Source organism: Cyrtonyx montezumae, unplaced genomic scaffold, assembly GCF_038088225.1.
Source record: "Cyrtonyx montezumae isolate F1298 unplaced genomic scaffold, pur_monq_1.0 scaffold_1, whole genome shotgun sequence".
Lineage (NCBI taxonomy): Eukaryota > Metazoa > Chordata > Aves > Galliformes > Odontophoridae > Cyrtonyx > Cyrtonyx montezumae.
In genome coordinates, this window is record NW_027071825.1 from 2,302,853 (window position 1) to 2,560,993 (window position 258,141).

Genomic DNA, 258,141 nt, shown 5'->3' on the forward strand with positions numbered 1-258,141 from the left:
AATTCTGCATGCTCCTCGGTGAAGGAATTCTCTGCAAGTTCCTGGAGCTCAATGTGGTTTAGCTGGCAAGAACCACAATTACAGACTGTTAATTTCCCAAGGTTCTGAAATTATTAAATTCATGCATCAAACTGAGCAACGTAGTACAGACAGTAATTTTTTAAATGAACATAACCATTTGGAATACCCAACTTACTACATAAAAATAACTTTAGAAGCACAGTGGTGGATTTCAGTTGTATACGTCAGCTATTTCACTGCCCAAACAACACAGGATTCATGAGGTGAGTATGTGACCAGTTCTCATGAGGGTGCACGTTAATGAATAAACATAATTAGCTTACTTCCTCAGGTAATGTTCCTGAGACAAATAATAGCAACACCTGAAGAGCACAGAACACACAGTTATTTTTGTTAAAGGCATTTCCCTTTTACAGCCTCTTCATAGGAATAAACTAAATATGAGCCTGTCAGTTATGCCTATCATTTTGGTTACATATGTGGAGTTGCAGAACATGGTTCCCTATGAAAGTGAATGTTGGAAAAGGAGAAAGAGATGGAAAGTAATGATGCTTAGAAGACCAAGGAGAGAACAATAATAAAATAGACAATAAGAGGGGAAAATAAAACAGTTGTCAGGAGATAGAGCAACCTGTTACTGAGGGACAGTGGTTTGAGGCTCTGATCTCCATAGCTACGTGCAATGGCCATGGCCTCCAGCCTGGCAGCACAGCAGATTCCCAACTGAAAAGGTACCCTCCTGTGGTCAGAATCATGCCTAGCATTCTCTGTGCTCCCAAACATCGTAAGAGATAGAGAATTCTGAAGTGAGAAATGTGATGGTTCATGTACCTTGTCCTCCAGCTCCATTATTTGGTCGTGCTGTTTGTCGAGCTGCACATGCTGGTCCTCCACGATTTTGTGGAGTTGCCTGATGTGATTGTCCTGCTGCTCCACAAAGGCCTGAGGGCAGGAAAGGAGGAAGGCTGCAGTTAGAGAGAGGCAGCATAAGATTGTCACAGTGGCACCGCCAACCTGACACGTCACAGACTTGGTTGTAAGAGGCACAATCCATTTCATGTTGCATTTTCCATAGGATTGTCTGCTTTTGCTCTACAGGTGCAAATTTCTTTGCCACTGAAATTAACACCCGAGTTTTTTTCAATCCTTGTTTGAAGAAAACTGCTGGCAGCTTCCTAGACTTTGATTGTTGTGAGTTACTTTCCTTCCATGTCCGTGCGCAGAACATTGACGTCCTGTGAAGTTGGTACTTGATTCAAACTAAATATATGGCAGTAACCAAAAGAGAAGTGATGCCCGGTGTTCAGGTATTAGCTTGGGATTTGAAGATCTGGATTCTGCTTTTGGAAGATCTGGATTCAGCTTTGAATGTCTACTATTTTCTCACACAAGTTGTTTGACCATTTTATGCTTTTGCAGAACCCATTTCATGCTCCTTTTTCCATTGGAAATTTTGTACCCACCCATGTATTTGCATGCATTGGCATTAAAACTGTTAACACATACAAAATTCTTTGGTCCAGGTGTCACACAGGAACTATAAATATCCCTCTTTAAAGGTTAAAACTTCCTAATTTTATGCTGAGCAGACAGATCCTAGTGCATTGACTCATAATGAGCCAATGACATACAAAGCTTTGGACTTCATAAGCAAATCACTTTCCCAGTTATTTTTTTCCCCTCATTACTATTAGAGAATTTCTTAAAAATGATTTGCAAAATGTACTGAAGCGATACGTTATCATTTCACCATTTTCTCTGATTCTTATAAGATTACTGTGGTGATCTATTTCTATTTCTCAAAATACACAGTGGTACTACAGTGAAATTGCAGGGAAGACATCAGTTTCTAATGTATAACGACCAATAATGGCATTACGATTTACTTTGGGTTTACGTGTAAAGGATTTTCACGAATCTACTTACTTTGAGTGAAGAAATTTCATTTGTCTCCTGCACTGTAGGCTGGATGATTGCCAACTTAGTGACCTTGTCTTCCAGTCCCCATACTTTTTCTTGCAGCTGGATTTTGTTTTGTATGAGGTCTTCAATCTTCAGATTCATTTCCTGTGAGAGATTCTTTATCTCTTCATTGTTGATTTGCAGTCTGGCAGTAGTTTGTCTGAGTTGTTCTTCTTCTTCTTTGATCTCACTGGTTTGCAGTGAGAGCTCATAAAAAGACCTATCAAAAATGTAAAGTTTTTGAAGGATATCATTCATCTGCCCCTTTGTCTTGTGGACGAAGTCTTTAAGACCGTGCCCAAGCTGGAGGAGTCCATTGGCTAAGATTCGGACATCATCTAACATGGCAAATCTTGATTTTGTCTCAGGAGATGCAGCAGAATCAAGGAAAGAGAAGTCCTTCTCAGCTGTAGCTGCAAGAGCAAGTGGGGCAATGAACAGAAAGAGTAGAGTGATTTTCATGTTTTCTATTCCTGATGTGCTTTGGTTGTTCAGCAGAGACTTTTCTGAATAGTTTTTGCTGTGTGAATGTTCCCTTGAAGAATTTAATCTATATATACTCCTCTTCACTTCAGAAGAGGCAGACTGAGAAGTTGATCATTAAGCTGAACAAATTTGAACAATTGTAAACCCACTCGAATCTAGGTTGATACCTGGGAAGGTAAACCTGAGAGGCGGGCACGTTGCTGATAAAACTGGCTCAGAACTTTTCCATGTGTCAGCCATTCTGTTAGAAAATGTTATTAACAATGTAGGATGTGTTTCTGACACAATACTTGTTAATAGATTAATTGTGAGTCATAACCTTGATAGAGCCTGAATTGCTTCTTGTGTGGTATGATTCTTCTCATTCCCTTAGGAGTGTAAAAGGATTTACCTGCTTAGGAGTGCTGGACGCTGCACTTCAGGTTATGCAGCTTTTTGATAAGCTGAGGAGGGGCAAAATACTCTCCTATGATTTACACAATCTGATTCTCATCTTGTACCATTTTCTGATGTAACTCATCGTGCTGCAGTGGATTTGCTTGTCAGCTAGTTCAGATTAAGTGAGAAAGTGGGAATTAGGTCCAGAGATTGCCTGGATATGATTCTACTATCTTAAGGTTTGTGCAGTAATTTACACCATATAAAGCTTATATTTTAAGAGCTGCTTTCCAGAGGTGGGTGAGATAAATAATGTCCTGCTTTCATTTCTCACCTTAAAATTCCCCTTGCTTTTTAAGATTCTCAGTAAATAAGGCAATTCTACAGGTGCTTTGAAATAAATGTCTGGCTCTGCACTGGGTCTCTGCATGGAAGTGTGTTTGTTTTTTAAGGAGTATTGTAGGATGAATGAAAGGCATTTTTCTTTCTTATGAGAGATTTCCTCACAGTGATCCAAGACATCAGTCCATGCATAATATAGTCTTTACTTTGAAGAGCTTTAAGGTCCTTGCTCAACTAGGCATGAACTTTGTGTCTGATGAAAGGTTGATAACATGCAGTTAGCCTGCTCCCTCCTCCCCACTTATTAAATAACATGAAAGTGTCTCTTATTAATTGGTGAATCGTTTGCATCAGCATGGTTTGAATCAGACTTACTGGAGTATCTGCACAACGTAGAGAAAAACAGCAGTCTTGACACTGGAGAGGATGGGGATTTATTTAAAGGGAATTTGTAGGCGCAGATTGAAAGCAGTTGTGGGAATTGTCCCTAAATATAATCAATATTCACAAAAATGGGAAGTGCCACTGCATTTTCAAAACCCAAAGGTGCCGTTCTGTCTTGTGAAAAACAGTTGATGATTTCCAGTCCTAGGAAGCGTCCTGCTGCAGCAGACCATCTTGAAGGACTTAGCTCTGGCTGTGCTGTGCAAAGAGTTGGGGAGCAGGAGGGCAAGGACAGCCCTGAGCTCTGCTGTGCTGCCAAGAATCCGGACAGTATTTGCTTTGTTTGAATTGCAGTGTATTAGTAACAGGCACTTATGGCTCTTCAGGGATTTCAGCTGTACAGTCTTTTGCCTTTCAGGATAGGCTGACTAACTGGGGAGAGGTGTGACATAGGTGCAGGACGATACGTAGATACCCCATGGCTCTCCTAGTTCTATTCAGTTCAGTAGAGCTTACGTAAGTCAGGTTGGAAACGTGCACTGGAAAGGTATAGAAAGAGAGGTTCTTGCCAATTAAATGCTTGTTGGTGACCTGTGTAGAGCAAGAGCTCAGCCCAGCTGGGTGAAATCATGCTGCATTTGCTGCTGCATCTGCTCACAGTTGGCACATGTAAGGCATGGTGGAGGGCAGGTACTTAATTGTCATTGGTGTCTGGAAGGCTGAGAGCAACAGGAGTTTGGTTATGGGCCATCATTAAAGAAATGTATCAAATTAATATTTACCCAGCCCTAATGAAAATCTGTTGGAGAAATTGTCAGAACAATTAGGTTCATTCATTTGGAGTTGATAAGCCTGTAAGGTTTGCATTGAGTCTTCATTTCTGCAGCATTTTCTCATCAGCATCAGTGAAAAACGTATGAAGAGAGATTCAAAAAAATCAATCTAGCAAAAAACCTACGCTTGTGCAGGATCTGAATTGTTCTTATATTGTGCTGGTGTGGGAAGCTCTTGGGCATCTTAACAGTTTAAACTCTGAAAGGTTTGATACCTTTAGCTTTGAATGAGAGACTCAGATGTGCCTGGTAACCCTCCTTAGGGAATTCCCAAGCTTAAAAAGTAAGATAAAACCTGTGCTTTCGATGTGTTGATGTTTTCTGTAGGGAAAATCATCAGATTATCTAAACTTCCTCTACGCAAGTGGCAGCGTCTTTATCTGGATCTGGCGCTGCTGTGTAATAGGGAGCAAAGTCCAGTCCCTGCATCTGGTGCAGGGATTTGGGGCTGCAAAACTTGAGGAACTGGTTGTAAATGTTTTTAAAAAATAAATACTTTTTGCAGTCCACTTCAGAATACTTGGGATGGCTTTGGTTTCACAGGATTTCAAAGGAAATTTTTTTCTGACTTAGCTTTTTCTTACTGTCATGTGAAGGTTTTCTCCGTTCTGACTTATGTCGCACCTCTCATTCCTAAAATCTTTATTCTTGGCTTAGTAACTGAACCGTTGGGCATCAGGAATGTTACAGGTTCCTTGTGTGTCCTGTCATGCAGTAGCTGAGCAGAAAATGGGAACTTGCTTGTGCCTGTTCACTGCTCAGGCATGATACTGCCCCGTAGAAAGGTTTGCTTTGCAAATAGGAAAGGCAGTCAGAATGCTCTGATGTCAAATGTTACAACATCACGAGTGTCTGCCAAGCACATGGCAGCTGTAGACCTTTCCCTGTTAATGCCACTGCCAAAGAAATGAAGCAGTGATAAGTGCACTTGGAAATGCCACCCTCCAGTTCTTAGATATCATGACAGTCACCGAGTCCATAAGCAAAGCAGGAGATAGGAAGACAGGGAGAAGAAAACCCTCTGGCATGATGAAACTGTAAGATTCAGGAGCTCTAGAAACCATAAGGGTGAATCTTATCTCTTTTGGCCTAGTCAAGAAAAGATATATTTAATAGACATGGTCCTAAGGATCTTTCATGCACCTGGGTGACCCTCTTTAAGCTGGCTTTGCATGATTTTGATAGAAGGAATAAAACAAAGAAAAGGGTCTCTGGGATTTACCAGAAAAGGGAATTTTAATAATGTTTAGACATCTTTTTTAGGACTTAAGATCAGCTCTTAATGTTTTAATACATTCAAGAAGAATTTTGGAAAATGACTGCAGTGACATGATATAAATATTTTGGAGTGTGCCTGGTGCCGTTATTTCCAAAGCCTGGCCTTTTGTGCATCAGCCATTCATTTTGCAGAGGTAAAAGTATTTTGAGATCTGTTTGAGAAAATTATATAAGCTTTGCATATATTTTGCATTATAATAAAAGCTCCGGGCACAAATCCTTGAGTTTAAAGCTTCTGGACAAAATTTTTACTGATAGAAATCTTCAAATAATATTATCAGGAAGTAGTTGTTACTTGAAAGTGTGAGGATTAATGCTTCTTGTATTTTTTCAATGTTTGTTGGTGCTGCTGTGTTATTTCCATGTTAGATCCCTTCCCATCAAGGAGGATGGTGGTTACACCTCCAGTGTCCTACAGAGTCTTCTGAGCATGGACGTTTGTGCATACAAATAGTAGGGTGAGGATTTACAATGTAATGACTCAAAGGAAAGGGGGCAGCACAGGTGAAACTGAGAAGTCAAGCTGAAGCTCTGACTGGGATGTAATGTCAGGTCTCATGTCTACTAATAGCTCTCAACCGCCCTCTTTCTAGAGTGACATCGAGTTGCTGAAATGTCTTCTTTGCTCCCAGGCCAAGCAGAAGAGGTAATAAGAGAAGTGCAGGCTTGTTTCAGGCTCAGCTCTGCTATTCGTAAATCAGTCTCAAGCATAAGAACTGCCTTTAATATAGGGTTCCTGTAGCCAGGCTTAGCAAAATCATTAAATCCTTCTCTTAGAGCACTAATAATACTTAATAAAAGTTTTATGAGCAATGTACATTTTAGAGTAAATTTTCATATCCATTTTCATTTGAAAAAGAACATCAAGGAGCAAATATATTCATGCCAGAACGAAGTAATTTAGTAGAGTCACAAAAATGGCAAAGGCCCTCTCTGAAATAGTAAGAGAGCATTGATTAGGCAAAGCGACAATGGGGGTGGGATTCAAAAAATTAATTCAGCATGAAGGACTTGAAAAGGAAGAAATTTCCTGTGTGCCAGCTAAGCGTATTTCTCTGCCTGGAAGGGTGAAAAGGAGCCTGGCTCCATAATGCAGCCCCACAGAGCCTTCTGGAGCTGTGCATCCAAACTGCTCCGTACAGATGCTGACCTCAGGAAGGTACCTTCTGAGGCTGTGGTGCTCAGGGTGGATTGGAGACACCATCCTACCTGAGTCATTGCAGAGTGCATGTCTGCTGAAGGTACAGATGCCCATTTAATCCAGTCCATTGTCAGAGGAGAGGTGTTACCTGAAGTCATCTTGATTAAAGGAGACTTAAAGTAAAAAGGGACAGATCAAAGCAAGTAAACTATTTAACAGAAGCCAGCCACCCTACCGAGATGTCTTCTTTCCACTTGAACTTGCTAAATAACAATGTTTAGATATATTTTTCAGACATCTTTATAAACAGGAACTATTTAAAAGCATCACAACAGCTTAAAGTAGTGACTTTTGATTCCTACAAGGAGAGGTTATCAAATCACTTGTGTGAGTGTGCACTTCCAGTCAAGGGAAGACCACCTGACAATGGAAGATGTCAAACCCTTCACTTTGTCTCTCTGGGTGTTTCCTTTGGGGTTTGAAGTAATAGTATTAATCACAGTGTGAACCCTGTCATTCTCATACAGAAATGCTTTTGTGTCTTGCAGGAATCTTCTTTATGTCTATCCACAGAGCCTAAACTTTGCCAACCGCCAAGGATCTGCCAGGAATATCACTGTGAAAGTGCAGTTCATGTATGGAGAGGACCCAAGCAATGCTATGCCGGTGAGGGGAGTGCTTGGTGCTCAGTGTGAATGCTTCATGGCAACAAGGCAGGATACATGTTGCAGCCATAAAATCCCTATGTAAAAGAAAACTGACTGATACATGCTTCAAAATACGTTCCAGGAAGCATTGGGTTTTAGGGTTTTAGAAGGTAGAGTGTGTTTGTATGGAGTATGCAAAGTAACAATATAGCACTTGGTATTTTGACCTGAGATGTTTGGAGTGGACTCCAAATTCACAGTGCTCTGACTTCTGTTGGCTCTGTCTGGGATGGTTACATGTATCATCGGTTCCTTAGCTGTATCTGTGTGCATGTGTGAACAAGACTATTAAAACTGTAACTTCAGTGACTGGGTAGAATGTTGCTCAGGAGGGAAGGACTGTGTCTCAAGTTGGTGTAGCTATGCACAGATGCACTGCATAGAGCTGGGAATGGGCTTATGGGACAGATTCTTGGCACATTTCTGTAGGGTATTTCTGATAATTTCTTCACTTTTTTTGCAGGTCATCTTTGGCAAATCTAGTTGTCCTGAATTTTCCAAAGAAGCATACACAGCTGTAGTATATCACAACAGGTAAAATATAGGAGAGTTTGTAAATGGAGATGGATCCCTGAGTATAGTATGATTCTGCCCGAAAGAATGTTTACCATTGCAAAAGTGGAGTAGCTCACCAGTGATTCTGTCTCCTTGATATTTTTTTATTGGAGACTGTCTGCATAGCACTTGTATCACCTACCACCACAGGTGTTGTTCTGGTTAGCGTGATACAATGACTGGGAGCTCAAGTCTTTGCTCTGCTACATGTCAAGATCATCGTGTCAGGCTGTGATCCTGAGCATTTAGCCCAACTCAGCAGATGCTCTAAGTATAAGCTTCAAATTAGACATGAAAGTGTATGTTATAAACACTGCTTAGAATATATTTTGTTACTGCGTTGAGTAATTTGGTATTTAGAGCTTTCTGGGATGTGGTTACAGTTTAGAAATACTTGGTCTGGAAAATAATGTCAGAGCAGCTCAGGTAAGGAGTGCTGAATCTGACCTTAAGGTACTGCCTGTCTTTGTGGTTGTACTGGGAGAGAATCTTGTCCTTCAGGTTGGTTATTGTGTCACCAGGCAAGAATCATTGCCTCATGGGAGAGATGCAATTCAGAATGCCTGTGTGAAGAGAGGACTGCACTGCAGCCCACCAGGATTCTGCTTGCATTTTTTTATGGACTGGAAATACGCAATGGATGTTTTTCCAGTCCTTGATGATTAGAAAGTGATGCTTTAAATTCCTTAGAATATTCTTTATAACTCCTTCCCTCCAGATACTTTAACTCAAAAGATCTGGAACATGAGATAGTAAACCACACTGCTTGTATCGATGACTCAGCAGAGGGTCTGGTTTCTGCACAGGTCACCTGATTTTCATGAGGAAATCAAGATTAAGCTTCCAGCCACTTTAACCGACCATCACCATCTGCTTTTTACTTTCTACCATGTCAGCTGCCAACAAAAACAAAATACTCCCTTGGAGACTCCAGTTGGATATACTGTGAGTATCTTTCAATCTACTTTTCAACACAGGATCACATTCATTTGGATTCATAATGCATTTATTTGCAGTATTTTTAGCCATCACTGTCAACGTATACCACTGTAGAGTTTGAGACAGTCAAGCTTGTAGATTTCAGTAAAGCCTTAAGAAGTTTGCCTTTTTATTTTTTCTTGTTGTTCAATTACTTCAAGTGGATACCGATGCTTCAAAATGGACGGTTGAAGACTGGTCAGTTCTGTCTCCCTGTTTCGTTGGAAAAACCACCACAGGCATATTCAGTGCTTTCCCCAGAGGTGAGTAGTTTCTCACACTGAAAATCAGCAGGAGAATACTTCTTAAAAAAAATGTGAGAGAATATATACACATCTATCTGCCTATGTGCATGCATGTATAGTTCCTAAATGCTAAGTTTAGACGTGTGTGTGTTTGTGCATGGGCATGTGTGTATGATCTGACAATAAAATGAAATGGCACTTGTTATGTACTGTAGCTTTACTTTCTGTCACGTCTCCATTCATCCTTCTGCTCACCTGCAGGTTCCACTTCCCGGGATGAAGTGGGTGGATAATCACAAAGGAGTTTTCAATGTAGAAGTTGTTGCTGTATCATCCCTCCATACTCAGGTAAATGATAAGATCTGTCATTTTAATAATAATAAAAAAAACCCTCTTGATAATCTTTTGACAGTTGAGACACTGTCAAAGTTGATACTGTGAAGAGTACAGTAATTACTCGTAGTGAAATTACAATCTCATTTTCAGTTCTGAGCCAGCAGACCTGTTATTCCACGTTCTGCTGTGAGTATATTTGAGAAGTTCTGCTTAAAAACATGAATGGTTTGGCCTTTATTCACAGGGGTTGAATGGCCAACAATGTTTTCAGACCTTTGACTGTTGTTTTAAATACAACAGATCTAACATGCTGTCAAAGCACATGATGTTTTCTTGTTTTTCCTTTTCCTGTCTGTCTCTTGTTTCTCCATGTATTTTTTTGTCTTTCATCCACAATGAGAGATGGCAATCATCTTGATTCATCATTTCAACTTCTAGTTCCGTTAGTTATTGATTCCTCAAATGTCTTTCTGATTTTTTTTGTGTGTGTATTTTGTTTGTGCTGTCACTACTACTGTGACTTCAGTGCATTTCTGTTTTTCCAAAGAATACAGTCTGTGGGTCCTCTAGTTTTGCCCTATCATTTTCTGAACTGACTGAATTCAGTTGGGTTAGACATAGGGGCAGAGCTGTCACAAGTGTTGAGTTTCTGCTAATTTTGTGAAATTAAACATTCAGATAAAAGAAGGGAAAGAGAGAATCCATCCATGAGACAGAAGTTCACAGAAAGCAGTGTTCGTTCATAAGCTTCTTGCTGATTATTGTTCTGTGCTTATGTGTAGGACCCTTATCTTGACAAGTTCTTTGCACTTGTCCATGCTCTGGACGAGCACATGTTCCCTGTGCGAATAGGAGACATGAGAATTATGGAAAACAACTTGGAAAATGAACTGAAGAGCAGCATTTCAGCTTTAAATTCCTCTCAACTGGAGCCGGTAGTGCGATTTCTTCATCTCCTGCTTGACAAACTGATTCTTCTGGTAGTAAGACCTCCTGTCATTGCAGGCCAAATAGGTATTCTATTTAAGTTTTCTAGAGAATTACATAGCTGAGAATGTGACACTTCCAACGTTATCATATTTATGTAGAAATAAATAAGTCAGTTTTTATGCTTTATTTTAGTGCCACTAGTGTACCATGTATCTTCAAAATAAAACATTCTGGCATCCAGACCAGTAATGATATGCACAGGAGCAATATTTAATGCAAAGGTTTTTAAAAAAGGGCAGTAATTTGGTGTCCAAGTTGAGCCTGACTTTCAAAGTTGCCCAGTGCTTTGTTAGTGCTGGAGCCTGTTAAGGTGTCTCCACACTGACATTCAGAAACTTAAGACTTTCAGCCTCGCTAGTCACCTTGGAAGACCTTGAAGTAGGTAAGTTAAGAAGACATAGATGCTGTAGGTTCCTGTGGCTGTTCTGAATCTGATATTGTCAGCATGAATAATCCCTTCTTTGGCTCCCCGTTATGGGCTTTGTCTAAATGGCATAACTGAGCGTTTAATTAAACTTACCAAGAAGGAAACCTGCAATTCAAACACTGCTGAGGAAGTTGCTGGTGTGTTTTCTGAACACACCAGTATACAGAGAGATTCTAATTCAAGAGAGAAATGAGGATGTATTGGTATAGTGGACTTTGCAAACCAACTTACGTTAGATATACAGTTTCCAGCTTTATCCCTGATTTGTTTAAAATATCTAGCTAATGGATTTTTATGCTCAGTTTTGAGAACAGAATGGAATTGCTCTTCTTCACTTTGCATTCTGACTGAGACTTAAATGGAGCCAAGAGTTAACTGAGAAGTATATGACAAATATCCAAAGGGCATTATTCCTTGGGTAAACCTGTTACCATTGCAGACTGGGAGACAAAGTTGGCCTGATTTCTGAAATCAGGCCTAAATTCATCAAGTGTTATTAGTGGAAAAGTACCACTGCAATCCCTGCCTTCTTGTCAAGTTGCTTATTAGACCTACTTCAAATACCAGCTTCAGCTTTTCTTGAGGAATGCTTGCCGTACTCTAACAAGCTTCACCATTTATCCTTTAAAAGGTGGATGAAATGTGTATTCAGAATTTGTTTGTGGGAATTGCTGAAATCTAAAACAACTTTTTTCTTTTAACTTTAGTTAACCTGGGCCAAGCATCTTTTGAAGCAATGGCTTCGATCATAAACAGACTCCACAAGAACTTGGATGGAAACCAGGACCAGCATGGCAGAAACAGCCTTCTTGCTTCCTATATTTATTACGTTTTCCGTCTACCAAATACCTATCCCAACTCACCATCACCAGGTAACTCTTTTTTCACTTCATTTCAAGTCATAGTTTGTTAAAAGCAAGCAGAAGGCATTTTCTGGCAGGTGCTCTGAGCTCCAGTTGCATGACTAGTTCCCTGCCAAGTCCTGTTATTAACTGTCTCTACGATGTGACGTTGCCATTTAGATGATGAGTTTAGTTACAGTTAGCCATGTCAGAGATTTAACTATTCAATGGTCTTAAAGTGCCACTGCTGAAAGAGCCTGAGGTGAAATTATGACAAAACACTGTTCTGTTTAGTTCAGGTGTTTTTTTTTGTGACAAATGGGTGGATGGGGTGCCCTGTGGCCTATCCTGCTTCCCAGACTCCTTCGTTGGTACTTCAGGACTTTTATTCAGTTCCAGAAGACGTTGATGCACTGGCAGAGGAGTCTACAGGTGTATCTGAGCACAGGAGGGAACCAGAGTAGTCCCACCTCTGTTGAGAACAAGGGAAGCATCTACAGGAATGGAGATATGGTGTGAATGAGAGACACAGAAAGCTAGGCTTTGGGAGGCTCATTGTTCACAGCACTTGTTTCTTGCATGGAGCGGAAGGCTGCTGAGGGAGACTGGAAAAGTTGTGTGCTTAAAACTGTGCTTCAGTATTCAGTGCTTTACTATTTCCAATCTGACATCTGGCTAAAGGCACACCTCGTGCTGGCTGCCTAGAGCCTCAGGGAGCTTCGTGCTTCCCACAGGTCAGAGAATAAAACAGCATGTTGATCCCATCTCCCTGCTGCTTACCTTGGAGCACCAGGCAGGGGCAGCGTGGGAGATTTCCTTATGGACCAGAGTTACTGGTTATACAAAGGTCTTGTTGGAGCAGTGTGGTATAAGGCAGGGCAGGATGGAGACTTTGACTGGAGGTGCAACAAGGATGTTCTCTGTATCCCACCATAGGTCCTGGTGGCTTGGGGGGATCAGTGCATTATGCCACCATGGCTCGATCCGCTGTCCGACCAGCAAGCCTTAACCTGAACCGCTCGCGGAGCCTCAGCAACAGCAACCCAGATATATCTGGGACCCCCACCTCACCTGATGATGAAGTTCGCTCGATCATTGGCAGTAAGGTACAAATGCACAGCTGAGGGTCTCGGGGACTGAGGCAGCTTTTATTTAATATCTGAAGTAATAATGGGGACGTTCTCATGTTTTATTTCCTATCAAAAGGTGTCCTCACTAGTGGCCCCTTCTCAGGCTTATTTTGGTGGTTACTGGTAACTCACTTGATATGCCTGAAAACTGCAGCTTCTGTCTCTGATTTATTAGAGACCATCCTGCCAGTGTTAGTTCTACAGGTATGGTGGCTGGGACAAGAGTCCTTCTGGACTTGCCTCCCCAAGACTAATAAGACAAGGACAGCTTTACTACCTCACTTCTCACATGGCCAGCAGCTGTACCCTCTGACTAGCTGTTATGTCTCCCCAGACCTTGCATCCCCTACTTTGCCACCCTTTGACCCCAGTCTTACCTCCCAAACCAAAACTCTCTCTTTTCCTCTGTGTTCAGCACTAACAGCTGCTCAAATGCTCTCTGTACTACTTTAGTCCAAAGCAAGTACCTTGCACACAGCAGACATATTCCACGGCCAGAAAGATTGCACTTGGTTAGCAACTGAGCTGCAATCCAGCTGCAGTATGAATTTATGATGTACTCACTCAGCACCCACAGTGACTCCCACCTTCAGTACTTGCTAAAAGTGTCTTTCCAGTGAGCGGGGGCAGATTAGTGCAAAGCATCTGGTGTAGTCCAGCTTTTAGGTCTCTGGGTATATGTATGCATGTTTATGGCATTTTTGGGACTAGATTTGTACTTCTTAACCTCAGTTTTGTTGTCTCTTTTGGGAGTGTGGTTGTCAGGGCTTCTTGTGTAACCACTCTAGAGAAAAAAGCTCCTCAATAGATAACTTATGCTACACAAGATATGAATCACCTACGTGTCCCACTTTGGTGACTTCTGAGAGTGTAGAGCTGCTACTTATGCTTTGTACCTATAATAGATGGCATGAGCTAGGGCAAACCTTCTGTGCTGGTGGATCTGTTACCTGAGAGGAGTGCCTTAGTTCATTTAGGTTTCTTTTGTAATGTCTAAACTGTAACAACTTCCACCAAGATGAAGTACTTTCCCACCTGAGCCCTTCCAGCACAGTTGAGTTCCTGAGCCTTTTTGTGAGCTGTTATATTTGATTCTTTTGGCTGAATAGCAGCCATCGGCCTGATCAGGCAAGCTTGAAACAGTCCTGGGTCTTATAAGGAAAGCATCATTTGAGAAAGAGGTTACCAAATTTTAAATTAATAATGGCATGCTTTTCTGACCAAATAGGACGCTGAAGTCATGTGGGTAGGCAAATAGTTATTTATTGCATCAAAGTTTGGGCTTCAGAGTCTTAAAATCTTTTCAAGACCACCTCAGTATCTTGGTCACTAATTGACTGTGACCTTTTGTGAAATGCCATAGGCAGTAATGTGCACATGGAATTTACACGGGGTATCAGAAGCTTAACATGTGCTGGCATAGTGAATAATGTCACAATACAGAATGAAGAGAAATTTTCTTCAAGAGGTACTCCAGGTTTTAAATATGCAAATATGTGCATAATTGCCAATGGGAATTTTTTTTTCTGGTTAGCCAGATAGTATCAGAAATTAAACTTGTTCTGACTGTACAGAATGTTAGTTCAGTGTAATTGCTTCTGTTTCTTGATGTCAGTAGAAACACGAATACTTCTTGAGATGCTGAAAAGAGTATAAGGATGCATAAATTCCCATTCTGTTTCTCTGAGCAAAGATTTAAGCACATACACACAAATAAGGAACTTGCACTTCACACCGAATCTATCTGGGAGTCTTTCTGCTTTTAAAAAGGACAAATAATGTTTGATGGAAGTCTTTGGGGCCCAGTCTTGCATTGTTTCTTATTGTAATGTGTTTGATGGTTTTGGTAAAGTTGTTTTAGGTCTTACATCAGCATTATACTTAACTCTGAAAATTCAAGCAGTCATCCCCTTTACAGGATTTAGAAGATCTCTGTAGTTTTGCATAATAGAGGAGGGTTTAGGTCTTGTCACTTATTTTGCCTTCATTTGTGAATTGAAGCCATGTAAATTTTATACCCTACTAAAGAGGATTTATTAACTGTCTAAAAAGAGTATGATGAGATTTTACGCTTAAAGTGTTCCTGAAATGTTGGGCACGTTCTGGGAGGAGACAGAACATACTGAGTGCAGTGGCTCTGGAGATGGATGTTCACAGACGTGCGTTATGTGCCCGCACAGATCCAGCTGCAGGTTGAACCCTGGAAACAGAACAGGATTTAACAAGAGTTTTGTGCACTTGCAAGTGACTTTACCAAGCCAGAAAAGCTCTTGCACTCTGTTATTTTCCAGAGAAGTATGAAATGAAGGAATCTCTTCTCAGATTTTTACAAAATCTGCTTCTGTGAACATTGGTTCTGAGGCTAGACATGTCCAGAGGGCTGTGATTAGAAAACATAGGAATGGAAAAGGGAGTGGGACAAAGGCATTTTCAGAATTAGACCTGGTATTACAAAAGGTGAACTTAGTTCAGCATTCTGTAAATTCTTGGGTTTCAGTTCACTGTGTGCAAAGTGGAATGTGTGTTTTGATCTACAGGACAGAGTTTTTGATTTATTTCTTTCCAAAAAGTAATTGAGATTAAAACACTCTCATTCTGTCTCTTCAGTATATTTTTATTGGACCATTTAAGCAAAGTTGCAGCATGGCTGTATTTTGCAGAGAGGACAGCTCAGTGTATTAATGATTTGAGTCCCAGGCTCAGTCCTTGGGTAGGTTTGTCTTCATGAGAGAAATAGACTTTTAAGCATGATGAACTTTGCAGTTGATATTCTTTGTGATGAAACAGTCTGCACCTTTGCCTCACATATTGGGAAAAAGCTCTAGGCTGGCACAGAAGCTAGGATGGAAGCTCTCTTGGGTGAGGATCAGAAATGGTGTGGCGTTTATAGGGAATGGCTGTGGCATTGCACAACTGCCTCCGTTAGGGCTGCATTCTGAGGCCCATTAATGTCCACTGCATCCCACTGAGCCTTCCTGCCATGGGAGCAGCCTGGATGACAAACAAGTTTAATTTTTTCTTTTTCTTCGTTCTGAGCATCTTGAGAGGAGAAGGAAGTGGAGAGAGGGGAGGGATCTGTAGTAACTTTGCATGTGTGATCCATTGTGGGAATAGAATTTGAAGTATAAATGAGATAAAGCTTTTAAAAAACAAGATTCCAGAAAAGATATGTCCTCTTTCCTCTGTTTGCCACAGTGCCCAGGGGAGATGTCCAGAAGTCCACATGAAAGCTTTTTCACAGGGTTACTCTACCAGCAATGCAGGATTTTTACTCCATGAAAACCTGTGAGAGCTGGCAGTCAATCTCTTTGAGTTTCAATAGCATTTCCATAGGATCTGTAGAGCTTATAGTCTGTGGGATGGCAAGAAGTCTATCTTAAAAAAGAAAAAAAAATCTGAGAAAAAAACTGAGGGCATCCTTTGGTTTTCACATCTGAGCACCAATTTTCTTCTGTCACATTACAAATTTGGGCTGGCACCATCTACTGAAGTGCTGCATTTCAACTGATGGAAGTGGGATTTTTGAGGAGGAGGATAGTTGTTGAACGTCAAGCATTACAGATAGGGCAGGTTGGACCAGAGTATTAATGTGGTGTACATGTGTGCTGAGTTACAAAAGTAAGCCTCTCAACAAATGCCCGAGAATTCAAGCAGCTGTAAGAGTTCTAATCGGTGATGTGTTTGCGGTGCACCTGGTTTGATTGCTTTTAAGGACTAAGATATGACTATTGTATGGCAACATGTAATATTTCTTTCCTTTCCCAACTGCTTTCTATTACATGCCCAGGGTTTAGACCGCTCCAATTCCTGGGTAAACACTGGTGGTCCAAAAGCAGCCCCATGGGGATCCAACCCCAGCCCAAGTGCAGAGTCAACACAGGTGGTGTCTTCGGTAGAGGTTTTTCTGGCTTTGTTTTCCCTGCTGTTTCCCTGTAGAATATCTTCAGTGCATACTCTGATTTTGGTGGTTTGCTTATTTGTTTACTTATTTCTTTGTTTGAATTATTCTTTGCAAACGTTGAGTTCCATTTTATGAATTAGCATCTTCTCCCCCACCACCTCACTACGCTGCATGAACAACCTCCAAACGCGTGAACGTGTCCCCTTCTTTCATTTTGGTGGTTGCTGGTCTGTGAAATGTAAATGCTGTGACTGCTTCTCTTTCCTTTTTTCTCTCTTTCTCTTTTAACACTCGTTTCAGCTTCAGGTGGAGCGCATTTCTAAATGGGAACATCAATCACAGCCTCATAGTTTTGTCCGTGTTTGCCATTTCTTTTGATGTGAACCATTTTGCCATTTTCATCAAGCATATAGTACTCATAGTCAAGTAATCCTTCATGACCGTTTGAGTGGAATATTGTTAAACCAAAATTGATACACATGTAGAATTCTCTCTTGAAACGTGTAAATTTAAGAGCTGGAACCAGTGACTTACTGGGTCCAATTGTGTCTGTTCCATGTTGCAAAGTATGAAAACTTTACAGCAGCGTTGGTCAGAAAGAATTAAGTTTCTTAGCCCCCATTGCCTGCTGCTTTCCACTGCATGGTTGCCTTGAACATACCTCTCAACTGTACTTCCTTTCAAGTTTACCACTCTTCCAGAAGTATTTAGTCACTTGCACTCCGGGCCAATTACTATCACCAGAAATAGAGAACTTCAGTGATTTTCTCATTCTGCGTGCCAGTAGCAGCATCACTGTGGGGCACATCCCCACGTGCTTGGTCTGGTAGAGTGAGAGGTATGGCACTGAAATGACAAGTATTACTCCCTTGACATATGCATGTTGATAAAACAGAATGATGAAAAGGTTTCATGCTTTGCAGCACTCAATGTCTTTGTGCATAAGGACATGCAGTTATTTAAATAGCTTACGTGTCTTAAAACAGTAAAAAGTGCTGTCATGTTGCTTTAAGCAGATCTGTAAATGAGTAAGACTTTGAGAATGCATTAAAAGGTGTAAAGGCAGTAGAAGCCTACAGTTGGAACAGTGTTTTTTTTAAACGTACGTTGTCCTTGAGCTGCAAAACCCATCCACAGCAAACTTTAATGTCCTGTCATCATTCATTCATCTCCACTCCGTAGGCTACGGATCGAAGTTGTAATCGTATGTCTTCGCACACTGAGACGTCAAGTTTCTTACAAACATTAACAGGACGGTTACCAACTAAAAAGGTAGATTTCAGTGAAGACAATTGATGTTGTGGGGCAGGGAGGTCAAGTCATTCTGAAAACATTCTGTTTTATCTACAGCTTGATTCTTTCTGAGGTCATTAGGAACTGCTGTAGCTTAGCACTTCTGAGCATCCAGGCTGTAGTGAATGTGAAGTATTATGACAGAGTTGAATTGGGAAGAATAAAATGATCAGGATTAGCTTGTCTGATTTAATGTCCGTACTGTTTGGACCCAAAGTATTTATGGCTTTAAAACAAATAATGAATAGCACTGTCGAGGCATGTAAATGACACATCCTTTTGTGCAAAATTACAGTGTGTTAGATCCTTAGCACTGCAGATGTGTTCTGAACTCAGTTACATAGGTGTTAATCTGGAGTGACTCCGGGAAGTGGGAGGGAGTTGCTTTGGAAGTATGCTCTCTTTAAGGAGATGTCTCCTTCTAAGCAATGTTCAGAAGGGCAAAATGCCCCACTTCTATACGATGGAAATGTGGTCACTGACAGTGTCCAGTCTGTGGATTGGTACTCCCAAGAAAAGAGATGTAAAAGCTGGTTCTTAGCCCCACATTTCTTTCTTTCTGATTTAAGTCCTTTCTCACAGTAAATGTACATCTTCGTACAAATTGCTTTATATGTCCACTTTTTACTCCTTTTTCTTGCAAAAATCAGACCAGGCAGAAAGGTAGACTTTTAAAATAAATCAATATGAGCACCAAACCTTTTCTTTTTTTTTACTTTGGGGTGGGTGGAAGATTCTTTTGACACTTGAAATTCAAATTTTGGAGCGAGATGCTTTGAAACGTTTCTCACATTCCATGTCATACATCATCTTTCATTGTTAGTTGGGGATTTCTTTAAGGGATACCACTGCTGCTGTCATGCTCCCAGTTATTTATTTTGCTTCATCTCATTGTTTGCCATACTTTCCATGGACCGTGCTCCCATTTCTCATGCAGACTGTTTTGTGAGCTGATGATGAGGCTTGGACTAACTCTGGATTTGCCTCTGTGTAGCTTTTCCACGAAGAGCTGGCCTTACAGTGGGTGGTGTGCAGTGGGAGTGTGCGGGAGGCAGCCCTGCAGCAGGCCTGGTTCTTCTTTGAGCTGATGGTGAGCAATCTGAAAGCACTTCGCTTATTGTCCTCAACATCCATCACAAACAGCAACCACTGAATCTCCATCCTGCTTCATTTCCACAAGTGACTCCACTGTAATTTATATTCCTATAGGTGAAGAGCATGGTGCATCATTTATATTTTGCTGACAAACTGGATGCTTCGAGAAAGAATCGTTTTCCTGAGCGTTTCATGGATGATGTAACTGCTTTGGTCAGCACAATTGCTGGTGATATAGTCTCTCGGTTTCAGAAGGTAATGGCAAACAATTAAAGTGAGCTCAGGTCAGAGCTCAGGCACCAGACCCTACTGTTTGCTGGAGCCTGGACCAGGAATTGTCATTGGAATACATTGTATTGCTCTATTACTGCTCAGTGTGTTGTTTGTCATTTTCAGTTTTTCTCTTCCTTCTCTCCAGGATACAGAAATGGTTGAAAGGCTCAACACCAGTCTTGCATTTTTCCTCAATGATCTATTGTCTATCATGGACAGAGGATTTGTTTTTGTTCTTATTAAGACCTGCTACAAACAGGTGAATGCAGATAAATATTATGGCTTAGCTGTGATCCATGGCAAACCTATTACTCTTACTTCTCTTAGACAAACAGTGAAGTATGGATAGTTCGTAATTTGCTTGTAAAAATATGGCTGTTATATCCATCTTATACTGCTTTGTGTGCTGTTATTGGCTGGGAGGTGTGTGGCTCCTGCACATCAGAAGCTTTTTCTGTAGCATAGAGAAGTGATGTGGATGGGATTGTGTAGTGCTATCAAGTTCTTTATTTCTTGCTTTGGAAGTGGTTTTGGGAGCAGTAGTGGGACAGGAGAGCCAGTGCTGCATTTATAACCTGCTTTGGTGCTAACTGCAGTCTTTCTGGTTAAAATTGCCAGGTGTCTTCCAAGCTGTATTCCTTGACAAACCCAAGTAACCTGGCATCTTTGAGGCTGGACTTCCTTCGCATCATTTGCAGCCACGAACACTATGTCACTCTGAATTTACCCTGCAGCTTGCTCACACCGCCTGCATCTCCATCACCATCTGTGTCTTCAGCAACTTCTCAGGTACCCTGAAACAAGGACCCTTTGTGGGAATTCAAGCTGAGATTTGTTCTGAGGCTTAAATCAGTTGCAGGCAGTTTGGGTTCAGCAGTTGCAGGAAGAAGTAAAACCAGAACATCTTGAGCCTGGAAGTGTTTCTGACATATAGACTTTTGACTTTGGAGGCAAGTGTAAAAGTTTTCCCTGCTACATAGGTTTTCACTTGTTTTGATATCATACTGTTGAAAAAAGAAAGCCCATATGTGTATCTCCCTAGTGTCCATACATCCTTTTGTCCCAAGGCACCTAATCCCTTTCCTGGTTATGCATGAGCATAAATGAGTCAGTAAAAAAAGGCTTTGTGCAGTGTTACCCTTTGCTTAAAAAATGAGGGAAGATCCTCCTAGCCTGAGGAGAAGCATCCATACTTGAGTTAAAAGTTTAACTAATCTGCTTTTGAAGGTTATTTGCCTTAACTTTCTGAAGGCTGTAGGTGAGAAGGCAATAGTGGCAAACAGAATTAAGAGAAGAATTAGAGAGCTTAGATATACTTTAGGTAGGCGTGCCTAGATCCAAACAAAATGTGAAAAAACAGTTTGCCTGGGATTGTGTTTAATTCTGAAAACTGCTTTTGTTGTGCTTCATAGGCTCTGACTTTCTGTGTTCCAAAGATCCTTATGATACAGCTGCTGTAACTTGTGTTTTTCATTATTATTATTATTATTTTTTCAGAGTTCTGGGTTCTCCACAAATGTCCAAGACCAGAAGATTGCAAATATGTTTGAACTGTCTGTGCCTTTCCGTCAGCAGCATTACTTGGCTGGGCTTGTGTTAACAGAACTGGCTGTCATTTTAGATCCTGATGCAGAAGGGTAAATCTTTACAATTTTTTCCCTCAAGAGATTTCTGTAATTCCAAGTAAATGGTGGATAGCAAGCAAGTTCTGGCCTGACCAGAATTAATTTGTATTTGTGAGCTGAGAAGGTAAGAGACTTGTTCTTTAACTCTGAGAATCCTCTTCTTTTCCCCTGCCCCTTGTGTTTCTCAATTCCTTAGCACTGGCACTGTGAACATGATTCCAATCATATTTTTCCAGCTTTGGGGGGTGGCAGAGCCCACAGGGGCACCACTGGAACTCCCACAGGAAAACTGCTTTGCTCAATCGTAACAAAAAAAATAATCCTTGGTGTTTAGGAGTTCTCTGTTCTGGTATTTTTAAATGTTATAATGCGTTTTGCCTGTGGTCCTCCCTGCTCTGTGTCAACATAAATTATGCATCACTGAGACCCCCGTGGGTTACATAAATAGACAAATAGAGTCAAGTGTGCAGGGTTTGTCAGTAACTTGCATGGCTTGTGGAGCAAATAATTTTTTTGAAGCAGGAGTGTAGCCTGTAGTCCTGACATCCAGCCTGTTACTTGTGTTATTTAGGGCTGTTTTCTGCCTTTCTCCTTTCGAATGGATTTCAATAGAAATTATTGATTGCTTCTGCAGTCCTAAGTTCTCTCACAGGCATTTTCTCAAGGTGGACCCAGAAATATCAGCAGAGTCAACGAATACTGATGATTCATGGGTAATACTGCCCCTTTACCAAGAGGTGTCAGGAGTTAAACATTAATTCAATTTCCTGTTGGAGAGGAAAGCGATGCCATAAATGAGTATGTTTTCTTGTTAACATGCTGTAGTCCCACTTGTTTGGACTGAAATGGAAAAAATAGCAAATCCTTACCAATTCAGACTCTGCAGAAATCCCATTTGTATCTTCTCCCTGGTTAGAAATCAGGTCCTGTCTCTGATCTCATGTGCTCTTGTTTCCACAACCTTTCTTTTCTCACATACCTGCTTTTTGATCTCTGTCACCTTGATGTTCTCAGCCCTTAAGCTTAGACCTGGCTGCTCTTCTCTGTCCAGCTGCACAAAGGAGCTGTCAGTAAGATTTTCCTTGTGTCCACTAGGGAGACAGCTCCTGTCTGGAGCCCTCTGTAGACAAGTTAAAGCCACTGAACCAGTTCAGTTCTGGAAATCCCTTTTGATCAAAGCTCCTGAATTTTGGTGAAGGTCTGTATCAGTAATGCATTTATTTGTTTCAGTTTTCCAGAATGACTTGTGGTTTGCAGCTTATTGGCAGTTCTCAGGGTTAAATCTGGCCTTGCCCTTATAGATGCACCTGGGGTCTGTTCTTCTCGTGCCTGAGAAGAGTCCTAATGATCAGGTGGGATCATTAGCAAATGATTAGTGGAGAGGTTTTAGACATGGTTACCAATAAAATACTTTGGCCACCCTTGGAAGAAGCTCACAATCGATCCCAGGAGTAGAGTGGGATGCCCACCCATCTAGTTGCTCATGCCCTTAGAGCTTTGTATTAGAGTGCTAGGTGGTGTAGAGCCTTTCATTTATTCCTTCTATGCTTTTGTTCCATTAGCAAAATACATTACATTTCAGTTCACCTATTTTATAAGAGCTCCTTAGATTCCACTGTAAAGAAAAGACTGCAGTGCTGTGTTGCCTACAGGCAATAGTTTGGTTACATCCCTCTGTGCTAGGTGCTGTACAATAACTCAGCATGTCACAGTGCTCCTCCAGAGCACTTGTAGTGTAAAAGAGGAGACAGCATGTGGATGAAACAAGCTGGAGAGTCAGTCCAGGCAGAGAGACCTTGAATAGATTTTCTTTGCTGACAGCACTGTGATGTCTTGATCATTTAATTGTAATAGCCATGATTGCTCATTTCATAGTGCCTGCGTTGCACGTGTTGACTGACATTGCAGGACAGAGGCAAGAAAATCAGATTTGACCCTGGGTATTCACCAACAGAAGTCAGTCTTGCAGAAGTGTGTGCTGTTGTCACAAATCGGTGCCAAGGCTGAGATGTGAGAGGGGCTGGCAGCAGGGCAGTAGGATCACTTCACTGTGTTACCAGACAGAAAGGTTTCTTCCTCCATGCGGATTCATCCTGTACTCATTTTGTTCTGGAAAAGGGAAAAAGATACCCACGTGGCCCTAGGCTTTAATTACACTGCACTGTTTGAATTTGCTTTTCCTGTACTTGGGTTCCGTTGCTGCAGGATTGCTTGCTCCCAGTTATTCAAGTGCAGCCTAGATGCCAATCCTTCAAAATAATACAGACCTTAATTTGAAGGTTGTGCTGCCAGTCATTTAAATAAACATTTCCTTCCTAGCTGTTTGGGATCTCATTGATAATGATGAGGCAACTGTAGGATTTATCTCAGCAGGATGTGATAAAAACAGAGAGAAATGTAGTTTCCACTAGCTGATGTCTTCCTAACCTGTACTGGTGTCTTTATCAGCACTTCAAACTCACAACAATCCAGTCAGATCCTCTCTTCTTTTTTAACCAGAACTCAACTCTACTTTTCAGGTAAAGTGGATACTGCCTGAAATTCGCCCTTGTTTTAATACCACAGGTCTGAACACTGAAGCTTATGTTTTGCTACTGCATCATGTATGAGCTTCTTTGGCTGCTTTTTGCATGGGGTAGAGTTGTCGCATTGGACTGGTTTGCCTCCAGAAGCAAATAGCTTCAGAGATACATGCTATTTGCTCTGGGAGAGTTTGCCCTCTGTGTGGTGGCTGAGGGGGTTGAGAGGAGCAGAGTGAGTTCTCGAGAGTCAAAGGGGTTTATGTTCATAAGGCATGAGCACCAGTAGGCTTACACGTAGTGTTCTGCAAAGGGGAATGGTGCTTGGGCCCTGCCATTGTTTGCGTCTTAATAATGAGGAAGGCCCCTTCTTGCTGGGTTTGTCCTGCCCCTCCATTTCTCTGACATTTTGCATTCAGTCACTTGAGCTGTAGTCTGTTTTGGTCAAATAATTGCATGGGGATTCAGGGAACTGAGGCAGAAACTTCCTGATCGTCTGATAAAAGCAGCGTTCGGTTTTAGGAGGGCTTTTCTCTCTGTAAATAAAGTAAAATAGAAACAGAAAAGAACACTACAAGTAGTTTCACTAAACCCACTCTCAAGTTTCTCTCCCCATCCTCTGTATTTCCCTCTCTCTCCTAGCATTCTTCAGTTCACTCAGTACAGCAGCACTGCAAAGCTGGGGCTTTATTTTCGTACAGAAAATGTGAGAGTGCTCGTATCATGCTGGGTGAACACCTCAGCAGGATATTTTTGTACCTTTTATGTGGTGTGGTCCAAAGCCAGCCATTTGTAAAATCCTTGGGTGATGGAAGAATATGCGCAGAGACAGTTGATGTGAAGTTAAAAATAAAAACTAGGAATTTTGTGTTCTTTTTCTTTTTTCTTCCGAAACCACTCAGTTACAAAATACAGTTTGCTTTGAAGATATTAACTAATCTGCGTGACCCAACTCTTTTAACAGTTTATTTGGATTGCATAAGAAGGTCATCAATATGGTACACAACTTACTGTCCAGTCACGACTCGGACCCGCGGTACGCTGACCCGCAGGTAAAGGCCCGGGTGGCAATGCTGTATCTACCTCTGATCGGTGTCATCATGGAAACGGTGCCTCAGCTCTATGACTTCACAGGTATTTCATTTTCTGTGCTTTGGAGAGATGTTCAGCTGCTCCCAAAGCTTGAACGTTTCGTTTCTAGAACAAATTCTGTTGGTTCTAAAGCAACAAGTCCCTTTACTGTTGGATGAAGTTGGTCGTATTTCTGAAATATAATAACTTTGATGTGTTTCCACATTCATTTTCCTAAAATGCACTTGCAAAATCCTCAGAGATTGAACACTCAAAGCTGCGTTTGCCCACTTGTTTGCATAAAGTGAAAAGCTAGCAGTGCATTTGAATTGCTGTCTGGCAAGCCTGGCCGGTCTCCCTTCTTTGACCCAGTTCAAAAGTCATCCCATGTACTGTGCAAGTCTCAGAACAGTTAAAAAGAAGGAGCAGAATTCCTCTGCTTCCTTTCAGTGCGTGCTCTATCAGCAGCTCATTTTGGGTGTGCTCTGCAGTGTCCTGCAGAGAAGCAGAGGTGAGATGTGTCAGCTCAGGGCAAGGGGTCTGGTCTGAGTAATTTGGGATTTGGAGTCCTCACTGTCCTTGGTGTCTAATGACACGATAAAGCAAAATGTAAGGTTTTGATGTTGTGTTTTCCAAGGAGCTAGAGATCTATTTTCAGAAGGGTCCTAGATTCTGAGGTTGTATAGATTGCTTTTGAAAGTTGTTACCGTCTTAGCTTTGCATAATGCCAAATAATAGTCAGCCCTGTTTACTTGCTGGACCCTATCGATGGCTGTGATGCCTTACTAGATGGTTTATTGAAAGAAGCACTGCAGAGAGAGGCTGGGGAGAGATGCTTTGGGTTTGGGAATTAACTAGGATGTGTTTGTTTCTTGGCAGAGAGTCACAATCAGCGAGGGAGGCCGAGCTGCGTTGCTGCTGATGATTATGAAGGCGAGAGCGGAAGCATGATAAGCCAGACAGTTGCCATGGCCATTGCAGGAACATCAGTCCCTCAGCTCGCCCGGCCCAGCAGTTTTCTGCTCACCTCATCGGTACAAAGCTATCCCTGCCTATTCTTTGACCCTCACCCTGTGTCAATAAGCAAATATTTACATGTGCACGCCCTGTAGGGCTGATCAGTGGGCAGCAGGGGCTCGTATCAGTTTATGGCAGGGTGTTACACAGGGAGGTAGAGGGAGAAATACAAAGGGAACAAGTCTCGTTTGCGTGTTGTTGTATCTGTCTCATTGGAGTTACAAGTAAGTGTCGGGCAGGGATAAGAGTCAACAATCCTCAGAAAATGTAAGAATTTTCTGTTAAAGATTCTCTCTTTCTGAAACAGTTGCATAGAAGGTCTGTGAAGTAGAGTGGTCGTTCTAAGTTCTCATTAAAAATTCCAACCACACCCAAGTCTCCCCTAGATGAGGATATCAGTGGGCCATTTCCTTTGTTCTCTGCACAGGAGAGGGAATCTCCCCAGTTTGGCAGACCAATTTCTCCCTGTTCACCTTCTCTTCCTACTCAGCCATTATTTAGGCCAGAGTAGTACCTTGTGGAGACCCTTTCAGTGGTGACTGAAGCATTTGGACATGAAATGCAGCGTGACAAATGTCTTGACCTGTCTGTTTCAGAGTGGCAGGCAGCACTCCACCTTCTCAACGGAGTCCAGCCGCAGCCTTCTGATCTGTCTCTTGTGGGTGCTCAAGAATGCAGATGAAAGTGTCTTACAGAAGTGGTTCACAGACCTGTCAGTGCTGCAGCTCAATCGTCTGCTGGATTTGCTTTATCTTTGCGTTTCCTGTTTTGAATACAAGGTACTGGTATTTAAACCTCCTGAAGTTTCTCAGAGAAACATTACACTCCCCTCCTTTGTAGGACTCCAGAAAGGCATTTCCTGTTCTCTCCTCAGTATTTCCTGTAATCTAAATCCCTTGGCTAAGCACTTCTCTGTGCAGCCTCTGGCCTTCTTCCATGTTTACTTTTCAGCCATGTAATTGTTTCTGTCTCCTTTCATTTCTTATGTTTCTTGTGTTGCTTGCCACTCATCTAAGAACTGCTGCAGGGAAAGGGGATAGCTCTTGGTCATTTTGTTTGCTCCCACAGGAGAGCTTTTTGAAGTGTTGCTGGATCTGGGTAGATTATCTGGTTAGCAACTAAACCTATGTTCCTTTCTTTCTCTCTTCGTACAGGAATGATTTTTTGTGTTGTTACCCTTAGTAGATAACTCAAATTGAAAGACTCTTCCCTCACTATCATTTGACACTTGCAGGGCAAGAAAGTGTTTGAAAGAATGAACAGTCTGACATTCAAGAAGTCAAAGGACATGAGAGCCAAGCTTGAAGAAGCTATTTTGGGAAGCATAGGGGCAAGGCAGGAAATGGTCCGAAGAAGCAGAGGACAGCTAGGTGAGTAGAGAAGTCTTCAGCACTCTGCCCGTTTTTCAAGAACTGCTACTCCTTTCCCTGAATGGTCCATGGATTAGGACAAGAATCAGATCTGGATTTGGTCTGCTCTGCCAGAGGCTTCTTGGTACATGTGAGCCACTCACTGTGGGCTATGTTGATTAAATGTTTCAGAGGCATAATTGATGAGTCAGAGAGATAGGGACCTTTGTACTTTTTTTTTATTCCTAAATCTGGCCTGATTGCTTTTATTTCTTATCTGGGACATTGTGTGGTGATATTCTCCTGCCATCTCAGCAGTGATAATAAAGACAGAAAGTCTGAAGTAGGAAATGGAATCTCAGCACCATCCTGAAGACAATGCTGTCTTCAGCTGACAAACAGTTATGTCAAACTGCTAAAACTAGCCCCTGAGAAGTCTAAAGAGGGTGCTTCTCAGTAGCCCTGATAGTTACCTCTCAGCAGGTCAGTCTCAGTTAACTCTGTAGTGGTCTGTGGTGCTTAATACTTGGGTGAAAACTACCTTTCATGACACTTTGCACTGACAACTAGAAGCCATATGAACGTCTTGGGTCTGAGGGCCACAGCTTTGGACTAAGCTTTGGAATAACTTACAGATTGCTGTCACCTGTTGCTTGTGCAGAATGTAGAATTGCTACTTAAAAAAAATAAACGATTATGAATATTTTAATATTATCCTACAGAGAGAAGTCCTTCTGGGAGTGCTTTTGGAAGTCAAGAGAATTTGAGATGGAGAAAGGATATGACTCACTGGCGTCAAAACACAGAAAAACTTGACAAGTAACCGCCTTATCTTTCTTTTAACCATGTCACAGTGCTGGTGGGAATGCAGGGTCTCTCTCTTCATTGAAGGTTAATGGCAGCAGTCCATTTAGCTCTTGCATGAGCAGGTTTGAGCCCTCTGCTGGAGCAGGTCTGGCAGTGTACAAGTAGTTTTTTTGCCTAACACTGCCCTGTCCAACTCTTATTTTCCACCGTTCCTTACTTTTCTCAGCATTTTTAAAGAGATTTAAGAAGACTAATACAATCCATTGCCTTCTAAAAATCCTTTAGTAAACTGTAATTTAGAGAGAAGATTCACAAACAGTATTCACAGATAGCGTATATATCCCATGTCATATTTCCTTTATTCCACAAGAGCATTCTGGAGTTGTCAAAGCTCTCTTTCCTTTCTTGCCCTAATCCATCACTTTGATTGTTTTTCCACATGTGCTGTGCTTTTAGAAGCCACAAACCAGCCAGGTACTGTAGCATTGGTGTGCAGTTCTTACAAATTGCCATTTATACATCTGCAGACTCAATCATCACAGCCTTGTTTGTGATGCTTGGCAGAAGTTTTCAGTGTGTGTGTGTGCAACAGGTTGGAATGAGCTCTTCTTGCTTATTACACCCATTTCCTTTATAATTCCCCCTCCTAGTGTGGTTTAATCTGGAGGGCTTGGGAGTTGTCTTTGAGCTTTGTGGTGCACGTTTTCTGTTTCCTCAAATTGCAGCAACCTGCAGTCTCCATCCTGCCAGCAACAGAATTGTTCCTAATCCTAGGAAAATAATCTCAGCCCCAGTGAAGCTCTCAAAAAAATGAGGAGTGGGGTCCTCAGAGCCTGGATGGAGGTCTGGCCAAGTTTTGCCCACAAAGACATGGTGATATTTCCTGGATTTGAAAGTACATCTTTACAGCTTCTGATTATTTTGTCCAGCATAGATCTCTTGTTATGTCAAGCTGTGGCTTCTTGTCCGGCACTGCAGTCCGGCTGAGGCATCAGGAAAGCCACATCAACAGTGTGTTTAAACCTCCTCATGAAGCAGGTATAAATTTCACCATGGTTCAACTCCAGAGCCATGGGCACTGAAGTTTGGCCTGCAGAACTCCTCATGTCACTACTGACACAGGGTCTGGGCCCCTCTCCTCAGCCCAGAAGGACCAGGCACTAAGCCTTCACGTTCTGGAGGGTGAGAAGTAGGTAATGAGTGTATGACCCAGCTCCCAGGGGAAGCAGTGTGGCATGGGAGTGTTGCTGAATACTGGTTCCAGCAACACTTTCAGCTGAGTCAGCTTCATCCTCCCTGATGGTGTGCTCTGTTTGGGTTTTGTCAGTACTCTGTGTCACACCACCAGTGTGATTTGGCCTGGCATAACTGTGTCAGAGATGGCACCTGTGTAGGGCAAGCTGTAGCTGGGCTCCTTGAATATGGTGCTGGGTCTTTGCCAAGTGCAGCTCCCATTGTTGAATTCCTGGGACCTCTGGTGTGAGTGGGGATATGAATTTTGTCAGCCTTTTGAGGGAAGTGAGACCCTGATACTTTACGGGAAAGTTGTGTAGGTTTTACATTCGTGGAGTGGAAGATATTCTTCAAAAACTGTAATGTAATGGAGTGTAAGAGGGCAGAGATCACACCTCCTCAGTGTGCACTCTGCCCTGCACCCAGTCTGGCTGCTGGAAACCAAGTCCTAAATACCAGCTCGTGTAGCACCACCATGTGTCCATAGCCTATAACATGAGACCATTTGTTCTGTTCTGGGTTTCACTGTTGCATGCCTTGCAATGCTACTAAACCAGTTTGAGTTGGACTTGGATTCTAAATGCTTGTTGTCTTCCTGGGCGAGTAACAAAAGTGTCAGAAAGCAGTGTGATTTCTCCTGAGCATGATGAACCTAAATCACCTGTAAGTTTGTATATGTAAAAAGCAAGTCTTTCTTCCTGTCCTCTTAGTGGATACATTAAAATATCTTTGTAGTGTTGTCCAGCAATATGTGTTGTAACCAAGAGGTTCCTGCCAATGAGAAAATATTTTCAAGTGGAGAATGTGTGAGTTACTTCTTAAACAGAAGGTAATTTTATTGCTTTCTTTTCTCCCAATAGATCGCGAGCAGAGATAGAACATGAAGCACTTATTGATGGAAATCTTGCAACAGAAGCAAATCTAATTATTTTGGATACACTAGAGATAGTTGTGCAGGTAAGGATGGTAGAAGAAAAGTGATGTAATACCGTTAGGGTCTCCTGGCCAGGCAGCAGTTTGTCAAGTAGAACCCTCCTGCCATTCTGACTGCCTAAATGCTGTCAGAACTGTTCAGGTCTACTGCTGCAGCAGGGAGGATTGTAATGCTGTTCCTCATCCTCAGCCCTTTACAGTATGGTTTTTATTTACCATAGCTTCCTTCAGTCTTTTTGAAAACGGTTCCCTTTTCATAGTGGCATAAGGAATATTTGTTTCTTAAAACTCCGCTAACAAACAGTAAAGATTTACAAGTGTTGCCCTATTACAACAGATTCCTCGAGTTCTTTCCCAGATCTGCCTCAAGTCATTCGGTTCCAGGCTGGTCTCCTGTGTCTGCACACATTGGCACAGTGCAGGAAAGCCTCCTTGCTGTGGTACAAAACCTACTTGTTTCCTCTCTGCCTGCCGGTGCGCACAGACACACGGCAGTTTTGTCCCTTGTCATTCCATCTACTTCAGCTCACGGGTCAGATTGTCATCACCTGGAGCTGATTCAGAAATGTGACTGTTAGGCAGGCTCCACGAAGTGGGCAATTTTTCCATGCCAGAGGGGATTTCAGCAGGGTTCTTACTGCTCCCCAGGAGGTTTGCTTGTGCTCGTATGACCCTTGGTTTGCTTTTGACTGCAGACTGTTTCTGTAACGGAGTCCAAAGAGAGTATCCTTGGTGGGGTGCTGAAGGTGCTTCTGCACAGCATGGCCTGCAACCAAAGTGCTCTTTATCTCCAGCACTGCTTCGCCACACAGAGAGCTTTGGTCTCAAAGGTGAGTTCTCTGTAGATGCTATCATAAATCCTGAGCAGCGCTGATGGAGGGTGGGGCTGTTTTTTCCCTTTGCGTCGCTGTCGCTTCACCAAACATTTATTGTTTTGTGCAGAACTAATTTTCAGGAAATGGGGTCTAGGGGTGGATAAAACCTGGATGGCTTTTGTGATTGGATCCTGTATTTTTGCACTTCGGGGTGGATAGCTGTACACAAAGGTACAGTTCACAGGGAGTGAGTGTGGTGTGGGTTCCTGCTGGCTAGCAGATGTACTTAGCCAGCAGGGAACACAAAGAACAGCTGAAATTAAGGATGAATCTTGCTTAAAATTGACCTTTTTTCTTTGTTTGTTTGAACAATAATTTAAACTTTTTCTCTGTTTCTGTTTGTGTACTGGGAGTAGCCCAGAGTTTTAAACCTGAGGTTTTGGAATCGGTGTGAATCAGTCTGAGGGTGGGACATGTGGGAGCAAGGAGTGTTGGGAGTAGGTGAAATGGATTGTCTTCCAGTGCTGCCAACAAGTCTGCTTTTCTCTAACTGTAAAAGTTCAAGCCATTCAAACCAGCATAATTCCCCTCAAAGCAGAGTGGTCTGGTCTTCCTCTAATGCTGCAGAGATCACCATGGCCTTTATGTCTGAGTGCTTGTTTGTCTGTCCAGGCAGTAGTTTTCTCATGTGCTGTTTTTCCAGTTCCCTGAGCTGCTGTTTGAAGAGGAGACTGAGCAATGTGCAGATCTGTGCCTGAGGCTCCTGAGGCACTGTAGCAGCAGCATCAGCACAATACGGTCACATGCGAGTGCCTCACTTTACCTTCTGATGAGGCAAAACTTTGAGATTGGGAATGTGAGTATCCTTCTGCACTTCATTAGGTTATTGTATGTGAGCTGCTTGGGGGCCACTGGATGGAGCACTGAGCAGCAGAACTGGAGGGACACACTGACTGTGGGCCCAGGGACTGGTAGCAGTGAGTGCACAGTATTGCCAGGTTACTGAAGTACTATTTGTCTGTTGCAGAACTTTGCCAGAGTGAAAATGCAGGTGACTATGTCTCTCTCATCCCTGGTGGGGACATCCCAGAATTTCAATGAGGAATTCTTACGACGTTCCTTGAAGACTATTTTGACATATGCTGAAGAAGATCTGGAACTTAGGGAGACGACATTTCCTGATCAGGTAAAAGAACCACAGAAGTGGCATTTAGTTCATTTGCAGCCTGGAATTTGTATGCATTCCTGGCAGGAAGTGCATACTTTATTTATGTATGTATGTATGTAAGTATGTCCTGAGTACATCAAATCCAGATCCTTGATTTATTCTGACAGCAAGGTAACCAGACCAAGGCTCAGAGCAATTGTGGCTCTAGCATAGCAGTGATTACCTTGATTCCCATTGCCAGTTCATTATAGCAGTGTGTTTTTTTACAGGTGCAGGATCTAGTGTTCAACCTCCATATGATCCTCTCTGACACAGTTAAAATGAAGGAGCACCAGGAAGATCCAGAAATGCTAATTGACCTGATGTACAGGTAGGGTCCATACTCATTGCACAGCAGGGACAGTAGATGTCAGTGTCCAGCTGGTATTTGAAGAAGCTTGGTATCTGTGGCACTTCTATATTTAGAGCACTGAGTATTGTGTTGCTGTGAACCTTGATGATTCATCTAGCAATTATTTTACTGTTAACTTAAGCTTGTTTTACATTGCTTGTTCACGTATCACCTAATATAAACACAGCTAATTGCTCTTTGGTTTTGGACTCGGATGTTGTTCATTTGAGCCCTTTAAGAGCCTAGTTTTGGAGCAGTGACACTGCAGTTGCAGTCTCCAGGTGAAATATGAAATTGTGTCAAGAGCTTCAGCAGGCACCCTTAAAACCAATGTGCTATCACTAAGCAGATCCAGTTGGTTGCCCACCAGTAGCTAGCTGAGAAATCTGTGAGGGGATTTAGGGTAACTTCCCATCCGTATTGCATATTATCTCATATATTTATGTAGCTTAGCACTGAGAATGGTTGTTACTTAGAAATAACTAAGTACTAATTGCAAAGTGTTGTGTGTGTGGTTTTTCGTTCTCTCTTTTTATTTTTTTATTTTTAACTAGGATTGCAAAGGGCTATCAGAATTCCCCTGACCTGCGCTTGACCTGGTTACAGAACATGGCTGGAAAGCACTCAGAGAGGAGCAATCATGCCGAGTCAGCACAGTGCTTGGTCCACTCTGCAGCTTTAGTGGCTGAGTATCTGAGCATGCTCGAGGACAGGAAGTACCTCCCTGTAGGATGCGTTACCTTTCAGGTAGAGATCATCTTCTGGTAGTGTATTTTAGGGTTTTGTCATTCCTGCACCTCCCATGTGCCAGATATTCCAGTGTTTTGATATTCACACTGCATTCTATCAGTTTATTCTGGGGAACAAGTAAGTTCTGAAAATGATCTTTATGCTCATGAACAGTCTTGATTCCCCTGAACATCACATCTATAAGCTGAATGAATCCAATTGCTTTATTTCTACATCTAAGTTATATTTCTTTACCATCTGTTTAGTCCTGCCACTGTGTGGTGAGTGCAGTTGTTCTGAAGTAACTTAGCAGGGGATTCCTGTGACTGACATTAGGCAGGGCAACGCTGAGCAGAAGAAACAAGCACTCAGCTAGCTGTGATCACATAGCTGGGCCACTCCAATCAGCTTAAGCATGTGCTGAAGCACCCTGTTGTCTCAGAAAGAGATGAAACAAAAAACATGTGACAGCTGCTGCCTTAAACAGTGTAGGATTTGACAGAAAACTATCAAGCTTTCAAAGTACTGAATGTCATTTAAATTGAACACAAGTTTTTATCTATGTTGTGTCTCCTTAGAACATATCTTCTAACGTTTTGGAAGAGTCAGCAGTTTCTGATGATGTTGTGTCACCAGATGAAGAAGGTATCTGTTCTGGAAAGTATTTCACAGAAGCTGGTCTGGTGGGATTGCTGGAGCAGGCTGCAGCATCTTTCTCCATGGTAGAAGACTTTAATTTCTTTCTCTCTCTCCTTCTCCTGGGCAATGTAGTGGGAACATTTTCTCATCGAGACTGTATAGCTCTATTTTAACCACTTAATTCACGTGGAGCACTGGGAGTTTGAGCTGTTCAAGCTCAGTTTGCCCTCTCGAGTGAACTGCAGTGAGCTGGGTTGGGGAGCAAAGAGGCCTTCTTGGTTTCCTAGCATCTTTCACTTCAACTGCATATTTTGGAGTTCACAATGGCAGATAAAGTCCATCCTGTTTCCCTCCTATTCAAAGTGGATAGGCAGAAAGCTTTGTGTGAGCAGTGTTGGTGAGCTGGTGGTGGTGCATCCGTCAGAAACAAATGAAAGCAAGTGAATTATATCCTACAACACTGTATGAAACGTTCAGTGGGTTTAAGTACAAGCAGCAGTAACTCTGGAGCAGCATTAAAAGTGCTGTAGTAGGCTGGCTGAGTTGTATGATGATCTCCATGATCTCTTTCCATGGGTCATCTCCAATAAAGATGTCCTAACAATATTTCACAAAGCCTGTTTCACAGCATGCCAAATGTGTGTGTAGGTGTCACTCGCGTTGAAGATGCACTAAACAGAACTGTGTTGTGCACTTAAATTACCTTTGATTTCTACAGATTAGGGAATGAGCTTGTTGTGCTGTGATTCTGTGCTCTCTTGTGCATATATCCACCCAACATAACCCAATTCTATTTCTTCTGATAATCTCATCTGCTAGTAGCAGTATGTAATGCAGTAGGCTCTTAATTCCCGAGGTAACTGGGGCTTTTACTCCATTTATGTGTAGATGTATTGTAAGGAAAAGGTGCTGATTGAGTCACAGTGCTTTTGGTGTGTGAGCCACCTTTTTATTTTGTAATCTTAAAATTTAAATGCTGGGAGTATGTATCATTCTTGCTGCTGAACTGTTGGAGAGATCTGATGGCCCTTATTTTTGCAGGCTGGCATGTATGAAGCAGTTAATGAGGTTTACAAAGTCCTTATTCCTATTCATGAAGCTAACAGAGATGCCAAGAAGCTATCTACTATTCATGGTAAACTCCAAGAAGCATTTAGCAAGATCGTTCACCAGGTAATGATTTGGATTTTCAGCTGCAATGTGAATTGGAAAGAAATTTTGCCTGCTCGGTTCAAATAGATCTACCTATCAAGGAAAAAAACATTTAAATAGATTACACAAGAAGTGCCAAATAGTGATCTGCAGTAAATGCAAGGGTCACTATCTGGATTTTTCTTTCTGCATATTTGATATGAGAAATGTGGGAGCCAAGTTTTGTTGTAACTTCAGAATTATCTGAGAGTTAAGAAGTCCCAATCGCATGCCAGTTAATTCTTTCCAATGTTGTTTCAAAATGAATTTCACATGTGCTGTTTCTGGGAGAACTGCTGTTTCTTGCCTTTAGCCTGGTAGGTAATGCTGAGAAATGTTGGAGTTTTATTTGTGGTGGCTAAATTGTTGAAAGAATCTCTGTAAACTCAGGTGGTGCAAAACCCACCAGCTGAACATTTGATGGGAGACATCAGGTTTTACCAACCTTCGCAAAGCCCAACAGTCCTCGGCTAAGCAGGGGATGAGAGCACTTGGCAACTTTCTAGAAGCTTCTAGGAGATGCTCATTGGGTGCATGTTCTCCCTGCAGGCAGGCACAGGCTTGGCAGGCCCTCCTGCAGTGTGTGCCAGTGCAGCTCTGACACCCCCCACCCCAGCCAGCTTTCTGGTGGTGAGCTGCTTAGTACGCTGCCGACTGTTGGTGTAGTTACCCTTATGCTAACTCAGTAGACGTCCATCAGTGCTTTATCTTCTTGGGATCCAGCTTGTCTTCAGCAGCTGAGGGTCTGGCTGTTTTCCCAGCGTTCTGGCACTGCCAGATTTGTGAGGTTAAATGAACCAATAAGGGACAATCATTGGGCATCATTCTGGGCCGGAGAAGTCTGTTTTGGTTGCACGATGTCTTAAAAATCATTGAAACCATTTCACATTTATGCTGCCTTACATTGATGGTCATGTTTTGGCCTTTGGAACTTTTTTTTTTGTTTCTGTGACATGCGCTTTTTACTTTTTATTACACAGAGTACTGGCTGGGAGGTAGGTAACTCCATTTAGTTAGTAAAGAACACTAATAGATTTTGTCAGATGACTCACGCCAATGCTTGCCCACATGTGCTAGTTGTGGGTATTTCTGTTGCTGTCTGCTGTTAAAACTGAATTCATTAACCAAAGAAATACCAATAAACCAATTGTGGTTGTAGTAGGAAATTCTTTGTAAGAAGCTGTAGGTAGTGCATGGATGCTGATGTATTCCACTAATGAGGTTCTTTGGTGAATGAGCCACTGTATCATCACTAGTTCATTTTTATAATTCGTTTATATTTCTTTTCATCAGCACCAACATCCCTTCATACCATATTTTCACCCCACCCACAGGGGTCGATTTAAGCAATAATGCTCAGAGGTACTGAAAAACGAAACTGGTTTATTGCATGTGCAAGCTGTATCTCAGACAATAGGCTCCTTTATTCTGCTCGTTTAAGAACAATCAATTTGTTATGTAGCTTCATCTGGCAGTAAAACAGCTTGGTTGTGTTAACTGGAGTCAGTTTTGCTGCTTCCATTTTCGTGGAGGCTGTTTGTTCACATTTCTGCAGCATACACTGTGAGAAACACACACTGGCTTAGAAACAGCCATAGCAGTCAGCTTCATCTGATGCTGCACCCAGCACAGAGTGGGATCAGTCAGGCCCCAGCCCAGCTGACACATTTGGTACACCAGTGTCAAGAAGTCACAGAAGAAACTTTGAGTGTTTCATGGGTATACTACACTATTTGCATAGACTTCAGCTGCCCAGTTAGTCTCTGCTTTTCTATCAGAAGGGAGACTCAGTATGAGCCATCTCACCCCAAGTTTCCTACACAGGACAGCACTGAAGCCCACAGTGCCTGAACAGGAGCCAACATCCAAGTTCCTCTGCCTTGTGTGACAAATAATTTGGGCTGACAATGTCAGAAAGATGCTTTTGAATTGTGGCCTAGCAAGAATTGAAATCTAGTAGCTTAAAGATAGTCCTGCCATTGAAGGGCTGGCCCTGAAAATCATTTGCTTGTTCCTGTGAGAAGTCCCAGCAGGTGATATTTGGAGTACGTCACAGGAACATAAATCATCCACATCCTATAGCCAATGCACGTGAAGGCCTGTGAGCATCTATCTTGATTAGTCTGCCCCTAAATCGACCCCTGAAGAAAATTCTGTCATTGGTTATGGTTCTAACATCACTCAGTCATGTTTTATTGCATGGTAAAAGACACCCATGGTTTATGTTCTCGTCTGTCATTGTGCTCTTTCATTGCCACACTTTTCTGATCTTTGTGCTTCGTAGCTTTTGGATTTGTTGCATGTTTTTTGTTTCCCTTCTCCTTGTTTTTAAATACCTCGATTGATGCTCACCTTTTTTTTGTTTGTTTGTTTGTTTTCAATTTTATTTTAAAGTTTATTTGCTGCCAATTTGCTGCTTGTTTGTTTTTTGGAATTTCCCTAATTAAATACTTTCTGTTTTCTCCTCTATCGCCCTGGTTGCTGACCCTCCTCCCCACTCTTACTATTGTCTGTTGTGGTAAGTTCCTACTTGTGGAATTTTTTTTTTTTTTTTGCTTTCTCCTCCCCCCTTCCCCTCCCCACCCCTTTTTTATTTTTTGTTTTTCTCTGTGGAAATCCCAGTTCCATTTTACCAACAAGCTATGCCAACATCAGGGGGTCACCCTTCGTGTCCCAGGAACAGCAGCATTGCCAACTACAAGCCTCAGTGTCCTGAGTCTGGCACCAATGCCTTTGGAGTGGTGGGTTCTCCTGCTTCTCTGTTGGTTTAATAGATGTTGAATCTTTATTTTCTTTTGAAGCATACAAGGTGATGTTGCCTTGAATAGCAGCACTCCCGGGGCTGAAAAATATAGAAAAATTTATATTGAAAGATTTGCAATAGTTGGCAATGCTGCAAAGGACCTTGGGTGGAATTGAGCAATTGAGATTGCTTGCTTTGGTAGAGATGGTTGGGTTTTGCTTTCTGCACAGTGTGTACGAAGGAGTCACTTTCCCTCGTGCGTATTTCGGGCTGGCTTTGCCTGCAGGCAGCTGCTGCTCTGCTGCTGGAGAAAGCAGAGCAGAACTCCCGTGTTGGATTCTTGCAGATCTTGTTGGCAAAGCTTTTTGTGTGTATGCGAGAGATAACTCAAACGTGATCCCCAGCAATTTTGAAAGGTATTTACCATGCATAATAACAAGTCATGAACCTTCATATGTCATGGTGGCTGTTATCTGCTCTGCCAGTTCTGTGATGGCTATTCAGTGTTCACCTTCATTCTCTTCTCCTCCCCACGACCTATTATTTTTCAAAAAATAATAGGAGATAAAACGCTTTTAATATTTTCTCCCTCATATCTGCATTTTTAGCTCTTTTCAGAAACAAGACCATGGAGTATTTTTAAGTGACACGTTTCGATTTCAGTACTGTGATTCCAGAGACTTTGGTATAGACTAAATTTCAAAGAAAAGCTCCTAGTGAGGATTACAGAGCCATCCCGTGTTAACTCTGGGAGAGAAACTGAGCTCTCCTCATCCCAGGGGGCTCACAGCTATTGAATGTCCCCCATGGGCAGGGAATAGCCTGCGGGCCTTCACTCACCTGAGCAGTGTTTCCATGTGCACATTCCCAGGCATGGCTTCACACTGGGAAATTGCCTCTGTAAACCTCCCACCACAGACCCTTTCACTCCAAAGACAAACAAAAAACCTCGAGGGGGGGGAACACAAAGGGTTTGATGCTTCCCTTGTTGGGGAGCAGTCACTGCTCAGCCCGTAGCTGATGGCTCCAGGGCTGTGTGGCAGAGATGCACTGTCCCACTGAGGCCAACCAGTGCTCCTTCTCCCTGAGATCCTCATGGTAACTGAATGTCAGCAACTGGATTGGTAAGGGAAAGCCAGTGCAGCTGGGCTTCATGGTGATGGAGCATGATCTCACCTGGCTTCCCAGCTGCTGGACTTCCCAGTCCCACATTGCTCTTACTTTATGCATTTAGTAAATGCTACCAGAACTACTTATTAATTAATGCTGATAACAGACACTTTTCCTCCCCCTCGTTCTTATTTTTATGGCAACACCAGCTGTAAGAAGTGGTGTGTGCAGATGTCGGTGTGGCTCCAGCCTTGTAGGAACTGGGTTCTGTGAATGCCTCGTACCCCAAATGTCACGTGCTCCATAGACAGGGCCAAATCATGGTCAGTTCTGGTCAGAGCTGGGCGCAGCTGAGCTCTGCTTTCTGCAGTGTGGGGTGGGCATCAGCCCTCCCCCCAAAAAGAAGCATCACTCACTGTGTCCTTCAGGCCAGCACCCCACCACGGCAGTGCTTCAGAGTTCTCCTGAGACTTTATTTGCCTTCCATAGATCTTGTTCACCATCATCACAAGAGATCAGTTTTGCCGTAGCAAAAAATACAAAAGAAATAGCAAATGTAACTCATATGCAGCAGTCAGGACACCCACAGGTGCTCTCTGAACCCAAACCTTGCCCCGAGTCGGGCACTGAGTGCTGTGCACACGCGTTCTCACGAGAGTAAAGGTGAACATCTCACAGTTTCTTGCTGAAAAGCATTTCTGGTTTGTGCATGCGGAGTGAGTTGTTTTAACAAGGTTAGAGGTGTGGTTTATTTTTTAAAGCGTTTCTCCTCTTTCTGTTAATCAGATTTTCTTTGTTACTTTCCAGCAAAAATCTTTCTGTTTCTCTTCTTTTGTTGCATTTCTGGGCCAAATTCACCACTGGCTCAAAAGGAAGCAGGTACATGACACAGCAAATTGCATCTGCTTTCAGCAGGAGTGACTTTGGCCCTCGGTCCCAGCAGTCAGTCCCTAGGAGGCTGTGACACCCCCGGGGCCATGCTCTGTTCCAGCAGTGCCCATGTGTGTGTGTGAGTGCCCCAGGCATTGACATCAGCCCAACCCTGCAGTTAGCTCAGGGTGGATTGTGGGGCCCTGCAGGGAATCTCCAGGGGTGTTTGTGTGCAACGTCCTCCCTGAGTGCAGCAGGCTGTCAGCAGCTACGAAGCAGTCTCCCTTACTGCAGAGTGCTCAGAGAGCCTGAAATAATACCCAAATGTAGGAACTCACCTTTGTTCCCCATCATCCAATGCCCCCAGGCTCCTCCTAGGGTGGCAGAAGGCATTGCAGGGTTGGGCTGATGGTCGGACCTGATCCGTATGATCTCACATTAGTTTGTAATTTCATTGCGGTGTTTGCTGCTAAATGTGTTCATGCTGAGTTCCAGGTGTGTTTTTCTTTCCCTTCTTTCTTTCTGTTTTTCCTTTGTTCATTTTTAATTTCTTCTTGAGTTTGCATAACGTCAGGAGCCCTCCTGCGGCCGCGCTTGGGGTGTGCTTGTCCCCGCACTGAAATAACCTTTTGTTTCTCCAAACCTAGGATGGAAAGAGGATGTTTGGCACCTACTTCAGGGTCGGTTTCTATGGAACTAAGTTTGGAGACCTGGATGAGCAAGAGTTTGTTTACAAGGAGCCTGCGATAACAAAGTTAGCTGAGATTTCCCATAGGCTCGAGGTGAGATGCTTGTGGCCGTCCTCCAGTTCTCTCTGTGAGCTGCAGTTGGTCTGCTTTCCATCTATCATTCCCAAATCAGCATTGCTGCAGACCTGCTACAATCACTTGAGAATCTGTGGCTTTTCACAGAGTGTTTGCATTTCTCTTCCGCTGCCTGGTGTAAATGGGATGACTTGAGCTTGAAAAAAGGCTGAGTTGCCTTTCAGAATCCAGCTGTTGGAAAGCATTGCTTTTCATTCTTGCTTTCTTACCTTCACAACGCGTTCCTCTTCTCCTGGAGACAGTGCCTTTAACAGTGGCTGAATTTCAGAGCCCCCACAGTGGGTATCTCAGGTCTCTGAAGTTTGTTTTGGCCATGAACAAGCAAAGACAGCTGATGAATGTCCCAAAGACAAACCCAAAGGCAGCATGGCTTTGGGTGCCTCTGCAAGCACCAGCTCGTTCCTCAGACCTGGCCCTATTTTATTTGCTGGAATAGATGTGTACTGTCGTTGCTCATGGTTCAGTTGCTGTCACAGTCTCACGTGGCGCTGAAAGCAGCAGCATTATCTGAGGTTTGAGCGCATGAAACCGAGTTCAGACCCATTCATGCAGCCCAGCTGAGCCACGCTTTGACAGCACCTGATTTCCAAGCAGATCCTGCATTGACCCCAGCTTTCAGCTGGGCTCACAGCAAGCTCAGAGGTCTGTTCAAAGCCCCACAGTGTGTGTGTGCAGTTGGAAGGCTCCCGAGTTCTCTTGGCTTTCCGGGTGTTAGGCTCATTTGTTTCCTGTTGCCCCTGGAATGCGATTGATTGAATTCTCCTGGGTTCAGCAGATCACATTCAGCCCTGGTGCAGCTGCTGTTGAAGGCATTTGGAGCTTCACCTCCCCTGAATGTGCCTTTGTCTCTCCAACCCCCACCTTTGATGGATGCGTGGGATGTTGTGTTTCAGTGCATTTGCTCTTGGTTGTAGGGATTTTATGGAGAACGGTTTGGTGAAGATGTGCTTGAAGTGATTAAGGACTCAAACCCTGTGGACAAGTGTAAATTAGATCCCAACAAGGTAAGAACACAAGTATGGTGTTAGCAGAAGAGCTGCTCCTGAACATACATGAACTTAGTGGGCTGAATCCTGCCCTGGATTTCACCAAGCAGGTGATGGTTTCCATGAAGAGAGCTAGAGAACATCTCAGGGAATAGAGGTGGGGGAGATCTTCCCAGCAAAGAAGTGCAGGATTAGCTGTTTCCGTCCTGCCCTGTGGAGTGGGAGGGTTAAGAGATGAAGAGACACTGCGGAGTTGGGCTGTATTTGCCTGTCTCTGTAATCCCTATGAAATGCAAGGAAGGAAGGGAGTTTTCCATTCAGTGGCCTCTGTGTGTTTTGTTTTTGTTTTGGTTTTTGGTTTTTTTTTGCAGCTGTAGCATTTTATCATTCTTGTTCTGTGTCTTTTAAGCTCCTCTAAGCATAGGAGTGTGCCTAGGATATTAAGACTTCAGTTTAGAACAAGTCATTATCTGCAAAGAAAGAGAGGAAACACTTCATGTGAAGAGCTTGAGGGGGTAAGGGCAGAATGCTATATCTAGTCCAGGGAGTGCTAAGCAGCCACCAGGCCCCCCAGCACCACCGGTGTGATGTTTCTGAGTAAAGGCAAGGAGCAGCCCTAGTTCTTCAGAGACAAGAGTTAGGCAGGGTTTCGGCCCTGCTGGGAAGCAGGGAGCAGAACTCGTCTCACCTCTGTGCACATGTGGGTTCCTTTCCTGCAGGCCTACATCCAGATCACCTACGTGGAGCCTTACTTTGACACGTACGAGATGAAGGACAGGATCACTTACTTTGACAAGAACTACAACCTGCGGCGCTTCATGTACTGCACGCCCTTCACGCTGGACGGCCGAGCTCACGGGGAGCTGCACGAGCAGTTCAAACGTAAAACTATCCTGACCACATCCCACGCTTTCCCCTACATCAAAACCAGGATAAACGTCATTCACAAAGAGGAGGTGAGGCCTTCGCTCTGCCCCACAGACATCCCCGTGGGTCTCCTTTGAAGGGAAATACTATCCAAGACGAAGGGCGTTGCTGAAGCTCTCGTGTGATGTACCGTTGTACGTTTAGTTAAATACCAGGGCCACACAGAGTCATAGAAGAGAACTGTAGAATCACTCGGGTTGGAAAAGACCTCTGAGATCATCCAACCCATGCCCACTGCCCACATCCCTCTGTGCCATGTCCCCACAGCTCTGGAATGGTGACCCCCTCACCCTCAGGGCAGTGAGTTTCCATGCTTGTCATCCCTCCATGCTGTCACACAGTGTCTGTCCTGTGATGTCTTCTGACACTTGACTGTGCCACCCGAAGGCATTTCTCTCTGCCATAACATGCATCCTGTGTTCTGGCTGCTTGCTTAGATCATTTTGACGCCCATTGAAGTTGCCATAGAGGACATGCAGAAGAAAACACAAGAATTAGCTTTTGCAACTCACCAAGACCCTGCAGACCCAAAGATGCTGCAGATGGTGCTACAGGGATCAGTAGGTACCACAGTAAATCAGGTGAGAATCGCTTTCTGAACTGGAGACACTGGGGCAGCGTGTCGCTCTGTTCAGTGGATGGTTAGCACTGGGCTTTATTTCCAAGTGATCCTGGGATTTTTTCCCCACCAGCTGCTCTGGGTAACTTTGCAGTTTGAGTGAGAGTCCTGAACGTGTGGCTAGATCTGGGAAGTGGCTGAGTAGGGATAGCCCTTCTCCCCCAGTTACCTGCCCCTTCCTGGCAGCTGTGGTCACTTCTGACTGCCTCCCTTTCCCCTGTGTAAATCAAAACACAAGATTTTATTGTGTTACTTTTGGTTAGCCAGACTCTGGTGTTTGGAACTGTGTCCTGCTGTGGTTTTTGAACAAAGTGGAAAGCAAAGCTCACGAGAGGAGAAACATGGAGGAAAATTTGAGGGAATCAGAGTTAAACCTCTGCTAATGAACAAGCTGGAAAGAACACGGCTGGAGTTTCAAGTTCTGGGCTGAGTTTGCAGTGCTGGCAAGGACTTCCTTGGTTCCATCTGCATTGTTTAAACTTACTTGTCAGTTCTGCAAACTTTGTCAAGATTCATTGTAAGGTAAAACAAATGTAGAATCCGCACACGTTCTCACACTGCTCTCCAAAAGCTGAGTTTTATTTTTACGAAGGCCTGAAAGCCTTGCAGCAGCCATGGTGGCTGATTTATGCCAGATTGACCAGCTGTGATTCTTTAAGAAGCAAGCTGTGAGGAAACGTTGCATTTTAGAAATGTTTCTATGTGTGTGCAAGAATGATTTCTCATGAGTGGATGTGGCAGTGCTGAGAAACTTACTTTTTCTCTCTGCTCCTAAAGGGACCATTAGAAGTTGCACAGGTTTTCTTGTCTGAAATACCCAACGATCCAAAGCTCTTCAGGCATCATAACAAACTGCGGCTCTGTTTCAAAGACTTCACCAAAAGGTATGGAGCATTGTCTTCCAGGTGCTTTTATCACTGCTGCACCAGGCAGGAGCACTAACACAGGGGCTGTCTGGGAGAGGAGTGCTCACGTTGTAACTGCATCTGTCTGGTTTCCATATGCAGCTGTATTCCTCAGCTTCCCACTTGCTTCCCTGTTTCTCTGGTGCTGCCAGTCCATGACTTCCATCAGATCAAGAGCTGATGTCATTTGGCTTTGCTGTACGTTGGGAAGGAATTAGTGATCACAGCTCAGTTGTGACCAAGTGTTCCCATTTCAGAACACAGCTCGCCACGCTGGCACAAATGAACTCACAGGTTGACAGGGCCAGGAGGTGTGATTTCCTTCTGATGTGAATTTGTCCAAACCACGTGGAAATATGCTGGCAGAATTCTCTCAAGGAATCATACTGGCTGCTGTACTTCCCTCTTCAGTCGTGCAAACTGCAGTCTTAAACCAGTATCTTTTGCAAGCAGTGAGGAATTAAATAAATAAATATATAGATATATAGATATAGAAATTAAAAGATCCCGTGGCAATGTAGTTTTTCCCACATGTAATAGGCGGTGTTGATGTGAAGAGTTCTCTTCATACCCTTCATTTAAATGTTGTCTTTCCCTGTAGAAGAGTTCCTGATGAACATCTCATCTCGTAGGGCTGTCTGCCTTCCAGCAGTAGCTTTGGTTGTCTTTGAATCTCAGACTGGAAGTGCTGTTTGGAGATGATGGGCTTTTCATTTCTCTTCAGCCATGATAAATGGAACTGCAGAGTGAAACTGAAATAAAAATGGAGTTTCCACTCTGGAAATGGAAACTGGAAACGTGGCTCCCTCTCCTTTCCCCGTGGAGATCAGCTGCTACAGCTGAGTCTTTATTACCCAAAAGATAAAATAGAAAAGGAGATTGTGTGTCATCCCAGAAGTGGAGAATGAAAGCTTTTGTGTTACTAAATGAACAGGTCTTGAATGAAACACGTGCCCAAGTTTCACAGGCTTTTGTTCTCCAGATGTGAAGATGCTCTGCGCAAGAACAAGAGCCTGATCGGCCCCGACCAGAAGGAGTATCAGCGGGAGCTCGAAAGGAATTACCACCGGCTCAAGGAAGCTCTCCAGCCTTTGATAAACAGGAAGATCCCACAGTTGTATAAGGCCGTGTTGCCAGTCACGTGCCACAGGTGGATATTTGATTTTACTTTCTCTGCAGAGATAAGGAGGGGGTAAGGAGATAAGGGTGTTTGGTCTTCCTGAAGAGCTCGTGAAAGCTGTTCTTCATTTGGGGCTTCTGGCTGAGTCCGTCCTTTTTGCCCCTTCTTTCCTGAGCTCAGAGCACATCCCCTTCCCAGCAGATCTGGTAGGTGGTGTTTGCAATGGTCCCTTTTGTTCCTCAGTTGGCTTAGGAGATCACGACCCTGGTTGTGAGCTACTCCTCATGGAGGTGTTGGTCAGAGCAAAAGAGCAGCGGGGAGGATACAGAAGTGTTGGGAAAAGGGGGAATGTGGAAAAAAAAAAAGAGTATGATTGATAGATAGGGATATTCTGAGCAAATCTTTCAAGTAGTGCAGGGGGTTTGTGCTGCTTCTCCTGTAGAAAATACTGGAAAGTACGTACAGAATCTCTCGTCGTTAAGAGGCTGCTTCTTTCACCCTGGAAAACAAAAGCTCATCGTTTTATTTTCTCTCCCTCAGAGACTCCTTCAGCAGGATGAGCCTTCGCAAAATGGATATCTAAACGAGTTAAAAGCCAAAATAAAATTTAAAAAAGCACTTAAAAGTAAGGTTTTGAAAAGAGAGAGCCTTGTTATCAGCGCTGGGAATCAAAGAAGTTTTATTGTGAAATAAAACTTGGACTTCATCCTGGACTTCCCACACACCTCCTCCTCCATCAAAGTGTTCAGTGGCCAAAAAAATCGTTTTGAATTGTCAAATGTAGACTTATCCATGTCTGAAAAAACAAATAATCAAGTGGTATCCAGAGTATTGGTGAGAAGCTGTAAAGTTCCCTGTTTTTTAAGGCATTTTTATGACTCAAAGGTACACTAAACGCATTTACCTTTATTTATAGCATTCTCTAATGTTAAATTTATTTACTTTTAGTTCCTATATTTAATTTATATTAGGACCATATGCAAATGCATTTTTGAAGTTTTTAATGTAGTGATGATGGTTATTTTGATGGTACTATTAAATATGTGAATGTTTACACTTTAATTCCCTGTGCTGAATTGGACTTGAGAGCTCGCCGTCCTTGGGGAGACGTTTCAGAGCAAGGTAAGTCTTTCCTAACACTTCTTATCCAAGCAGTGATTGTTTTACTGTTCCTGCCCTTTCTCCTTTGTAACTCTGAATACAGATTCTGCATACACCACCTGGAAGTCCAAATACAGCACAGTAACCTGACATAGCATCAGTGTGCAGTGCAGCTAGGCTGCTGCTTCTGACCCTCTTTCAATTTAAAAGCTCATTTCATGGGGGGAAGATAAGAATGAAATGACAAAGCAGATGAGCTGAGTTACAAGTGTACATAGACAGCATTTCTCACGTTGTTAAGGACGTGATGAAGGGATGTGTTTTAAGGCAGTGATGTTGGTGGCCAGCACAGATCTTACAGCAAACTGATCTCAAAGTTGGAACCAGCCCTACAACCACTATGTCTCGCTCTTTGTCTTTTTTTCCTCTCTGCATTGAACCAGCTCCCCTGGGTGGGATGCGTGGTTAAACGTGAGCTCGCTCACTCCATAAATACCTGAACAGACATACAGAAATACGTGTGTGTGTAGGTGAGAAATAAGAAGTGCTGCTCTATTTCGAGGAATAAGAAGAAAAAGAATGTATGTAACTTTTAGGCAGGAGCCTTTAAAGCTGCAAATGCAATCATACAGTCATGGTTTCCTCATTGCATGAGTTTGACATCTGAAGCCTGACATAGATTTGCTGTTGGCTTCGGCAACATTTCTAAGGTGCACGTGGGGTTTCTTTAGGGCCACATGTAATGTGCAGCCACTGGGGCAAGTTACCTCCTCAGGAAGGGTAGGGTGCTTTCTTTGAAAAATCCCAACAGCAAAAGATCATATTCTCCGTACAACTTTGTCTCCCTGGGACAGTTCCTGTTCCTGCAATTGGGTGAGGAAAAACCTAACTTTTATTTTCAGGCTGAAATTCAGCAAACCCCACATTGCAGTCAGAAACAATATATAGCAAGCAAGGTAAGCTTTCAGTTCTATTTTGGTGGGGTTTTTTTATTTTGTTTTTCAATGTGGATAACCCATTTTAGACAGTGAAATTATTTGGTATGGCTACAGTGTCTCATGGCATTTGTCATTCATGTTCTCTGCAGTAGACTGCTGTTGAGCAGGAGGGAGTGGCTGCCAGTTGAGTCTGGCCCTTATTGCAGTTTCCTATTTGGAAGAACAGGTTTCCTTGCTGCATAAAACTAAATCAAGGCCTGTACAAAAAGCAGAGAGGTCCAGAGTTACTTCTACTTTATGTCAAACATTTCATTTGCTTTCACAGTAACCATTTCCCTTTCCCTTGCCTCCAAATCTCATTTCTCATCACCCAGTCCTTCCCCAGTAGGGTCTGCTGTGCAGGAGCCACTTCACAGCAGGGAATGCTCTTCTTATAAAGTGCTCCCTCGTTATCCATTTCATTAAGAGAGCTCATTTCCCAACCGCTTGAGTAATGGTGCCCAACTCCTTCCCTCTTTCCAAACACAGAATTCTGATCTAGTCGTCTCCAATGCATACCATAATGGCGTTTTTTATTTCATATATACATTCTCAACAAAGCATCAAGCCAAATGTTTTCATTTTCCCACCTCTCAGTGGGTTCTAAATACAAGTTAACTGTTATATGTTCACCACTGAACTCCAAATCCACCCAAACAGATATGCATATGATAGGGCTTTCCTCTGAAGAAGTACAAAAGTATTTTAATTACACTACACACTCCCTGTTTTATTAATCACACCTATTTACACACTTTGCTCATTTCACATCAATGCAACAAGATGTAGGTTAGACCATTCAAACATTTCTACTCAGTTCAGCTTTCTCTTTAGAAGTGAAACTCTTTTCCTGTGCTTGGAGATGCACAGAGCAGTATAGAAATGGGTGAGGAGCTATTTGTCAGTAAACCACAGATTACTCAAGGACTATATCTGAAGTGTTACTTCCCAAGTTACAAAAATACACAACTTCTGATGAAACTTGCTAGTTAATGTACATTTACTCCAGAATATGAATACAAATAACTTTTATTAAAAAAAAAAGGCTAATAATACAAGAGGCATGTCTGAGAACTAGAGCTGTGTTAAACCACTACTGTGTATTGGAGGCATCGTTTAGGAACTACACAGAGTGGTGTTTCTAGAAGGTAAATATCGCTGTTCTCCAGCACAAAAGTTACTGGGTGAGCTGAGTTCAGTGTCACTGTTTATGGGTTCAGGTTGAGCCACTTACACAGGATGCAGAGAGCAGAAACGTACGATCCAGTAGCTTCAGAAACAAACATCTGTTTCTTCCAGGTAGTCCTGATGCAAACCAGACAACAGGTGGATGCGAGTCCTTAATTATTTACAGTTGAAATACAGCATCACTCTGCAATCTTCTTATAAAACAGTAGGTAAGGAGTTGATGTAGATGACGACGTTGGAGAAAGAGAATTCAGGAAGTCCTTTTCCTCTGTAACTTTCACTTCAGAATCGTCGAAAAGCAACCACTTGCCTTCGTACTCTTTCAGGCTCTGCAGGACATACAGGGCTTTGTTCTCCAGTCCACTGAGAGCTGCCCCGTTCTGCTCTGCGTGTTCGGTGCTGCACTCTGTGCTCCCATGGGCAGGGGCAGACTCAGGGTTCCTGTTCTCAGCAACTATGTTGAGAACCTTCTCGCTGTTGGCTGGTTTGTTGTACAGGTCACAGTCAGACTTGCTCTTCTGTCCCCCAAGAAGTCCGACTGCTTCCATGCTCTTTTTGTTCAGAACTTTACCTGGCTGTGCAGTGCCATTGACTCGAAAAGAGACTTCACCATCATCGTAGTCTTCAGCAACAGTTCTTGCTTCCTCCTCAGTCAGAGGTTCTGGTTTAATGGTTTCGCACATTTGGGCAGTGATGAAGTTTCCCTTGTCTAACTCCAGGCTGTTAAGATCTGTGATTTTGACAGAAGCTGTGTAGTGTCCACTGCTGATGGTAATGCCACTGTGCATCACCACTGCAAATAAGCCATAGGTGTCATTGGTTGGCTTCGTGCTCCATTCTTCCAGCGACAGTTTGAGTGGTGTCAGTAAGGGAGTGTTTATCTTCGACAGTCCACCGTAGCAATCAAACCTGGGGAAGAAAGACAAAGTCAGTTAGACCCCTTGCTGCTTCAGCACACAGAGTACTGCTTTATGCATTCTTATAATAGAGAGGAGACCTGAAGGTGAGAAGCTGCTTGCTCATCTACTTGTTTATCATGAGCATCTGTCCCAGGCAGCGCTGTTCCCTGAAGGCGTTCTTACAAGTAAGGATGCTGTTAAATCTGACAGCTCCATAGCTGTGTATTTGCACTATTTAAGAGCCCCCCCTTTGTGAGGACTATCAGCTGCAGTCCTTTCATCCTTTCATCGTAATAAAGAACTTGTGAAGAGTTTGGATGGAAAGCGTTGGAACTTCATCACCTCTTCTGCATTATCACATATAACCTGAGCTGTGATGCACACGTGGCATCAGCCCAACGTGACAACCTCGTTATTTAATGCCATTTCCTATTGTCCCAATAGGTTCAGTCTTCCTCAGCTGTTGAGGTTTTGTAGGGAAAAACAGTGCTGAATGCAGCCAAACTGAAAGCGAGCTTCCAAAGAGCTAACTGCAGTTATTCAACCCATGCTTTCCCATGAGAAAAGGTGACATAATGACTTTTAATCCCAGGAAAACCTAAGTAGGATGTAAGTAATGGAGGGCACAGAATACTACTTCTGTTTTACTGGCTTTGGTTTAGTCTGCTGTGCTTTTGTTTTGCTGGTGCTCACCACCATAAACCCTTGTGAACACAAACACACGAGTGCTTGGTTGCTGAAGTCTGATCCATTGCAGCCTGTCCTCATCTTACACGTGGGCTCACTGTGAACATTTCACCACACCCAAAGACACAGAGAAGGGTGTCTCATCAGAACAGCAGTCACGTTAATGTAAAGCATTGCAACAGGCTCTGCCTTTCTTCTGAATGAGAGCCAGCATCAGAAAGATTTGGAGAGGAGCAAATAAGAGAGGAAATCTTTTTGCATGAGCTTTTGATCTTCTTAATGATAAGATCTGCAGACAGAAGAGCAGCGTGCCCTGCCTCCTCAGGCTGATGCACAACAAAAACAGCTTCTGCAGCTTCTCCCCTTGGAGCCAGGGAATAGTGGAACTTCCTCGCTGTGTTGAATTATCCCAGACCTGGAAGGCTTAAAGCCATCGTACTGCAACTATCCTAACCCACAAGACACTGTGGATAACCCACATACGGACTCCTAATGGAATCAGCATTGCTTTGGTTAATTAGCAAGTGCAACGATTAGGAAAACCTTAGAGTAAGACTTCATTAAAAGGAAGAAATCAATGGATGAAGCAGCTGATACAGCCTGCTACGTCTCACTTCGCAGCTCTCATGTGAGCACAGTTCTGCCTGCAGCCAGCCCCAGCGTTTCCCCTCCCCACCCTCCCCAAACAATTACTCAGCCCCAGGCCAGCAGATTTTCACAGTGGTTGCTTTATTGTTAAAGAACCACTTTGCAAACCGCCCTCTGGAAAAGGGAGCAAAGCCCTGCCAACAGCAAATATTTACGTTATCAGCACTTTCTGCTTCATTTCTAACTTAAAACTCAGTTGTCATGAAACTCAGTAGAGCACAACTGAGAAGCAGACAAGGTTTTATGTAGTTAAACCGTGGCTAAGAGAACAGTTGTGTTATCCTCAGTTTAAGGCAAGAAAAAGTCTGTTACTACTTGTAGGGCAGACTTCTGCAGTCCCCTCTCATAGGGAAAGTGGTATTGTTACAATAAATATTGCTGGTTTACCTAAGCAGAAATGAGAAAGCTCCATCAAAGCTTACGGTTCCAAATTCACTGTAACAGCAGTAACTCTAGCTGCTATGGAGGAAGCCAGTGCTTTTATTTATGATCCTTAGCTCTTCCCCACTCCATTTGCAACTATTACTCCATATCAAGATGTTCAGAAATGCCACGGTTTTGTCCAGAGTAAAATGTCCAAGGCAAAATTCGAGAAGCAATCTTCTACACAGTTTCAGTTTCATCACTGTCTCCAGGACTGTGTCACATTTTCCCACTCTGACTTCCTTAACCTCTGGCTGCCAGCACTTGGCAGGAAACACAGGACGTGAGTCAAAGGTCACAGGAAGAAGACCACAAGAGACTGCATATCGGTCTTGAACTTCTGAAAGCAAGGACCTGAAGGCTGCCAGGATGGGAGAGGCAAGCAGCTCAGCAGGCAAACCTGCAAGTTCCAGGCACTTCTCAAAGAAACACAGCAGCAGAGGTAGGAAGAAACTGAAGAGAACAGCCCTGTTTTATCTCACATGGGCACCTCGGGTTGTATTTTCTGAACCACCTCATCACACCACCACTCCATCTGGCACCAGAGGCTACTCGGCAGCAACGTGACACATTCTAACAAGTGCACAACTACGTTGGCTTGTTGTGCTCTGCTTGATGTTCTGTGTTACAATCCCAAAACTGGGAAGAAACACGAGGAGCCGCTACAAATGGACCAAGTTTTCCTTTCTACTTTGTCAGAAAGATACTCCTAACAACCCATACTAATTCCACTTCCAACAAGCTGTTATAAACTACCCACAAAAAGCAACTATTTTCAAGGATCATATTAAGATGTTTCATAACCCACGTTGAGGTTGCCTTCAGTTAGCAGCACCTGCTCTAGGGCATCCTGTGGCAAATCACTGAACTCTTATTTTCTATGTGCCGAACTCCAGTACACAGTTTCCCCTTCCACAGCACACTGTTTTGTAATAGAGCATATTGGCATACTCACTCTAAGCCACTAGCAGCAAAGCACTTCAAATGAATTGTAATAACTTCAGGCATTTTATCAAATAAAAGGCTGCGCTCTGCTTCTGTGTAATGATGGCAGTTCTCGCAGAAGTATTTATCCTCTCCCACAATCCTTTCCACCGATGCAAACTGTGAAATTGCCCACTTCAGAGTCTTCATTTCTGTTTTTGGCTCTGGAGAAACTGAAAGAGAATCACGACATTCACAGATGTGCTCTTATTTACATTTCCAAGGAACCCCACCGGAATAAAACCAAAACAAGATGCATCAAGTTCTGACACGTTCAGGAACTGCTTACAACGCTGGAAAGATTACCCAGTATGTGTGAAACAAAGCGCATTCAGCTCCCCCAGTCATTTCAGGAAAGGATGGGAACACCATTTAATGGATACTCTCACTTAAATCGTACAGGTTTCCCAAAGCTTGCCTTCAGGCTGTGTGTACTAATCCCACTGCCAGGCCTAGAAATTAGGCCCACGTGTTTGAGACCAGGATTTTATTCCTTACAGCAAGCTTCCAAAATAACCAGGCAGCTCCCCTTCATTTCTTACATCTCACCCCCCTGGCAGCCTCCCTAAGAACACCATCTCTGCCATCAGCAGCACTTTCCACATGGACATCACCAGTGTACCTAACTCTGCAGTCCCACAGCAAACAGGGAAGGCAAAAAGAGTGGGAGCAGCTCCAAACCAAGTCCACGAGGACTGAAGGATTTATTTATTTAAAACCTGGGCTGTCACAACGTACTGCAGCCATGCTTACTGCCTGCTTTTGAGAACAGCTAAGCATGGATCACTACCAGCTGTGGAACACGCCAGGAGACTGCCATTCCCCCCCGGTGTTAAGGGGATGACAGTCCAAGAGTAATGAAAAATGCAATTCTTGAAGTAAACTTCATTTATTTTAAGAAAAGTGCAAATATTTTTTCCAGTTATCCTTCAGTTTCAAATAATCTTTTAGCAGGGAAGAAAGGGCAGACCCAAAGAAAAAGTAAACACCCGTTTATAAGCAGGAAAATGTGTATGTGAGTGAAGGACTGTAAGCTGTCTGTTACTCATCAAGACCTGAGGCAATTTTAATACTGTCTGGACCCGCCTACGTTATCAGTGCTGTGTTTGCAAAGTCAGAAGTTAATCAGGACATGAGATAACAGAACAGCCTCTAGTGTTAACCGGCACGAACAAGAGCAGTGTTCCTTGATAGACATGGCACCGTCCTCCCCCTACAGCTATCTGAAGCAGAAACATAAATCCCCCTTTTTTGATAATTACTTACTTTCAGAACTTTCTTCAGTTTTAGAAAGTTCATCTTCTTGCACTGGAACACTGATGTCCTGAAAGTCTTCTCTTCTTTCAGTAAAGCACTCGCACTCCAAGCATCGCGTTCTCAGGACTAACTGGCCCTGGAACAATTTCTCCACTAGTTCAAAAACAGCCAACTCTGTACCTAGAGAAAGTACATATGCCACATCACTCACCAACACGTGCTTTATTCGAAAGAGACTACAAAACCTGGCTATCCTTCGTGGAAAAATCAAGACAAGGTGTCTATAGGGTTCCAAAAAGCTGCTTATCACGTGTGGTTTTCACAGTATCATAGAGTGTTCATAGACAGTTGGGCTGGAAGGGACCTTAAAGCCCTAGTGCACCCCTTCCCTCCAGAGTTACCTGTAACAGAATCTATACCTGTCAGCTACTCAGCTATGTCCTGCAACAGGGAGCTAAGGAGAAAACACTGCATGTAAGGACTTGGGACACAAATCCGAAGCCCATAGGATTTCATTTTGTTTTCCCCCTTAAACAACATTCCCTTATGTTTGTAATTCACTTCCTGTTTCTAGAGATGACAATAATCAGTAAGAATATTAGTGCAGGAACATCAGTGAGCCTGGTCTCATATAAGCCTGGTCACGCTCTAAGTTTTTATGCTGAACAGTGATTACATGATGTTATAAAGGCCTCTTAGGACCTAAGCTAAGCAAGTTAAGGTATAAAAGAAAAGTTACAAATTCACAAAAACAAAATTCATAAAAATATTTTTCAATTCCTGAGAACGTAACTCCGTATTTGGAGAGCTCTGCTTGCAATGCAATCTGAAGGTTGACTTCCAGTGCATAGTAATTTCCTGACTGTACTAATTTTAAGCCCATTCACTTGTACACCAACCTTCCTTTTTTGGCTCTTTTTCAGTTCCTTTTTCATTATGGCTTTCCACAGGAGATGTTGGTTCATGACCATCTTCTTTAAGATCGTTACCGTTTTCACACTTGGCAGATGCCTCTTCAAGCTCACAGTCATCGTACTCTTTCACTGGGTCTTTGGATCCCAAGCTTGTAGTTATCTTCCCCAGGCTATAGAATTTGGACAGAATACTTGGCTGTTTGCATGAGGATTTTAGCCAGTTTAATTTAAGTCGTGACTTCTTCTGTGTTGGCTTTGCACTCTCGTTCTCAGTGGAACACTTGGCAGTGGCATCGGTTTGATTCTCCAGCTTTTCTCCTGTTGCTTTCCTCTTTGACCTGGTTTGTCTTTGATTTTCTTCTGCTGCAATTTGTTCTTTTGATACTTTGGACTTTTTCTTTGCGTTACCACCTTCAGCATCACTTTTCCTTTTCCCACTGCCTTTGAGGAGCTTATCTTCAGCTGCCTCTTCCACATGGCTACCTGGTATGTTCTCCTCCTCCTCAGCAGAGTTACCAGTGCCATTGCACTCGGTATTTTGATTAATTTTTTCCTCCACTTTAGCTTTGGGCTCTTCCAAGGGCAGCTTATTCATTTCTTCCTTCTTCAGTAGCTGACACGTTTCTTGAATATTACCAAGGATGCACTGCAGAACTTCCTGGGCATCATGCTGCAAGTAGCCTTCGTACATAGGGTTGAGCTCTCTGTTAAAGATAAAATGAGTAAAGTAGCAGAGATGAGCTGATCTTTACTAGATAACGTGGCTAGAGATTTAAATTAGGAAAGCTGAGCTATAAAAGCAGGGGGGGATCCTCTGCACACCTAAAGAGTAGCCCTCTCTGACACAGACACCCATGGGAATGCAGTTACAGCCTTACCCAGAAAGACACTTAAACGTGCATTCGGTTGCAACCCAGCAGTGGTACTTCTCAAATCAGTGAGAATGCTGAAATACCTCAGAGGAAGTACTGCTCAAAATCTACTGCTGCGTTTCAATTATATTCATACAAAATCTACATTTACTTCCAAACCTGATAGCATAGAGGCAGGAATCAACACAAACCTCCCCTTTGAAATGCAGGGGAACTTCACAGAAGCACAGAACTGTAGGGGTTGGAAGGGACCTCCAGAGATTGAGTCCAACCCCCAGCCAAAGCAGCTCCCAGCCCAGGTAGCACAGCTCGGCGTCCAGGTGGGGCTGGGATGTCTGCAGAGGAGACCCCACCACCTCTGTGTACAGCTCCAGTGCTCCGTCACTGCACTGGGAAGAAGTTCCCATGCACAATTGTGCAGAACTTCCTACGCTTCAGTTTGTGGCCATTTCCCTTCATCCTATCACCACACACTGCTGAGAAGAGTCCGGCCTCGTCCCTTTTCCCCCTGCTCCTTAGATATTGATAGATGTGGATCAGATCCCCTCTGAATCTTCTTTTCTCAAGGCTGAAGAGTCCCAGGTCTCTCAGCCTCTCCTCGTAGTGGAGGTGTTCCACGCCCTTTATCATCTCTGTGCCCTCCGCTGCACTCTTTCCACAGATCCCTGTCCCTTTTGTACCAGGGAGCCCAGAACTGGACACCAATATTCCAGATGAGGCCTCACCAGGGCAAAGCAGAGGGGGAGGATCACCTCCCTTGACCTGCTGGCCATGCTCTTTTAATGCACTCCAGGATGCCATTGGCCTTCTTGGCCACCAGGGCACACTGCTGGCTCATGGCCCATCCCAGGTATAACCACAAAACGACGCCCCATATTTACGCCTATCTCCCTTCCCCCCCAAAGTTATCCACTGCTGTCCTGTACAATCACGACAACACAGATCTTTAGGTGAAAAACGTGGTGGTTTGTTTAAGATCAGCTGTACCTAAGGGTGTTGAGCAGCCTTCGTGGCTGAGTCGCAAGTTCATCGGTGTATTTGTCTGGATTTAAGAGAAAGCTGGCTTGAAGCTGTTCAACCGAAAGGATCAACGAGTGCAAACTGCAGATTAGCTCATAACTTGCCAGTGGATCTTCTTTACAATTTCCCTGCAATGAGAACGAAGACCCCTGCAGCTTTGCCTGCAACAAGCAGTTATAAGCAGCCCCCACTTCGTTTTCCAACACCAATAGTTTTCTTTTTTCCCCACAATGGGAAACAGTTGAGTTTAGGTCAATACATTCCCCTTTCGACAGTAAAAAAGAAACATGAAAGCCACAGCATAAACCTTAAAAACCCAAACTATCTTTGCCCAAACTCCAATTTCCACCCACTCAAAATACCATACCATAATTACCTTAATATCAGAAATAAGGTGTGATAAGTTTAACAGAAATTCAACAAGTTCAGCCTTGTGCTCACAAGTCTGTAGATGCTCTGAACAGTTTGAACACAAGTTCCAAACTACTCAAACCTACTTTTATTTGAAATAGCACAGAGAACAATACTGCACAACTTCTTAAAAGCAGAAGAAAACAGCTCCATTTTGGAACTTTCCTGGCACACAGCCTCACCTGCACTGTTTTAGTAAAGGAAACTGTACTGAGATGTATTACCTTTTCTGCTTTTAGCTCTCCTTCATCCTTCAAAGATTCTTTCTTCTTTGAAATGATATTATACAAATGTTTCACTCCAGTTTTAAAACCAGGACAAAAATATAATACCTGAAAGCAAGACAATAAATGGTAAACCCAGTTATTCAGCATTACACCTCCACGCTTCGGACCCAGCCAGCTCTGCATCTCCCAAGGCTGCTGCTGCACAGCACATGGGATTACTCACAGCAGGGAGGTGGCCCAAGAATGTAAACCGACAAATGACTCAATCACAGCAATCTATGGTGCACACACTTCCTGTGGTATCACTTTTCTTCCCCTCGCTGTAACTAAATTCCCTTCATACGACATCCGGACACCTCTGTAATATCAGACTAAGAAACCCATCTGCGTGTGCTAAATCAGAACAACGTGATTTCTTTTGAGGCCCCTGAATGCGATCTTACCTGAAGAATGCTGTTAAGGTAACATGTGTTGCCAAGATTATTCAAGCCCACGAAGGGCAACATGTTGTCCTTCTTCTCACAGCTGACAAGTGAGGGAGGCTGTGCTGCAGGAACAACCTGGTCGCTGTCAAATAGAGGAAACAAGGCGTTAAGAGATGATTTTTAACAAAAAACCACTCCTAGTCTGCACACACATCTCTCCCAGCCTCTTCCACGTAGGTTACGGAAGATAAGGAGACAGCTTACAGAATTAATGATTAACACACAGATGAGAACTGTGTCACGGTTATGAGTCTCCTTGGGGCTCCTCCAGCAACCTGCACACAGCCTGACAGGAGGCAGCACTGCTGCCTGCACTTCAGCACCTCTCCTACTGAACGACCCGGATGAGTTCTCTTTCAAATGCCTTCTTACACTCATCAAGAAAAATAATCACTCACTACTTATTTTCCACTGCTGTCCCCTGCTCCAAATTCACAGCACTTCATTACTGGACGCATACCAAGAGGATAAACAGACGAATAAACGAACCAACGACCCTGTGCTAACACGGCAGAGCCAAGCCTTAAAGCTTCCACCACCACATCTCTATGCTATAATTGGGTCATTTCTCTTCTCCCAGTTGGACCTTCCCCCTGGCTGTGCTGAGCGGCTCTGACACGCGCTCAGGGCCGGGAACCCCCACGTACATCTCTGCGCCGCGGAGCTCCGCGCCCTTCTGCTCATCCTCCGGCGGCTCGGTGAAATCCAGCGCTCTCTTCGCCTCCTTCTTCTGGAAGAGCTTCAGCGACAGCCGGTTCTTCCTGCAGGGGCTACCCCGCGGCGGCGCGCTGCCGTCGCTCGGGAGCACCCCCGGCATCTCCAGGCGGGAGGCGGCAGGCGGCGTGGGGCGGCCACCTGCCACACACACACACACACACACACACACACACACACGGCGTCACCGACGCCTCTCCCAGCCCCGGCAGCCGCCTCGCCCCGCCGCCCCGCTCCCTCCCCGCCGCCCTCGTGGCCCCGCCGTCCCGCAGGCCGCCGGGCCGGGCCCTCCCGACGCTTGGCCGGCACGGGGCGGCAGGCCGCGGCCGCTCTGCTCACCGCTACATGGTGCCTCCGCCCGGGGGCCGCCGCCGGTTGCTATGCAGACCGCGCGAGGCAGCCCGGCGCCGCTCGCTCCGCCACGGGAAACTTGGCGCGTTTTCCGCGCCGCCAGGACCCGCACCCGCAGCCCTCCTCGCGCCCAAGCGCCCGCGGCCGCCTCTCTCAGACGCCGGAGCGGAAGTCGCAGAACGTGGCCGCTTGGACCGAAGTGCCATGGTGGCCGGCGGCGGATCGCCTCCCGGCGGCTCGGGTGGATCGAGGGAGAACTCTGCGCGGACCCAAGCGACGACACCGACCCCGCGCGCCCGCCGCTCCCGTCAGGCAGCGCGGCGGGCAGCCCGCAGGGTCCTACCCTTGCGCGCGCGGGCGCCGCTTCCGGCGCGGCCAAAGACCCGGGGCTCGCGAGGGGGTGGGGCGGGACGCGGGTGGGCCGAACCACTGCGCCGAGACACCCCTCCCCCCCCGCGGCGATGGATTGGTCCTGGCGTAGCCCCGCCTCCCTCCGCCTCCGCCAATCACAGCGGGCGGCGCCGTTGGAACGGCGCTGAGTAACGGCCGCTGGGGGCGGGGCTTCATCCCCTCAGCGCTGGGGGTCGGCGTCGCCCCTCGTCCCATCTCCGTCGCCATCCTCACAGCCGTTTTTCCACCTCATCACCACAACCCTTTCCAGCCCTTCAGCCTGGCACTCATTTCTCTGCACCCTCCCAGTTGTGGCTCGCCGTCATAAGTCAATGCGGGGAAGTCCTTCCAGCACGGTGGTGCCGGGATGGATCTGTTTAAATGCAAGAAGATGGGACTCTTTTCTGTATCTCTCCAGAAATAGAGCAACAGCTGATTAAATATGTATGGCGGCTCAGCGTAGATCAATAAAGGAGCTGTTTGTTGTCCAGAGCCCGTGCAGCTGGGTCCTCTCACAGTAAAGGAGTGTTTGAAGCACGGAGCAGGTGTGAGGAGCAGCAGTTGTCTATGTACAGTCCTGAGATACTCAAACTCAACGAGGTTAAATTATGTCTAATACCACGGGCATTGCAGCCACATGTTATAAAAATGGCTGCACTGGGAAATGAGAAATCTCCACAGACTCAGCCAAAAATAACCATGTGAAAATGACCGGAAAGAAGGGATTCCCAGGAGATGGGATCCGGGGACTTGGGAGGAAGTCTCCGTTACAAAGCAGTGTCCCCCTGCAGGGACAGGGCCCCACAGCCTCTGGTTGGTGCTGAGTGATGTGACCTGCAAACCCCGGAGCTGTATCAGCAACAGGCCTATAAATCTGCCCAGGCCCTGTATTGTCAGAATTACTCTGTGAATTTTGTGAACATTGCTGAATTGTGAGCAGACAGTGTGCTCTTTCAGCAGCCCCTGACCCCATCCCTGGGGTCACACGGGGACCTCAGTGCAGGAACACCTATGACCTGCCCCGGCCCCGCAGTGCTCACACCAGCAAAACTGATTCATTCACAAACATGAGAATACCCTGTGCAAAATGTCAACACACGACTGTTTTTGTTTTTTTGTTTTGTTTTTTTTTTAGTAGAAGTGGTTGAAATGAATATTTAGGACGATCCTGATGGCTCTACCCCCATTCACAACCAGGCTGAAACACGAAAACAAATTGTCCAAGGCACTTTGCTGCCTGGGAAAGGAAATCTGGCTTCCCACAGCTACCAGGCTGGGGCCCTCCCAGCCTGTGGACTGCTCCCACTCCAGAAGATCCTTTGTTCTTTCCGAGGTTCCCAGCCCACCTCGGTGATGGGACGTCTCCACCAGGCCGGCAGGAGGGGCACCCGCTGCAGCCTCCTCCATGGGAAAACTGGCCGAAAAGTTTAGCCTGAGTGTGTCCAGATGTTGTTGGAAAGCCGCTCAGATTAGGCATCCTTAAAGATACGGACTTTAGGACAAGCAGGAAATAATAAATCACAGCTTGCCACAGCCCTGTGAACTCTGTGGTGAAGCCTGCAGTGAGCTCCTCTTTGTTCCTTCTGCCGTCAGCCTGAGCCACAGCACATGAGCACAGAATGAGCTTTGCAGCCATGCACTCCTCCGTGCTGCAGAGTTTCTCACTGCTGAAATGGAGCTCCATTGCTCCCGATACTTCAGGAGGTCACAGCCTTCACCCTCACTTCTTTCTCTTAACCTGGATGAGAGCAACGAACCCCTCAAGCTGCATGTGCGTCTGTTACACCTAAGAAAATAACAATAATTACACCCACAACATAAAGACAAAGCAGATCAGATCATAACCGTATCAACATCTGCCTTTGTGCACTGAAAATCTGCGCAGTGAGGAGGGCTCTGTGTGTGGATCTGAGGCAGAATGTTCTGCTGTGCATCTTTCTGGAAGTTCAGTTCTGCACCGTGGAAAGAATGATGTTCTGTAAGCGGTCTCGCTGCATTCTTGGGGGTTTTTCCCCATCTTTTGTCTGTCTGGGCATATTTTATTTCACAGCGTGCAGCTTGCTGCTCAGATTAATGTAACATCTGGCTCCGCAGCCTCGCTGGTAGCAGAGGAAGTGCAGCTTTCCATTATGGGCTGGAATTCAAATGAAAAGCCAGGTGCTGTATTACAAACCGTAATTAAAATCAAATGAAAATCTCTCCCAGTTCGTGTGTAAGTAAAAGGGATAGCACCTCCCAGAGCTGCAGCATTTCGGGAAGCAGAAACCCAACCTGCAGAAGAGCCCAACGCTGTGCAGCCGTGCACCATCTGCTGGCCGCATCCCTGCAGACACACACACACACACACCTCGGATTCAGTCGTTCCTCTCAAACCTGGATGGTACCTCCACGTTTTCAGATGTGAGGCCACCTTTGAACAGCCCCTGTCTTGTTTTTCATCGTTTTTAATCAAACTTGCTGGAAACGAGGAGCTGGAGCAGGATGAGCGATGCCTGTTGGGCTGCTGCCAGTGGATTTGCCAGGCAGGCTCCTGCATTGCATTTAAACATTGCGAGAGCGATCCATAAGGATCAGAGACATTTCCCATCCCTACCTGGGGACCAGCATGGGGCTGGCGGTGTCTGGATGAGCCCTGCATGCTGCGGTGTGTAGGGCTGGCTCAGAAGGGAAATGCCTGCCCAGCCTGAGCCACCTGGTGACCGTGAGTGTCCCCGTGGCACCACGAGGCTTTGTGCTCGTTGTTCTTTTCCCCCACCAGCCCAGAGGTGGCTGTGGAAGGCCGTAACCATGAGCGAGTGTGGATGGGGCAGGATTTTTGCATTTGCAGACCATAAAAGGCAGATCTGTGCACACAGAGGAGGGGGAGCAGCCTGCAGAGACGCTACAGAAATGGATGTTGGCACGAGTGCAACATACTGTGGAACAGTGGTGATTTTGTTCTGCTGTTCCAAGAGGACTCAATCGCACCAACCCCCGGATCCATCAGTACAGACAACAGAGCCATAGAATCATTCAGGTTGGAAAAGACCTCCAAGACCACCTAGGCCAACCCCAACCCATCCCCACCATCCCCTCTAATCACATCTCTCAGTGCCACACCTCCACACCCCCCAGGACAGTGACTCCCCCACTCCCTGGGCAGCCTGTGCCAATGCATCACCGCTCCTTGCGAGAAGAAATTTCTCCCATCCAACACAAACCTCCCCTGATGTGAAGGGGAAAAGCTCTTCCTCCCAGAGGAAGGCACATGGGGCAGGAGCCTCATCCAGCTCCCGTCCCTCTGTCCTCTGGAAAACCCGTTGCAAAGTGAGGGCAGGGTCTTCTGGGGGTCTTCTGCCCCTCCCAGAGCATCCAAACCTCTGCTGTTTTTAAGGGGAGCTGGCAGGCACAGCTTTCGGATGGGCGATGTTCTGCAGGTTCTGCATGGCACATGCTGCTTTGGCTTGTGGCTGTTAGCATTGGAAAAATACAGCTCTGAGCATCCGTAAGCTATTAAGCAGCCTGGAGCTCACCCAGTGCTTCCCCACCTCAGCTCCCTGCTCCTCCTGCCCCTGCCCTGGTCTCTCTCCACCCATGGGGGTTACAGCCAACAGGGATGGGCCGGTCGTGGCCTTAAAAAACACATTACTAAGAGGCAAACCAGGGCTTGAAAGACTGTAGGGAGCCAAATTTTTGTTGGTGGTGTTTCTCCCCTCCCAGGTTAACCTTTGAATGTGTGACCGCGGGGTTTCGGGCAGTGGGGCCGGGCTGACCTCTGACCGTGGAATTTCACCCAGCAATTTCTGCAGTGGGAAGAAACCCTCCGAGTTGCCTTGTCTGGCTCCAGAAGTAACTCAAAGTGCCTGTGGCACTGACAGATAAACATTCCAAAAGCCCTTAATGAGTCGTGACCTCTCCTTAGACCAAGCGGATCCGCCAAGCCTGAGCTGGGCAGGGGAACATGGGGATGTGGTGTGGGATGGGCTCGGGATGAGGGACTGGGGATGTGGTTTGGGGCCAGGATGGGATATGGAACTGGGGTTGGGATCTGGGGCTGCCTCCCACCCTCAGCTGTGACTCAGCCCCTCCTGATTCAGAGAGTTTGTCCCCGTTTGCTTGAAGGTGCTGCTGTTCCCCTGGGTTAAGAGGAATGACAGAAGTTTTCTGCGTGCGCATTTCTCACTTTTGGTTGCACGCGTTTCATTGGAGATGATAGGCTCTTTGTTCTCAAAATGTCGAGCAAGTAAAACCCAAGGGATTCGGTGGGGGAACTGACTTTTATTTGGCTTGGTACGTGCTGCCGACCCGCTTGCTCTGCAGGATGTGCTCGCAGAAGTGCAGTGAAGCCGTGCATCGCTTTGCTCCTTCCCCCAGCCACCCCCACGGCTTTTAGTTTTCAGCACTTTCATCTCAACCCCGGGGAAAATCAGACCAAAGCACAAATTCAGCTCAATGTCAGCAACCACCAGAGCTTCCTGTGCTTCAAGAGCCGCCGTGCTCCCATCGCGGCTCAGCTGTAGGGCCGGGGACCGCAGCGCACGGCTCGCAGCATCCTGCTGCTTTCTCCCTGTCCCTGAACAGGCACTGCCATCCCAGCGACGTGCTGCAAGCGGGGACACGAGGAGCATAGAAATCACCTCTGAAGAAGCTCAGACCCCCAAGCTCAGCGTGCATTTAGGGGTTGGGAGTTGTGCGGGGGGAAGGAAAGGAACTCAGCGCAGTAACACATTCATAAGAAAAGAAGAAGAACAACAACAAAGTGCCATTCTCCCCTCCCGCGGCAGCCGCTCCCTTCGGTTCCCGGCCCCTACCCCCTCCCGGCGGATCGCGGTGCCCGGCCCGCCCCCGGCCCGCCCCGGCCCGCCCCGGCCCCAGCCCCGGCCCCGCCGCTTCCCCGGGCCCGACCGCAGGAGGCAGCGGGGCCGCGGCACCGCCGTGCCAGGTAGGGCCGGGGTGGGGGGGAGAAACCGGGGGTGCCGGGAACGGGAAGCCCGGGGGTGCTCGGGGGGCTGCGGAGAGCTGGGGGGACTTTTGGGGCGCGCCGGAGGATGCTCCGATGGGCGCTGGGGGGATACTGGCGGAGTGCTGGGGGATGCTCCGGGAGTGTCCTTGGGGTTGTCCGGCTGGGATGGCTGCTGGGGAGCGGCGAGACGGGGTCCGGGCGCTGGCGGGACCCTGGGCGTCACTGCGTGCAAGCGGAGCTGCGGGCAGCGCAGCCCTCCCCAGCCGCCCCGCTGCGGTTTTGCGAGCCCCAGCCCGGGCAGCCCGGCGGCCTCAACCCGTTCCCGCAGAAACTCTCAGCGCCGTCGCTCGTTGTGCCCTGCCCGAGCTCGCACTCCCTTACCCCCCGATCCGCTCGTCCCGTAGGGCCCGTGGGTGCCGTACCCCATGCAGACGGAACTGAGAGCTCCCTACAACTCTCGGAAAGGAGGGGGTAGCGAGGTGGGGTCGATCTCTGCTCCCAGGTAACAGCTACAGAACGAGAGGTGATGGCCTCACGTTGCACCAGAGGAGGTTCAGATCGGATACCGGCTGAATTTTTTTCTCCTAAAGAGTAGTAATGCACTGGCACAGGCTGCCCAGGGTGGAGGTGGAGCCACTGTCCATGGAGGTGTTGCAGAACCGTGGGGATGTGGCACTGAGGGACATGGGCAGTGGGCACGGTGGGGGTGGGCTGGGGTTGGACGTGATGGTCTTGGGTGTCTCTTCCAACCTTAATATCTCTATGGTTCTGTGATTTGGGGCATTCCACTTGCTCGGACTGAATGCTGCAGTGCCGCAGCGCGGTCGGAGCGGTGAGGTCTGTGTCCCAAGTACCTGGGGGAGACATTGGTTGGGTGATGGCAGAAAATCACCATGATTTGTGGTGAATGACTTCAAGTGCAGTGCAGTAGGCTCAAGGTGGGAAGGTGGCTGCCCTGGTCACCTTCCCTAGGACTGTCCTGAGTGGGGTTATCTCATTCGTCTCCTTTCTGGAGGCATAACCATGAGCTATGGGACATGGTACCTCCAAGAAACGCTTCCTTTCTTGTGGCTGAGGAATGGCAGCTTTGTCAAAATCACCCCAAAACTGGAATACGAAAGTAAGGGATCCTGGCACTGTGCCTCCATGGGCCCTAATTATCTGTGAACAAAAACAGCAGTGACAGATCCCCCAGCTGGGCAGAAGCAGGGCTCTTTGATACAGACCCCATGGATCCCATAGGATTTTGGCACTCCAGCATCCCACTCTCCCACTTGGGTGCATGTAACAGTATTTGAGCATTGAAGCTCTTGGCCAGTCCCACACGACACAGATTTTGGTCGGTCCCAGGGAATCGGTGACCCTGGCCAGGGCACGGGAGCGAGAAATCCCAGCTCCAGATTTCGCATGCGGCTGTCTCTGTGACAAAGCCATGGGGAGAAACCAGATGCAGAGAGCTCCTTCTTAGCCCGTATTTATTTTAGGCCTCGGTGGAATTGATGATTCCGGAGGCTGCGAGTCCTACGCATCTGAGGTTTCACATGAAAATGAAGCCGGACGGAGTTATTGTGGTTATTATGATAATATACTGCCGAAATGAATGGGTTGGTGGAGTCAGTAATGCGAAACAGAGAGGCTCCAGTCCCTTGGATTAGCTTGTTTTAAATCTGTAACTTCAGAGCCCATTCCTCTGCTGAATGCTGCAGCGTGCAGTGGGGGCTTGGTCAGAAGACATGGGAGAGCCCCGTTGGGTGCCACCCACAGGGAGGTGGCACTGGGAGGGGAGGGAGGTGGCACATGTGTGCCCCTGCCCTTCAAGGCTGGTGAGGTTAGGAAGCTTAGTATGTTGCTGTGGGTTTTTCCAAGCCCACAGACTCTGGGTTTCACTCTTTGCACAAGACCCCTTCTTACCCTCCTCCATCCTTTCCTTCCCCAGTGCTGAGTCCCGCACAGCAAAAGTGGCTGAGGAAGGGTGAGGTGGGAATGCCTTTCCCAAAACCTGGGCTTGGTGGGTCACCTCCACACCCAGCTTCCAAAACACCCAAAGGACCCTTTGGTTGTCATTAGGAACCAAAGATTTTTTCCAGCCTGGCTTGTGCCAAAGCTCAGCCTCATCCGTGGAAAATGGCCACGCCAAGGGCAGCCCTGCTGTCCTATAAACTTGCTACCAGCCTTTTGACCACGTGGATGGTCTTGACCTGCCATGGGGTGAGAAGATGGAAAGCAGTGTCTTGAACAGGGCCAGATGCCCCCGAACCAGCAGCATTGAGGCAGAAGGAGTAAATCATAGAATCACAGAATACCCTGAGTTGGAAAGGAGCCGTAAGGATCACTGAGGAAAACTCCTGGCTCCACGATGAAATCAGAGTGGTTGGAATGCCAGAAGCGAGGTGCTTCCGACTGCTTTCTGACATCGGAGCAGCAAGTGGACGTTTGGATCACCTGGTTCTGGGAAAAGAGACTTCAGGGAAAACATTACAGGTTTCGAGGAAGGTGATAAAGTCATGAGCATCACCCAAGGTTTTTTAGGACTGTAGCTGGAATGAGCTGAAGGTCAGCTCGACAGAGGTTATCAATGCAAGGGATGAATGTGAGCATTTTCCTGTGCTGGTGAGCCATCAAAGAGGCAGAGCTGGGACATCCGATACCTCCTTGTCTCATCCTGAACCGTCCCTAATGGACACGCTGGCAGGGAGCTCGTTGCATTTATTAAACAAACAGCAATAAGCAGCTTTAATAAAAATCGGTATCCGCCGTTTGACGGAGTGCCTGGAGAGGCTGCTGGACTTGTGCTGGGCCCAGCACATCCCCTGGCTGTGGCACTCTTACAGCACTGCTGCTTCAGGACGTGGAGGTTTCTAGGATCAGCAGCCAGGCCTTAGCACCAAGAAGTTTTCAAACTTCTTTTTCTCCTTGTGGAAGGAAGCTCCTTCCCGTGCAGCGCACTGGTTTTCTGCCTTCGCAGTGCAAACTTGCTGAAAAGCCCAACAACTGTTCCCAGGAGGCCGTGTCCATGTGTTGGAGCGTGGGTGTTGTGCAAGTCTGCAGACCGCGGGATGGAGCAGGCGCTGCCGTAACCCTTTGGGTACCGTGCACGCCGAGGACGAGCACCAGGCTCCTGCTCTCCTGTGCTGTTTCAGGCCCACCAGCACCAAGGAGGGGATGGGGATCTCTGCGAGGTGGAACCAGCAGGGATAGGGAAGGATAAGGGGGCGGCTTGGAGCCACTTGGCGCCGTCTGGTTCCCATCATCTGTGGGGGCAGCCTGTGTGTGACAGCACGCAGCTCTCGGCCAGGACTTCTGTCCTCCAAGGCGCAAGGTATGAGCTGACTGTGTCCCCACTGTGCAGCACTCTGGCAGGACCACCCGGGGCCATCAGCTGCAGGAAATACGTCCCCCTCCTCCAGCTCAGAACAATATGCTCAGTGGGGTGGAGCACAGGAGGATCCAGGGCTGGGCACCCACCTCATGCATCCCACCTTTGCTATCTTAGATCCAAGAGTGGTCAGGCATTGAGCAGGGACGTGATCAAGTCACCGTCTCTGGAGGTGTTCCAGAGCTGTGTGGATATGTCACGGGGGACATAGCAATGGGCATGGGGTTGGCCTTGGGGATCTTAGAGGGCTTTTCCATCCCCGGTGATCCTGTGCTTCCATGAAGCACCAGCCCCGTTGGTGTATTTTGACTCCATTCATTTATTGACTCCACCAGAATGCAGAACCTTCTGCAGTCCCATGGGGACTCTGCCTGGCCTGGGCTGTAGGTCTGATGTGCGTAACTGCAATAAGGAAATGCTCCAAGTAAAAGCTTCCTGCGAGCTCTTTCCTATGGGAAAAAGGAAACGATCCCTTGAGGCTCACTTTAAAATCAGCACTGTACACAAACTTTGCTTTTTCATCATGCTGCTCCGTATAGAGAACACACTCGACAAACCCCAACTGCATACGCTCGGAAAAGATGTGCAAGAGCAGCTGAACTACGAAAATCTGACCCAGAAGAGTTGAAGCGAGCAGTGAAGAAGCACTGAGGCTCACTCAGAGCCCCGAGCACAGGAGCTGTGGGGAGAGCAGCTCACTGTTAACTGCACAGTGACCCTGGCCTTGGGGAGCGCTCATGGCAGCACTGCTTCCTTTTCTGCCCGTTTCCAGGCTGCGTGCTTCCTGCACGGGCACAGCCCTTCTGCTTTTCATGAAGCTGCATCTGCTAAAATCCCACGTTGCAGTCGTGTAAGCAAAACGAGCCCGACCGAGTGCCGGCAGCGCTGCTCTGCAGACGTTAAGTGGCTCCATGTGTTTCCTCCCGACTGCCGCGATCGTTGGGGTCGTGCTGTTGGTGAGGAGCGCTGCCGGCCCCGCTCGCTGTCCTGGGTCCTTCCCGAAAGCCCATCCCCAAACTCGGGCTGTGTGCGGGTGTGGGCACTTTGCCTCAGGAAGAGCCAAGTTTTGGGAAGTTCAGTGCTGAGGCTGAGGGTTGTTTCCTGCTGCAAGCCTGAGGGTGTCAGCAATTCTGCACAACCCTGCAGAGCCCCATCGGCTGCGGGGGCAAGCACATGGGAGCCCTCAGGCTCGAGTGCCAAGGTCATTGGGTTGGGGTCACTGGGGTGCCTGGCAGTGCTGGGCTGTCCCTATCCTGTCCCCAGCCCCGCAGGGCTGCGGCAGGATTCATCCTTAACACCGAGACCTTCTGCGGCTGCTAATGAGGATGCTGCCTCTTAATTGAGGCAGCTGCTGGCGTGTCCCTGCCAGGAGCCTGGAGCAGAAGCTGACGGATGTGCTCAGCCCTCGAGGTGCAACGTGCAGGGAGCCAGCCCGCAGCACCAGGTACAATAGGAACTGTGGTGTTAATCACTGACCATCTCTTAAATAATTTTTCTGGTAGAGGGGACAGCCCTCGAGCAGCACTCGGTGCGTTTTTGTGCTGTGAAGAGTGGCTCGCTGCATGCAGCAGGCTCGGGCTGTCCTCGGGAAGGTCACAGGAGATCGATGCTTTGGTTTGCTGGAAAATGAATCCCTCTTTCGTGCTCCTTATCGTAAACTTGTGTTTGCATTTCCAGCAAGGTCGCTGGGGCGCTGACCTACGTCCCAGCAGCGGGCTGGGGGCTGGGAGGGATCCCGGGCTCTGCAGGGGGTATGAGCTGTACCGGGACTGCTGCTGTCCTGGTGCTGGTTGTCCTTCTGCAACGAGGTGCCAGCGTGTTGCTGCAGTGCAGGAGGGAAATGACAGAGCTGAAAAAGATGTGGTGGTGTAGCTAATGAGATTGCGTTGCCGTGCTGCTCGGCGGGGTGAGTTGTCTGTTCGGGCGCCGTCACGGGGTTAAATGCTGTTAATTCAAAGTCACCAGCAAGATGCTTGCAGGGAAAGAAGCCCACGTCTGTCTATCTCCTGGTTATTTGCTTTGAAAATTTGCTGCTCTTGGCTCTGCTCACTGGGGAAGTGAGGGAGAGGGAGCAGCGAGGGACAGGAGGAGGGAGGGTTAAAGAAACACTACCAGGCATGGCCGTAAGGCAGCACTGGGCACTGCGAGGGGCAGTTTGCCTTCAGTCTGTGCTGCTGCCTTCCTGCTTATTTGCCTCCCTGGTTTCCCTTTCTGTATATGGATGGCTGACCTGAGAACAGAAACGTTGCTCAGACCTGGACTGATCCTCCCCTGTAAGCTGAAATTCAGTGATGCAGTGTGTCGATGTTGGTGTCCTTTGGGTTATGCAACAGCGGAAGGGCCAGCATATACAAAACCTGGCCCACCTCAGCACAAGCTGGGCCTGCAGGATGGAAACTTACTGAAAAGTGCTGTCCTCCCTCAAATCTTGGGCAGGAGCTCTCACAGAAGGGAGGTGAGGACAGGCACCGTGCACGAGGACATCACCGTGCATGAGGACATTGCCGTGCATGAGGATGCTGCTGTGCACGAGGCAGTTTTGGAGTAGGTTGGTCAAAAGGGAGAAGTGACAGCATCAGTTTGGACTGCAGAGTTGGGACCCAGCCAGCTCATAAACGAACCAATTAGGTGTAATTATCTAGATATTAAAAAACATCCTATTGCCTGTCTTTCTTTTTTCCCCTCCCTCTAAATAAATGACCTAGAAGAGTGAAATGTAACTGGTCGGACTGTAGCTGGGATTCATAATTGCTCTGTAATTGGCTGTAATTGGAAAACTAAAAAAAAAACCAAAAAACATTTGAGGAAGAGGTTAGTGTTCATTTTGGCACATGCTGTTTGTTGGCAGGAGACAGAATTGCCTTCTGTAGTGAAAGTGTGGTTAATTTGGCTGAGGTAGTGCAGCGGGCTGGGCTCAGCACTGCTGCCATGGGCGTGGGGGAGCACAGAGGAGTTGGGAGCACTGATGTTCTCTGCAATGGGGGCCCTACAAGCTTTCCGTCTGGGTATGAACCAGCAATGAACTTGTTTGTCCTAATGAAGAAACTTACAGTTTCTTTTAATGATTTGATCCTTCAAAGCATCCATCCCTTGGTAACAATACAGCAGGATGTGACCGTGTTTTCCTACTGGTCTTTGTTGTAGTTAATGCATCATTAGATGTTGCAGTTAAAAAGTCATTTCAGTGCTTCTAGAAGGGAATAGCAGCACCTTTCTATTCCATGTATCCTTATAAGTACTGTGGATCCATTTATCTTGCCATTTTCATGGGAAGAAAGCCAAGATATAAAAAGCAAAAATAATTATGGAAGAGAAAGAGAATTTATAAGATGCAGAGTGGAAGAGAGCAGGGAGCTGAGCTTCTGAGCCTGAGAATGAGCGAAGGGTCTGAGACAGTTCTGCTGGGGGATGCTGCAGAGCTGAAAACAGGGAGAGCAGCACGACCAGTGCTAGATGAGAATGGTGTTGGGCCAGCTCAGGGATCAGCTTCGTGGAGAAGACTTCAGGCTGCTGTGAGATGTGGCCAGGAACAACATCAGATACTTGAAGGAAAATCTTAACCAGAAAACCCCATTTTTCAGCCAAATCCAGCTGTAGTGCCAGGATGTTCCATGAGAATGAGCTACCTGGGAGCTGGCTGTTCCTGCTGCTGATTCCAGCACGCCTGGAAGCACCGAGCAGCCCAGCCAGGCTGCAGAATGAGGGAAGTCAGGGGGTCCTGTGGGGGAGTGGGAACCTTCAAGATGGACTTGGTTCAGATAATAGAGTATTTTTAAATTAAAAATGTTTGCTTCTTTTTTTTCCAAGGGTGTACTGGTTCATCTGCCCCTGTGTGTCGGAGGATGAGGCACTGACAGCCTGAGCAGAGCACACCATGGAGAAGACAGATGGTATGGATGGTTCTTTGCTCATTTATTTCTTGAAAAAAAAAAAAAAAAAAGAAAGAAAAACCATATAAGCCCTGGAGTCATTTCTTTGCCAGAAAAAAAGAAAAGAAAAAACACCCAGTAAATTAGCCATTTTCTATGGATAGGTTCTTCTAGAACAAGGAGACCAAATTGCATCATTTGTGCGTTACCTAAACCACAGCAAAGCCCCTGTGCAGCTCTTTGAGCCCTGCACTGAGTTGCCCTCCCATCACTGGCAGACCTGCTCCCGCTCTGCTCGTGGCTCTGCCTTCACACCTGGCTTCCCAGCAGGATGTTTTCCCTTTATCATTCCCACCATCTCATGCAATTTTGGGCTTACTCATCACAGTGCCTCCCCAGTTCATCTCTGGAGAACAAGGTCTGGACTTGGAGGTGAAGCACCTCCATAGCATTACAATGAGGACGTGCAGTCCCCTGGTCTTGTGGTGGCCCTTGGGCCAAGGAGCCACTCTTAAATTAGCAGGTCACTAGGCTGCTGTGCCTAGGGTTTCCCCCTAGAGCTGTGGGCAAGGATAGGTTGAGGTCGGAAATGAATGGGCCAGATGAAGGAAGTGGTAACTTTTCCCTCCTGCCCTAAACCTCTCTTTCAGTCTTACTGTTTGCTTTTGAGCTACCAACATGCAATCTCTTTTCCTTTCCCTGTGGTTGTTCCAGCAGCCGGCCAGCCACCCCTGCCCAATGGGGACGGGGAGCAGCCCCGCAGCCTCCCCTACTCCTTGGAAACACCGTACGGCTTCCACCTGGACCTGGACTTCCTCAAGTACGTGGACGACATTGAGAAAGGGAACACCATCAGGAGGGTCCACATCCACCGCAAAGCCAAGCAGCCCAAATTCAGCACTCTGCCCCGAAACTTCAGCCTGCCCGAGAACGGCTCCCACGGCTACGCAGCCGCCGCCGGGCCCGGCTGGCCAGCTGCCACGTACCGTGCACAGCGCAAGGCGTCCCTGGGGGCGGAGGAGGTGTCGCGGGCCCCGCTGCCCGGCGAGGAGCCCAGTTACCGCAGGAAGGCCCTCCTGGCCGAGACGCGACGGCACGCTGAGCTGGTGCGCTGCGAGGATGAGCTCCGGGGGCGGCCGCAGCTGCTGCGGGCATCCAGCCTGCCCGCGGCGCTGCCCCCCGGCCAAGCCATGGCCGGTGATGGATGTGCACCGTGTACTGTCCGTCCCGGTGACAGCGGGAGCTGTCCCCAAGGCACGTTCCGTCCCGTGCTGCGTTCACCCGATGGCATCGCCTCGCTGCCGCCTCCCATGTTGAGTCCTGGGGCGGACTCGGCTTTGCAGCAGCAGGAGCGGCCAGGGAAAGGTGGCCTTGTGAGGGATGTCCCCAAGGAGAGGGCACAGCCCCTGTGGCAGGGCCAGCACCCTGCCGTGCAGCTCCAGGTGGTGGTGGAGAGCCGGGGCGAGGAGGGTGATGCCACCGATGCCACCAATGGTAACGCTGTGGTCTCAGCCTCACCAGGTGCCCTCCGGCTTGCGGATGAAAGCACAAAGCATGGGAAAGCAGAGGGAAGTGAAATTGCTCCAAATGTGCTGAAGGAAGGTGAGCCCAGGTGTACCCGTGCCCAAGAGGAAGAGGAGCGAGGAGGAGATGCGGCAAAGCCCGGTGGGATCGCCGCACTGAAGCAGCACATTGCTGCACTGGAGGAGCAGCTGGAAAGGAAGAAAGAAGAGCTGGAGCAGATTAGAGCAGTGCTGAAGCAGCAGGATCATGAGATTGAGGAAAAGGAGAAGAGCATTCGGTTCCTGGCCAGCTCCAAAGCCCAGCTGGAGGAGCAGCTGTGCCAGGAGAACACGCGAGAGGACACGGTGTCTTCAGTGCGGTGTGGCGGCGTGCTGCAGTACAACGATGCGGCGGTGAACACTGAACTCTCACATGTGAATGGCTCCAAGCATGTCCATGATAAGGGCATCAATGTAAATATCCCACTCTCCACCAAATCTATTGGATGTGGCATCTGCAGGGCAGACAATGGAAACTTGTTGGCAGTGGAGCTGAGTGCTCAGGGACGGGCCGACGTTGGCACCGGCGACGGCGGAGAGGGACACTGTGCCAAGCTCTCAGAGACAGAAGCTGGCCTGGAGCCTGGCCTTCACACCCCGTGCTTCACTGAGCTGAAGATTGACGAGCAGTTCAGTGATGACAACCAAAACCAAAGGGATAGCTGTGACACCCAGAGTCTCGCTGCTCGTGTGGCGGCTGCGGAAAGCCATCAAACAAGAAGAACTGGCTCAAACGCAGGCAAAAACGAGGCAGGCTTTGGTGAAGACAAAACTGAAGATGGGATGGGAGAGGAAGGTCTCCCTGATCCCAAAGATTTCCCCGCTGTTGACCCCATAGGCCAATATGTAAAGAAAATCCAGGAGTTGCTGCAGGAGCAGTGGATGTGTTTGGAGCACGGCTACCCCGAGCTGGCGAGTGCCATCAAACAGCCGGCCTCAAAGCTCAGCTCCATCCAGAACCAATTAGTTAATTCCTTAAACTCGTTGCTGTCTGCCTACTCCTCGCAGAGGCCAGCAGACAAGGAGAATTCGAACACGCACTATCAGCAGTTGGGTAAATAACAGTGGCATAGGTTTCAACTTGTCCAGCTGAATCTCTTGCCTTCTGATGGAGTGTCGGACAGGTGCAGTGTGGTGGAGCTCAGTGGGGTATTATTATCAGAGAGATTGGGAATAGCTCCTCTTAAAAATGTGTGTTTGAGAAAGGCAGATCTCTGCACATCATAAGCCGTGCGATCTTAAAATGAAATAAAACCTGTATAAGAGCTGATAAAGCTGTGACTCAGTTATACACGAGATCACATCTATTCCATCAAATAACCCCGCTTGCCATTCCTCTCAATTGGATGTCTTAATTTGCAAGAACACAGGGATCAGATGTTCATCTGGGGTAAATGTGCATGAAGTGTCTGAGAATCTAAAACCAAAGGCTCCTGCTGGCTGTCAGAAGGACCTTGCATATATAGATAAGTGACCTGTTACTACAAAACATAGCGAGGCTGTTCAAACTCTGACAGAAGGATTTAGCTGTATAGTATTATAGGAGAGGTTGTACCATTAGTGCTGAAAAAAAAAAGATAAAACATTATAACATTATAATGAGAGTAAAGCCAATATTCACAGAGCACATATGTAATTCCCAGCTGTATATTTTGTATTCCCAGCCACTTGAAGATGTTTGCGACCTGTATATGGAAAAGGTGGCAGGGCAGGGTCAGGCTGTGGCTGGTCGGATGCATCAGCATTTTTGCAAGGCATAAAGAGCCCTGTAGGATGAAGTAATAAGATGCTTACAGTTCTAATTTATAGTTTGCTGCTACAAGTTGGGAATGATCACTGATGATTATGGCACATCTGCTTAATTAATCTATTATATTGTATTTTGCTAGAAACCTCACCAACCACAAGTCTTAAATCTATCATGAAAAAGAAAGGTTATGGCTCCCATGCAGGAGGCAATGGGACCAAAAAGAATCTTCAGTTTGTTGGGGTGAATGGTGGGTAAGCATCCGTTACGAAGATAAAACTGCCTTTAACGTGTAATGCCCTCTGTATCGCTGAAGAAATACTTTTTCTCCTCTTTTCCTCTCAAAACCTCTTGATTAAAAGGCCATTTCAAATGGAGCCTCTTTCCTCCCTTCTTTAACCCAGCACTGATAACCTGTAGTAACCCTGCAGACAGGGGCAGGGCAGCGAGGGTCATCCCTGCCAACTGATACTCTGCACACCAAACTCCGGGGGCTTCCTCCAGGGCCCAGCTGGGTCTGTGGGAGGATTCCCACTAACTCTGTGGGTTTGGAGGAGGTCAGCACTGGCTGGGTGGGCGTGCTGTCACTAACCTGCCTCCACAACACAAGTCGGGCCAGGAACAGAGAAAAGGCGATGTCCGTAAATGAGGACTTACCCTGGTGTGAAGGAGAACCTTACGTCAGCTGTGCTCCAATAACCATTCCCTGTGTATTCACTAGCTAATTCAGGTTGGCTTTGAAGCTGACTGGCTGCAGCAACATGTGCTTTACATGCGTTTCCAAGAGCAGCACGTGCCCCTCTCCTACCAAGGGACACTTGCGTTGGCACTGGAGAGAGGGCAGAGGACATTTCGCTTTCCCTGCGTCGAGCTCTGTGTGCAAGTTTGAATGCTGGTTTCTGCTCATCTATGCTTCTCCACCCGGTTTCCAGCTCTGTGGCTGCTACTGCTCTTGGCTTTTCTCGCTCTTATTGAGTAACGCTTCTCCCAACAGCCACTGAAGTGGCACAGTGTGTAGCAAGTCGAGGAGTCGTGGCTAAGGTCAGAATTGTTTTGGGTTCAGTGCAGCTAAATGTATTCTCATGGAAGATACTTTTGATATGAGTACTTTCCGACAACCACAAGAGGTCTCTCTAGCAGGGCTGCCTGAATGGTGGACTCCAGTCCATGGGAGCTGCATGCACGTTTTTGTTGGCGCACTGCCTGTCCTACATTGCCACAGGGTCCATGTAGTCCCTGAAGTAACCTTGCCTGCTGCTAATTGATTGCTTCTATCATGCTCCTGCCAGCTTAGGAAGCCAAAAAAGACTAACCCTAGGTCTGGCTGTGGCTCTACCCTTGTAACTTGCGTGTCACTCCGGGCTTCATCCAAGGCCCATTGGAGTCAGTGGGTGTCTTCAATGAGTCTTGGTTGAGCCTTGCGGTTGTAGGTGGGGAAGGGAATAATGTGTGGTATCCCCAAATAGCTACGAAACAACTTCAAGTGAAGACACGAGTTGTGAAGACAGCCCATCAGATGGGGACGCGGAGAGTGACGCAGAGAGAGGAGCTGGTGGTCTGGAGTCCACGCAGGAGCAAGGCAGAGGTGGAAGTGAGGGAGCTTCATCTGGGACCTCCGTGCAGGAAACACGAGCGGATGATGACCTGCGGGAACATGGAGCAGAAGCAGCACCTTGCACTCAGCACAAGGCTGACAGGTAACCTGAAAGCCAAGTAGCACTTGTCCTTCCTATAACATTTCTGAACCCACAGGACAGACAGCACTGTGTTCGGTCACCCCCACGGGGCTGGGAACAGTGCTTCGTGTGCTCAGAGGAAGGGCAGTCATTGGCTTCCAGGGGCACTGGAAAAGACTTTAAAGAGCTAAATATTTTTGGAGTTACTCCACAATCTAGTGGGGATTGATTCAGGCCCCACAGCTGGTTGTGGAAAAGGCGGAGTGAGTCATGTTTGGTGAGAATTAGCTCATTTCTGTCTCTTCAAGTAAACTTTTTAAGTCCCTTGCAGATTCAGGGATAACATTTCTTTTTCCAGCTTCAGGATTCTTATAAAAGGTGAAGTTCCTACAGATCTGAGTCTCTGGACTTAAAGACTTAGAAAGGTGTTTGGCTACTTACCTAAAATCCATTTCAAGTCAGTCAGTGAGACAACTTGTATCCATAAAGTGTTAAAATATTCTGACTTAAACTGGACATTATTCCTCCTTCTTCAATGTCACTTGCAAGTTCTGCTTCATGATGGACTTAACAAAGTATTTTCCCTTTAGATGCAAACCCTCTGAAGATTTCCTTGCTGCCTGCCAGCTGCTCAGCCAGCACCTCTCTGAAATAAGGACCACGAGCGACCAGCATCTGGTACAGATAGTTTCCAACCAAATTCCAACTGCACTTCCCACTCTCTGTTACGTTTAATGGATAAGATTGTCCTAATGGTGCACTGCAGGCTGCGCCCTGCCTTGCTCTGGCCAGCTGGGTAAGGAGATGGACAAGATGGAAAAAGGATATGAAAGCTTTCTCTGCTTACTCATTCACATTACCACAGGAAATTCCTTTCCCCCTCGAGTTAGAACAGCAATCACAAAACCACAAGCTGAATGCTGGCTGGAGGATGCCAGCACGCAGAACGAGGAGCTGAGGCAGCACCAGGTTTGCAGGATGACAACCCCTCTGCTCTCCTGGAAAGGGACCTTAGTAATACATTTCCAAATCCACCTGGTGTGCCATTTTCTCCCATTTTTCTCCATCTGAACAGGAACCAGAGGCTCATCCCCTCTGAGAAGTGATGGTGCAAATACAAATGCAGAGAGACTCCAAGGGATTAATAAGCTGCAGTGGCTGCTCATTAAGCTTTAGTGTTTATTGGCATTTCTTTAGGGGTGATGCTCTCCTGAGGTGCTTTGCTCCATCAGGTGGAGAAGGAGAGCATCCCAGAGCACAGTCTGTGCTATATGGGGGAAGGTACCAACCGCAGCCTGGCTGCTCCTGGAGACTACTGGGGGATAGCAATGGCAGGGCCAGCAGCCACTGCAGATTTAAGATGGGAGTGCAGTTGGTATGTGTCTTACTGCTTTCATTTTGGTCGGAGGAATTCCTTTGAGAGCTGGGTTGGCTCAGGGGTTGTACTCACCGAGGATTGAGGCAGGCAGGGTGCCAGGGGTAACGCTGACGTTGGTGTTCGCAGCGGCACGTCCTCAGCACCGTCTGCCAGGAGTGGTTCCAGGTGTCGAGTCGCAAGTCCTCCAGCCCCGAGGTGGTCACGGCCTATCTGCAGGCTCTGGGCACCATCCAGACACAGCTGCTGCAGGCAGTGGTCAACATGGGCGACAGGAACGGCAACACGGCTCTTCACTACAGCGTCTCCCACTCCAATTTCCCGATTGCAAAGCTCCTGCTGGACACAGGTAGGAGCAGCAGCTCTCTGCTGAGCAATGGCTTTGCTGGCTGAGGGTGTGGAAGTTGTTTTGTGGGGTTGTGGTGGGCAGAGCCAAGTCATGGGGTGCATCAGTGGTCCCAGAGGTAGCAGATGGTGAATGAGGGCCCATGCCCCCCCTTCCCCCCCTCCCAGGAAGTCCAGTTGGGAGCAAAGCAAATTGGGACAGAAACAGAGTTGGGAAACAGCTACAACCAACATGTGAGTGAGTAGGCTGACATTCAGTAGGCTGGTGTGGAGCCAAGGAGACACAACCGAGATGGAAACCAGCATCCTCCCATGTAGGTCAGCTGTGGGTCAATGAGTGTGCATGAGGGCCTCAGCTGAGGCTTATCAAGGGCATTAAGACTCATTAATGTTCAGGGCTTTGGAAATGGCTCAGGGTGCCTGTGGTCATCCACAGGGGCCCAATGGGATGGAGCATGTGCTGTTCAGCCCTTCCAGAGACTCCCACAGCTTCTTTAACAGCTGGTGCTGCACTGTGGGTCAGAGCAGGAGGTTCAGACCCCCGGTACCATAACAAACCCCACAGCGCCACAGGAAAATTGCATTTTAAACTATTGAACTTTCAGCTCGTGGGGCAAAGAATGGGACTTTCAGCTGAGATTGTACTGAGGGGAAAAATGCACGCACTTTCAGAAAGAATAGGAACACTTTGGCCTCTTTTCATGGGCAAGACAATCTGCTAAATGTTAGGGAAATGGCATATTATCATACACATCTATGCAGCCATTGTTGCTGCTGCTCGCAGGCAGCCCCAGGAGCGTGCCCTGCCCCGATCACGGGGAGCAGCGCGGGATCCTTGTAGCTGGAAACGGGCCCTTCAAGTTGAAACTAAACCAAATAGAGCACTTGAGAACGGCACGAGAAAGAACAGCCGCCTTCCCCTTCCCCATACTGCGATTCCCTCTTTGCTCTCCCTCCCTCCTCTCCCTCCTTGCTGGGCCGAATCCCACTTGTCCCTGTGCATCCTCCGCCAGGGCTGTGCCGCTTGGACCTGCCGAACCAGGCGGGCTACACAGCCGTGATGCTCACCCCGCTGGCGGCCGCTGAGACAGATGAAGACATGGCCGTGGTGATGAGGCTGCTGAAGGAGGGGGACGTCAATGTGCGAGCTGCTCAGGTGTGTCGGGTGAAGGGCAGCCTGTCTATGGGAGCAAAAAAGGTCCCAAACCCAATCCAGCCAACCTCAGGGCCATCTGTGTGCACTGCAATGGCCAAATTCTTGCTGGTCCCACAGCTATCTGGGGCAAGGAGAGATGGGATTCCATTGAGGGTTTGGTGAAATCAGAGTGGGTGGGAGAGCTTGGGCTGTAGGTGCAGCACCAGTTCAGACTGTGGCTGTGAAAACGGGGGAATAACCCCACATGTCTCCAGAAATATCTCTGGGGATGTAATTCCAGTGCTTCGTGCTGAATGAAGCAGCAGGCACTGGGAGGGAGCTGCTGTTTCCCCAAAAAATGACAAGAACAGCCCCAGCAGAGCACCCACACCACAGCTCCCTGCGGCACGAGGCGAGAGCTGGGTGAAAGCTCAGGGACACGAGGAAGGTTCGACGTATTGCAAAATGCTTTTTCCGATCTCACTCGTTAAAACGTGCGTTCTGCAGGGAGGGCAGACGGCCCTGATGCTGGCGGTGAGCCACGAGCGGGAGGCCATGGTGCGGGCCCTGCTGGCCTGCCAGGCCGACGTCAACCTGCAGGACGAGCAGGGCAGCACGGCGCTGATGTTGGCCTGCAGGCAGGGCAGCACCGACATGGTCAGGCTGCTGCTGGCCCGGCCCGGCTGCCAGCTGGAGCTGACGGACAAGGTGAGGCACGCTCAGGCCTGGAGCCGGACACATCGTGCGTGATGTGGTTTGGCAGGGCTGACCGAGGCCAGCCCGCCTGATTTGGGCCTGGTGAACGTGGCCAGGCCGCGTGTTGGTCACGTCAATGCCACCTGTCCCTCCCACAGGACGGAGACACGGCGCTGTCCATTGCGCAGAGCAGCGCCCACGAGGACATCGCCGCACTGCTGCACCGCGCCCAGCACGGCCCCAGCGCCTGAGCACAGCGAGGAGCAGGCGGGCAGGGAGCGGGGCAAGCTGCCCTCAGTAACCCAGTTCTGTACCCGCACCGCCACAAACAGCTCCAGTTCTGTTTTGCAGAGTTAACGTTCTGGACTGCCCTCTGTTACCACTCGCTGCACAGCCCTGGAAGGAACAGCAACACAAGGAGCTGTTCCAGCCTTCACCAGGAGCTGCCCTTTTAATCAGCACTTACCCGTATCGCATTCAACTTGTGATTTGTGCCCTAATATTTATTGTTAGCTCTCCCCGACGTAGCAGGAGGCAGCGATGGTTCGTATAGGTAACGACAAACACAAGCTGGATGGATTACGGAAATTACAACGCCCTATTTGTGTTTGCTCACGTGGGCCCGATGTAAGAATTAAAAATTAATTCTGAAGGAAAATATTTGAGTACAGCAGACCCAAACACACAGACATTGTTATGCCTGGACTCAGAATTACCATACGGCTCTTACTTTTTCTAATTAAGTTCAAGCTGATGGGGAAACGAAGCCCATGCCACTCTGTGAGCACGGGCAGGGATTTAACACCTCCTTGCCACAGGTAAGAGCAGATCTCTTGTTTTCAGCCGCTGTTTTGGTGCCTGCTTCGTTTGCTTTGCTTCCACCGCGTGTTTAGGTGGAAGCACTCACCCCATGAAACACCCATCCACCTTTTTTAACCCCACCCCAAACACAGTTACCTCCCCCACGTATGAATAAACCCAAGTTAAACTTTGACCTGTGTTTGGTGTTGTTCCTGCCACCCTCGGCAGGCCGAAGGGACAGACAGACAGAGCTCCAAAAGCAGACGGGCCAGGAAGAGCCACTCACACACACACACGCTCACACTCCATTAAATCACTTTTTAGCTCCTCCCATCCCCTCAGCCTCCAGATGTTTATTTTCATTCCTTGGCCTCAGAATTCCTTCTTTCCCCTCAAACCATCTCCCCGGGGATTGCTCAGCCTGGGAGATGCCCCTGGAGCAGCAGCAGCCCAGGTACTATGGGAAATACAGCAGAGCTCATACAAACAGTGCTGGGCCCAGGGAGCCCTCGGAGCTGCTCCCACGTGGGAAATGGTCTGTGGGGTTTCAGCACCACCGAGCACCAAAGCCAGCCCAATTTCTGTATTTTGATATCATGGTGGAAATCAAACTAAATATAGCCAAGCAAAAATACATTCCCAGCACGAGCTGTGAGCAATACAAATGGAGACAATTAAGTCACAGCAAGGAAGGAAATTAATCTAACAATCATTGCAGGCTCACTATTGAGGAGCTGATTAGCTACAGAGGGAAAGAATGAGGAGAGCTCAACTGCTCGGGCTTGTTCTGCTCTCCTTACGGGCTCCTGGGGCACATCTCTTTCTTTGGCGGAGCAGGGACCCCAGCAGCCACACCTGGAGCATCTCAGTGGCCATCAGAACCACGTTGTCCTGCAGGCCTCAGGTTGCAGAAGGGCTGAAAAGTGGGTGAGTGTCAGCAATTTGCTTTTTTTTTTTTTCTCATTTAGGGATAACCCTTGCAGAAATCCCTCCAGCACTGCCCTCGTCCACGTGAGCCCAGCAGGTGTCCTGGGGACACCGGGATCATCGGTCCCTGGTCACCACGCACAGGGGGGTACTGCCAGAGGAGCAACAAAGCCCCTGCAGGGCTCAGGGACCGACGCACCGGGGCTGCTGCTTGGGTTGCAAGGTGGCACCCAGAAATACGGGGAGGAGAAGGGCCCCTGCACTGCTGTGATATTGGTCCCACGTGAGGGATGGAAGCTCCCCAGCCCCAGGCTCCATCTGCACCATAAGGATGCAGACAATTCCTTGCTATCAGCTCAAGGCCATAAATCCCAGGAGAGGGGTGAAATCACCACGGCACTTGGCTAACATTGTCCAGGCTGCCTGCGATGTTGCAGTTGGCTGCTGTTAAAGCTGAGCTCATTCCTGGTGCTGTGCACTCCCAGCACAGGGTGTGGGGCAGCCCCGGCCCCAAAAAGGGGCACAGTGAGAGCAGAGCACCTCACTCTGAACTCGGTGCTGAATTACAGGGCAGCTGGCAGGCATACCTCGGCTCAGCTCCTCCGGCCTCCGCAGGCAGCAGCTGGGTGCTGGGAAAGGCACAAATCTGAGTTGCAGGCACAGCCATCCCAAAGTGCCTCACCCCCAGAAACACCGCAGCTCCGGGCTGAGCATGCAGAAGAGCCCAGCAGCAGGTGGCATGCTGGAGGTGGAATTCAGTATTTAATACACTTGGGGGAATGAGCCTCTTGGCAATAGATATATATTTTTTTGCTGCAGGGGAAGGTGTTGATGCCAGGAGCACAGGGCCACGTGGGCTAAAGGCAGCAGAAATGGAATATTTTGTCAATTGCTCCATCTAGTGACATTCCAGCAGAAAATGCCATGGTTCGGTTGGGCTCACAGCCCACGCAGTGAGGACACAAGCTGGTTTTTCACCTCCCTGCCACCTCCCGGCACAGGAGCAGCAGCCCACAAGGGGGTGAGGTGGGGTGGGATCAGGAGCAGCAAGCACAGACGCCTTTCTTAAAACTTGAATATCTTCACACTTGAAAATGCTCATAGGGAAGGCTGGTTTGAGGGCAGAAGGTTCTGTTTAAAAGCCTGCAGTCCCACTTTGACACAGACAAGTATGATGAATGATACAAAAGCTGCAAAGGTGAAATTCCATTTTCAAACTTGCACCCTGAGCTGCAGAGGACAGGCTGCTGCCGTGCTGCTGGGGCCCACAGCTCAGGGCACGTCCTGCACAGCCGCTTCCAGGCACACCAACAGCAGCACTGTGCGGGGTGAAGGATCAGCAAAGGAGACCAGCTGCACTCAAAGCATCACCCAGGCTCGTTTTTCAGCAGCAGCCTCTCACCAGGTCTTCAAGGCCTCTTTTGCTTTTGTTTTTACCTCCTCCTGGTGGCAGCTTGCTGGTGAGGCAGCACAGAACCGCAGCACTGCGCTGTGCTCAGGCGTGATGGAAGGCAGAAGCTGTGCTCAGTGCAGGGCGTCCGGGCTGGAAAGAATGACCCCGTGTCAATGAGGCTTTCATTGGTACCACTGCTCCGATGAGGAGGATGTCACTTCTAATGTCACCCGAGCAGCTCCAGAGACACACCGCCTCCAGCAGAGGCACCAGGGATGCAGACTTCATGGTGTTTTCTGTGCTTCAGCCCCTCTGCTTTAGCACGTGTGCCAAGGCTCTGCTGGAAGAAGGATGAAAGCAACAGGGATTTGATCCTCCTCCTTTTTCAGCCCGGGATGCTGCAGGACATGGGGATCTCTGACTTGTCACAGTCCTGAGGTCCAGGTATGACAGGACTGCGTGCATTAAGAGAACAAAGTGCCCACTGCTGCCGAGACGAAAAACAACGGCCGTGACGATGCTTAACCAGAATGTAAGTACAGCCACGTTATGGACATGGAAGTGTGAGACCGTGGAGGAGAAAGATGATAATGGAATTATATATCAATGCTCAGCACAACTGTAAAAACTAATGTTTTATACATGTGTAATGTTAAATTAATTCATTGCAGTTCTTTCAGGCGAAGGTACATTAACTGCTCCATCTCAGCATAATCATATTACCTCAACGGGCTCTATGTAAGTCAGACTTCCTGGGTGGTAATTGCCATGTGATTAATTACAGGGAATTTAGAGGCATTACAGCTATTCCACACACAGCAGTGCCATTTGCCACAGTCCCCTTGTTATGGCAGGTTGGGTCTCGCAGGGTCCTCCAGGAGGAGGGATGCTGGGATGGCTCCACTTTGTGGCACGCAGCGAGCTCACGTGGTGAGGATGACAAAATCGTGGTGTAAACAGAGGCGTAACTTCTCCTTTGCTGAATTAACCTATAAATACAACCAGCCCTAAGATGTCTGCTGGTGAGGTTGTCCTTGATGAAGGAGGGACTGTGTCTCTTCTGAGCTGTGAGATGCTCCTCCAGCAGCACCGTTCGTTGCTGGATTCCTCTGGTCACAACACCGGTTGCTTTGCACCTTAATTCCCTCTTTACCTCCCTGGCTTTGCTGCCTGCATGCCTCTCGTGAGCCACCTCTTTGTGGCTGATCCCAACTCAGAGCCCTTCCCGGGCAGGAGCCATCCTGGTGGGCAGCTGCAGCACGGCTGTGATGTGAGTGCTCCATGTGACCGCAGTGATCCTTTGCCCTGGGCACGAGCCCAGCCCTTGGTTGCTCCCACAGCTACCGTGGCTCCTGTTCCCTCAACAAAGGCAGTAATGAGCCCTGCTTGGAACTAGAAACAAAGATATCTCAATGCAATAAATCGTAGCAATGAAAACAAAACAAAACCAACTAAAAAGCACAGCTACTTAAGTAACCGAGCTTTATTTAGAATCTTTGAAGTCATAAAATGTCTCGTTTTACTGATATATGTAAACATACAATCAGGTTTAATTGCTTTTCCCTTGCACAGAGATGAAGTTTTAAATAAACCAGAACACCTCGACCCAGACAAGCATAATGCAGATTTGATTATCTCACTTGGTCCTGCACGCAGAGCACACGCTTCTCCGCATGGTCACTGGTTTATCAATTAGTTGCAATATGATTTTTGGCAGTAATATATTCAAGACACAAAGTGCAAATTACGAGAAGCAGAAAATGTTATCTCATTCTGAGTAATGAGAAGTGCAAAATATCTCAGCCCATCAATTCTATTCTTTATGTATATGAACAGTATGTGCATAACAGGCTAATAAACAGCCTGTAAAACTTCATCGATTAAATGCAGCAACATCTTAAAGTTGGAATGCAGTGTCTAGGGAAACCAAAGCCGCCAGAGGCACTGTGACATCTTGCCCATAAATTCTATGCAGCATTTCTGAAGGGACCTCTGCACAGTTCACCTACCTACATTTCTCTGCTGCTTCCACAGCCAAAGGGCAGTTACACATTCTCCAATGCGAAACATCTGGATAAAGTTTTGTGTCTACAGTCAAGATTCCGCCAAGCCTTCGCTTGGCAAATCAGCAAGAACCCATCTGAAATGTTAAGTCTCTTGCAGACAATATGAGCAGAACACCTGCTCTCTGTTCCAGCAGGCTAAATGCACTTTGTGATTGCCTAAAGTCAAAGGAAACTTCTATGTGAACTAAAGAAAACCTTTCCAACGCGAGCTCATCGCAGCTTGCTCCTTTCAGACTGTGTTCTTCTACCTAACATGGGGAACACCCACCCCACATACATGCCCACAGTACTTTTGCTTGTGCTGCTTGTCATTATATTACACATTTTCAATTCTCTTTCCATTTATTTCTAGGGATTTTTCACATCAGATGAGCAGCCAGCATTCACACACACACTGACCCTTTTCATCTCTTCCCTGCTACATCATCATTATAAATTACACCAAACAGCCCAAATGAGACTGGGCTGCTTCCTCCAAAACCCTCCTGCTCCTCTAGATAGGAAGATTAAACCACAATGACTTGCATTGCCATTAATCTGCCTGCCAAATTCATTTGCTAAATCGCCAAGGCTGCGGTCGTACCAGCACTGCAGGAACGGCTGTGATGTGTAACCAACTCACTGCAGTTTCTAAACGTGGCTGCATCCCATCTCAGCTCGGGGGCTGCGGCCTCACCCTGTGCCTGGGGACGGGGCTGGGAGCCCCTGAAATGTGCTGTGCCCCGGGGAAGCAGGAGGCAGCAGCCAGGCCCAGGGAGGGCATCGCTGGGACCTCCCACAGCCGCTCCCTGCAGCATCAGCTCCGCACCTCCTGGTGGTGGCTGCCATCCCCCAAAACTGAGCCCCAGTGCTCCCAAGGGCCATCCCTCCCGGGTCTGTGAAAGCCTCTTCCTGCACTACCTGATCCTGGGGAGACTCCTGGAAATGAGGAGTGGTGTGCTGGTTTGGATTCAGTTCATCTAGCCTCCAAGGGACGGCTGCCACTATGAGAATTACAGGATCACATTGCTGAAGCAAACTTTTGTCTTCATCAAAGCTTCAGGATGAACAATTACGCTGCAGCGTGGCACGACGACGACTGCCTTTGTGTGCAACATGCCTGGCACACATCAGCTCATTTCTTCTTTAAAAATATAATTGGAATAGAAAGAGATACGTCGTTGTTCATTCATGCTGCCTAAATATCTGAAAAGGCTGAAACGTTTAAAAGCCTAAAAAAATATATTTCTCTCTCCCCTCATTTATTTTTCACACTAAAGGCTGCAAATTGACACATCACAGTAATTACCTCTGACTAACTTCCACAGACCTACCCAAAGAGATAAACATGAGAAGTTCACATTTGACTATCAGACTTACTGTGCTGAACACAAATAATTTCCCAGAGGAGAATTTGATATTTCATCATTTGGAACAGTGGTAATTTAATTACATTGCTAATGTTTTCTGGCATACTTGAAAGGACAATTAGCATAAGTAAATCATGAGTGAGATGACAAGTCACTCAGCATTTATTTCTGCTCATCGGATGAGATCGGCTGATGATCTAAATTCTCCTTTGTGTGTGAACAGAGCCCAGGTTCAGCAGCTGTACCCGGGGTTCAGGGCAGTGGGGACAAACTGACGTGTAAATAACGCAGAACAGACCTTATTCTTTGAAGCCTTAATCAAAGCTGTCCAGAGAAAACTCAAAAGCCACCAGAAGTAGGGGAGAGCAGGGAGAAAGGCTGATCAGTGTGGAAGGTTAAAAGAAGCTCGAGATGCACGCTCCCCATTCCAGCAATGGGGTGAATGCTGATTAATTTTTGCCAGAGTTTGCTTTACGTCCGGCTCGGAGCTGAACGGTATTATTATAGCTCTACTGATGCTCTAAAACAATCGTGTTTATCTCTGCAAGTGCAATGACATTCATGATAACACCGATAATGTCACAGTTCCTTTCTGGCGCTTCAGAATGGCTACAGCTTGCTCATGGGTAACGCCTTCCAAAGCTTCCCCATTAACCGCTAAAATCTGATCGCCGCGCTTCAGTCTGCCATCGTCCGCAGCTGCTCCCTGCAAATGGCAAAAGGAAACGTTAGTGGCTGCCAGCACGGAGCCCTCCTGTCTCTGTAATGCTGATGGATGAAATGAGGAGGGATGCAGCACTGGAAACCCCACCGTCACAGGGTGGGGGGGGTGTGGAAAGGGAGAGAGCAGTTACACGGGGCCAAAGTGGTGTTGGAAGCGCTGCTCTCCGCTGCAGAGCCAGCCCTGCAGGTCTGGGGCGGCACAGGAAGGCAGCACACCTCCAGGAGAAGGAGAATCAGCTCGTTCCCTGAGAACAGGGCTGTGTAATGACTGCTTCTGTGTTTTATGATCACACAGAGACTTGTTACAGCTATGCGGACGTGGCTCTGCACCTAGTACCAAGAAACGGATTAAAATGTGGGCAGGGAGAGACAGCTCAGAGAGAGCCCCCAGCTCTGGGATTAGGTTTGACTGAAGGCCCTGAGAAGCACCCACGGAGCTCCAGAAGTGGCTGTTTCCCTTCTGAGCTCCTGAACATGGCTCTTATCCCCAAATACTGAGGCCCTGCCCAGAGGTCAGTTCATGATGACTGCCTCTGCCTCCTGGCCCCACCAGTGGATCCTAGCTTTGGTCTGAGAGCTTCTCAGCTGTGCTCACATCCACAGATGTAAATCTGAGCACTCGTTTTAAGACACGGTGATTTTTTTTTTCTGTTTTCTATCACCCACCCTATCAGAAATGCAGGGAGTTACAAAACAACTTTGGGTGACTGACTTCCAAGTTGCTTTATGTTCAGTCTCCCCAATCCCCACTGGTTTCTCCTCGTTTTCAGAACGACATCAGTCACGACTCCATGAGAAGACCCTGCTGGCACATGCAGGGAGCAGCCCCAGCTGCACGGTGCTGCATTGTGCTGGTTCCCCAGCACGGGACCTGTGCCCTCCTGATGCTCAGGGCTGGGGAGCAGCTGGGACAGCAAGCAAACAGCACGGGGAGGGCAGTACCCACAGAGAGCAGGAGCACAGAGCTGGAAGCAAGGGAGGATAACTAAAGCCAGGACTGATGTGGAAGCCAATTCATCAACAAGCCACATGGGGTGGAGTTTCCTTCTTTCAGTGGCTGTTCTCATTGAGGTGACCATCTGGGCACAGGGCTTTGCAACTGAAGCCTGGCCACAAGGATACAGCATCTCTGCAGTACAGTGAGAAAAACGATGCTTCTGTACTTCTGGGAAGACACTGGGATTTGCAGATACAAAGCAGTCTTATAAATGTTTTAACCTATAAAAACAAGTTTCCAAAGGACACAGAACATTTTGCTGAGGCAAAGTGTCTTGTTTCAGCCATCACTACTGTGAAATATAAGCCAAGATGCCAGCTGCATGTTCTGGGTCTGCTCACATCCACGTACCTAGCAGTTCATTTTGCTTTCGATTTCACATGTATCACCCAAGCCAAATCTTACATTTATTTTTTTAAGACAATAAAGAAAAAGGGAGGAAAAAAAAAACAAAAACAACAAAGATACCTTGGCAAATATAGTCTTGACATAAATGGGCAGGTCTCCATGGGGACTTCCATACCCCCCCACAATACTAAATCCCAGTCCATCAGAGCCTTTCTCCAAAGTTATAATCTTAGGCTGAGGTGCTCTGAAAACACAATAAATATCACTTAGAATAACATGGTCTATCTGTGGGGACTTTCTGCAGAAGGAACACTTACAGAGAGATTTATCTATCAAGACTTTCTCATGCAGTCATTAAGCATGATTCCTTTCCTGCTGCTGAAATATGCTCCTGGGCAGCCCAGCTCCTCCCTTTGAAAATACTTATGTATAAAGAGCTCATCAAGAGCACTTCTCTCTGATGCAGGAGTGCTATTCCTCTAATGTGCAGTTGCTTAAAGGAGAGTTTGCTCTCTTACAGGCCAAGCTGTCATCCTTCGTCCCAGTAAGTGGTCACTGCAACAGCTTCCTTACAGTGTAATTTTATTTTGTGACTGCACTGAAATGAGATTGTCAAACAGCGTGCAGCCAGGAGCACTTGTCTTTACAGCCTCAGCACCACTGTGAGCTCTATGGGCTGTTTCTAACAACCTCCATCCCACCCACATCCCTGCATCTCATGGCCCCAGAGCTACTCTGGAGCCCCTCACTCAGTGCTACCTGCACCAAGTGGAGAAAGAGCTTTGGTGGAACCTCAACTGTTCATTTCTATCTATCCACCTCAAATCTGAAACAGATATATGTAAGAGAATTATTCTGGACTAAAGCTGTTGGGCATCTTCTACCCAATAAAGACATGGCCCATGATGACTCACATCTAGCAGTTTCCTTTGGACAGAAGGAATGCCAAAGCCTACTTAGTTCTACTTCGTACTTTCAAATTCAGATCTCCTTACTATTTTTTATATGGAAAGAGAAAGCATATCCTTTCGTGAAGGAAGTAATTCTCCACTGAGGGCAGCAATAAAAACAGCTTCTCACACTGTAAGATCAGTGAATGCAACATAAATAGCTCAACCACTACACTCATCCCTCAGACAGGGCAGCCACTTGCATCTCAGCATCTTAAAATAAATGAAATGAATCAAAGAATGAAAATGAAGAACAGAATGAAGCTAGGGAACCAAATGAAGATCAAGTGAATTTCTAAATGACAACTGGAATGCTGTAATTTGTCCTTAGTGCATGACGGAGAGCGATGCAAGGCGATGGGAGGGCTAGGTCTCTAAGTTCTGTCACCATGTAGAGGTGCTACAGGTAGAAAAAGAAATTTATGAGACTTTTTAGAATTGTAAAGCTAAAAGAGATTAAAAAAAAAATTCTTGGACAGGACTTGAAAGATTAGCCTCTGTTACCAGGTTTTTTTTAATACCTCTTCTCTTGGTCTGCCAGCGACCAAGGAGGAAGCCAACAGACAAGGGCAGAACTATCATGCCAGCATAACACAATATGAAATATAAGATAAAGCAAGTGTTTGGAAATACATTTTATCCTTATTTAGTCAGTCAATATCTGTCACCAGGTAAAGATGGACACAGGTCTGTGGTCAGAATGAAGAAAGTCACAGTTACCATTATAAAGGAAATATAAATTAGAGAGAAAAGCAATAAGAAGAGGCCTCATTCACCACCCTATGCTTTTCCCTTGCATGGGGCATAGAAATACATCTCAGTTACATACTAATACAGACTTACTCGGGGTCTTCAGAAGCATGCTCAGAAGATGAGTTGATGCTACATCCTGCAGACATGCTCTCCAGTTGGGTAGCAATGGCACTGATGTTGGTATCAGCCACAACCTGAACAGGAGAAGTATACAATAAAGTAATCACTTAATGCTAAACTAGCTAATAACTTAGCTAATTACATGGAAAATAGCTAATATCAAATTTCAACACAAGTTCTACTCTATTATATTTCCTACTACTTCAATGCTTTTAAGCAATAGAGTTAAAAATCACTAAGTAATAACTAACTCACCTATGTGGGGGTTAATAGCTTGCAGGACACTGGCCCAATGAGACTCATGAAAGACAGTGACAAGACCCACCCTAGATTTTTTTTTTTCCCCAGCCTTGCACTGTGAGTTGATTTCCTACTCTTTGACTTTTCTGGAAAACATTTGAGGAAACTAATTGGAAGCGTTTGGGATTTTAAGTATCCACCGAGTAGAAGGGCAATTTCTTAACGACTGCCTGCAGTGGTTATCCCATAACTCCATCTCCATCTGATGAGATACTCAATACTCATCTCTGCTTGATGTCTGTTGCGTAGGATCTCGGCTCAGTGACAGCAACAAATGCCCACTAAGTTCGTTTTCAGTATGTCTTCTAGTTATGTGTGGCCTTATTTTATCAAAATGAACAAGCACTTTTCACACTCCTTGCTGGGAACACAGCTTAAGGGAAACATACCTTTCTTAAAACCCCCAAAAATCCATTATACAAATCCCCTGTTTTAAATGAATGCTCACAGTTCTTCCCCAACAGTATTCCCCCCCCTCTAATTGCCTGGAGCCAAGAGAGGGTGGTAGCATTTTCTAGGAATAAAGCTTAGTGCTCGTGCAAATTTTGCATCCTAGGACTCAGTGGTGGGGTCCCATGGAGGAGACAGCCACACCTGGTTCAGGCAGCAGAGGCACTGAAGCTTTCCCTCCCGACGCAGTAGGGGAAGGAGTGCCAGCCACTATTTGTCGAATTTTGTTGTTAAATAAAATAGGGTAAAATAAATCTATATTCAAAAAATCTTCAGTTGGCAGTAAGAACGTATCAGAGTTCAACAACCTCGTAAAAAAAGCTTCCCCTTATCTCATTACTACACCTGCTGCAAAGAAATTAAATTAAACCAAAGCATCAAAACAGCCGGAAGGGATGACTGTTCCCCTGAGACCCTAATCTCCCATTTGCAAACAGCATTTGCAAACTCCTTTACCATCCTTCCCAGGACGTACCCATAATAAGCCTTTCCACACCACTGAACGCAATTATCTGACCTTTCAAAGCAGTTTGCCATGAAGTGGTCTAACCTGATAATAAACAGAATTACTTAATGACACATCAGTCACGATTATCGCATTGATAGGATTATTCCATTTAGATTGTTCCCATCAAAAAGCAGCCCAGCAATTGAGAAGTACCTGCAGTTGGCACATGGTGCAAACACAGCTCCTACCCTACGCTGCTATGAAAACACAGCCTCCCATCACTGATTTCTAACAGAGGAAAACACGTGCTGTTCTGTCAGAGGAGAGAACGGTATCGTCTGCAGGAGCATTCAACACATTTTGAGCTAGATGGCAAAAACGTGGAAGAAAAACCATCAGCTGACAAAACCCGAGACATTTCTAGAACAGCCCCTTTGTTTGTGAGAGCAAACTGACAGCGTGCTTCATCAGGAGTAGCTTTCAATACACGATGAGGTGGAATATGCTGTATTACAGCTTTCAAGATTAGCAATTCTGGGTTCTGTGGCAAGCTTTCATTTTCTATTCAGGGAATACTGTTGACATGAAAAGTGAAATTACTCAACGTTAGTAACAATATGATAACTATAATTTAACAGAGAATCCTCAGCTGGGGTAGAGCTGTGTAGTTCCTTTGACTTCAATGGAACTGTAACAAATACACCATCTGCTCTGGAACTGGCTCATCACTTACCAGGTCAGCAGTTCACAGACAGACAAAGAACGAGCAGTCTAAGTTTATTATCATTCCATTTTTCTTTCTTTGCTTTTTTTTTCCCTTTCACATTTTTTTTTTATCGCCACATTTGTGTTGTAATGAAACCAAGAAACTTGCAAAAATCTCTCAAGATGCATCCAAACCCAATATGCGGAGATGATAAAGGAAATTACAGTGGATTCTCATCTTAAGCTTGTTTTCCAATTGTTACAATAATTTTTGCAAATGAGTGGCATTTTGGATTCTCTCTGGCAAGTATTTTTCCAATTTCTTTGTGTAAACATAAAAATAAACTCAAGAGGAACACACTGGCAAGCAGCAATCAGAACCCAAGTGGCAGAACGTGTCTTCCTTTCAGCCAGCGTATACGTGAGCAGGGTTAAACCCCTTCTTCTCTCGAGTGTTATTACAGAGTTTATATATATAGAGAGAATATATATACAGAATTAAAGAATAATCAATTCTAGATGGCACTGTCTTACTGATGATGCTACCATTTCTGCTAAATGCTGTCAGCATCCTTTCTTCTCTCCCTTCCAAGAAGAAAATCAACAACGTGGACCGTTTGCTCACAGCCCCGTGGCATGCATGCACACATGACACACAGTTTCTTGTTCTTAGCTAACTTCAAATTAAAAAACAGAAACAAACTTGGAAGCTTGTTGATTTCTCATGTGTAGCAACAAGTTATTTTGCTCTCTTTGTTACGCTTTCATATACTCGTGCTCACAGCCTGTACAAGTGGCAATAAAGAATTTTTGAATGAAAATTATTTCTTGCTTTCATTCTGTGTAATTCCCATCAGCAAGCACCCTGCAATTCTGTGATGCCTTGTGCCAGTGATGCTTAGGGTTTTTTTTTTCCCCAAATGCCATTTATCTACCCTCATGCAGCTGCATGTTCAATTTATCACCATACCTGCAGGATAATGCTCCCATAAGCATTCTTTAGTAGATTAACAGCATCTGCATGAGACAGCCCATCCAAAGGTTGCCCATTAAGACTGACAATCCGATCTCCAACCTAAAAGTACAACAGTAATGGAAAATTACTAGCATTAAGGAAAATTAAAATTAAGAATGCTTAAAATTCCTCATGAACTTGGCACCACGCAGTCACGCTTCTCTTTTGCAGGATCGTGTCGGTGAGAATTCTGCACTGCTAGTGATCATTTACCATTTGTCAGAGGGAGTGTAATACAGATTTTTTTAAATAACAGTGTAATCAGAGAAAAAAAGGTGGGCTGGATTTCTGTTTCCATTTGCAAACAGAGAGGGTAAGATGGACTGCTTTTCTCCCATGCAAAAAGGATTCATTTGTGTCCATACGTGCTGACCAGTTCATATTCTCAGATTATGTGAGCACAAGATGAAAGCACTAAAGGAAAGCAGACACTTCTTTTCAAATTTTCTATTTTCTATTCTTTTCAATACTTACTCTATTCCCTGCAACTCCCAAACTGGTGAACAATCACAGTGGTCATTCCTAGAAATCCACATATCTGCTGCAAGTATTTTATTTTTGCAACTCTTTATAAGGCCCTTGGTATCAAATAAGCAACCTCTGCTCTGGTTTCTGCCTTGCTTGAGCTCTAAATGAGGCCCAGCCTGCAGTCTCCAGAATGTCTGTGGTTTCTAGGCAGCTTGTTGCTGCTTTCTGTGTGCTAGATGAACTCCCTCTGCAGATCTCCCTCTCCTTAAAAATGCTCTTATCCTCACTGCTTCTCTTCCACATAGGCAACCACTGCGATCATCCCAAGTTGCAACGTAACCAAAAGGGGAAGATGTGGGCAGGGCTTGTTAGTTTGTCTTAAAAAAAAAAAAAAAAAAAAACAGACAGGGTAGTCTGTGAGATGTTATCCATGCGATGGCATATACACAAGTGCCTGAGGTTCCCTCTCTGAGAGACACACACAGCAGATGGAACAGAAGGCACTGAGAGGACACCTCTACTCACTCTGAGTCTTTGGGTCCGTGCTGCCACACCACTGGCTTGAATCATAGCAATGAAGATGGGAATATCTCCCAGTGGACTGCCCTTCCCTCCTGCTATGCTGATACCAAGAGCATCGTTTGGCCCCTAAAACGAAGCAAAAAAGCATTTGTGATTGGAGAGACTTACAGAGGCCAATGTTTAGGGTACAGGAATAAGCGATGCATTTAATTTATGCGTCACGGTGAAAATAATAGATAGGTTTGACATACACACACACCCTCACACACACAGGCATACATTCAAGAGCCTACTGCAAACATAAATAATGCAATTTTCCTTCTAGGGAACACCATAAAAATTAACAACTTCAGTCTACGGTGTCAGCTTTATGAATTGATAGAAAATAACTCACTGACCCTTGTTATCTCCACAGTCCTTGGGCCCGTATCTGCTCCTACTAATAAAGAAACAAACAATTAGCTCCTGTAATTAAGAGATAATATAATTAAGAGATAACACTGTCAAGTGACAATGGTCCCTTGCTGCCTAGTCAGAGTTATCACCAAGCAGAAGCAGAGCCTTCCTGTGCCAAATCAGGCAGCACTGCTCACGTGAGGAGGACGGGATTTCTGTTCCACCCAGAGATGAATACGGATGCAATCACTCCGCCTGACGGATGCTGCTGTGATGCTCTTTGTAGCACAGCCACTGCTCACCACAATCTATTGAATAGCACCACTCTGCCGGCCCGAAGAAAAGCCCTATTGTGCTTTTCACTCAATTAAAGATTGCCTTATTATTCATAAATCACAGTGTCTCCACCACAAAGGGTAGAACACGCAGATTGTGGAGGTTCCATTGATTTCCTGTTCTAATTTGTGCTGTATTAGTAAATAATAGACAGCCAGGAAGTCTGGCTGGCATATATCTAGACACAGGACATTTAGAAGTACTCAAAACATTCAGGGAAATAAAAAAAAAAGAAAAGAAAAAAAAGACAAAGAAAAGAGAAAGAAAAAAAAAAGACACTGAAAGGAATCATTTGAACTGGGACTAAACAGCCTAAAAGCTTATGGTGTAGTCCTAGGCTCTGCTATAATAATCCCTAATTGTACCAGCTTTAATTAAACTACTTTAAGAACCTTTTACAAGGCAGGCAGCATTAGCTTCTCTCAGAGGTTAAGGATTCCCATTTCCATATACCAGCACTCCCTAGCACTGAGCACTCTGCTCGTGCTGATACCTGTCAGAAGCACACAAGATGAGAGCGTGAGGTTCACTGCAGGAAGCTCAGCCCCAGGAATGCTGCACCAGGGCAAGGGGTGCAAGGACAGCTGCCCAAAAAGCCACACACACCTCCTCAAGTGCATGTGTACAGCCAGAAGAAATGCCTTCTGCTCACACACAAGCCCAGATTGTTACGGGTCTCTGATGTGGAACAGAGCACACAAATGCTCACCAAGTTTGTGCAGGTTGCACACTCAGTGCTCACGAATCGTGTGAACTGCAATCTGGGCACTGCCACTTTCTCATTACAAAACACCCTTTTAGAGGTTCAAGAGCAACAAAGATATAAATGAAGTGGTGGCAGCTTTATTCCCTGAGAAAACTTTTCCTAACACAAGAACCTTGCCTGTGCTAAGCCCCCCACAAGGGCATGGGGAACAGCAGGGCACAGGAATTCTGCATTTAAAACAGAGAACCTATTACTCTTCTACTAGACATAAAAATAATGTCATCTGCTGGGAAGTGTTACGGGTCTTAAAACATCAGTGGTACGTCTTTGGGGACGCTGCGTAGGAAAACCAGTTTCAAGTATTCAGTGTTGCTTTTAAAGCAGCACAAAAACAAAGGAGCAGTGCAAGCAGCAAGCAACATGCCTGCCCAGCTCATACCTGAACTTCTTTGAGACACGTCTGCTGAAGTTCTTTTTGTGCTGACAAAGTTCTGCAAGGTAGAGAGGACCGGAGCGAGCGCGGGGTGGAAGTGGCTGTGGGCACTCTGTTGGTTCACCTGAAGTTAAACATAAGTCAGAAAGTGAGAGTCAAACCCAAATGTTAAGTATCAGTCAGCTCCTGCAACATATGGCTGCAGCTGTGCTCTGCGCAACCAGACTGGAAATACCACATTGGCCACACGAGTAGAAACCCCCAACTTCATTTCCAGAGAGGGAACCAACCAAATCTGCCCCCGTGTTATGAGCATTTGTGCAGAGCTGCCTTAACATCAGCATATACACCACGTGTGCACACTGTTTGGATCTCTTTTTGGGAGGTTTCGTGGGTTGGTCCCTTCCAGCCTCAGCCATTCTGCAGTTTGCTGTAGAGGTCATGGAGAAACAGGATGACCCTCCTCCACCACCTATTCCCAGCTGGCCTCCAAAGCTGAGGATGAATGCTGTGTCTTCACCACAATGGAATCACAGACACATCACCACGTAACGCACCCAGCTCCTCTCAGACAGTGGGGATAACTCCCTTGCTGTCATCTACAGGCTTTACTACTGTAGGCAAGTATTTTGTGCCATTAGAAGGCCCTGGAACTATTTCTGCTCCTTTCAACTGACCGAGATACTTCCAGAAAAGCAGCCCAGGTGCAGGATAAGATGCCTATGTCTTACAGCCAACAGGAGGCACAACCTGGCAGGCAGCGCTCTCAGTTCTGTGCCATTCATTTCCAGCACTATTTTTCCTTATCTGGCCTTATCTTCAGACTCTGCCCCACAGAGAAAACACCATTATCAATTTAGGAAATGCGTCTGAACAACAGGTTTCACCAAGGCCAGACACAAAACAAAGAGCTGGGCTCTCCTTCGCGGCGCACAGCAGAGCTCTCCCTCTAAATGCATCAGGCGGCGAATCAAAAGCCCTGGCAGCATTCATCCCAACTGACCAGTGTGCAGCTGTCAGTGAAGAACAACAGGCAGAGCACAATTTCCACGTCTCGTTCCCCATTCATGGGTCAGTTAACACAATTTGCAAAGCGCGTGAAAGAAATCACTGTCCTGCACCACAAGCCTTATGTTTCTGCTGTTAAAGGTATGCAACAGACCAGAAAAATAGCCAAGCGAGGACAAAAGTTCTGGATGCTCTTTGCCCAGCAGGCTCTGAAACATCACTCACAGTTGTGCAAATCATTCAGGCTGATTCGCCACATTATCTGCCAGGAGTTTTATAACTCTTGGAACCGTTTTGCTGAGAAACATCCAATTGGTTTTTAAAATCACCAAGTCACTTGGGCACACTGAGACGGAGGCCCTCAAACGACTCCAGATGAAGAACTGCAATCAAGGCTTCTCTTAATATGATGAAACAGAAAGCACCAGGTTCTTGAGAAAGCCTGGTGTGGTACAAAAGAAAGGGGATGACGCTTCTAGTGTTTGAGCTTACTTCCTACCCAGAATCGTGGTAGATATTGCATTTTGTTCAGCCCGGAGTGTCACACCGCAACATGTAGTAACTTCCAACCATTGCCTTTCGTGTACATTGCTCTTGTTGCTTGTTCAAAATAAGCAATACCCATGACTCCTGCCTTTGTTTAATGCAGTCACACTCATTTCCCTTTGCTGTTCCAACTTTCCTTGCCTGCTGCATGCAGTGCTGATGTTTCTCTAGTGGTATTCAGGCACAGTTTTAAAGCTGGGCTTAGCATACTTGGCTGTGAGCTCCTCAGCCCTTCCCACACAGACAGCAGACTGGATCACTGCTGGCTTTTATAAAATTAAGACCATGCCACATGACCCGAATTTGGCACATTTTGGGGTTGTTCATGGATGAAATCAAGGAAGGGCTCCACTCTTACCGACTTGATCACTAGAATTATTTTTTCCTTGAAGTCATTCCCGCTTTAACGTACATCTCTAGGCCTCCTACTGCTCCTTCTTGCTCTTTCCAAAATCAGGCCATTCTTTTAGCATTTGTGAAGGCTGGACTGGATCCCAGCAGTGCGCTGAGGGGAAGGAGGCCACCAGGAATGCTCCCCTGTGCAGAAAGGGGAGGGGGGGCAAAATACCCCACAGAATTACACTGTGGTGAGCCACGGCTTGTCTGCCTCTGGGATGTTGACAGCTTCAATATGGTGGCAAAACAGTTGCTCTTCAGCAGGAAAATCTATTTTAAAAAGTTTTCCAAGTCATCTTCCCCTTGCTGTAGACTTTAACACTAATAGTATCAATGTCTGAGCGGATTAGGGGAAGTGAGGAGAGGGGAAAAGCCCAGCACTGATTGAAAAATGAATTGTTGTCCTCGCTTCAGGTAAAAAGCAAGTGAAGCAGGAAATTGCTCTGTGTTTTCTTTGAGAGCAAAGCAGCTCTCATGTGGTTCTGCCACGAGATAGGCAAAGATACAGTTCAGTTTCATTAACTCATTTTGATTGACAAAACAGCTGCAGAAAATGCATTCGGCATTTTCTGCAAGTCTAAAAAATCGCTGGGCAATGTTGTTTGAGGAAGATATTACAAATTTTTGGTACGTATCAGAAGAAAACAACGCTCCTCTAACAAACAAAGGAATCATTAACCAATGATTCCACTTATTCAGCATTACAGCACGATGCTTTCCTTTCAGCAGAGTGATAGAATATTTTGTCCCACTCTCTGGGCAGTGAATGTCTGTGGAAGAGTCAAGCCTCGTGGACGCCCCTTGCACACTGTTCCCATTACTTGCCCTTTGCAGCTTTAGGTTATGTGCCTGAATTTGTCACTAACCTGACTATTCTGGGATGTTTTCCGTGATGACAGCCACGAGCCAGCTCGCAGTCTCCCCAGCTCGAGATGCACCAGGCCTTGGGCACACTTGGGAAAAAGAATCACAACGTACAGCATTTAAGCAGACATAGGACATTTCACGCTCTCCTGGAGAGAATTTATGTTCATATTCAGCATCACAGAGCCACGAAGAAAACCACGAGGTACTGAAGGCTTGAAATATTCACATTTTCATTTGGAGTATATAAGTACCTGTCCCCAGACTGCGGTTTATCCTCAATGCTGAAGTCAATATGAATGTTTCTAATTGCTCCCACCCCTGGTCTCACCCTTGGTACAGGCTGACAGCTCTGGGAGGCTGATGGAGGAGGGAGCTGCCAACAGGTGCCCATGGCCCAGGGCATCCTGTGCCTGCTCCCCCTACCTCAAGCCCATAGAGCAGCCACATGCTTTCTAGCAGAGAAAGGAAAATCCTCCCAGACCATATCAAGCATAAAACTGCCCCTACAAAGAAGCGATGGAAGGAGTAGACTTAAGTTGCAGTTCTACAGTTGCAAGTTAGTATAGTGAAGCCAAAGGCATTTTACTTCTGATTTGTACACCTCTCAGGTTTCAAAATATTTTTCTAGCATATGAAGTTCACAGTCGCATTTTCAAATCAGTGCCTAAATGCTCTGTCTCTTTGTTTTCTCATTTCATATCATTTCACTTCTAAATATACATGAAGAAGTGATGTGGAATGGATCTCTCCCAGTCATTTCAGATGAAACTCCTGTCTTTGTAATCAGTCTGAGCTGTCCTGGGTATGTGTAAATAGCACTTCAGGATAATTACCTTGCACAGCGTCAGTAACTGCAATTCCATCTCTTAAAATGTATTATGTACTCACCTTAAGTATAGTGGCAACAGTCTCCTGTGAGGCATTTCTCATATCCTCTCCATTAACAGACAGAATCTGATCTCCTTGAATTAATCTTCCATCTAGGTCTGCAGCTCCTCCTTTAACAATGTCAGAGATAAACACTCCACTTCCATTTCTAACAATGCAAGAAGCATATGGCTAATTACACAATCCAATATTCTTTGGGAGACCAATTTAGATTACTTGCATATAAGACACATAAAAAGAAACCTGTGAGCAGAGGAAGAACGAGTTTTACACCCCATTCAACCATCTGAGTGTAAGAAAATCTACGAGCTTTAAAATCAAGGCATGTTTGTCTACATTTAATGCTATCTTTCCCCTTAATCTGTTAGTTGTGACCGTCCAATCCATAAAGATTCATGAAAAATACCACTTGTAGAAATAAAAAGCCAAGGATAGGCCTAAGATGGAGTTAAACCATCCCCTGATGTGCCTGATTTGAATTATGCAACCTTAGAAATGCATATATTTTTATATTCCCCCTAAAGGTTCAGCTTGGTTTCTTCTCTAAACTCTTGGAGGCCCCAAACAGAGAAGCCTGCAGAAACGACTTTTATAGTTTGCACACAAGTTATGCAGCAGCAAATCCAACCCTGCGGCTGTTCTCCTGCAGTAAGGCTTGTGAGCACGGCTGGAGGGCAGAGCAGATTTATGGGCTGCAGCCTTCACACTGGGACTCCCTTTCCCACACAGCAGGACCCGTCTGTGCCCTGCCCCAGCTACCAGGGCTCGCTGTGGATGAGCTGGTGCAGGCTGCAAGGCACAGGGCTGGTGTTTGGCATCCTGTGTGCAAGCAGGACCTGATGCTTTGCTGGCTGATACCTGGCTCTTGCTGGATGGACTTAGGAAATTGGTCTGCCTCTAAGGTGGAAACCCCTACCTGCCAAGCAGTTAGCAACAGCACTGAAAGTTTTGTGCAGAAGCAATCGAGGGAGAGCCAGAGACTGCGATTACCATCTGTAGGGTAATTTACATAAGCTAAATTAATTACCCAACCCACAATCTGCTCACAACACCTGGGTTAAGCATCACCACTCTTGGAAAAAAACAAAACAACAACACTCCCCCCCCAAAAAAAAAAGAAAGAAAAAAACCCAGACTGCTGCAGAAACTTCACTGACCATTCACAGTCAGGATAATGACATGCTGATTTGTAATTGGGAAAATACAATCTTTTGGCAGAAAAGAACCACACAATTCGCATGCACCAGCGCTGAATCTCTTCTAGCAAGGAAAGATTATCAGTGCTCTAGCTCAAATGATCTAACAGCAATGGCTTAGAAATATATCAACACAATGTCACATTTTATTAAGCAGCTGTTACCCACCACAGTATCTCAGATTTTGCTCTTTATTCACAGAACCAGTGTCTCTAGTGTTGTATAGTCACTCGTATAGCTGACAGGGATGGGGTCTCTCTCTTTACCAGGCTCCCATCCTCCACCAAAACTGGTCACTTTGAAACAGTGTACTATATGAATCTAACTAACAAATGCATTTTTCAAAGGCATATCCTGGTATTTGGAAGTTAAGCTCCCAGTTTTGCATGTGCTCACTTGGCCTCACTCATTCACACAGGACATGATGCTGCCAACTGGGGGTTTTCCAGAGGGAACAACAGCCTTTGTTGCATAGCTCTGCTTTGGCTCTAATGGAGAAGCCAGTATCACAACCCCAGAAGGTCCTTGAAGATACTCAGATGCAAAATCTTATTGCTTGAGGACTTCTTCCTTTATTTCATATTCCATTTAGTGGCTACAGCTGCTCATATGGCAAAAAGCAAGGCAGTTCTTGTTTGCAGTGCATTCTGACCAGAGATGCTCTTACCGTTTTCCGGCTATGCTGAGCCCAAGTCCTCGGCCTGTTTTCTTCTGAATATCTACATGAAAAATCTCAAGGTTTTCTTCATCTTTGTAATGAGCTTCATCTCTATAAACCACCAATTGCACCTTCTGAGGTGTCTGTCTCAGTGCAGTGATAGCTTCCTCGTGGTTGGCGTTCCGCAGATCGATCCCGTTCACCTGAAATAATCAGAGTTTTCTTTCCAAACGACACATATGAACGATCCTTTCATCACATCCTACCCTTGTGTGACAGGAAAAATTTGTCAAAATGACACCTCCTGGCACTCTAACTTAGAGCTCTGATTTCCTACTGGATGAGATGGTGTGCACTGTGCCACTGCCTAGATTAAATCCAAACAATCAGAATATTTCGGATCCTAAGTTTTGTGGGAGCTTCTCTGTCCTGCTTTCTAAATGCTGGAACCTCAACCAGTGCTTACAACAATACAGCCAGATGAAGTATGACATGTTCCCTTCAGTCTTCCTGTAGTTCTGCAGGCCTCCTTCCCTTCCAGGTAGCAGTGCTTAAGTTCCTCCCCTTGGCCAGGTCTTACCATACAGCTTAAGGGCACAAGGGATCAGTGCTATTAGCAGCAGCCATGGTGAAGCCTGTGAAGGACACACTGAATGGTTATTTTGCTTTGTTCCAATAGATGGCACACAAGACCACTCTTGGAGCATTGGATTACATTTCTCTTACAATAACCTGACAATGTTTTAGTATTATCACATTGAACAAGAAGTTCTGGCCGAATGCTATAGTACCAGAAAAAAACCTACTGCAACTTGAAATCTGATCTCCTAGCTTTGCCAAACCTGATACTAAGATACCCCTTAAAGCATTTGCCCATATTCTGTTGACAAAAATATCTTTTCTTTGTCAATACAAAAAAAAAAAAAAATCCATTTCATTTTCAAAGTCTGATTAGGAACCATGGGCTCGTTGCATCCCCAAGGTTGTAAAGGAGCTCCAAGCTCATCCAGTCCCACCCCCACCTCCCACCAGTACGTCCCCACTAAACCACGCCACTCAGTACAACACCTAACAATGTTTGGACACTGTAGGGATTAGCATGGGCTGCAGCTGTTTAACAATGCAGTTTCCATACACTTACACAACTTAATCGATTTTAAGGCAAGGAAAACATTCCTCTGCATCTCTAAGTATGACAAGTTATATCCATTTTAACTTAATTTTACACGAAGATAATGGAAACTAGTCTGCTGTCATTATATTCTTTTGTACTAACTCTGTACACATCAGTATTATTTTCCTGACACAGGCATCTACGTGCACTTTACACACTAATCTGAAACTAATTCAGTCATCCTTCTCCTTCATTAGTACAGCTTTTAAAAGCTGAAATAATAACAATATTATGGCACACAAACATTAGCACTTTCCTGTTTGGCCAGTGAAGAATTAATTAACCTTCCCCATTTTTATCCCCTGGCTAATTATCGTGCTCTGCTAATGTGCAGTTATTTATAAAATGAAAACAACATTCAGCCCGAACGCTAAAAAAAAATATTTGCAGTGCAAGAGCTGTAAAGACAGCTCCCCAAGTACCCCTCACTATTTTTCTAACCCTACGCACTAACGCCTTAATGGCCATGCTGGGAATTTGTCCTGAGCTGACAGCGAGACACTGTAAGCAGCTGCTGCCTGACGCAAGTTTTGTGTGCAGAGCAGCCCCTCGTGTTTAACCCCTTCCCAGCTCAGCCTGCCTGCTGGCTGAAGGTGTCGTGCTGCCTGCATGGGAGCTGCAGCCAGGCCCTGTGCTGAGCAGTGCCGAGTGGTCGGATGCAGCAGCTCAGCTGTGTCACACGCGAGCTGCCTTGTTTGATGGAATTTAACATACTCTCAATTGGTACCTTCAGTTTATGTGAATATATGAGGAAATATAAATGCGTCGGGGTGTTCTCAAGAGCAACTCTGCGCATCAGTCCTACAAACGATCCCAGTTTTCCCCACAAGAAAGCCACTGAATACAGACCTACAAGAGACAGACGTACGCAGACGCGCTTACCTCGAGGATCTGGTCGCCGGCCCACAGCCTGCCATCCCTGGCTGCAGCTCCTTCTTCATAAACCTCATGGATCACGATGGCATCCTGTGGGGACAAAGGGCCATAAGCAATCCCCACAACACCCCGTGTGTCACAACCCCATGCACAGCACGTCGGGAGAAAGAGCACTACCACCATACACAGAGATCGCTGCCGTCGTCCCCGGCGAGAAGAACACTGCCACTCTCAGAATACACAGACAGTTAATAAAAAGGTAAAAAGGGTTTTGTTCACCACTGCAGGACATTCTCAGCTAGAGCTGTTTAGGCTTCTGTGGCTCCTATCAGTTTTATACATTGGCATCAGGCAATACGTGAACTCGGGGTGAACTGGTGCATTAATATCGCCTACTTTTTATGATATAATTTAAAACCAGATTCCTTAGAGCGCTGAACAAGTTTAGGGACTTGGCATAGATCTCTGCTTTAAGCAAGAGCTGAATGCCTTGTGGTAAATAGCGCTGGTTAAATCTGTAAGAAATGAAATCCAGAAAAAGTGAACAATGGCAAATGTTAGTTTATTACTGAGGTTGGAAAATGTAGGCAGTGGCAGATGTAGCTTCAGGGAAGGTTTCAGTGATTTAATCTTATTGCCAGCAATAGATGTCCCCAAAGAAAAAGCATTACAAAGAACATACTGTTCTCTTGCTGGTGCTTTCCCTTTGCATTGTTCTGGTTTGAGGGTTGGTTTTTTTTTTCCCTAAAACAAATAGGTGAACATCCTGCTACAGAGCTCAGCTGAGACACTACCAGTGCTCGCAAATAGATGGCCCACTTCGGGGCCACGAGCTGCATTCTCTCCTTTACAATGGCAGTAGATAAACACGCAGCAATTTACTGAGCAGGTATCAGACGACCCAGCCCTCAGACAAACACAACCAACCAAACCGCTGTGGCTTTGGAGCTCCTTCAGGAGCTTGCCCCACCAGCCCAATGCAAGGCACTGCTGTGCTGGCAATGAGAAGCTGCCAGGTTGGCGGGGTGTGCCATGCTGTGCGGCCTTCCTGCTGCAGGAGCAGGAAATAGTGGCCATGTGAGAACCAAGTGTGCTCGTGTTTGGATAACACTGTAGATAATACATCTCTCATCACTGAGTTAACCCACCCCCCCGTGTCACTTTGCGATGCTTCCCCAGCACACATGGTGTATGCTGAGCAGAAAGAACCCAAATGCCCTAAAGCTAGCGCTCTGATCAAGACAACATCGAGAGCATTACTCTCTTTCATTCCCACTACACCTTATTTAACGATGTAAACTCGTATCTACAGCCGCTCTGCTCCTGCTGGAGCACAGCACCGCCATCGTAAGCTTCATGTTTGATACATGCACACCAGCCACTGCAAAAAGCCTGAAGGGTTTGAATCACAAATGGATTACAGCTGATGCGTGTGTCCCAGATGGGGAAAAAGAGATTTCAATCTACATAAATGAAGGCAAAATACTATGAGCTGTGTACCATGGTAATTAAGAAAATCAGAAGAACAGTTTGATTTAAAAATATATATATACCATTGGTGACCGCAGGGTTTTCTTGAAATAACTGGAGCAGCAATCCCCAAGGGACCACGCAACACATTCACATCCACATCAGCAGCACCACTGTGCCTCTCTGCTGCCCATCTGAGATCTTCTCTTAGCCTCTTCTTCTTTTATGTTACCTCTGTTTTCAAAATGATCATGTAACTCTAGTCAACACAAGAGACTCTTGTCTGGGTGAAAGCCAACAGGGTGAAAGTGATGTATATTTTTACATATATTTTTTTCACCTGAGGCTGATCATGGGTAACTTTGGGAAACACTGGATCTTAGGATTAGAACTTCAATAGCACACTTTGCCTTCACTATTGTAAACACTTTCTGGCAGAAGGCACTTAGAAACGGCCAACAGGAGAACACCAAATATTGACCAGCTTACCATTACAGCATCATTCAAGTCAGGCATGCAAGGACAGTGGATGAATAAGAGGTTCTGAAGAAGAGTGGCACGTGATGGTGTAACAGCAGACTGGGTGCGTACACGAGATGATTAATTAAACCTTTTCAGACTATTTAATCTGATATTTCCTAACCTCTGAGCAAGGAACTTTCAATCTCATTTCTTTATTGTTTTCCACCTATGGTTGTTTTAAAAATAAACAAACAAAACCCCCAACAAACAAATCCTGAAGCTACCAGCTTTTTCCAGTATTGCGTTAGTAGATGTAAAACCACATATACCTAAAGCTTAGACTTGGGAACCTCCAAACATTATCAGCTTGAGTGCTCTGCATCACCTTTTTGCAAGGACAACAACTCAGTACTACTCTGTGGTTCCTGCATGTGTTACAAGCCAGACCTAGAACTAAAAATACATATGGCATGAAAAAGTGCATTCCTGTCCAGCCCATGCCTACCCTGGAAGGAAACATCCAGTGACTTGCCAATATGCTGTTTCCCCCAATGGTTTGTTTTCTTTAAAAGAAAAAAAATAGTTGTAAGCAGCTTATTGAATCAATTAAAGAACGGAACGAAGAAACGTGCCTGCAGCAGTCCATAGCATCAATGAGCCTTACCTTCCTTAGCTTACAAATTACAACAGAAGACGCCTCAACCTCTGTTATTTCTGGCATCAGCTCAATACATATTTAACCCAGAAGTAATGTTTTTCCACCGGATCTAGTGGGATCTGGACAGACTCTGTTGGTTTTGATCATCCATGACAAATCAGTAGAAATTATGGATGTTATTAAATATTTTTACTGACACCAATATTTTAAAGGAGTCTGAACACACAGTCAAGAGATCCAGCCATCTAACTACTGAGTCCCAATCTGGCACTACAGATTGGGGCTGTAACACTCATCTCAGCGCATCAGAAAACAAACTGGGATCTATCATGACTAAGCCAGTACAGAAGGTTTATTTAAAGGATGGGTTCTAGTAATTGAACATCTGCAGCTCCTACTCACTAGCTTCAAACTCAGTTGTGTGCTAAGAATCTTGACAAGTCAAGATTTAAGTAGTTAAAAAAATCGTTCAATCAATCACATGGAGAGGGAGGGGAAGTGGTGTCAGTGTCCAACTGGGGGCTGTATGTTAACAGTGGCTGTGGACAGATTTTCTCTCGCATCCTCCTCTCACCCCCAGTTACGTATAGATTATGGCAGCCCATGATAGAGCTTGACAGAGCTGCAAAAACTGTTAGTGCAAAAGGAAGAAATAAAAACACCATATCAAGAACACTGCTATTTAAAGAAAGATGTCTCATTGCTGAAAGTATAAACTTCATAAGGTTTACAAATACATTCCGAAACCCACAGCTCTCATCTCTGTGTATTTTGACAAAGGTTCTCCATTAGTCTGGCACCATTATAAGAATCAGGAATTAATGTGAAGTTTAACATTACCTCTATGCGAAAGCAGAGTGCAGAAAATAAGCCAGGGCATAGAAACAGCATCATCTCTTGCTAAACAAATTCCGTGCTCACAGGTGCAACCCAAGATTACCTGACCATGAGAACTTTAGAAGGTGAATTAGAAGGTGAATGCTGTTGCTGAGCTAACTAATGCTTCCATTGGAGGCTAATGAAACAGAAGGGCCTGCAGTCCGATGGAATGAAGCTGAATACACTCACGTTATTTACACTGCATGGCTAAAAACCCACCCAGAGTGGCTCTAAACCACAGCAAGAACCTGCCTGGCATGCAAAGTGCATCAGACCTGCTGCTCATAAGGGATATGCTTATCAAACTGGCCCTGCAGTACATTAGACAGTGCTTTAGAAGATTCAGGTTTGGGCTGTGGGACAGCCATGCCCCACCTGCTATCGCTTTACCAGCATATTATGGTTGTTGCACAGCCTTCTTGCAAACAAAGGGCAGGGAAATGAGTGCCAGTTCTCACACTGACAGAAGAGGGTTTTGGCTTTGGAAGGAAACACGAGGGCTGAGATGGAGAAGAGTTCTTGGTCAACACCATGAAGAACACCACTAGTAAGGAGGGAACGACTACTGAATAGTGAGTGCATGGCTGCTAAATTTTGCAAGCTTGCCTATCTGAGAATCTGCTCTTGGGAAATACAACACATAAAACATACAGAGTGTGATCTACATCATGTTTCCTTCTAAGGGAGGGGAACAGTCCTGAACTCTTGGGGAATCTGATCTCAACTCCTCCCCCAGCTGTGTGTATTTCTTCTGCTTGATTTATAACAGCTTTGGAGACCTGGCAGGGGAAGGCTATCAACTCACCCATCAGCAGAGAGCACAAACAGAAATGCTCCCATTAAGAATTACATTCTGTAAGAGTGACAGCTTAATCCCTGTATCTTAAATGTCGAGAACTGCTAAGGCAGAGACCTCAGGCAATGACCACGTAGCACTGTCTTAATTGAACCTTTGGGAGAAAGGTGGCGAAGTCAGCTTCCTATTCAGGAAAACCACTGACCAAGCAAACCTTAAAAGCCTGCAGGACCATAAACAGTGCTGAGGAAGTCTCAGAAGCTGTCTGCCTTTAGGCTGGGACTGCTCACACATTTGCTGCAAGTTTATAGCATCTGAGCCAATTTGTCTTATGCAGCCATTCTGCAGAAGGACGGGTTTGCAATGCAGGTGCCCTTTTCCATTGGAAAATCAACCCAGACCTGGGTTGTTTGCAGATGCTGGGAGCAGAGAGGGAAGGAGTAATCGGACACAAGTCATGACGAAAGTTCTGCAGTAAACACCGTGGGTACTTTGATGAAGAGGTATCATGTGATAAAAGGTGGAAGAATATGAAAGATGGGAAATTTCAAAAGAACAGGGGCAGAGAAATCCTCACGTAGCTGAGTGAATCAAAAAGGAAAAAGGCCTGAATTCCGGTAGAGGCTTCTTGCCATATAACTGAATAGTCCTTAACTACTTCAGATCATTCACAACAAGCCGTTCTTTTAACTGAACTACTATGAACTTGGAGTTTGCCTTTGCTCTGTTACTTGTCTGAGACCCAGTCATTATTTTGACCGGATCAAAGGCACTTCACAGAAGTGAAGTGAACCACTACACGTCGAAGACTGCAGTAATCACCAGCACAAAACAGCACCGAGTAAGGTGCTCAGTTGGAAACAAGCTATTTTAAAATCCCAGACTGTGCTTTCCAAGATGTGCTTTCTAAAGTTGCAATCATTAGACAAAAACCAGAACAGTCATGGGCGTAGAAACCAGATCCATAGCTCTGACCCCTACGGTTACAAGGCTCTCTCTGCCACCACAGGCACCAGCAGCCACTTGCCCCAGACCAACAGAGCACTGCGTGGAAAAAAGGTTTTGTCTCCCAGAGCAGACACTTCTGAGCACACAGACAGCTAATGCTGAATGTCCAGATCAAAACAGCAACAGCAGATTTTTGGGAACCATCACGGTTGGACAGTGATGGAAAGCAGGCAGAGCTAACTGTTGGGACTGTATTAGTCCTAAGTTCCCATTATCTCACTTTGTTCTGTAGTTAGGTGGATGCAATCTTTCCGCTACCAAAATTATGGTATGCAATAAGTGAAAAAAGCTTTCTGCATGCATTTGAGTACTTTCCTGGAAGCAAAGAAGTGAAGTACATTACATCCAGGAAAAGATGCCTTCAAAGTTAGTTGTCAAGCTGTATTTTCCCGAGCTGTTATTACACATTTTCAGCAAATTTCCTACACAGCTACAAACGTTACACTAAATTAACTTTTAGTATAGATAATAAAGTTACAAGGGCTTTTGCTGACTACAGGATTAGACTTATCTCTTTCCCAGGGCAAGTAAAATATCATTAGTTATTTCCTTTTCAACTTCTATAATACTTTGTCCAGAGCAGTAAAGTTGTCATTTCATTTTTACAGGCTGGTTCACAGATAAAGTAGAAATCAACCAGTTGCACGGGGTGTTTTGCTGAAGAATTAGCCCCATATAAGCACCTTTCAGTAGTCAGAATAAAGCCAGCTGCTCGTTACTTATAGGCACAGGAAATTACAACAGTTCTGATAGGATCTTCCACTTGCAGATCAAAACGGAACCAGAAAGATTGCAGCTCAGCAACAAAAACTGAAGGTCAGCTCAAAGCACATCACTTGACTTCTCACAGAAGTTAACCTAATGCTGTGAGCTGCATATACTTCTTTGCAACATTCAAATATTTTGAATCTGCTAGCGTTCACAAACCATTAACTGGCACCCAAAATCCCAAGCCAAACACTACCGTAATAAAACAGGCTATATAATGTAAAAATGTATTACTGTGTTAATGTACAAATGCTTTACCGTTGCATGATACTGAAAAACTTCTCCACGCAAGGTCAAAACAAAAGGTCTGTTTCCCATTTAAGTACAAGCCCTTGCAAGAGATGGTGTTCACTTGCCAGCTTTCATAAAAAAGATTAATCCACAACATCAATATGAATATAATTTTTCATACTAAAATACAGATTTATTTTAAGGAAGTGGATAATATTTGTATTACATTTTATAGGCCCCTATAGTTACATCTGGTCCTTATTTATTTAAATTTTATTCAGCTTGCATAATATTTTTGCTTACAGTTATATTCTCTAAGATCAGAAAAGCTCAAACCTGAAAATTCAATGGCACTATTCATTAACATTCCTTCGGTCTGCAGTCATAGACATTTGCAAGCTCTCCTTTGATTCTGAAATAATAAAACTAAGGTAATAAGATGTTTAGTGTAAAAATATATGACTTAAGTCAGAATGATAGAAGGAGCTATGTTTCTATGAATCACATGCCAAAGCAAACCCAACGTTTTCAAAAAGTGTACATGCTCATTTTAGAGGGAATAATAAAACACAGAGCTACATATTAAAATGTTAACACTCTCGCTCTCATTATTTCATTAAATAAAGAATATGAACATTTTCAGTGTACTGTGCATAACACAGGATATAAAGAATGCATGAGATCCTGAATGCATATATAAGATACGAAGCCAAAGCCAGTGGTATCAACAGATGCCCCTGAAGTCCATTTTGATATGTCCTACTGCTTTTGTATGTTGTTAGCTTAAACGTTATGGTTGACTTACACTCCTGGAAGACACCAACTTCTTCAAGCAAATCATTGCTAAGCATACAGTCAGCTCAACCTTTGCCAAGGATCCATCAAAGATATGATTTGCAAAACTTACTGCTTTAGTTTCGATTTGTAATAACTCATGTACAAAGCAGTATGTTGTTTTGTTTTTTTTCATGCAGCTATAACATAATGTCATTTTTGGAATTATGATGAATCCATCAATTTCATTTTTACATTATCCAGCCAAGAGTCAAAGCAATTCCTCACAATTTCAAGCTAACTACGTTTACCACTGTCATTAAATTGCCTTCTATTTCACGTCAGTGACAGCTAACAAGTAATTGAATGTTTTTCCCTCCCAATGCAAACTTTTCCCTACAATACCCAAGTCATGATAAAAAACTAAAAACAAACAAACAAAAAACCTTAGGACTCCTATTACCAATTTTTCTTCCATTGCTCCATTCATTGTGCAATAGATTTAATAGCATCAGTATCTATACTGAATGTACTGATGAAATCCTCCTGAGGCCAATGTCTTGCTTTTCATTTGTGGTTACAAGGTATGCATATTCCACTGAAACAGTCCAGTCTTAGTTGAACTTGATGGCTGCATGAAAAGTTGGTCAGACCTTGACTATCTATAACTGATGGAGCTATTTTTTGCCTGAATATAAATACAACTGAGATTGGCAGTGGGGGAGGAGGGAAAAGAAAGATCAACTGATGGAGAACTTGTTTGTTTAGTAACGGAGAAGTCACATCAGTCCTCACATTGAGGTATGTCTCCACTGCTGAATGTGCAGCACAACACAAACCACAGATAGCAGACCTGACTCTGGTGTTGTTAACAGCCTGGTCTTGGCAGCATGGATATCCTAGATGGGTAATTAGCCCTCACAGCTCCAGGGGCAAACAACAAGTCCTGAACAGCTGCAATTTAAAGTCACTGTTTTCTTGATTATTCCCTTGCCCTTCCTTAACAGATGGGGTTTATGCAAGGTATGACTCACCTGAACTGACAGAATAAATCTAAATATTCTTCTGTCAAACTGCATCCCAACCATCACGAAGCAACCCCTGCTCTGCTGCATGCCAGAAACCCTTCTGGGCTAGCAGAGGTGATTAGCAAAGACCTTCCTTTCTGACTCTAGTGTTACCAGCTCGTACAGCAACTAGCATTATAGCTGAGCACAGACATATTCTGCTACTTTTTGGATCGCGGCTTAAGTTTTCCAGTTTCCTGGCTTTGTGAACCACTTTATTTTACAGATGGAATACCTTAAAGTCTCTTAATTGCCTTAAAAATGCTTCTTATTAAAGCCAGATGAAAGTAAAAGCAAAAAAAAATTTATATATCAAAGCAGAGAACTGAGCACAAAAATTCTACATGAGAGGTTTGTTATCTTCTTCGATAAAGAGACACAGGACATACAATGCTTCTTTTTGTTCCTTCTCTGTCACCCCTGTAAGATACCTGACTGCCTTCCCAGCTACTCTAGCTCTTATAAGCCCCTAGGTCACTGCTCCTATAACACATTTTTTCGATTTATATTCCATCTCCAGCACTGAATTGTGGTTTCAAGCCCCACCTGAGCCTCTGCACTCTCCTTCTTCCTCCCATTTTCTAACTTGGCCTGAGGGGAATGTCTCTGCACCAGCCTCCATCAGCCCCAACTGCCTGCGGCATGTCTGACCACCTTCATCGCCCAGGCAGCACACAGAGCCAAAACTATGAGTTATCAGCTTGACCATTACTTAATTACCCAGCTGGAAGCAGAACAGTGCTCTCACCAATTAAGAAAGTCTTTTTATCTTAGAGCAATGCTTTTTCCACACACTGGCAAGACTAAAATCTTGTAAATTGACTATTCAAATTTATGACTATTTTATTTAATCATAGAATCATTAAGGCTGGAAAAGACCACTAGGACCATCAAGTCCCCCCATCAACCCCTCACCCATGCTCACTAAGGGAAAACTTCCTCATGAGAAAATGGTTCGCTGCCAAGTTGCCCACATGGCAGCATTCACCCACTCAGGGGTGACAACAGGGTTAGGATGAATCAGCCCCACATGCACACTATGGAGGAGTACAGGGACAACTTTCTTAAACGAATTGTTGATTCTCTGAAAAAAAACAAAACAAAACACCAAACAATCAAAACAACACAAAATAACTGAGGAACGTTTCCTATCTCTGTGCCAACAACAGGACCGTTGGCCCCATACACCAGAGCAGCACTGCCCCTAGCTCAGAGCCCTGCCTTGCTGGCCTGCCTGGTGCTCTGAGCAGGGCTGCACGAGGTCAGCCATGTTTCTGGGTCTGAAGGCCAGCGTCCCATGGCTGGAGTGCCTCAGGCACCCTGGGAGTGCTGGCAGCTGTCAAGTGACAGTGACACTCTTGTCAGGTTTATGGCTGCTATTTGCAGCAGTGGGACTGATGGGCTCATATGGATCTTTCAGCCAGGGGAGGCAGAGGGCAGGAGGGTGTCCTGGGGAGCCGTGTTTGAGCCCCAAACCTTACTTAGGGATGTTAATGTTTTTATTTTTTTTCCTTAGGGGGATGTTTTGTTTTTGAATTCCCAGTCTGAGAGTTACTTTTACAAGTTCGATTGGACTACAACCAAATAAAAAGTCTTCTCACAAATGGAAAGCCCTGTACTTCAGCCAGCTCCGCTCTGCAGTTTAATTGCTTTAAGGAGAGGCCATGTGCTGTGCTCTCTCAGGGGCAAAGGAGAAGGTGAAAGGAAAGACAGCGAGGGGAAAAATATATATATCAAAACAAAAAAAATCCTCTCAACTCTCAGAATAGAAGGAAGCAGGATCCCCAGAAGCCTGGAACCTGACCCCATAAAGACAGATCCCGGGACAATCTTTCCTTCCTCTTTTCTATGCACCTTCCCTATGAGCCCATCCTTCCAGCTGATGCTCCCCTGCTCTCTACTCAGCACACAGACACAACCCTCTATTGTAAATACATGCAACTCAAAAGGTTTTGCAAGTTTAATGGGATGGTCATCTTCCCAAGAGTAAAACGTTTCACAGGGGTTGTGCCATCACTTTCCAACCTCCTGAGCACCTTAATCTTCCTGCTCACAGGCTGTATTTTTCAAGTCACTACTTGATGACTTCTGATGACAGTTATGGCTTAAAAGCCATATTCTGTGTTTCATTCTGATGTGCCTCTTTTGCAGCCTGCCAAGTTTATTATTCCAAAAGCTGGGACTGTTTAAAACAGATTCAAAGCATTCTGAAGTGAGCTGTCCTATCACATACGAACTGCTGCTGTGCATCAGTAACTTACTACTAGTAGTAAGTTATGCATTTCTAGATGGAGTACATTTGAAAACCACAGCCTCCCTCTGCCCCCAGTACTGCTGAGGTACAGGAGCTGGAGCTCAGAGCCTCCGTCATTCAGCAGCCACTTGCACAGGTATGAAATAAAGATACCCCAGTGGAGAAGGATGAAGACACAGGTGTCTTTGTCTTGTTTTCTCAAAGAAGAGAAAGGCAGAACAAGATTGTGCAGCTGTGCAGCATGCCCAGGCACCAGCCCTACTGACTTGCTGCTACTCTGCCTCCTGTGGAGCACGTTTCCACGGCCTGGTCATGGCATCTCATCTCTGTGGTCTGTGTGCAATGAACAGTAGGAGCATGAAAGACAGCAAATCCCTATTTCACACCTCCAGAAATAAGCTCTGAGCGGTTCTATTCCCATTCTGACTTAAACTTGACAATTCCAATTTCAAAAAACACAGTCATAAACAAACCAACCAACCCCAAACAAACCCAGAACTACTGAAACCTATTACAGCTCAGCATTAGAGCACTGCACTAGAGAAAACAGTGGGTCTTGGGTATACAGTTTCTGTAACATGACTGAACCTTTGGAAGGGATGAACTTCTGCAGCACTACTGCATACACAGTGAAGTTTTGAGTCAATTTATTTTGCCTGTCTTGAAACTGACATACATCTCTCCATTTAAATGACGGAGAGTAAGAAAAAACAGATTACTCAGCCTCAAGTATCTGTTTCATTGTATTTTTTTCCTCTAAGTAACCCAGACAGACAGAAAATTTCTTAGCTTTGATTATCATCTTCTTTAATCTCTTAACCTCTCCCCATTCTGTTTTATAATTTATTTCAGATCTTTATCAAAGCTTTTTGACTTTGTGACAAAAAGAAACAACCCATACCAAACATCAAAATAATATGGGGATAATTTGGGGGAGGCTGGTAGTGCAGGACAGATAGGCAGGGACACATTTTGGGAGGTCCTGTAATGCAACAGTGAGAAACAATGGAACACAGACCTCCTTCCCTCCATGAATTTCACAGTTACTGCATAGGTCTTTTAAATTAAAACTCATACAAAGACACTTTAACGAATTAAGTATTGAAAGTACCCGTAACCAGAACCATTTACTTAATTTAAGAACAATAAAACTTTTGCATTTTTCTCATTTACTCTGTAAAGAACGTATTTGTAATTTTCATTTATTTATAGGAAAATCTCATGAAAGACATGTACCAGATTGCGTCTGACAGACTGCCATGTATTATTTCCAAATTCCAGTTAAATGAAGAAAGCAGAGGGATGATTCATGCTGAAACTCCTATTTGAATTTACTCAACACTGAGAAGCTAGATAAAAAAGAGACTAGATACAAAACAGCGCATGGCTGGACAGAGTGAAAACCACATCAGCTGATTTACCCTTCAGAGTAATTCAGATCTGCCTCCCTGTGAAACAGTAATTCATTCAATCTCCACATAGTCTGAGACCTGGATAAGTGGGATGGCAAGCCAAACCTTTTCCAATTTCAGCTTTCATGCTGTAAAAGATACAGCCTACGATGTGCAAAAATAAAACGACTTTATTCCTTACACTTGTTCTTTTCCTTGGTCTGGAAAAGGTTATTACATTGCAGCTATTTAAAATCTGTGGCTGCTGACACTCAAAACACTTTATTATTTAATGATGAACCAACATGATGTTTCAGGGAACAGTTGCACATAACAAAAGCAGGTCTACCGTTCCAAGTCTCCCTGTGGCATGGGATTCAGAAGAACCCAATAAAGAGACCTCTGTAGCAAACATTTACTGTAAGGAATGAACGTGACATTTAAAAAGTAAGCTATTTAAAAATATAGCATCTCCTAAATGGAGAGAGAAAGGAAAACATCAACAGCAGTTTAGCATAAATAACTTGCTGAGTTTACACTTGAACGGAATATTTTAAAACAGATGAAGATAATTTCTTCTCTTGAAAAGAACAGCCAAGGTCAGGTTATGCTTGATGACAGAGAATTACAATAGAAAACAACTGACAGAAGGCAAAATCATCAGTGTGATATCAAAGATAGTGGTTTCTATTTTCTCCTCCACGTACTGACCAATTACTCAGCGACTAAAAGACTAATGGCATAGTTTCTTTACCTCTTATTCGTTAGCAGAGATATTAATATATCACTTTAATATAAGCTCACCAGTGGAGTGTCTTTCCCTCCAACAATGCTGAGTCCAAGTCCTGATCGACCCTTAGATATCTCTATAGTCATCTCCTGTCCAGGAACAATAGGACATGTCGCTGGATCCACAGGCAATGGAGGTGGTAAGACATCTGAGAACAAGAAAAGGTAAAGGAACAAGTCACACTATCAGGCAGGAGAAAAGAAAACAATTTAAGTACTCAAATGAGAACAACTAATTAAAACTCTTTTGCCTTGCTTTCCATCCAATCTAAATCAACACTGAAGATTACAGTGAGTCACTTCTGAAATCTTTAGATTAGAACAGCTCCAGAGCTCTAGGAGTAAGTGTTCAGAGTATATGTCTGGGAAGCCACTAAATTCAGGTATGACAAACGCAATTCAGATAATGATGGTAAGGTGCATTTGCTTCAGGGTAGATAAGGTTATTTCCCAACACTACAGGAATGGCAGGATGTCCCAGATTACCTTTATTTTCATTACAATAATTGAGCAACACCTTCGTACACAGAAGTTAAAAGAAACACCCAAAGACATCATCTAGCTTTCAATAATTATAAAACGTAGACATTTCATAAAATAACTTAAAATACACTGAGTGCTCAAAAAAAAAAATCTCAGCAAAAGTTATCTTGGAAACAATAACCCATCCTGGATTAGGGTACTCAATACCTACAATATCACTGATAAAACAGAAAATATATCGTACTGCGGTTTGTGATTTCTGAGTCTGGAGAGAGATAAGTAGGTGCTGACACAAGGGATATCTCCTGCAAGCTGACTGGTACTTTTGCTGAAGATTTGGGTTGTTTGATCTGTTTTAGGACCTAAAAGTGAAGCACAGTGGAAGCAAAAGAGTTCAGTTATCAAACACATAAATGCACGTTACAGACCAGTTGTCTCTGTCATAAGCATGTCCTACTATATCTAACAAGTCAACAGACAGGAAACATGTAATAAGCATAGGTGATGAACTGAAAACATTCAATTTAGAAATAAATGACAAATCATATAACTGCTTCCAGCAATGCTAGTGTAGGAAGCTTGTGTGAACAGACCTTCACCCTTCTCAGCGGTGCCTCTCAGGCCAAATAACTGTTTTGTTCTTTTGAACAAAGAGCGTTCTTGACATTTGCCTGTATGATTTTCCTTCTCCTTCAATACATCAGAATATCATTTTTAAAGCCCTGTCTCCCCTCAAAATTAATTCTGTATTTCTCCAGTTAACCCACATCCCCCAGAAGTCACACAATCTTCGGCTAAATCCAGCACCATAACTCAAATACACCTACATTTTCTGGGAGCTGCTCCTCTACTTCCAACTGATCCACCAACACCGTTTTGTCAGCTTTATATTTCACATCCTAAAAAGACAAAAAAGAAAGTGAAATTGAAAATGTAATATTAGCTTAAACACAATATCCTCCAAACCCAGAAATGACTATTCTGGTTAAATACAGTGACATTTAATCATGAAATGCCAGCTGACAGCTAAAGTCCAAAACCACAGAATCATAGAACAACTTGGGTTAAAAGGACCTCAAAGATCATTGGTTTCAACCCCCTGCCATGGGCAGGGTCACCAACTACTAGAGAAGGCTGCCCAGAGTCACATCCAGCCTGGCCTTGAGTGCCTCCAGGGATGGGGCACCCACAGCCTCTCTGGGCAACCTGCATCACCACCCTCTGGGTTAAAAGTTAGAGTAACTTAGAAAATAGTTAAGAATTCTAGAAATTTGTATCAATACAGAGATTAACAGGAATTACTAAAACACACAGGCATAACATTTGAGGAATGGATTTTCTGGGAGTGGATTATCCTGCATTGTTCATATTGTTCCTGAAAAACACAAAGCTAGAAAGGAGATGGAAGTACATTCTCCAGGGTGATGAGATCAGCCATTCCCATGTGACATGGAAATATTCAGGGATAGACCATACAGTGCCTATAGCTGAAAGGGGTTCAATGTCGCCTGTTCTCTCTGGCCTCTCTTTGTTTTATGGCTTCCCAGCAGTACTGAACATACTGTTTGTACTTAAATAAAGCAACAGCTCGCAATGCATAAAGCAGCCTCATTATGAATGTCTCAAAGAATGGCACTTAATCAGAGGCTCCACTTGTATCCTAATTTCTTCTCCAGTACAATAAGGAACATTTTTTTCTTCTCCAAGTGCCTCCAAACAGTTACAGTGTTCCCCCTCGTTATTTCTATGCCAAACCTGGGCCGCTTTGATCACAGCTTTAGATTTAGTTATCTTACCTCACGTTAAAAGCACTGATAAACAAATTTTCTGAAAAGCTGAACACCAACTTCAAAAGACAGAGATATTCTGCAGCTCAAAAGAATTTCTAATTAAGATGACAATTCATACATAAAATAAACATAAATCAAATTTTAGGTTACTGAGCTTGGAAATACTGGCCTTATTTCCTGAAGCTGTATTACATTTAACCATACCAAGCCCTATAGGCTTGTATCCTGATTTTTTTTCTTGCAGTAATCATACAGCAGAAACTCTTATCCAAATGGATAATAAAAAAGTAAGTCAGGGTGATCTCAATCTTATGTTATCACGAGTACATAACAAATTTACAACAACAAAGTGTAAAGATTGCTCTCTGTTGCTTTATGAGAGATCATTTTAATGAGCAATACAAAATAATGTCATACAGTTCTTTTCCATTCTGATACACAACTTAAATCTGAAACTTCACCACATATTACCTTTAAAACCTTCTAATCCTCTCCACTGAAGCTCAGACTATGCTGGAGGCATCTGGACAAAATGAAGAAATTTACAGCTGCTCCAACATGGCACTGTACACTCAGCAACTTTATAAGGCTGTGATCCAGCTGGCTCAATGGGATTCACTTTCCCAGATTCACCCAGAAGCATTCTTATGGAGCTCCTCCTCTTTGCCAGTGCATCAGGAGCAGCTTTTCTGTTTGTCTCAAGGACGGACTGCTGTTCCACATTCAGATCTTTAAGCAAAGTGAATCCACTCCCCCATACTGAAGCTCAGTGTAATTATCCCACCAGCAGGACAGCGAGTGATGCACAGCCAAGTCTACAGTGATGCCCATTGCATATCTTTAAAAAGTATAAAGTGATGAAGTGACAACAAAAGGTGTCATGGGAGTGCCTGACAAATTTATCAGCAACGCAGAATAGGAATACTTTTTTTTATTGCTGTTGTCGCGTGGTGAGACATCCTGTCTGTGCTTTGAGCTGTACGCACACGCAGAAGATCTGCTGATAAGCACATACTTTCTGTTTACTCAGTGAACTTGATCTCACATGTTGACTTTTACATTCCTGATTCAGCCTGACATGTGACTGAGAAACTCAATAACAACGGTGAAGCCACATTAGGCTCCAATAGCAAGCATCATGCAATGAAAAACAAGGCACTGTTTTCTTCTGCCTTAACAGCAACTTAAAGATTGCAACAGAAACCTCTCTTCCTCAGAGCACCTCAAATCTTGTGCTGCAATTACAGTGTTGAAGCTTTAATGCTACTATGACTATGAACTCGTATCCTCCTGGTCTGAAGAGTCTGGTGACAACCCAACTATTTCAGCAGTTACAAAAATAAGATAGGTTTTCTAGAAATATCTGTCATGTCATTTAAAAATCTTGATGGAAAGCAATAGCTGACATTCAGAAGCTTGTCTCTAGTATTTTTCATCTACTTAGACCTCCAAATTAAGGGCTAGCCCAACTGAAGCTACGAGGTACCGAGCAGTTGCATTAGCAGACATTCAAACACTAGATGTATCTCTAGACCTAGGTCGAGATCCACCTCCCAGTCCTTAAGCTTTGGTATCTACTTATTTAATGGAAATATATATATATATGAATAATGGGAATATAAATAAAAAAAGTAAATCACCTCAAAGCCATGGAACAGAGGCAGAGCTATGCAACAACCCCAAGACTGGCACTCCTGGTCTTGCCAGTGACCTGGGGCAGCTTGCTTCCCCTCTGGTCTTGCTGGACACTGCATTCTGAACTCCAAAGAGTTGTAGCAGTGAGATGCTGTTACATGAAAAAAATGCAGGTGGAAGGATGAGACGGTATGAGCAGTCAGTGGCATCTGCTGTCCCAGTGGCATCTTACCTCCATGCCCATCTTGGGTTGCTGCACTTCTTTCTTTCCTTTTGTAATTTTTTTTTTGCATTAAATTCATCTTCCCTCTATTATCTTTCTAAAAACTGCACAGCACCATCTCCTACGTGCTTTACACCTTATTTTGCATCTTTTTTTCTCACTTCAGTCTGTAACCCATAGTTTCTTTTGCCAAGTTGACTAAAAGCAGCAGTGAAAGCAGGTGAACAGCACCAATTAATGAACATGAGAAAACTCTTGATTCCTTTGTGTCTCAGCCCAAATGAGGGCTTGGAACAAAGCTAAGTAATATTTACATAAATAATCTGTAATTCATTAGGAATGTGCACAAATTCATTTTAAATGGTTGGTTAATTCTGACACTCAAATATTTACTAATTATAGGATACTACAAATCTGTACAACTCATAAAAATATGATGAAGCCAGAAGAAATTAGGAAAAAAAATAGGAAATCAAGCCTCAGCTCTCCTCAGTGAAGGACTGTACACTCAAAGCGTGCATATAAAGCAAGTCTCAGAGAATGGTCTGTCTCCTTGAAAAAAGAGCAGACTTAGGAAGATGCTGTCTCAGCACACTGCACGTATCTCTGGGTTAGACACTTTTCTGCACATATAATGGTTTTCCATCTTAAACTTTTACCACAGAGTCCAAAAAAGAGATTAAAATAGAACCCTGAAGGACTTTCAGCTTTCTCATAACGCACAATCCTGACATACTAAACAACAACAAAAAACAATCTGTACCAGTGAGAACTTCAGTATTTATTACAGTGCACACTGGCAGTAACACATTAAATCAGAAGTTATGGGCTCAATGCACAAATTACTGATAGTAACTCTATAACTATGTTATTCAGGAGGCAAGACCAGATTATGATAATAGCCATTTTGGCCTTAGAATTTATGAAGCTATGAATATAAATAAGAAAATGATTTACAGACTGTATTTTTTTCTGATGTTTGTCACACATGGATAGTTGAGTGGAAACCAAATCCCCTAACAGAGAAAGAACTCCAGAGAAAGCCAGAATGTTACATACAAATACTTACTGCAATACTTTTACAAATTATACTGAAGCTGCAATTCATGAAGACGTATGATGAAAGCTATGTACGTAAAGCAGAAGATTTGATCCCGCTCTTACACATATTGGATATCACTCTACAAAAGTGTGCTGTAACACTTCAACCCATAGGCAGATAAAAATAAAACCAAAAGAAGCTAACATGCCTGCGTATTCTAAGCTGTGACTGTCACTGAACATTGCTTTAAGTCACTTACAGCTTTGTTGGGGTTCTCATCAGTCAGGCTTTTCATAACAACGTCCAAGCTTGGGTCTTCTTCACTGCTTGGGGTTTCAAGGCAGCTGTGATCCTGGGAAGAAGGATTGAAAGTAGTTTTTAAATAGAGCTATGATCCTACATAACAGTTAAAGAAAAAAAAATGACAATTTTACCTTTCCTTTTGTTTTTCTAAACAAGTAGCAGCATGAAAAAGTAAAAGAAGATCCACAATTAAAGCATCCTCATGTCAGGAGACAAATAAGTGACACAAGTTTTGTAACACAGACCTCAGTCTGCACTCATCCAGCCCCAAGTACAGTGAGGTAGTCTGATAACAGCACCCAGCAGCAGATCTGGGTCAACATTCAAGGCCGGATCAAACTGGAAGCCTCTTCCAGACCTCAGGAGAGGGGATGAGTTTCCCATATGCTCAATTTGCTGAAGGAATCCCACTGTTCCTGCTGGGTTGGCAGCATCAGAACCAAGTGCTCTGCCCTGCAGGAATCACCAAGGCCAAAGCTCTTGTACTAAGAGCATGTGGCCACCACACTCAGCAGGTTTGAGTCTCTACCTGAAGAGCAAACATCACCTCAGGATTAAATTACTTCTGCATATCACTGAGAGAATACTGAGGAGAGCATTCAGAGACAGCTGATGGAGAATGAATGAGTGAAGTTAAACCATTCCCCCTCATCATATCTTCTACCCAGTAAAAATTTGATTTCCCTCATGTTTATAAACTCCCTTTAAGTACTGGAAGGCTTTGAACACGTGCTGCACACACAGACTTCATTCAAAGAATAACAGGCTTTTCTCTTTCTGAAGAGAACTCCAAACAAAACTGTCCCTTAAAAATACCACTGTACTAAGAAAAACTTGTCTGATCAGGACTTTCTGCTATTTTCTCTATGTAAAGAGTATATATTTAAGAAATACATACTTGCAAGGAAAAATATTTCCTTCCCAAACAAAAAAAACAGAATAAAAGATGAGTTAGAATGTAAAGCTTAAATTGTCACTTCTTTGGCTACACGTAAAACGTAATGGGTTAGTTTTACTTCCCTTTATAAAACCAATCAGGTTCTGAGTCTGATGATATTTTTGATTGATATTTTAATGGATTTACTTTAAAATAAAGTAGTTTCAATACACGGGAGCCCCTTTGATCCAACTTCGAAGCTGCTCTTTCAAAGCAAAATGAGCTATGCTCAATGAATCAATTTGCAAGATCTTCAGAAGCAAACTTAATTCCGAAATGTCATGAGATGTGTTATATTTGAAAGCTCTGCAACCATCTCAAGAACCGCTTGAGGTGAGGCCCCCTCTCTGACAAAGGCTCACCCTGTTCAGGACCACCAACTGAATGGGTTACAGATGGGGTGGCTTTCTGGTGGATGAAACATTTTGAAAACTGATCTTCAAGAGCAATGAAACACATATTTCGATTTTGGGAGTATGCTGGCAGCATTACACCACAATACGGCCTTATCCTGTCTTGCAATCCACGAAACAAGATTTATTTTAAGGCTTATTTACAGTTTTGCTTTTTCCAAATTAAAGTGCCTAAATGAATTCAGAGAGAGGACAGTATATGGGTAACTATGACTCCCTGATATTTTGTTAAACTAGATATGCTATTTAATGTGATCTGACTAGGTTCACGTACAGCATATGTACCACATGATAAATATTTGTATTTCAAGACACAAAAGCACAGTCAAGGTTTCCTAAGGCACAAACAGCTGACAAAAGAAAGCAAAGTCAAGTTCTACAGAACAGGAGTGCCTTTGGGGTACATTTATGTCATAGAATAACGAGATACCTAACTAGAATCACAGAATTGTAGGGGTTGGAAGGGACCTCTAAAGATCATCAAGTTCAACCCCCCGCCAAAGCAGCTCCCTAGACCATTTTTCACATTGGGGTTGGACTCAATGATCTCTAGAGGTCTCTTCCAACCCCAACAATATTTCTGTGATTCTGTGTCCAGGTGGGCCTTGAACATTTCCAGTGAAAGAGACTTCACAGCCTCTCAGGGCAGCCTGTTCCAGTGCTGAATAAGTGAAGTAAAACAGGATTTACTTCTGAAAACAGAGTCAATGCATACTGTAAGAGCTTGCCAGTAATGCATGAAGCTCAGCCCACACATCCAACTTGAAAGGGAAACATCACACGTGAGGCTGAGCTTTTTTGCTTCCACATCCTGGGAGAGTCTAATCTACGGTCTTTCGACCACATAACAGCATATGACTAAATAAAGCTTTGTGGTCCATCCTGAAGACACAAACATTGAACAAAGCTTGGAACAAATGCAGGCATTAAGGAGTCAACAAAAATGGAATGAGCTTGGGCTCTGTTAATTGTAGAGTAATTTGCAATCCACCAGCTGCACCTGGAGCACACTGCTTTGATGAGGAGAAAAAGAAAAGCCAAAACACTGCACAAAAATGACTCAGATCCATACAAAACCTGAGCAGCTCTCTCCCAGTACAGTGCAGCTCCGTGTCCGTATGGAAGCAGCCATTGGTGCTAATACAATCCAGAAAGCAATAGCAAGTGTGTGACCAGGAAAAGCACCCAGCGTGGATCCAGCATGGTCTGGTACTGTGGAGTCACAGTAATGCCCACTGAAATATCAGGAGTTCAGTGCACCTGAATTTGTCAACTCAAGGCAAGACCAAGCCCAATTGAATTACAGAGCATCTTTTGCTTTATTAGTGCAAATAGAAATAGAATTAAAAAGCAACAGTAAGGCTAAACATGTGCTTCATCTAGAAAATTTAGTTAGACTGTATTGAGATGTCAAAATGATAACAGTGGGGTGACACTGCAGGGATTCATGATGCACAAGGGAGCAATCAGTCTACGCTGGGGCTAAGACAGCAAGAACAGTAAAGGAAAACACTACTAACATTACCACGCTAAGGCAGTTTTTGCACTGGAAGACTGCACGCTACAACAACTCATGGAAGCTCCCTGCTCAACCAAACCTTGTCTGCTCCTACAGCAGAAAAAATTGCCCAGGAAGAAAGAGATCAGCACTGGGGCAAAAGGCAGAGCTGCAGACCAATGCTTCCCTTCAGCTGGGATTGGCTCAAGATGCTCTTGGAATGGAGCCACGTACACAGAGACTGCTTTACCACTGCTTCTTGTTGCTCCCTCCTACTTCATTTTTAGTGCTGCATACAGAATACTCTCAGGGAAACAGACCATTGCCCTAAACAGCTGAAAGGAGCAGGACAGGAGATGGCAAAGTTTTCATGCAGAGACATCTCCTCCTGCACAGCCATAACCTGATTAACAGACGTCATCGTTGCACACCAGCTCTTTCAGTAATGGTAAGAACAATAAGATAAAAAAAAGAGATGGTAAAAACACACCTAGCAGGTCAAATTCCTACCCAATGCATTTTATGATCCAGGGTTTAATTAGACAAGGTGCCTGAATTTATAATGAACTGGTAATGATGATTAATCTATCTAATTAAGCAACCCCAGATTAAAACAACAACATCAATCTCCCAAATGAAAAACAGCAACAGAACAAGTCCCAACCCACAAATCTTACCTCAATAGAAGGGTGGGTGCTGGTAGGCAATGGGAAAGGAGTAACAGCCATTTGATTGACTGCATCTTCATTTCTGTACAGCAAACAAGCAAACAAGCAACTTATTACAAGGTAAACCACAATGGCCAAACATTTTATTTGAGTTGTTTTTGCTCATTAAGAAAACATTATTACTAGCATAAGAATTGCTTCTTACCAGAAGTTTGAGTCTAGAAGAGCATTTCATTTCTGCACGTGTTCTTTGCTAGCAAACAGATTATATCCCTTCTTGGGACCACAAAGCTTCAGCTGGGAGATCCTTACACTGCAGTCTTCAGAAATGTAATTTAATGTGGATTATCAGAGGATGCAGCTGGAATTTATGGCCCCTACATATCAATAGCTGTGCTAATACTTTGTTAGCCTCTTCTAATAATGCCTTTACTTGTTAACTGCTTGTTTAGGCTGTCCAACATTCATGCTGCTGAAACATTAGACCTTTGCCAAAATAGACCACTTTCAATTTAAAAAAAAAAATCTGTACCTGCTGCGGTCTTTTCTAAAAGATTCAATACAAAAAGTCATTAGAAAAAGAAGGGAAGACAAAACCTGACTTCCCTTATGTGTAACAGCACTATCTTCCAAAGACAGTTATTATGGTATGGCATCTTCTGCACTGTCAGGACGACATCTGATTACTCTAACTTTCTAAACCCTTTCTTATTCAAGACCATTCTGCCTTGCTAACGTTCCTCAAAATGCCTTTTAAAATCACCCAACTTATGAAACAAGAGCTGCCACTTTTTGGCCTCTGCAGAACTGGACCAAGTGGGATATGACTCCAGTACTAATTTGTAAGGCAAACGTGAAGCACACAAAAACAATCAATCAAACAAACAAACAAAGACTCCAACAATTGTCTGAGCAATTTCACTTAAGCATCTCTTCATTTTTAGGGTGAGTGACTCTCACAGAGAGCAGGAGTCAGGAATATGATGCAAACCCTGTTTTGCAAATGTATTATTAACAGCGTACAGCCTCTGCTGGCCAGAGACAGTGGAGGAGCAATCAGTAATCCCAGTACTTTGTGCTTACAAAGCTTTTCCTCTCACATTCTGACTCCTTACACAGTGGAACTTCAGGGTTTGATTCCTGCACCTATCTATTTCTGAGTTTATTGTAATATGAGCACAAATTTTTCCCTCTAATTTCTGGAAGAAAATACTCGACCAGCATGTGCTCAAAAGCCTTTTATTATAAAGTCTGAAAAAAAAAAAGGCCTAATTTTATCTCTCAAGAGTTAAGTACATGAAGCTAGTATGTTCTGATTACTGAAAGTCAGAGCTATAAATCAATAGCTCTCAGCAGAGCAGCGTATAGGAAATTCAATCACAGGCATTTGACATGATAAATCCTACAGGCAAACATTGGTGAATTAATTTACTTATCTTCAACCAACCAGCCATACAATTCAAAGGAATCTGTTCTGTGCTGCTTGGTTCTGTACGTGCTCCCAGCCCTCCTCCTGGCCCTGCTCAAAGCCTTCAAGAGGCACTGACAAAGCTGCGAGCAGAACCAGAGTGCCCAGGGTGCACACACACACACACACACAGGGCCAGGCAGAGAGCTGAACAACACACAGAATGAAGCCCACAGATTTCCTAAGTGTTCCAGAGTCTCCAAGTTCACTTTACTTCATAAAGAACATTAGGCAAGGATGGTTTTCCTTCTTGTATGTTCCAGACACATCAATCCAGTGATATCTGGATAACTTTTTCTGACAATGCTTTATTTGGAGCACAAACTGGGAAGACCAACTCTTCCCAAGCATACAGCATGGCTGCATAACTTGCAATCAGCAGCAAACCTGAAAATAACACGGTATAAATCTTTGTGAGAAGTATCATTCTAAGAATTATTAGACATCAGCTTCACCAACTGCACGATAAAGGAGGATGTAATGAATAGGTTCTTTTTTTTTTTATATACACAACTTTTTTTGCGTGTTTTTCTTCCCCTCCCCCCTGTCGCTGGGATAACGTTTTTATGCAGCTTTAAGCGGATGGCCAGTTTTATTCCAAGCAGTAACAAAAATCCCTTATACTCATCATTCCCCTGGAGGAAAAAAAAAGCAAGAATTAAAAAAAAAAAAACCAAGGTTACAAAATGTCTCAACTTGTAATCTCCCCCTGCTAGGGCTCCTTCATATTTAAATACTTTAATGCTGCTTCAAAGGAGAACGCTTCAAAGCTAAATCAAAGAGTGAACATATTTTAAAGCGACGGAGCTAATAATAAATTGCTCTTTCTGCTCTCCACTTCCCTAAGTGTCCTCGACTAAAACATGAATTTATTTACAACTAAAAGGAGCGATCGTTCCCTTTTGATGCTGGAGCAGACAACTCAGACGTCTGAACATCACATTCAAATTACAGTAACTGCAAAAAGAACATTTGATATATTTGCCAAGAGCTGCTGCTCAGGCGCTCCCCTCCGTTATCTGCGGAAACAATAAACACCCCCTGCTCTCGTGCAGCCCTTACCCTGGTTTGTACACAGCACTGGGCAGCAGCCCTCCTCCTGCAGCTCCATGTAAACCAAATGGGGATGAAATTTGGCACTCCTTCCACAGATGCTTCCATTGCTTCTAATCTCTGAGTGACAACTGGGACGAGAACTGGCTGGAGGTTGGGTGCCCGCACCATAAAACATGGGAACACACTGCTTTCCTCAAAGGGTCACAGGCAGCAGGATCAAAGCAGGGCATGAGTGGCAAAGGCTCTGTAAAGGTTAGAGAGCTTCTACACCTCCACATTTATGTGCTTGAACTGCTGTATCTCACTGCATTTCTTTTCCTTCCAAGATTAAGTGGAACGTCTGAACATTCCCTGTCCATCCTTGCTGCCCAAGAAAAACTCAAGTTTTGTTCCACCTCACATCTGCATCTCTGTTGAAGGGGGAGATGTGCAGCTTAAGCAAAGACAAACACTGTTATAACTGACTGCTGATTAACTACCACAAATGCCCAGCAAAAAAAATGCCTGAGAAGATCAGTATGCAGGATGGCTCAGTCCCACACAGCTGAAGCAGTACCAGCCTGGCAGCACGGCGATGCTGAAGCACCTGATGGAGCTCTCTGGCACATGGAGGATGTCACACACAGCTGGAGCCGCCTATGGAGCACTGCAGAAAGTTTTCCTTCTAAAGACAATAACCTGCAGACACAGCCTCAGCCAAATTCAGGTTTATTTGCTCAGAGGATGAACATACTTGTAATTGTTGCATTTGGGTTTCCCACCTTCATTTGAGAACTACTATTCTACTGGAATGATTCACGTGTATCTCAGGTTTGTGATGGTGTAGCTCACTGCCACGTAGTGCTAAAATACTTGTTGAGCATGCTGAATGGCATTCATCTCCTGTCTGAAACTGAGCATCTTGTCCAAGATATCATCCAAACTTCCTCTGTAGTCAGTGCTAAAATAAGACCAATCCCAAGCCAGACACACTCCAAAGTGCAATCCATCTGAGCCCCCAACAACCAGGGTTATGTTAGGAAGACCTGAACTCTTCTCTGATGGTTCCTGACAGCTGTTAGCTAACAGAAGTCCAGTTGACCCCCCTGAAGTCCAAACAAAGGGAGATGATCCTCCTTCCCCAACCACCTCTAGCTCCACAGTTTGTCAGCACTTAAAAAAATAATTGCACAAAAGATTAAGGTGGTTGTGGATGCTCTTCGCAAGTACAAAGAGTGCCAAGAATTGGGGAAAAAAACAAAGACAAAAAGCCAATAATCTGCACTAAACCACCTTAGTTAGAAGAGATCTGGAGAGCAAGTGAGGGGAATAATGCTTGCCCAGCAGCCAGAGGACTTCCTCTGGTTGTGACAGCTGAAGGCACAAAGACTTGCAAGTTAATGAAAACCCAGACTGTCCGCAGAACAGAAATCAGTCTGGGGTCTCACATTTTCTTGTCTTTGTTCTCCTCTAGAAATCTCTCTGGAGAAGAGCTGAAGACTGAAAAGACGCACATTATTCTCCCTTCAGCTGGGTCAAGGTAAGATGTTTGCACCGTGCATCATCTTGAAAGATCTCTAGCACAGGCAAGAACAGCTTGGTTGCCCGTTTTCTCACCCTCCACTCTTAACTAGATGGGAGCCAAATGCATACAGATCTTCCAAATAACTCACTGGAATTGATGACAGGTTTGAAAGTGACCAATTACTTAACTTCCTCAGCTGTGCACTTGTTCACATATGTACCACAGTAAGGGAGGAAACGGATCTGAAGAAAACAAAAGAGCTCAAACTTGCACAGGCACCAGGAGCTTATTTATACAGCTTTCCCACATGAAAGAACCTGAACATCCAAAGCAAGAAAAACCAAGTTTAGACTGTCAAAAATAGGATGGAGTGTATCATCTAGAATAAATGGTGAGCAAAAACAATTTCCAAAGCATGAAACTAGCTAGGCTGTCTGGTGTGCAATAGATACTGTGACTCATTGAGGCTGTGGAAGATTCAGTGACCAGGTGGCAGTGATGACTGTCACACAGTCCTCACCTCAGTCATCCAAGACCGGGCTGGATGGGGCTTTGGGTGGTCTGGTTTAGTAGGAGGTGTCCTTGCCTATAGCAGAGAGGTGGGAACTAGATGATCTTTAAGGCCGCTCCCAACCTAAACCATTCTATTCTGTGATCCTCAGAGCAGAGATCTTTCCTTTGCATACCGCCGTGAATAACAAGGGATTTGTCTTCACAACCACACCTAGAAGTGGAAGGAGGGGGAAACTGACAAACTGGTAAACCATCCTGAAAAACTCCAACCCCATCATCCAAAAGCAATGTTCAGGAGACAAATCCCTGCAGTGCAGGGAAATGACCTGGGACAGTTAACGGATTGTATTTAAGTAGGCAAAATCCTATGGTACTTCATTCCAAAACCATTTCTCATCATCGCATGAGACACAAAAATAAAGGTATACACACAATCACAGAATTAAACACAGTGGGATAATGGTCTGAAATCAGAGGGGTTCACCTTGATTCAAGCACTCAAACTATATTTGATCTGCTTATTACACCAGCACTGAAGCACCAGAACAGATTAAAGGCAGATAACTGAGCATGGACAAAACACTGAGTTTGCTGAATCACAGAATTCTCACTGCAGAAGTACTTTCTGATATAAACCTCTTCTACCACTCCAAACACAAAATCTAATTGTTTTATTTTCCATCTTAAAAGGATGAACGTTTCAATGCGTGAACCAAAAATCCAACAGATACAAAACCCATTCTAATTTGGCACAGAGACTCCTACATGACAAGCAAGTCTCTCTGAGAGATGACTGCAGCCTGCATGTGCCTCAGGAGCCTGGAAGTTAACACAGCAGCTGTAGGACTGTGGTCAGAAATGCCACCGGACGCTGGGTCAGAGCTGTTTCATCACCTGAAGGCCACGCAGCACCTTGGAGATTGGTTGGGCTGTCAGGATGGGTGAGCACGTTAAACATCTCAAATGTGTTCCTGCAGAAGGCTGCAATGAAGCACGAGATGCACTGAATCTTAAAAAGAGGAAAAAAGCGACTAACTGCAGATCCTTTAGATGCTATTAGATGCTTATGTAATTAATGAGACCTCTGGGAACCGGTGCTGTGTTAAGACCTATGTTTTGGCATCTGGCCAAAATCAACTCTTTTAAATAATCACTGTCTGTTTAATTGAGGAAAGGATGCTCATAAAGCAGAGTGAGAAACCTTGAAGTAGAAAGGGATGTCACAACACTTCTGCACTGTCTCATCAGCAAAAATTTCAGGGAAGAGTGGGAGCACAAGAGTGGGTATAAAAACAAACGTGTGAAGACTTTCACAGTGCAGACTGTGATTAGGTTTTAGCAGACAGTCAAAAAAATTGAGGACACCAATTTTCTGTGCCTGTCATCGTCCCCTCCCTCCCCCCCCATGTCCAGTACAATCTATCTGATGACACATATTGCATTTCTCATGGAAAGCCTTTTTCTTTCTATGCCTAGGATTTTCTGGGCTTCTTTTGTAACTGATTAAGGACTTGGTAGAAACATCCCCCTGCCCTCCATGTGAACCAAAACATAAGGAATAGGAAACTCCTGATGCAGTTTCCCACTTCAAAGTGAAGCAGCAGCTTGCATATCACAGAACATCCTTCATTTGAAGAAAGTAAAGCCCCAGGATATGAGAGAAAACACTTTTTAGTAATAGATAGTCCAGCAGTCCCACCAGTTTTGCTTTCACGTCCTGGATCAACTTGCTCAAGCACATGGGAACTTATTAGTCTGCAAAGTAATGAGTTTATGGAAAACCAATCTACTCAGGCCTTATGTTGTTGAGATCAGAAAATGAATATCCTCATGAAGACCAAATCCAACTCCCTGTTAATTCCTCCTCCAGTACACATCACTTTGCTATGGTGAGCTGTGGCCTCCTTCTCACCACGTGCTCCAGTATGCAATTTAGCTCCACAATGTTATGGGGCCTTCTACCTTTAAATGGAAGCAGAGTCAGTAACAGTGCTCAGGAGGAACAAAGCATTACTTCTGCTGCAAGGGCTCCTCCTTGTAATGAACGTAACGGTATCCTGTTCTTTCCACACCATTAAAGCTGAGGGGAGCACATCTGAACCCAGCCAAGCAGCAAAACAACCAGCAGTGCTCTCAGACAGCTGCACTCAGTGCTCTGCTCTCATCTGGAAAGCTGCTGCACACACAGGGGAGAGATGGATGGAGACCCATGATGCCTGCAGCTCCTCACGTTTAGTAGATCTAGCACCACAGTGCATTAAGAAGTGGCATTTCAGTACCTCCATTTTATATTACAGTTTTAAAATGGTTTGATAAAGCAAGCAAAAACCTCTACCGAACTGCACCTTGGACAAGACTTCTGCAACAGGAACAGCCTTGTGCTCATGTATTCAATCCCATCCGCTCACTTTGAGGTTTAAAGCACAGGAACTGGAAGCACCAAGGCTCATTTTTCCATGCATTCTAGACGGTGCCCCAGTTACCAGTAACTTCTCACAGGAAGAATTTCCTTTCACTGCTGTTCGAATGGCTGCTGGGATCAAGTGAGCAGACTTGTCAGCTGTCACTGTGTTCCAGTGCAAGGCAGAGAGAGCAGGGACAAGATGCATGCTCTTTGTAAGTGTAAAGACAAGCTTATAACCTCAACAGCAGCATGTATGACAAATTTTTTAAGCCCGAGGGAGAACGACAAGAATGATCCAGTCGTATTTCCAGTATCTATTAATTACGGCTGTCACAACAACTTTTCACCTTGCCATAGACTTCTACATACAGAACTTAGAAAAGGACAAATATGAATAGAACTGACGTTTTTTTCACTTCTTCCCATATCCATGGGAGACTTGAGCTAATGAGCATGCTGCATTGCAGCCCTGCAGAGCCTGGCCCTCAGCAGGCAGCTGCTGCTCGGGGCAGCAGGGCAGGCTCACCAGAAGCCCACACTCCCAGTGCTGCCTGACAGCACTAAATTGAGCCCCGGGTTTTGGTTTCATACATTCTGCCTCTGGAGGTTCCATACCAGACACATTTTCCATATGCAATTAAGTAATGGTGAGTGAGTTGTTGTACATGACATTTAATTTTCAATAGCTGGGGAAAGTAACACAGGAGCTGCAGGCAAGACCATTAATCTCCTCTAGATCCTCTGTGCTGCCAAGTATAGCAACTCATTCTTCACCGAGCTAATGCTGCTCTTCCATCATTTCTGTGTATGCTGTACCAGGCAGAGCCATGTGAGTAAATGTACACATTTATATGCATTCATCCACAGATTATTACAGTGCTCACAGGTAAGCTTAGTATGAGCAAAGAATATAAAACAATATCAATATGATGTATACGCTGAGAATGCCACATTAATGAAGTGGGATGGTTGGTAGTGCCAACAGAAGCCACCACTGGAACAGTGGCATTCATGAACATATTAATGTTGGACCTTCAGCAGTCCCGAGATGAATAGTCAAGGAAAAGCTTTATTTCATTCCACAGAGAATGGAGTAAGTTCAGCAGTTTCAGAGCAGGCTGAATAAGTCAGCTACACGTGCAGATAAGTAACACAATAGGCTCAAGTACGAACAAATGTTTTGAGAAGAACTGTTCTTACCGTATGAAAACCAGCTTGACCTTTGATGGGGCAGTCTTAATTATTGCAGAAGCATTCTGATGACTTCTTCCATACAATATCTGATTGTTTATCTGTTAAAAGGAAACAGAAGTTACGCGTAAGTGGAGTTCCAAAAGAAGCACTCGTTGTTTAAACTTACACCGTCAAGGCACGGGACAAGGAGACAAGACGCTAAGAAAACGTGGGTCGTGAAACACAAATCACAACTGAGGCTTTTACAGACAGGAATACTGGAGAAGTACTGACAGATAAACCTGTCTGCACAGTGCTGGACAGACAGAAACACCACTGTTGAGGCACTAAGAGCCCCTTTTGGGCACAGCTCTGCTGCAGAAACACCACATGACAAGCAGACAACGAAGGCTGTCACCATCAGCCAGCCACGGGAAGAGGATGAGCTGTGGTCTGCAGCTCAGAAGCAACACTAACGCCTTCTCATCAGGTTTCTCACTGTTCCTTTTGAAAGGATAGACACTAGATTTCAAGCTCAATCTCCTTCTCCTGCTGATTCCAGGATGGACCGCAGAATTGCAGAACTGATTTCTAAGATATTACATTTTCAACGCCATCAACTCCAATATAATCAAAGAAAAAAAACCAAACCCACTGTATTAGCAGCAAAATGCTCCAAATTTTATTCTAGACCAATATCAAAGAGCAACTAATGCAGAGCTAATTTAATGCTATTAGTGACCCACACCTCACCTACAGGTAGCCAGCAGATCAGGAATTAAATGAGACAGAAAGAACAATTTCAGAACAGACCGTGTTACTTTTGCTGTGAATGATCACACACCTAACCACAGCAACAAACACCAGGTACTGCTTCGGATGGCTTTTCTGAGTGTGAACCAATCCAGTAGTTTTCACAGGGAAGCAGCACAATCTTCAACCCCTCCACCCCCACCTTTAATGGCCTTTAGGACTCTTCTGTCTGCAGAAGGACAGAAACCCTTTCCCACTTTGAGGCAAATAAGGTGCCTGCTGTCTTCCATTGCCGCGCTCGGCAAGTGGCACCTTGACAATCACAACAGTACCTCTGAGATGAACCAGAAGCATACTCAGTATCTTATCACAAAGATCACCTGTGGTGTAACAGTTGAAGTGTTTCATTAACCTCCCAGCAGCCTGGCGCACCCCCATGACCCAGCTCCTGTCCCTGCCTGCTGACACTCTGGAGGTGCTGACCTGTAGGGCAAAGCACAGCCATGAGGGCTGCAAGCACAGCAGAAGGCAGCCAGTCTTTACCATTTCCAAAGGTAAATGAAGGAAAAGCTGTGCTGAGCACCATGGCAAAAAGAAGGCTGCATCGAGGAGATGGACAAAACCCTTGAGAAGCCTCTCAGCTGCACCCTTATGACTTTCAGGCTTTGAACTAGGCTGAACCAAACATGCAGGCAGGTGGGAAGGAAGCATCCTTCCCTGACAATCCGGATGAATGGATCAGTCTCCATTTCTGACAACTCAGACTGAAATAAACATGAAGGTAAACGCTGCTCTGTGGAAGAACAATTTTTACCTGTTTGCTCCCAAACTCAGGGCAAAGCATTTCTTTATACATGAGCAGCTATTCTACTCCAGATGAAGAAGAAAACAGTGTGAATATGGAAACTAATTCAAGGCCACATTTCCATTTTGCTTAGAAAGAGACAAAAGACGACACTGAGATGAGTACCACCTATCATGTTTCTGTCTAAAACCTGACTGGGAGCATCTTGATTGGATTAGTGCACCTTGGAGCTGCAGCAATCCCACACCCCCCCCAAAGTGAGCAGCCCGCTCCATGGGAACCCTTCGTGTTTTCCTCCCGCTCTTCCTTTACAACATAATATTTACATTCACATTTGATACACCAATGCTGCTTAAAACAATATGGATAATGGAGCACAGGAACAATTTACCAGCGATTACAGCAGGGCTTCTCATTACTGAAAATGTTTGTGTTGGATTTAGGTTTTGTGTTCTTAGAAGAATTTTTCACCCAATGAAGAAACAACCCGCCAGCCTTACAGCCTTGTGTCAGCACTTCAGTAACCAACGTGAGTGCAAGAATCAAATCCCCAGTGCTTGATTATTCACACAGATTGACCTGCAAATGATTTCCAGCTCGCGCCCAGCTCAGAACCTGGGGCACAAAGGATGCCCAGGCTGAGCTTCACCTTCCAGCACGTTTGGTGATGTCATTTCTCCAAGTTCCCCAAAGAAGTTATTTGCTGGGAACGTTGGATGCCTTACTAATTGTTTGTATTTAGTTACATTACCATCCATTTTTTGAAACAGCAGGCTTCTTCGATTAAAATTTATAGTCTTTACTTGGGCTAAATTAATGCTATTCAGTAGATATATCAAATAGTCCAAAATTTAATTAGCTCTGAGCTAGGTCTGTAAGTTATAATTATTTAATTATACCAAAATGAAAGGGTAATCAAAGTAATATATCTCCAGAAGGTTTTGGACTGCTCCACACAGCTATTACCGCCAGGATTTGTTATTCTTTTCTTTTTTGTAAAAAGGTCACTTTCTTTTGCAACGTAAATCAGTGACACTCCAGGTTTGGATACCACAGTGAAAAGCTTGCTTAAATAAAACTAAAAGGGAACATCCAGGATTTCAGCAGCAGTGCCATTTTAATCTTTCAAATTAAATGAAGGACTGTGTCAGATCAACCGAAGAGTGCTTCACGACTCAAACGCTGTCTGTCTGAGCTCCACTTCTCTCTTTAAGATCAGAGAAGAAAAGCAGAGGTTTGACAAAACAAAAGAGAAGGCTGTGGGGAGATCTCATTGAGGCCTCCCAATATTTAAAGGGAGTTTATAAACATGGGGGATATGAACAGGTCGCTACAGGTAACTAGTAACAGGACAAGGCAGAATAGTTTCGAACTAAAGGATGGGAGATTTAGATTGGATATCAGGGGGAGGTTTTTTTACTGAGAAAGTGGAGAGGTGCTGGCACGGGCTGCCCAGAGAGGCTGTGGATGCTCCATCCCTGGAGGTGTTCAGCACCAGGTTGGATGGGGCCCTGGGCAGTCTGGTGTAGTGCCAGATCTGGAGGTTGGTGGCCCTACATGTGGCAGGGGGTTGGGACTCAATGATCCTTGGGGTCCCTTTCCAACCCAAGCCACTCTGTGATTCTGTGAAAAGGAGTTGGACTTGACGATCCTTATGGATCCCTTCCAACTCGGGATATGATTCTAGGGAAAGGAACAACAGATCTAACCCTCATTAAGTGCCTCTTTACATAACTTCATGGAAAGACAGGAGAGCAGAAAGAAAGCCAAGACCGTGCTTGCAGGTACAAGGTCAGACCAGAATGGAATTAAGTCCCATCCCCGACAAACCCAGCACAGGCCTATGGCAGGTTTTATCACACATCCCGGATGTATCATTGCCCGTGCACACAGCTTTGTTTTACAGCTTCACACACAAATGCCAGGAAATCTGAACTCTCAAAATAAGAGAAAAACATTAAAAAAAAAAAAAAAACCCGACTGTTTGCTTCTCAAACTTTAATTTGCAGAGAAGAAACATTAAATTTGGGTATTTCAGAAAGAACACTTTTTTCCTATGTGGCAGTAATGAAAACCAATAAAATGGGTATCATCAGATTTTTATGAAATCTGAGTCAAACAATATCCCAAAGCTAGCAAAAGAACTGGCACAGCCTTCTGCCATTATTATTCCTTTGTAACAACACATTAGTTCCCCTCCAACCACAGGAATCGAAACATTCTGAGATTTAATCAGATTCTCTGAAACAAAAGGAATAATCTCAAAAAGTCTGTGATCAGATACACCCAAACCCAAAACAATAAGCAGGAGGAAAACTGCGGAAGGGAAAAATGCTGCTTGGAATGTCAGATCTTTCTTTCCATGATTTCTCCTGGAAGAGGAGTGATGGAAGGACAGACCTGGGGGTTTATGTCTGCTCAGGGAGCCAACCAGCTCCAGGTCACAGCTTCATCCCTCAGCATCACCTTGTAGCACTAGCCTCCACCGATAGTGAAAAGTAGTGGCATCTTGATGTGAAAGGACAAGAGGATGCTATTGTTCTGCTGCTACCTTCAGGAAGTGAATCTGAGAACGGGAACGGAAGCTGTGAGCGTTGTGCTGTAAGTAGGAATTCAAAAGGTCACTGCTGGAGTTAATCAGTCAGGACTTTTCTCAGGGGAGAGCCCTTCTTCCCATATTCAAGTTATTGCTGCTTTTGATGGATGGTGCTGCTTGGCTTAACCCAAAGCAATTATAAATCCCACAGCAAATGAAGGGAGTAGAACACCAACTTGTCCCCATTCTAAGATAGAAGTGACATGAGCTTGGCTGGGCAGCTGATTTGTCTGGGCAAAATACTGACTGCTTCCTCCTATCTGCTGCCCCATTCCAGTGAGATAAGCAGGGCCAGGAGGCTGATCAGGAACTCAGCACAACAGGGCTCTATGCAGCTCGTCCCATTAATAGAACAGAGTTGACACTGAACGACAACGATGACAACAGTCCTAGGGTAGGTTATTCACTGTGAATAACACAGAGCAGAAGGGCAGAGCCTGTGGCACTTAGAGCAGCATGGCTCAGCACCCCGAGATGCCACGCAGCGCAGACACCTGCATGAGAGCTGCAGGCCAGGCAGGGACACTGCAGATGGCATCTTTACTTGAAAAACAATAACAGATCAGCACAACTTGTATCACGTTAAAAAGACATTGTTCTGTGCTGGGTGCAAATTCTGCCCTGACTACTTTTTCTCTGTGAAGGGCACGAGAGGGTGACAGTACCATCTCCCCCAGTGGCACTGCCATTCCAAGTACATCACTTATGACTTATACTCAAAACTCATGTGCAATCTGAGGTGCAGCTGTGAGCATATTTAAAACATCCATTTAGAAAAGAGTAGAGGGGCTATCTACCTGCTGAGAAACAGATGACAACTTTGGGAAAACGGCTTCAAATGCTACCAAGTGCTTGCCAAGCTCCAAAGCTTCCTATCAGAGGCCAGCAGTCAGCCTGCAGGCAGAGCCACACATACCACTATGCAGGGAAACACCACCCCAAGGACAGAATTTGCAGGAGGAACCAGGGGAGCACTTCCACACCTAAAGGCTCTACTCATAGCCTAACCCTAAGCCTTCAGCTGGAGGAACCCAAACAACCTGGACCTGCCACCTCCTACTTGTCAGTGCATCATTACTGCTCTTCTAACACTCTTTGTTGTTTTAATTGAGGCTGCATGGAAGAAGCACAAAGCCACGTTCCTACCTCAGCGATTTGTAAGCTTCTCAGGTTTTTCTAATGGTAACTGAAATGGTCACTGGACTCAACAGTTATTAAAAATACCCTGCCAGTGTAAATGCCCCTTAGTTTCATGTCAGCACTGCTCACATATAACACTGAAATACTTTTAAAGGGCAAAAAAACAGAGCTGTGAACGATTGACCACTGGTGTGAACATGAGACGGCGGCACATGAGTAATGCACAGCCCCTTCCTTTGTACTACAGGATGTTTTGCCACGGGATACGTATCACTGGGGACCAGAATGAGATCACCACATCCTTTCACACAACTAAGCACACTTCTGCCCACTGGTGACACACCGCCCATTTGATGGCAAAGTTCACCAAGAGAGGCAGTCACTGAAACCAAAGTTCATTGGTTTAGACAGCATCACTTTTTTTTTCCCCCCTCTATGGAAGAAAAACATTTTATCTCCATCAGGCAGGGAGAGGAACTAGGGCAACAAGATGTTTTTGGAAATGCTACTCACAACATGGCTCACGCACTTAAATCCTGAGCCTTGAGGTGCATATGATTAATCACAGATGGTGCATCTTTCAAGTACAGCAGTATTTAACATGAGATCAAACATGCCACGAGGAGTAAGTCACGAGATATAAGGAGACCTCTGTGGATCCTTCTTTGTAAGGAAGTGCATCAATATGAAAGGCTCTTTCATGTGTCTCCTTCACTACCTCTTCTACGACATGCACAGAGCAAAATGGTACTTTTCCATTGATTTTTTTCTAACTATTAGAATCAGGTGCCAGGGAAAGAAAACTAATTTGAAGGAGAAAGTCATTTACCTATGATACTACACGAAGGTACAGACCTCCATGCCATTCATCACACTTGAAAACAAAATAATAAACTTCACATGGTGCTATTATAGCAAAACAAGCCTTTCCTGAACCGTGAGTATTGAAAACCCATAATTATGGAACTGCTGGAAAATGACAAATGCTTAGAAAACTCTGATTGCTTCTGAGGTATCCCCAGGCAGTCCAATTGCTTTTTCTCAAGTCAAGAAACATGAGGAAATTGTTGGTTCTCTTATGCCACAGTGAGCTGTGTAAAGATCAGAAATCACCGCCCATGGATAGCACTGTATACCTGCTCTTCAGTGAAGGCTTCCTTCTAAAGGAAAGATCCCCAGTGATGGCTAATTTTTTAAGCTGCTGAAGTAATCATGACATGGGAAACCACTGCAGGTACTGCAGAAAAGTGTTTTGCAACAGCCAAAAATCAGATGAGGTACAGGAAATCCATCTCCATGAAGCAAGGAGAAAGGAGGAAAAAAAGAGGCAAAAGGCCCTACTTGCTGCTGAGCTCTCTTGCCTTGTGGGTGAGCTTGTGTCACATGAGACTGAAAAAAAAATAAGTATTCTAAGTTACACCAGAAGGAAGCAGATTACAGCATGAGGTTTTATCTTATTTTCAGAAGGGGGATATCCCTGTCATCTGTAAAAACACATATGGCAACTTCGAGGGTGTTCAGATTTTTTTGTTTTGTTTTGTTTTTTAAATGTAAGGTGTGAACTTTCTTGCAAAACCACACACGCACTACAAGGACAGATTTACTATTCTCTGTCTGCCTTTCAACAGTCCCCCCCCTGTGCGTAGCTTGTGAACATGCTGAGAGCACAGACCTCACTGACAAGACATTAGTTTTCACAGACCAATGATTTTTGTTTCGCCGAGAACACATTTACCTGCCAAAGGCCAAGTTCTCAGTTGGCATAAATCAATGCAGCTCCTTCCCTCAGCCACCTAATTCCACTCGCAGGCTTTATTTCTTTATTTAAGGTTCAAATGATAGCCTCACATATGCCACCCCCTCTCGCCATATGAACCTCATTTAGTAGTTAAAGGAAACACTTACCTCTAGAAGTTCATCACCAATATGCATCCTTCCATCCCGTCCTGCAGGTCCATCTGGATTGATACCAACTATGAAGATGCTCATACGAGATCGGTCCTTGTTGCCAGCAAGGCTCAGCCCAAGCCCATTTTTGTCTTTCTCAAGCTCGATAATGTGCAGCTCTCCTGGAAGATCTGCATATCGTTGCCTGATTTTTTCTGCAAAGGTCAAGAAAAAAAGTTACAAGATGAAATGACTTACATGCAGATGCTCAAGGGCATGCAGAAACATGCTAGAAATAGATGGATTTTTAGTATCTATATTTTCACAGGTCTTTCCAGCACAGAATCTAAAATGACATAAGGTGTACCTAACCCTTGTGTTCCCTCCACAACTCCTGTCACAGAGTTAAGTGAGACTGCTCTTAGCTGTGCATATTTAGCCTGGGCATCTCTGGACTGTTGCAAACCATCCACTTGTCTCCAGATCACTAACACTGCCCAACATGAGAACTGCACTGCTTTAATTATTTATACAACAGGCTGGTGCTGAAACAGAAATGTTGTGAAAGGAAGAGGAAACGAGGGAATTCTGGAGGCACCCCAAATTTACCTTATAAAAAAAACCCTATCAATTTCAGGCAACTCTCAGAGTTAGAGCTGGTTAATTAACCACTGCAGGCAGCTGGAAAGCCTACAGCACAAACACACCACAAAGCCACATCTCAAGATAAAGCCTTTTGTTGTGCTTCTTTCTGGTGATTCAGGAATACACTCACAACGCTCTGCTTACCTTTATGTGCTGCTGTGCAGATGATTACTCAAAGCAGCTGTCAGTGGCAATGCCCATGAATGATTATGTTTTTAAATGATACTAAGGCAGTTACTTGTCTTTCATCTGCATTTCAGCCATTTCTGTGACAGAACGCAATACGCTCACAAAGTTATCTGAAGCACGGTGCGTGCCTGTGGAACCAAGTATGCTGACAGTTCAACTTGAATGCCTTCTCTTTTCAGCACTGGCAAACAAACATTTGTAACTTTTGCTTGGACACACAGCAAGGGTCGTTTTCTGTCTGTTTGATTGTCCTCTGCAGCTCTGACAGCCAGCTCCCCAGCCCCAGCTGCAGCCCACGTTACGGCTGGGCCATGCTTTATAAATGCAGACCACTGTGTTTTGCTGTGACTGGGGATCACCTTCAGTACAAAGCCCAAGGTGAAAGAAACTGCTGCATTATGCATTAAGGAGAGCGAGAAGAGATATTACATGCCCAGCCATATCCCTGAGTCAGCAGCTGCAAGACCAATATTAGCTATTACCATTCCACCGCAGGGAAGCACGTTTTGATAGCATGATTTAAGCACGTTTCCATGACAACAAGGAAGAGGGGAAGGAGCTGGGGAAGGTGAGAGGGAAGCATCCCAAAGTGAACAAAAGCTGGAAGAATGAGGACAAAGTAGAGGTGAGTGAGCTGCAGCCCACGTGCAGGCTGCTGGATGACCGCACCACAGTGGCTCTGCTCTCAGGGCCCTCCTCAGGCCGTTTTCCAGCTGCCGTTTTCCCTCTCAGTTCAGCAGAGACAGAGGAACACGCACCCACCTCCAGCCCAGGGGCACCCCAGGGCATGCTCCACGCTCAGGGCAGCATGGCAAGAACCAAGTCTCCCATTGCTGTATTTATGGGTACCTCCCTACCTCACTCGAAACCCCGGTGGCCTGAGCCTAAAAGCCTGGGAGGCATGTACTAAGGGTTCGACATTATCCTCGGAGAGCTGAGCTTGTAAAGCCCTACAGAGGTCTGCACAAAATCAGAATATCATAACAAATTAGAAACCTCGCTTGTTACTATCAATTATATGCCAAAAGTTCATAGAACTGCATTAAACAGTAACCTGTGCAGCTGCACGGCTCTTTAATATATTTCTGAACTAATGGGGTCAAAACGTAATTAGGGGAGTGATTTGCTACTCGCATTTTGAAAGTGTTATTTTCCTGCTTGGAATGCAGGATGCCTCCTGCCAGAAAGCAGCTAGCAAGGCAGGTCTCAAAACGATGCTCGTGGAAGCACAGCAGATGTGAGCAGAGCCACGCACTGTTCTCACCACCACTGTTTCACACCTTCTGTTCCCATTAAGCCAAGGCCACCCAGCTGCTTCCTGGCTACCACAGCTGGGCAGCAATCCGGACAGGTTAGGTGCTTCCCAGCCACAAGAGAAGGACAGCAGCAGAACTAAGTTTTCTTGGAGAATGCACTTCTGAGGACAAGAGGACCCTCCAGAGGAATGCTGCTGATCACTGCCATCGCTGCTTGTTCTCTGTGGGCAGCATATCTCACTCCCATTTGCACGGAGCACAGCACGTGTCTCCAAGCATGCTGTCAGCAAGGCACAGTGCACCTGTAAGCTCTGCAGAGCCTCCTCTGCTGGGCAGCACAGAGCCTGTCTTCTCACAAAAAATGTTAGCAGCTCAGAAGCATGCACACATTCTTATTCCATCCTAGCATTAGACTCCAAGTGAGTTTTAGTTCTCCAAAAAATAGTAGGCAGGGCAGGTGCCTGTGATGAGGCTGTCCTGTGGAAGGCCCCAATGTGCCTGCACACAGCCCAGTTCAGCACAGGAGCCCAGTTCAGCACTCCAGCTGCCAGCAGTCCCCTCCACATCTCCATGCCAGCCCAGCAGGAGGGCACGGTGCCTGGTGTCACAGGAGACACTACAGCCGTGTGCACAGTGATGTTCAGGGACAAGCAGGGACACTCCACCTTTAAAGCAGGGTCTTCCTGCACTGGGCATGATGTCCCATCCTTGAGCAGCAGCAGGCTCTGCTCCTAGCGCTATCATTGTGCTGCTCATCCGGTCTGCATGCAGATTTCCTCTGGGTACCCAGCTGACTTCCTGTCACTCTGGAATCCTGTTCTCAGTTTGCCTCTTAATAAGAATCTCATAAGATTATTTTAAACAAGTATTTACTGCTTAAACACGCATCTAAAGTGTCTTCTTTCAAATGCCTTTTTCAGCTGCTCCCCCCCTCCAGCTGGTACTGCTTTCCAGCTCTCTGCCTAGCACTGGGGAGCCAGTTAGCATCTGCTTTTGCAAAGAATCCCATTATCTGCCTTCATTACCAGATCCCTGACACAAGGCAATTGTAATGCTGTTGTTGCTGCCGTACTCCTGGGATGCAGTGCTTTGTGCCGGCGCTGCACGGTCCCCCACGTTCGGTGACAACACACCCATCACAACTTCTGGATCCTCTTACTTTTAGGAAGACTGCTCAGGCATGGGAGCACTGTAGCGATCATCCCCTCAATAACATTCCCCACTTCCATCAGCAGTGAGTTACATTTCAAAAGAGAAACCCTGGAAATGGAAGACAACTGCTTTCAAACATTATACTGTTATGCTGCTGTGTATGTTTCCCTGATTCAGCCACTATTCCTATTGTATTTATCAGAGATAAAGGAAAGAAATGGGGACGATATGGCCAGGACACTGGAGTTTGCATGATCTAGTACTGCAACAAATGCACATTTTATTTGCACTGAAAAACAAAAAAACAGATGCAGCTTCCCAGGAAGGCAAGAGGGTCTTTAAATTGCACAGGTATATAAAGCACTGCAGAGGGCTGGGAGCCTGCTGCCCAAACCTGCCACTAAACGAGCTGAAAGGGAGAGGGAGTTCTGTTGAAAACAGTGTCTCTGCGTGATGCAAATTTGAATCCACCTAGAGAGGGAAAAAAAAGGAAGGAACAGCTTGGGATGACTCAGCCAGATGATTGGTGTTGGTATCAAATGCTCAATATTAAACCTGCCCAGGCAAAACAAGAAAGGGAACAAACAAGGGGTGGGGGGATGCACCACAAAAAGAAACAACTGATGATATTTGTATAGAAAAGGTGATGCTGAGGATTTTCTGTCTCTCAGATAACTACTGGCAATGTATGCTGCCCTTTGGAGACTTGACCATGGTCTCATTTAACAGCCTGTGTTCACTCTAAATGTTTCAGCTACCATTTTTATCACATAACCTGGCTGCAGTCTGATGCAGCAGTGCTGCAGCACCACGGCTGCTGGTTCTGCTTTAGTAAAGATAGGCATCAGAATGCAGCCAGCATCCTCCAACAGAACCAGCCCTGCATATCAAACAACTAATTCCCTTCTTCATTTCACTATAAACATTAAAAAAAAAAAAAGTAGGAAGTCCCTTGAAAGCTAACCCTCAAGCTGTGAGGGCAGCATGTCTAATTTACTGATTACAATTTACAAGAACCTAAATAAGCATATTTTAAGGGACTGTAATTGAACAAATGGGGTTTAGAATTCTCCCACTACTAATAATATAATAAGCTTATTGTTTTAATCTTCCCACTAGCCCTCTATTCAGCTCCAAGGAGGCAGACAGTTTTTCAAACCTTATCTCAAAAGTGATGCACTCATCTGTTTTCATAAGCTTCAAATTGACAGAGAGAAGATGATTTCAGTAATGCTTTCTTAAACTCCGTAAAATCACTCATACTCCTCTCTCAGCGACCAGCACACGAGAGGGAAATAGGGCAGATCTATTTTAAACCAGCACATGGCCAGTCCCCCACTGTGTGGTGAGAGGAGGGAGCACTTCTGGGTTGGGCAAGGGCAGCCAAGGGAATCCCATGGGGTCCAGAAGCTCAGCATGTCCCATAGTCTCCCCTTGAAAGCCACACATCTACACAGTAATGCTTTGCTTCATGTACACTATTCAGAAGTCAAACAATTCACAGAGAAGAACCCAGCATTCCCATTATTCTCTGGCCAATACCTTAATTAATGCCCATATCTCAAACACAGAGGTGCCTGTACCTCCCCCCCCCTTCCTCCCCGCAACCAAAGCAGCACAACACTGCTATTAAACACACAAGGAGAGCACGAGAACAAGGTGATGCTGCACAGCCTTCTCTAAAGGAGCAATGATGGTGGGCTTTCCTGTTCTCACAAACACAACTCATCCCAGCTCCAGTGAAAACAAGCATTGCTCTCACAAAACGGAATCCAAAAGCGAGGACTGCTCCTTTTGTGTTTGTGAAGGGTTCAGGCCATTATTTGGGATCTCTGAGCTCCTTCTCTTCCAAAAGCATTCTTCAGCTCAGGTTCCCATCTGCTTTGCTCCTTTCATGCCATACAAATGTTTGCAATAGCTTTGCAGATGGCCACAAAAACTTGTCCCACTTGTTCCTCGCATCACTCTTTCTATGAGAGAAGGGAGCAGTCCCCACCAGTCATTTCTAACTCATTGAGGAACAAAAGTGCAACGAGCCTCCATAATCCGCTTCAAGTACTATTCTGTTCTGTTCTCATGAGCAGGTGGCATTTAGAAACAGTTATCTCTCTTTTTTTTTTTTTTTTTTTTCCTTCCTGCAACTCAGGAATTGTCACAGCCAGAACAACAGAAGAGAGAAGTGGCGCTCAGCCCTGGCTGCAGCCCAGAGCAATGTGGAGCATCTAACAACACTTGCAGCATCTCACGCCATCATTGTGAACAAATGGAGTTTTGCCATCTACTTTTTCCCCATTTCAGATCCAAAGCTTCTTCTAGAAGGTGCCGTTTCTTTATACAACATTTAAGACCTCTGAGGAGGGAGGAAGGCATATTTTATGTTTTTCTGCTTTTTTAGTTAGATGAGAAGCACATAACGAGCCCATTCGTACTGATCCGAGACCTTGAACACATTGAAGATGATTTAGTGAAAGTGTGCTAAGCAGAGCATCCTGATGCGAATAATTGCTAATTATAAGGGAATCTCCTCCCCTCTGCACAGAATACTTCCACTCATTTGCCTTGCAAATTAGACATTAACCCTCATCAAAGCACATGGGTTTACTCAGAAGCAATCTCTGGGTGCTGTGATCTCGCAATCAGGCACTCACATGGAGCTCTGGCACCCAGCTCCAGCTGACGGTCCCACCACCCACAGCCTTTGGTGGAGAGGATCAGCACAGAATGCCCACGAGCATCTTGCACACTGCCCTATGGCTGATACACTTGGCATCCAGACAGGAGACAGAATGGGCTGGCTGCCTGAGCACACGCGGCTGCTGGTTGTTCAAATGCAGTCAACAGAATAGAACAGAAATAGCAACAAATATAGATAGCAGTAATGGCATTTTTCCTTAGATAAAGCCCACTTTGAGCTTACAAATAGTTATGCATAAAAATATACCACAACATGGTTGATGCTTGGACCCACAAAAGGCAAGTTAAACTGGAGACATAAAAAAACAAAATGAGTGAGGCTCAACAGAAAGCCATCATCAACTCATTTTCAGCTGCTGAAGAGGTAACTGGAAAAATCCCATAGAAAAATACAGTACTGTGAAACACTGCCCTTTGTTCTGCCATGTAGTACACTCCTCTGAGATCACAACACAGCAGCTGCCAGCTCCCCAGCTGAGTGATGGAGATGGGACTGTGCACCCCAAGAACAGAGCAGGTCCTGCTCTGCTCAGCTGACCCAACAGTGCTCTGGGAAGCCAGGACATCTTCACATCGTAAGAACACTGAGAGATACTGACAGCCACCTGCAAAGGCTCAAGGAGACCTGAAACAGCTCTGAGAGCTGACCTGGCCTCTGTACTCTGGCTGCTCCACCACACTGTCAGCGGTCTGTAAGGATGCATGACACACACAAAACCAGATTCTCCAGCAGAAGATATCTCAGTGATCTATAGCACAAGGAAATCTTGGAAACAATCTCACAGTTAGGCAGCAATTTCTTTTCTAAGTAACTGTGGCATGAGCAGGATTTCTGGCTTGCCCTGCTGGGTTCCCAGTCCCTACCTACGCGCATCTGAGAGCTGCTCATTCATCTTATGGAAGACGAAGTGTGCACGGGACTGAGCAGGGAGCAGTGGGTGAGCTCTAATCCATGGCTTCTTTGCTTGGTCTCAACATCAATAAATTATCATTGTGCACATTTAAATTCTCCCTCCCCTGGTGGTAATACAGCACAACTTGAGCTGACAGTATTTCATCTTTAAATCATGATGCTCCCACAAAAAGACTGCAGCAAGGTCATTATCTCGGTATCGTTCTGCACCAGGCCTAATTAAAGCGAGCAGCACTGGAGTACAGTCACAAATTGGAAGTTTGTTACCTAACGAAGGCTCTGCGGAAGAGCCCCAAGTAACTGGAAAGGGAAGCAGAGAGCACCTCCCATGAGCCAGGATGCTGATGAGATGTCTCCTGCATGGTGACTCACTTTAAATCATGAACCTTCAACGGGAGCCTGAACCTCCTCCATCTAAAGGGAGACAGGATGTGAAAAACAGGAAACTTTCAGACATTACAAAGGCTTTTTGAGCTGAGAACACCACCTGCGCTGATGAGCCCAAAGATTTAAAGAAAACTCTCCAAGGAACATCTCCAGAGGAATTATCACTGCTGGTAAAACACAGATCAAAAGCTATAAAGCTGAAAACACCACTGCAGTAACAAGCCATAGCACCACCCATGCTTGTTAAACTGGCTGAAGACCATGCCACAGAGAAACTGTTCTGTGTTGGAGGTAAGAGCAGGGCAGAGAGGAACAGAGGGCAACACAACGGCTTGCAGCACAGCCCAGCATGGCAGCAAAGCAAAGCAGCAGCACAGTGAGTTGGATCCAAATCCAATCCAAAAACTGGATTCAATTTTTACACATTAAAAAAAAAGTGACAGTGGTCTAGCTCTGCTTATGGAGGAGTTTTCTTAATATGTTGTGACAGTGATTAGAAAATATTGAAGTGAAATGAGTCATCCAGATTTGGCCTAGAAAACACCCACATAGCTATGCTGGAAAATACAGTGAGGCCTTAACAGTGAGAAGGACAAGGAAGAGAGAGAACAATCAGCTTCAATTCAACAGTGATCTTAATGATAAATGTTAATCCTGTCCACATATATTTATATATATTTACTCAGTAGTTATTTTGCTGATTGTTGCCAGCTATTTAACACCGGAACACATTTCTCTCTGATAAAAGATGGCATTCATACAGTCTGTTCCATCATTATGCCAACTCTGGGGATAAAACCCTATAGAAGTACTTAAGGAAACAAAATTTAATGTACATCTGTTGAAGTGCTCCATATTTATCAGGCGTGTCAGATATTGAAAATATTTTTTTACATAGTAGATATTTTTCTTGGTGATTTGAATTGGAAAGGAAATCAGAATGCAATTAAAGCACATGCAGTATCTTTGTAACAAAAAGATTACATACAAATACGTCAATTACTAATAGAAGAAAACTTTTTTACTCAAATATGTTTTCATTTAAAACTGGAATATTAAACAACAGTACTGTTGCTAACAGCAGAGCAGCCAAGGTTGTACGGTGATCAAAAGCTTTTCCAAGCAGCCTAATTCCCACTTTGTCAAAGGTTTCCTTTTGTCTGTCCATGGGCCTTCACCAACACCCAGTTAAGGGAAAGTGTCACACAGGGACCGCGGAGGAGGTTCTGCCCCCACACACCACAGCCACAAACACTTCCATCATCTGCCAACTGACAATTCTCAACTTCACACCCCTCGTTTTACTCACAGCCTGGAAAAGAAAAATATCCTTTTCCAGCTTCTAACAAGTTGCTCAAGTTTGATAAGCTATTTTTATTCCCACTGAATTAGTCGAATAAGAAAGAATAGGGCTTTGTTTCAGGCAGCTGAAGAGAAGACACAGCCAGGCTTCTCCCTACAGTCAGATATATATCCAAATTTCTCCCAGTTCTCTGGGTGCATGCATACACTTCCCAAACATTTCACTGTTGTTTAAGCTATGTTATTAGATTAGAGGTCACCACATAAAACTTTGTGCATTTTAGGAACCACCATGCTTTTGCACAGGATCTGTGCTCTCCCATTCCCTCTGTCTCTGAGAGGGTCAGTCCCCAAAGGACATATCCCTGTGCTGCATTTTGGGGTGCTGCACACCCGGCCCAGCACCGCACAGCTCTGGGTATACAGCCAGGAAGCCATGTGTTAGATAAAAATATAGACAAAATCACCTAGAAAGAGAAAGCCTGGGTTGGTTCTAGCTCCTGGTTTTTTCAAGCTGTCAAATTGCACTTGAATTACATTTCCAAGCTTTTTACAACATCAAGGAATGCTTGGAGGTTTTGATTTTCTCTCAAGCGTAATCCCGAGTTTCCCAATGTCATGACTCGCCTTTGACTGCCAAGGTAAAATGAAGAATGGAAATGAAAAATGACTGCAACACCTGGCAGTGCAAGAGGCTTCCAACTCCGTGCCTACAAAGTAATATGTACCCATAAATTCACTCTAAAACCTCTTCCTTTAAAAAAAACCAACAAACAACCACTAACAATTATTCTGTACTGTCTTTCCTATCTTCTGTATCTGTAGCTATCACATGCATATCCTGTTTGTGATATCTAATGTATTCATTGCGGCATTACATGTAAAACAGACACACAAGATAATGGTAGAGCCAGCAGCAGGCAATTGTTGGCTCACTGCACAAAGCTTCACGTCCAAAATGAGGTGCACAGAGAGGGACCTGCTCCACATCTCTGAGCAGCGTTTCTGACACAAGGCTCAGTGCTTCTGTGATGTGCTAGCAGCAACCTGGGGCAGCTGTGCTCCATAGGACCCCCTTCCCAAGCCATCCAATGAGCTACAAAGTTGGGCCAACAGCAGTGCTGGGCTGCACTTCCCACCTTGAACACAGCCCCTCACATCCCTCTTGCTTCACTGCTGAGTCAGTGCCTCAGCTCAAGCTATACATAAAAATAAAGACCTTTCCCAGCATTATGGAGGAGAAGAAAGTCAGGCACCCAAACACAGCACTCTTATTTTTAGAGTGTGGTTTTAGCTCACGAGAAGACCCTTGTGAAACAGAGCTGAAGGATAACAGCCTCCCTCCTTCGTGAGCCCATGCAGGTCAGTAACTCAGAGCCCATTCCTCTTCTGCAGGGCACAGATTTGTGCTGGATGAGAGAGTTGGGCAGGCTGAAGGGAAGGGCATCAAAGCATCCAGCTGGATGGGATGGGAGCAGGGAATAGTCTGCTGTGAGATTGTCTCATGTTGTGGAGCTTCAGCATGAGAAACAACAGAGCATTAAAGGAGGACGACAAGGTAAAGACTTCAAATATAGCTGAACAACTAAACTGAGGAAGCAAGGTTTTACTGCTTACAACTATTTTAAATTCTCTTATGTGATATAAACTGAAGATAAGTGCATATATTCTGCTAACAAAGATTTTTCTGCCACTTCAAGTATCAGTGCTGTAAGAACTGGGATTGATGTGCCAGGGCACGTTGGCAACAGAGAGCAACCCCTACATTTCTGCAGCCAACTGCTCTCCTCTGTGAGGTGAGGGGACCTGGACAGATGAATAGATCATTCATGCCCACACAAAACCCACCAACTAAAATCAGCGTGAAATCAGAACGCAGTTGTATATTCTCCTCAAGTAAACCAGGCGTCTCATTTAATCAGCTGTCCTGAGAGTTTCTTCAAGCAGTTAATCTGGTTTATGACATCATACAACCTGATAACTTGATTAAATAGGACAGTATTTTATATAAGAAACGCTATCCTGAAAATTCTAAACCTCTTCAAAGGAGCAGACCAATTTTCTCACCACCAAGGAGTGAAATAAAGTGAAGGATTAGCATCAGATACCTTTGCTTACACCACATTTCACATAAGCAGTGCTGAGCAAGGCATTCAGCTCTCTGCAGAAGAAAAACAAAATCACCAACAGAGAATTTTAACAGGTTTCTCAGTATCACAATTACGTCAACAGGTAACAAACAGCTTCACTTTAAAGTAACTAATGAAATAAAGACATTAATGCATTAAGCTTTGGGCATTTTTAAACGAGCATAATTACAATCGGGAAATTGATGATGTCTTTGAAAAGAAAATACTTGCAATGTGTCAAGCACTCTTTTCCTTCTGGCAAAATAAATAAATATAAAATCCATCTCTGGGGATTTATCCAGAGAGGAAGAGCTGAAGGGATAAACTTCACCATATTATATAGACGTTTCCCACTCCGACTGGAGAAGGAAATCAACTGAGAGAGTGAGTTAAAAAACAAATGCTCTGGGGAAAACTGAGTGGGATATGGTGGTTTTTACTGTAATTCTTTCAGCTTGATATTCAGCTGATGTTTTCTTTCATGCAAATTTAGCCTAAAGAGGAATGATCCAGAGGCTTTCAAGTCTTGGTCCTCAAGAATAAACAGTGCCTTTTTGGTACGTTAGAAATCCTTGGATCCTGCCTTTTATCTGATTTTATTTCAAAATTCAAATGGCCATCTAACCTCTACAAACTGCGGCTCCAGAAGGATCAAGTTGCCTTGTGTATCTCACTGCACACGGCCAACCATGACATCCACCAGACTAACAGAGCTGCAGCAGGCACCCAGCCTTCCCAACTGCACTCCAACTGCTATGCTCCAATGTTTACTAACGACATAAATGAAGAGTCCAAAATATAAGGTTAAAATCTATGGTGGTAAATCATTTCATTCTGCTTGCTTATAGAAAGAAAGCTGTGCATCCAAACTCCTGCCCCAGCACTTTTAAAGCTGCTGGCCAGTTTGATGCAGACCTGATAGTGAAATAAGAGGTCTCAAAGGTAATATAAAAGGTTCACAAAAATAGGCAGCTGCGCAGGGGAGAAAAATCTGATAAATTCCCAGACTGAGGGAAAGGTCTCAGTGTGAGATCACTCTTTATTAAAGCACCACAGAATTCACATGAGAGAAAACCTTCAGAAATGCTCGAGCCACACGAAGAGCTTAAATCAGAGCTCACACCTTCCTCAGCACACCCACGTCAGCCAAGCAGGACACCTGTAGGAATCCAGCTTCATTAGCTGCAGCACTCACAGAAGCACTCATTAAACTCTTCACAACTGCACTCAGCTCCTTGCAGTGGACAGCACCCAACTACCTCAGGCACCCAGCACCAGGCAGTAAAGCTGGAGCACATGCACCAACTCAGCACAGGCTGCACTGTGGCTTTGCCCCGATGCCAAGAGCTGCAGCGGGTTCTGCCCTGTCCTCCCCAGCAGGCTGCTCGCTGTGCTCCCCACGCCCCAACAAATCCCATTCAACATCATCCTTGGCCTTCTCTCCTCTGCTGCCCGTGCTCATCCTTGCATACAGCTCTACTCACTCCCTCGTTCATCAAGTCCTGCACTCATCTCATTTCTTTCCCGTCTGCTCTTCTCTCACCCCTCCGGTGACACCTCACTGACTGCTCACCACTCCGTCAGGCTGTTCACTTAATGGATTTCTTCCCTTGAGAAACAGTTTTTCAAAAATCACATCTTCTGCACCTAACAACTCAATCCTGAAACGAGGTCTTGCTCTGAAACTGCTGCGCTGCCTGTTCAGATACATTAACGATACACGACAAAACGATACTGTGATAATCCTCAAATAACCTGCTGCATCCCTAAGAGAATTATGAGGTTATGAAATGGAGGAAATTACAGCCAGACTTGATGAGATTTAAAATTAGTTTTATTGCCCAACACCTGAAAGAAATGTACTTTTTGGTTCAGAACACAGCATGTACTAAGGTTTACAGTCTAGCACAGGAAAAATGCCCAGGTTTGAAGGCACGTATGGGACAGGAACACTCATATTGTTTCATCAAATGCTACTGCTTACTGTGTGCTCCCAGAGCACTGGGAGGGATGGGCACCAAATGACACAGTACCTTTAAGAACCACTTGGATGGAGCAAAACCTCCAAGAGGCACCACTGAACTCCACGTGCAGACACCAACGAATCCTTGTGCCTACATACTCTATGGAATTTCCCTCCAATTACTCCTGATTCAGGTATGTGGTTCCACTGTAAGTAACAGACTGTTACAGATATGAGAACTTATGTTCAAGATCTCCTAATAGTCTGAGGATCATCACACCATGGAAATGACAACTTCCCACCTCATTTATTGAGCACCTGGTTCATAAATTTAACATTTATAAGGTTAGAAAATACTCCTTAAGCTGGTGGGTACAAATTCTCAGGTAAAAGATGAAGTACTTTGCAGAAAAGTGACAGCTAATGCACTTTAGTTTTCAGATAAGGGATAAGAAAAGACCTCTGAAAATATGTAAATCATTTAAAAAAAGCTGAAAGCATTTGGTATTGACAGAACAATCACAAAACAGTACGATGAAGTCAAGTTTTCACCACAAGCGTAACCCACTGGCTGCTCTGTCACCTGGCAGCATTACACTCATCGCTGGAACAGGAGTTCCCAAACCCAACCTGCTCAGACACTGCTGGCTGTGCTGGACTACATGCACACAGAAGGATGTGCAGGAGAGTAAAGTCCCTCACACTTAAGCTCTGTCAATGCCCCAGACCAATGCCCCAGCAGTCCTCTTACATTCCCTGTTTCCCAGTGGCATGCTTTAATCAACAATCCCCATTCCTCCATGCTGCTCCCCATCCTCCGTTCCCTCCTCAGTGTGACCCCAGTCAAAAACGCTCACGAATTCTGAATTCAGCTGCAGGTCTGCAGACAGGCAGGAGGTCTGCAGAGATAGGAGTACACAGCACCAAGATGCCACGGGTTGATGTACCTACCGTGCCACTTGCCTGTTGGAAACACCTTCCCAAGGCAAACTGCTCCCACAGGAGCTGCCCAGCTGGAGCAGTGGTATCTCACAGAGGCACTCACCCCTTGCTGCTGGTGGGTGCTTGGAGGGCCCATGCAGAATGGGAGTTGACAACCACAGTGCCCACACTGGAGCTGTCTGCAGGGGGATGCTGTTACACCCAGCATCTTTGGCTCTGGGGGCTGTGCTCCTTAGACTTGCCCACCTTCCCTGCCCAGCAGACATGCGCTCCTTACATTCACAGTGGAAGAAGTCTGCTGCTCCCTTGACAGGGCTCCCCCCCAGAAAAATCAATTCTTAAACACTGCCTCTGGTAGCTTTTTTAGGAGAAACAGAGACAGGCAAGCTCAAGCTGAGATCTCTAAGCACTATCAATATCACAGAATTGTAGGGGTTGGAAGGGACCTCCAGAGATCGAGTCCAACCCCCTACCAAAGCAGGCCCTCTACACCAGGTTGCACAGGTAAATACCTTAATAACATTATTATTTCTGGGGTAGCAGAGAGAACTACCTGCCTTGCAGCCCACCACCACCACACCTCTTCCAATTCCAGTATAGCAAAGGTATTTTGAATTCACTAGGATAACTGATACGACTTTCATGCACACAGCTTCCTCCTAGCATCATTTAACTTAGCAGTTGTTTTCTTTGTGCATGTGACCACTACAAGCCACAGAACCATTTTTAATAGCCCGTCGCAGTGCAATACAGCTAACATACCCACAGGTAAATATTCTGGATCGCTGTTCAATGCCAGCTAGTCTCATAAAGAACGATTATACGCCTGCACAAAGCAGAAGGTAAATTGATGACTAGCCCCTAAGCCACTGCATCAAATGGGGGAAAATCAAGTCTTGAGACAAAGGAGAAAAAAAATACTTCATTTCCTCAAACAGTTAAAGAAGTTCTTCTGGACAGCTGTCTCAATGACTGCAATACTGTGGAAAATTAAGTAACATCTGTAATGAATAAAATTATCGTCATCTCACGTTTTCACTTTCCCTGCTGTTAGAGGCTTGTTCCCACTACATACTTGGAGGAGTTACTGTATAAACCAAACAGACCATTTTGGAACAGAGCTATTATGCAAACAATGCACTGTGTATTCCAACTAAAAGCCATGCTCTGCTAGTCCAGACAAGGCACGATGCACATAGAGCTTATTCTATTTTTTTCTGAGTGCAGTTGATCAACATAATTTACGATGGTAATGATGAAAGATACCTTCCTATCTAAAAATCAGACAGTTAAGGATATAACCACATAATAACCCTTTATGGGCTAGCATTTGTCTTTCATTTCTTTCTTTAAATATTTGCATCCTTTTTACATATTTTTAGTTGCAGGTCATTGTAGTGATATTAAGTGTTCTTCAGTGAGCAATATAAAGATGTACCTGTATCATCATCTCTTAACAAGTTTGCACAGCAATACCTGTGCATGCAGATCTATACCTCAGATGTTATCTTTATCTCTGAGTTACATGAAATTACTTATCTCTGACACCTGAGTAAGATCAAAGATCCCGAGCAATGCAAGCTTCCTGCACTGTGCCTTAAACAATTTAATAACCTTAAAGCATCAAATCGCTATGTTTCATGCCTTGCATTGTAATGCTATCCTCTGGATACCTGGTTAGTGTTGGTAGAAAAGATCACACCTAAGAACAAATGCAATCTAAGGCAATATTTAAAGATTAGATTATCCTTCATTGCAAATAGCTCGTTTGTTTATTATCACATTGCTTTATTCTTGTTTTGCCTCTTTATACCACAAAAATGCTGAATATTCAGTTTAGATTTCCCAGCAGCTTTTTATTTAGTCTAAAAACATTTACCTAACACATTCTTAACAAGCAAAGTGAAGAAAATTCAGCCATCTGTCTCTACATTACAATAACTGTTATGGAAGAGTAGATTATTCTATATAGCAAGAAATTTAATGCTAGGAATTCTTATACTTTAAGCACTGGCGTGCTCGCTCCAGTTTTGCATCTCAGAATGTTCAACACACAGCAGAAACAATGATTTATAAGGAAACAGAAGACAAAACACATTAAAGATATTAAATGCATTCAATATTCTAACCATGCTATACGTCCATGCTTCAAACCGAGGAAAAAAAAAGAAAGACCTGTGCTATTATTTTTTCATCTCCAGCACTTCAGTAGTTCTTAAATATCACTAAACATGCTCAAAACGACTTGCTGGAAACAAACACAATACAGAGAGAGATTCGAATCCTTACCTGGGAAACCCCCTTGTACCATTGCTGTACCAGCACGTACTTCAAGGTATCTGCATTCCTGACAAACATTCAGTGCTGTAAGCAGCTCAAATCCTCACCATACACAGGCTCAGTGCTCGTCTTTCTTCTGACGACCTTGGGCCTATTTTTCTGAGATTTTTCTCTCCTTAAGGGCAAACCGTCTGTCTGTTTCTATTATGAGATGCCATCAATTATATTAATTTCAAGCTACCCACAAGCTAACAGTTACATCTGCCAGCAGATGAAAGCTGCCTATGCAAGCATGCAGGGAGCAGCAGATCCCTGGTTTCCCACATCTGACCCACCGATGCTCCACGGCTGCTGTTTGTGCACTGCCTGCCTGTGCTAGCATTCGAATGACATCTCAATCCCCAACACGAGTCACCTCAAATGGATGTTTGTGTCACAGCGAGCTGCAGGTACCGCCACTTAACGGCCCTCGGCGTGGCAAAGGAACAGTTAATAGGCGTTATTTATCGAAGCATCCTCACGCAAACACCAGGGGTTAAAAATTGCATTCCTCACTCAAACAGCTCCTCTAAACACGCCGTTTACCAATGCTGCAAATCCTGCAGGTTCCCAACGCTGATATGCACGCGTGGATTTTTGTTGCTGCTTTTTATCGTGGCAGAAAACAAAACCCATCTGTTATTAGAAGCGCAGGAAAAATTCTAACTTCATCCTAACTTGGATTTTGCTGCAACTCTGAACGAGCAATATTAGTTTCACTGCAATGGGTGCGTGGAGCCAAAATATTGAGGGGAATCACAATCCCTCATTTAGTAACTGAAAAGATATAAATGTCTCTCTAATTTATAAATACACTCATTTTGGGAATTCCTGTTCCAAATGGTACATTTGAATTAACTCAAAAGTCTCAGCTATTTTGGTAATACCATTAATTTGTTCATTTTTAGAGATCATTGTCCTTTCTTTAGAACACGTATCACAGCACACACAAAGCCATCTGTTCCGTGCATTATGTACAAGCACACAGCAAATAAATAAATAAATAAATAAATAAATAAATAAATACAAGCAGTCCCAGCTGCAATTTTACTATTAATTCCTCAAAAATGTAATTTCCTTTTGCAGTACTTCATCGGATGCTGCAAAATTGCGCACGTGATTCACAAATACAGGAAAAAAAAAAAACCAGTGCAATTACAGAATCCCAAAGTAACCCCCAAATCCAAACTGCAATGACACCAGCACTGTAACCTATGCTCACATGGCACAGCAGCTCGCAGTGCACCTGGAATGCACAGCCTTTCTGGATGCTCTGCTCTATTGGGGCTGGCTGCAAAACTTACATATTTTTAGCCAATTATGGGTCAGAATAAGAAAAGGAAAAGCAGATTAGCAGTACAGTCATATTAAATAGAGATTAACACAGCAAGAAAAGGAAGTCACTGTCTAATCCGGACTCCTGCATGATCTTTGGAAATGCACTGCACTAAATATACTTGTTAATACATTTAAGAAAATTAATTATTACACCTGTTATTTTTTCACAATTTTATTTTCCTAAAGCCTGAAGCATTTTTCCAGGCTACATCTTACTCTCTGAACATCTTCTCTATTTGCTGTTGGTTGCAGTGACATCTATTGGAGAGGCAGCGTTTGGCTGCACAAGCTGCCTCACCTGGAGATCACAGGTTTTGGTTTGTCACCCCCCTCCACCCCCGCATTAAAATTCCTTTTCCTCTGTTTTAGCACCTTTATGTGTAAAGCAAACTCCAAAGTGTTAGACACTCGAGGCTTAAATTGATTTATCAATGTTTTTGTTTCATTACTGTTAATCACTCTGGCATTTTTCCAAAGGGACAATGATATTTTGTCATCTTCACCCACAGCAGAACACAAACTGAGGGTGCACTGCACCTAAAGCACCCCACGTGCTTGGCCACACACCCCATTAAGTCTCAACTGAACTCTGTACCACTTTTTTTAGCTTTTGTTTTTAATGAAAGCCACCATCCCCTCCCATGTACTCATGGATCAACATCACTGATGCCACAGAAGCTGCAAAAGTCTCGGGTATGTTCATCCAAACCAATTCACAGGCATGCAGGGAGACTTGCCCCTCTTTCACACTAAGAAGCCAAAGGTTGATCACAAAGGGGAACACATGGCTGAAACACCAGAGAAGTTTTGCTTTGGTAGAGAAGGCGCCGTTCCTCAAAAACATGTTAGGAAGATGAATCATTATGCTTTCCTACAGCTTCATTGATTTTTACATTATCTGCAGATAAAATAAAAGGAAGGGGGCATTATTATCCCCTTATTAGATATGGTTAAACATCCGTGCAGACAGGAAGTCTGAGCGTGGCAGCATCTAGTCCACTATCTTAGTCACCTTTCACTATTTTTTATTATCATTTTTATTATTTTAAGCTAATTTGAAACCCACCAGATCAATCTCAGTCTCTTAACTGGACAAGAACTTTTACTAAAAATAAAAAAAAAATTAAAAATCATTAATTGAAATTAAAGGTTCTAAGTTCTTCCAGTAGTTGTCTTTACAGATTTCTAATAACTGTTTTTAAGGCCTTTCTTAAGTTACGATCACTTCAACTCTATTACAGAAATATATCCAAATAGTACAGCTACAAACGCCCCAAGGAAAAGCTTGCAAAACATTCCATTACAAACTACTCTGCCCATCCATTTCCTCTGCTTCCTTTCACTACTAACCCCTCATTATAGCAATAAGCCACAACAGGGAGCACATTAGTCTATTAGCAGAGTCTTAGTGCACACCTACAGCCATTTGCCACTAAAGGAAAATACACCAATGCCTATTGACACAGCCTGGAGCACAGCTGCTCCTAAGGACAAATGGCTCCTTTGTATGCTTTCCCTCCCTTTTATTCCTTTTATTTGTTTTGATTTTTTTTTTAAATTCTATCCAAAATCTGATGTTTTTAACATTTGGGAAGCCTAAAAAAGAATAAATCTTTATGGAGAGTGGAGTCTTCCAAAATCACCACTGCCACTGCAATATTTTCAGGTTTTTTAAGACGAAGCACTGTGAAGGCTCTTTTTGCAGCAGGATGAAGAATCACCAAGCTGGTCTGCCAAACAGTTAAATAAGTAAGCAAGGAAACGAGTTGTCTTCTACAAATCCCATAAGCTTAGTCTGTCTTCTCCAGCTGTCACTGATATAACTGCCATTCCCCTCTAAAGGATTCAAGTTTTACAAAAATATTTTAAAACGTGAACCAGAAGCCTTGAAACTGTGAAGTCAAAACACAGAGTAAACAAGCAGCACACTACACTCAGCCAGAGCTGAATATTGATAGAGATTCAACACTATCAATAGAAATTCAATGAATTAAAAAAAAAAAAAAAGAGGCAATGCTATTTTCAATTTGCCTTCAAGATACAGCAAAACACTACTTAGAAACTTAGAAAATGATCTTTGAGATAATAATGGTTCAAATTAACCTGAAATATAAAGAGAAGCAGGTCTGAAGCTAAGGAAGCAAGAAGACTTAAAAACAAACTGAAAGACTTAAAAAATAAAATCCTGGATCTTCTTTCCAATGTCAGTGGAGCTCAGCATTTAAACCACAGAAACGAGGAGGATGTATGAAATTTCTGTAAACCAAGTATTATATAGTACTTCAACGCTACTTTTTGGATCAAGAACTACCTTTGAAAAAGAGAAGGCAGAACATTCACAAGAAATGTCTGTTTGTTACAGGGAGCTAGCAATGAAAGCTACAGTTTCAAGTGCTGGAAAAGCAGAAATAAAAGGGAACACTGCAAAAAGGCAAGTGAGTTTAAATCCCAAAGGGGAAATCAAATCAATATCAAAAGGTTATTCAGCCACCTTAAGGGGAAAATAGACTCAACGTGGAGACTGTGATGCAGTATGGACTGGAAAGAAAGGAGAGTTTTTGTTCTACAGCAGGAAGTCTAACAGGGCTTTGCTTTCATTTTCAGTATGGGGAATGATGAAGAATATGAGGCAAAAGAGCATGGTATGGAAGGGCAAACATGGAGGAAAAGTGTGAAGTGGAGCAAGTAAACTATTGCTGCCATATGAAAGAAATTGATGAGTAGGTTCATGACATAAGAATGCTAAGTAAATAACTACATCCATCAGGAGCACAACTAGAGAAGACAGACTTAACAGCTCTACCACCTCAAAATGCCCTTTAAGGCTTTCCACATTATTGGCACAGATTGAGAACCGCAGGGTGTAAATGAAAGAAGGAGAGACTATGACACGAATGTACCTGAAATGACACCTCTTCCTTTCAGGATACCCAATCTTCTATATTTAGAAGACAATACACTAAGTTCACCGTATGTTCAGTGAAGCTGAGTAAGTTCATTAAGTTCACAAATAAATAAATAAATGCAGAACTAGCAGATTAAGTGGGTAAGGAATAGACCAATATGAACATGCAAATTGTCAGGAGGGCAGACGCTTTCCTGGTCTGAAATCGCTGGGACAGCGCTCAAGAATCAGGACAAAATCTGGAGACGTTTAATAGGTCACAAATATAACATATAACACTGTACTCAAATTTACAGAGAAAACTGTAAATTTCAAGTCATCACAGAAAAGAAACTCTGTCAAGTCCATTCCACAGCTGCTGAGATGCTTGAGTTTCAAATCAAGCACTTCTCATGATTATCACTTACCACCCAAAACACCAAAAAAAACCTCCTCTTTCCAAATTCTTCTCATCTCCACCATTAAACCAATCAATCTCATTAATTATCTGCTTCAATGGCACACCAGTGCCAACAAGGAGGAGGAAGAGCTTGCACTGAGTGGGAGCCAAGGGCAAAAGCTTCAATGGCATTTGTCTGCATTGGTTTGGCCCTAACTTGGGGAAATAAAACCCACCCTGAGAAACAAGATGAGAAGAAACATCACTGCTGCAAACAAACAAGTATGCTGTTCTGGTACAAGAGAGTGCAAGAACAACAAGAAAAAACATCACCTTGTCTCATTTAAGAAAATAATTTTGTATCCTTATCTGTGATTTTAATATCCCTAAATAATTTATGCAAGACAAGCTATGAATAACAGCATTGCATTCAATAAATCAGCATGTTTTTCTTTTTAAAGGAAAATACTTTGTTTGAATAGCAAAGCCCAAAAACAACTGCAGGCTTTGATGGGTGAGGGCTATGCACTTATGGTTCTCAGCCTAGGACTGCTTGGTTACCACCACGATTACAAGGGTGAAGCACAAAGTCTGACTTCCACTGCTGACTCCACTGCCAAAGCAAGCACTCTACACCTCACTTAGACCCTTTTAGACTGAAAACAGAGCCCTGCTTACATTTCTTCTGAAGACAGCTATAGGATGCTGGCTGGGAAGAGAAGGCCAGGTTACAAATCAGCAGCCCTCAGAGAGGACAAGTTTGAGGATTAGATCCTATTACCACACAGCACTACTTCCATTACACAAGCAGAACAAGGCAGATATGTTTATCATATCGTACAATCCAACTACATCACACAAACATCACCTGACCCAACAACTGTAACACCACTTACTCTCTGCACAAGCATCCTCCTCCTCCTCATCCACATTTGCTTCCTCTGAGTGCAGTCTTCCAAGAGCTCTGTAAGGAGGTGGCAATTTCATCGGAGGTGGAGCCCCATACTTTCTCTGATGGATTCAAAGTAAAATAATTACATGCTTCGTATCCTTCATACACAAGAAAAAAAATCCTATGAGCTCCATGTGTTCATACATAGCTCTTAATCACAACAATAAAATCTGGAGCACAGACTTCTTAGGCAAGAAAAAGAAGAGACAATGAACACCAAAAGTATACAACTGAGAATGAACAGTTGTTGACAAAATACTTGTGTATCAAGCATGAAAATATGAATGTCAATCAAGGGTTAAAAAAGCCTCACTGAATTACACCCCATTTCTCATTAGAAATGCTCAGCAAAGTTGTCTTGTGCTGTCTGAAGTCAACAAACTTTTAATATTTAAAGTAAGAACTCAGTTTTTATGTGTCACAGTGATAGATCTTCATCTCGATTTTGGATAAAATTAAAATAATATTAATAATTTGAATTATAATGCACAATAAAATTCCATTACCTCACATAAATAGAGACAGCTCCTATAATGATGCATATAGCGGCGCATAGCAGGCATAAAGAACGGGCTCCGGATCTAATGACAACAGCAGCTCCTTCGACCAAGCAACAGTTTTATAGCTCAGAGTAACTGGATAGTGCTTCAGTTGGCTATGTGATTTCACCAAATTACATTCAACTGTATCCCGTGCAACACTGCTACTAATAGCAGGATGCACTTTAGAAAGGGAACACCGAGTACGTCATGCCATTAGAGCAGCCTGAATGTCTATAATGAGTTTTGCTAGAGCTGGGAATTGCAGAACACCCAAACATCAAATCTAGAATAAATTTGTCTATTATGTATAATGAAAGCTGAACCTGCTTATAGATTTCTAAAATCTCAAGCCTAAATTTGTATAGAGTAATTCCACTAGACAACTGCAATGTCAGCTACACGTTTTCTGAGGTAAGACTGGCATCATCCCATCAGTTTAAAAAATACTACAGAAAAATGCTGCACCAAAGACAGCATAACACTAATAAGTGAAATTATTTATGTCCAGTGGTAGTAAAACCCCTGCACTTGGAGATCTGGCAGCTGTTTCCCCTAAGCATACAATACTCCAAATAACGCTTTCACGTTTTGCTTGATCTCAGTAGAGGCAGAACTATACAAAATCCAGAAGGTCCAAGAAGCATCAGAACTCACATAAATGTTACCAGGAACATAAAGATGGAAAATCTGCCTCCTCTCTCCAATCCCTAGCGCTGTTCAAGAAGCGTTTAGATGAGGTGCTAAAGGACTTAATTTAGTAGTTGGGTAGAGATAGTGATAGGAGGATGGTTGGACTAGATGATCTTATAGGTCCTTTCCAACCTTATGAACTTATGAACTTATGAACTTATAAGCTATCAATGACAAACCAGTACTAATGCAAATCTGCCAATAAGTCAGGCATAAGTTTGACTCCCAGTCTTTTTGGGACCATAAAAAATTTCAGACTTAGTAGTAAATACATGAGACACTTAAGGTTACCCAGCATCTTGCTATGGCTCAGGACAAGCTTTTTACATCACTTTGTTCACCCATCAAGAACCCAGGCATGTCTGTTGTGTTGTAGTACACTGTTTTTGAATTAGCACAGCTCCTTCCAGTAAGGACAATGGCAAAAGCATAGCTAAAGCCAGCTAATCAGCAAAAGAATTTAAAGCTGATTTGTCCACAACAAGTTCACTTGTTTTAAGTGTTTAAATAGAGAAAAAAATCTTCAACACTGAAAAGATAATTAATCATACAGGAACAAGCAGATTTTTTCAGCTGGAGATGGCAACTTTCAAACCAAACTCTTTTGAGACACTTTGAGGACTGGACTAGAAATATCAGGGATTTCCCACAGGGACACAGGCCAGTAATCCACTAATAGCAAATCATTCCTACTCCGAGATGCCCCTGCTGCAGCACAGTATGACTACTTTGTGAATTCACGTTCAAAGCTAAAAAGGAGCTATGTATTTAGGCACTGATGCTTTTCTATATTCCACCCACCAGTTTATGGCACCAATAGATGAAAAAGGCCTGAAAAAGATTAGGTTCCCTCTTTAACCTCCAAATGCTATAGAATGGAACACACTGGAGTCCTAGAGATTAAAGGCAGCACATTGCAAGAGGATGAGTGCTTCTGAGATTAGAAATATCGATAACAAAACCAAGAAAAGGGGATTGTAACTGCTTCATTGTAAGTATTATCCATGGGCATGAAAGCAAAACTTCATCTTAGTGGGTTTTTTTTGGGGGGCGGGGTGGGGTGAGGGGCATAACCAAGCCTCATAGCATCTGTATCTGACAGGATCTGAAACAAGAGATAAGAGGGCCTTCTCAGTTACACAGCACACACAAAATCACTGAGTAGGATCAAATGAAAAGTTCACCATATTTGTTGTTGGCACGTTAAACTGCACTGAGCAAAAGTTATTGTCCACACTAATTGTCTCTGCTTCTCCATCCTCAAAGGTGCAGCTGACCTACTGAGGTCAACTCCGTTCCCAGATGAGAGGCACCCAGGGAAATACACAGCCCATTAAAGCAACCTGGCTGAGTATGAAAAATTAAATTTTTCCCTTACTCTAGTGATTAAAACAAATCCACTGGTTTATATCAAATGGGTTTCCTTCATATTTTTTTTAATCAGCTGTAGAAGTTACTGTAATAGCTTCACAATTACCCAGCCAGCAGCAGACCACTGGGTCATTTCCTTGTTTTACACAGGGATAGGAAACGTGGGAGACTTACCTGATTTAATTATCCTATAACACAATTTTCCTGAATTTCAGTCAGCCTCACATTAAGGATATGATCTGTGTACATGTTATTATTTCTCAATTTCAACTGAAAAAGGAGAATCAATTGGCCTCCCCATGGAGCAAGACGAATAACTCCAGAAAAATCCCAATATGAAGCACCAGGGGAGAACCACCAGGGGAGCCTGAATCCTGTCTCGCATTTGGCAGAAATTTGGCAAAAACTATTTGAACCAAAATATTTCAACAAAGCACTTCAATTTTCAATTCAGACTTCACTGAGGTTTAACATACAGTTATAACGCGCCATTATATCACTTGATTTAGGAAAACTTGGGTGTAGCATTACATGGAATAAATACCTTTTCACTCTTATTCTCTTTGTTTGCATCCTGGTCTCTGCTGACTTTGACTCCCTTAGGATGTATGGCAGAAACCACCTGTAAAACAATATTATGCACACTAGGAAAGACAGTTCCAGCTGAAAAACACCTGATAGGTAATAACAATAATAAAGCCATCCAGCACACTGTGCACTCTTCATGCTTTCATTCATTTGGATAACAGTATATTTTTACATTATGAAATATAAACAAATTAGAATACACAGGGTCAGATGCAATTTTACAGATGGGACAATTGTATTAATATCTAGTCAACAAATAGACATCTACTTGATTTACACCAGAGAAACAAGGCTTTGAATCAAGCCATGTAAGCAAAGATATGGTCTACAAGCAGAAACTCTGATAGAAAGCATGGGGACATAAATTGACAGATCTTGCCAAAAGAAATTTAAGCAAGCTTAAAAATAAGGTGCATATAGCATATCTATTAAGTTTTGGAATTAAAAAATAGAAATTAACTCACTTTTGGTATGTTAGACAAACTCTGAACTACAAACACAACGGGATTTCCAGCATTCTTGATAGCTTCTACTGCTTCTTCATGTGTGGCATTTTGTAGATCTATCCCAGAAACCTAATAGATATAATTTGTTTTTATTAGCTAGCTTGTTATTTACACTGCACCTTTTGGAGAGATCACACACATTCACTGAAGATTAATATATATGAGGAAGATTCTAAAAATAGTCAATAGAAATTCTTTTCGAAGGATTTTTCTGAGATGGTTTAAAGAAAAGCATATGACTTAGTATTCACAACAAAGATGGCCATATATTTTGTCAAGCAACTCTTCTATTCCAAAAAACAAAGAGTAAGACTATCAGAGAACACTGGGTATAATAATTCTTTCAGATTTTACCTGCTTGTAAGATAAAATCTGTTTTGAAACAATCTTTCAAAACACCACACACAACCCTCAAGTACATAAAGGAATGTCATTCCTGGCTTTCATCTCTGGCTGGGCTGATTTTTACTCATTTTTCTCTGAATCCCAAGGTGACAATTCCATTCTCACCCCAGACACTTGCCAAAATCAGCAGCTTCCTTTAAACAGTAGCTAACCAAACTGCTAACATACACAAAATTGACATACACAAAACAACAGCCCGTATTTCAGTAAACTCTTCTGTATATTACAACGAACTCATAGAAGATGTAGTAACCTACTGCATAAATTACTATTTATTATTCATTTGCCTAAGTCTTTCCTTTCATTTCTCAGAGCCTGTCTTTTCTTAAATATACAGGAGAATGTTAAACCATCTCCACGGATAAACCTTCAAAAAAAGAAAAGACAGCAGGGGTATTTTTCTGGTTTTCAAAACAGCCATCAATAGTTCACAAACCAGTGGTTGTATTTTGTTCCTCCATCCATCCTTCCAAAGCAGAGTCAAACTTTATTTCTTCAAATGAAAAGCTAGGTTTGTCTGCATTTACCTCAAGTATTTTATCTCCAGTTTTTAAAGCTCTTGTTCTTCCTGCTGGGCTGTCTTCCAAAACTTGTTTGATAAAGATCCCTTTAAGTTCCTCTCCATTCTTCAGGCGCTTTATGACAGTTTGTCCACCGACAATACTTATTCCAAGAGACACATGAGGGTCTCTGAAGATCTCAACACTGAAAAAATGCATGCAGAACTCTAACAGCTTGAAACAGTTTTTAAGCTATTAAACGCAAAGCCTTAAATAAATGTAAGCCTTTGGTCTTTCAAGACTGTTTAACAGAGTGAAGAGATGAAGCTGGAAGCCTATGAATGCTCTCAACAGACCTGGCTTTTTACCCTCAGTTGTCTTCACCCCACAAAAAGAAAAAAAGTTACTTCCAGCCCAGGCCTGCTGCTCTTCCAAAAGGTTTTTATTTTAGAAAAAGTCACGATAAAGCAGACAGGTCTTAAATTGATTGGAAATGGCAAAAACTGAAAATGGTATGCTAGAAATGATAAAACTATAAACAAGTTTAATGCTGGCTTTCGTGTATCAGATGCATATTAATCAGCTTAAGTAGAATTCTTCTAATCATTTTGTACTTAGGACCATAAAAATCAATTCACCTGAAAGTGTTAGCAGCATAATGAGAATGCGGCTAAAAGTTGGCTTGGCAAATCCAATTACATCACAGAGTTTAGCAGAAAACTCATGGAAAAGGAGACATAATCACTGTGTACATTGTTCAGCCCTAATAGTTATTAAAGCAACATGAATTTGTAGGTCACCATCAACATATGCATACCAAGGTTCCCCAAGTCAGTTATATAACCAGAAAGTACCACCGTTAAAAATACACTGCATCTAAGAAAGCCTAAGTTACAAAAGGGAAAGAAAATATGGAAGAGAAACAAGAAGAAATAATCACAAAAATAAAGACATCATGCAAATGAGAAGAAATGATACAACTTCATGAACGTACGTCCGAGGTGGTCCCCAGTGGCTGAAGTTTGGAGTTTCTTCACCTTCTCCTTCTTCTCTCTCAGGTAATTCACTAATTGGAGGCACAGGGAGGGGAAGAATAAGAAAAAGGTATCAACTATGCCAGGTCACAATTCTTTGCATATTTTCTGTCTGGCAGTGAGACAGCAACACGTTCTCAAACAGTCCAGTTTAAATCAAGTGTACACAGTCAAGAGACTAGACAGGAATTTTTGTATTTAGGTCTAAATCTATCTAAGGAATGCACCGGAATGAAACATGATGGACTGGCCAAATTTATAAGCTGCTGTGATAAACACATCTTCACTGCTGTACCTTGTTCTAAATGACTATTTAAGCAGTTAACATCTACTTTCTGATAAATATGCTGTGATTTTTATAGGGATATAAACATGATAAAGCCAATCTAGCTTATCAGGAAACAGTTGTATTGCAACTGGGAGAACAGGCCCTGTGCATTCCACTAACCACCTCAGAACAAGGTGTTAATTAAACTCTTACACTAAGTATGACTCATCTATTCACAGAATAGGAATGGAAGTATCAAATAGCAGGCACCACACAGCAAGGATCAAGCAGTACATCCTTACACATTTTCTGAGAGCTGTAAATGCTACTTTAACATTGCAAAAAGGAAGTAGGATGTTGTGCTGGAGAAATAATCCCCTCACCATATTGCTGAGCAGCTTTCACACTGAGGGACAATTAATTAGGGAAGCACTGAGAATTTGAGCCAACAGACCCCAAAAGCTGATCCTCTACCTGCTTACCCAAAGTGGTGGGAGAAGTATGGGAGAATTTACAGTAGAGGTAACAATTTGTGACCAGTGCCAACTCGAGGTTTGTCAGCAGTGCAGCAAGATTAAACTTCTACTGAGGGCTATAGTTGAACTGCTTTTCCCAAAAGGAAGAAGTGAAGGAACAAAGGAAAACAAAAAAGAAGAAAAGAGGACAGAGCTATAATAAGGAGGCTAAGGGGAGAACTCTTTAAGAGGTAATGACCAGCGCTGCCCAGTGAAGGCTACATCCATCCTTCTTCTCCAGGTCACGTCCACTCTTGTGGCTCTCCCCTCACTATGGGTAAAAGTGAAGTAGGTGGGCCAGTATTCAAGGGAATAAACACGGGAAGTAAGAATTCAGTAAGGCTGTAAGGCAAATATTCAGCTCCGTGGGTAAAAGGCACGGGCCACCCCCAGTGTGCATCTCGGAGCTTCCTACAGCTTTCAACAATTAGTCACTTAGGTAAAGCAAGAAAAAAAAGTTATGAGCATTAACAGAAAATCACCCGAAAACTGAAATCTTTCTCCATACCTGTACAAAACTGTTCTAGGCTGAGCTAAGGTGGTAACTCCCACAGATGCTTGATTCTTGGAAAACAGATCATCCTCCCCTTCTTCTTCCTTTTCAACATCTTCCAGGTCAACAGCGAGACCAGGTAATTTAGAGTCCATCTGAAGCTTTGCACCTGATGAAGTAAAAGTTTATAACTAACTTTTGCTTTCTCTGTCTCCACATCTACCTATCACCTTTGGAAATAAACCCCTCAGATTGCCATGTTCCAGATGTGAATGGTGAGTGATGATCAAGAAGCTCAGAGACACAGACTACTTTTGAAGGAAATTTAAAGCATGCTGATTTATTTATTTTTAATAGCACCTTGCTTCTGACCTGCGCTCAGGCAATAAGAGAAAATGCCATATCTTTCTGGAATCAAGACATGCTTAGGTACAACTTATATGGCATATGTTTTTCACAAAAACACGATTAGAAATACTGAATCCATCCTTCATGCAAGGAGAGCTGTACAAAGACCTGCTCCAGTACGGATGACTGATGTCGTTTCAATGCCATAAATATCAACGCTAATTAAATCACCAGAGCTCCTTGCTAGAGTCATTAGTCTGCCATTTTGGTTAACAGAGCATCTGTTGTACAAGGTGCAGGTGACAATGAATGGAAAGAATCCCCCTTGCCCCCAGTAAATGAGTGCTATCTCAGGCAGGCTGATAAACTAATTTCACTGATGAATACCAAATTCTAACCACTGATTTAAGGAGGGGATGAAATTCATTTGGCTTTGAAAAGGTACCTTGAATTATGTATACTCATGTAATGAAACTGCAACAACCCAGATTAAATCTGAAGAAAATCTTTGTTGAAATATCTACCTCCAAACCCTTCTCCCTCCAAGAACTCACTTCATTCATTTTGGCACATCCATTACCACTCATACACCTTGATATTCTCACTGCTCTGAGGCAGATTGAAGAAGGTAAGAGCTCATCCAATGAGAGTCCAGAGAACACACACAAACCCATAGGGCAAAGTTCGCACACACAGGGACAACAACCTCACTGCCCTGAGACAGTATGGAAACTGGAAAGTTTCGTGTCTGTTTCAAAGTCAGACATCACTGGAAGTGCACATGAAGCTGCCAGAGAAAATAAAGCAGACCATGGATGGAGTCCTCCTGGTGACGAAGCTAGACAGAGTGATGTGACTCTCCACAGGCAGGAAAAAGCTACTACAATTTTCAGTATTACTTACGACAACTGTATGTAAACACTTGGAAGAAAAAGCAAGAAAATGATGCTGAAACTGCCTTGATCTTCAATTGAATATTTTATCATTTGAAAGAATGAAAATAAACTTGTGCTTCGATATAAAAGTTAAAGACGTAAACATAAAATTACAACAGTTTTAAAAAAGAAGAAGAAAAAGAAAGAAAAACTTCTTACAAACCTAAATCCATTTTGTTTCTTGATCCTGACTGGGTATCTCCACTATCCAATAGACCTTTTTGGAAGTCACTGTGTGCCATGGTTCCAGAAGATAGTGAAGTTATATCAGCATTTTCTGCATACTTCAGAGAGGAGGAAAAAGTGAAGTTAGAAAACAATAATATCATCTGATATAGAGGTATTTGACATGAACAATGATTTTACTGCAAGCATTCACATTTTCTCAACAACGTAACTATGTATTCACGTAACTATGAACTGCAGTATTGTTAAGTACCTAAGCTGCGCTATCACAAGGGTCTAGGAACTGATGAAGATTAAAAAAGAAAAGAGAGAGATCATTTCACTGACATTGTTCCTGAAGGCCCCAGCATGACCTGAGTTTGGTTACTACTGAAATGAATCAAATAACTTATCAAAGAACTTGCCAAAAAGAAGGGAGTCCAGATGTTACAGATGGGAAAGAAGATAAAAGTATAGGATACCTATAAATACACCAACCAGAGGACGTACCTCACCCAAGCAAATGTACAGTCACTACATAACAAAACAGAACCTTTCCAAAACACACAAAAATATAAACAGACTGGTGTCTATTAGAAGTACTCAAATCTCAGCTAGTAATTAAAACACAAGACAAACTGATTACAGAGTTTAGGTCTGGAATTTGCCTTGAGGAATACAGGTCCCTGCCACCAGGGTACAGCACTGAGATGAACACAGCGTTACTTACCATCTGCTCCTTATTGAATGGATATTCCAAGGACTGCTTTGGACTTAAGTTAGCACTAGATTTTAAGTCTTGTATTTTAGCTCTCTTAAGTTGCTCTGCCCATTCTGTATTCAGGTTTTTTTCTGAAGTTGCCTTCTGTCTATCTGATGAGTTATATTTCAGGAAGTCTAAATCTTCCTCATACTCATCCACCAGCATTTCTCGTTCTTCATCCACCTCTTCTGTTCTGGGTTTCCAGAATTCATGCATCTCCCAGGACTCCTTCTCATATCCATTGTCATTTTGAGAAAGTTGAAATGACCTTCCCAAGTCCAAAATTGGTTCATCAACAACTTCCTCTTTAAAGGGTGTTTCATCTCTGAAACCCTGCATAAGATGTCACGGGAATATAGATTTTTCATTACGTTTCTTGCTAACTCTTACAACTATGATTTATGTTAGACCACATTAAAATTATATCCTGATTTTGTAAAGTGAAAATTTTCTAGCTTTTACATTTTCTCAAAGAAAATGCACTCTACAACTTTTGATTTTAATTGCAAAAGTAACCATTGCAATTTCCTTTGAATATAAAGCAATTTCATTTGGACAGCTCAGATGCTGGTGCAGCCATTCAGAATAACCACATTGGACTCAAGTAAGAGAATGAAGATTTTTAAACTATACAAAAAACAAACAAACAAACCAACAACAACAAAACTGCAGAAAAAAAAACAAAAAACAACCCATATGCAAATCTAACTGAAGTATCTTTGTGACTAGGACTTACTGCTATTGCTGTCTATGCAAGTACATTCCTTACAATACTACAACACCAGTTAAATAAAACTCCACCAAGAGTTCAAACCACAGAGCAAGGTACAACAAAACCAAAAAGATATTCAAGCCTCCCCTCCTCCAGACCCCAACCTCTGAAAAGATCTTGCTCAACAGTGGTTTTCCTGGGATTTGTCACATGCCTCCCCAGTTCCCAATGCCTTGTGTTCCTCCCGAGTTGAATGAGGTGCTATTCACCGGCTCCGGCTCACAGAGCGAGGCTGATTGCAGCTAGAGACTGCAGGGACGTCCCTGAAATTTTATACCTTACAGAACTATCAGAAAGCTGGCTACAGGCTGAAAGCTTTTCCTCTCTTTACTTCAGGCCACTGAGCATCCATGCCCAAACTTGACCTCCAGAGCTCCGAGACCCCGAACACCAAAACCAATCTGCAGATTCAGTGGTCCTGAATCAAAATGTTTTCCTTCTGCTTCCTGCCTCTTCCCAGGCTCCCCACGGTACTTCACTATTTCTGACCCTTAGTGTCAGAATTGTGTTTTGTAAGAAAAAGCTCAGACACTGCCAAAAAGTGCTCACAGTTCAAATAAGTGTCAGGAGAGAAAGCAAGAGACAGACAAGAGCAAAAGGAAACAGTGCAGTAATACTAGCTGGCAGGAACGCATCGCATTAGCAGTCTAGAGGTTACCCCATTTTTCACAGGCATTACATGTTCCTTTTTGACCTGAGAACCTCAATCTCACAAAATATCCAATCTGAAGAGATTCTAATTCTCTTCATTGTTGCTATATTTCACTCCTGCCGCATCATTCTCCAAACACTGTAGTCTTTTTAAGAGCCACCAACTTCCTCGTAATATTAAACAGTTCACTCAGAAACCACACAGCAATTTGTATTGCCATCTCCTGATACAGCACTTAGGTATGTATAATCACAGACTGCTGCACTGCAGTAGCAGACTCTACCAATGGAACAGGGAATACTGCAAGCACAACAATAAAGCCCACTGTTGTAGCATATATAAAATGTCCAAGTTTCTTTTTTTTTTCCCCCTGAAGTCAGCTTTGTCAGCACTATCCTAAAACATAAGAACTCAAGCCATCATGACACACTGCTCTCAGCTCTTAGATGAATAGATAAGGTAATAAATAATGGCAGTTTTATACCACCTTTCTATGCTACTATCAGTTCTGTTATATGTAAAGTGTAACAAAATACAAGCAATAGTATTTGCTTGTATTTTGTACAAATTGATCATTACAGTTCCTACAATCAGTAGGAGAAAAATAAAATAGGCTGTGTAAAAGCAGGTAATAACATTAGCCTTATTTAGAAAGTAGGAAAAAAAATCTGAGCTGGCAGAGGACTAATTGCTCTGCCAGGAACTCTTCCCATGCACCTGGTGAACAATAAACTCCATCTTGCATCGTGAAAATCCGTAAGTAATACGTCCAAGCCAATTCCTACACAGAACACCTACATCTGCCCCACAGTACTGTTTCTTTTGGTGGTCCTAAGTCTACAAAGAATGCACTTATCAATGTGAATTAATTCACATTCATCAAGTATTTGAGAACAAATGAAAATTCAGGAATCTCTCACTCCAGGCAAGTCAGTCCTGCAATACAATTGCTTATTACTCTGATATCTGTGTTTCTCTTGCTCGCTTTAGTGTCACATCCCAACCCAATAATGTTATTACTCACAAAATAAAAAGTAAGGAGAACTGAAGGAGAGACTAAAGAAATTACTCTAGCCCACCCAGAAAGTACGTGAAGATGAACAGATCTCAAGCTCACCTCATGCACCAGACTACTACTCTGTTTTCATCCATTATAACACAGAATATTTTATTCCATAACTTTACTTCTTTGCAAAGCTGAACCAACAACGTATGACTATTAATGGTGTAGCATTCCTATTTCATAAGCAAGATAACACAAGGTATTTTAATGATTAAGTAAAACTGATAAGACAGTCCAGGAACTGTACTGGCAATTGTATGCTTGGTGTTCTCTACACAATTAGTATACCAGCAGCTGTTGGAATCTATTTTTACAGGGAATCCATCCTGGAACGTATCCGATATTGAAATGTTACCCAAAGGATATTTTATCTTCTGTCTGTAAAATGTTATTTCCTGCCCTGAACCAAAAGAATAAACAGATACCTGTGGTGCTTCAAGGATTATTGAGAAATTGATATTATCTCTTGTTTCTGGAGATTCTGGGCCAGTTTTCACATTACTGGTATCCACACTATGCATGTTCTCTTCCTCCTTTCTTTCCCCCTAAGAAAAGCGATCAAAATTGTAAGACAGGAAAATAACACCAGCACCCAGAAATTTCAAATTTTTCAACTAAATGGAAGAGGGAGAAACAGCCATTGGAAAAAAAGGTGGAAAAAGTTATAGGAAGATTAAAAAGGGAAGTCACAGATGGAGCAGGTAAAGACAACAGCCTCTATTAAGATATTAGTACATATATTTGTCTTTCCTATGCATTTTTGAAACAATATAAGGATACGAACAATGAAATATCACTTTCTCAGAAAAGGAAAAAGCATATTTAATGGCCTTCCATCATTCTTAATTCACCACTCTGCTACCATTTTGAATTACAAGCACTTTCTATCAGTTGGTGCTTTGCTTCAATTAATTTTGTCTGCTTGCACTTGAAAACCAGCACCACAGCCTTTTCAAGTAAACTCTTACCTGTTCCAAAGCCCTGATTCCAGAAAAAAAAAAATCAACTTGAATTTACACTCCTGAATTCAAGCACATCACATAATGCAAAAAAAAAATCCAAGCACTTACCACCAACGGTTTGCAGATTCCAAGAGAAACTCTTCCTGGGGGCACAGATTTCAACACCTCTACTGCCTCTGTTAAAGTTGTGCTGTCTAAACACTTCTCATTTACAAATACCAAGCGGTCACCCGGTAGAAGCTCACCACCACGTTCAGCTACTCCACCTGCCACCAGAGAGCTGATCACAATGGCTGTTCTTGTCGGATCCAAGGGATCCTGAAAAAGAATCCCCAGAAAGGTGATGATTATTTTGAACACATAAAGAGGAGTTAAGCATGTTCCTCATCTCATACAACCAAACCGAAGCTTGCTAAGTCTTTCAATACGGTCAGAGCCTGGAGTTCACAAAAGGAAAGGTTTGCTGCAGGAAGATATTCTGTCCCTTGCTTAATCCATTAAGAAATCTTAAATTCTAAAGCTGACTGATGCTCTGCCTCCTTTCTTCTCACATGCAGAGAATCAGCCAGGCCAACCTGGAAATAGAAAAACAACGCTGGCACTCTTCCACAGCCCTCTGTCCAGTCTGTTCTGTGTTAGTGTTACATAAAATAACCATCCTGCTTGCAATTCAAGAGCTTCATAGCAGCTACGTTTGTTAAAAAAAAACAAACAAACAAAAAAACACTGCAAGGTTATAAATTTAATTCAAGTTATTAAAGAATCAAAGTCGCAACATCCAAGAAACAGCACTGTGCATTTATCAAACTACTGTTATGCTCTGCAAGATCTGCAGACAACTTATAGAAAGAAGTTAATGTGTGAAGGTTCCCTGAGAACAGAGGATCAGAAGAGTAATCAAGATCATTAATGAAGACACAGAAACAGGAATGTGAAGTAGTCAATATCATACATGTTGGAAAGGCTGTAAACTAATGCAAGAATACCACTTTTCATACCTTTTTTCTTTCCCAGTATTTACCTCTGCATTGTCTCAGGAACCATTTCTAGAATACATTCAGCCATTTAAAAAACCATTCTCAATCCAATGAAATCATCAAAAGTGATTACATTGTCACAGGAAGGTACAGAATTTTCTTATTATTTAATTAGAAGCTTTTCTCCCCTTTGCTGAGTCCTCATAAAGTTCAGAAACATTCTGTGTATGCACTATACCTCCAAGAGCAAAATCACATACGATTTCTCCCCCTCAGGAGTTGCATCTTATTCAGGGCATAGGAGGGATAAAAGCAAAATTCAAATCACAGTGACCACCAGGAATTTACACCTCAGTGTTAATTTGGAAACAGGAATGTTTTTTTCCTTTATATAACTCCATGCTGCTTTCCAAGTGAATTTTTTTTTAAGGTATGTACAAACGTATGAGGCAATGAATGTAATGTCTGCAAATTGCCTGAGTTCGGCTGGAAGAGGCATACTGAAGCTGAATTTAAGTAATATACACTCATAATAACTCTCTCCTGCTCTACTGCTTAATCCCCACATTTTACAGTTTTCACAAGCATTAGGTGTCCGCACGGTAGGAAGAGGATTCCTTGCTGGTATCACATCTCAATAATCAAGCCCAGCAACTTCCCTCTGCTGCACAACAGTGTTCTGCCTACTGAATGAGTGCCAGGGCTCTTATTCAGGGCTGCCTGACTGCTTGTGCTCAGACCCAAGTCATGCAACACAGATCCGAGAGCATTTCATTTGGTTCAAATACCAAGCTATACACATTCTGTGTACACCTTGGGAATGACTAGAAGTAAAAGTAATGATACCAATAGAAATAAAATAATGATATTAATATAATAATAATGAAAAATGTCTGAAGTCCCAAAAAGTTCAAAGGTTCCAAGATTTAAAAAAAGAAAAGGTTTGCTTTAAAAGAGCTAAAAAAATCTGTAACTGTAAAGCTCCTGCTGCCCTCTGCATGCACAGTCAGCTTCACCTGCTCTTCCCAACACAGCCATCCTGATGACAGCTAAGCACAGAAGAAATACCCCATCTGACACAGACTTTGGAAATGTTTTTGATTTGGGGCTCTTCTCCGATGTAAAATAAACATAACCTTTTAGACTTCTTTGCAAAAATCAGGACCATATTAATGCAGCCCTTTTGAGACAAGGGAGATGGTTCATGTTAGGAAAGCTTTGCTAAACAAACTAAACCAGCAAGTTTATTTTTTATCATGGGCTCATCTTGCCATGGCAAGCAAGGTTTGTGCCCGTTTCCTAAATGGGTGAACGCGCTCTCAGCAGAACTGCACCTCTGCTGACACAACAGCTTTTATACTGTGACTTTTGCTGGCTTAGCTATATTGATTAAAAAAAAAAGTTGAACAAAACAAAACCAGCACTCATCTTTACCGATGCAGATAAGCTGACAAAATATTTGTAGGTGAATGACAGGTCCAGTAATTATGGCACTGACTGAAAATGTGGGAGAACCAGGTTCACATTCTGTTCCGTCTGATCCAAAGATTTTCCTTTTGGTTCCAGATCAGAATCACTTAAACAGCACATGGGAGCCTCACCTCAGCTTCTCCTGTATGGATACTCAAGATCAGTGGCCTAACCATCACATTTCTGATGACAAAATGTCCTGTTTTCACCTAAACTTTCACTGAAATAAAAACATTTTGGCATTAGCAAAATCAGTACGTTTTGGTAGATTTAGTTTAGCTGAAAAAGTGTTCCAACCAACTCTAATCCTCCTGTTAAAATGAAAAATGACTTGGTTCCTGCAAATGTACACAGTTCCCACGCAGCAATGTTTTTAGAGCACCACGGTTATCAGCACTGCTTTGTAACACCTCATGTGCAGGAGCATAAGCCATATATCAGAACAAAAAGCAGCAGAAGAAATCTTTTGAAAGGGGGTCTGCATTAAAAATCGTTGATCAGGTGAACACAAAGCAAGGGTTATAATTACACTGCTGTTTTCAAGCAGAGGGAGCTATTGTACAGGAAGAGAAGAGCGATGCAAACTGCACAGTGACAGGGTTAAGTCTGTAACGCGGGCACTGCCGTAAAAACCCCAAATGTTTGTAACCAGAACTGTGAATCACAATGCTACTGCCACAAGAAACGTAACAAAAGCCACTGTGAAGACAGACCTACTCAGTTTGAAGGTGTAATCTTTTCTATATATTCTTTATAACTTCAGGGTGACTACAACTGTGGATGGCACTGTGCTTTCCTTACCAAAACAAAGACGGTTTTTCTGGAAACTCGGCATTATGATTTAAACTCAAGCCCAAGTGCACCTGAAGAACAACACCTGCTAAAACAAGACAGCAAACACTGAATTCATATCTTGCAAACAGAGTACAGCTGAAATGAGTGGGCTCCTCTTTTTTTTTTTTAGCAGCCAGCTGAAAAACAGATTGTCTCTTTCTATACTAACTGCAAGAGGGAAGCCCGCTCGCAGAGAGCCCTGCCGGGCTCCCCCATGCTAACAAACCAGCCAGAGCCATTCGAGGTCAACACTGTCTGCACCCATTTACCAAAGGCTTCTGGTTCATTTCACCTGGCCTATGGCAGGCCAGCTAACAGCAATTTTCAGTCACCAGCAGTCAGTTCTGTGTTTCAGTCTGCTTATTGACTTGGATGTTATTACAGACTGGAAAGGAACCCCCAACCCAAACCCAGAGCTGAGGCGCTGATGGGATGGTACATAGCTGGAGTACACAAGTGACACAATGCCAACAGTTTAAGCAGTTTTTATCTTTCCACACACACATTATAACTATTATACAGTGTGCACAGGGCATCCCTGAGTAAGCTGGTCTTCTTAGAACGGGCGTGAATCTATAGTGAGGAACTTTTCTGTTTACTGCACAAAGGAATCATTTATAAATGGTGAGAAAAAGGAATCAGACTGGTAACTAATGCTATCAGGAGACAAAGCCTCCTCCCTCTAAGGCACTAATACAAACTTCTAAAAAAAGTACATAATAATAGTAATAATAATGAAAACAATTGAACATTACAAAAGAATATTTGCCACTTGAATTAATGCTGAAGGAATTAATTAACGCATTAATTCAACCCTAAGGGCTCTGGGTAACCCTCTGAGAAACTGGGACGCTATAGCTGCCGCTCTCCTGAGCCAGTCACAGAGTATACCAACTTGTTTAAAACAGTAACAATTTATTCATACTTAGCACACCCTATATATAACAACACTGAACTGTAGTTCTTCGCTTCCCCCTTCCGCTCCTCATCAAAATCCACAAACGTTTCCTACAGTCCAGGTGTCACATTCTTCCCTTCTTTCTCAGAGCCTCATTGGTTCTGGATCCATTTAGCAGCGCTCAGAGTCAGGCACGGGCTGCAGCCTTCGCTGCCTCTGGGACCCCCACATTTGGGGTCATACAGAGCCTCTTAAAAACCCGAGTTCTGCAAATACGTTAGGAGTCCCAGGAGCACCGAGTAAACAGAGCCCTGTGTGCAATGCTCTCAGGGTGTGTAACTTCACATGGCTTCAAGCAAAGAAGCGGGCAGCAATGCTGGGCAAAAACACTGAGGGTTCACATTTGGTTAGCGACCAGAGCTCCTCGGGAAACAAGCCTGGAAACATAACCAACGCAGCTCACCTCTCCTGAAAAGTGGAAAGGCTAAAAGGACGGGCTGACAGCATCCCTGCAAGTGCTGAGCTTCCCGCAGCAGGCCCCAGAGGGCAGCACGGGCCCGGCCTGCAGCCCACCCTCAGGCTGCAGCTCGGAGCCCCTGGGCCCGCAGGCGGTGTGTGCTGGAGCTCCGCTGGGTGCAGGCAGCTACCGCATTGCTGGGGTTTGGTCGGTGTTTTCCTGCTTTAAAGGCTCCTATGGCAATGCAAGGCAAAGCTGCGGGTGACTGACATTTACTGCACAAAGTCACTCTCAACTCACTTGCAGGCTATATTAGTTTTGGCATCATTTAAGATCTAAATTCAGCTAGCCCGACTTCCTAGAATATTTTAGCTTTCTTCGAGCAACAAACTGCCTGCTGCCACACAAACACTGCTCTGAAAACACACATCAAAAATAGCATGGCAAAGAATCCCAAAAGAAACAGTTTGAAACTTTTTTTCCTGTACCAATTTTGATTTATCTGAACAATTTTACAAGTGCCAATTTGTATACTGCAGGTTTTTGCGAGAGAGCCAAAACAAACACATGTTAGAGCTCAGAGGTCAGAGCAGCTCAGCTTCATTACATTTTGCATGGGACCACTTCCAGGTCTAACATACATATACATATTTTAAACCCTCCCTGTCTGCAGTGAGTGAGATACCAGACTGAAAGCTTCCCCAGCACAGCACTGCAGCATACTGTACCACGAACACACAAACATCAACAAGCAAAAGGACCAGGCAAACGCCTTTATGTTCATCTTACTGTTTAGGTAGAACAAAGGCAGAACAGCACATAAAGTCATTTACGTGCATGCTCAGTGTTATGATACCATTCCTGACACTCATCTGTGCTCTCACTTTGTGGAGTGTGGCTCGTTGTCTTTTTGGAGCCACCCTATGCATGCACACCAACAGTGTGCAAGAGGGAAGAAAGAACGAACCCACACTCCTTTCAAAGCCTTAAACACTGCCTTACTGGGCAGAGGAGAGGCGCAACTGGCAGTGCATGAGATCCAATTCCCTCCCTCAGGTGGCCTCAGAGAGGCTCCAGGTCCAAATCTTCTGGCCATGCACCATCAGCAGAATTAAAGGTGCTGATCTTAACTGCCGAAGGTACTCTATATAGACCTTAACCAATAAGGTCTAAAAAAATCCTTCCCTGAGAACATACTCAGTTTTTGTTAGATACGCTGTTTTTCAAGATATTCAAGGTATTGTGGGCGAGCAGACAAATGAAAAGCATTTAAGACTCCTTTCTGCTTCTCCCACTCCTGCTAGATTGAAGTCAGCAGGAACACTTAGAAGTCTACACAACATGAATAGCCTCTGGCTGTACCAAACAAACACAAACCCCTGTGCTAAAGTAACACAAACTTAAATACAAGCATCCAAGGAAGATGACTGAACTTCATTGTGGTGTAAGGCAAAGCACTGGATAACTACTGATCTGCAGTAAGGAAATAAAGTGAAGTATTTACAAAGCTCATGGGTGCAGCCAGCATTAATCAAAACTTCAGTTGTGGGAAATGTCAGCAAAGAAACAGGAACTCGCAGAGGAAAAGAAAGAAAGACAAAACAGAGCCACACCTAAAGGAGAAGAGATAACAGGAAAATAAGTGTAAGTGGCACAATGATTTCCCACACTGGGCTTTCACTACCTGCCATCCGAAGTCACGTAGCCCTTCCACAGCAAGAAAGAGCATGGTGGCCGACCATCACACAAAGCAGAGCAGGGCTGGCAGAGCTGCAGCAGCACCACACAGCCAGTGTTCATCTGCCCAGCAGGTACCTGGGACAGAAGTGCCTCCAGAGAACGATCAAAAGAGAAAGCGCTTCCACTTTACTGTTATTCTCAAATTATAAGATGAAAGATAGGCATTGACTGTGGCAGTTCTGTAAGTGGCATGGTGCAGTGGACTCGTGCACATGCCACTATCTTTTAATTTATCAAACTTTTCAGTCAACTTAAGGTTTTATCCACCTTTCATATTTGCTCTCAACAGAGCTAAAGTCACAGGGATTACATTCATTAGTCTCTTAATAGCTTAGACTTTCAGACTTCCAGCTCCAGAAAAAACACACTGAGTGCTGACTACAGGGAAAAGCCAGAGAGATAAGGAAAAAAAAAAACTGAACTCACAAGGAAATGGAGGAAAGCCACTGTGTGATGAGATAAAAGGAGGGATAAAGATGAGTGAGAAAAAAAATACCAGCATGCCAAGGGAAAAATTGCAACCTGCATAACTTATAGCCAATGGTCTTAATGCACACACTGAGTTTGATCAGCTTTCAGATTCCAACAATCCACTCAGACAGGCAGGCAGGCATTTCCATCAGGTAGGTGTGCTGACCTCAACACTGTTAGCCCACGGCAGTGCAGTGTGTGTTTTCAGATAGACTAGAGCTCTCTGCATGGAGATCCTGCATCCTAAAGAGCAAACACATGAATTATGGAAAATTTGCTACAGAAAAACCTTCAAAAGAAACAAAGAAAGACAGGAGATAGCTTGGGTGTTGTTTTTTTGTTTTTTTTTTTTTTCCCCTGCAGTGAGGATCTGCAAACTGTGACGTGGGCCAAAGAAGGCCTGCAATAGTATGGATGGAGAAGACAGAATGATGAACAAAAAGGTTGTTGAGAATTTTAAGGTCACTATGAAAAGCAGGGAGAGCAGGCAGAAAAGCTCCAGGTCCAATAATGCTATTTAGATCTGCAGGAGAGACATATGGGAGCGAGGTATTAAGAAAGCAGAATACCTCATAACTTCTGTGAGTTTTCAGAAATCTTCACACTTATACATCAACATGCACTTCTGATCTCAACAGTTCAGGGCAACAGATTCAGAGCTGCCTGGGTTGAGCTTTTACATGCTCCTCTGTCTCGACACGCTCACTGAAAGCCCAACAGTGCTCCATTACAGAGCTTCCTCTGGTCTTGTCTACATTTTCTTACCCTTTGCTAAGTGTTTATAATAGAAGAGTCTAACTACAGTTTTGGCCCTTTAAATTCTCGCCTCCTCTTGCTGGCAGAAGACACCTGAGGAATAATAATGAATTTCCTTGGTTTGGGGTTTTTTGTTTTTTATTAAAAGCTATTCTTTCTAGCAGGAAATGAAAAAGAACAACCAGATTGGTAGAACATGAGAGAATAGGGAAAACATTTCTAAAGGTACATAATAACACTGCTTAGCATTTATTTCAAGGATGTGTGACAAACCAAAGAAAACCAGGAGTTGTAAGTCACGCTGCGGTTGCTCTGCGCACTCAGGTACCGCTCCCAGCCCTGTGGCCGCAGCCCACAAAAGGCAGAGTCTGTGCAGGAGAGCTGCCTGCAGGACATGCCACACCACTCTGTGCACGAGATTCCTCCCTGCCTTCTCGCTCCAAGTCAGGCTGATGATTCCCTCAAGCCCAACTTCAGGGTACACCCAAGCCCCGATGCGTCTTCCTGCATCCAAGTACTTCAGCCGCTCTACCTAAGTAATCTTCTCCTGCATATCTGTCTGTATCTTATGCTGAGATACGTAGTCTCCTGGATTACTTATCGAAGTGGTTTCTGGTCTCCCCATGCCTTTCGTACTGTCATACTGAGGTTTGGAAACCAGTGATCATGAACACCCTAGAAACTTCACCAGGAATGCACTCAATTGCATTCACCAGCTCTTCAGTCCTGAAAAGTAGTAGTTAAGCTGAACTCCAAGAGCATTTTTCAAAAAGCTACACTGAATTCAATTCATGACACACTATTAAGAATTATTTCACAAATGAAGCAGCTTAATATGATTTAAAGGATGCAGAACTTTCCCATAGGGGAAGAGAAGCAAATCCTCTGTGAGATGAGTACCAACACAGTTGGTACTGAGGCTTACGGAACTTTGATGTTAATGAATGTGGATGGGTTGTAGAGATGGGAGAAAAGCAGCCTTTATCAGTTTTCCCAGTACCAAGCTGATAGCCATTGTAAAACTGCTTTTTAATACAGCTGTGCAGCTTTTGCTAGTAAGCCACAGGTTTCCATCACATGATCAGGTGAAAATGTGCTTAACAAGGACATGAATATGCTCCTTTGTTCATAACAAACTTATCACAAGACAGACAAAGCTCAAATTATCACAAGAGGGCAAATGTTTAGCCAGCAACTCGTCAAAGCATTCCAGCCATCTCGCTGTCGGACAGTCCAAAAGAGAAAAAGGAATAATCTGGTTGGATACCACCTTCTACGAATAAGTCAGTCTGCTTTTTTGTCATTCTACATCTGGAGTCTGTTTGTTTGGGGCATAAAGAAAGGAGAAAAGATATTTGGGGACGCTTAAATTGCTTCACTTCCTGTCGTGAATGACTGCAAGTGATTTTGCTGTAAAAAAGAATGATTGTTTCCCATGCTCCCTGGGAAAAGGGCAAAACATAACCTGCTGAATGTGCAGCAAGAAAGACTTTAGTTCAACAGTAAGAAAATACTGGTAATGATAATGAAGATAAGCCCAAGAATAAGAAGATTGTGGAGTCCCTATGGCTAGATCAAAGTGAAAGCCTGCTAAGCACTGACCCAGGAGGGTGAAGGCAGGCACACTTCACGCTGCTCCAGGTCCGGGTAGAGCATGGCTCACACCGAGTGGATATGCCTGTCACTGCTTGCACAGAAGGGCAGTCATTTACACACACATTGGCACAGCTGACCCTGCAGGCTCCTGCACCCCACAGATCCATGGGGTTGCAATGCCCAACACTGGGCCTTGCCTTTCAAAAGCACAGCTTACAGTGAAGCAGCATCTCATGTGAGCTATGCGAAATGTCAGCCTTCTCTATCCCAGCCTGCATCCTCTTCAGTCTTGCACACTTTAAAACAGCTGCTTTAAAATACTCTGACTTCAAAGTACAGTAAATTAAGCTCCACATAAAGTCCATTCAGCTTTTTGTTTAATTTGATAAAAGCTCATCAGACCATTCAAGTTCCCTTCTGGTCAATACTGCCTCAAGAAATCTGCAATTCAGCTACCTGTGGTTTTTCCAATATTTCTGTAAAACATTACTGACAGAATCTATTTGCCTGCATGCACAGGGTCTTTGCTAAACACTGTTTCAAGGCTACTCAAAGTACCCTTTATACTACTGTGATCACTTCTACCTCTCAAACGTGTGAGTTTTCCTTCCTCTCACTCTGCCTCCTGTGATGGCAGCCAGTTTTATGTGGCATTTCTCCCGTATTAAACCTGCTGACACATTGTGCCCTCCTCCATTTTCCACTTCTTTGTAAGATAATGAGTTGTTTCTCGGTAAACATGGCATAGTTCTTGACTTACTGGCTAGAAGGTTTAGCTCCAGGCTAGACAAGGTGACTAACAAGCCGGATGATTGCACATCTATTGGTGTAGCCCTCTGCATCAGTGTTGCTCCCAAACCACTCTACAAACAGTATGCCGGGTCCCCCACTCACCATCAAGACCTACTTGCTGCTAACTGCGCCAGCAACACTACATAAAAGTTAGTTAAGAGGTGAAAAAGAGAGCAACTTCTCCAAGTGAAATTACAGGGAAATTAAGGGAGGTAGAGCTGTGTTACTCTGTGGAGAAATTGGCCAGAGGACTAAACAGCACACCTTTTAATGGCCTCCTGGGCAGGGCAGGCTCCTTGTTTGAGGCAGGATGGTCAGCAGGGACGCTGCTGCTCAGGCCCCTGGGGCTGGCGATGACTATCAGCTGGGGAAGCATGCAGAGCCCACCTGCAGGGATGGGCACCTCCCTCTGCAGATCTGTCATCTATCTATGTGTTAGTAAGAAAAGGCAACACCTGGCTTTGACAGGATCCCAACACAGTGGGGACAACAGAAAAACACACAGAAGATTTCATTCAAATGGTTCTTTGATGTTTGCTATTCTAAATAAGCCGTAACACTCCGGGGAAAAAAGAAATCCGGTGAAGCTGAGCATTTCAAGAAATACAGCACAAGATCAGCCCTCCTCATCCACCTCCCTTCTCATCCAGTATTAACCTTGCCAGCAAGAAACCAGTTTCAAAGATTTTAAGATCTTCTGCTATATAATGAGAAATTAGGACGTTCAGCAGAAGAGAAAAAAAAGATCTTTTTATCCAGTGACCACGTGAAGCTGAACAGTACCCTGTACAAATACAGCCTTCATAATAAAAAGACTAAATCTACTCCATCTCTTTAACAGTAACCCAAAGTTTTAGGAACAACTGAACAGTCCTTCAAAAAGAACCTTAATTAATTAATGAGAAGGCTCTGTCTTGAGCACTTAAATCCCTCAAGACAGAGGAAAGAAAACACAGGACAAAGTAGCGATACTATTGATTATGCATAATTGGTATAATTAATTTGTAATTAGTTCATTAAAATATATAGGCATTGGAATTATGCTTGTACATTTCTGGGAATATCCTGCAAGTCACTTGGGATGTGCTTATCATTTACTTGATAGATGAGACATTATTAGAAAGACAGTCCATTAAAAATTCATACACCAGAGTAATAATTTCTCGATCTCAGCATTCAGTTTTCTAAGTACTCGGACGCCCATTCTACCTCACTACTTTCATTAATACTGTTTTCTCAGGGCACAACGTGGGAACAGCAGCATTTTAGACAACTGAAGCACAATATCCAAGCTCAGTCTTAAGGAACAAAATGACTAAACCTGGAAATGATGCACCATGGGAACGCTCAACACTCCGTCTCACTTTATAATCAAAATCACGATGGTAAGGTTAAAGCCTTGTGCTTCTAACTGAGTACTAAACATTAATGGAAGGCAGTAGGAAGATACTTCCACAGCACCGTGAGCAGCCTGGTCTCTAATTAGCATTGCTGCAGTTCTGCAGCACATCTGGCACTGCTCACTGTCATAACAGACTCCAACACAAACATATCAGTATGAGCAGGATTTCAGGGGCTCTTAGACCCTGCAGATAACAGTCACCATTCTCCCACAAGAAGTGACTGAAGCAGGTCAGTATACACCGGTACTTCAATAGCATTTCTAAGACGTTATCATAATTTGAGGTGGGTGGAAAGAAAGTAATACAGCATCACAGTTTTTATCCTGTTGTGCTACTTTAAACCTTTGTAGCAATCCTTCCAGAGCCCTACTGCTATTTTTGAAGTTCCATTTCAACCAACAACTACAAAAACATTTTGAATTTCAAAATGCAGAATGCAGTTACCTCCAAGTTGGGATCCTGAAATATATATTTCCTAAAGCTTCCATAACAGAGGGTCAACCTGAGTGTAATTCTCAGCACCGAGAGAGCCTTCTGTTCACACTCCCCTCTCAAGAAGTCTTGCCATCACACTCTGCCTCCAGCAGCCTACAGAGGTTGGGTCCATTCCTGACACAGTTCACTGAGGTACACAAAGCTAAGCCACATGAACATCCCCCCTTGGCTTTGTTATGAAGAGTCTGTTGGTTGTTTTTAAATGAATGGTGGACATAAGTGCAAGCAGTGTATTTGCTGCAAGGTCGGAATCTCTTCTTGCAAAACAAAGTATGCATCTCAAAAATGTTGCTGTTTAAAAAGGGTAATTGTTAAAAGAAATGTCAAAAACGGAGCTGGATCTCCAGATCCTTTAAATTACAATTAAAAGCCCCACTGCAATTTTGTGTGCAACAGTTCTTTGGCATTTCTTAACAGCCTCCCAGTAACCACTTAAATTTTTGCCCCCTCCAATGTAGCGTGGACAATTGTTTGTTTTCTTTGCGCTGCACTCCAGAATACGATGGATGTATTTACATTAAGTGCACACAGTCATAGATGTCTCTATATAAAAATTAAACTGCAGATGATGAAAAGAGTAAAAGATCTAAGAGGCAAATCCTGAACAAAAGAGCATACTTTATACATAAATATCTTGAAATTATAAAGATCTGAGATTAAGTGGTTTACCACTCATTTAGAATTCATTAGAATGCCTTTAAATTTAGCTGAAAGTATCACAACATTGCTCATGTATTTGCATCTGTGAATAAGTAAATAAAAAGCCTGTTATTAAAGCCTTCATTAATTCTGATTATATGAGAACTTAAAAGCAAATCTGTGTATTACTGCTCTGTAAAGACTCCAAGCAACTCTACAGTAAAGCTGGCACTGTAACACAACATGTGTCAGTGAAAATGACTAACAGGATCTATTTTCAGTAATCTTAAATCACACTGGTAAAATATAGAATTAATGGTTTTGCATAATACTTCAGATTTTTTTTTTAAATTCATTCCCAATGCACGTTGTATTGTATCAAAAATATAATTGAATTTTATAACACTTGACATTTATTTGCAACAGTTGAATACATTTTATTAAACTACAACATTCAGGCAGCATTCAGATGTGAAGTGTATATTATTAGGAGTGATCCAACCACTTTATTCCCTTCTAAGTATGATGGCTAGTTGTTAAAAATATATCACTGACTAGAAAAATTAAGAACATTTCATTCTGACTTTGGATTTTTACTTTTGATAAAGAAAGAAGAATTAATGAACTTTAATTGGGGAAAAAAAACCTGTTTATTTCTAAAGAGTTTCATAATTTCGTATAAAACCTACTCTTAAATGTCTCTTGGAGAAATCACTTAAGTTATGAATGGCTCCTGAATGTCACTGTATATCCAGCATACCAGTTTAATAGCTTGAGCAAGGAAATGTAATTAAAAAAACCAACACATTAATTAGGTTCTTCAAGATCCATTTTTATACTATCAAATTAAAGCAATTCCTTAAAGCGTATTTGCATTTACATAAACATGACTTTGCAATACAAGTTCACCTTGCCAGCCCTGATGTTCCTTTTTGACTGTGAAGGACAGCCATGGTAAAGCTCCACCTTCGTGAACTTTCCTTTGAAATCTGATAGTTCTGCTTTTATGGCTTGATTCTATGTTTGAAATGGTGAATCTTCACAGGACTTGTGCGTGACCATGAACTGCAGGCTAGTACAGCATTTTATGAACAAAATGACTTAAGGCAACGAGGGGGAAAAAGACTTTCAGTGAGTCTCACAGTACATGGAAAATGACACTGCAATACCTGAAGAAGTTTCCTTGCACTCTCATAGTTGAGAAGACATTCTAAGTTAAACTAAAACAAAAAGAATCTTCCCCCAGCATTTAGTCATTAAACTTGGAGTTATGAGGTAGAGTTTGATTAAGAACTTGGCACTTTATCACATCCAATAATCAGACTGGTTTAGGATATACTGTACAATGTACTTTAAAGAGTTGACCTAAAAATAAATTACTTCTCCCCTCACGGTTTCTAGGCTCAAGTGCAAAGTCGATTACCTAGTAATCTACGTCACAAAACATTTTAAGACAACACGTTAAAAAAAAAAAAAAGGATTTTTTTTTTATATTTAGCGGAACGGAAAAGTGTACCTGGTAGTCTAAAATGCTGAATCCTAAACCATTTTTGTCTTTCTCCAGTTCAATAGTTTTCACATCGGGAGACCATAATGCTAATTCCCCTTCTTCCTCTTCAGGATTAATGTCTTGTTCAGGTGTCACCTAAAAAATAAGAACTCTAGTTCAAATTCTGTGCTTCACAGTTGTTTACAATCAGCACTAATTCAATATTTGATTATCATTAATGGCTCAAACATGCCCTAAAATATGAATTTTTATTGAATTAGAATTTGATCAAACACTATGAGTCTGCCTTCAGACACCAGCACCTTCTCCATCTTGATGCCTTGGATACTACCCTGCAATGATACTATGATCCGAGCACCGGGGCCCAACCTGGCATACGAACACCCCTGTATTAGTCAAATTAGTTGTAGCAATATTACTAACCTGTTACATTCTGATGAACTTCAGCTGTCCCATTAGATGCATAAAGGAAAAATAAATATCTTAGCAGAAAAGATTTAACCAATCATAGTCACATACTGGAAAGACCAGCTGTTAGGTATCAGCTGGCACTCGTGGCATATAATGTGTAGACAAGAAAAAAAGTTCTTAAATTGTAACTGTACAAGTCATATCTGTGAAAAAACAGTTTCTGACATTTATATCTCAGCACAAAAACTTAGTTTCTTAATTTCATCGTGTAAGGACAACTTCCAAATACATTTATCGTTACATCTTCCAAAAAGGCATTTTTTAAAATAAATAAATCTTTATGTTTTAATCTAGCTACTGATTTTACTAGCTAAATATTCACAAATTATCAAAACATGATGTCACCAGAAAAAAGTTACAATTGCAACTGCACACTGATTTAACTTTATTTCTCTGTACAAATACGCTTGCTGCACAGAGTACATCCATGAGGCAAAAGGAAGGATTTCTTCTTCCACACACACATTTATCTTATTTTCTCACAAGAAAATAGAAATATTCTGAGATTACTTCTTTTCATTAGAGACCTCTTTGCATCCAGTATTGTCTTATGGTAAAGATGTACAACCAACAGTATGCACGTAGAAAGAATTCATTAAAATGCAACATCAAAAACACACTGGAACAAGTTCTAAATGCAGTGGAAAGGTCCTTTTATGAAAAAGGTTTGATATTTTACACTCTACTTCTCCATGAAATGTCTATATTTCATTTTTAACTCTACTCCCAGAAATCCTACCTTACAGGAAATTAGATCAGAAAACATGAGAAATCAAGGTGTAAATATTTGTTATAAATAGGAACAACCATTACAAGTGTCATGCTTTAGTTCAAGACTTTAAAGCTTCTGCAATGGAAAGAAACATTAAGTTTAATATTTTTCCAGTTCTATAAAAAAACCTACTCAGACCATGGAAGCAATCAGCTAATGGTGGCAAGAATGTGATTTAGTATAATTCAAAGCTCTCACTCACCTATTAAATGTAAGAACGATGAATAGGATGTACACAGTCAGCATGCTAGCATGGTGATTTACCTACCTTGTATTTATAGTACAATGAAGTTTCTCACTTTCAACCTATATAAACTGCAGTAAAAGTGATACTGCTGCAAACATGAACTTTCTCTTACTGAAACACCAGCAGTCCCTTACAAGCCCAAAGTGAACAGCAAAGGCAACTTAAGATGACAACTAAAAAGAAAAGTGGATTTTAATATCTACAAATATATTTTAGGAAATGTTCTTTAAGACTGAAAAAGTCTGGACCAAAAAAGACAAAAGAAAGCAAACATGGTATTTTTTTATTATTATTTCTTTTTTAGTATTACTTTCTCAGAAACACATGCATTCCCCCCCCCCCCCCCCCCAAAATAAATAAATAAATAAATAAATAAAAGATCTTCATTATACCCAATCAAATGACATGAGAAGTCTACCTTTTGTTCTGGAGATGGAACTCTCACAGTGGGTTCATCCACAAGAGACTCACTGCCATCATCAAACAGCCGCCGACAGCAAACCATCGTGAATGGAGGTGGCACTTCTTTTAGAAAAGTGATTGCCTCACGGCGTGATTTTCCATACAGCTGAACCCCATTTACCTACACAGAAGAGAAAACACCCATCCACGCAGTTATTTCAAAGGACATCAGCCAGATTACTTAAATTTTGTGTGGTTGTTTTTACCCAGTTGCATGTGAAGATCCAAAATGTTTAAGAAAACACGAACTTTAAGCTCTAATGAAAAACTTGAAGTCAAAACTAACACATCTAACAGTTGTTTAAATTGTAAAAAAATGGTTGAAACTGATACAGATCCTACACAGAACATGCAAGAATGTTTCTGTAATAGAAAACAAACCAATTCCAGTAAGCAGTTCATCAGAAAACCCTGACAAAGGCCTAAGCTTACAAACCTGCACAATGTTATGCTCCTAAGTGACAAAAGAAGACTACAAGGACACTGATAATAAATATTTTAAACCACAGACTTCTAAAAAGGTAATAATGTTGCTTTAAAAATGGGGCACTGCAGTTATATTTCCTCAGGAAAGTAAGAATACAGGGATGGATCCCCTTTTACATACTTTTGTAATACATAATATCATGAGGCTACACCTAACCTGTCCCGTAGTAATACTATTAAGTCTGAGCTACACTGTCAGTGGGTGCTGTAGGTGCCAACATAAAGACTTACAATAACAAGCACTGCAGCCCCAAAAGAGAAGGGGTTTAATTGAGTTAGTGCTATGGGTTCAGTATCAATCTTGCCCTTATTTCAGTGCTTACTTTCAAGTCTCTTCAAATCTGTTCTCATGCCCAAATGCCCAGTATGGCTAGATTTCAACTAATCTACTTCCAAATCTACTTCACAGCACGTACCAAACCAAAGTGGGAATGACTGAATTTTGTTTTGCTTTGAAAACTTCCAAACTGCACCACTAAAGTCGGTGAGCTGACATTTGATCCTAGAAAATAAAGCATGTAAATCTGTACATGGGAGCTTGAAGCCAAGCCTACCCCTGTTCTTCACAGATCTCCCTGTGCTTTAGATGGACCCAGTTTTGTGTAAGATCACACAGCAACCTCATGTTACACACCATTTTCAATCAGATTTTATGTTCTCCATCTTTTCTTTGTACAGTTTACAGTATAAAGTTTGTTCATACTACTGAGAATCAGAGTTCCTCTCCTACAAAAGAACAGCTAAGGAGAAAATTCAGAGTGCTAAAGCTTGTCTCCAACATTGCAAGATGAACTGCTGTGCTTTTTTTCCTCTAAGAACTGCATCAAGTGCTGAGCTATCAGGCTAATCCATTAGTTAATTATTTAAGCAGAAGTATCTACGCGTAAGGATTTTTTAATGCATTGAGACTGGCAGTGTGGTGGAAAGTTACCAGCATTTCTCAGCATATTGTGTCTGATGGAGAAAAGCTACTGCTCACTCCCAGGCAGACTTGGGGACTCCCACTTCTGCTTTTGCAGCTGCCAGAAAGCAGCCTCTAGACCAATGTGCCAGGCACCCCCCTTTGGTTACCACAACCCTTTAGCTGTGCTATCAAATAGGACTCGGTGAAATTTCTCTCACAAAACTAGAAGGACACAAGGAAACAATTTACTCCTAAAAAAGAACACAATGAAATCAGCTAAAATTAGAGAAAAAAAAGAAAATGCCATGTTTTCTATCATAATTCAAACACATCATTAAAAATAATCAGCAGTCAACTTCACTATATATTAAAGAAAATTCCTGTACTGATTGCATTTTAATCCCACTTGTATCAGGCCCAGGTAGAGCTGCTTGTTTGGGAAATGGGGCTGTCACATTTTCCATTGCAAACCCCTACTTAAAGGGATTTATAACTTGGCTGCAAAAACATACTCTGGGCTAAACCTGGCATATATAACTTTAGCCCTGGAGCACATTTTGATTTTCTTAGGGTTTTTTTTTTTTTTTTTTTTTCCCCAGCTACAGAAAAGGAAAAGAAAATATATGTTCACTAGGTCTGGGCATATCTGTGTACTTAACTGTAAATACACAGTAATAAGTAAAATTGATAAAAAAATAAATATACAATTAAAGTTTCCTAAATTACTCTGCAGCACTCTGTAGTTGCTTTTACGATACAACTTTTTGTTTAGTGGCCAAGAAATTTAAATGACACTTTCAGCATTCCATTAATCTCTTCCTTCAGGAATCGAGGTTTCCTCCATTAAGCGATAACTGAAAGAGATGTTTTAGGCCTTAGTGATATCAGTATGAATTTTTGATCAACATCAAAGGGTGAACAACAAGTAAAGGCAATAGAGCAGTACAGCTAACAAATTAATCTTTCAGAAGGCTTAACTCTATTCATGATGTCAATTAAATGTTCTTTGCATCCACTAAAAAAACTCAAAATATTTCATAATCAGTGTTGAACGGGAAATTAATGACTACTTATTTGCAGGCTGAGATGTTGACAGATACAAACACAAAACAGGTATTATTTTAATATGATTAAATGTATATTTTTCCTGAGCTGATAGGTCTGGTCTGATTCTGATAACTTCAAAGTCATCCCAATATGTCTCTATACATATTTAAACAAACTGATGTACTACCTCTTAGACACTAATGTCTTTCAAGACTCAACAAGCAAGTTAAAATGCTTAACAGGAAATACTGAGACTGTTGTAAATTTTTTCAGGAGTGACAAATATTAAGAAAGATTATCCAGCGTGCTGAGGTACAAAAGCTAATGCCAACTTGCTCAAAAAAACCTGAAGGAACACATATGCACCCACATTCAACACAAACATTATCTCAGCCCCTGTGACTCTTGATAATTGTGTTCAACGCTTCAGAAAAAAGCAGGAGGTCACTAAGAGGTCACAAGGAGGTGCACAAGGGAGGAATGAAATGGTGGAGAAAAGGTGAGATTGTCAGAGAGAAGCTCTGCTTTCACAATCAATTTGTAAAAATTAGTATTGCACACATAGCAACCAAACTAAAATTTAACATGCGCATTTTAGAAAAGGTTTAAAGAATGAACTACTTTTTTTTGTTCATTTTACCTCTAGAAGTTCATCCTCCAGTTGCAATAGACCAAGTGTTGCAGCAGGACCATCTGAAGCAATTGATGATATGTAATGATGTCCATCAAATGTGTCAAGCTCAACTCCTAACCTCAAAGTGTGGATGGGTAATAGCTGCCAAAAAATGAGACAACGTGTGTATTTGTATTATGGTAGGTGCAGGTATTTAAGACTTAACAGCTCAAATTAAACTAAACACAGTGAAATTGTCAAGTCTTAACTCACACCACCTACGTTACAGCACAAGTGTCCAGACATTCCCTATACAAACTGTTTACACAAATGAAAACAACTCATGAATCCTTTGTGCTGCACTCTTCAGAAACACTACCATTTGAAAAAAATGCAAGGAAGTGAAGCACTACCTAAAGTAAGTCTATCCTACCCAAACAGTGAGTTTCGAAAAAGACAAACTCCATCATCACTATTTTATGCAAAGTCAATAGCAACCCATCTCAGGATCAGCTGTCTTGACCCCTGAGGATCTACACTACTTTCAGAGCAGGAAAAATTTCCATGGTGTCCTCTGAAAATACCTAACCTTATTCCTACAAGGTAAATCCATTGATTTTTTGTTAGCCTTTTCTCATGGGATCTCTTTTATTCTTGGTTTTTGTTTTTTTTTTCTTTTCCCTCCAGAAAGCCTCTGATAGTTATTATCTTAGTGCATGCACTATCCACACAAGGCAGCAGGAATCACAGCAATCCAGGGAGAGGATGTGAGGATAATCAGCAGCACCTGCTTCTTCAGTATGGCAATTTTCTGGGTTCTTATTACATAGGTTAAAACACTGTCTCTCCTCCTGGTTTCCCAGTTTATTCTGAATATTTGAAGTAGAAAGGAGTAATCCATTGACCTTTGTCATTTCCTTACAACCATGCCTTATTCTAACTTTGCCTTTCTTCACTGAGACATCCCTACAAGCATATAAATGCATCACTTCCAAAAATTTGTTTTGCCACTATTAGCATACGTACTTTGCAAGTCTATCAGAAGTTTCAGAAGAAAGAAATTCTAACACTTCTAACTAAAAGCACACTCTATCCCAAGGCTGGATCTACACTGAACCCCTGCACAGGATTATGATGCTGTTAAACAGTTTCAACCCCTACTTCATTCTGTAGTAACTCTCAACTGCTATTCTGCAGTGAAATTCAGCTGTAATTAAGTACTCAATAATTTGAGGCTTTCCCAAAATTTCAGCTTGTTTTTTTTTTTTTTTTTTTTTTTTTTTTTTTTAAAGGAGCGTTTGCCCACTGTACTAAAAAAGCTTTGGACCAGCTCAGAAAATAGTCAGGCCATAGGCAGCCTCTTTTTGAGAAGAGCCTGAAAACTGGAATCACCCCAAATTTCTGAAATAAACACGTGGAATTTTGAGTCATAAATGTCAACATATACCTTGAAGTCATATAATCATGCAAGTCATACCTTTGAGTAATTCTGAAGTTCTGAGTCATCTGTAATGGGCATATCCACATTCACAACCTAAAAAATTACACAGCATAACTATTTGCAGAACCAGGACAATGCCATATTGATGCAAAATAATTTTGAATGAGTGTTAGAAAATCTCTCAGATACCCAAAATTTACATTTCATATTGTTGTGATTATGCTCTATTAGCAGATTCAAATATTATCCTATTCCTGAAGCCTGAGTGACAATTTTAGTCAAGTCCAGTAATCCTCTATAGCACAAAATGACATTACATTTGACACAAATACCCACACCAACTTGCCAATCAGAATTGAAAAGTACAATGGCCTAAATTATTACTTCAGGCTACAGTAGAGCCACCTAACATCTGGACTAAATTACTGTCTTTTGCAGCATGTTTCTAACATGCCTTCAAATACATGAGTTTAATGACCAAATCTGAATGCAAAATTAATCATTTACAAGAGGTAGAAGAAATCCCTTCAGTCTTCCTTTAATTTATTTATTTAAATACAATAAAATTTATTTATTTAAATACAATAAATACAAATAAAAAAATAAAATGTTCTCTACCAAGTTCTTCCTTAACAGAATACATTTGTAGCCACAGAAGGTTATTTATTCAAACTTTAATTGTAATCAGATGAAATCTATAGTGATCTATGGTCCAAGGTTGAAGTCCAGGACACTGACATAGAGATATCTGGGAAGCCTGCTGTGTTTGTTAGACTGGAAACACATATAGCCTCAGGTAACTGTTTTCCTTCAGGCTCCCCTGGAAATTTCTAGTTTAACAAAGTATCTGCAAAGCAACCTTAAGTCTTGGCTTTCTCTTTCAGCTTAACTTTAAATAAGTTAAAAGAGTCTTGTCTTCCAGTACCTAGGGTATTTTTCCCAACAGACAGAATCTGTTTCATGTCCACTCAGTTGTAACTAAATGAATCTACGACTGATAACTCCTCAGCCCGACTGTTTACGGCTACATACTAGGCAACAAACACCACACAGCCATAAATCTCTATACAGGCTCCCAGGGTCTCTTTCCTTTCAACAGGATCTCAGTTTTGTTCCTTAAGTTGCTACCACAAAGAACTGAAAACAGAGAAGCCACGAGTGACACTAAATCCTCTCTTCAAACAATGATTTAGGCTGAAGAGAAATACTCAAGGGAAGTCCTCCAACTCACAGTCATCTTCAGGGTGAGTTTCAGGGGAGCTGAGTGTAGGGGCAAGGACAGTGTGAAACGGCAAGTAAGCGATCGGGCTGAAATCAAGCTAAATATTGTTACTTAACACAGCCAAGCAGACCAGATGATTAAAACTGGACCAACCAAAAATTGGCGTTCAAAACAGGGTGTTGTAACAGCTTCCTTCTATTTTTAAAAGGATCAACTATCAACATCTTAACCACTGTGAACATTAAATGGGCTCAAGTTGCACCAGGGAAGGTTTAGAGTGGATATTAGGAAGAATTTCTTCACATAAACTGGAATGTATCGTGCAGGGCAGAGGCAGAGATGCTGCCCTTGGGGATATTTAAGAGATGTGGATGCCGCACACAGGGACACAGTGTGGTGGTGGAACTAGAGCATTAGCTTGATGGCTGGGCTCAATCTTAAGGATCTTTTCCAACCTAAGTGATTCTGTGATTTTCACTCCTGCCATTTTACTGGCGGCAGCTCAAGAATTAGAAACGCACGGTTTCACAAACTAAGCAGGTTTTCATCCTCTGTGGGAAGCATGATAGTGCTAAGGAAGAAATATCAGACTCTTGAAATGTAAGGATGGGAATACCAAGCAACTGAAGTGGGCAGCCAAACAGATTTATGACACCACATACATAATCTTATACGAACTTCAGATCTTAAAGGAGTGCTAATGGAAAGAAGTGAAGAGAGTTTCTCAAGACAATTCTTAAAGCTACTTTAAATCTTCCAGGGAGCAATTGGAATGATGGCTACTCCAAGTAGTAAAAATAAGTGTCTCTAAATCAACTGGACAAGCATTGCAAAGACAAACAGGGCATTTCACTGGTGGCGGTGAGAATTTTAAGGTTTCAGAAGGAAGGTTGGCTGGAATTTCTTTCAATCTGTACTCCCTGGCTAACATAGCACTGAAGAGCAATTGTGAGTTAGCATTTCTGTCAGCTCTTTATGATAATTCATCAAAACAATCTTTTGCTTAGCAATTATTTAATACAAGGTGAAGAAATATCTAATGTGCACTGGCACCACGAAGTTGCACTACCTTGAATTACTTCCTGTTTTTCCAGGATGTTTGAAAATCATTCTTTCATCTTTCTAATAAAATCCTAAGATTCTTTGTGAAACATCAGAGTTCTGTCTTGAACTGTGGGTTCTTGTTGTTTTTTTTCCCAGTGTGCAATAAACCAAACAGATTCTAAATAAAATCATAGAAATGCCACATATTATAAGTGGCTGCTATGATGTAGATTTAAAAAGACAGCAAATTTTCTTAAATCCCCATTTCTGTCTGATGTCTGTATAACAATTTAACAATAGTTCTTAAATAAACAGAATTAAAAAAAATTCAGTTATACCATTTCTGTGTTTCAGCTCTGATGCTAATGGAAACAAAATTTGATGTTACTGATCTGTTCTATAAACAACCTCTAATAAGCTCACAAAGCTGTAATTTTAAAAGATAACATACATGAATGTCTTTTATTGAAAGGTAACATACCATAACTTCATATTCAGGGCCCAGCAGGTTTTCCCATTTGGACTTCAGATCATACGCAGGAGGGAATGGGACTCTTCCTAGATATGAAAGTGAGGATTAAATGCACATTTTGAATTCAGAAGTACATTTGCTTCTAAACGCTTCAATAAAAATTCAGTGTAAATGAAAGATCATAGGAAATAATGACAAAGAAAAAAGAAATTGCATTAAGCTGAGTCTATCAAACAGTGTAAATCAAAAATGACTTTCCAAGGAAAACAATGCAAAATGTCAGCTAGTGCTAAAGTGTGATTTATTCAGCTGAGTGGCAGAAGAGGTGATGCTTGCATTGATGAGATGTGAGTTCTGTATCGTATAGTACTGTAAATAAATCATTCTTTCAGGCTGCAAAATAAATCTCACATGACTTCATAATTTGTTGCTATAAAAATGCACGCCACTCCAAGGGACCATTATCTCCCGCCAAAATGAACCCCCTTAAGAAGCAAAACACCTGACAAGATACTGCTGTTATCACAGAGCTGTGTAAGCACAATGCAGTTATACACTTTAGTTATACATCTGGCAGGTACAAAGGCTTGTCTAGTTTAATTAGGTCAGTAAGTAACATGAGCTTTAATATAAGCTCCAGTTCTAAACCAGTCTTCCGTGGGAACTTGCCTATCTTGACATTTATATCTTTTCAGCTTTCTTACTTATGCAACCAAGGCAGTATTACAGTCATGTAAGACAATTTGACAGAGCTAGACAGCATAAAATGACTGGCTGCCCTGCATTTGACCTCATCCAGAAGCTCAGCACACATATAAAGTTCCAAGCTGAAGCAATGTTTAACTGGTAGGAATCAAACTCTAAAGCAAATTCCATCTAGCAGCTACAACAGCAGCAACTGGGTCTGAATTACTGAAAACTGTTTTTTTTCCCCCCCTGAATGACTGTAATAGTTAGTCAGATGTCTAGACAAGGCACAGACCACTTAGTATTGCTTGTGTGTCACACTGAAACTTAGAATGTAAATCACAACCTCACATTTTGCACGCAAACGAGCAAGCAAAATACTCTGGGGGGGAGTTGGGGAAGACTTCGAAGACGCCAAGAGTCTCAGAAGCTACTACTAGGAAAAGCAAAGACACAGGGGATGGCTAACTGCTCTTACTTTCAACACCTTCATAGATTGCAAAGATAAAAGATGTGAGCTTTGCAACAGAATCCTCATTATATCATCTTATAACTTTGAAGTTTTCCATGCATTAAAAGTAAAGATATAAAGTTAACTTATACAACGTAACTGTATCTCCTCCATCACTTTCCTTCATGTCAGATAGGCAAATTCTGTCTGATCTGCACTGAGAAATTACATTGCTTAGAGCCTAGGAACTGAGATTTCACTTGAGAACATCCTGTGTGCCAACAGTCTCAAGCTGACTTAACTATTCAAGGATTCCAGCAATTCTGACTGTTTTCTGTCACCAAAAAGAAACTCTCCACCAGTCATGAAAACTTGGGTGCTGTTGTTTTTTGTTTCTTTCTTTGTTTTTAGATACAGACCACAGTTCTCTTCGAAATAAATTTTCTTCCTTAAAAAAAGAGAAGATAATTTGTCCTGCAATTCTGGAACACATCTTGGGACTTTTTCTTCCATTTGAATTTCATCAAAGTTTCTACGGAGAAGTCTTCTTCGTGAGCTGTGTTAGCAAGCACAGGCTGATTGCCATCATTTATTTCCTAACTACAGCAAAAACAGAACACCAGTGAATCTTTCTACTCCTTCTATTTGTCTGAGTATTTCTTAATCAGGACTTAATCACCTGCAAACCCCTGTGCAGTCAGATTTGGATTTTAAGGTTCACCAGAAGCAATAAATGCTATGGTCAGGCTCAAAGTTCTGTTCAGCAAACGTAAGCTGTGTTTAAATTGGTCAAATACAGATTTCTTCATCATTTCCTAAATATATCACCAGAAATTGATGGGTTGTTCAGAACAAGTGCTGATGCACATCTTCATCTGTAGTTTCTTCTTTTCTTTTTTTCAAACATGCATTGAAGTCTCTGCACGTAACCCCCTCAGAACTGTGGAAATGCAGGATGAGTCGGTTTGGATTAGGTACACTTAATATCAGTGGTACCTCTCAACTTGCCTAAATGCTCCTTTCCCCCTGGACAGCTTTTTCTGCATGATAGTTAACAGAAGGTTTCCTTTTAGTCTCTCATCCAGCTGGACTTCTCATGACCTGAGATATGTACTCCATCTTCTGGAATGTGCTTCAGAAATGAAAACACTTCCCAGGGACAGCTTTCATTAGCAATAACTTTCAACATAATTACAGTCCTGTCCTTATGCCTGCACTTCCATGCAGATTTTCCTTTCTCATCAGGCAGCATCAATTAAAAAATACAACACACATGTATTGTAAAAATTGTCTTCTTTTAGTCAAAATCACTGGCTTCTTCTGAACTGGAATCTTTTGTTCTTGTAATCTCCACTGGATTTCATGATCTCACTATACAAGGACATGTCCTGTGCTCTAGTATATTTCACTAACACACTTTATCTTCCCTAGTGTTAGATATTTTTCTCCAGCCACCCTCAAGCTCCCTGCAACCACTGTATCTTCAGATTCTGAGCACTGCTGCAAGGCAAAAGAAAAGAGTTCTGCCCAGCCTGCAGTCTTACAGATGCAGCTGTTGAGTTAATCACCTTTAGTCTGCTAGCAGAAAGTTTCAGGCCTCTTGCACACTGCATCCTAAACCACGTTGCATTTTGTAACAGCACTGTTTAAGCACGCTTTAGCCTGGTCAGAATTACTATTTAATACCTCTCCAGGAAACACAGTTTAATAAGAATTTCACACAACTGGGCTTAAAAGGAAGTAATACATAATTTATAAAACATACTTTTTACATTAAACTTTTAAAAGCATTTCCAGAGAATAGTCAGAGCCTTAAATTAGCAGTATTTACTTTAGCACCATTATAATGAAGTGTCCATCATCATGTCCAAAATAAGCACCTATCTTTGGAATTTGGCAACTACTCTGAGGTGAAATCTTAGACATATTTCAGCATGAACAGAATCTGCAATTAAGTATTTCAACTTCTTAACAAAGATACACACATTTTATAGCAAAAAGCTTTTGCAGAACCCTGTAAATTAAAGTGATTTTTCCCTACAAAAATTTAATCAAGCAATGATATTTGCTCGTTAAAGGCTGCTGATTCTTTATTTTAAAACCAACGAGGACAAGCACAACCAGATGATATCAAAAGCAACATCCAACTGCAGACAGAGAATACCTGCAATGTTTAAATTCTATTATCTCAAGACACACTGTGCAAACAAACACATTAACCTCTATTATCCAGGATAAGAGCAATTTGTATACATGGAAGAATGGAAAAACCCATAGTATACTTGCTCCATGATGCACCATACTGTTTCCACTAGCAATCAGCATGAGTCTAGCAGGGAGATGTGAATTCCAGGCATGAAGGTTCTTCAGACCCAGGTACATCTGCACCACACTCCACAGTGCTCCAGGAAAGGGATAATGAGATTGGTACAGCATTGGAAAGAAGGGGGAGGCACTCATATAAATATATTTTGATTACAAACACCTTTTGAAAGTAGGGGCTTTGGAGCTTTTATGGAGAGGCAGTGGATCCACATAAAGGAAATCCAGCACGCTATGGAAAGGGCTCAGGAACACAGTTAGATCCTCTTGGCAGAACAGAGGTCACTAAGACAGGTCTAGATAATACAATCTAGAGACGAAGAGTTTGTTAACTTCAAGACAGGTAAAAGTGATCTAGTTCCCCACACAAACTGATCCTGGCATTGATGCACTGTACATGCACAGTGCTACATATTAGGTAACAAATTCCTCAGAAAATTCTTTTTGCATCAGATTAGATATCTGCTGCCTACGACACAAAATAACTCAATCACAAGTAATCAGCAACTGACTACAGAGATATCATTCACTTCAGCAGAAAAACAAAAGACCTTAGGCACTGAAAGTTCAACAGGATTTAGAGCAAAGAAAAGGACTGGGTAAATGACAGAGGACAGCGCGTTATTCTTCAGCCTCTGGCATAGTAAGCCTAAGCCCTCCTGGCTCTTCTGCCTCAAAAAAAATGTCCTACTACTACTTAATACATCCTACTGCTAAGCCCTTAAATTCTTCCACCGGTGTAAATACACATCAGTATACACTTATCACTCATGCAGCTAAAATAATGATTTGATAACCTTAAACCGTAGCGACTCTTATCACCTCTGTTTTTGCTTCCTATTTCTGGGAACATGCAAAAGTCACAACAAAGGATGTCTGGTTATAAGGCTTGGACAGAAAAGTAAAACAGAATGGAGCATAGGAACTGCTAACATTTCTCTCATTTCCAGGTTGTCTTTAATACTGACAGATCTTCCACAGTCATAGCAAAATTGTTATTCATTGACAGTCATAATTTAGACTCCCCTATTGCATCTACATATTTAAGAAACTACAAGCATAAGGATAATTTATGCTGACTTCAACACAATCTGTAGAAATTCAACCAGAAGTTCCTGTAGACAAGGCCAGAAATCCACAGAGAACTGAAGCATACCTTCTGGAAAGACCAAAACCAAAGCAATCCATGCCTTTGTGATCTGTCTCTATGCCCAACTGTCTTTACTGTTAAAAACGCATGTCTAATTTCAACTCCTACCCAGCTTCCAATTCCAGTTATCAGATTTTATAAGGCCTTTGCCAGATTCTCATCTAGCTGCACAGGTGTGCAGTCAACAACTTCCCAGTCCACCTAGTATGCTCAGGACAAGCAAGCCAGAGACTCAACTCTAGTTTCCAGCAGTAGTTATGGGAGGAAGCACTATGCAATGACATTAGTACTTGAAAGATAAATGAGCTGGGTCTGGGAACTAGCAGACAGCAACGAGAGGCTCACTGCCAAGCCAGGCATCTCTCAGGAGGTCGACATAACTTATGCCAGGCTTCCTGCTTCTCTGGCACTCCAGGAAATATCAGTGATCAGGAGTACAGTGAACAGGAGAAGCAAACAGGAGCGAGGTAGTTACGTGGCAGTTGGTACACAGATGAGACAGATGCTACTCATGGAAAATGACCTACAAATGAAAATATTCCAATACATGATTCCTCATGTCTGCTGCTGCGGCCATCTCAGGTACTTCAGCAAACCCTGCTCAGTTACAAATTCCTGAAAAGCTGCTGCAGCCCACGTCACGGGCTGCCAGAAGTCAGGCTGAGGAGCTAAGGAAGTGAGTTCTGACCAAGTTTCTGCAAGGCCAGAGGACAGAGCAAACAGGCACGAGGGATGAACAGGTATTTAGAAAGGCTGCAGAGGCAGAAGCTTAAGACTTGTGAATGCAAGAAGGAAGATATGACTGAGGCAAGATTGGTTTACCAAGTAAAGGTAAACTCCCAAGAGGGTAGAAGCTGACTGACTTCTGGAAGGAGGAAGAATGCTTCATCTCCATGCTGTTCACTTAGTGATTAGGATCAGGGTCCTGACAGCAGAGGAGGATGAACAAATTCTATCAGAAGACTGCAGGCAGGACACCTCACATCATCAGAGAAAGACCAGGAATAGAAAGAACGGGTTAGCTGGAGGAATTCGGCTCTACAGAGCTGATGAGATTCATACCATAGTCCTGAAAGGCCTGTAACATCTATGTATATCACCTACCAAAATACCAACAAATCTGCAGACAGTGTTACTTTTGCAAGGATGAGGTTGGGTGAAGAAGTTGATAGATCTAACAGGCAGCACTATTGCAAAAGAGTATAGAAGAATAAAAGGCATTAGAGAACAAAGGCTGTAGGCCATGACAGCTAATCAGTACAGAAACTAGGCTAAAGGCAACTCCAAAGACTCAGAAGGAACACTGCAAGGTATTCCATCCACCTGATTTATGTAGAATCTGCTTCTTTTCGTTTTGAAAAGTATCCTTCTGTTTTTGGTTTTCCTCATTCCTACTGTCCAGATTAGTTTCAGACCCTAAAGCTCCAAATGATGCTAACGCTGGAACACTTGGCTGCACTGTGAAAATAGATGGGGAAAAAAATAAATCAGACAGATCCTGCAAAATATATGAAGCAGTTACAACACTTCACTGGCTGCTATTTTTGTTTGTGTTTTGGCTACACAGGAGTTCGGCGCTCAATTTTCCTGAAGTATTTCACCTTCTACAGTATGCCCTTACAAAATCTAGGATCACGTGAGACCTAGTCCTAACTGTTAAATTCAGCAGAAAAATCAATTGCTGAATAAAAGGGGGGAGGGGGAAAATAGGCTTACCTTTATCTGAACATCTTTCTGAAGAAACAGTAGAAGGTCTCCTTCTGAGTAAGGTGAGGCGCACAATCTGCCCCGTGTTACGCAATGCCTCTACCACTTCTTGGTTGGTAAAATCCTGTATGTTAACTCCATCAACCTAAATCACAACATACAGTAGCAGACACATTACATCCTTACACTGTACCACACATTTTAAGCAACATCCGCATTATTTTGTGTGGATGTTATAAGGTTATTTACCCAAGACAGTTGTATTTGCAAAACTATCTCATGGAATCGGTTACATTTCACTAATCAGATAAAGTTTTAAAAATGCATTTAAAAAGGAAACACAGCAGTAATTTCTTCTGTGTTCATGGGCCAACAGTAAAACAGGAAATTACTATTCTAAGTGTGCACTGATTTCCCCCTATGATCTTTATTTGTAATTTGCAAAGAACAATTTGAAAAGCATCATGGATGAAGCAAGACTAGTCAAGCTAGATAACTTTTCAGTTAATAATCACTGCTAACATATTGCACACAACCCTATACACATAACTGTATAATCAACTTCGAACAGCTTTATATATAAATGAATTCAGATGCTTCAATTTACAGTTAAAATACCGTAGACTCTCACTGTTAGATCAACATCAATAGGGGTTTCACCTGCAAACTGCAGATAAAAGCTGAAATTGATATCAAGTTTCACTCTCATAAAGGAGAAGCTGACTTGGGAAGCTCATGGTACAGCACACAACTTTAACGAGTATTTTTAAATCATATCTCCATAAATGTTACTTCTGAAAATAAAAAGATTGTGCGATTTATTCTCGCTTGTACTGCGAGAGCAAAATTGGCCATTATTCAAATCAGTCTCATTCAAAGGTTTGAAGCTTTCTCAAAGTAAAGCCTGGGTTTTTTCATATAAATTGCAACTATTAATATTTTGATTGTATTCACAGTATTCTACACACTAATTAAGATCATAACATCTTGCAAAATCTTAACTACCTTCAAATCCCATTGAATTCAATAGAAGCTAATGCTTCTCATCTTTACTTTAGGCCAAAAGCCAAGATTCTCTACTCAAACATTTTAATCCAAATGCCTGCCTCTTTGACAGTTAACTACTATTTAATACTTATTTGAACAACAACAAAAAATACTTTAACCATAGAAAACCAAAGCTCGTTTCTGTAAAAATTCAAACAGAACGGTTTAAGATGTTTCATCTGTTGTACCCAAACAAATTCGTCCATTGCAACGCAGAGGTTTAATTAGTCTTCAGTTAGTTGTTCTTTCAGTGCTGAGAAGTGTCACAAACTATCAGTTCAAAATACGTAAGCAGAATATTTTACTTACAGCAACAATTTTGTCATGAACATGAATTTGGCCGTTGTGGTCAGCAGCACTACCAGGTATTATGTTTTTCACAAAAATCCCTGAAGGTTCTGCTGGCAGCGGGAAGGGAGGAAGGGAAACAAGTCATTAAGCTAACCTAATTTATTTTCTTATTAAGCTTTTTTAATTACAGCATTTCTCAAACACTTGTCTACACAGTTACAATTCTGCAAACCACCAACTTTTTCACATTAGCGCTTTACACAGCTTGACACAGAGTAACTGAGGTTGTCTGAATGAAATAACCACGAGCAGTACACAACCTATACACTGACTTTGATAATTCCTCTTCGAAGTGGCTCACAGAAGGCCACCTCCTCCGTGAATTCATTCATTTCACAGGTCTTAAACCACAATCACTTAAATCCATGCTGCATTTGATTTCAACAGGACTACCCACGCTAAAAGTAAAGTATGTGCTTCAGTACTTTGATCAAGACTTCAATCATCCTCTTCTAGCTAAAGAATTCAGTCCTTTAAATCTTAATGAAAAAGGATTAAAAAAAAAGAAACATGGCAATCAGAAAAGCTGTCCTTTGTCATGTTTGAAGTTTGATTATTAATTTTTAACTTCTAATTAGATGTAGGAAATTAAAAAATAAAAAAGAACTAAAAACAACTAACAAAACAGTATAATCACCAGTTGAAATAGTAACTTCTCCTTCCGCCGCATCCCCACAGCTCCCATAGAAAAAAAAATGGTGATCTTTAACCATATTGGCACTACATCCATCCTTTGTCAACACTAAACTTCCTCTGACACATTCCCAACATGACTCATCCATGCTCAGTGCTCTCCCCTGCTGGTACTACAACCTACCTTTCCTCTTTGCCTCCCTGACCCACTTCCCAGCACCCACCAAAGGACCTGGGATTCCTCAACAGCAAGCCCACAGTATGTCCTGGCAATGGAGGGAGCAGTAATGCAATCCTAGTTGTATCACATTCCCAGCATAGTTTATCATGTCTTTTGAGAAGATCCTATCGCTCATGAAACAGTTTAGATTTAAGCTAAGATAGTTTTTAAGATAGTTTAAATTTAAGCTATTAACAGGTCTTTCAGTGGTCTTAGAAAAATAACCTAGCACAGGTATTTTTACTTGTTCTCTAAGGTTAGATACAGAAACACTCACCAGAGTCATAAATCACCTTGTAAAGGTGGCATACACATCACACTCATTTGAGAATCTCTATATCTCCTGCCTGGCAGAGAAATGAACTATTTAATCAGATCAACCATTTCCATTCTAAAACCTACAATTCATTAAATAAACAAAAGTGCATATTGAGCTATTTTGGATGTACTGATGATGTCATTCAAAATCAGATGCAACCTGGGGACATTGGATACTCCATTTTTTTTAAACTTAAAATGTTCCATCTGAAACACAGCAGGTACCACAGGGCAGTAAGGAACGGGGCATAGGCAGGACCGTGCATTAGGGTTTCTATATGCAGGACCTGTCCATTACTGTTTAACATCTTACACAAGGGTAAGAAACTCACAGACCAGCAGTTAAGTGAGAACTGTTTAATATGATAATCACAGCTCCTGGAAAGAAATATTTGTCTCAATTTCACTTTGTAGCAAGTTCTTCAAACATCATCTTCATAGATTTTCTAGATTATACTGTTTCAAAGAAGAGCTCTCCATTTCATGTGCAGTGAATAAAAAATGTTTTAAAAGCTCCTGACGTGGACTTGACTAAATCCCATAGAACTCACCTACATCGCATGCACCAGCATATCCAACAATTGTTATCCCCAGGCTTTGCCCGTTCTTTTTTATAAGTTCAACATCGTGGGTCTCAAAAAGAATGGTATTATCCTATAAATAAAACACAAGACAGTTTAAAAAGAAGTCAATTTCTCAGTACCATTACTGTACTGCAGGCTAAGATCTTCATAAGCGACCAGAGATATTGATTTTCCTATTTTAGGAGGTATCACACTTGCAAATGTGATACGTCCAGGATTTTCTGAAAGCAAGGTGTCACCCAAAGTCAGTAACTGCTCTCAAAATTCTTTGCTACTATTTCTCCACATACCTGTCAGATATCTAATATTCGTATTTCATTGAAAACAAAAGTTGTCATTAGACTGCTCAGGGGCCCTTGGATTCCACTGGCATTCAGTAACAACAAACTTCCCAAATCAATCCCAAAAGACAACAGAAATCTTAAAACACCTCTGCCTTTCCTGATAAGAAGTGTCAAGAATCCACTCGCACAAGCTGTTTCTGCTGGACAGTTAAGAAGCCAGAAAACTGGTATAAATACGCAGGCTTATCGCATCACACATTCCTGTCAGAGAACAGTGATGCCACAGAAGTGAAGAGCAGCAGAAAAGGGACCTCAAAGCAGAGACGGGTTCAGTGCCCCAAAGCAAAGGAAATCACACATACACACACTTCTATTATAGAAGCAGTTGCCTACTTAAATGCAGCTATGTGCAGCCATGTAGGTGCCTGAGCTTATTCCCTGTTTTTATGCTATACTCCAAACCACAAAACTGTATCAAAAGTCAAGCTTGCACACATCAGCTTAACAAATTGGCACGATCTTGGTCTGATTTGAAGACCACCAAACTGCAAAAAGCACTGGAAACCTCTAACTAGCCAAAGGCAATAAGAATCAAAACACTCACTGTTTGCATCACTAAAAGCTATTTTTAAGACCTGGACAGGATTTGTCAGTAAACGCCTTATTGTTGAAGCAATTAGAAGACCTGTCACACTGACAATGCTCAAAAAGATAAGCACGTAACGTGATCTGTTCCCTGAACCCTGCAATTACTAAAAAAATCATAAAAGGTACTAGCTATGATTAGAATGTGATCCAATCCTACAACAGAGAAAAGTGTCAAAAAGGTTACCACAAAATCGGCCTTTTCATATCCCATTGTATGACTACTCTTCTCTGACAAGCAAAAATTAGAACTGCCAAGGTGGAATTCAGAGGCTACCCAAAGACACCGGTGACACCAAAAGAGAAAAATAATAATGGAGCACATAGATCTGGCATCGAAAGGGATAAATTAAAACACACAAAACTGTTCTCAATAAACAGATTCAGCCCAATGGGATCAAACGTAAGGAGTGATGAAGTCAAGAGAGACAGTAACACTGCCAACAACAACACAAAAACGGACCTAGAAAACAGAAATCCTTAAGGGAGCAAACAAAATAAGTCTAATCAAATGTCTGCCAAACATTAGCTTCAGGAAGACCTATATTTATAGCAGGCCAAAGTTACAGTTGTACCTATTTTGCTTTTCACTGAAGTTAATAAACTGCTATCTTCCTTCTTATCACACACACATCTCCATTAGCCAGCTCATAGGCTCTCCAGCTCTCTTGCTCCACAAGACACTGGTGGGATGACAGGAAGTTCTGGTGCTCAGTCTTGTGTCTTTAGGAAAGGGAACCAGAACAGCAAGTGAGACTGCAGCAGCATCGGAAATGGAACTATGGCCTTGAGAGTCCTGCTATTTTCCACAGTCAAAGTCCTCTGTGGTCACGTCAGAAATTTTCCCTAAGTAATACTATGGGCAAAACATGAAACATTAAAGTGCAATCTACAAAAAAAATCAAATACAGCATTGTAAATACAATCAGCTGTAGTAGGCTGACGGCAATTCTAGCAGTATCTGTGGAGCACAGAAAATAACAGCAGTTTTCTTGTACCCATGCACAGCCATACATGGTTTCAGTTACTTTCTACTGCAAGTGCTTCAAAGAGAAAAAAGTGTTTCAAAATTTAATATGCTGCAGAAGAAAAAACATCACACATTAAAAAGTCTTTCTGATGGCTTATAAAAAAGAAAAGGGAAATCTTTTTTATCCCAAAGCTCACAGATAGCGAAAGTACTCAGAAACAAAGGAGAAATTCGATTATAGGAGAAAGTTTGAACGTGAATCAAACTGAAAGGTGGATCATGAAAAACTCTGGAAAATAAATTCAGATGAGCCACGTTTTTGACTTCTGCAAATCTGCCATCCCTTGAGAAAAAGTGGTTTCTTGAATGTGAAGGCTTTATTAAGATAAAAAAAATAATAGATGGCATTGTAACACTTTTGCGGGGCTTTTTCCCCCCCCTTTGAACTACAGAGCAGTAACAAGGACACTGGAAAGGCAATCAGAAGGAAGAACGCTTTAGAAAGGTTGCATCATTGACAACGATAACAATAAATTGGTGGCACAGAGGCCCTTCTTTGCAGCAAGGAACACAGAAAGAAACTATTTCGTACTGGAACAAAACTTGGGCCATGTTTTTTCATAGCACAGGCCATGGAAAATATGATACAGACAGAAAATAAGTGCTTCATAGCTACTCTGATTATGAACTTTTGTCATTATTTTCTTCAAAAAAGAAAATTTGATGAGAGGCCTGCATTTAAGACTCCAGCTTCAAGGTATTTAGATTATCCATTTAATCTCTCTGCAATTCCAAATTCCTACTAAACTTCCAATAAGAGTAGCTTGAAAGGACCCAACTATTTCACTGACAGCTGCAGCCTCAGCAGCCTACCAAAGAGATGCAAGGTATGCACTTCTCCAGAGCTGATGTCTGCCTTCACAGTGACTGCCCAGTAAGCAAGAAGGTGAATTTCTAACAACACAACTGCTAGTGTGACCTTTAAAGATGGTGCTTCAAAAAAATTCACTCACTTCACTCACATTCAGAAAACTAGACAAGGGAGAAAAGGCTACTGAGATTCTACACCTAAATCTAAACAGCACAGGAGTAGCAGATGGTGCACAAGCACAGCTTTGTTTATGTTTCAAGACCTACTGTACACTTAGTGTAGCATTTGTTGATTTTAATTACTCAAAACTGAAAAGAATGACTTCAAAAACAAGAGACTTTGATATGACCATGTTAAGATTCGCTAAAACAAGTTTCAAAATTTTTAGATATATTTCCTATCACAGACAGTACTGCAGACTATGAAAACATTACACTTATGTTTCATAAAAAGATGACAGTGCTGAATAATTCTGGTTTGGCCATGGCACTCTGGCTTTCAGACTAGGGAAATTCACATTCAGGTTTTAAATCCCCTTACAAATGATTGATTAGCAAAAATGTAATTTGCGAAAAAGCAGAACTAGAAGCACCATTTATTGATGATATTCATGGTCTTGATAATTAAGCCAGCCACTCTGAAATAAATTCCATACAGCTGGTCACTCTGATCCCAAAATTAGGGGCATTAATAACATAAAAAAGGAGAAAATTACAGATGATTGAACTAAAGTAACGATCACTTAAATAACTGGAAACTCGGGAGAAGCATTCTAGGCATCAAGAACTCTTGCTGTTCCCCTCCTGTCTGGTCCCAGGCCACAAACATACTTAAATCATCATAAGCAGACATCAGATACTTACATTTCCATTCTGAAATGAAGGCAGTGTACTGACTGGCCAGCTCACGGGTGCTGGTGGACTCTCCACAATTTCACACTTTGGGTCCCTGGCTACCACCATCCTAACAGAGTTCCCACAGTTTCTTAGCACTTGGGCAACTTGTTCACTCGTCATTCCCTGCACGTTGGTCCCTCCAATCTGTAAGATGTGATCTCCTGTCCGGAGCCTCCCATCCTTCAAACATAAATAACATTGCAAAAAAATGTTTTCAGGATGTAAAAATCGAAACTACGTACTGCAAGAAAATACAATAAAATTGAGCATCATTGCAACATACTAAGTAATTCAAGGAGGTTTTCAAAATAAGTGCTGTTTGCCCCACAGCAGTAAACCGTGCTAAATCAGCCTTTTCAAAACTAAGACATACACAGGTTAAACACCACTGTTCCTAAGGAAATGGTTACTTTTCTTATTTAGGAAAAAAAGGGAAACAACACTTTAAAGTGGCTTGGGTTGGAAGGGACCTCAAAGATCATAAAGTTCCAACCCCAAAAAACATAATCTTATGGGCTCTTATGTACTGCAGTTTCACAGAACAAACTGCATAGAACAGGAGTTAGAATTTAGAGTTGCTATTAATGCTTCTATATTAACTTGGCAATTTTTTTCTCACATGACTAGCTTCAACTCGAGCAAGCAACTCTGCTGAAGGCAACAGGACTCCGCACACACCCAAGCCATTTTTTACACAATAATTATAATTCATGGCCTACATCATCACTCCTAGTAGAAGCAAGCATTCATAGCACCAAATGCTCAGCTGGTATTGATCAGCACAGCCCTATCATCTTAGGTGCAGTGATTTATACAGTAATCATAGTGGAGTTATTTCCAGGACTAACTCAAACTCATTTACAAATTCATCCAATTTTAACATACACATGTGCTCATTATTTCATGTGTTCTTAATGATGTCTCATTCAGCTGAGAATGATGTGGTGAGTTCTTAACTTACATGCTTCATTTGTAGCCAAGACACTTTATTCCTTACAGCAAAACAGGTGCTACACAATAATTAAGAACTACTCATTTATACATGACAGGTTTAGAGGAAGGCAGTCAAGTAAGAGTCCACATTTTCCATTAAAGCTCCCTGAATCTCCAGTTTTCATTTCCATCCTGCATTAGAGGAAGTAATTTAATAGAACATACATTCTTTTGTATGTTACTGGGTCTTGACTGCGTGGGCTTCAGTTTTCAGACGCAGCAACTTTTCATGACCAAATTCACATTAAAAATCCAAACCTCACACATGTTCAACTCCTAAAATATAGCAACACTCAGTGCTGGATCTTTGCAGACTGGCAATCAAAAGTTGAAAATCAAACCTATTCATCTTTAACAGATATCAGAAACTTCAGAAAGTCTTGCAGAAAATATGAGAAGTACCAAAAATATTAGGTCAGACAACCTTTCAGAGTTCCTGCGTTTTCGACAATGTTCAAGCCAAAGCACATCTGAGAAACAACTTAAACATGTATCAGGTGCTGACTTTTTCCTCAGTCATATCTTCAACATAGTAATTAATAAAGTATACGTTGGCATTCAGACTCTGATGCTATCAGCTTCATTTTCTTTAAGTATACTAGTTTACTTTAAGACTGTCAAAAGCAGTTAATTATACTTTACAATCAAATAAGAAGTGACATAATATAACAAATTACCCGATCTGCTAATCCTCCAGGAACAATTGTTCTTACAACTACACCACTCAACTTTCCTCCTACAATTCCAAACCCTAATCCAGAGCCATCGTTAATCAGCTCAACGTTTTCAACGTGGCCCCAACGAATCTGCAATTAATAAAAAGAGAAGACTTTAATTTCAGGCCATCTTTAACGTTTCTCAATTTCACCTGTACCAGAAACAGCAAGAATCAAAGCACTTCTCTCTTCCCCACATATTGGAAACCTCTTGGATTTTCTTCTGTTGCTTCATTTCCTTATAAATATGCAGTGGGATTTCTCATCTCTTCTTAAACATACATTTTGTCCTTTAATTCATAACAGGATACTAGGAAAAAGCTTGGCTAAGAAAAAGTAATTTTAAGATTTTCTTGCCAAAATGAAATCTATCCTTCTAGTTTTTCAGAAATCAAGAATACTGCAAACAGAAAAACAGTCCAGAAGCTTGAACTGGCCTAGTTTTCACTCAGCATTGCCCAGATTCTTCTATCTGTTATGTCACTTACACACTCTAAACAACACCAGTACATGCTGAATTAATAGCGCAGTATAAATTCTGCCATACTGAATTGGAAGCATGTTTCTAAGCTACGCTGTACGATGACCTTATGTTCTACAAGACAATCCGAAAATAACAAAGCTGTTAAGTAACCCAAACCCAGGCAATGTTTCTGTCAGATTAATATCTCATAGAAACCAAAATGGAACAAAGTAGGCAGATTTAAGTCTTCTGTGAATAAAGGATTTATTAGCACACTGAAAATCTTTGCCAAAGCCAGTTAAATATCATAAAAGGAGTTTAAAGACCCCCTGTAGAGATATATATTTGTATTTTATTTTGTTAGTCTGTTCAGTGCAGATCTTTCAATGAAAAAGCAGTTAAAGTTTAATTCTTTTAAATTTTCAGTGCAATAAACAATATTGATTATCCACTAAAACCTTCAGATTTCACTACCTCTGTAATAATCATAAGGGAAATAATTACTGAGAATAAGGAAAAACACTGCTCTTAACCAGATTTTCATCAAAACCTACTAGCATAATAAATTAAGATTCCAATATTGCAAACCCTGGATTTAGGTGTGCAGTTCAACCAAATTCAATGAAGCCACCTGGACCATATGGCTTGAACACAGATGCAAGCTCAGCCTTAGCTGATTATATCTGAGTGACAATCACTCCTTGTTAAAGAAAACAAAAGGGTTCACAATGAATGAAATCTGTAGATTAGAAAAGAAGATAAAAAAAATGAATGGATAGGTTCTTTAATGGATTAAAAAAAACACACGCACAAAGGCAAGCACTTTGGTTTTGAGCAATTTAAGTTCTGGTATTTTAAGCAGCGTTCAGTACAGGTTATGTTTACAGTTTTTTAAGATGTAATCAGAGCATCTTTAAATGCTGAGTGCAAGGATTTTTCAGCTGGGTATACTTATAAAATGCTTTATCCAGACCACGCTGAACAGACCCTGCTGCTAGGAGTATGCTGATTTACTAAAGCTACTAGCATGCAAAACCCAGGACCTATTTTATAACAACTTCACGCAGCTTTAAGATGGAAGCATTATACTTATTGCACGATCAGTCTAAATCAAACATCACTGCAGATAAAACATGATTTAAAAAATAAAGAGTCTCTATATGTAAAGCTAGCTGATACAAACACTTAAAACTACAAAAAAGAAGTATCCAGCATAGTTCAAAATCTGATTTTGACAGTATTAAAACAACTCACAGTCTCAGGTGGATTTGTATCACTCAATGAGGCAGGCGAAGTTCTGCTGTTTCCTTGAACTGGCTCCCTAGCAACAACCAGATGTAAAGATCCTGTGGATTGCTGGAGGAGTGCAATAGCGTGCTGATGAGAAATGTTCTGATCCAATGGGGTGCAATTAATGGCCAGTATGTGGTCATTTTCCTTTAGTCTTTGATCCCTTAACAAAACATTCAAAGAAATTTTAAAATGCAGCGTAGTGACTTCCCATGCAAAGTTTACATAAAAAAATCTACTTATTAGACTGACTTTATCTTACAAAAGACATGCAATACACTGTACTGAACTGCTCAGCCCAAGTTTGTCCTTACTTTATCACAGTATACAAGTTTATTCAATTTTTAATTCGACTATTCAAAATTCAATGAAATCCCCTCATTCTTTCTCGATGCTAAACTGTAGGAAGAAAAAAAAAAAAAAAGGTGATTTATACAACCAACTGGGAACTATTCTTCATTACCTTCAGCATCACATGATGCTATCTCTAAGTGTCCGCAACTCAGGCTTCAATTTTGTTTTCTATCACTGTATGATCCTAAAGATGGTGAAGCTATACATTCACTCAAAATATTATATTATCAAAACACAGGCATCAAACTTTCTTCAGGAAACAGACAGCTCAATTTATATTATGCCTTAACATAAATTCTCACAGTTAATTCATCTGAGTGATGAATTTAGATTTGTGACTAGAGAGAAACCATCACTTATCTGCTTTGTTAAATATTCATTCTGAGCACGAGACCAAACTGTTAGATAGACAGACACTGCCTTCAAAGCTTTGTAGGAATCCAAAAAAAAAAAAAAAAAAAGGCTCCAGGAGATCTCATCTCAGAACCAAAACTTGAAACGTGCCATGGAGACTTCTGAAACCTCCAAAACAATATAGTTGTACATCTTAACTAATGCATTTTAAAGTTCATTTTTATCATGCTACATTTAAGATGTTTTCCTGAAATGTCTTTCTTCAGGCATTTGCCATATTTTAGACTCTCTCATCAAAGAAAGTGAGCAGCAGGTCATCAAATCCTAAAGTGAGATATTCACCCTCCTTTGACATCCAGATCAGTCCATCTGTCTCCACTTTGAAAGAGCCTAATATGCTTCTCTTGTAAGTGTTCTCTAGTGTGTTCTCTGTGGGCCCATAGCCATTATCATTCCAACCTCTCCCCACTCTTTTTGTCATCCTGTGTTGGCACTTCCTGACATGTGTTATTTAAAAAGTGACACCAATGACTTGTAATCTAGACACATTTTCTTTAAACATAATTCCGAGCACTGCATTTGTCTCATGCCAACTCTTGTGGTTTTTACAATCACATTTTGTTTTCCAAGGATTGCTCTGTCTTTTGTTTTTGGGTGAAAACTCACAGACAATACAGGAAAACTGCCTGAAGCCTTGATTCTATGACGACATCTGTGCAGGGATCTGCTGGAAGGACTGGACCTTAATTTACACAGGAAGCACACAGTAAACCCAACTATAAATAGAGCATTGTCATAAGCATGTAAGTAAAGAAACAAGGGGAAGAAAAATCTTGCAGCGATACAATGAATAATATCCAGAGACCAGTTTTTATTTTCCTTGTACTCTTTTCGGAGTTGCCTTTGTTTTTGAGTCAGTACTCAAGATTCTCTGAAGTGAGTCATGTTTTCTGGAAATCCCATTTGTGAACAGCCTGGATATTTGAAACTCCTCTGAAAATCTGATCCTCAAAACACAAGTCTGTTCAGCTGAGCAGCCCGAACTCGAGATACCACCACCAAAGTATCCCACCAGATAATCCAAGCAAACATGCTAGCCTGACAGACACCAATGCAAAAATCAGGCCTTCTCTTTTCAGAGAATTGCTGCAATTTTTCCAATACAACTCTAAAGATCTCACCTGTCAGCTATGCTTCCTGGCTGGACTTCCTTGACAAAGATACCAACTTCTCCCGAGCTGTGATTTTTAAGGGTAACAACACTAAATCCAAGACCTCCAACAGAAGGCTTTTCAATCTTTATTGATTCTATTTGCCTCCCCTAGTGAAAAAGAGAAAAAAAAAAAAAATCTAATTTTTAATGCAATAGAATGAGCTAGTTCAAAATTTACGCACCAGGAGAATTATTCCCCTCCTAAGACTAAACAAAGGCAAAATACTAAATATGTTATTCCTATAAAAGCTCCTCCATTTATTATTTTTAATATAACAGAGTATTGGATATGCAAGGACTGAGATTCTGAAACCTCAGGGAATTTAAGAGCTGCTTTCACACTTCATTCACATTATAAGATGAATTCCAAACTGGATGAAAACTATGAACAAAGTGCTGTCTATAGCAATATATTTGGGGTTGCTGGAAATGCTGCATAGTTAAACTAAATTACTTGTCTTTTGGCTCCCTTAGCTTTCAATGCCGATTTTTAGGTACATGTTCAAAAGATTGCAGCTTTTAAATAAGGAAATTAATTTCCTTCCCATTCCTGCAACTTCATATTTAATGAAAAAAAAAAAAACCAACAAAAATCCAAAACACTTTGCTTTGGCAACTGCCTGCTCCTCATTTCAAATACATAATTTCTGGGGTTGTTTACTGGGAAGCGTTACTTAGAAAAAGCACTTCTATCACAGCTGTTTTATCCAAAATAATGCGCAGTCTTTACTGTTAAATCTTTTATCAGATGAGTTAATGACATGCTAACAAGAAGAGTTATGCTGAAAACATTACAGCTATATTAAGGTAGTCAATTAGCAACAGTTACTTAATATAGAAAGGCACGACTAACCAATTAAATTAATGGCTCAAAGTAACACAGAACAATGCACTCATGGTATAAATGCCAATTGCACATGGGCGGATGTCTGCACCTGTACAACTTCCACAAGCATCTGGTACATGCTACATCATGTTAATGAAATCAGCATCTGTCTGGCAAAGTTGAGACATATTAAATGAAGAGTTAAATAAAATATTACATGCCAGCTCTTTTAATCATTTGCACTGTTCATATATCAACAAAGCTGGTGCATTTCCAATTCAAAATGTACTTGATAAAAAAAATCTTTCTATCAAAACAAGTTTCTGCAGAAAATATCCATTTTTAATTAAGTGTCACCAAATATCAAAACAAAAAAAAAGTTTTATGGTAACTGAGACTTCATTTCTACATCGGCGTGCCTGGTAGAAAATAAAATACAAAAATGGCAAAGAAAATACTTTCCATTGTTGACATTATCTTTCACAGAAGGAAAAAAAAAAGAGCCCTTGGTACATCCGTTACTGGCTTAGGTTGCATCACACTCCAAGATATACAACACAACAGTATGTTTGAACAAGCACTCCAAAATCACGCAAGAGAAAGTCTGACATTAAAGGTTGGTTGACTGAAGCTGAGAGCCTTACCTTTGCCATCTGTTGGATGATTGAACCAAACTCGTTAACTCCCAGGTTTGGAATGAAGGTAGATGCACTGGGTTCAGGTACGCTGCTCTGTTTACAAACATTTCCAGCAGCAACTGATTTGTCAGCAAATACCAGTAGTCCTCTCTTAGTAAAATCAAACTCTACTGACCGGTCAGGTGGCATGTAATTGAGCTGTTCAAAACGAACAGAGATGTAGTAAAACTATTAAAAACAAACACAGATTTCAAAATACAGAATTTTGAGTGAAGACTGCCAAAGAAACACGTTTCTATATCCATATTCTCATGAATGCAGTCCCCTGTATAATTTAGGTAATGTTAATGTGCAAGCTATAATCAAGCTACCACACCAACTTTAAACTGTTTTACAGAAAGGAATGTTTCCTGAATGATTCAGCTGTGTTTCTACTCGTTTTTGTCAGTTCTACCATCCTTCTTCACTGTTTTGTGCCCAACCTCCCCATTACTCCCTGATATTTGGTACTTTTGCACCAAATATTTTAAGAGGAACTGAAATGCAGGTGGAACTGTCAGGCAAATTCAGACAGTCTTCACACAAGAATCCAAAATGTTAAGAGTCACTTAACCACCCAAATGCCTAGTTTAAAGAGTCTACAACTGAACACACTACCACTGCTGGAGTCAACAGTTCAATTTCTCATCCTGGTAAATATATATTAAAAAAAAAAAAAAAGCAGAAACACCTGCAATGCAACAAAGTAAAACAAACAAAAAAAATCCCCTCCTGAATGAAAGTTCTCAAAGGGGACATGCTTAAGGAAAATTTAAAGAAAACTTAGTTTTCTAGACATGTTAAGCCTGAGCATTCTGGATATAAAAGCCATTATGCCATAGTTATGATGCATGATCCTAGATTTGGATTTTTGCTCACTTTCAACAGCTTGCAGACGTGCACTCAGGCTTTGGAAGAAGGGAGCAGATGCTGCAACAATGCAAACAAGGGAAGAAGACAAGTATGAATGGCAGAGCCACTATATGCTATCCAGGCAGCAATACTGGCAATATATTTAGCAATGACAGCACGGTGGCATCATTCTCCCGAGACTTACCCCACCATATCTGCAGCTGGACAGGTTCAGTAACAGCAAAGACAGGGATTACTGTTGCTTAGATATGCCAAGTTAGCCCCTGATTTTTAAGCTTCCATGCCCGACTTGGCAAACTGCATGGTGGAGGTGTTATCGACGTCCTTGTCCACAAGATCTAAGCAGCAACTGGCATTATAAACCAATCCACACAAGTCACTTTCACTGCCATACCTGACTTTAAAGATAGCTTGGATATGTCTGCATAAGATCTTGGCACATCTTCATGGAGATTTTATACATTTAATTTCCCAAAGCAGGTTAACCATTCTTTACAAGTCAGCAGCAGTTAAGTGACAGTGTCTTTTAAGGAGAGAAGATGCTGCTATTCAGCTGATAAACAGCATTTAGAACTTGAGAAAAACTAAGAATCTCAGCTCCAACTGTGTTCAGAACTTGAAGAATTAGAGCTGATGCCTTTTACAGATGCTTTTCTTAGAGACCAGCGTGGTTCTCAGTGTCTCACTCTTCTCCATCCCTATCAGAGCATGTTGCCCCATGACTAAAGTGTTAAGATCACATCTAATCTCAGTAGTGACTTGGCAGATACCAGCTTGACAAGAGTAAGGGCAACATTCAGTCATACCAGGTTACAGCTGATTAACAACCATCCTCATTAACACGTGCCTACGCAGACTGTCCAGTTCCAAGTTCAGTATAGTTACTGTCACATCAACAACTGTAATTCTATACTCACTTGATCTTTCAGTTGCTTGATGGATTGCTGGAGGGTCAGTATTTGGTTAAACAAAGGGCTCCTGAGCGTGTTACGCAGAACAGACAGGTTCTCGTTATGTTGGACATCTCTTTTCTCATGCAGCTTTGCTTGCAGACGGTCGATGATCTGCAGCACCTGCTGTTTATCTGCACCACAGAGTACTTACATGTTAGGAACAGAGCATCATTTCTCACCACTTAACAGAGTATTCACTCTCAGACAACGTACCTGCAGCAGGGTTTTCAGGCATGCTGAAGGGTGTTTTTGGAATTGCTCAGAATAATCTAGATGAGATAAAACAACAACAAATAAATTATATCTTTGAGCAGAATGCTTTAAGGTAGAACATCAATAAATGCAGTAATAAAACATTAAGTTCATCATAACAAAATTAATTAAAAAACACTACTGTTCCCCTGTCAGTACAGCCAGTTGCACAGCAGCCCAGCACACTCAAAAATTTCACCTTGTTTTGTGTGCTGCTTCTTTTACACTGGAAAAGGAAGATGAACAACTCTTTCAAAGATGAGGAATAAACATGTTATAAAAGAAAAACAAACAAACAAAAACAAGACTAAGGAAATTGAAGCAGCTACAATCAACTAAATTTGGAACGAGAACATTAAAGTTGTGATGTCTTCAAATGCACACACAGCTTAAATCCTCATATTATTTAATAGGTACTTCCCTCCCACTTGTTTTAATTATTTGTTGACAGTGTTCTCATCACAACAGCTCAGCCCTACCACAGATGGGCAATACAGGCGAAACCTTGAAATAAAACAATTCCTTAAGAAGTTCCTATAAAAGGATCAGGTCCTCTTCACTCACAAGACAGTATAGCATTAAGGCCCCAATTGGCCAACTCAGTCCAACATCTTAATCACAGCTCTAGAGCCAAATAGGTGAGAAAAAACGATTGCCTCCTCCTTCATGTGCTTGCCTCTCTCTTTCCTATGTATGAGACAAGCTTTGAAGTAACACAGTATCATTTCCCACCCCCTCTGCAATGTGAAAGAGAACAGGTCTCCAGCCAAGGCTGAGGCCTAAACAGCAGAATAAAAACAAGACTTGCAAATAGCAGTGATAATCAATTTTAACTTGCACTTACAAGTTATTATGTTGATGTGGAGCCTGTCATTTTGAAATCTATCTAGGAAGCTGTACCAAAATGTAACATGAAAAACAAGATTTCTTCACTTAGTACAAGCTCTTCTGAAAGAAGTCAATCATTTAATAGCATAATTATTATATTACATAATTTCAACTCTGCTCTGTAGATAACAGCGTAGCTTCAGAATAATATAAATTTGGAATAATTTGGGGGAAAAAAACTACATAAAAATAAAAATACAAAAAACCTACATTTGACTTCATTAATCTTTCAGTCCAAGAGGAAGAATGGCTGTATGCATACCACAGGGCCCTCTCCAGCACAGCCTCTGAACCTTTCAGCTCTTCCTCTGATGCTATCCACGCCCCAACTGAAAATGTCTGAGGTTCCACGAGGACACTGCAACGCGTAAGAGAATATTAATTAAGCAGATGAAAAAGAAAGAAAAAGGAAAAAAAATCAGTGGTATGTTACAAACCACAATTTCAGACTTATGTATGCTTCACTGTATCTAAGCCATGTTGGCTTCTACAGGAATTCCTGCAGAACTCGGTGGATTTCATGGTTTCCATCCAGGGCCAAGTAAAATGAGTCCCTTTGCAAGACTATTAACAGCTTTAGGAGGTCATTTTAAATCAAATTCATAGCAGGGGTTGAGGAGGCATACAACTCCTGAAAGATTTCCAGGAATGCAGCTGAGTGGATGTAAGTTCTGCAGCTTTATTTCCTTTTCCATTTGAAACAAAGCACTTCTAATAGCACAGCAGCAGCCCTTGATTCTGTGCTGAGATCTGATTCTGAAGCTCAGATGAAAACACCGTTCCTTATACATTCGTGAGTAAACTGAAAAGATGAACACCTCCTTAGCTAAAATTACTGTGTGAATCTTAACAAAGCAGGAATATGGAGATTTCTTCTTTCCCCCTTTCTTCTCAATGTATCTTCCCCGTTTTCCCACCCCACTTCAGCATCTAAAACAGAAAAAGCAAAAAGCAAACCAACAGCGAGATACAGGGTGAAGATTAAACCCAGAAAAGAAACAAAGTATGGAAGGAAATAATGAGAACTTGGCAACACTGTACCCATCTGATAGCTGGAGCCAAGGAGTCAAAGTTTCTTTCATGCATCTTGTCCTTCCCATCCCATCTGGTCTGGCACTCATTCATCTGATCCCACAGTGAACTGGAGCAGGGACTTAAACACCCAACAAACCGTCCACGTTTTGATGGGCCAAGCCTCCTGCCCACCTAGTGCTCAAACAAAAACGCATGGGATGGGGCTGGGAACAGGACCACACCTTGCAGCAGCAGCTAGCGGTTGCAGCAGCTCAGCTGTGCTGGCAAACTGCACCATGAGAAATAGCCTGCGTCATTCAAAGGCAGCCTCAAAGAGCCGCGCTGACAGCCTCCAAGATTAATCTTTTTTCCATTACAGTGGGTGTAACAATAGCAATTATGACAATGGGTGCAGATCCAAGAAAGAAAAATTAGAGCAGGAAAATGGACGTAGGATATCTCGACTCCATCTAAAACGCAGAAGTCCCATGGAGAAGGAGGTGAAAGAGGAAAATACAAAATTAAAACGAAATACATCCAAGAAAGCATCAGCTTCCTGCTTGAGCTGCCCCAAAGCAGCACTGAGAGCCACTGTGGACCCCTCCACTCCAGCAGATGCTGATGTGGACCTCAGGTACAGTTAGTAAGAAAGTTCAAATTTACACAGCACTCTGCGATCCCTTGTGATTAAAGCTGGCCTCCAGACAGCTTGCAACGTTTTCAATGATTTTTTTTTTTTTGAGTGATATGTTATAACTATAGTCTTTGTTCTCCTTTCTTTTGTAAAAAGAGCGGGGGAGAAAAAACATGTTTTATTTTAACGTAGACAGATCCTTCTGGTGCAAGGGGATCCCTGAGAATACAAGCTAATTCAAAGTTTTCAAGTAATGTGTAATTGAGAACAAGTCCCTAAGACTGGAGCTTGGGCTCCAGAGAAACACACAACTCCATCTGCTGTTTATGTTTAAAGACCCAAAGAGATAATCATTAATCAATTTCCAAATACTGAAGACTAAATCTGAACAGGGTGCCAACAGATTATTGACAAATTAAGAGGTCCCTCCCTAGAAGACAATTTTGAAGTGACCCAAAATGCTACAATTTGTCCTCTCCGCATTCAACTTCCTCATCTCCATTCTCAGATTTCTACAGCCACTTATTTATCTTATTGGTAGACAAAGCTGCAAACCTCAAAGTTCAAAATTCATGTCACAATTCCCAGCATGGTCGTAAAATCATGGATTTCAGAAAGCTCAGTGTTTTGTAACACCAGAAAAAAAAACCTTCACTCTTCAGCACAGCATGTATCTGGGTTTTTACTGTCTTCACTTTTGAGAGCTGAACTCAACGCATCATAGGGAGCAGGCAAGTTTCATAAGGTTTTGTATGAAATCCTAAGACTTGGATCTCCTTCAAAAGCAAACTAAGAGAAAGGAATTCCCCCATGCTGGTGCCAGCAGAGGTCATCAGAAGAGCTGAAAGGTTTAAGTCTTCCCCTGCCATCACCCCCTAGAGCTGCCATGGGGCACTCAGCCTGGCACATCCCAGGCTCAGAACAACACGACACCTCTGGCAGTGGCCTTGACAAGCACTTGCCCTCTGTGAAGGGCTGCTGGGAGACAATACCAAGGGGCTTTCTGCTGGGAGCTGAAGGAGGGCACAGCTTAGCCAACAGAGATGCTTCTGCCCCATTTCATTTCATCCTCCCTCTCATCTTACAACTACAACTGCTTCAGCCCCAACAACCTGCATCCTTCCCAGAGCTGCACTCGTAGGGGAAATCTGGCTTCCTCTGAGGCTGTCCCTACTCATTGCCAGTGTAACCTTCTGCACCATTAAACACTGCAAGTCCTCACCACACAAGTGCTAACTACTGCTATTTTTCAAAGGCTCCTAACAGGGCCATCTGAGAAGGGAACAGCCAAGGGTACTTCCCGATCCAAAGTCACCTTTCTGCACTGGTGCAGCTGTAATTTTTCCCAGCCCAGTTACCAGGAATGACTGATAGGTACACAGCCCTTCTTCATCAGTCCTAGGAAGGTCTGAAACTTGGAAAATTAGTAGGAGAAAACAGCATTTCTTTGTGTGAACTTGATCTTGAAATGGTCCTAATGCAGCATCACCAGCAACCTATGGTACTAAAAATAACAAAACTTAAAAGCAGCTATGTACTAATAAAAACAAACACCACTGTAGCACATTTTGCTGTTCTGCTTTGTTTTCCATCTTAGAACACACACAGAAAATCAATCTGACCAAACTTAGCATGTACACACCTCCCAAATGAAACCGCCTCAAACTGCTGTTCTGGGTCACATTACAGTTTTTATAAAATCACTACAGTGTACATGGGCTGCTCCGGGCTCTTGTAAGAAAGAAACAAGTGAATGGTGCTGCAAAATAGGTCAATAAGAACACACCAAAGGTCTCCAGGGAAAAACAGGCCAAAGCTAAATATTGTCAAATATCAGTAAACCTTCTTTACTGGAAGCTGTCCTGGTGTTACATATAGTCAGTGATTGCAAGATGAGGAAAGCAAAAGAATCCCGTGTACCTGTGATTAGCAGCCTTACTCATGTCCAAGGCATGCCAGCTTCCCACAGGCAGAACCTGAATTCCTGCGGGCTCCAGCCCAGAGGGGAGCGCTGCCATGGAGTCTCTGATGTCTGATAGGAGGCTGAGCTCACACTGAGGCCACTCAGTGCAGCAGTGAACATGCTATGAAACCTATTCCAGCAGAACTTGAAGAAAATTTGCTTCTGGGATCTAAATAGTGGCTAATTTGAGTGGAATGGGACACTAAGTCCTCCAGTTCTGGTGATGACAGTGCACTCAACTGATAAACCACTCTGTTGTGGAGGAGAGCTCTTAAACCTAGAGCCATGCTCTGTATCTCAGCCTCGAAAACTTGACAAGAATGCAAAGGACAGCTTTCCCATTAATCAATCCCTACGTAAATAGTAATCAAAAAGTTGTTTTGTTAAGAACCTATGAATTGAAAGGCAGTGATGAAAAGCATCACAAATATACTGAGGAATCGCCAAGGTTGAAAAAGACCTCTAAGGCCCCCACTCCCAGCCCACCCCTCTCCCCCACTGCCACATCCCTGTGGCTCAGGTACACCCCCAGGGACAGTGACTGCAGTCCCTGGGCAGTCCATCCCAATGCTTGGCCAAACTTTGGGAGAATTAACGTCTCCTAACATCCAGCAGAAATCTGCTCCTCTGCAACTTAAGGCCATCACTCCTCCAATGGAAGCTGCCCACACCCCGCTGAACGACGGAGCCCTCAGAGGGGGCTACCTTCCCCAGCTCGGACTGCCACCCAATCCCACACCACACCTGCACCGGGCACCGAGAGCAGGGCGGGCCCGGGCCCACCCACCCCTCCGCCCGCAGCACCGCGTTCCGGGCAGGGCAGCGGGACGAGGGGGCTGCCCGCCGTCCCTCGGGGCGCTGCAAGGGAAGGGCCGCACCGCGGCGGTGGGCGCGGGGATGGCGGCCGCTCGGTACCTGCGGCCGGGAGGAGGAGGAGGTGGAGGAGGAGGAGGTGGAGGAGAAGGAAGAGGAGGCGGTCGGAGCGGAGCGATGGCCGCCGGCTCTCACCTGGGCGGAAGTGGGAAGCCAACGCGCCTCACCTGCGGCGCAGGAAGCCGGGGCGGCGCGGCGGGAGAGCCGCCTCCCGGGGGACGGCCCCGCTGCCCGCAGCTGCCGTCAGTAGCGATGGGAGGTCGGGCGAGAGCAGAAAGTGGGAGCTGTAGGGAAGAGTGATGCGTTTTTATGAGCAGTAAAGTTAACGTCTACACGCGGTTGAGAAGCTCCGAGCCCCTACAGCCTGCAGGGATGACACGAGCTGAGCTCGTGCTCTGCAGCACGGACCCTCTCGGTGAGGGAGATGGGAAAAGCCCTGGGAAGAGCGGGGCCAGGACGGAGCTAAGCAGCTGTAACGCTTTTCCTACGGATATGTCTGCTCTCATAATATATATACAAGCACACGGAAAATATCAAATGAAACCTCACGAAAATACTTTTCATTCTGCTGCCCACTTTCCCTAACTCACATCCAGTGCTCGCACAGCCCTGCCAGTTGCATCGGGTAAGTGCTTCCAAACCTTCCGTACTACATTTCAACTCCTAACTAAGAACATAAAGCTCTCCCCATCCCCCACCCCCAATTTGTTTCCTACTCAAAGCAATAGCAGTTGCACTAAAGCATGCAGCACGCTAAGAACAAACCACTCCATCCTCCTTTAAAAAAAATATTCAGCTACTTGATGCCTAACATCCCAGCCTGCACTCTCAACTTCAATTAACACGCTGCTTCTGAGAAGTGACAACGTTCCTGACAGTGATGAGCAGTGAGCTGTGTATTTATCCATCCTCGAGTTACAGTGCAGACACAGAAGCACAGCACTTTTCCCATCGGAGCACCCCAGTCTCGATCTGGAGAGCTGAGTTCATCGCAGAGTGCACTGTGTCCGTGGCCTTTCTTTCCCATTTGCTGAAGGGAATATCAGTTTTCATTTGCATAGTTTATCTGCTGAACTCTGCACTGCAAATTTACTATACCAGAATCTGTTAGCACTGTTTCACATCAGTGAGATCTTTGTCAGACATCCACATATATTTTAAGTCCACATTTTTACCAATTCTAGAACTGTAGCACTGTAGGTACAGGCTTATATATGTATTATTCACCATTCATTCAGGAAAATAAGCACCCTTGAAACCGAAAGTCTTTCAGAAGGGCTTCAGAAGACTCAGAGGGGAGTGCACTGGCATGGGCTGCTCAGGGAGTGGTGGGGTTACCATCTCTGGAGGTGTTCCTGATGCATGAGGCTGTGGCAGTGGGGGACATGGGCACGATGGCGGTGGGTTGGAGATCCTAGAGGTCTTTTCCAACCTTAATGAGACTGTGATTCTTTTCAGTGTCTCAGTCCCCATATGTTTTCCAGGAAATGCTTCTATAGCAGATGGAAACCCATGTCAGCAGTGCTGCCTGTCCTGGGCACATCTGGGACATCAGTGTCCCTTCACCCCATGCAAACAGTCCAGGGTCCCCTGCAGCTCACAGCTGAAAATTGGGATACTCAAAAACGCTGGAAAAAATCAGAACTGGCCTTCAAACAGCGAGAAAAGGGAAAGGTTTGTCATCATCACAGAATACCTCACAAAAAGCACACGCTGAAGACAAAGCCTGACTGCTCCAGGCACTTAATACTAAAATAAGAGCACTTTTAGAAGCATAGAACCAGTTTTATGCGAAGACACAACAACAATTTCAAACTATTTCCTTCAGAGGACTGCCCTGGCAGCGCAGAGCGGGCACAGGCCACCTGCTGTACACCTCACAGGTGCTGGAAATTGTTTCTCAAATTCTTCCAGAGGAGCCCAGAGCACTGAGGACAAAGCACGGGATGCTCACGGGTCCTCAGCCCAGCAGGGGAGGGCTCCTCGGCGCCGCCATCTTGAGTGCGGGCGGGCGCTTGAAGCGGGCGCCGCCATCTTTGCTTAGGGAACGAGCCCGCTGAAATGGGCTGTGCCGGCGCCATCTTTAATATGGGCACGCTCTATTCTCAGCGCTGAGTTGAAGCGCCTCAGGAGCCATATTTGCTGAGGCCCACCCCTCAAACAACGTAGATTAAAACAAAACAAAACAAAACAAAGAAGCACCTTCAGCAACCCGAGATCCGACCTCAGCACCCCGCTCCGCCCCCGAAGGCACCCGCTCCTCCCCGCGGGTCAGCTGACCGCCGCCGCTCCTTCCATCATGGCCGCCCGGCTGCCGGCCGGCCCGGGGCTGCGGGGACGCGAGCTGGAGGCCCTGTTCCTGCTTCTCCTGTGGTTCGCAGCCGTGGACGGAACGGCGAGCCCGGAGCCGCCGCCCAAATGCGAGGAGCTGCGGCTGGGGCAATATCCTGAGCGCGGGCGGGGCGCGGTGCTCTAGCGATGGGCCGGGGCTGCCCGGGGTGAGGGGCGGACAGGAGCGGGGTCAGAGCCACCCCAGGGCTGGAGCTCCCGAGGAAGGGTGGGAGGGAGCCACGGTGCCACGCTCTTATCTGGGGCTGCGGCTGGTGAATGGCCACGAGCAGGGTTGGAGCGTTTGCGAGAAAATCCTATGGGATGAGAGACCATGTCATTCACCTCCTCCCCCTCCTTATTTTTATTGACAGGACGCTCAGCCCAGTGTGTTGACATAAGGCGAGAAACGAGGTTGGGGTGCTGCCCCGACGCAGAGGCTGTGGCAGATAAATGTTGTGGCTCCCTCAGGTCGCGCTGACTGCAGCGCTCATTAACGCACAGCTTATGCAATATAGCGGTGTATTAAATTGGATTAGCAGATTTGCAGCATGGTGATGTGCTGTTCCTATTGGGGGGATGGGGAGGAAGGGAAGCTGGCATCAAGGTGCTTCTTAAATCCTCGGGGGTGAAAGGGGGAGGAATAAACGAGCGTTAAACCTGTTGGAGTGTTTGATATGAAAAATGTTTTCCTCAACTGCCTGAACATATATGTGTGATGAGCCTAAAATAGACAATAGCACGCAGGAACCAATGAACTGCACAAATCACACAGCATATGGTAAGGATTTCTAACGTGTATTGACAATAATTGCATTTTCTGAGGAAGTACTCAGTTAATGCATTCGTGTGCCTGCTACATAAGCTTCTAAAACATGGGATCAGCAGTGTCATTAGTATGAAAGCTTACACGTAGTAGGGCGGATAATTTGAAAGGATGGAATTCAGAGGAGATACCACAGAAGATGGTATATTTCCCATAAGGCTTTATATAGATAGTACACAGGCTACTGGTAAGTAAAGAGCGGCTCACCTTTTACAATGGTTGAGGCTCACCGATGACTCCACACAGGGGGGATCTCCAAGAAGAGATCCTTCCCTGGTGGTGGTCAGCGCTTAAATGAGGTCTGGGAGAGGTGGAGCCAGACCCCACCCCTTCCCATCACACAGGTACATTGCCTTCACCTGTGCCCCTGCAGCTGACTCAGTGCTTGCCTCAGGTGTTCAATCAGTGGTTCAGGCCATGATTCAACAGTTTCCATACACACGTTTGTATACATTGGATGCTTTACTGAAACAAATACACTGTCTCTGATTGGGGCATTTGTAAGAGAGGTTCCTGCTAAATATCTTCAAAGTATGTTATATCCTCCAGGCCCGATTCTTCACTCCTGCACTTAGAGCAAACCGTCCCTGTCATACTCTGTTTTGCACATGCTTAGTAGAAGAATGACAGAACTGCCTCAAAATCTTCAAAATTTCTTTTAAGGAAAAATGGTGCCCTCCATCATCAAGATTTTTTGATGCCATGAGGCTGTTTTGGAAGCAGTTACATTTATTTTGATGTTCTTTGGCGTACAACAGAAACATGCTTAAATTGGTCCCTTGGTTTATTTCATATGTGTTCCTGATGATGAACAGCCACTCAGTGAGCTGAATGTTCTGCAGTTCAATCAGATTGGTCGTTGTGCCTAATTACCATAGTACTGCATTTAATACACCATATGTTTTCTTCAGAGTGGGGAAAGTTGCAACATTAATTAACATGTTCTTTTCTATATCTGTGTAGAATTTTTACAGATACAGCAGGCTTGGTTGTCCTCATAGTATCTCAGTCACTTCCTCTTACAGTATTATCTAAGTAATAAAAAGTTAGTCCTATAGCTCATCTTTGAAGCACTACTGCAGTCTATAAACATTTCTGGGTTTCATCATCCAAACCAGTAGGGGTTTAATTCAAAGCATCCAAACTGAATTTAATCTTTGGAATGAAATACGAGTAGATATTAAAAATAAAAATAATAATAATAAAAACAACTAAAGCCTTGTCTTCTTGCCTTTATTGGAAAATCAGGAAAGAAACGTTGAACCTGGCTAGCAGTTGTGTTGCAACTAATCAGCAGGACTTGCAAGTATTGAAAGCTGATGGACAGTGGGTAAAGGACTGGAATTTTTTCTTTTAAAACAACTCACTAAAACACTGAAGAGTGTCAGATATTCTGGTAATTGCAGACTTTTAGCAGATGTCACTTTCTGCTGTGACTTCCACTTTGGCTCTTTTGTGAGTTGAGCCTCGGTTTAGAATAATGGAACAATTTGGGTTGAAAGAGACCTCAGGAAGTCATACAGTCTCACCTCCAGCTCAAAGCAGCACTGGCAGTGAATTCAGAGAAGGCTGCTGAGGGCTTTATCCCCTCAGATCTTGAAAACCTCTAAGGATGGTGATTGCACCATCTTTCTGGGCAGCTTGTTCCAATATTTGACTGTTCCCATCATTCCTTTTCTCTTTTAGGTCTCCCATTGTCTTCTAATGGAGCAAAAATAGAAACAGCAACAGAATTAGGGCAGCAATTAGGTTTCTGTATTTTCTGTTGTGCAAAACGACAAGTTAATCATAGGTCTCACTTAAAAATATATATATATGTAACATGCCCGTGTGTGCTCTGTATCAAGTCTGTTGTACAGCATCAGCTTGTGTCTTGCCAGAAAAATACCACAATACCCAGTCAGTTACTGCTTAATCTCAAAATATTTCTTTTTGTCCTCAGTTCAGTGCCTGCCAGCACCAAATATTACTTGCAGAGATTACCTTGGCATAGAAAAAGTCTTTACTGGGCAGGAAGTTGGATTTTACAAGCCTATTGAATGTCGTAATGTGTAAGTACGCCGTACTTTTTTGTAATATTTTGTCTGTTTTACAATGAAATTTTTCTAAAACAGTACAATGCCTTGACAGTGGGGAGAATGTAGAATACTCTACATGTGTTGCCCAGTACTTCATCTTCAAATAAACACTATAAGTAATAAAAGGATACAACATGTGTGTTTATAAGTAAATCTGTCTTTGTGTTGGACGCTTTTTGTTTGTTTATCTTTGTGTCTTTGCTCTACCTTAGTACTTACTCTGGCAAAGAATTGCTACAGATTCTAAGGCCACATTTCACATATGCTTAAAATCAGCACAGCTGCTGAAAGGAGCTATCTGGGGACTCCTCTCCATCCCTTTCCCTGACGTACTTCACTGTATACTCAATCAGGGAAGTGATCTGTGTTTGAACTAGCGTGGATCAGTTGCCCAGTCTGAGTCACAGTGCAGTCACTTGGAGTGCTTGTGCCAGCAAGCAACTGAGATGAGGGCAACTCAAGGTAAGAGAGAGTGGATGAAGGAGGGCTGGAACGTGCTGCATTGCTTAGCAGCCAGTTCATGCTGGTTTGGAGTGTGCCTGTAGCTGCAGCTTAAGTTGTATTCTGAATATTGGAGGAGCTTTGGTCTTTCTTCAGTGCCCTGAAAATTTATTTTAGAGGAATTGCTCTCTAATTTTGAATAACCTTTGTATTTAATCAAGTCTTGCAAGTCTTTTAAGAGCCTGCTTCTGAAACTTGAAAATGGTAGACGTGGTTTTTTTTTTTTTCTGAAACACACTGTGAGCAATAGAAAGCTCTGGACACCAATAAATGTTCCAACTGGCCAGTGCTAATGATCAGCAAACACCTGTCAGCACCATTTGTTTCTATTTTTTGTTGGATTCATGCTGGAATCTTATTCTTTTATCCAACTCTGGAATTTCTGGAAGTTACAGCTCCAGTTGCACCATTTGCTGTGTATTCACAGAGTTAGGGCTAACCATGGCATTGCTCTAGAGAGCAAATAACTCTGATGTGGTACTGCTCAGTAATTCGTCTAACTCAGAAGTAGAGCTCTGCCTCTTAGCTTCATAAATATTTTCTCTGTATAGAGTCTTCTCAACAGTCAGAGCTCAGCAAATTGTGGAAAGCATATTATTAAATCTAATCAAATTTAAATGCTAGCAGAATAGACTTCAGTCATGTTTTTGTCCAGAAGCAATTGTGTTTCAGTCCCATCTGTGATGGGGACTGAGAATAAGATGAACTACACTAGTTTAATAAAATTGATTTTTTTTTTTTTAACAAATCTATGTAGGCAGGAAAAATGTTGTTTTTCTGATGGTTGTCACTTTACTGTGACTATTATTTGTAATAAAATAATCAGTGGTCAGACAACAAAAACAGCTCGCTGTGGCTTTTCCAGTCCTATGATTGTATGGCAGAGGTGTGAGAGGATCCTTTGTGGGCTTGCTGGAACCTCTAAAAAAATCAGCTGTAAATGTTGGGAGAGTTATATATGCATGCTCTTGGTAAAGCCCCAAAGCCAAGTAAAAACAGCAGCAATATTAGTATGACCGTCCTTCATATGAATTTTTGTTTAAAAATTCTAATTTTTCATTATATCAGCCTTTTAGAGGGTATTTTTACCTAAGTGTTAGAAACATTCTAAGCAGGATTCTCCATATTCTTGATATTACAACAACATGCTTGCACTTTCTGCTGCTTTTTGGAGATTTTCCAGCATCTTATCTGAGATTTGATGAAAACTAGCTGTTTTCTGGCAGAAATAACTGCACGTCATTTAACCAGAAAATTGGTTTGAGAAGGCATCTTCCTACAGCAGGACTGTCCTAGTGTGGGGACAGCAGGTTAATTTCTGTCCCTGGCTTTTGGAGGGGGCAGATCAGCATGCTATCCTTAGCCAAAACAATAATTTAGCAGCAGTCTAGATTACAGTTCTGGGATCCTGTTCTTTTAGATCAAGACCGTGAGTCTGTTTCAAGGGGATGTGTTTAAATTCAGCTCCTCCTAGTATTTGTTCATGGGAAAGCTTGTAATTACTAGCCATGTTGCTACGGCAAAGAACTGGGAGCTGTGATTGATTTGATTTGGTTTATTATTTAATGTTTTGGAGGTAGATTTTTGCCAAATTCTAGAATTCCCCAAATTGGCAGTCAATCATATATTGTGCTTAATATGTTCAAGCCCTGGTTCCTCGAAAAATGTATTGTTCAAGTGTTATCATTCCAAGCAAGAAGCCCTTCAAACAGTATGCTGTGCAAGTCGTGAAGTTCAGTGTGGGCAGGTCTTCCAGCAGTGCTAGGAGGTGCTGAAAGAGCACAGAAAGTCATACAGCAGCACCATGCATAGTATCAACCGGTAAGGAGAGCAGGAAGAAGTTTTTACATGGAAACTGGGAGAAATATACAGAGAAAGACTGAATGGGCCAATAAGTGAGACAAATCAGAGAAGCAACTGAAAGGGAATTGTGTTTTTACCCAACTGTAGAAATTGCTTGAGATTAATGGGAAGTTTTATTTTCCAACTTGCTGGATTAGTCTTCAGTACATATTTTTATCTGTAAGAATGAATAGGAAAGGAAATACGAGAGTGGATGCAGCTTTGTTACAATATTTACGTGCTTCCACTTCGTGCTAGATTTCTTCTGCCCTTGTTGAGGTGCAGATTGTTCTCCTTTTAGCAACAACTCTGCATTGAGGTGCTTTAAAGTTTTTGCTTCATTACTGTTTCTGAAACAGTTCTCTAAAACGGTGTTTCCACATTTATGGAAGAGTTCTATGTACTAGCGTCCTTGGATGACTTCCTGATAGATCTCAGTTGGTAAACATTTTCCAATCTTTTACCTCAACTTTTAAATAAAACAATCAGTGTTCTTTACAATGGAAACAAGGCAGTTCTGAGGATGGCCCCTTACATTACATTAGGTTCCAGAAATGCCCAGTGTGTCCTGTGTTGCTAGTAAGCACTGAATAACAAATATTGAGGTAAGAGTCATCGTTTAATCACTTAATGTTGCCATTAAGTTTTAAAGTCAGTGAATCTAGATAATAAGCAAAAATGTAGATCTTTATTTGGCATTGAAAGTGCTTAATAAAGGTGCTTGGACCTATCTCAGCTACTGCCTTTTGTGAAACTCTTATGTTTTATTCAACTGTCAACCACAAGTTTAATTTGGGCTTATTAAGTAATTGCTGGCACAGATTAATGCACGTATCAGAACAGTAAATTGTTGAATTCTTTAAAGTTCTAATTGCATTTGGGTTTCTGCTCTTTTCAGAGGGTAGCTTTTTGCCAATGCAGCAAAGGGTGGTTTTAGTACCAATAGCTGTACATTTCTAGCTTGCCTATTAGCATAAAGTTCACATCAGCAGAGACCGAGCGTTGCAAATGGTTCGGTGGCCACATCACTCCAGCTGTTGGCAAGAACAGAGCCAATTAGTATAGCTCTCGGGAAGCCTGTTGTATCTGTGTATTTGGTGTGAGTGGCCACGGGATGCAAAACTTGAAGGTGTCTGTGTGCTGCTGACATCCTCGTGCAGTTCACAGCTCTTTTCATTTGTAGGAGTGCGTGCCGTTTACTGCCCTTAGTGTGCCGGACACGGGTAGCAACACGACTTCTCCTTTTTGCTGAATCCTTCCTGCGGCTTCTTCAGCCAGTGGCCATGGTTCATTTCTCCTTCAGATCTCATTGCAATTACTGTCTCTGCTGACATCTCACCTGTCTACCCTGTTCCTCTCTATTTGGCTGGATGTGAGGCTAATGCCTACAGACAGTGTGCGTACACCTCTTAGCTTTCCGGTGTTGTCTCAATAGGGCTGACCCATTAGAAAATGCTCTTTAGAACTGGGAATGTATCAGCAACTGAATTATGTCTTTCTTGTCAAGAAGTGATGATTAAGTTGCAGCATAAGAATCGTAAGAATCAGTATTCTGCAGGAGTGTTCGAGAGTTGGGAAAGCCGGGGCTGCTTCATGGAGGATGCCTGTGAAGTTTGAAAGCTTAACATCAATTCTGTCTCTGTTAATTGAAGATAAATAACAAATCTGACTTGATTTTTTTGCTTTTTTTTAACTGAAGCAGCAAATGAGTCATACATTAATTATAAAAAATAGGAGTGAATATATTTTGCAGTCTACATTGCTTGTTTCTTTTGGCAGTAATGGATACTCTTACAAAGTGGCAGTGGCTCTGTCCTTATTTCTTGGATGGTTGGGAGCAGATAGATTTTATCTAGGCTATCCTGCCTTAGGTAAGTTTTTTTCTTATTTTTACTTTGAGGTAAAGCTTCCTGTGATGACTGAGTTGTTTGTGTGAATATGTACATTGAATAAAAAGTGCAGATTGTCATCATTTTGCTATTTACATCTAGAAACTTTACATTGTTTTCAAATAAGATAAAATCCGGGATCATTATTCCTCTACCTCCTGTCCTGCTGGAGTCAGTGATGACAGACACATACATAGCTGTCCAGCAGATAAAACCTTCACAAGCAAACATGATTACTGCCATTTGTTCTGCTTTACATTGGTATTTAGCTCACTCTGCATTCTCTGTGAGCCAGCAGAATGGGAGTGGCTATGATCAATGTGCCACGTACTTGAATGTTACTCTGTTTTAACAGGGAAATAGGGGACAAACTTTACAGTAAACATGGTGTTTGGGGATGTGGAACTTATTCTGGCAAGTGCTGTTGTCAAGGTAGCTTATGGAATTAATAATAATTCTGCAGGAGCTGGGACCTTTAATAGCAACTACCTCTTCTTACTGGTTCTAGGACCTGATTCCAAGGGAGATGGTGCCAAAGGCTTTTCAATAATGCAGAGACCTCAGGATGTTAGAACTACTTCCACTGTCTTGGATTTTCTCTGTTTCTGAGCCAGACAAATGGAGTAAATTTAAGTCTAGATAGCATGGAGCAGTGAATTGAATGAGCTAAACATGTTACTGTCCTTTCAGCTGGGAGTTCTGAGTTTCTGCCCATCAAATAGAAACCCTTGTTGTTCTTTTTAATTCTTTCTGGTTAATCTCGTGTTCACATGTGTGTCTTTTTTCCTTGAGTTTCCATAATTAGCTCTGATTTTGTGCATCTGTTTCATAAGGAGATATTTTGGGAGTTGTTCAGGTGCACGTTTTTGTTATGACATTGGGTTTGGAATAATAATTTGCAGTATTTATTTTGCAGTACATTGTGGTGCAGTAGATGGAAATACTCTGTTCCCATGTAGCAGTTCTGTGTGGCTCATGCTTGCTAACCCCACAGGAATATACTGTAGCCAGTACCCAAAGTTAAAAGACATAAAATGAAACTCCTCTAAAGACAAAAATTTGTCTTTTGAAAGCCAAAGGAGAAAGAATCGAGAGTAGAAAAGAAAAATAAAATGCTTAAAAAAAGTCAACTTCAACCTGCACTCCAGAAACGTGTGCCAAATTCAGAAATAGTACTTCTGCATCCAATAGCTTAATGCTGAGTGGCTCACCAGGGTGCAGATGGTTCCTTGAGTAAACTGGAGCCACTGCTGGAGCTGGCATGGTAAGGGAACTGCTGGGCTCCTAAAAGGTGAGCTGACAGCAAGCTTTGGGACTGCACTGGAGAGGAGGTGGCAGAATGAGCATCACAAAGAAATATTTTACACGGTGACTGCATTGATACGGAGCTAATAACAGAGTAAATGTGGTCACCAAATATTTGATATTATTTAACTGTGTTAACGGCTGTTTCCTGAGGCTAGTATTTTTTAGGTGGCTCTTTCCCTTGTTTTGTCACGTAACACTTGCAGGCAAACCATGTCTGACCACAGCAAATCTCACCCCTCAGCTTCTGGGAACGAGTTGTCCTAGACATTGATGCACTGAGTTTTTGCACGTTTAAGTGGCACAACTTCAGCTGCAATATGCATGTGGGCTTTTCTTTTAATCAGCTGAAAGACTGTCCTGCTATTCATCCTGTTGGTCATTAGATGTATTTTCTCTGTTCTCTCTCACTACGCTGTCATTCCGGGGAATGATGATAAACTGTCTCGCTAGAGTTTATAAATCAGCTAGTTTCATCTTGTCAGCGATGGGAGCTGTCTCCAGACAGAGAGATGCTCTTCCCACAGCGCACAAACTGCTACTCCCCCACTCTCCTCCACGTGCAGGCACAGAAAAAGGGCATGGGGGAGAGGAGGCGGTGTGCTGGGCAGAGTGCTGCTTCCAAGGGAGAGGGGAGCTCAGAGGAGAGGTCAGGAGACCTTCAGGTGTTGGGCTCAGAGCTGGCTGGGGAAAACTGGGGTGTTTTCTCACTGTCAGGCATTAGCAGCACAGCACAGCACGACTTGTTGCTGGGCGAGAGGTGCCACGAGGTACTGCCCTGGGTGCTGTTATCAGTGTGCCTGTTTCTTGTCTCAGAAGCGTCCTGGTCCCTGGAAGTACAGTGAGGATACACTTTTAGTGTTTTCCCTGAACAGTATGGCCTGTAAATAACATAAACACAGTAGATATGCATTCCTCTTCATGCTGCCTGTCCCTGAGTAAAGAGACAAATGTCTTCTTACTCTCAAAATAACCTAGATGTTTGCTTAGCTCAGCAGGTATCAACTTGTAATATATATAGTACTCTTTGTATTATATTGATTGTACAAGAAACTACTGATATTAAAAAAAAAGTAAAAAAAATTAAGTCAATCTTGTTTTGAACACACTTTCCAGAAGTAGTCTGCCTCTCAATGAAACATTTATTTGCTAGGTGCTATTCCCATATATTTTCTATGAATCTTTCATTTATTTGTATAAAAAAACCCACCCTTCTTGGAATACTGATTAAAAAAGAAGTGTTTCTATATATGTACATGTATATATATTCAAAATAAATTCAAATTTCAGCAAAACTACAAAATTGATACTGAAATGATTCTCTGAAGCAGCATGTTCTGAAAGTCAAATCATTACGTGCTCCAACTCACAACAGAAAGTCTCCCTCCATTCATGAGAAGTTTTTGTAGCTCAAGTTGGGATTTTCTTCTCTCAGTTTGCAAATAAATGACATTTTCCAGTAACTTGATTATCAACTTTTGACTTAAGAATATATATAAATTTAAAATAATGTTACTTTAAAAATCTCTCTAGTGCATTCAGGATGCATATACAGATGGTATTTCCCTTGATAATTAAAGATATTTGACTTCAGTTCTGTTTCTAAATATATATATGTGTATATATATATAGTGGAGAGTTGGGATGTGATTGCAAGCAGCAGCACACAGACTTCATAGATGCTGGCTTAAAGCTACTGTTAATTTTTATTTTCTTTTTTAGGTTTGTTAAAGTTCTGCACTGTAGGATTTTGTGGAATTGGTAGCTTAATTGATTTCATACTTATTTCAATGCAGGTAAGTAAGTCAGTGCTTTCAAAGCAAGATACAAATCTGTACTCGTAAAAGCTTTGATTACTAATTCCTTGTTAGCATTTTAACCTTAAGAACTGTTGTGTATTGAAAAATCAAGGCATTTACTATCGCTCTGTTTACAGCTTGATATTCTAGAACACAGGTGCAAAAGATATTTATTGTTTGTATTAAAACAAGATAGATGAACTGCCTTTAAGTACTTATAAGGAATAGCTCAGAATCAATAGCACCATAAATTCAGCATGTCAGAACCTCTGAGCTCTTTCTGTGAGAGCTGTCCTGGAGTACCCAGAGTCCTGAAGCTCTGCATTTATGTGTGCTCTGCTACTGGTGGAGCCCGTCATCTGGGATGTTAAGGCAGCACGCACGTGAGAAGACATCGCCCAGTTTTTCCTGCCTCTTCAAACCTAAGTCTCACATCACCAGAGAGCCCTTGCAGTAGGATTCCTGATGGTTAAGTCCCCAACTGGGCTGACATCTTGTGACATCATAAAATTGCCAAACTGATTTATTTTACAGTGCACCCATTGAGCACAAATTATGCATTGCCTATAGTGAACTCAAAATACATTGAAGACATGGAAATTATATATATGGGTGAATAGAAAAATGTTTAGCATTTAAAGTGTGTGTATCCTCAAGTTCCTTTCTTTACTATCAGTGTGTTTTGCCTCATGGCTTACAGACACACTGAGGGTATCTTTCATCTCTCCTTACTCATCTCCCTGATGGCTCTGTATCAGTTTAGCATTTCCAGAACAAAAAAGCCACGATCTTCTCTCCATCTCCCTGTTTCTTACCTGTGCAATGTTTCAAATGCCTTTGTCATCAGCCTAATTCTCTCCTACGTGCCTTCCTTTGTTCAGCAAAAGTGGTTTTGGAGCCTACTCATTTGTAAGCCTGATTTTGCGACCCAAATCCTCGACAGCTTAACCTAGCACCCAGTGCCTGGCTATGTTACGTGGTTGATTTTAAGCCCCAGGGAAACGTTCGTCCTGAGACAACGCTCACTAAAATAGTTAAGCTATGGTGTGACTTCAAAATAAATCTTGTTTCTGTTTGGTTAATTAAGCATGTCTAATTTTATGCTGGGAAAATTAGCAATAATTGAGACATTAGCACCAAGTGTATATTTTACTTTATGCTGAGAAGTCTTGGTTCTTTTTCTCTTGTAGATTGTTGGACCTTCTGATGGCTCTAGTTACATTATAGATTATTATGGAGCAAGGCTCACGCGGCTCACTATTACCAACGAGACATTCAGGAAAATGCAGACCTACCCTTAACCCTGGCAGTAAGTGTCATGTATGCAGAAGTGCACTTTAGTTTTACAGGTGGATCCAGTCGTCCACTGGAATGGCTGATGACTTATTACACTTCATCAGAACTGATCAGACACACGTTGAACAAAGATGATAAAATAAGAAAACTCATCAAGTGAATGAGTTTACCAGAATGGAGCTAGGTTTCTTTGACTGCTGTTTCTGTGAGCATATACTTTGTGGTGAGGTTTGTACTGTTATGAAATATGCAGACTTTTGCAATTTGCACCAGTGTTATTTTGTGCTTCAGTATTATTTAGGGGGTTGTAGAGAGGGAAGGAGGTTGTTCTGAAAAACTGGTTTCAATGGACTAAAGATCAACGCAATGGGAGCATGGATGGGCCAGGAGTGCACTTGAGTCTATCTTCAGAACTGCGTGTATCACAGTTTGGATAGAAAGAAAGGACATTTCTGTTAGCTGAAGTCCAGGTGGCCCTGAAACCTGTGCTGGCATAGCATGTGAAATTCTTGTAACTGAAACAGTTACTTCTGTAAAGCTTAAAGACAAATTTGGGGCGAGCTGTACAACTTGATCAATGCTAATCAGCAGTAGGAACGTGTGTACTTAAGAAATAGTACCATGGGTGACAAAATATAAAGTTGATGTTGGGGTGCACTGATGTTAGAATACAACATAGCTGTCCTGGTTCTTCTGATATTATTATTATATTTCCCCTTCCCTTAGTATATTATATATATTATATTTCCTTTCCCTTAGCAAAATACATACTTCCTTTTTTTTTTTCCTGAGAAGAAATGTATGCATCTGTTTTACAGATACAGAATGTCCAAAAAGTGAATTCTTTGTTTTAATAAAGCCCTCAGAAGGTTCTTCTTTTTAATCAGTTGTGTTTTAGTGAAATAAATCCTGTGTCCTTCAAAGCATTTTGACCAAATTCTTTAGGATAGCCAAGACTTACATGGATGTTTCTTCAAAGAAAAGTATATACACAGAGACAGAAAACGTGTCAACAGAATCTTGATGCTATTTGACCAATTTTAAACATTCCCTTCACCTTCTTATGAAAACCAGCAGTAACTGAATGAGAAACCCACACTATGTAAACTTAAGTGTAGATTTTCTTCAATAATTTGAGTTATTCTTCTGCTTTGTAGATGAAACTTTCAAAATGTTATTCGTGTCTGACAAAAACTAGATTCCTGAACTGATTTTTAAATGTGCAGTTGTAGTCTTTTAAACTTACACTAAGACTCGGTGCACAGGAAGCTTTGTAAAAAAAAAAATAAATAAATCCTGTTTTGCTTTCCAAATCGGTGAAACCTGACCTATGATGTAATGAGAATCAACCACACACAACACTTTGTACTTAACATTAATTCTTTCCTTCACATGAAAAGGCATAATTTTGGAATACTTGCTAACATGCACGCTACTTGTGGGTTCAAAGAGAGAAGAACACTCCATTAGTTTCGTTCACTTGCCTCATGTTTGCTGCATCTCCCTTTTGTCTTTCACCACGTTCTCCTTATGCATGTCAGTTTTGGTTTCTGAAATGTGCATTTTCAAAACCAGACAGGAAGTGGATGGAAAATAAATGCCTGAATCAAATAAAATCCCATGGCTCATATCATCCTGTGACTTGTCTGCTTTTTGTTTTCTAACCCTGCAGCTGATGATACGGCTCTGAAAATAGCACAATACTATGTGCAATTCAATTTAAAAAAACAACAAAAAAAAAGATCTCTGAGAACTCGTCTCACAAGATTTCATTTTAAAATGGATCTCCATATGTACAAGTAGCAGAGGGCTTGACTTAGTGACTGCAGCAGTCCATCTTGTGCTTCATTATCTCTAAAAGAATGCAGGGACCATTTTGTGTGAATCAGATGAAAATATGATTAGTTATGAAGTCTGTCAGATAGATTGTTAAACCCAGAAATAAAGTGGTCAGCAGAGAGAAAGATTGCCTATTCCCAGTTAATTTACCTTATTTCTGTAGAAACAGTAGATTCATCCAGACTCAGTCCAAAGAATGAAAACACCATAGAATTCTTTCTTCCCAATCCTCTGTTTGTGATGTCTCACAGTACCTCCCGAGTTCTTCTCAGGACTGCACTACTCTGTGATAGGATCAAGAAAGAAGGGTGACCAGGCAGAACAATACATATGAGCATTAGCACGATTTATTTTTCTTTTCTCTTTAGATGGCACTCTACATTGTCCTCTTCCTGAACTAACAGCTTTCCACTTCTTCCGTAACCCTCTCCATTTTCCGTGAAGTCTTGTATAAATTAATATCACAGATGACATAACCTTTGCAACTTGTGTAGGATATGATTGGAATTACGTTACATATCTGAACGCACTTCTCTGGTTGCACAGCTGAAGTTTAGAGAGGGTTAACTGAGTAAGTAGATAGTACTACAGGGCCAGGAGAGAGCTAGTGAGGTCTTTGTTTTCATCTTGTAATTGTCAGATACGGCACGTTTACCATAAGGACTGTGAAAAGTGTGATGCAAGATGTAAAGCTGTCCCACTGTGTTAATAATAAATTGGCTACGGTAATATTTACCAAAACGTCTGTCCTACGATGATTTTCTGTGTTGCTGCCTGCTTTAGCATTCACCTGTCAATCAACTTGTCCATCTTAGCGTTTCTGTGCTTCTCATGGCTCCTACTGCACTGGAATCTTCTCTCTTAGTTGTAGCTTTTTCTCAGAAATAGTTGAAAAGCAATAAAAGCATTTAAACAGTGTACCGTGTCATCTTCCTGCCTCGTTTCCAGAACACTAATATCTGCTTGCCTTGCAGATGCTCAGGAGGTCTTTCAAGAATCCAAACAGACAGAAGTATTATTCTGTATCTTAGGCATTACAAAAAAAAACAAAACAAAAAAAAAGAATTTGAAGTGCCTCATATTTAAAAGCCTATACCAAGCTACTCAGTGAAGACGTTACACAAGCAAGCCAGGAGTGAAATAATTAAACCAAGATCTTCCCAAAGCACAGGGCAGTTCAGCTATTGCAAAAATAAAGACTTCTTCCCTCCCCAGTCTACATTTTAGAGTTTTCTGCTATTCCTTAACACCGTGACGTGGAAGGGCAGTAGCTAATAGGAGCATTTGGTTTTGGACGCTATGCCTTCACTCACGCAGTACAAGTGGTTTTACTGAGGTGTGCCCACTGCTGTGGATTGTGTTCGTTCTATGAGATCAACCTGTGTAGGGAGCACAGTTTCAAAAGGCTGTTTTAGAACAGGTTACCTGACTGGTTACCCCTTCAGCCGTGTAGATTGAGACCGTGCTACAACTTCTTGTGACAGCATGTTGTTATCTTAACTGCTTCCCTCTCTACCACCACCCACCACTTACTCTATGAAGATATCACTTCTGCTTTCAAGACGTGATAGCACCTTAAATGTTAGGGCTTATTATGTTCCCAAAGATGGATTACCAGTGCGTCTGCCAGTAAAACTTCTCAGCTCCACAGGAAAGTCTTTGTGTTTGAAATGCTCCGTTAGAATTTTTTTGGAGAACATCTGTTGTCACCCCATCAAGAATTGTTTCGTTTGTTCCTCAGGAGTATATTCAGTTATATTTGCTTGCACAGCAATGTCTATTCAGTCTCCTCACATCTCTTCTCAGCATTGTTTTTTAATTTTATTTTTTTATTTTTAGATTCATTAGGTGTTTAGTCCATTTCTGTATTGAGAGTCATCCCTGCTGCTTGCTCTGCAGTTTTCAGACCAGTTTCCTCCAGAAAGCGATGCTGGATGCAATAAGGTCGGGTTGGGTGCCTAAGCACCCCACTGGGGAAGCACCAAGGACAGGGTTTCACAGGCTGCCATACACTTCCATTGCCTTACAGGACTGTCCCCCCTTGTTTGATTGCCTGGTACATCACTGATACATGATATAAAGCCTTTCAAACTGAGGGTAGTCTTATTTCTAACTGCTTTGTCATTTTCGTCATTAGAGATGGTCACTATATAGCTTCCTTAAACTTTAAATACTGTTTCTTAACCAGCTACTACCTTTTGGGTATGCACTTTTTCAACTTCAGAGTCCACCGAGAGATACAATATGAGAGATTGGTCAGTCTGCAGCTTCTGCACTTACTGCCTGAATCTGGGGGGAAAAAAACCTTACTCAGGTGTTTTGCTGGGCTAATATTTGATTGCGACTCCTCCAGCTTTCCTCCTCTTAGTTTTCTGTGTTACTCAGAGGATCTTTCTATTCTCTGTGAGGCTTATGAGAACATTTCCTAAATGGCTGTTAACATCTGATCAGCATCCTATGCGTGGCAACTCCAAAGCTGCTTTTCTTTGTCTACACATCAGCTCTTCATCTGCTGGCTGGCTTGGGATGTCCTTCTGCAAGTTCTCAAGAAGCTCTACAAGGAGTTGGGCTCTTCAGAGCTGAATCAAATACATGGAAATATCACAGCCCCAGGTTAGAGAATCTTTTGTACGTACAAAGCAAAGACACACTGGGGAGGAATTGATGTCCGTACGAGGGTGTTGTAGGCTTTAGTTTTGGCAGAAAGTTACGTCTGAAATTTAAAATAGCGTTGTCTCTTTGCCTTCTGCTTCCTGAAGGTGGAGCCAAACCCCCTATCAGATCTCCACATCTCCTGAAGATTTTCTTTACAGTGCAGCAAAGACGGCACTCCTGTATTTTACCTTGCGCAACAGAGAAAACTGGAAAGAGGATGTGAGGTTTGCAGCCAGCCAAAAAGTGTTTTGCTCTCTCTAGACCTAAGGCTGTAGCAAAGGAAAAAGAGGAACTATAAAAATAAAAGGGCATTCTCAGTGCTGTTCGCAGCGTGGTGATGAAGATCGAGTTCCAGAAACTTCCAAGGAAACAAACTGTTTTAAATGTACAACTTTTCTCAAGTCTGCACACCTCGCTTTTCCCAAGATTTCTGATTCTTTGTGGGTCGTTACATCTTGACCATACTCATGCTCTGATAATTCTCCTTTACACATTTGAATGACTGCTTTCAAGACTGCAGTGCTCTCTGAGAAGTGCACTTCTAGGGCTTTGCAGATGCATATGACACAGCAGAATTCTGGGCCGTATAAAAATTATCAAGATCAGTTTCCATTACTGTAATTACTATATAAATCCTATCTTTAAGAGGCTTAGAACAGGCCTATTTAACCTTGGTTTGAGCTGAGATCCAGGCCGAGTTTGATAAGTTGAACACTGAATTCTTTCTTTTTTTTTTTTCTCTTCCTTTTTTTTTTCTCCTGTCCTTTCTCTGCAGCATCATAACTTAGTTGAGAGCAGCAGGGGGAGGGAGAAGGGATCCAAGCGTCCTCCTGATCTGTCTCAGACAGGGTGCTGGTAGTGGTGCAGCATACCTGCCCCCAGCCGATAGCATGGCTGAATCAAACGTTACCTCCAAAAAGTACCTTGGAACCTGTGACCTCTGTACACAGCTGTACTGCAGAGGTGTGCGAGATGTCTTGGAGGCACATGATCCACAGAGTGCAGTCAGAAGCTCGTGGGTGAAGTGTGTGATCCCACCCTCTTTGGAAGGCTCTTGCAGTCAATTCCCACCTTTTATGCCATTTGCACCAACCAGCTCAGCAAAAACTGAGGTTCTGGCCGTCCCGGTGCTTCCATTTTGGGTGGCTGAGCTGCAGTGCCTCCAGCCACCTTTCAGGCCAAAACATTCAGAGCTGGGGAGTCAGCAGACACCATTTTCAGCGGTTCCCCTGTCCTATCACTTAGGCATGCCAGGCCGTTAGGTGAGGCCAGAGAGCAGCTTTGATACGGGTGGCTTTTAGCTGCTCAGCATAAAGCCTGGCACGAGGTTCCTCATTGTGAACCTGTTCTGCGGTGGGTGTTTTCCCCCAGTCAGGAGAGCAGTAGGAGTTAAATTATTAATGTATTCTGTTTTCTTTACGCAGAGTTTTCTTCAAAGTTCCTTGGATTTACTGTGGGGAAAAACATAGCAGGAACATGTAAGAGGAGATGGCTGACTGCAAAGAACGGAGCGTTCACCTTGAGCCCAAAGAGACTGCCCGACATATGGATCGTGTTGGCAGAGGCAGGAGCCTGGGGAATGCAGAGGTGGGGGGTAATTTTTAGGGCTTTCCTTCCATGGTCCCATTGATTATAACCCTATTAAGAGGATGATGCATGCGACTTTTAAGTTATTTTGTTAACTAAGTGTAAGCAATGGATGTGTCATGCTAACAAACATAATTGCTGGTGTGTCTAATACAGTATGAAAGTACAGTATAGTGAATTTAAAAGGTTGTGGTAATCTAAGAATGTTAAAAGGGAAATGTGTGCCTGGGGGGCGTGGGGGCTGGGGAGAAAAACGACTTACTTGACATTCACTGTCTTCCTCCCAGCTCCTTCGCTAAAGTAGGAACAGAATCGGAACAAAAAAATGTTTGTTTTACAGCTGTACCAAGTTACGGCGTGGACTCGTGCTCCCCCCTCCTCTCCCACTTGCATCAAGTACATCCTGTACTTTTGGCAACATGTTGACTGGATATTTAAAAGCTGTGAACTGTTCTGAAAGTTTCACATACTGGGTTATGGGCCATGTGTGTTTGATCAAAATTCAATTACTGCACTGTACCATGCTTGGAAACCTATCATCCCAAGTTATGAAGTATGACGAAATAGGCTAATCTAATTGGTTCAGTATGGGAGCAGTATCAACCAAGCTTGTTATGATAAATAGCTTCCTGTGTTAAAGGTTCTCTAGAGCTTAAGTATCTTGGCTCACCTCCCTCTACAAAATAAGAATAGTGTTCCCTGGGAACAGTTACATCACTGTCCCTCTCCTACATTCACAATTAAAGGTTTGTGGGTGTTTTTTTTTTTTCATCTTGCTGTTCCCTGAATAGATAAACTGCAGCCATCTACCCCATTCCACACTTCCATCTCCTTCCCCTTTGCTCAGGTTAGGTCACGCTGTGCTTGCCATGAGTCTGTGTCTTCTGTTGCAGGGGTAGCAAGCTCGGCCAGGACGTCACGTCCCTCCTTGGGCTGGGCTGTCAGTACACGTGACGTGCACATTCCTATAAAGGCTTGGAATCTTGATGTCAAGTTAAAGGTGGAAGCACTTCAGTCTTTCTAAGCATCTAATAAAAGAACTTTAGCAAAGTTGATGCCTATGGATGTGCCTTTATCTTCTTGAAACTGGAATTTCAGCTCATCAGTAACTAACACAAATCCGGTTTGCAAGTGCTGGATTATAGCTGGAGAAGGACTACGTTCTAAGCCAGGATTTGTAGGCACTAAATTTGTCGCTAAGACAATGAGCCGTCTCCCACGAGATGATAGCAGCTTCATGATTTTATCTGGCCCATCCTTGGCCAGCTGTACTTAGCTGGGATTTTGATGTCACAGGAACAGACAGTGTCGAGGGAAAAAAAAAACATGGAAAAGTGGTTCCTAATGCTCTGGCTGTCCAAATTTTCCCTTCCTGAGCCACACCCCTGCACGTGTCTTCTAATTCAGAAATCCCCTTCAGGCTAAATAATTGTGCAATGGCCATTTTACAAAAGCAGAATATGGGCCCGGCCTCGCGAGTGCCTCTAACTTTGTAGAAATTTCTCCCAAGAATGAAGTTATTCACATACTCGAGAGCTGATAGAATGAGTCCTTATGTAAGCGAGTCTTCGTATTCGCCCCAAGACTGCCTAATACCTGGATTAAGCCTGTATGGTGATTAATGCCTGTTTACTATATCTGTTATCCCACTGCATTTTGCTCTTCAGCCTTGATTAAGCCCTTTGCTTTACCATTTAAAACGTCCTGCTTAACCTTCTGCTTACAAACGCACATAGTGCTGAGCTCTGCATTTTTAACTAGCACAAGTTCTACCATAAATAATAGCATTTAATTTTAAAGTGCAGCAGCCACAGTCACCACTTGATCAAATGACAAAGAACAGCAACAGCAAACCAGAGGGCGCAGAATTTTTCGCAACAAATATCCACATTCACGTAAGAGGAAAAAAAAATGCACCTTCCTGCTTCTGATTAGCACTTTCTGTGCAGTCCTTTATCGTGTATGTTTATAAGAAAAATATTATCAAGAATCTAAACACTGACTCTCTGTGATTTCCCCAAACATCTTTTGAAGGAGATAAACTAGATTAATCTCTCTTTACAAAGTTCCCACAAGCAAGCTCACAGACACAGTAGCTTTACCTTCAAAAATAGAATGTGACTGTAGGCACTTATGCTAATCTCTTTTTTGGCAAATCAGCTTTTTTGTATTGAATCTTGCTTGATTGAATAGCACTGGAGCTGCCAGAGTAAATGCTATTATCAATGTACAGTAATTAAGGAAATAGTCCTTGTCACTCCAACAGTGTCCAGGCAGTGCCTTCTGTAATAAATGATACAGAAATCTCTTCAAGGTGTACAGAGAGGAGCCAGGGTGCTCTTGACATGCAGCAAAGCCATGCGATGTACGGTTGCAGGTAATGGGGGAACCGTAAATGCCCGTGGAGCTCATGTTAAATGCATGTTTGGCACTAAGCGCCCAAGTAGCTGCTCGGCACTAAAACACGTAATTGTTTAATTTGTCGTGTAATTTCCTGACTCAGGGCAGTTGAGTGTCTCTCAGTCCCCACCCTTAAAATATGTGCGAGAGGGAACGGGGGGGAGACCCTTCCATCAGTCACAACTTCAAAGATCCTCTCCCCCTTCGGGCAGCAGCCTGCACAAACGATAAACCTTGCTGTGAGATCAGTAGAGCTGGGCTCTGCCAAATCCGTTTGGGGAGAGAATCTCAGTGAAAAGAACTTGTCATTCCTTCCCCCACCCTTCCGTTTCACTTGAAACTTCGCAGCCCAGAAACGCTGTTGTGGATCACAGTTCCTGCAGCACCGAGGTGAGAGATCCCCCCAAGGAGAGAGTGGGGAAAAAAAAAAACAATCTCTGGACATCTTCTTTGTTATCACATGTACCAAGACATGCAAAATACAGCAAAGGAGGGCAAATCTCGAGCAGGTAGCCCAGATCTGCAGTGCCGGAGCTCTCAGCTGCAGCCTCACGTCGAGATCATTGCAGTAAACGCTGTGGCCTGAGACATGCTGAGCTCTGCAGTTGGTAGCAGAGATCTCTGTCTGCCAAAGGTACACGCAGAAGATATGTTGCTTAATGGGCAATAAATAACAAGGGGAGGTATTTAATCAAGTGTGCTGGGAAATACTGCTCGCACAAAACGACGTGCGTGTCCGAGATGCAGCGAATGCTCCCAGGGTCGGAAGGGAAGGGCGAAGGACTGCGGAGTGGGGCTGCTGAGCTTCATCCGTGTGCTTGCAGGGCTCATGAGGAAGGATTCCGGCTGCAATACTCCTTTTCCCAGCAGCCTGTGTCTTCTCTAAACTCTGAATAAGAATTTTCATATTTCATAAATCTCTCAGTTTGACTTGGGAGTCTGCGACGGGGATTTTAGCATTCCCTGCAACGCTCCATTTTAACACCGTGACATTCTGAAGGCTGGGCATCGTAACCTCTCCATTACATCCTTGACACAATGAAGTGTCTCCTAAATAAAATAATTCAGAGGGATCGATCCAGTGAACTTCAGGGTGCACCTTTTCAATTATTTTTTAAAGATGGAAGTGTTTCGTGCATATTGAGCGCGGGCATCGTGGGAACAGGAGGGAGTCCTGAAAACGGACTCGCGATTCCAGCACGACCGCGAGCTCAGCGCCGCTGTTTCCAGGCCTCTTCTCTGTTGCATGTAAAACATTAATGTTCTACATATTGTTCCAAAGGATTTGTTTTATAAATGCCCTCTGCTCGACCTTCAGAACTGTCTGTTTGAATCTGAGCAGAAGTGCGCTGGTCAGAATTCAAAAAATTATAGCACAGGCAGCGGGTTTTTTAATTGAGGCATGCCAAATACCAAAGGCAGATGCTTTTTCATTCTGTAGCTCCTGGATACGCATTCTACTTTTCGGTTTCAAGGACAAAGGAAACACTTATCCAATTAGATGAGGCATGAGATTGTGACATACGGGCTCTTTCCTTAAATAAAAAAAAATGTTGGAAAAAGATATTTGACCCTAAGTCAATAAGTGCTATTAAAATAATGAATACTCCATAAATCCAACCGTACATGCAGCTCGTATTAAACGCTGTTCTGTTTTTGTTGCTAAGAGGGCTGTGAGACTGCCTGGGATAAAGCCCCACACAAGTTTCTTGTCCAAATCGCATTTTAAAGGCCTTACTTTTAAAATGGGATATACCAAAGCGTAAGCCAATTAAATTGCCAGGCAGACCTCTGCTATCTTCTCACGTTTGACATCTCTATCGAGGCAGTTAGATGATACCAAACGCAGTGCGGTTGATATTGCTGCTGGATTTCCCCCCCACACACTCTCTTGCTCCTCTTAAAACATTGGTAGAAGCCCAACTTCTTAACAGCAGCATGGTTTGTCCGAGGCAGCGCTACTTTTGGGTGGCATCAAGAGGAAATGGCCACTGGATGGATCCCACCTGAAGCATGCAAGGAATGCCCCATGCATTTGCAGTAATGGAGACACATTGAGGTCTGTGCCATTCAGCCCCTTCTCACTGAGATGGGCAACAGCTGTGCTCCAAAATAATTACAGCTCTCCTGACGTTGTGCCATCCCTGGAGGTGTCCAAGGCCACGGATGGGGCCCTGCGCAGCCTGAGCTTGTGGGCAGCAGCCCTGACCACAGGAGGGGTTGGGACTGGGTGGGCTTCAGTGTCCCTTCCAGCCCAACCATGCTGTGATTCTGGTTTGAGCTTCAGTACTTTTTATACTCTTCAGTTATTAAACTGCTGGCCAGTAATTGCTGGGAGCTTCTGATCCTCCAGAAGAGCGAGGAGCCACCGCCATACTCAGCTTGCAGCTCATGAAGTTTGCTTTGCTGACATTATTAAAACTTGTGTCTTTGTTGGTGCACGATGAGCTTGAGCCTCAGGTGCTGAGTTGCCCATTGAAATTACTGATGTTGGTTTCCAAACTGTCCTTTTACACATGGCACTGCTTAAAGCAAACCAAAAGCAAAGTGTGGTATCAAACTAGGTTTGGGCTGAGCAATACTGGAACTAATGGAAGTGACTGTAAAAAATCACTGCTGTTCCCCTGGTCAAGTCCAGATGCCATTTTGATTTCACTCCACCTTGATTGCTGTATCTGGTCCATTGCAGCATCTCTCCTGCCATAAGCTCCTGAGGAACTATTAGCTATGTGTGATGTTTAACAGAGCTCCTCACCATGATGCTCTGCTGCAATTCAGCACACTCAGACCCCATTAAACCCCACTGAGGAGCAGCAAAACCCATCCACCTGGCCCACTGCCTTTCTTCAGTCTCCTCACCCACACCCAGAAGTCACCAAAGCCACCTCTATGGGAGCAGCCATCACAGGCAATGCCACCTCTCCCACAAACCAAGCCCTCCTGCAACCACATCCCCATTGCTCCTGGGAGAGCCTTTGCAGAGCTCCCTGTTTCTACAGCTCATACACCCATAAAAAACAGCCGGAATACAGCGAGGTGAGGAAGAAACTCTATGAATTTTCATCACGTTGGTATTTCTGGCACAGTTTACATTACTTTCGTGACTGTACCCCTGATCAGTTGGAGCAATAAATACCCTGAGCAAAGCTCACATTGCGATGGATGGGAGAGGAAGCAGTGCCCTGAAAGGTGTCACATTCTGGAAACCCGACCCAGGAAGCATGATCCACAATTAACAAGATGGGTAAAGGGAGTTGCTGGGTCTTAGCAAAGCCCTCTGATCATCATAAAGGGAAAGCTGGTGCCAAACAGCTCTAAAGCATTCCATGTATCATTGATGAAATCTTAATATCAACAGCAAAATCAAAGGGGTGCTATTAGCATTCTAGGCAGTGAGAGAGCAGATCCATAGCATTCCTCTCAATAAATACCACACTGCAGTAAACTTCTTTAGCACTTTGCAATTCACATCTGATCTCTGCTGACCTTTTTTTTTTCCTCCTAATTAAACCTTTAGCTTGCAAATGAACCATTTCCTACTTAAAATCAGTATGGGGCAAAGGAAAAAATCTTACCCACAACTTACAGGAGCTGCTGCTGATTTCACTGCCTGCTACAGCTTTTTCTAACTGATCCCTGTTTGAATATAATTGGGCCAACAACTTTTGCCTAGGTGAACACACCTGAGATGGCATTTAGAAAAATGAGAAAGGATGAGGATTACCTGGGATGAGCATGCAGCAAACTACTGAGCTGCTGCCCTCAGGAGATCAGATATACTTCAGGCTGCCCCAGCTCTACGTGTCCCAGTGAGTCCCTGCCCCTTCACTACATACTCACTATCACTGCCACATCACCAACAGAGATGTTGAACAAAAACTCAGTACTCACCCTTGAGGAACACCACACATCACTGGCCTCAACCTGGAGCCGCTGGCTACAACCCTTAGAGAAAGCCTCCAACCAGCAGCCAGCTCTACTATAAAGCCTTTCCCCACCCACCTGGGGCAATCAGGAGCCCATGGGACACAGCTGATGGCTCCAGCACATCTCCAGCCCGTGCTTCTCGGGGCTGTGTTGGGGGTGTGATGGGTTGGGCGTGGGGATAGGGAGAAGGCCCTGTTGGGCCACTAGTAGTGCTTAAATAAGCAAGGTTTTACAAATACCTTCTGAAAAAAGCACTGTCACCTTAGGGGATGTTTTCTTTACCAAGCACTTAAAGCAGACCTCGTTTTCAAGGTTTTTTTTCTCCCATAGAGGACCTAGAGGCTTTTTCCATCCAAGCCCTGTGCCTGCTGGCAGCCCTGCAAGCTGCAACTGAGTATCTCCAGCAAAGACCAAAATGCTGTTGTGCTGCTAAAATGCCCCAAAATCACGTCATTCCCACTCTCTTCCCTTGGTGACACCAAGGAGCACTGGGGGATTTTGCAGCTCCTGGAGCTGCTCTTTCCACACACCTGAGTTGTACAGCCAGAGCAGCAGACAGACAGCCAGCCAGCCTGTGTCCAGCACATCTGATTCATTTCCAAATAAAACATCCCCAAAATGCAGCAGCGAGGCTGTGAAGGAGGGGGCACACGCAGTGATGTGGGGTCTCTACCAGGGAAGCACCCCAGATGGTGAAATGCTGGCGAAAGAGATCTTCCCCACACGGGCAGCACTTGGGGCGGCTCAGGCATGCGGTGTTGAGGGAGCAGGGGGCTCCTGGTAAGATAGACACGTGAGATTTTGGTGCTGGCACTCCTGCCATGAGTTAAATCCCTGCATGGAGAAACCAAAGCCGCTCAGCACCCCAAGGCTGCAGCGAGGGCTCCCCATGGATGGAACGGGACAGAAACTCCCCAGCCACAAACCTGAGGTCACCGTGTCCCCTCCAGCTCCCCACGAGAGCCCCGGTGCCCCCCACCCAGCCCCGGCAACCACGCTGCAGCACGGCACGGCCCGGCTCATCGGCTCAAGAGGGCAAAAGCGATTAACGGGAAATCAATGGGAATAAAACGCTCCCGCCTGCCGCAGTACACAATTCACTCCTGCCGACAGCCGTCCCCGCACTGCAGGGAAACGCGCTGCAGCACCGGGCAGCCACGGGGGCCGGGGATCCTGCAGCTCTGCAGGCAAACCAAGGGCACGAGGCTCCCGCGGCCGTCCCCACTCTTGGGCGACCATAAAAGTTTGCAGAGGCTCCGCCGCCCCACAGCCACGTGAGCAATGCAACGTGGGGAGATGAATATTCCCTTCCTTCCATTAGCTCCTTTCAAACGGGCTGGAAAGAAAGGGGGGTGTGGGGGGGGGGGAAATTCCCCGGCAATATCCAGCAAAAGGACAAAATAATGAGAAAGCCATGAATCATGTTGCTTTTCTGGACTTCGATACAAAAGGCCTTGTTCTCCCCGAGAGCCGCCGGCAGCGCGCGTTTGCGGCACTAAATAAAAAGTATCCTTGGGGGGAAAAAAATGTGTTGTGAAGTAATTTAATTCTGGCCAGCTAGCTGGATCAAACCCCTGTTTGCTAGAAAAGTGGTCGAAATGTGCAGCTTAATGGAAGATTGGGCTGCGTCATGGTGGGCGTGGGGGTCTCAGCACGGGATGCGGTGCGGGAGCTGCTGGGGACCGATACCATATAAAACCCGTAACAAATTAAGAAATGAATATTTTATTAAATGAGCAGCCAAGATGGGTTCAGATGTAGCTTTGGGATAGGCTGAAGGACCGGTCCTGTGGTGAGCTGTATGGCCGAGGCCTGCTGCCGTGTCTCCCAACACGGTCACTATTCACCCAGTGTTGATCACCGGCATTGCATGGTTGCTCCCTGACATTCTCTGCCTCCAGGTCACAGAAACACAGAACATTGGGGTTGGGAGGGACCTCCGGCACTTCCCCTGTCCAACCCCATACAGCAGTTCCCTGCATGCATCCAGGTGGGTTTGGATCTCTCCAGAGAAGGAGCATCCCCCACCTCTCCTGGCAGCTGTGCCAGGGCTCTGCCACCTTGCAGTAAAGATCTTCCTCATGGACTTTCTGTGTTCCAGTTTGTGCCCATTGCCCCTTGCTTTGTCACTGGGCACCACCAAACAGAGCCTGGTCCCATCCTCCTGACTCCCACCAGTGATCAGCACTGATCTGACCCCATTCAGCCTTCTCCTCCCCAGCTGCACAGCCCCAGGAGGGCACAGCCCAGCTCCAGACCCCCACCATCTCTACACCCTCTGCTGTGCTCTCCAGCAGTTCCCCATCTGCCGAAAACTGGGGAGCCCCATGCTGGCTGCAGTTTTGTCCTCCGCGGGGCAGAGCAGAAGTGAGGAGCACCTCCCTCACCTTCTGTCCACACTCACCCCATGTCCCGTTGGCCTTCTTGGCCACCAGGGCACACTGCTGCCTTGGTACCAGCTGTTGGCCAACTGCTGGTCAACCCTTGGTCAACCAGAGCAGCCAGGGTCGTGGTGTGGCAGTGCCAGCCTGGTGCTGACTGCTGTCCTGCTGCAGGGCTGGGTGCTGGCCTGCTGGCATTGGCTGCAGACAGCACCAAATGCTACGTGTCGTTCATCTGGCACATTTTAGCTATAATTGCAACAGCCTGAACTACCACACGTTTTTATGTGCTGATATTTCATGACATTTTATGTACATAATCTGCATATGTTATTTTTAGAAAACTTTCTCTCTGGGACAGCCTCATGTGCTCCACATCTTGTTTCCATGAGCATGTGCTGCAATTGGGAGCTTTTGGATTTTTTCCCCTTCTTTTCCCCCTGTCAGAATCATTTTCTGACTCGCAGAAGCGACACACGGAACATAATATTTTTCTTTCTTTTCATGAGCATGCTGTTAGAGAGAATAATACAAAAAAAAAAAGTGAGCTAAGCAGGTCTCATCCCTATTTCTATGGCACCAGGGCTGAGCTCTGACCCCGGAGAAGACCCACTGGGAATCTGGGAATCAGGCTGCAGACACAGCAGCGATCGAATGTGCTGGACACAGGCTGCCTGCCTGCCTGTCTGTCTGTCTGTCTGCTGCTCTGCCTGTACAACCCAGGGATTCTTGGGTGGAAGTGGCCTCAATCTTGGGAGGAAATTACATGATTTTGGGTCATTTTAGGATCAAGACAATGTTTTGGTCTTTGCTGACCAGGGAAGTTTTTGTGCAATAGATATGTAGCCCTCGTAGGGGGAAAAACTTTGAAGATGAGGTCTGTTTTATGTGTTTGGTAGAGAAAATGTTCCCTAAGATGACGCTGTTCAGTCAGACTGAAGGCATTTGTGGAGGCTTGCTGTTTTAAGCACGGCTGGTGGCCCAGCGAGGGAGGGGATGCCATCCAGAGGGATCCAGAGAGGTGGACCCATGGGAACCTCATGGAGTCCAACAAGGCCCAGTCGGACTGGGTGCTGAGCTGTGGGTGTTCGTTGGCCCCATGGTTCTGTGGTTGGGAGGAGCAGTGCCTTGGCCTGCACGGTGAAGCGTGTCCAGGACACTTCGAGCCCTGCAGATCTGCTCAACCATCACTCGAAGCCCTTCTTCAGAGCCCGCTTTGCGTCCCGACGAAGAAATAAAACAAACATTTGGTAACACACGCAGCATATGGTTATTGTTTGCTGCAAGGACAGGGGAAAACATTACTCCACAACGTGGCAAAAAGGCTGCAGCTGCAATATCGCATTACAGGGCTGTGCTTGATTCAATAAGGGCCGGGGCTGAGCGGCGGAGCTCCCCCCAGGGCGGTCGGGGGCCCCGGGCTGCCGTGCTGCGGCGGCGGGCATGTGCCGTTCGTTAGCGCCGGAATCTGGTTTCAATTCGGTCGCTTCAGATTGTATTTTCACAGTGACTCATTAGTCACCCAATGTTGACAAGCAGTTGTAAGGGTGCCATCTCCCTCATTGTTTATAGGCAAGTGCAGCGCCCAAAATGATTTATTTGGGCTTTAATTAAAATTTGCGGAGAGAGCAGTGATTTTTTAGCAGCGCCGTTTCTAATTTGTGGTCTCGGGGAAAGGAAAAAATAAAAAAAGAGAAATCAATAACCTCACCCCGCTGGAGTGCTCATTGTCACCTGGGGCACTGGGCCGCCCTGGAAGCCCCGCATGGCACCGGGATGGGGCTGGCACTGCGGCCCTGGGGTACTGCACATCTCTGGGGCATGGAAACCGAAGAAAAATGGGAACACGGTACTCTGCTTTGTGGTGAGCCCAACCTCCGTGATGGCACCTGCAAGCAGCAGAGCAATAGAAGTTGACATTGACTTCTTTATGACTCCGGGAAGAAAGCAGAGGACCAGTGGCTGCAGCTGGCAGAGCTTTGGGATCACTGCTGAGTGCCCCGTGCCCATCCCCGAAGTGCCCCGTGTGCCGCCTGGAGAGACACCTCCACGCTTTGTGTGGCAGCAGATATGTTTCTGCAAGTTGCAATAACGTTCCCCCTGAATTATGAAAGTTAGGAGCCTTTCTTGGCTTAATACCATGGCTCAGAGAAATCCCTGCTATTACCTGATGTAAATATATATTAATTAAAGCACTTTGGAAATGCAGAGTATTGACCTAACAGGCCATAATGGCTCTTCTTGAGCAATTATAATCTATCATCCCGATGCATGTTTAGGGCGCTGGTTTTCAGGAGGCGAGTTATTGACCTGCTGCTCCAGGTGGTTTCCTCCTCCTGCATGAACCCTTCCGCAGCACGGGGCTGCCACGTGAACATTTGTGTCCTCCCCTCATCCTGGGAAATAACTGGGGTCCAGGTGAGTGTTCATTATGAAGATAACAAATGTGATGCGATGCATCCTGCCCTCACCTTGCCCATGCAAAGGGTTGGAATGGGATGCACCCTGAGGTCCCTTCCAACCCAACCTTTCTAAGACTGTACGAAGGACAGGAAGGGACAAATCCCACCTTCCTGGTGTCAAAAACAGTTTGGGATGAACAGGAACGTGTGGTCAGAAGGTGGAGGGGCATTGGCATTTCCACAGCTGGGCTTGGAAGTCCCTATCCTCATCGGTGGCAGAGGCCTCGCCCCAGGTTGGGGACCAGAAGCTTTTACACCTGGTGCAACAAGAGCTTTGACACCGTGCTGTGGAAAACCAAGGCACTTTGTTGGCTTTTGAGTGATTTAAGGTCAAAGAAGCCATGGCCAAAAGCCTCCCACCTGCTCTGGGCTGTGGGGAAACATGGGCTGAGCCTGCTGCTTCCTTCCCACCAGGGACACCGGGAGCAAAATATTTATCTGTACAAGAAAAACTTTGTGCTTTCCAGTGGTGGAAGCCCTTTCCAAATAAAGCACCCGTCTCCTGGGACTTACTTACACCTTCAAATTTAATTTTCCCTTAAATCAAACAGTGTATTAATCCCCAATAGAAAACATGTTCCAGTTGCACAAACAATATTTAAATGGTATAATAGGGACATCTTTTATAAATACTTCTAACAAATCCCGAAAAAAATGAGAGTGTGGGCTATAATTAATAGAAATGCCAAGTGCCAGCTAACCAGGAAAACTCCAACATCATAAATCTGTCCCGAGCTTTCTCACACATGCTGATGGATGAGTACTCGGAGCTTAAATATTTAACAATCTATAATTCAAATACCTTTCCTACCCTATTAAATTTGTCACGTTTATAAATAAATGCAATATTTAGCCGAATTCTCCGTGAAACTTGTGCATCTCTCCCCCAGCAGCAAAAAGTACCATTTTAGAAGAGCACAGCACCCGGGGAGATGTGAAGCACTGCTCATTCTCCTGCCCAGAGCTGGGTGCAATTCCCACCCACTGCATCCCAAATCTGCACCGTCGATGGCATCACATCCTCTCCCCACAGCACGCAGGGGCTGAGCACATTTGGGGGTGTTTCCCATCGCATTGGCTGTGGCTTTTTGGACGTGCCAACCCAATCAAAAAAAAAAAAAAAAGACACCAGGTTATGAAATTTCTGAAGGGTAATAATGAACAATAGGGAAAAAGATTAAACCCCATATAACAAAATAGTTGGCCACGTCTCCATTCTAATAGGTTTGGATAATGCAATATGCAGGCAGGTATGATGTCGTATGAATCACATTTATAGGAACATTTTCCAATTTCTTTGCTGCCTAAGGCACAGAGTTGCCATTCATTTCTCACGGATTAATATTTCTTTGTCAGAAGAGGTGGGTTATGGTCGGTGCTTGGGAGTGGTTTGTGTCCCAGATGAGTGGGGATTGTGCTGGGGCTGCTTTGGTGCCGCGAGTTTTGCTCCTTGGTTGTGCCCCAGTGGCTGCATGCAGGCCAGGCCCAGGCCCAGCACAAGTGACTGTAAGCAGAAGGTGCAAACAATCCCTGGGAAAGGGGTGGGCTTGGGTTCAGCCTGGATCGCAGCGCTGATTTGCCTCTGCCTCTTGGAAGGGAAGAGGAGGATGGGAACAAATGCTCTGGGTCCAGTGTTAACGAGCACAAGGCCATCCCCTGGCCAAACATCATAATAGCAAAAACATTGCACGTTGCTGGTTTGCAGCCATCCCTGTTTGCAAGGTTTGGGGAGCCTGGGAGGACTGCATGGTTCACCTGGAAGCAGCTGGTCACCAAACCCAAGGACTGGGAGAACCAACACAACAACGGCAGAGAACCCACAGCGGTTTCCATCCCCTGAGCGCCCACTGCTCCTGGGCAGAGCCAGAGCCCACTCGGAGCTCCCACATTTAAAGCAAGGATTTAAAGTAACACTAAAGCTGCCTGTGTTTGAGGGAGGTGCGGGGCACTGAGGGCTCCAGCCCCCACGCCGTGGGAGTGCGTGTCGCCATTGCATAAATCTCAGTCGTGAATTTATTGCCATAATTTATCAGCTCATGTTGCTGAATGGCCAAGTAGTTAATTTTGAAATGAAGTGGTGCTATTTTCATTAATACCCTTGTGCTAACTACCTATCAAAACACTCAGAGGCAATTAATACCATGTTGCTGAAGGACCCAACCAATAAATATTTCCAGTCTCGGCTT

General features: G+C 43.4%; 6 protein-coding genes across 11 annotated transcripts in view; 3 read left to right on the plus strand and 3 right to left on the minus strand.

The window, feature by feature from the left end:
• Nucleotides 1–2,445, minus strand: part of ANGPTL3 (angiopoietin like 3) — an 8,149-nt gene extending 5,704 nt beyond the window's left edge. The window contains exons 1-3 of the mRNA XM_065746030.1: nt 1,948–2,445; nt 853–963; nt 1–62 (exon numbers count right to left, since the gene is read on the minus strand). The exon at nt 1–62 is cut by the window's left edge and continues 59 nt beyond it. Of these exons, the coding sequence (XP_065602102.1) occupies nt 1–62; nt 853–963; nt 1,948–2,445 (671 nt within the window). The remainder of the gene's footprint in view (nt 63–852; nt 964–1,947) is intronic.
• DOCK7 (dedicator of cytokinesis 7) overlaps nt 1–46,250 on the plus strand; it is an 86,861-nt gene extending 40,611 nt beyond the window's left edge. The window contains exons 15-51 of one of the 5 annotated variants that reach the window (XM_065737813.1): nt 7,374–7,491; nt 7,996–8,066; nt 8,894–9,032; nt 9,227–9,328; nt 9,572–9,658; nt 10,429–10,660; nt 11,771–11,935; nt 12,842–13,011; nt 16,823–16,915; nt 18,119–18,208; nt 19,224–19,319; nt 19,439–19,579; nt 19,743–19,856; nt 20,216–20,386; nt 21,095–21,234; nt 24,706–24,875; nt 25,692–25,846; nt 26,426–26,608; nt 27,064–27,199; nt 27,901–27,997; nt 28,442–28,459; nt 30,079–30,175; nt 30,847–30,981; nt 31,670–31,822; nt 31,994–32,152; nt 32,404–32,504; nt 33,080–33,272; nt 33,833–33,976; nt 34,935–35,066; nt 36,065–36,079; nt 40,464–40,589; nt 41,546–41,635; nt 42,337–42,573; nt 42,982–43,125; nt 43,941–44,047; nt 45,051–45,218; nt 45,729–46,250. In XM_065737813.1, the coding sequence (XP_065593885.1) occupies nt 7,374–7,491; nt 7,996–8,066; nt 8,894–9,032; nt 9,227–9,328; nt 9,572–9,658; nt 10,429–10,660; nt 11,771–11,935; nt 12,842–13,011; nt 16,823–16,915; nt 18,119–18,208; nt 19,224–19,319; nt 19,439–19,579; nt 19,743–19,856; nt 20,216–20,386; nt 21,095–21,234; nt 24,706–24,875; nt 25,692–25,846; nt 26,426–26,608; nt 27,064–27,199; nt 27,901–27,997; nt 28,442–28,459; nt 30,079–30,175; nt 30,847–30,981; nt 31,670–31,822; nt 31,994–32,152; nt 32,404–32,504; nt 33,080–33,272; nt 33,833–33,976; nt 34,935–35,066; nt 36,065–36,079; nt 40,464–40,589; nt 41,546–41,635; nt 42,337–42,573; nt 42,982–43,125; nt 43,941–44,047; nt 45,051–45,218; nt 45,729–45,771 (4,732 nt within the window). In that variant the 3' untranslated portion in view covers nt 45,772–46,250. Of the gene's footprint in view, nt 1–7,373; nt 7,492–7,995; nt 8,067–8,893; nt 9,033–9,226; nt 9,329–9,571; nt 9,659–10,428; nt 10,661–11,770; nt 11,936–12,841; nt 13,012–16,822; nt 16,916–18,118; nt 18,209–19,223; nt 19,320–19,438; nt 19,580–19,742; nt 19,857–20,215; nt 20,387–21,094; nt 21,235–24,705; nt 24,876–25,691; nt 25,847–26,425; nt 26,609–27,063; nt 27,200–27,900; nt 27,998–28,441; nt 28,460–30,078; nt 30,176–30,846; nt 30,982–31,669; nt 31,823–31,993; nt 32,153–32,403; nt 32,505–33,079; nt 33,273–33,832; nt 33,977–34,934; nt 35,067–36,064; nt 36,080–40,454; nt 40,590–41,545; nt 41,636–42,336; nt 42,574–42,981; nt 43,126–43,940; nt 44,048–45,050; nt 45,219–45,728 lie in introns of all 5 variants that reach the window. The other 4 variants (XM_065737820.1, XM_065737829.1, XM_065737836.1 and 1 more) reach the window with 4 other exon arrangements.
• Nucleotides 46,251–47,773: 1,523 nt separating this feature from the next.
• On the minus strand, nt 47,774–58,148 carry USP1 (ubiquitin specific peptidase 1). Its single transcript, XM_065737802.1, has 8 exons — nt 57,929–58,148; nt 57,240–57,363; nt 56,794–56,901; nt 56,126–56,286; nt 54,252–54,970; nt 53,362–53,532; nt 52,067–52,268; nt 47,774–49,363 (listed from the first exon to the last, which is right to left on the minus strand). Exons 1-8 carry the CDS (start codon nt 58,096–58,098, stop codon nt 48,634–48,636), a joined length of 2,385 nt encoding a protein of 794 aa, XP_065593874.1. The 5' UTR covers nt 58,099–58,148; the 3' UTR covers nt 47,774–48,633.
• Nucleotides 58,149–63,608: 5,460 nt separating this feature from the next.
• On the plus strand, nt 63,609–79,721 carry KANK4 (KN motif and ankyrin repeat domains 4). 2 transcript variants are annotated; one of them, XM_065737873.1, is made up of 10 exons: nt 63,609–63,657; nt 70,862–70,944; nt 71,638–73,539; nt 74,375–74,486; nt 75,699–75,929; nt 76,499–76,586; nt 77,413–77,632; nt 78,642–78,784; nt 79,271–79,471; nt 79,618–79,721. In XM_065737873.1, the coding sequence occupies exons 2-10, from the start codon at nt 70,929–70,931 to the stop codon at nt 79,708–79,710; spliced, it is 3,006 nt and encodes a 1,001-aa protein (XP_065593945.1). In that variant the 5' UTR covers nt 63,609–63,657; nt 70,862–70,928; the 3' UTR covers nt 79,711–79,721. The 2 variants fall into 2 exon arrangements, with proteins under 2 accessions (XP_065593945.1, XP_065593953.1); XM_065737881.1 differs by lacking the exon at nt 63,609–63,657 and adding an exon at nt 69,592–69,602.
• Nucleotides 79,722–85,621: 5,900 nt separating this feature from the next.
• PATJ (PATJ crumbs cell polarity complex component) lies at nt 85,622–223,377 on the minus strand. Its single transcript, XM_065737858.1, has 46 exons — nt 223,320–223,377; nt 220,619–220,714; nt 219,430–219,485; nt 219,181–219,347; nt 217,358–217,549; nt 215,856–215,995; nt 213,931–214,129; nt 212,175–212,303; nt 210,472–210,684; nt 206,806–206,908; nt 205,042–205,133; nt 203,695–203,830; nt 203,302–203,436; nt 197,378–197,454; nt 194,667–194,723; nt 193,217–193,351; nt 190,096–190,260; nt 188,194–188,322; nt 174,258–174,467; nt 173,613–173,732; nt 170,668–171,033; nt 169,936–170,056; nt 168,505–168,658; nt 167,174–167,245; nt 166,207–166,384; nt 165,233–165,343; nt 164,725–164,802; nt 161,522–161,636; nt 140,131–140,327; nt 132,959–133,050; nt 124,823–124,895; nt 121,254–121,346; nt 117,132–117,203; nt 116,549–116,666; nt 115,837–115,970; nt 103,281–103,364; nt 101,234–101,427; nt 99,371–99,518; nt 98,482–98,568; nt 95,672–95,789; nt 94,193–94,230; nt 93,798–93,920; nt 92,760–92,864; nt 89,857–89,960; nt 88,184–88,307; nt 85,622–86,701 (listed from the first exon to the last, which is right to left on the minus strand). Exons 3-46 carry the CDS (start codon nt 219,449–219,451, stop codon nt 86,555–86,557), a joined length of 5,667 nt encoding a protein of 1,888 aa, XP_065593930.1. The 5' UTR covers nt 219,452–219,485; nt 220,619–220,714; nt 223,320–223,377; the 3' UTR covers nt 85,622–86,554.
• A 3,596-nt stretch (nt 223,378–226,973) lies between these two features.
• On the plus strand, nt 226,974–239,038 carry TM2D1 (TM2 domain containing 1). Its single transcript, XM_065738024.1, has 6 exons — nt 226,974–227,282; nt 227,876–227,949; nt 229,937–230,045; nt 234,195–234,286; nt 237,332–237,405; nt 238,599–239,038. Exons 1-6 carry the CDS (start codon nt 227,140–227,142, stop codon nt 238,707–238,709), a joined length of 603 nt encoding a protein of 200 aa, XP_065594096.1. The 5' UTR covers nt 226,974–227,139; the 3' UTR covers nt 238,710–239,038.
• Nucleotides 239,039–258,141: the final 19,103 nt, after the last annotated feature.

Bases quoted from the DNA above. Each gene is read 5' to 3' on its own strand.
- USP1 (XM_065737802.1), bottom strand. From the start codon at position 58,098: ATGCCGGGGGTGCTCCCGAGCGACGGCAGCGCGCCGCCGCGGGGTAGC. The intron at 56,287-56,793 runs GTAATACATCTC...TTCTCATTGCAG, and splicing joins GAGAGCTAAAAGCAGAAAAG to GGAAATTGTAAAGAAGATCC. The intron at 54,971-56,125 runs GTACAGCTGATC...TATCTTTAACAG, and splicing joins AGGCTGCTCAACACCCTTAG to AGAGCTCAACCCTATGTACG.
- KANK4 (XM_065737873.1), top strand. The intron at 77,633-78,641 runs GTAGGAGCAGCA...ATCCTCCGCCAG, and splicing joins AAAGCTCCTGCTGGACACAG to GGCTGTGCCGCTTGGACCTG. The intron at 78,785-79,270 runs GTGTGTCGGGTG...TGCGTTCTGCAG, and splicing joins TCAATGTGCGAGCTGCTCAG to GGAGGGCAGACGGCCCTGAT.
- PATJ (XM_065737858.1), bottom strand. From the start codon at position 219,451: ATGCCTGAAAACCCTGCTGCAG. The intron at 203,437-203,694 runs GTAAGCCTATTT...CTATTTTCACAG, and splicing joins AGAAAGATGTTCAGATAAAG to TGCAGCCAAGTGTTCCAGCG. The intron at 94,231-95,671 runs GTATGAGCTGGG...CTTTATTAGTAG, and splicing joins CGTGTCTCAAAGAAGTTCAG to GAGCAGATACGGGCCCAAGG.
- TM2D1 (XM_065738024.1), top strand. From the start codon at position 227,140: ATGGCCGCCCGGCTGCCGGCCGGCCCGGGGCTGCGGGGACGCGAGCTG. The intron at 230,046-234,194 runs GTAAGTACGCCG...TTCTTTTGGCAG, and splicing joins CCTATTGAATGTCGTAATGT to TAATGGATACTCTTACAAAG. The intron at 234,287-237,331 runs GTAAGTTTTTTT...TTTCTTTTTTAG, and splicing joins TCTAGGCTATCCTGCCTTAG to GTTTGTTAAAGTTCTGCACT.